The 288358-nt window shown below is 38.3% G+C and overlaps 4 protein-coding genes, 1 long non-coding RNA gene and 1 pseudogene across 13 annotated transcripts; 1 reads left to right on the top strand and 5 right to left on the bottom strand.

Annotated features, from left to right (window-relative positions):
* Window positions 1-3404: 3404 nt before the first annotated feature.
* On the bottom strand, window positions 3405-5249 carry LOC131534154 (uncharacterized; annotated as a pseudogene).
* A 44809-nt stretch (window positions 5250-50058) lies between these two features.
* ldlrad3 (low density lipoprotein receptor class A domain containing 3) lies at window positions 50059-185157 on the bottom strand. Of its 6 annotated transcripts, none has more exons than XM_058766553.1 (6): window positions 184882-185157; window positions 126369-126448; window positions 116483-116608; window positions 78456-78590; window positions 57200-57584; window positions 50061-51045 (listed from the first exon to the last, which is right to left on the bottom strand). In XM_058766553.1, the coding sequence occupies exons 1-6, from the start codon at window positions 185151-185153 to the stop codon at window positions 50868-50870; spliced, it is 1176 nt and encodes a 391-aa protein (XP_058622536.1). In that variant the 5' UTR covers window positions 185154-185157; the 3' UTR covers window positions 50061-50867. The 6 variants fall into 6 exon arrangements, with proteins under 6 accessions (XP_058622538.1, XP_058622536.1, XP_058622537.1 ...); XM_058766556.1 differs by having other exon boundaries at window positions 50066-51045; window positions 126369-126515; window positions 184882-185075; XM_058766555.1 differs by lacking the exon at window positions 78456-78590 and having other exon boundaries at window positions 50059-51045.
* Window positions 112740-116459, top strand: LOC131533998 (uncharacterized). Its single transcript, XM_058766559.1, has one exon. It carries the CDS (start codon window positions 113304-113306, stop codon window positions 114264-114266), a length of 963 nt encoding a protein of 320 aa, XP_058622542.1. The 5' UTR covers window positions 112740-113303; the 3' UTR covers window positions 114267-116459.
* A 12932-nt stretch (window positions 185158-198089) lies between the features above and the next one.
* LOC131534153 (uncharacterized) lies at window positions 198090-202644 on the bottom strand. Its single transcript, XM_058766824.1, has 6 exons — window positions 200450-202644; window positions 199935-200037; window positions 199373-199466; window positions 198870-199214; window positions 198577-198754; window positions 198090-198109 (listed from the first exon to the last, which is right to left on the bottom strand). The coding sequence occupies exons 1-6, from the start codon at window positions 200529-200531 to the stop codon at window positions 198090-198092; spliced, it is 822 nt and encodes a 273-aa protein (XP_058622807.1). The 5' UTR covers window positions 200532-202644.
* A 3399-nt stretch (window positions 202645-206043) lies between these two features.
* trim44 (tripartite motif containing 44) lies at window positions 206044-246612 on the bottom strand. 3 transcript variants are annotated; one of them, XM_058767078.1, is made up of 7 exons: window positions 246397-246612; window positions 246198-246329; window positions 236494-237007; window positions 232198-232275; window positions 228369-228683; window positions 225271-225290; window positions 206044-207061 (listed from the first exon to the last, which is right to left on the bottom strand). In XM_058767078.1, the coding sequence occupies exons 3-7, from the start codon at window positions 236962-236964 to the stop codon at window positions 206980-206982; spliced, it is 966 nt and encodes a 321-aa protein (XP_058623061.1). In that variant the 5' UTR covers window positions 236965-237007; window positions 246198-246329; window positions 246397-246612; the 3' UTR covers window positions 206044-206979. The 3 variants fall into 3 exon arrangements, with proteins under 3 accessions (XP_058623061.1, XP_058623060.1, XP_058623059.1); XM_058767077.1 differs by having other exon boundaries at window positions 246407-246612; XM_058767076.1 differs by having other exon boundaries at window positions 246198-246612.
* Window positions 246613-267811: 21199 nt separating this feature from the next.
* Window positions 267812-271571, bottom strand: LOC131534676 (uncharacterized). 2 transcript variants are annotated; one of them, XR_009269413.1, is made up of 6 exons: window positions 271469-271571; window positions 269753-271348; window positions 269584-269652; window positions 269218-269302; window positions 268897-268959; window positions 267812-268273 (listed from the first exon to the last, which is right to left on the bottom strand). It is a non-coding gene; the product is annotated as an uncharacterized LOC131534676 (long non-coding RNA). The 2 variants fall into 2 exon arrangements; XR_009269412.1 differs by having other exon boundaries at window positions 269584-271348.
* Window positions 271572-288358: the final 16787 nt, after the last annotated feature.

Raw genomic sequence — 288358 nt, 5'->3', positions numbered from 1 at the left:
CTGTCTCTTGGATATATTGCTTTTAATAGCAGCAGTCTTTTCCGTCTCTGTGTGACTAGAGTTTCTTTGTGGTCCGAGCACAAGAGACGGCATCGTCTTGGAATGCAACTTGGAAAAGGGGGGTTTGCTCTGAGGTCACCAGGATGTCTGTGCTGTAGGTTTGTTCAAGTCTGGTTAACATATATCTGTCTTTCCTTGTTGATACCATCATTGAATTACGGTCAAAAGCAGATAGGGAATTTAGGGAGAATCTGGGCATGGAGCATGTCCAGATTCCCCGTGCTTTGTACTGTCTGTTTATTCGACTTTATTTATGGTAAACTGGTCAAGACCAACATTGAAAATCCTGTGCTTCAAAGAATGGCCAGATGTTCTCCTCCCAGCTTCATGAGATGATAAGGAGAACCGACAGGAAGCTTAGTCAGATACTGTGAGCGTTGGATTGGTCATTTGTAACTTTTACGAGTTGATGACTGAAGCTCAGTTCCAGTGGAATGTTTTTAAGTTAAATATGTGTGTGCATTCTTTTCGACCAGGTTCTACACATCCCCCTTCGCTCGGTGAGGTTCCCTTTGCGAACGTCGGCGGGCGCTGGAACAAGATACAGGGAGATCAGGCACACACAAGACACAAACAACATCTCCTTCACTGACTGAATCCTGGTGCAGGGCAATTTGGAAATGGACAGGTTAGAAACTTGAGAGGACATAGGGGTGAAGGGTTCAGCATAACTCGTAATCAGGTCATTTTGATTGGATTAATTGTCAAGGGTTCGACGAGGTGGTATAGGCGTGATCTCAATCAGGTTTATTGAGTTTTCAGGTTCGGGTTCTTGGTCGGTTCTATCACGTCTGAAAATGCGGGGCGCCTGGCGTGCATTTGGTGAAGGACTCTTGAGCGGCGTTCACTCGCTTGTGTAGGAGGAAGGCCAGTGTCAAAGTCACAACATATCCTACAACAGTAGAGATGCACAGCGGTGTCGTGACAGACCAAGACCGAATAATTGGCGCGCCAGCGGGCGGAAGGCGTGCGATAGCTTCTAAAGCTGTATTGACCGGAGTCAAATCAATTAATTGCGTTCCTTCCTCCTTGATCCTTTCTTCCAATTCGGGATCGAGGGTGAAGGAATGCTGTTTGAAAAAGGGCGAGATTTCGATTTCAGCCTGATACTCATCGTCGGTCAGGTGGTACAATGCTAACTCGTCAATGTGGAGGATCGAGCCCTTAGGGACAGTGATCCATAGAGTTTGGTTGGACAAGATAATGCGTGTGACTGTATCACTGTATCAGTGTTGACTAGTCATCGGTTTCCGATGATTTTGGCAATGTTAATGAAGGGAGTCAATCTCAATTTCGGGACCTGGGTTTAAGGATCGGCTAAGGGAGTTCCTTGATGAGGGGACTAGAGTGACAAGGAAATTATAGTGAAAGAGGGAAGAGGAAAACACACAGAGAGACACAAAGAAAAACACAAAAGGCACACGGACACTGAATGAGATGAGGTAGCAAACGAGTATCACGTGTGGAGTAACTCCTCTCTACTAGAGGTCGGTCCTAGCAGTGCGGCGGAGGAGAGTGTGTCAGTGTTGTGTTTAAGCAAGGCTGCTATATGTTTTCCTAGAACGACAGAATTTATGTTAGTGTGGTGCAGAGCATATGATTGTCGGTCTGTGTCAGTGGGTTTGATCTTCCCCCTTTTCCTGTCGGTTGGAGCCCTGGTGCCTCTTTATCTGGTTTCGATGGACCCATCGAAAGACTGGCTCACTGTGCCCTTGTCTGATTTTGATTCGATAGGCGACAGGTGAGAGCTTGTCCGTTATCTCGTGGGGTCCTGTCCAGTGAGGTAGGAACTTCTTTGACAGGCGATGAGAAGCGTTCTGCTTTGGTTTGGCAAAGCTGTAGTATCACACTTTGTCTCCGACACTGAGCTCATGGTGAGAGGCCTTTTGGTCGTAATAGGCTTTACGACCTTCCGCGCTTCCTTGGAGTTGCTGTTGCGCAAAGGCAAAAGTCGTTCTCAGGTGCTGATGCAACTCTTCCAGGTACTGGTGAGTGGTATAGGCGGTGACGAGGTTTAGGTCACCTGGTTGGTACAGCAGATGTAGTGGTAGCGTCATACTTCTCCCTGTCATCAATGTGAACGGGGGTACTCCGGTAGACTGGTGAGGGGTGGCCCGAGCGGCCATCAGCACCAAGGGAAGTTTAATATCCCAATCCTTTTGATTGGTGGATACATACTTCTTTAACATGCTAACCACTGTTCTATTGGCCCGTTCAACTTGACCCGAGGAAATTGGGTGATGGCTTATATGAAGCTTGGCCTTTATACCCAGGAGTTTCCACACTTGCTGCATGATTTCCGCGGTGAAGTGGGTTCCGCGGTCAGAGTTGACCCTTAAAGGCAGTCCAAATCTTGAAAAGATGTGGTTCATTAACAGGCAGGCTGTTGTTTCTGCTGTATCATTGGGAGCTGGGAGGCATTCTATCCACTTTGTGGTCGCAAACCACAGTGAGGAAGTATTTGTTACCCGTGTCGACCGTGGCAGGGGTCCTACCCAGTCTATTTGGAGGTCCGACCAGGGGAAGGTCATTCCTTTCTTTTGCAGTTGGGCTCGGTGATTTGGGTTTGCCGGTTGGAACTGCCAACACACCAGGCACCCTTTTACGTATTCCGCCACGTCTTGTTGCATGCCAGGCCAGTATGCTACTTGCTTGAGTGTCTCATAAGTGGCCTTGGCGCCATGGTGTCCAGCGCATGGTGCGTCGTGGGCGTGTGTCATCATGATCCCCCTTTGGCCCTGAGGGACTACGAGTTTTGGCGCATTAAGGGGCTTAGGGACATAAATGAGAACGCCGTCTCGTAGATGCAGCATGTGCTTGACAGAGTGGAGCGTGCGGAGCTTGGAGGAAGTGGCTAGGTCGGAGGTGGCAATCGGATGAATGAGATCCATTGATCCCACCGTCAGGTGGATTGGAGCCACATGTTTCAGTCGTAGGCCCTTGTGGGCATACGCTTGGAGGTTCAGCTCACACCTTTGGAGTTTGAGGGTTCTGTTAGTCCTCTTTGCTCCTTCTTGGACTTCCTCGAGGAGTTCAGCAGACATTAGAGTAATGTCGGCCCCCGTGTCCAGAAGGGCTTCGACCTTGATGTGTCGTTCGATGATGATGGATAGGTAAAACTTTTTTGCTATACCTTTCTCAATGAGATTGCCTAGGAGTTGAGGGACTGGAGTGTGGGAGGAGATTGTTAGGATGTCAGGACTGATGTTGTGTTCGTCGGAGGAGTGGCAGACAACCAAGACAGCACTTTCAGGAACTTGATGGGATTCGTCAGCAGGTGTTTGTTGGACGCTGCTGCGATCTGGTTGTGTCAGCTGGTCGCTGCCTTCTCCTCCGGCCGCTAGTCAGGCTGAATCTGGTTTCTCTTTCTTTTCCCACTTCCGGTCCTCCTCCTTTCGTTGGAAGAACTCTTTCATCATTTGAGCTCGGTCAGCTTGGGATCTTTGTGACTTCTTTCGTCGATTCCTTGGGCTGGTTGCTCCAGGGTGAGTTTGTCGTTTTCCCTTGGAGTTTCCTGATGAGCTTGGCTGGTCCCACGATCTCTCCCATTGATTATCCTGAGGCCTTGCTTGGTCCCATGACTTCTCCCAGTTCCGTCCCGGCGAGCGTTGACGTCCACGAGTTCCATCCCAGCGTTCGTACCTCTGTTTAGATTGGGTACCAGCGTGGGAGTCTCGTTCTTTGTTGGACGAGGGTGCATTCCACTCTCTGGGTGGCGGCTTGGCAGAGTCTTGGCGTTGGGTGCCCTCTAGAGCCAGCCCTTGACTTTGAGTGTGGAAGTCAAGAACTGCTGGATTTTTGGAGCCCTTTTCTGAGGCCATCTTTTGTTTGCCGTAGGCTTTCTGTGCCAATTCTCGCAACTGCTGAGCATTCATTGTTCGTGGACATGCAAGAACGCCAAGATGGTGGCTTACTCCGGGATGGAGGTTTCTCAGGAAGAGAGTTTTGAAGTTCAAATCATCTTCCATGTCAGGTTCATTGCGAGTTCCGAAGTATGCTCGTCTGAGTCGGCTATAGTAGGCTTGAGGAGGTTCGTGACGTCCTTGTCTTGTCTCCAGGGCAGCCACTAAGCCTTGTTCGGAATCAGGATCGGAAAACTCTTTAATGAGGACTTCTCGGAGCCGTTGGTAGTCAGTCTTTATGTGAGCAGGCTGCCTGTCCAGGAAGCAGCGAACTTCAGGACTGGATGTCGTTCGGAGTAAATAGAGTCTATCTTTGTCCGTAACGTTAGGTCGCATTTCCAGATGGAAATCGATATCTTGGAGGTAAGCTTGGACATTTTGGCTATTTGGCACACTGGGGGTGAACTTGCCAATGTTCCTGGAGAGCTTGTCAAGGTCTTTCAGGTCCAAGCCATGCGACGATCTGCGGCTGGTTGCGGCAGGTTCTTTTGGCCTTGCCGTGACATGAAGTTCTTCAGAGGGAGCTGGTGAATGTTTCAACACCACCCCCTCAACCTTTTGCTCACGTGTCACTCCAGGAACAGGTGACCCGGTCCTGCTTGGCAGGGGTGAGGTCGGTCTTGGCGTCGTGTCCTCGGCGGCTCACGGCGCAGTTCGTAAGCGTGCTTGAGTTCCTCTTGGAAACTGTCGGATTCCTCTTTGAGGTCGTCAAGCTGTCGTGATAGGCGGCTGATCTCGTTTCTTGACTCATCCAGGTGAGTTTCAAGGGCTTTGATTCTGTTGTTTTATCCCTGAAGTCAGCCCTTGCCTTTTCCAGTAGCTGTTCTGCATACTGTAGCTTGTTACAACGATCAGCGTAGTCTGCCTTGACCTGTTCCATTTCTTGGGTGTTAGCTACTAGGGTTTCTTTTAGCTCATTGATCTCCTCCTCAGCGCCTTGTTCCACCTCATCCGGCCTTTCCGTCGTTCCTGAGCTTCCAGTTCCAGCTGCTCAATGCGTCGTTGTGCGCGTGTTAACTCCTGCTGGAGTTGTGCAGCGTGCTTGTCGCTCAATTTGAGGGTGGCGATGAGTGTATGACTTAAGGAGCCGGTGATCTTGGCTAATTCTTTGTGATTGTAGCTTTGACTTGGGTCTTGTGCCATGAGGCTTGTTATGTTGTCGTCCAGCTGGTTCTGTGTCTGGGTTTTGAGTGTTTCAGGAGCCTTAGGGAGGAGGCTGTCTGTCGCCACACTGAGCCATGTTTCCAGGTCTTCCCAGTGGCCAACATGTTTGGTTGTGCGAGACATGTTTTGGCGAAATGAGGGTGATCTCGAACCGCGACTGACTCAGACCTTGAAGAGAAAAACAAAACAAAACAAAACAAACCAACAAAGCAAACAGGAGTGTAAGAGTGCAATGTAAAGTGTATGCTAATGTTGAGTGTGGCTCTCTGTGACTGTGGTCCTCTGGGGGCGTGCTTCTAATTTGTAGCCTCTGTGGGGGAATATTGAACACACATACACACAGGTCACACAGCTGAAGAACAGAGAAAGGAAAGGAGAACCCTAACAGAGCAAGGAACAGAGTTATACTTGGATGCTTCCCTTTTTCCTGTAAGGGAAAGTCAAAACAAAATAAACCAAAACAAAATACTCCTTTCTGGTGTCAGATTTTTCTCTTGTTTTTTTTTTTGTTAAGTCTGATTTAGAAGGGTGCTTCTAGTCAGAGGATTGTAAATGGGGATTTAATTTTTTTTTTTGTAAGTCTGTGATTGCTATTAATTTTCTCAGAGTGAAGGAAAACAATAACAATGACAGCACTGGTCCCTAAATGTCAAATTGACCTCACAACGCTTAAGGTTTTCGACGTCTATCGTCTAGGTGATCTGTTTAGCCTGGCAGGGTAAGATTTCACAGAGGGGACATTAAATGGAAAACAGTTTTGAAATGTCGTCTCAAGTTCCACAAATACCTGTTCAAGGGTTAAGGTCCTCCGTTTGTGACAATCCCACAGGCACAATCTCAGCAAACAGTAGCAATAATCACATTAGAAGATAGCAGCAAGGAGACCAGATAAGAGGGGAAAGAGTGAGTTGCTCCCAATTTTAGGACTAGTGACAAGCGTATCAGCGTTGTGGCGCTGTTGGCTTGATACCCTTAGGGGGTTGGTTTTGCTGTTTTAATAGGCTAAAACCAACTGTCCTCAATTTTGAGGAAACTCTAATTTCCTTTTGGGGTTTTGCTTAATTGGGAAGTTAAGGCTCTTATGTCCTAGGTTTGATGGGAAGTTAGATTGTCCAGCGGAATCCCACGGCCGGGCCTACCACGGAGGCAATGTCACTTCACCAGCCAAACACTAGATGGAGCACTATTTATTATTAAGCTTAAACCACGCGTAAATCCATAAAGTTTTAGCTGAGTTAATAAATAATTGAAGGAAAGAAAATTAGGCTAATCAAGTAGGACCCGAACTTGACTGCGAATGAATTTAGAGTATCAAATTAGATATTGTGGTTTCTAATTATATCTTAATGATGTTATCATTAAAACTGGTAGGATGATTAGGATTAAAATTGTTCACTAATGTATCATTGAAATAGGGAAGCCCAATTCAGAATTGGATGAAATTAAAAATTTCAGAGCAATAATGATAATTGATTATTAAAATCCCATGATGGTTGTCATTCAAATTATCAGAGCAATTGACATTTCATTAATCTGGAAACAGAAACTGTAATTAATGATTTAAATTGAATTAGAGTTTTCAAACTCGTAATTAATTATGAAATTAAATTATCAATCTCGGTTTCCCAATGATAGTAGATTTAGAGCATTCACTGATGCCATTACCACTTCATAAGAGCAATTTATAATTCATCAAATTATAAAAGCACTTATAATTATGTTAATCAGTCTATGTGGAAGCAATAACTGAAATTATTTAATGAAATGAAATTAAACTTTCAAATTTGGGATTGATTATGAAATCAAATTACCAATCTTGAATCGAATTTGGGTCCCTATAACAAGTTATTAACTACTCCTTGTTTCATGAAGGCCACAAGAACAATTTAATCTGTACCATATTAATTACTTCTAAAGAAAATTAAAAATTTTCAGGCCAAAGAATTAAGCACTTTGATAGTCAATGATTAAGTTCTTAATGTTATTGTCAAATTATCAAAGCCCCACGATTAACTTAATCCGTGACTACGTTGCTAGGTGGGAACAGGAGCTGAAATTATTTAATGAAATGAAACCAATTTCAAATTTGTAATTAATTCTGACATTCAATTAAAAATTTCAAATGCTTGACCAAGCAACGCATCAACTGATATCGTTAAAAATCATACGGACAGTTCATAATTTATTTAATCACTGTATTATCAAAGTAATGAGGCCACAACCCAGAATTAATTCCTAATACACCCCGTTATCAAACTGATACCCGTTAAAAAAAACTTTTACACAAATGCTTATTAAACCACAGGTGAGACCGCTACTAATTTCCTATGATAATTAACCGCAGTGCAACGAGAGGGTTCTACTAAGTTTGTATTTGTTAAAGTTATTTAAATGGGTGGCGAGCAATAACAGGTAGGAAAGTAAAAAGAGAGATAGGAATGATATGCAAATCTTAGTATGAGTTCAGAATGTGTATTCGCATCAATACTTCAAAACACACTGCAACCCACACTGCATAACACACTGCATTGACATCCACACGCTAGGCTACGTGCTACTAGCTTAGCCTTCGATGCTACTAGTTTGGCCTATGCTTCAATGCAAACTCATTAGCTAGCTTTTCGCTACGCTACTGTTTACAAAAACTCCAAAATGGCGCTGGGGCGGAGCCCACGCACTGAAAGTTTTCCGGAACGAACCTTGGAGGACTTCCGTCCAAGGCTGTCAGTAACACGCCCACTCTGGCCAGTGAATTTCAAGCTAGGCTTGTCTTATTCACGCGAGCTAGCTCTGTTCTGAACACACCAAAAGCACTATGAAGATTTTTGTCTTTGTATAGCGCTGAATAACTCAACTCATTTAGAGCGAGATAAATTAATCCACAGATTAATTATTATGACCCTTCTCGGCCAAAGCTGTCACTATGGTGACGCACAGGTTGTGAGTTATACACAGTTTCTTCACACACGGCGGTGTAAGTGTGTCTCACTCCTTTGAATGAGGTACTTAATATACAGATTTACTGCAATTAATACCATAACGCTATGAGGCCACGGCGGACCACGTGACGTTACTTCTGATCTGTTTTCACAGACAACAGTGGATTTTTTTTTTAATCACACAATTTCATCTGTTGATCAGGATCAATAATTCTCCACAGAACGCGTTTGCCACTCTTCTGAGTGTCGCGTTTTAAATTCACTGTTTCCGTGAATTAAAATTGGTTGAGACTATTAAGTAGCTAAGTTAACTGTCATCAAACCATATAGTTTAATCGTTTCCACATCGGATTCCGCAATGCAGATCGAAACTATTGAAGGCCTTATCACAGGAATAAAATAAGGAAGACGCTTATTTTTCCCTTATATCTGCGCAGAGCGCCTTAACTTTGTCTCTCAACAGACAAATTAATTACTGCAGTTAATTTTCCTTTTAAACAACTAACGTTGCTATTCCATTCAAACGCCTCGTGTCTTGTACCACAACTAAGCATGCACCACAAGAACAACAAACAAACGCTGTCTCTCTGTATCTACACTATTTTTTTCCGGTTAAAAACAGGCAAAATACAGCAATATTCCTGGTTTTATGAATTTTCAAATCAAACTAATGCCAGCTTAATTCTCCACCATTATGTAATAATTTGTAAGGTTTTATCCTTTATTTATCAATTTTAGCTTCAGAGAACCAAATCGTAGAAATCCGGTTTTGATCTGATTAATTGATATTAATCAATATTGTATAATTTATACCCTATTAACAACTCGTCCCGCGAGTATTAATACGTATAATTCAGCAATGCTTCTTATTGTTGATAAGAATACAGGATTGATTGGGAAATTTGCCTGAGCAACAAGTAACACGATCTATGGCAAATAATTTAACGATTTGAAAATCAAGGCACCAGACTATTCATTAAAAATGAATCGAGCGTTTATTTACTATTCTAAGGCACACTACAAATAACCAAAACACATACACACACACATAAACATATTATGGCAAGATCAAAGCAGTTTGAAGTAAGGTAACTATTCTCTTCTCTTGAGAATTAAGGACGACCTTATGGGGACGTCACAAACGGAAGACTCAGTTATTGTTATCTTTTAACGATTCATTCAATTCAACCAGCTTCAGTGAATAAGAGATTTGTCTGTTTTACTTGCTGTGAGTTTGAAGTTGAATTGAAGGCTGTACTTCTTGAAGGGTTGCTGGAGGGAAACCCAGGACTTTTCCTGCTGACGTGTTGTTGTCGCGTGACGTCACTCGGGATTCCTCCTTTGGATTTGATGGCTTCCTGGTAGCGCGCGAATAGCGAGTTTGAAGTTCTTTTACGCAGGCGCTTGCAAGTTTTCTTTGGTCAGACGTGGCCAGGTGTCGAAGTCTTTTGATGATCAGCCAGATGTTTCACAGCACGATCGAGGGGCAACGCCCAGACTTTCAGCCAAGTCTCTTGCAATGTTACCAGTTGTTTCACCCCGTTCTTTGTTCTGAGCTTCTGTTCAAAGTTGGGGTGTCTGTTTTATCGGACAGAATTAAGTCCATCCTAGTCACTGTCTGACCCAATCACATTGTCTCTGTAGGGCGGAGCCACGCCCCACACGACTCAAACTTTGTGCATACATTATCTGCTCATAAATATGTCACCTAAGCCACAATATCCTAGCAGATTTCTACAAAGTGTCATGAGATAGTTATATATTGAATACCTATAATTTTACCTACTAACTGGTTTAAGTCACAGATTAAAATATCCTAAGTTCTGATAACTACAGTCAGATATATGAAACATAAAATACCACATTCGTATATGTACTGTCTCTTGAATATATTGCTTTTAATAGCAGCAGTCTTTTCCGTCTCTGTGTGACTAGAGTTTCTTTGTGGTCCGAGCACAAGAGACGGCATCGTCTTGGAATGCAACTTGGAAAAGGGGGGTTTGCTCTGAGGTCACCAGGATGTCTGTGCTGTAGGTTTGTTCAAGTCTGGTTAACATATATCTGTCTTTCCTTGTTGATACCATCATTGAATTACGGTCAAAAGCAGATAGGGAATTTAGGGAGAATCTGGGCATGGAGCATGTCCAGATTCCCCGTGCTTTGTATTGTCTGTTTATTCGACTTTATTTATGGTAAACTGGTCAAGACCAACATTGAAAATCCTGTGCTTCAAAGAATGGCCAGATGTTCTCCTCCCAGCTTCATGAGATGATAAGGAGAACCGACAGGAAGCTTAGTCAGATACTGTGAGCGTTGGATTGGTCATTTGTAACTTTTACGAGTTGATGACTGAAGCTCAGTTCCAGTGGAATGTTTTTAAGTTAAATATGTGTGTGCGTTCTTTTCGACCAGGTTCTACACAGTGTTAGTGCAACTAAGCAAATGAAGAGAATCCAAGGCCACAGATGCTGAAAAGCTTCTTTCTCAGTGAGAGAAAGTTGCACAATGCAATTTCAAGAGCAAAACTCAAGTACAAGAAAGATGTTTCTTTCTCATGAAATGGCATGTAATTTGCAATGCAGAAGACAGATTTTCATGAGTTAGAGCTTTTTTGCAGAGAAACTTATGTTAGACCTTAAATGCTCAGAATCGCTGTTTAGGAGCTTCTGAGAGCACTAAAAGCTGTGTTAGTGCAACTAAGCAAATGAAGAAAATTCAAGGCCACAGATGCTGAAAAGCTTCTTTCTCAGTGAGAGAAAGTTGCTCCATACAATTTTAAAAGCAAAACTCAAGTACAAGAAAGATGTTTCTTTCTCATGAAATGGCATGTAATTTGCAATGCAGAAGACAGATTTTCATGAGTTAGAGCTTTTTTGCAGAGAAAGTTATGTTAGAGCTTCAATGCTCAGAATCGCTGTTTTGGAGCTTCTGAGAGCACTAAAAGCTGTGTTAGTGCAACTAAGCAAATGAAGAGAATCCAAGGCCACAGATGCTGAAAAGCTTCTTTCTCAGTGAGAGAAAGTTGCTCAATACAATTTTAAGAGCAAAACTCAAGTACAAGAAAGGTGTTTCTTTCTCATGAAATGGCATGTAATTTGCAATGCAGAAGGCAGATTTTCATGAGTTAGAGCTTTTTAGCAGAGAAAGTTATGTTAGAGCTTCAATGCTCAGAATCGCTGTTTTGGAGCTTCTGAGAGCACTAAAAGCTGTGTTAGTGCAACTAAGCAAATCAAGAAAATCCAAGGCTACAGATGCTGAAAAGCTTCTTTCTCAGTGAGAGAAAGTTGCTAAATACAATTTTAAGAGCAAAACTCAAGTACAAGAAAGATGTTTCTTTCTCATGAAATGACATGTAATTTGCAATGTAGAAGACAGATTTTCATGAGTTAGAGCTTTTTTGCTGAGAAAGTTATGTTAGAGCTTCAATGCTCAGAATCGCTGTTTTGGAGCTTCTGAGAGCACTAAAAGCTGTGTTAGTGCACCTAAGCAAATGAAGAGAATCCAAGGCCACAGATGCTGAAAAGCGTCTTTCTCAGTGAGAGAAAGTTGCTCAATACAATTTTAAGAGCAAAACTCAAGTACAAGAAAGATGTTTCTTTCTCATGAAATGGCATGTAATTTGCAATGCAGAAGACAGATTTTCATGAGTTAGAGCTTTTTTGCAGAGAAACTTATATTAGAGCTTCAATGCTCAGAATCGCTGTTCCCCTATCAAAAGCTACTCTCAATGCTGCGCTGAAAGCGCTGTGGGAACATTCTTTGTTCGACCGGTTGTTGAAGCACGTGTGTCAAACACGCCAAACTTGGCTTAAATAACCTCGGTTAGGTGACGTCACTCGATTACGAACACCTGGAGGTTATAAATAGATGTGACGCAGAAACATCCTCAGGTCTTTTGTCTTCAAGGACCGCATTGTTGTGTGCGTGTGTGTGTGAGAGAGAGAAAAAAAAAAAAAAAAGGCAAAGCAGGAAGCGAGTAGTTATAGATATTTATTTATATATATAAAGATAGCTGCTCACTATGGCGGATCAGCATAGGAGATGTTTACCTCCTTGTCAGAGGCAGCTCTCTGACGATGATCTCCATGCTTTCTGCTTTGAGTGTTTGGGGGAAGAGCACGCGATCCTCGGGCTCGAGGCGAGTGCGAGCACTGCGATCTCCTCTCGATCAAAGTGCTTGGCAGCTCGCCTTCTTTAAAGCTCGTGGGGATCGCGTGCCGATCTGGCCGAGGCGCGTGAGACGGACTTGCCCTTTCTCTCGCGCTCGCCAGATCATGAAGCTCTCGCGTCCGTTTCTCAAGCGCTTGGCGCTTCTTCTGAACGGGCCGAGGAGACTTCATCTCTTGCTTCTGGGAGGTGGAGAGTGCCACCTCAGAGTGCTCCTCTCGTGATGAGAAAGCATATGAGGAGTTACTCGAGGTGGTTACTCGGGCAGTCGATCGGTTACACCTAGACTGGCCGCAGGAGCAAGAGTCCCCAAGCGCTCAAAGTTAGGCGACAGATATCTGTCGGGTGGTCGGGGAGGGGCCTCAGCGACGGTCTCTCCCTTTTCGGTGACCTCCATGACGAGTTAACTCGTTCATGGAACAAGCCATATTCGTCCGTGTTCTTGTGCCATCGGCGTCGATCTACTCGACTATCGTTGATGCAAAGGCATCGGGCTATATGATGATGCCCCAGATCGAAGAGACGCCGCGGGCTATCTCTCCTGGGACCTCATCATCACTGAAGAAAGCAACTCTCCCCACCAAGCCATGCAGAGTAACATCTTCATTGGTGGGAAAGCCTTTCAGGCAGCGGGTCAGGCTGGTACTGCTTTGCACACTATGGCGGTTTTGCAGGCATATCAGGCTGACCTGCTGAAAGACTTGAGCACTGGCGGGTCAATTGACGAGGCGTTTTAGAACCGCCGGGCCACAGATTTGTCTCTCCGTGGGACCAAGCAGGCGGCCCGTGCCATCGGCCGTTCTATGGCTGCAATGGTTTCCACGGAGCGACATCTGTGGCTCAACCTCACGGGCATCAGGACAAAGACCGCGCTTTCCTCCTTGATGCCCCGTCTCGCCTTCCGGCCTATTTGGCGACGCCGTCAACACCGTCGCCACTAGGTTTCGGGAGGCGGCGCTATGAGGAAGCATTTGTGAGGTTTCTTCCCGCCGTGCTCAAGAGTCGGGACCGTCGACCACCGGTCCCGACCAGGTCCGGTTCCTTTGAGGCGTGAGCGCAGAAAGAGAGTGTGGCGAGCCGAGCACCCCTCGAAGAGACTGGGGTGCGGCTGCGCAGCGTCTGATCCGCCTCAAAGAGACCGGACCTGCGGAGCATCATCTCCGCCAAAAGAAGTCCTGAGGCTGGTGCGCCCAGGACCGTGGGGGTGTGTCCCCCCAGGGAGGGGCGCGTACAATTCCAACAGAGAATAGAGGCTCCTTCCTGGCACCCTCAGGGGGCCGCTGTACAATCTCCGCCGCCACTGGCGTTTCGGGGACCAGTGGTCTCCAGCGAAATGTTAGGTGTTCGGTTTCTTCCTGCCACGTTTCAGGATGTGTCAAAACTAATGCCCCTTTCAGAGAAGCTGGCAGCGTGGAAGCTACTGCCAAATATCTCTCCTTGGGTAGAAAGGACTGTAGAGAGAGGCTACAGGGTTCAGTTTACATATCGTCCTCAGCGTTTCAACGGCGTGGTCTCCACTTCCGTGAAACCGGAACGAGCGCATTTGTTGACACAGGAGTTGCAAACTCTGCTGGACAAAGGGCCATAGAACGTGTTCCCCTGCCAGACAGACAGTCAGGCTATTACAGCCGGTATTTTCTTGTTCCCAAGAAAGATGGGGGTTGCGTCCGATTTTAGATCTTCGCGGGTTGAACCGCTACCTCAGAACATACAAGGTCAAAATGCTGACAATCAAGATGATTGTTTCTCACATCAATCAGAGGATTGGTTTGTGACTATCGATCTAAAGGACGCTTATTTTCATATAGAAATATTGCCACAACACAGGAAGTTCCTGAGGTTCGCTTTGGGGCAAAGCCTACCAGTATCGGGTTCTTCCGTTCGGCCTAGCCTTGTCACCTCAAGACTTACACCAAATGCATGGATGCAGCTCTGGCTCCTCGACTCCAGGGCATCCGCATTTTAAACTACATAGACGACTGGCTGATTCTGGCTCAGTCTCAGGAGCTAGCGCCGACATCGGGATGTCGTCCTAGCTCATCTCGAATCTCTGAGGTTGAGACTCAACGCCAAGAAAAGCATTCTCTCTCCTGCTCAGAGGACAACGTATTTGGGGGTCGTATGGGATTCGATCACGATGCGGGCACAGCTGTCTCCTGCACGCCGAATCCATTCTAAACGCCCTAAAGAACATCAAGCTAGGCCAAAAGATTACTGTTCATTACCTTCAGAGGGTTCTAGGTCTCATGGCAGCTGCATCCACGGTGATACCCTTGGGTCTCCTGCACATGAGATCGTTTCAGTTAATGGCTCAGAGCCAGGGATTTCATTCAAGGGCCAATCCCCAGAGGCAAATAAGGGTTACGCGCCAGGGCTTCGTACCCTTTCTATGTGGTTCAGACCCGGTTTCTGACTTTGGGTCCCACTCTAGGTCCGTGCTGTCGTCGCAAGATGCTCGTTGGTGCACGGGCTGGGGAGCGGTCTTAGATGGCCGTCCAGCCCAAGGGATCTGGAGAGGTCATCTTCTCGAATGGCACATCAATTGCCTCGAAATGAAGGCTGTATTTCTGGCCCTGAAATACTTCCTCCAGCAGTTAAGAGGCTACCATGTCCTAGTGCGGGTGGACAACACGGCGGTAGTCTCTTACATAAATCGTCAGGGTGGACTGCGGTCGCGCCGCTTGAACGAGCTAGCGCACCAGGTTCTGCTTTGGGCACAGGACAAGTTCCTATCCCTCAGGGCGATTTACATCCCCGGACATATGAATGTGGGAACAGACTTGCTGTCCAGACAAGCTGTGATACACGGGGAATGGAAACTCCACCCCGAAGTAGTCAGTCAAATCTGGGAAAGATTTTACGAAGCAGAGGTGGACCTCTTTGCTTCACAGGAGACAGCACAATGTCCCCTCTACTTCTCTCTGACTCATCCAGCTCCCCTGGGTCAGGAAGCGATGGCCCATGTGTGGCCCAGACTGCGTCTTTACGCATTTCCCCCGGTCGCTCTGCTCCCAGGAGTCCTGGCCAAGGTCCGTCAAGAGGGGTCTCGCCTCTTACTGATAGCGCCCCGTTGGCCGACCAGGATATGGTTCTCAGATCTAATATGTCTCCTCGACGGCTCGCCGTTGGCGATTCCGGTGAGGAGGGACCTTCTCTCTCAGGCACAGGGGACAATATTTCATCCCCGTCCCGAGCTCTGGAACCTTCATGTCTGGCCCCTGAGGGGGACCAACTGAGACATGCTGGCCTTCCAGCCGATGTAATAGAGACTATTCTGAGCGCTAGGGCTCCCTCCACTAGAAGAACTTATGCCAGTAAATGGCACGTTTTCGAAAGTTGGTGTACGACACACCATGCAGACCCAGCTCACTGCCAGATTGTTTCAGTACTGGAGTTTCTGCAAGAGAAACTGTCCTCAGGAACATGTCCTAATACTCTCAGAACTTACGTGGCCGCCATCTCGGCTTGCCATGCTCTGATTGATGGGGTTTCGGTGGGGAAACACCCTCTAGTTGCCCGCTTCATTCGAGGAGCTAAGCGGTTGAGGCCAATGTTCCCATAGCGCTTTCAGTGCAGCATTTCGTTCCCGCTTTTTCGGGGAACAGGGTTACAGTCAATTAACCCGGGACGTTTTGGAGCTTCTGAGAGCACTAAAAGCTGTGTTAGTGCAACTAAGCAAATGAAGAGAATCCAAGGCCACAGATGCTGAAAAGCATCTTTCTCAGTGAGAGAAAGTTGCACAATGCAATTTTAAGAGCAAAACTCAAGTACAAGAAAGATGTTTCTTTCTCATGAAATGACATGTATTTTGCAATGCAGAAGGCAGATTTTCATGAGTTAGAGCTTTTTTGCTGAGAAAGTTATGTTAGAGCTTCAATGCTCAGAATCGCTGTTTTGGAGCTTCTGAGAGCACTAAAAGCTGTGTTAGTGCAACTAAGCAAATGAAGAGAATCCAAGGCCACAGATGCTGAAAAGCTTCTTTCTCAGTGAGAGAAAGTTGCTCCATACAATTTTAAGAGCAAAACTCAAGTACAAGAAAGGTGTTTCTTTCTCATGAAATGGCATGTAATTTGCAATGCAGAAGACAGATATTCATGAGTTAAAGCTTTTTTTTCAGAGAAAGTTATGTTAGACCTTCAATGCTCAGAATTACTGTTTTGGAGCTTCTGAGAGCACTAAAAGCTGTGTTAGTGCACCTAAGCAAATGAAGAGAATCAAAGGCCACAGATGCTGAAAAGCTTCTTTCTCAGTGAGAGAAAGTTGCTCAATACAATTTTAAGAGCAAAACTCAAGTACAAGAAAGATGTTTCTTTCTCATGAAATGGCATGTAATTTGCAGTGCAGAAGACAGATTTTCATGAGTTAGAGCTCGTTTGCAGAGAAACTTATGTTAGAGCTTCAATGCTCAGAATCGCTGTTTTGGAGCTTCTGAGAGCACTAAAAGCTGTGTTAGTGCATCTAAGCAAATCAAGAAAATCCAAGGCCACAGATGCTGAAAAGCTTCTTTCTCAGTGAGAGAAAGTTGCTCAATGCAATTTTAAGAGCAAAACTCAAGTACAAGAAAGGTGTTTCTTTCTCATGAAATGACATGTATTTTGCAATGCAGAAGGCAGATTTTCATGAGTTAGAGCTTTTTTGCTGAGAAAGTTATGTTAGAGCTTCAATGCTCAGAATCGCTGTTTTGGAGCTTCTGAGAGCACTAAAAGCTGTGTTAGTGCAACTAAGCAAATGAAGAGAATCCAAGGCCACAGATGCTGAAAAGCTTCTTTCTCAGTGAGAGAAAGTTGCACAATGCAATTTTAAGAGCAAAACTCAAGTACAAGAAAGATGTTTCTTTCTCATGAAATGGCATGTAATTTGCAATGCAGAAGACAGATTTTCATGAGTTAGAGCTTTTTTGCAGAGAAACTTATGTTAGAGCTTCAATGCTCAGAATCGCTGTTTTGGAGCTTCTGAGAGCACTAAAAGCTGTGTTAGTGCAACTAAGCAAATGAAGAGAATCCAAGGCCACAGATGCTGAAAAGCTTCTTTCTCAGTGAGAGAAAGTTGCTCAATACAATTTTAAGAGGAAAACTCAAGTACAAGAAAGGTGTTTCTTTCTCATGAAATGACATGTAATTTGCAATGCAGAAGACAGATTTTCATGAGTTAGAGCTTTTTTGCAGAGAAAGTTATGTTAGAGCTTCAATGCTCAGAATCGCTGTTTTGGAGCTTCTGAGAGCACTAAAAGCTGTGTTAGTGCAACTAAGCAAATGAAGAGAATCCAAGGCCACAGATGCTGAAAAGCTTCTTTCTCAGTGAGAGAAAGTTGCACAATGCAATTTCAAGAGCAAAACTCAAGTACAAGAAAGGTGTTTCTTTCTCATGAAATGACATGTATTTTGCAATGCAGAAGGCAGATTTTCATGAGTTAGAGCTTTTTTGCTGAGAAAGTTATGTTAGAGCTTCAATGCTCAGAATCGCTGTTTTGGAGCTTCTGAGAGCACTAAAAGCTGTGTTAGTGCAACTAAGCAAATGAAGAGAATCCAAGGCCACAGATGCTGAAAAGCTTCTTTCTCAGTGAGAGAAAGTTGCACAATGCAATTTCAAGAGCAAAACTCAAGTACAAGAAAGATGTTTCTTTCTCATGAAATGGCATGTAATTTGCAATGCAGAAGACAGATTTTCATGAGTTAGAGCTTTTTTGCAGAGAAACTTATGTTAGAGCTTCAATGCTCAGAATCGCTGTTTTGGAGCTTCTGAGAGCACTAAAAGCTGTGTTAGTGCAACTAAGCAAATGAAGAGAATCCAAGGCCACAGATGCTGAAAAGCTTCTTTCTCAGTGAGAGAAAGTTGCTCAATACAATTTTAAGAGCAAAACTCAAGTACAAGAAAGGTGTTTCTTTCTCATGAAATGACATGTATTTTGCAATGCAGAAGACAGATTTTCATGAGTTAGAGCTTTTTTGCTGAGAAAGTTATGTTAGAGCTTCAATGCTCAGAATCGCTGTTTTGGAGCTTCTGAGAGCACTAAAAGCTGTGTTAGTGCACCTAAGCAAATGAAGAGAATCCAAGGCCACAGATGCTGAAAAGCTTCTTTCTCAGTGAGAGAAAGTTGCTCAATACAATTTTAAGAGCAAAACCCAAGTACAAGAAAGATGTTTCTTTCTCATGAAATGGCATGTAATTTGCAATGCAGAAGACAGATTTTCATGAGTTAGAGCTTTTTTGCAGAGAAAGTTATGTTAGAGCTTCAATGCTCAGAATCGCTGTTTTGGAGCTTCTGAGAGCACTAAAAGCTGTGTTAGTGCAACTAAGCAAATGAAGAGAATCCAAGGCCACAGATGCTGAAAAGCTTCTTTCTCAGTGAGAGAAAGTTGCACAATGTAATTTCAAGAGCAAAACTCAAGTACAAGAAAGATGTTTCTTTCTCATGAAATGACATGTAATTTGCAATGCAGAAGATAGATTTTCATGAGTTAGAGCTTTTTTGCTGAGAAAGTTATGTTAGAGCTTCAATGCTCAGAATCGCTGTTTTGGAGCTTCTGAGAGCACTAAAACCTGTGTTAGTGCACCTAAGCAAATGAAGAGAATCCAAGGCCACAGATGCTGAAAAGCTTCTTTCTCAGTGAGAGAAAGTTGCTCAATACAATTTTAAGAGCAAAACTCAAGTACAAGAAAGATGTTTCTTTCTCATGAAATGGCATGTAATTTGCAATGCAGAAGACAGATTTTCATGAGTTAGAGCTTTTTTGCAGAGAAAGTTATGTTAGAGCTTCAATGCTCAGAATCGCTGTTTTGGAGCTTCTGAGAGCACTAAAAGCTGTGTTAGTGCAACTAAGCAAATGAAGAGAATCCAAGGCCACAGATGCTGAAAAGCTTCTTTCTCAGTGAGAGAAAGTTGCTCAATACAATTTTAAGAGCAAAACTCAAGTACAAGAAAGGTGTTTCTTTCTCATGAAATGACATGTATTTTGCAATGCAGAAGGCAGATTTTCATGAGTTAGAGCTTTTTTGCTGAGAAAGTTATGTTAGACCTTCAATGCTCAGAATTACTGTTTTGGAGCTTCTGAGAGCACTAAAAGCTGTGTTAGTGCACCTAAGCAAATGAAGAGAATCCAAGGCCACAGATGCTGAAAAGCTTCTTTCTCAGTTAGAGAAAGTTGCTCAATGCAATTTTAAGAGCAAAACTCAAGTACAAGAAAGATGTTTCTTTCTCATGAAATGACATGTAATTTGCAATGCAGAAGACAGATATTCATGAGTTAGAGCTTTTTTGCAGAGAAAGTTATTTTAGACCTTCAATGCTCAGAATTACTGTTTTGGAGCTTTTGAGAGCACTAAAAGCTGTGTTAGTGCACCTAAGCAAATGAAGAGAGTCCAAGGCCACAGATGCTGAAAAGCTTCTTTCTCAGTGAGAGAAATTTGCTCCATACAACTTTAAGAGCAAAACTCAAGTACAAGAAAGATGTTTCTTTCTCATGAAATGGCATGTAATTTGCAATGCAGAAGACAGATTTTCACGAGTTAGAGCTTTTTTTGCAGAGAAAGTTATGTTAGAGCTTCAATGCTCAGAATCGCTGTTTTGGAGCTTCTGAGACCACTAAAAGCTGTGTTAGTGCAACTAAGCAAATGAAGAGAATCCAAGGCCACAGATGCTGAAAAGCTTCTTTCTCAGTGAGAGAAAGTTGCTCAATACAATTTTAAGAGCAAAACTCAAGTACAAGAAAGGTGTTTCTTTCTCATGAAATGACATGTATTTTGCAATGCAGAAGGCAGATTTTCATGAGTTAGAGCTTTTTTGCTGAGAAAGTTATGTTAGACCTTCAATGCTCAGAATTACTGTTTTGGAGCTTCTGAGAGCACTAAAAGCTGTGTTAGTGCACCTAAGCAAATGAAGAGAATCCAAGGCCACAGATGCTGAAAAGCTTCTTTCTCAGTTAGAGAAAGTTGCTCAATGCAATTTTAAGAGCAAAACTCAAGTACAAGAAAGATGTTTCTTTCTCATGAAATGGCATGTAATTTGCAATGCAGAAGACAGATTTTCACGAGTTAGAGCTTTTTTGCAGAGAAAGTTATGTTAGAGCTTCAATGCTCAGAATCGCTGTTTTGGAGCTTCTGAGAGCACTAAAAGCTGTGTTAGTGCAACTAAGCAAATGAAGAGAATCCAAGGCCACAGATGCTGAAAAGCTTCTTTCTCAGTGAGAGAAAGTTGCACAATGCAATTTCAAGAGCAAAACTCAAGTACAAGAAAGATGTTTCTTTCTCATGAAATGACATGTAATTTGCAATGCAGAAGACAGATTTTCATGAGTTAGAGCTTTTTTGCTGAGAAAGTTATGTTAGAGCTTCAATGCTCAGAATCGCTGTTTTGGAGCTTCTGAGAGCACTAAAAGCTGTGTTAGTGCAACTAAGCAAATGAAGAGAATCCAAGGCCACAGATGCTGAAAAGCTTCTTTCTCAGTGAGAGAAAGTTGCTCAATACAATTTTAAGAGCAAAACTCAAGTACAAGAAAGGTGTTTCTTTCTCATGAAATGATATGTATTTTGCAATGCAGAAGGCAGATTTTCATGAGTTAGAGATTTTTTGCTGAGAAAGTTATGTTAGAGCTTCAATGCTCAGAATCGCTGTTTTGGAGCTTCTGAGAGCACTAAAAGCTGTGTTAGTGCACCTAAGCAAAGTTAGTGCTTCTTTCGTCAAAGTTGCAACAGTCGCCTGCAATACCGGCATCTACCTGGGCGCTCTCGCTCCATCGATACAATTTGGAACTTGGAAATACATTTTGGAACGATCCCTAATAATTCTTTGAATGCAGTAGAACAGAGACTTACTCAGGCTGGTGTTGGCATTTAGTGGAAATATAAAAGTAAAGATTTAGCAGGTTACTCTTTGAAGAATGCAATGACATTTTTTTGGGAAGAAGTGCACAACACATCAACAGTAAACAGTAAGCCATTAATGTTAGAATTTAATGTTAGAATTAAAAGACATTAATGTTAGAATTGGAAATACGCGTTGTTGCACTGCTGACAATGACTTTCTTCTTTACAACACATAAATATTACTACTGGAACAGCATTTTTGGAAGCCAGTCATCAGTGTTGGAATTGCATATACAGTAGTTAATTCAATTCAATTAAATTCAAGTTTATTTGTATAGCAATTTTCAAAATATAAATTGTTGCAAAGCAGTTTTACAAAATAATAATAAAAAAAATTTAGCGTCACACTTTATATTAGGTGGCCTTAACTACTATGTACTTGCATCAAAAACTAAGTACAATGTACTGATTGTGTTCATATTGTGTTGCAAAACACTTTTGCTGCTATTGAGGTGGGATACGGGTAAGGTTAGGGACAGGTTTGGTGGTATGCGGAGGTTTAAGGGTGGGTTAAGGTGTGAGGGATGGGTCAACAGTGTAATTATAAATGTAATTACTGAAATTAATTACAGATGTAACTACATAAATGTTTTTACATTGTACTTATATTTTTAAAAATACTGTTTTGTGGTGCTAAATTCTATACACCTTCTACCTCATTTTATTTATTCTCAGGTAAGGTGAAGAAAGTCGAATCTGTCCTATCCTATAAGCATTTAAATTTCATACTCACAAAATAGGTCTCAGAAGACTTCTCCGTGGTCTGTTCTTGCTCAAGTCTATAAATCAGACTCTTCAGGCAGGCGAGCTTCTTAGTTATAATTAAATATAATTTTATTGTATATAGGTTAAATACATTACAAATAAAATATAAAAACAGAAACAAAAACTAAGGTTTGCAAGCTCGTTTTTCTTGAGGCACCTCTGGCAAGGCCGCTGCCACCGGAGAGCTATCACGTAGAACCAGCATCTGATTCTCTTCGTCGTACTTCAGTCCTTTATAGACAGCAGGTGGATTCCAATTATATAGGAGTCTTCTGAATTTCCCTCAGAAGACTCCTATATAAAGTCCTCCATTTTCTAATTTTTCTTCTCCAGGACCTTCTTCTAAGATGTCTCCTTCGCTGCGTCCGCAACACATCATTCAACGGTAACATTCCTTTCCTTAAAGCTCTGGCTAATACATATTTCTTTCCTGACTATCTTCCTATTGATATATGCTATAACACTTTCTCAATAAAATGAATACAATAACATGTGGTGTCTTTCTTAATAAACAAACACATATAATAACTTGTAGTTACAATAAAAAGGTATTAAAGAAATAAAAAGGCAAACTTGCAATAGGACAATTGCTCATTTTCCTTAACACCCCAGTCATGCAAGTTTGTCTGCTATTTACTCTCTTATCTCAAAGTTTATGTACGGTGCATAAAATTTTTTCTTTTTGTTATACTTGCTCAGTGTAGTATACACTTGTCCTGATTCAGTTAGGACGTTCATCTGAAATACGTTGAAGTAGTGATCAACCCAAGGTCTTTTGTTCTTAGGCCTCACAATTATGCTTTCTATAACTTTTCCCCTCACAATATCTCCAATAGGCCAAATTCCTGTGCTTTGTTTTATAATAGTCAAATACTGTCCAAATTTGTATCTCATCAAATTTCCATCAGTAATTTCATGATAGCATGCTCCAATTAAATGTCCCTTAGAGTCTTCACAAATAAACGTGCGGCTTCTTCCATAAATCAGGCATCTTCTACAATACCCAATAAATGAAATGTTGGATTCAGGTTTAGATACTGCCCCAAAAGCCGTCTTTGTCATTTTGAAGCTCTGTCGAGACAATCGTGTCTGTGGTGGATGTTCTGTCATCTCCAGTGACCTTGTCAATGTTCTCGTCTATAAAATAAAATACTTCATCAAACTTCACCACTTTTACAACATCACTGTTGTACTTGCCATGTAATTCATGTACCAAAAACAAATCATCTTTTAGCCATTCTGTGTGAGCACTCAAGTCATTGTACAAATCTCTGACCTCTGGGTGAAGTACTTTCAACTTATTTTTACATTGTTCCAACACTTCTGTACTCAGACATGTTATCAATTCATGTGATCTTACACAATACTCAAATGTCCCATTCTCATGGGTGTACCAGATTACAAGTCTAATCTTTTTAAAACAGTTTTGACACAGATCTCCCATGACAAAACCAGCCTTTTGAATGAACAACATCTGATGACAATTCATGCATTCATCATCTCTAACAGCAATCCAATAATCCTGATGTCGTGACAACATTTGCCCTCGTTTAAGGTCCTATAAACAAACATATCTCAAATGATTTCTTCATTTCTAATATTACATATTTTATATTTTTCTTTAATCACAAAGTTCAGTTATTATCAGTAAACAGCATTATTCTTTCTTAGATAGAATAATTCAGTAATGTTTACCAGTATGTCGAAATGATCCAGGCTGTCTAAGTATCCAGTGGACTCTGAGGTATACATCCTACTAAAAGCCATTGTCTGCTCGTGTCGAATTCTCAAGCGTTCTGTCTCATATGTTCTAAACATACGTCTCTTCATATGGCTTCACACCACCAATTTCTTTATTCGCATGACAAGTTGAATGTAAATTATTATCAGTGGGCTGTCTCTCTCCTCTTTTACACTTTCTCAGAAATGTACAGGTTTTGAAACAAATCATTCTTAGGAGTTTCCCTATGCCAGTCTGCTCCAAAATAATTAGTAGGAACAGTCCAGTTACTATGATTAATATCATGCAAAAATTACTTATTTTCCACTTCGAGGTTCTGTATGTGCGTACTGAGACCCCACTAAGGATTATAACTTTTTCCGTTATCTTGTTATCCAATACAGACCATATACTTTTGGACTTTTCCAAACTAACCTTTTCTTCAAAATATTGTTTCTTAGCCACTATAAAATAAAGTGGTAATGGAGGCATGCATCTTCCATTTTCTTGTACATTGTATTCTACTAATGTATCTGCAAATATACTCATGTCAGTCTCAATAGTTTAGTTTAGTTTAGTTTATTTATTTATAAAGCACATTTAAAACAACAGGAGTTGCAACCAAAGTGCTGTACATCAAATATAAAACAAGGTAAAAACATACCCAATCAAGACAAACAAAGGGACAAATAAAATTGTACACCCTCAAACAGAATTAAAACATACAGAATAAAAATGGGTTTTCAAAGCAGATTTAAACAAAGAAAGAGAAGGAGTAGATCTAATGTGGAGGGGAAGACTGTTCCAAAGCCTAGGTGCTGCCACAGCAAAAGCCCGGTCGCCTTTCGTTTTAAAATGTGAACGAGGAACCGAAAGAAGAAATTGACTAGACGACCGAAGAGATCTAGAGGTGGAATGCGGAGTGAGGAGATTACAGATATACTGAGGAGCATAACCATGTAAAGCCTTAAAAACAAAAAGCAAAATCTTAAAATCAACACGAAACTGAACCGGGAGCCAGTGTAGAGAGGCGAGAACCGGGGTAATGTGCTCACGTTTTCTGGTGCCAGTCAATAATCTGGCTGCCGCATTTTGGACCAATTGCAGTCGGTTCAAAGATGATTTAGGCAGACCCAGATAAAGTGAGTTACAGTAATCTAACCTTGACGTTATAGACGCATGAATTACAGTTTGCAGGTCCTTCATAGAAAGCATTTTCTTGATTCTAGCAATTGATCTTAACTGAAAGAAACTGCTTTTCACAACAGTACTAATCTGCTTATCAAAAGACAACACAGGATCAAAGACAACACCATGGTTTCTAACATGATCACGTACATTTGATGACAGAGGGCCAAGCTGCTTGACAATGCCAGTGGACACAGCTGTTGGACCAAACACCATTATTTCAGTTTTATCATTATTTAACTGTAAAAAATTTAAGTCCATCCAGATTTTAATGTCCTGAAGACATGCAAACAGAGTTGACATAGAACAGTTATTGTTTTTAATAGGAAAATAAAGTTGAGTGTCATCGGCATAGAGATGATATGATAATTTATGTTTCTGAAAAATATAACCAAGTGGAAGCATATATAAGGAGAAAAGAAGAGGACCCAGAATAGAGCCCTGTGGAACACCGTAGGACATTTTAGCCTGAGATGAGAAATAGTTTCCCAGATTCACTGAAAAATATCTGTCCTTAAGGTAGGAAGCAAACCAGCTCAGTACAGATCCCTGAAAACCAACTATTTGATCAAGTCTTTGAAGAAGGATGTCATGATCTATTGTATCAAATGCTGCACTTAAATCAAGCATGATTAAGATACAGCAAGAACCAGAGTCAAGGGAAAGTAAAATATCATTAGTAACCTTCACCAGGGCAGATTCAGTACTATGAAATTCTCTAAACCCAGACTGAAATCTATCAAAAATATTAAAAGTACTCAAGTAAGATGAAATTTGTGAATAAACAACTTTTTCCAAAACGTTTGAGATGAAAGATAATTTAGATATGGGTCTATAATTATTCAGATTATGCTGATCAAGATGATGCTTTTTTAACACTGGTTGGACTATAGCATGTTTAAAAGAGGCTGGTACAATTCCATTTGTTAAGGAGTTGTTGATAATAGCAGTAACAACTGGACTTAAGGCTGGAAAAACCTCTTTGAAAATCTGCGAAGGCAGAACATCGGAGTGACAAAATGAGGGCTTCATACTAAGAACAATGTCATATAGCTGTGAAGGTGACACGGGTTGAAAATGAGATAGAGAGCTCCGATGAGAAACCATTTCTAGAGCCAAAGAATTTTGAAATGGTATGTTAGACCTGATACCCTCGACTTTATGGATAAAATGTTTTAAAAACTGTTCGCACAAATCAGTAGAGAATTCTAATGAAGCACTAGTAGGAACAGGATTTAAAAAGGCATTAATTGTATTGAAGAGTATCTTCGGCCTATCTGCATTTTGTGCAATTATATCTGACATGTATTTCCCCTGAGCTTCCTTAGCGGCACTCTGATACCGTTTAAGACAATCTCTGAAAATTTCGTATGATATCTGAAGTTTATTTTTCTTCCAACTGCGCTCAGCACGCCTACACTCTTGTCTAATGGCACGAACGGACCCCTGAAGCCATGGCTGTGCTTTTTTCATCAGCTTGGATCTCTGTAACCTTAAGGGAGCAACAGAGTCCAAGGTGGAAGTGCAGGTACTATTAAGAAGTTCAACTAATTCATCAGGATGGACACTAGAGGATAGAACATTCACAGCAGTTGGAATTAGGGTAGATATATACACATCATTGAAGGACTTGGCAGTAGAGGAATTAAAACATCTAAAATAACGAGGAGGATGATAAGATTTAGGCAGAGTAGATGACAATACAGAGTCAAAAATAACTGGACAGTGATCAGAGATAACAGCATCACATAAATCCAAATTATTCACAGGAAAACCACGTGAAAACACTAGGTCCAACGTGTGACCCTTCTGATGTGTAGGTCCAGTAACAGATTGTATAAAATTAAGGGAGTCCATAAGACATGAAAACTCTTTGACCAGAGGTTTTGAGTGACAACAGACATGAATATTAAAATCACCCACAATTAAAAGACTATCAGAACATGATACTAGAGAAGCCAAAAAGTCGGAAAATTCTTGGATGAAGTCCTTATTATATTTCGGAGGTCTGTAAACCAGGGCACATAGCAAGGACGAGGGAAAATCAACCTTGAACAACTGCACCTCAAAACTATGGAAAATTTCATCAGGCAAGCGTTTGCACTTAAAACAGTTCCTGAAAATTGTTGCAATTCCACCTCCACGGCCAGCAGTTCTAGGAGAGTTAAAAAATGAATAGTCAGGAGGAGAGAGTTCCATCAGTGCTGTAGTATCACCAAGACTAAGCCATGTTTCTGTCATTAATAAAAAATCCAAGTCATGAGTAGAGCAAAAGTCATTTAAGATGAATGATTTGTTAGACCGATCTAACATTTATTAGCCCAAATTTAACAGGACGGTCCACACTCCGCGAAAGATCTGAGATGAGTCTAGGTGGAAGGTGTATTGGTGAATATTCCAGAGAGAGAAGGTTGCCAGAGTTAACTCCAGTATCTAACCTTGCACGGGAGAAGTGGACAGGAGACCAAACCACTGGTATTTGATCATCAGCAAAGGTACGAGGACGACTGGCAGTACAAAATTTGCGACGTAAGCGCGATGAACATAAGCGTCGGCGACGGGCAATCCCAACCTGCGACAGAGTTTATAGATTCCTTCTGGTAAAGGCGACGATGTGTTCAACTGAACCAGTTCAGCAGGTGAGTAGCAAAGAACCATTGTAGATAAAAACTTGTGAGGATCCAAACAACGAGTGAAGTCAATATGGCGTGCACATTGAAAAAACAGTAAAATAACGACCAGCACGGAGAAAACGCTAAGCCAAAAACAACGCATCTTTTCTGTCCCTACTACATGACCATGTTAGAAAATGCGTTAGCCCGAACACCACACAAAACCACCCAGAACCACCCTATTGGGTAGGAAAAGGGCAGACCGAATAAGAATGCCCCAGACCTTTAAAACCCAAAACAGAGTAAACCGGTACAGACCAGAGAGAAAGTGGAAACTTACCCACGGGTCGATATACAACAAACTGGGGGAAATGAGGGGATCAAGGCTCGCGATGGGTCAATGAGGGACAGGAAAAGGATTACGAGGGAACACCAAAAATTCAGCTTAGTCGTTTATAAAATATAATCCACAGAAACTGGTAGTAAAAAGGCACGATGTCCACAGAGTTTAATCCAGAGAGGGAAGCGAAGCCAGGGCAAAAAGCAGCGACGGACACGCCAGCCAGCATGTGTTAACGGTATACTCTAAAGTCCTATAAAACAGGGTGCAAAAGTTCACAGAGAGTAAAAATACACAGCGTGTAAAATTCACAGTAGCCACAGAGTTTAATCCAGATCGGGAAACGAAACACCGGAGAGCAGCGGCAGACAGACACGCCAGCGTTCACTCAACCGGAAGTGTTCGATCACTCAATAGGCTCAGATAATAGTCTAATGATGCCTTGATTAATGTCATTTCTTCTTATATTGCTATCAATTGTTTTATTTAAACACTCCCAATTTGCAATTCCAGTTTGCTTTATATCTTCAAAATATCTCACTATCCAAAAGGTTTTCAGATTAAATAATTCCCCTTCTTTTAGGTCACCTCTGAAATTCCTTGTTAGTTTATATACCGGTTTTGGTATATCTTCCTTTCTATAGTATTCTGGAATTTCCTTAGGAATTGCCCAGGTAATTATGTTCTTATCGTTTTTGTACCTCATTCTAACTATAGGTATTGGGTAATATTTTCCCAATCTTTTATTGTCATACTGCACTCTCACTCCAAAACGTTCTGTTTTGGAATCCTTCATTGGACCTTTAATTTTGACTGGAACAATTTTTTCAGTCTCATGCATTGCTACATCTTGCAGCAAATCAAACAGTCTGAACTGTATTATCATTTGATCAGTTACTGTATAATTTTCTGTTATTAAATTTTCCCACAATAGTGGTTGTTTTAATATTGTTGAAAACATTACTCCTTGACTATTAAATCCGTATTCATTTGAAAACAAGTACAGCCAATCCAATAAATCTCTTCGGCAGTGCAAGCTTGGTCTTTAACCCTATTTCTTAACACATCCAATACGTTTCTACGCCACATTACATGTAACTTCCAGTTGTATCTGGTCTTAACGCAATCGTTAATATTATCATCAGGGCAATCTTCCCAGTATTTATCTGTTATAATACTGATCTGATAGAACATCCTTTTATCCATTAAGTATTTGTTATACCCTAGAGCCACTTCAGCTTCTCTGGTGGATTCAGTATACCACTTTAAATTAGGAAAAGGATTTCTTAACTTTTGCAAGGTTTCATAAAGTGTATATTTCTCTTTAGTGAATTGTTCCTTGCATTCTTCAATAAAGCGTCTTTTACTCACTTTTTCTAGCTCTTTCTTAGCTATTGGCGACTTTCTGTTAGGCTCTTGTCTAACATTTTTTTTCTCTGACTTTTTAATGTCAATTTCTTTGTTTATCACAAAGGTTCTATCTATCTCATAGTCAGGATCAATATACTCAATTTCATCTTTTTCCTTGGTATCTTGATCCACTACAGTCAAATTCCTATTGGATTTTACTACAATCCAAAATGCTATAATAATTATAGCTATGCTTATCATGGTTACAACAAAGAATGGTTTGTCTCGGCAGACCTTTTTCCATCTTTGCGTAATTCTTGGACTTCTTTCTGTGTGAGTCCAACACTTAGTTTCATCTTCCATTATCCTGTAATATAACAGAGAATTGAGTTTTCTGCTCAGTTTCCCTTCTTCACTTGCTACTTCATACAGGTCTGAGTTTTGAGGCTGTTTTGTGTGTAAGAAGACTTTTCTTGCTTATTGGGCTTCATTCCCCTTCTAAAAGTTTCATCACATTCAAAACATTGTATTGCATTTTCCCCTTCCTTTGGGGACTGTTATAATTTATTGTAATTAGTGAATTTTTATACTTACGATGCCAGACAGCCAAGCCATTGCCAGTAAATATTTTTCTTTTTCTCTGCCTTTTCTTTTTGCTCTGCCACTTATCAGTTTCATCTTTTTTGTTTTGTTTCAAAGTATATTCATTTCTTGTCACTATACCTTGATAACTTCTTTTAACTTTGGTCCATCCAGAGACATGCTACTTATAGCCTTTTAATATCTATCGTCACTCATCCTCAACTTTTTCACATACCTTCATGCATGTGTCAAGCTTCCTGTATTTTACAGTTTAGAATGAGGGTTCCTTTCTTTCTTAAAAATGTAACTATTATTTAGCTAAAATTAAATTTCTTTTACTCCATAGTCCATTTTGCAACAATTCTACTGTATGATTGTTGACTATTTTTATTACCTTATCCTTTTTAGTAATTAAATCTTTAAAAGGTTTTGTTGGTTTTTTATTGTCTAATCTTATCCAGACATAATCTCCAACCTGACATCTGTCACTGTACTGCTCTTCTTTTTCTTTGATTTCTCGCTCTTTATTTGCTAAATTGCAATAGTATAACGCCTCTTCCATATACTCATCCCATCTTAAATTATTGTAGTTGGATCTAAAGAAGCTTTTCAAACTTCCTACCGCAGGTTCAGCTATTCCATTACTTTCCGCTGAATAGCGTATAGCTTTATGTAAAACTATATGTTTTTCCGAAAGCCATTCTTCTAATTCTCCACCAATTAGACTTTCTGTGGTCTAGACCAACTAGACATTAAGTCCTCTAGCGCTTTTATAATAGTCTTTGCAGATGTCTCTTTTAATGGTTTTGCCCATATACAACCTGAAAATCCATCTACTACTAGTAGTATGTACTTATTTCCTGATCTTGTTCTAGGATTTAAAAGTCCTGCTATATCTATTGACCATTCTTCATTAACCTCTTCTGGTATAATGCTGCCATAGTCATTTCTAATAGTTTTGTGGTAGCCTCTCCTCATACAGCTGTCACATTTTAGTCTCACTTGTCTATATTTTTTCCTCCAATTAGGAATATTTATATGATTATCTGATAAAACTTTACCCATTAGATTTACACTAGGATGTTTCATCAAATCATGTATTTTCTGAATGGTATTATTTTCATCTTTGATTACAATAATCCGTCTCATTCTCGCTAACTTGTCTACTTCTCTGTTTCCTAGAGCTGTTTCTGTGTCATCTGTGGAATGTCCAGCTTGATGAATTACTACTAGATCTAACTCTCTTATTAAATCATAAATGTCCTTCCACAGCTCACTGTGCAAAACAGGCTTTCCATTAAATTTAGCATAACCATTCTGTGTCCATATGTCTAAGTTCTCATTTAATCTTGTTTCAACATATTTACTATCTGTTATTAAAATAACTTGTTTAGCTTTTATTTATTTTAACTTAATACAAGCTTTTAAAACAGCCATTGCCTCTGCATATTGAGCTGTGCCAGAAACAGAGCCTCTTTCTCTTATTTCTTCCCCTTTCTTCGTTTGTATAATATATGCCCAATGTGCTAAATTATCATCTGCAAGAGTTTTTGATCCATCTGTAAACACTGTTATCCCTCTAAACAAGTTTACTTTCTTTTTCTGACATTTTTTCTTGTCCTTATTTACTATCCTTAAATTTGGATCTAAAAGTACATTTTCCCATCTTTGCCATCGAGTATTTTGGGCTTTTGCATCTTTTATCTTATTCTTAGTTAAATGTTGAATTATGGCTTCATCTGCATTAATTATTATATTCTGTCCTCGAGCGAGACCTTGTAATTCTGCATATCTCTTACTAATAGCTGCTAGTTTTTTCTCTACCGTTAAAAACTTTTTCTCTGGATTCTCCCAGCTTCCTGACATTATACGAATTGGTATATTACTTCTATCATTCCTTGCTATCAGTTGATAACCAATCGTATCTATTTCTAAATCTACTTCTAAAGGTTTACTGTCATCTCTTCCTTCTAGTTGTCCTGAGCTTAAAATTGCCTCTTTTAAGTCTTGCAGTGCTTTTTCTGCTTCCTCAGTCCAACATAATTTATTACCTTTCATTGCATTATATATTGGTTTAGCTTTTTGACTAAACTTAGGAACTATATCTCTCACATAATTCATTAGTCCCATCATCTGTTGTACGTTTTTAACGCTTTCTGGAGTTTTTAAATCTGTTATTCTTTCCTTCATTGATTGTGTAATTCCTCTGTTTCCTGCTGATATCCAAAATCCTAAAAACTCAACTATATTTGTCATCACTTCACATTTCTTAATGTTAAGTTTTAATCCTGCCTCTGCTAGGCGATTAATGACCTTCTTTACAGTTTCTACATGCTCTTTTTCATTATTATTTACAATCAATATATCATCAATATAAATTTCTACAGGGAAATCTTTAAGTATCTCTGTCATTACCGTTTGAAATTTTACTGACGAATTTAAATATCCTTGAGGCAATCTTTGATAGACATAATGTTTATTATTCACAGTAAAAGCCGTTTTTTCTTGACTTTTCTCTGCTAATGGAATCGACCAAAAGCCATTTGCTAAATCTAGTTTTGTGAGAAATTCTCCTTCTCTTAGTCTTTCAACTGTATCTCTAGCATTAATTACGTAACGTCTATCTGGTTTGGTTACTCTGTTTAATGCTTTATAGTTTGTTACTAGTCTGAAAGTTTTGTCTGGTTTTGGCACTAGTTGTATGGGACTATTTGTTACAGCAGATGTAACTTCTCTCAGAACTCCCTGTTCAACTAATTCTTGTATAGTTTGATTTAACTCTTCTTTAGCCATTTTATTAATCGGATACTGACGTTGTGGTTTATGTATTCCACCTTGTATTTCATGCTCATATATATTACTAACTTTTCCGCAATCATTTTTATATCTTCCATAAGGTGCTACTCTTAAGAATTGTATTAATTCATTTTTCGCCCCTTCTGATCCTATCATTTTACTGCGTATCCTTTTTAATTCCGATTCAATATCTACTTCTTTTAATCTAAAGACTTTCTTTAGATCTTTTGCAGCTAAGAGGTTCTCTGATCCTTTTATAATTTTAATACTAAGCTTTTCTCCCATTTGTTCTTCCTCTATCTTACCATTATAAGCTTGAATTAAAATATTATCTGTAAATTGTATTGGCTCTGTTGTAGAGGTCATCTGAGCTCCTGTATCTACAAGATACTCTATTCCTTCTAAATTGACAAATAAATTATCTTCTTTTTCTATTACTCTCTGGTCACAAATGTCCCTCTTCAACAGGCCAAGTAATTCTCATTGCGTTGTTTCTTGTTTTTTCTCCACTGCCTTTTTTGTGCTTCCTGCATCTGACTGCATGTCTTTTTTGACTGCTATCTTCGTACGCCTAACTTTATTAGTGTTCAAAGTTTCTGTTTTACGCTTCTGAATTACTTCACTTCTTTCTTCTGGGGTCATCATTCCCCATTTATCATCTGGAATATAACTTTTTCTCTCTTGTGTTATTTCTCTTCCAGATTTTTGTACTCTGTGTCTCTGTTCTCGGTACAATATTTCTACTTCCTTCTCTCTGTTTGGTTTGAAAACGAGTATAGAGTTTTCTCTCACTCATTTTGCTACTCTGCATTTTTGGAGAATTAAATTTCTGCTGTTTTTGCATATTCTTATTTTGAGGTTCTTTTCTCCTCACTACTCTTACATGTTGGGAACTTAAATCATATTCAGCAAGTCTCTCCTCTATTTGTTTTTTAGTTAAGGTATTTAGAATTGCTATTAATTTATATCACCCTGGAATGTTTCTTCCTACATCCCTTAACAGTCTAACCTTATCTGTCATAGGTATCTCTTCTTCTATTGATAACCATACACTTAACAATGGAACTTGATCTCTAGACGCATTAATTAACATGTCTTTCCACTGACAATATACATCCTCTGTTCCTGTTAAGTTTCTAACCTTTTCTATAGCTTCTGCAGATATTGCATGGCCTGTGCATGTATGAACTAGACGAGTTACGGCTTCGCTACTTAAACTTGCATTTCCTGCAGCTTTAATTATACGATCCGTATAAGCACTATGATCTTCTCCTTTCTTTTTGGGTCCTATCTGTTTTCTTACTGCATCTGTCAGTTGCAGTTCTAATAATTTCGCTTGTATATCTTGCTCTTCTCTACTCTGCTTCGGAGTTGTAAATTCTAACTGTCTCACTGGAAAATCACTAATTCCAGCATTAGGAGTATAAGCACCTCTTCTGCTTTTTCTCTTTTTTTCTGTTCTGTGTCTTCGCTCTCCCAGCTCTCAGATCTTCCAGATCCTAATTTCGCTATAGCCCGCTGACCCTTTACTATGTCTAATTCTCTCCTCAACTGTTGCATTTCAGCTTTTAAATTCTTAATTATTTTCTCTAGTTCTCTAACTATTTTCCTATTAAATTCATAGCCTTCCTGAAATATAATTTGTTTTCCTGATTTAGACCAGCCTTTATGTTTAGCTATTTGTGAAGCAGGAGGTGACTGGCTAGCTGTTCTCATCTGTCCATAAGTTAAGTTATTATTAGGAATAATCTTCCTATCCCATTTTCTTATTAACTCTCTTCCCCTATTCTTACTAGTGGAATTTTTATATTTAGTTCCTTTAATTTCTACTTCAGGCCAATCATTCTGAATTTGTTTTGTTACTCTCTGTAACGGTAATATTCCTCCTTTCTTATGTTTTAATCTTGTTTCTCTATTTTTTTGTTGCTAATTCCATCACACTATTCTCACTTTCTGTACTTAGTGTTGATGAATATGAGTCCTCACTTTCTAGTTCTTCATCTGCACTACTCAGTTCTACTTCTGACTGACTTTGATGAACTATCTCCTCTCTTGCTGCGGCAGAAACTGCTGCTCCGAAAGGCTCTGTTGCTCCGTTACTCTCATTGAAAATTTGGTTAAATTTTCCTCTATTTCTGTCATTCATTAGTAAGTTTATTTTTAAAGATTCAGTCTCTGAATTCTTTATTATTCCTGTCAATATACCTCTCATAACAGCTATTTCTGAATGCCCAAACTGTCCTGTCCCCATTAAAGTTAAATGTATTATTTTAACTCCTCTACTGATTGCTATCTGAATCAAGGACGACATTATTGTTTCGGCTTCTAACTCTGAGCGTTTGATTGTACATAATTTTGCTTTACAATCTGTCATTACGGCGTGTGCTACGTAAGTCCAAGGTTAATCTCACTGATCCTGAACTCTGCATACCCAGTTGCTTCCGTGTATTTTCTATTTCTGCCAACGCCTGATCTCCTAGTATCTTAAAAATGGCACCTGCAGTACCTTCTCCTGTCTGCATTAACCGGTTACCATTAAGAACTACCATTCCTCCTCTAGTTTCTTCTATCAAACCATCATATATTATCATTTCAATTTTCCCTACTTTTAGTCTCTGTTTATTTAGTTCAGATTCTAATTCCTGTTCTGCCCTAAATTCTTCTCTAACATTGTTTTCATCTTCCTTTTGTTCTGAAAGATTTCCCTCACAATGTTTAGATCTAATTTTCTTTTCCTCCATTCTTACTTTTTTCTCTTCGTATTATTTCTAATACTTTCAGTAGGCTATTTTTTTCTAAAATTCCTACTATATTTGTTCCATTGAACTTTTACTACTCTTAATTTGTCTCTGGATGGAACCCAAACTAACTCGGTTTTACCTTAAACCGACATTGTAGTTTGTATTAAACTACTCTCACGTACACGTATTTAAAGGATTTCTCTCCCTATATACTCTCGTATGTTCCTGGGCTTTACTGCTCCTAAGCAGGGCGTCCCCCACATGACAGTTTTATAGCCCTCTTCAGCCTTTTCTAGGCTTATCTAACCTCAGTAAGCTTTCGCCTCTAACTTACGAGATTTTCACTTCTTGTGTGCACACACAAACCCTTTCTGGGTTTACTAAACAATTCTCCTTGAATTATTTTTAGTCTACTCGAGTTCTTTATAGGATTTCTTCCTAACAAACTCTATACCTCATCTCTATAACGTATTGTCAAGGCTGAGCAATTGGTCATTGATCCTGGCCAGTAATCAATGATCAATATGCCCCCGACACGTTGGGCGCCATGTTTTAAGGTGCTAAATTCTATACACCTTCTACCTTATTTTATTTATTCTCAGTTAAGGTAAAGAAAGTCGAATCTGTCCTATCCTATAAGCATTTAAATTTCATACTCACAAAATAGGTCTCAGAAGACTTCTCCGTGGTCTGTTCTTGCTCAAGTCTATAAATCAGACTCTTCAGGCAGGCGAGCTTCTTAGTTATAATTAAATATAATTTTATTGTATATAGGTTAAATACATTACAAATAAAATATAAAAACAGAAACAAAAACTAAGGTTTGCAAGCTTGTTTTTCTTGAGGCATCTCTGGCAAGGCCGCTGGCACCGGAGAGCTGTCACGTAGAACCAGCATCTGATTCTCTTCGTCGTACTTCAGTCCTTTATAGACAGCAGGTGGATTCTAATGTCTTGATGTCATGAGGTCTTTGGAATTCCCCTGAATTTCCCTCAGAAGACTCCTATATAAAGTCCTCCATTTTCTAATTTTTCTTCTCCAGGACCTTCTTCTAAGATGTCTCTTTCGCTGCGCCCGCAACACATCATTCAACGGTAACATTCCTTTCCTTAAAGCTCTGGCTAATACACATTTCTTTTCTGACTATCTTCCTATTGATATATGCTATAACACTTTCTCAATAAAATGAATACAATAAAAAGGCAAACTTGCAATAGGACAATTGCTCATTTTCCTTAACAATACCTATATGTACACAATAAGTGCACTGTACCAAATGATTAATTTAAATGTAAGTACACAGTAGTTAAGGCCACCTAATATAAAGTGGGACCAAATTTAGTTTCTACAATATATCTGTAACGGGGCTGACGAGACGTGAGACGTGTGGATCCATATGCAAGCTTTATTTGACAAGAGACGTGGTCATAACAGGCAGGGTCGAACAATGGCAGACAAGTATCTCATAGGCAATGCACAGAGTAATCTAAAACGGGCGTGGGTCTGATGACAGCGAACAGTATCAAAAGTGGCTAGACAAGAGAGGTAATCCAAAATGTGAGCAAGAATCCGAGAGAGGTGCAAACAGTGTCCAAACAGCAAGGCAAGGGTTAATCCAGGGAACACGGGAAAACAGGCAAGACTAAGACAACTGGGGGGTAGGGGGGCGGGGGTGGAATCACTAAGAATCACTGAGCCCTGATTCTCAGTGACTCACAAAGACACCCATTCTACAGCTGATAACCATTTGCTTAGGACAGGGGTGTCCCAACTCTGTCCTGGAGGGTCACTGTCCTGCAGAGTTTAGCTCCAACCCTAATTAAACACACCAGGTGTGTTGAGGAAAGTTGGAGCTAAACTCTACAGGACAGTGGCCCTCCAGAACAGAGTTTGGTGAAATAATAATAAAAGTACTGAAATGTATTTTTCTATAAATCTAAAAAAAATCAAGCTCTTCAAATCAGATGAAGTGGGATTCATATGTTAGGGCATGACACTTTTAATGTTTTCTTAAAATTACTGGAGAACCTAATTTTCCTATTATAGATTAAACAGTCCTTTACCATTCCAGGGGTGTCCAAAAGTCTCGGATACTCTTGAGTTATATCCATTAGAGATTTTGATCCATTTTCTCTAATCCATTGTGCTCGGTAGATAGCGGTTCCTCTCATAAATTCCTCAACTTGACTAACTGGTTGCTTACTCTTCTTAAGCCACTCTGTCATTTTGCTATTGTCTGCCTCACTCACTTCTGTGTCTGCATGATCAAAGAGCATCAGAGTGATTTACATAACAACAACTTAAAGTAACCTTTTAAGAATCATAACATTTTACTGGTCATTGTAACAGTTTGTACTTTGACTATACCTATAAACATAATATTGCCACAAAGAACAATTATTGAGGGTACATGTGAACAGAAGACAAGCAAAAGGTTTAAAATAAGAAAATAAGGGAACAAAATCTGTGGATTCTTTGGACACAGTTTCACAATTAACTGTTTTGATCACAGCACAATTTGGATTTAAGGAATGAATAAAGGAAGAAGTAGTAAGAAAGTAGAAATATCAAGAAAATTAATAAGGTTTCTACACCTTCTGTTTTTTTTTCTTACCTGGCAATAAAGTGATGCGATCAGTCACAGTAGCTCAACACTCATTTGTGGTCTGTGATCGCTGTGCTGATGCTGAACTGTGACTGCGGAGGCGCTTTCTGATGTTACGGAGTCGTTCTCTCTAAGGCATGGGAATTGTGTGACCAGGTCCAAAGCTAGCTCTTTTTTTCGGATTGTATAGATATTAGGTTACTTATGAGTAAACTGTATTTACAGATTATGATTGAAGAATAGTAAGTGATGTTTTATTCATTGTTCTACTTTACATAAAGTCAAACTTCTCCATTAAATGGGACACCAAAATGCGAACCATTTTCCTTCTGTCTTCAAGACATAAATTGTGGTTTCGTTCCAAAGACGAGAGAATGGAAGACCCATGTGCGCATCCCTCTAAAATCTGTCGTATATCCTTATTGGAGAAAAACAATACTTTAGAATTATACATTATACATATAACTTCATAATGCTAGGATTCCCTTAATATGTTTAATATTTACACTGTAAAACCCAACAAGTTAGGGTAACTCAAACCGTTTGAGTAAACTGATTGCCTTAAACATGTGAACAGAAGACAAGCAAAAGGTTTAAAATAAGAAAATAAGGGAACAAAATCTGTGGATTCTTTGGACACAGTTTCACAATTAACTGTTTTGATCACAGCACAATTTGGATTTAAGGAATGAATAAAGGAAGAAGTAGTAAGAAAGTAGAAATATCAAGAAAATTAATAAGGTTTCTACACCTTCTGTTTTTTTTTCTTACCTGGCAATAAAGTGATGCGATCAGTCACAGTAGCTCAACACTCATTTGTGGTCTGTGATCGCTGTGCTGATGCTGAACTGTGACTGCGGAGGCGCTTTCTGATGTTACGGAGTCGTTCCTCCAAAAACCCTGTGGCTGGATGGCGGTATCGCCCTGGTGTATACCATACTCCCTAAAACATCAACATAAATATGTTAAAGGGATAGTTTACCCAAAAATGTCTTCAATATGTCTTCTTTGTGTTATTCAAAAATACTACTGCAGTGTGAAGGTAACCATAGTTCTGTCAACTGCTGGGCATACTCACATATCCACTGCCCTCTGAATCTCTAAGGCATGGGAATTGTGTGACCAGGTCCAAAGCTAGCTCTTTTTTTCGGATTGTATAGATATTAGGTTACTTATGAGTAAACTGTATTTACAGATTATGATTGAAGAATAGTAAGTGATGTTTTATTCATTGTTCTACTTTACATAAAGTCAAACTTCTCCATTAAATGGGACACCAAAATGCGAACCATTTTCCTTCTGTCTTCAAGACATAAATTGTGGTTTCGTTCCAAAGACGAGAGAATGGAAGACCCATGTGCGCATCCCTCTAAAATCTGTCGTATATCCTTATTGGAGAAAAACAATACTTTAGAATTATACATTATACATATAACTTCATAATGCTAGGATTTCCTTAATATGTTTAATATTTACACTGTAAAACCCAACAAGTTAGGGTAACTCAAACCGTTTGAGTAAACTGATTGCCTTAAACGGTTTGAGTTACCCTAACTTGTTGGGTTTTACAGTGTAGGTTTTTGAGTAAACCGATTGACTTAAAAACCCAAGTTGGGTTAACTCAAACCATTTGAGGCAACTGATTGCCCTAAAACATTTAAGTTTTTTAAACTAACAATTATGAGTACTCTGAACTTATTTCAGTTGAGTTCACTAAAATAAGATATACATTGCAGTTAAGTAATTAAGTGATTAATTAAGTGCTGATTGAGCATTAGTGATGAACACCTGCTGTTAACAAACAGAATCACTGAATAACACAAGAACAACAACTGACTTCAGCCACAGCCTGAGATGAAATCAAGTGAAATAAAATACTTTAAATCTCTCAAAATCTGATTAAACAACCCCACAAACAGCATAACCAGCTCCACTTATTAATAACCAGACTGACTTTATTTCTGTCAGACATCTACAGAAGATCTTATTGAGAATTAACTAAGGTTTAGATGTTGATTTATTGTTTCATTTGAAGTAACCATGTTAGAGATCAGTGTGTGCTTTACTTGGGCTCTTGACCCTTGACTTCTGTGTTAGTTGTTTTTTTTTCTTTTCTCTAGCTGTTGTAACCATGTGTTTCTCGAACATATTTATTACAACTCAAAAGCCCAGAGGAAACGATCAGTAGTTGTTTGTTATATATTTATAGTGGCAATCAACTATTAATGAACTGATCTCGTTGAGAGTCTTCTCTCTGATTAAACGGATGTTGTATTGATTGTAGCAAAAGTGATTCTAAGAGCCATTGGTTCTGTGACAATCAGTTACTAGAAAGGACTTTCTAAACAGTTTGTCCACAAAAAGTTTTAATCTATGCAAGCAATTAGACTCGCACAGACATCAAGAATCAGCTTATGAACCTCAACAATGGTGACCATTAAAAAAAAAAATAATAATAATAATTCTGCAATGCATGCTGGGTACTAGCACAAAACTCATCCATGGCTCCCAGCATGCATTGCTGCATGATTTAAAAAAAAAAAATGTTTTAATGGTCACCATTGTTGAGGTTCACAAGCTGATTCTTGATGTCTGTGTGAGTCTACCTGCTGCCATAGATTAAAACTTTTTGTGGACAAACTGTTTAGAAAGTCCTTTCTACCAGTGGCTCTTAGAATCACTTTTATTATAATTAATACAACACTCACTTAACCAGAGATTAGACACACAACGAGTCTATGTTCACTCTCAATGAGATCAGTTTACTTACAGATGATTGTCACTATAAATATGCGACAACCAACTACCGATCATTTCCTCTGGGCTTTTGAGTTGTAACAAATATGTTCGATAAACACAAGAGCCCAACTAAAGCAGACACTGATCTCTAACATGGTTACTTCAATTGAGAATAAATCAATATCTAAACCTTAGTTAATTCTCAATAAGGTCTTCTGTAGATGTCTGACAGAAATAAAGTCAGTCTGGTTATTAATAAGTGGAGTTGGTGATGCTGTTTGTGGGGTTGTTTAATCAGATTTTGAGAGATTTCATGTATTTTATTTCAGTTGATTTCATCTAAGGCTATGGCTGAAGTCAGTTGTAGTAGTTCTTGTGTTTATCTTTTCTTCAGTGATTCTGTTTATTAACAGCAGGTGTTCATCACTAATGCTCAATCAGCACTTAATTAATCACTTAATTACTTAACTGCAAGTTTTAAAACTTACATGGTTTAAACCAAGGGAAATTGGTTTACTCAAATGGTTTGTTACCCTAACTTGTTGGGTTTTACAGTGTAATATTTAAAAATATATATATATTTTCCAGAATCCTTTATCATTGATGTTAAATTTCTTTGACCAATTTCTTTGACCGAAACTTTGTAATTTATTAAGGTTGATGTGATGTGTGATTTTAAAGATCAGGGAAAGGGAAATACGTACAAATGAGGTTGAATTTTCCACAACAGTCAGTGTCACAGTACACTCAAAAAAATGATTTGGTCTAATTTGCGCCAGTAGTCATGTGTTTCCACACTACAGAGTGTTCAAGTAGAATTGAAGCAGTGCTGGAGTTAAGGAGATAATTATGTGATGATTGATCATTAATGATGAACACCTGCTGTTATCAAGATGAAATCAACTGAAAAAAAAGAAGACATTAAATCTCTCAATATCTGATTAAACAGCATCAGACTGACCAAATTGACTTTATTTCTGTCAGACTTCTAGAGAAGCTCTTATTGAGAATTAACAGAGGTTTAGATGCTTTATTGTTTTGTTTGAAATCACCATCAAAGAGACCAGTGTTTCCTTTTGTTGGGCTCTTGACCCTTGACATTCTGGTGTTAATATTACGCTGGTTGCTTTAATTGTGTGATCATTTAAAACACACTTAGCTTAACCAGCGAAACCAAGTGAAAAAGAGTTGTAGGTAGATCTTGTCACTGGTCCCTGATCTCATTTCAAGTCCAATTTCTGATTACATAGACATTACACTGCTTTAGATTTTTTCGTAGCTTCGTATCTCGCAGTATTGTAAATATAAGATCATTTGAATAATTTACAAATCACCTTGTGCACATAAAGTTTTCATCTGTAGCAATACAAAGACCACAGACATCAAGAATCAGTGTATGAATCTCAACAATGGTGACAGTCAAGAAAAGATTCAGATAAAACTCTGAACATCACAAAACAAGCTACTAAAAGTCACAAGTAGTACTACATCCATACAATCAGATATTGGACTTGAAATGAGATCGGTGGATCATTTGCCCACAACTCTTTTTTTTTTTTTCTTAGCTTTGCTGGCTAAACAAAGTGTGTTCTATATAAACACACAATTAAAGCAACCAGTGTAATATTAACACCAACATATCAAGGGTCAAGAGCCCAGAGCCCAACAAAAGGAAACACTGGTCTCTTTGATGGTGATTTCAAACAAAACAATAAAGCATCTAAACCTCTGTTAATTCTCAATAAGAGCTTCTCTAGAAGTCTGACAGAAATAAAGTCAATTTGGTCAGTCTGATGCTGTTTAATCAGATCTTGAGAGATTTAATGTCTTCTTTTTTTTCAGTTGATTTCATCTTCAGCTGTGGCTGAAGTCAGTTGTAGTTCTTGTGTTTCTCTTTCCTTCGGTGATTCTTCTTGATAACAGCAGATGTTCATCATTAATGATCAATCATCACATAATTATCTCCTTAACTCCAGCACTGCTTCAATTCTACTTGAACACTCTGTAGTGTGGAAACACATGAACACTGGCGCAAATTAGACCAAATCATTTTTTTGAGTGTAGGCACCTCAAGCACAGTAAGTACCTCAGTTACGGTATCATTGTTGTCAGATGATTCTTCTGGCTATATGTGAAGAGAAGACATATTGGTTTTTAGTTTCATTTACAGTATATGTTACATAACAAATTGAATTTAAAAAACAATTAATAACTGGACAATACAGCCCCTGTACTAACCCAATATATGCATTGCAGTTTATTTGTACACCACACCAAGAATTGGCTTTTTAAAATTTTAATAACAAACCTTAAAATTATAATATCTACATATAACCTATGGTCAAATGTCTATTTCATGTAAAAAAAAAAAACAACAACAACAAAAAAAAAACAAACAAACAAACAAAAAATCCCTGCATCTTAACATCTTAAAAACGTCTGTAGTGCAAGGGAATGTAGTACAAGTCATCTTCTGCATTATATGATTTAACTGCATTCAAGGGCTGAAAATCATGCAGTGAGTTCACAGAGACAGCCCCGAGAGCTTCATCAGGGGACACTGCGTATGAGAAGTAATGGCAGTCAAAACCCACAGTGTGCCATTTTTTTTTACAAGTTTCACATCAACATTGAGGCCAATGGTTTTGTGAGCTTTTATCAGCCCAAACTGGGGTACTCCATCCTCTGTACATCCCATTGAGACTGTCATGCCTGGTCTGTACTCTGTGCCATTAACTACTACCCAATCAGGAACAAAAACCTCAGCAAAAGGGGGTTCTTCAAGACCCTTCACAAATTCTCCTTGAATTGCAGCAAGAAATGAGCCGTGTCCTGGTCCAAATTCTGTGTTTTTGGAGAAAATACTTTCTGTCAGTAAGCGGTAGCACAGCATCATCTGATTCCTGAAAACCATGGTTTTGCATATGTTTTTAAAATTACAAGCAATGTGGCTCAGCTGTTTAAAAAAATTATGTCTCGCCTCAAATCTCATTGTCCAAAATTGTTTTAATGGACAAATCTTCCGAATGCCTCTTGGGTAATGGAGGAGAAAGTGGTGTTTGGGTTTCAGGTGCAGATGTGGGTAAAGCTGCAAGAATACAGTGTGGTGTTCTGCAATGAGATGTTTCAGGTATATGGTGGCTTCTGCTGTGATGGAGGGGGAGAAAATGAACTCCATGCACGACAGAAGAAGCAGCAACAGTTCCCAATGTTTGTTCCATTTTGGTATTTTGTCTCCAATGATGATGGGCAAAAAGCACCACATTTGAGCAGCAGTCTGTCTCATTGCCCCGTTAGGGTTCTTAAGTTCATGTTGTCCCAGTACACTAGGTTTATTGGAACTTTCAGAAAACCCATAATCAAAACTGGTCAGTCTATAGTTTAGTATTTCAATCAGGATGCTTAGGTGCACTAAAACAGCTTTAGTGTTGTTACACGATTATAAGTAAATCACATGATTTCATTAATAAACAAGTAGACAGCTTATTATCCTTTTAAACTAATATGTCCACCCAAAACAATTATTACCGAAAGTAACAGAGACCTCAATACCTGGTACACCATACACAATGACGGTAACAATTAGTGAATAGTGTATGACTATGAATGGGTAATTTTTGAGTAGAAAATGAACTCCAGATCACAAAACAGTAGGTTACTAAAAAAATACAACTCAAAAACAGTGAAAAATGTTACCTTTTTAATTATTCATGCCCCAGTTTATGATGGGAAAAACGGGATCATAACTTAAAGAATCCCTGTAAACATAACAAACAATTCTAAATAAAATATACTTATAAGTTCAAACGTTAATTTCTACAAGTTTAAATTGAGTAATAATATAGAATTTACTTAATTTAGTTCAGGCAATAATTAAAAAAATATATTTAATGTAGAAATTACATTTGTTTTTATGTAGTATTTACTTCACCACAAAATCATTTTTCTCAGTGTAGTTTAGAGCTAGTTGATATCAAAAACTGGATGACTAGCAATTTCTTACTGCTAAATTCTGAAAAAACAGAGGTGTTAATTATTGGACCAAAAACTTTTGCATGTAATAACCTAGATTACTGTGTAATACTTCGTCATCAGCTAGGAACCTAGGCATACTTTTTGATAGCAATCTTTCCTTCTAAAAACATGTTTCTGAATTTTTCCATCTTAAAAATATATCGAAATTATGGCCTGTGCTGTCAATGTCAAATGCAGAAAAACTAATTCATGTGTTCATGACCTCGAGGCTAGATTATTGTGATGCTTTATTGGGTCTCCAGCTGGTTCAAAATGCAGCAGCTAGAGTGCAGCTCCACTTATTAATAACCAGACTGACTTTATTTCTGTCAGACATCTACAGAAGATCTTATTGAGAATTAACTAAGGTTTAGATGTTGATTTATTGTTTCAATTGAAGTAACCATGTTAGAGATCAGTGTCTGCTTTAGTTGGGCTCTTGACCCTTGACTTCTGTGTTAGTTGCTTTTTTTTCCTCAGACTTTTGTAATCATGTGTTTCTCAAGCATATTTGTTACAACTCAAAAGCCCAGAGAAAATTATCAGTAGTTGGTTGTTATATATTTGTAATGACGATCATCTGTAAGTGAGCTGATCTCGTTGAGAGTGAAGATAGACTCATTGTGTGTCTTGTTTCTGATTAAGTGGATGTTGTCTTGATTACAATAAAAGCGATTCTAAGAGCCACTGGTTCTGTAACAGTCAGTTAACATCAAGAATTTTCCAAACAGTTTGTGTCTGTCACAAATCAGACTCACACAGACATCAAGAATCAGCTTGTGAACCTCAACAATGGTGACCATTAAAAAAAAATTCATGCTGCAATGCATGCTGGGAGCCATGGATGAGTTTTGTACTATGCTAGTACCCAGCATGCATTGCAGCATGATTTTTTATTTTTTTTTAATGGTCACCATTGTTGAGGTTCATAAGCTGATTCTTGATGTCTGTGTGAGTCAAGTTGCTGCCATAGATTAAAACTTAAATTTAAAGCTTGCTGTTGCAGCGCGCGTTGTGCGGTTATTCTCGGTTCGTTAGATGAATCTTTTCATATCAGACTGCGTGTACTTGTTAGATGTATTTCATCCAACTGGGAGAAGTTAGATATATATTTATACATATATATGTGTTTATAGGAGCCTTTTGGGAATTTCTCGAGTGAGAGCAAGATGTTTTACCTCTCTTCCTCCGAGAAGGTTGAGGTGGTCAGCAGGGGCTGCTGGGCAGAGCAGCCCCAACCGTGTTCCAGCTCCTCGTTTAGGGAGCGTCACTTCTCATACCTTCCAATATTGGAGTCAGGCTGGCGCTGCCGGGCCGAAGGCTTCTAGCAGAAGGCGAATCTGGGGACCGGCAATCTCGCTGGATAGTCTTTGGCTAAAACATCCTGCTGCCTATGGCCCAGGACTTCGGAGGGCTGTACATCGGTGTACATCGCATTACACGGTGCCCGTCTCTCCTCAGTGCCCTCGGGAGATTGGTCTGCCAACCCTGTCAGTGTTCCAGGGCGCAGTGGTCTCCAGCGAGCGCTTCTCTCAGTTTCTTCTGCCCGGAAACGTATCGGAACTGAGAGGCTCGCCGCCCCTTCGGGGGTCTTTAGGGCAGCTGGTTCAGCCGTCTCCTACCGGTCCTCTGCTTCAGGGCTCCGAGCTAGCAGCTCTAAGTACACCAGAGGCCAGTCTCCCTTAGTAGACTATTTGGCAGCGTGGAAACTACTGCCAAATGTGTCTCCATGGGTCCTGCGCACTGTAGAAGCAGTTTGGCGCTTCTTCGCTACTTTCAATGGGGTCTCTCCCACACTGTGGGCCCTGAGCAGGCTCTGGTAATCAAACAGGGGAGTTCTTGAGGTTTGCTTATCCCCTTTGAAACGGTCACGGCAAGCGTCTTAGGCCTCCTCTCGCTGCTGTGAGTTTTTCGAGGCCTCTGCTTGCCAGAGCTCCAGGTGGAGTGTAGTAGGTCTCCTCTCGATCTAGAGAGTCGTTATACTAAGGCCTCCACTCCTAGAGCCCAACTGTTTCGGCCGTTCCAACTGTCTCTCGAATCCGAGAGGTCTCTGCAGAGGTCTCCGCTCCGAGAGCTCAACTGTTTCGGCAAGTGTCGTCGGGTCTCCTCTCGCTTAGAGAGTTTTAGAGGCCTCCGCTCGCCAGAGCTCCTCTAGGACAGCTATGTGAGTGGTAGGCTCTAGGTGAGTCTCCTTACAGGATGTCCAGCGTGTGGAGCGTAGTAGACCTCCTCTCGATTTCGAGAGTCGGTATGCAGAGGTCTCTGCTCTGACAGCTCAGCTGTTTCGTGTTGTCAGGTCTCCTCTCGCTTAGAGAGTTTTAGAGGCCTCTGCTCGCCAGAGCACGAGGCCAGAGAGCTTATGCCTGTGGTGGATGAGGATGCTTTCAACAGCCTCAAGTCCTCTGCTCTCCCCTCTCTTGTGGACCAAGACTCACTTCTCAGAAGTTGGCCTTCGGGACGCAGGCTCCGCCCACTTTAGCCACTCGTGGCCATTTTTTCTCTTGCCCTGGCTGTACACTAGGCAGGGATTTTGAAAGTCTAGCGGCGTGAGTATCTCGTCCCATAGCGTTCTCCGATGCAGCTCGAGTTCCAGAAGAGGAACGTCTCAGGTCACATATGCAACCATGGTTCCTCGAGGGAACGAGACGCTGCGTCTCAAGGCCATACTTTCCTAGAAGCTGACGTTGGTTCCACCGCACGTGCTTTATGCTTCCTGGCTGATTACGTCACCCGCCCGTGACGTCTCGCCCATCCATTGGACAGATTACACATGTGATCCAGAGCGCGGTCACGCCCAAGTATTTCCCATAGCGTTCTCCGACGCAGCATCTCGTTCCCTCGAGGAACCATGGTTACATACGTAACCTGAGACGTTTTTATTCAGATTTTATTCAGAAATGTAATCAAGTAAAAGTACAAGTAGTCAGCTTAAATTTTACTTGAGTCAAGTACAAATTACGGTTCTACTTTATATTAGATGGCCTTAACTGCTATGTACTTACATCAAAAAATAGGTACAGTGTACTTACTGTGTTCATATTATATAGCAAAACACTTTTGCTGCTATTGAGGTGGATACGGGTAAGGTCAGGGACAGGTTTGGTGGTATGGGTAGGTTTAAGAGTGAGTTAAAGTGTAAGGTATGAGTCAACAGTGTAACTATAAATGTAATTACAGAAATTAATTACAGATGTAATTACATGCAGGTATTTAAAAAATATATATATAATTACAATGTAAAAACATGGATGTGCACAATAAGTGCATTGTACCAAATGATTAATTAAAATGTAAGTACATCGTAGTTACTCAAGTATTGTACACTCCTGCAAATGTATAAATGTATTTAATGGATATTAGTGCGTTTGATTGCAATGTTTAAAAATTGTTTGCAAAATAATGTATTTTGGATTACAACATTTCCGAATGTTACTAGTATGGTTTATGTTGTTTGGGATGAACTACTGGGTTATTGATATTAAATGTCAAGATCTGGTGTATGTTGTACTAGTGCATGTCCTTAAACTTGTGTTTAAAGAGAGTTTGGGATTAGGTACACTGTAAAAAGTAATACCTAGATCTAACTTATAAAAAATGAGGCAAGTGGCTGCATTGGATGTTTTAAGTTGAATCAACTTGCAGCCTTTAAGTATAATAAACACTGAAAATATAATTAATACTAACACAACAAAATCAAGTTGAGTTAAGTAATAAAAAGTGATCCACTATATTTACTCAATAAAATTGAATGATACACTATATTTACTCAATAAAATTGTGTCAACAGATTACAAGTAAAATTAAGTAAAATTTAAACAAAAATATTGATTTCACTGGTCCAAAAAAAACCCCTCTATGCTAACGAATAGTATGCATGCCAGGCCAGTAGTTGGCGATGGAGAAACACTGCGCAAAAATGTAATACGCATGCACGACGTCACCTTTTTCACAAATTCATGTTTTTATTTTCACATGGAGATGATACAGGCATTGTGTTCAAAAGCTTGTGTTTCCAGGCCCCCAAAAACAGTTATTGAAGACACCTGATGAGAAAAATCTGATGTGTCACCTGATGTGTCACCTGATGAGAAAATCTGAATTTTTAGGTTACCATTACGGTGGTCAATGTTTGCTTTAGTTGGGCTCTTGACCCTTGATTCTTCAAAATTAGATTTTGTTTGACTGTTGTTGCACAGTTAAACAACAGTTAGACAAGCCAAGAGAAAAGGTGGTCTGGTGGTGTTGATTATGTATTGTCATCATCATTTGTCTTGAATCTCTGAACTCTTTTAGAGCGTAATCTCTGAATTAGATTTATTTGGATTACAGCAGTCCTGTGATACTATAGTATATGAGCTGAAGTTTCAGTATAACCCAAAGGGCTTCTTAAAAATTGTTCTGATCCAAAAAAAAAAAAAAAGTTCAAGAATCAGAGTATGAATCTCAACAACGGTGATAAACAGCATATTCAGATAAACAGATCAACTCTGAACGTCACAAAACAAACTACTAAAAATATGCAATGCATGATGGGAGCTATTGATGAGTTTTGATTGGTGGCACCCAGAATGCACAGCAACATTTGATGGTCACCATTGTTGAGGTTCTCACGCTGATACTTGATGTCTGTATGCCTAGATAAGACATTTTCTTATTATATTTTATTATTTGGTCAGGAGAGCTTTTAAAAATCGGTTTATGCTGAAAATTCCAAATATTACACTGTACAATCACAGGATGGCAGAAATTGATGCAGTAAATCCAACTCAGAGATTCAGGTGAGATGATGATGTCAAAACATAACCAAAACCACCCAATCACCCTTTCTCTTGGCTTGTCTTAACTGTTGTCTAACTCAGTTACAGCAGCCAAACAACATCTAATGTTAAAGAGTCAAGGGTCAAGATCCCAACTAAAGCAAACATTGACCACCGTGATGGTGACCCAATGGTAAAACATGATTTTCTTCCTCAGTGATTCTGTGTTAACATCAGGTGTCTTCAATAACTCAGTTTTGGGGCCTGGAAGCAGAAGCTTTTGAACAAGATGCCTGTATCATCTCCATGTAAACAACAAAAGCATGAATTTGTAAAAAAGGTGACGTCATGTGCATGCGTATTACATTTTTTGTGCAGTGTTTCTCCATCGCCAAATACTGGCCTGGCATGCATACTATTCATTAGCATAGAGGTTTTTTGGGGGGGTTTTTTGGACCAGTGAAATCAATATTTTTGTTTAAATTTTACTTATAATCTGTTGACACAATTTTATTGAGTAAATATAGTGGATCACTTTTTATTACTTAACTCAACTTGATTTTGTTGTGTTAGTATTAATTATATTTTCAGTGTTTATTATACTTAAAGGCTGCAAGTTGATTCAACTTAAAACATCCAATGCAGCCACTTGCCTCATTTTTTATAAGTTAGATCTAGGTATTACTTTTTACAGTGTAGTAGTTTGGTGCTCTGATATAATAGAAGGTCACACTTTGCCTGAAAACTTCGAAAACCACTGGTCTTTAGCTCAATGAAAAAGATTCTAAAAACAAAAGAAAAAAGAAGAACATCATCACATAACTCAGACATCCTGGTGTTATATCATGTGCCAGCCATATGTAGACACTTTTATTAAGATATAATGATCAGGGTGTGTAGAAAGACTGGGTGAGAGAAATAAAATGTGTGCAACACTCTGGAGCAGAGGCTGAGGAGAGTACCAGCAGTTAATGCAGAATTAGAGCATAAAATGCTTGAAGTACTTAGCCCACTTCATAAACTTCATCATGTTCATAAACATTAAGCCATGGACAAAGAGGCATTCTGCATTCCCAATTTACATCAGACTCACAGGGAATATAAACACTGAACTCTATGTAAACCCATGATAATTAAATATAAATATTAACACAACTGTCCCCACACTTTATGTAAATCTTGAAAATGATTGAGCACATCTCTTTTACTTAAACTGCCACTCACGAGAATGAGGTTTGACACCTTCAAGTCACTAGTAGGTAAAGTCTATGCTCATAGAATACTGCAGTCAAGAGTATCAATTGTACATTTGAAGCAGTAGCTCATTCTGGATTAGCACCATTTGTATAGTGCTTTTTTGGCTGCCATGGCATTGGTTATGATAAGAGTAATGCAGTTAATTGGCCACCCGGTGATGGCACTAACATGCTCTTACACATACTTAGCGAATCTGCAAACATCTACATCATCAATGCTTTTCTTTCTGAACACTCTGCATAGAGTTTTGCATAATGTACATGCAGTCCATATCTTCTGAATTTACAGTGGTGGCTGCTAAGACTCTTTACTCTGCACAATTGGTGTCAGTGTTGGTGTTGTTGGTCCAGGTTTGAGATAATACAGCTCTGGCTGATTCTGTGGTTTCAGCTGAGTCCTCATATACAGGTGGTTCTCTCTCAGACTGAGCTGTAGTAGTCTCTGGAGGGTAAGGAGGAGGTGGGAGATCAAACCATGTGGGTCGGCTGTAAAAAAAAAATAATTATTAGATATATGATTATGGTTGAAGGACAAAGCTAATTATTCATTATAGCCCCGTTTCCACACACAGCATATTCATGCAGCATATTTCAACCACCACTTATTCGCATAATTTAAAAAACAATATTACTGTTATCGTGTCATGAAATGTAGTTTTAGAAGTATTTCAGGTGAGTATGTAGTTGTTTAAAACTCAAATCTGCGGTTTATTTATAAAAACAGCGCCTATTTGAAAATGTGTTTCACCGATTTCGGAGAAGTGAGCTCCACATGATCAGCGGGTGCTCAGTGCTCATGTTTCCCAACGAGAGCAGCCTCAACTCGGCTAGTCCTTCTGACATTTGCCACTGGCTCTGATGTCTCTGTAGTTGTTAAACATAAGATAGACTATAATTTATTTTGAGTAAATCTAACAGGTAATCTTTGGTCTTTATTCTATTACACTGTAAAACCTGACAAGTTAGGTTAACTCAAACGGTTTGAGTTACCGTGACTTGTCGGGTATATATCTTAACTTAAATGGTTTAAGGTTATCAGTTCCTCAAACAGTTTGAGTAAATTTATTGCCTTAAAAACCCAAGTTAGGTTAACTCAAACCGTTTGAGGAAACTGAAGTGCTGATTGAGCATTAGTGATGAACACCTGCTGTTAACAAACAGAATCACTGACAGAAAGAGAAACACAAGAACAACTAACTTTAGTCACAGCCTTAGATGAAATCAACTGAAATAAAATACATTAAATCTTAAAATCTGATTAAACAACCCCACAAACAGCATCACCAGCTCCACTTATTAATAACCAGACTGACTTTATTTCTGTCAGACATCTACAGAAGATCTTATTGAGAATTAACTAAGGTTTAGATGTTGATTTTTCATTTGAAGTAACCATGTTAGAGATCAGTGTCTGCTTTAGTTGGGCTCTTGACCCTTGATGTTTGTGTTATTCTTTTTTTTTAACAATGCTACAATGCATGCTGGGTACTAGCATAGTACAAAACTCATCTATGGCTCCCAGCATGCATTGCTGCAAGATTTTTTTTAATTTATTTTTTTTAATGTTCACCATTGCTGAGGTTCACAAGCTGATTCTTGATGTCTGTGTGAGTCTAGCTACTACCATAGAGAAAACTTTTTATGGGCAAACTGTTTGGAAAATCCTTTATATTAACTGACTCCCAGAACCACTTGCTTTTAGAGTCACTATTATTATAATCAATACAACATCTGTCAATCAATCAATGAGTCTATGTTCACTAATAGATGATTGTCATTACAAATGTATAACAATCAACTACTGATCATTTTCTCGGGGCTTTTGAGTTGTAACAAATATGCTTCAGGAACACATAAAAAAAAAAAAAAACACAGACATCAAGGTTCAAGAGCGCAACTAAAGCAGACACTGATCTCTAACATGGTTACTTCAAATTAAATAAGTCAACATCTACACCTTAGTTAATTCTCAATAAGATCTTCTGTAGATGTCTGACAGAAATAAAGTTAGTCTGGTTATTAATAAGTGGAGCTGGTGATGCTGTTTGTGGGGTTGTTTAATCAGATTTTGAGAGATTTTAATGTATTTCATTTCAGTTGATTTCATCTAAGGCTGTGTCTGAAGTCAGTTGTTCTTGTGTTTTTCTTTTCTTCAGTGATTCTGTTTGTTAACAGCAGGTGTTCATCACTAATGCTCAATTAGCACTTAATTAATCAATTAATTACTTGACTGCAAGTTTTCCAACTTAACATGGTTTAAGCCAAGGGGAATTGGTTTACTCAAACGGTTTGAGTTACTCTAACTTGTCGGGTTTTACAGTGTATTCTATTAATATGTTAAAATGTAAAAGAGACAATATTGTTTGATATAATATTTAGTTTCATTGTAACGTATGCACGTTCCCTGAACTACATTTCTGCACCTATTAATATGTTTAAATGAAAACGAAAAGAGGTGTTTGATATCATATTTCGTCTTATTGTACACAGTAAAACCCCCAGTGTTAAATCAACACTCCCAGTGTATATATAATCCACACTCAGAGTGTTAAAAAAGTAACACTGAAACAGTGTTAAAGTTAATGAGATAATTAGTTTAGTAATTGAGTGATGATTGAGCATTAATGAAGAACACCTGCTGTTAACAAACTGAATCACTGAAAGAAAGAGAAAGAAGAACAGAGAAAAAGAGACGAGACGAGCAGAAATACAAGAACTACAACTGACTTCAGCCACAGCCTTAGAAGATAAAAGAAGACATTAAATCTCTGACGATCTCAGCACAGGATGATTAAACAACTCCACAAACAGCATCACCAGCTTCACACATTAACCAGACTGACTTTAGATGTTGATGTTTTAGTTTTGTTTGAATTAACTTGTCGGGTTTTACAGTGTATTCTATTAATATGTTAAAATGTAAAAGAGACAATATTGTTTGATATAATATTTAGTTTCATTGTAACGTATGCACGTTCCCTGAACTACATTTCTGCACCTATTAATATGTTTAAATGAAAACGAAAAGAGGTGTTTGATATCATATTTCGTCTTATTGTACACAGTAAAACCCCCAGTGTTAAATCAACACTCCCAGTGTATATATAATCCACACTCAGAGTGTTAAAAAAGTAACACTGAAACAGTGTTAAAGTTAATGAGATAATTAGTTTAGTAATTGAGTGATGATTGAGCATTAATGAAGAACACCTGCTGTTAACAAACTGAATCACTGAAAGAAAAAGAAGAACAGAGAAAAAGAGACGAGACGGGCAGAAATACAAGAACTACAACTGACTTCAGCCACAGCCTTAGAAGATAAAAGAAGACATTAAATCTCTGACGATCTCAGCACAGGATGATTAAACAACTCCACAAACAGCATCACCAGCTTCACACATTAACCAGACTGACTTTAGATGTTGATGTTTTAGTTTTGTTTGAATTACCATTATCGAGGTCAGTGGTTGCTTTAGTTGGGCTCTTGACCCTTGACTTAAAACATTATAATTTTTTTGCTTGCTGTAACTGTGTGTTTGTTCAGACGTGTTAGTTATGGCAAAAAAGAAAAAAAGCCAAGGGAAAGTGAGCTCTGGGCTGGTTACGTTTCAATAAAGATGTAATCAGCGCATAGTGGCTTGAGTAACTGATGCAATTTGGAGTATAGTGACTGGTAGATTTATTAGTTAATTTTGTTATTGAGCTTATGATATACATAGTTTAACGTCCGACAGTTTTAATATTAATCTGAAAGACTTTTGATACTTATCCTGCACTGGAAGTTTGCTTTTCTTCATCAAACAAACTTCATGAATCAGCATATGAACCTCAACAATGGTGACAATCAACATAAAGCTCCATGTTGCAGTGCATTCTGGGAGCACCAATCAAAACTCATCCATGTCTCCCAGCATGCAATGCAACATGAATAAATTATACAGCTGTCTTAGTATTTTCTTTTATTCTTACATTTCCTTTTGTTTTGCTATTTTGTTGTGACTTTTAGTAGCGCGTTTTGTGATGTTCACAGATGATCTTTTTATATGAATTTGTTGATTGTCACCATTGTTGAGATTCATACGCTGATTCTTGATGTCTGTATGATAATGCAGTCTTAAGCCCTTAGTGCCGATTTACTTTTGAAAGTTTTTCAGATTAATCTTAAAACTGATGGGTCAAATTTATATTTAACGTGAACAAAAAAAAATTTCTAACCCATTAATGACTATGCTCTGAGCAAAATCGGTTAACTAAATGCTGGTGATTTCTTTACTGAAGTCTAAACATCCATAACTAATATGTCTAAACAAACACACAGCTACAGCAGCCAAATAAATTGTAATGTTTTAAGTCAAGGGTCAAGAGCCCAACTAAAGCAAACACTGACCTCGATAATGGTAATTCAAACAAAACTAAAACATCTAAAGTCAGTCTGGTTAGTAACGTGTGAAGCTGGTGATGCTGTTTGTGGAGTTGTTTAATCATCCTCTGCTGAGATCTTGAGAGATTTAATGTCTTCTTTTATCTTGTGTTGATTTCATCGAAGACTGTGGCTGAAGTCAGTTGTAGTTCTTGTATTTCTGCTCGTCTCGTCTCTTTTTCTCTGTTCTTCTTTCTCTTTCTTTCAATGGTTCAGTTTGTTAACAGCAGGTGTTCATCATTAATGCTCAATCATCACTCAATTACTAAACTAATTATCTCATTAACTTTAACACTGATTCAGTGTTACTTTTTTAACACTCTGAGTGTTATATAGTGATTATATATACACTGGGAGTGTTGATTTAACACTGGGGGTTTTACTGTGTAAATACAGTGAAGAAAATTGCAGTAGCCGAGGCCAGCTGACTGACATTATCAAGTACGCTGCTGTTCCATTTGCAGAATTACCAGACTTGTGTGATGGAAACGCAGACAGCAACAGGTCTGCGGGAAAAAAGTTCCTGGGACAAATTGTTCCAGGTAATTTTGGTGGAAAAGCGGTTTATCTGGTGAAAGTAGAGGACTAAGATCTTTACAAGTTTTGAAAAAAATAAATGTATTTTTACAAATATTTATATCTATCTATTTATCTATCTATCTATGAAATTTATATATCTATATAAATGAAAAGTAGGTCACACTTTATATTAGGTGGCCTTAACAACTATGTACTTGCATCAAAAAATAAGTGCAATGTACTTATTGTGTTCATATTGTATTGCAAAACACTTTTGCTGCTAATGAGGTGGGATAGGGGTAAGGTTAGGGACAGGTTAAGTGGTATGGGTAGGTTTAAGGGTGGGTTAAGCTGTAAGGGATGGGTCAACAGTGTAATTATAAATGTAATTCCAGAAATTAATTACAGATGTAATTACATAAAGGTATTATTAACAATATAAGTACAATGTAAGAAGTGCATTGTAAAAAAATATTAATTTAAATGTAAGTACATAGTAGTTAAGGCCACCTAATATAAAGTGGGACCGAAAAGTATTATAGAGCTTGCCTTTATATTATGAGAATTAAAAATGTTTTTTTTTGTCAGCCATTCGACATTGTAAAAATCAAGGATCCGAACACAGTCACCCAGTTTCAGATCGATCAACGAAATCGTTTCAAGGCCCTTGCCGATCTGACGGACATCGAGCAACATTGGACGGGTATCCAAGAGACATTCTTGGTGAGCACGGATTCTGCGGGGATGGCAGTTATATCCACGGGCACTGCGAATAATCCGCAGGTCGGGTAATATAAACAAAAAAACAAACAACAAAAACAACACATTCTAATTGTTTGTAGGTGGGTCACAGGTGGATGAAATAAATCATTAATGATGCAAATATTTTCTAAAATATGAACATGTTTTAAATGCATTTTTTTATCAGGCAGACAGACATACAAATTTCATTTTTGAGTGTGTTCGCCTGTTTGGAAAGTTGCAGTAACAGAAACAGTGACATTCCAGATAAAGTTTGGTGAGAGTAAAGCCTGTGTTTGCTATTAAGAAAGTGTAGGCTAATCGGGCTAAAGAAAAAATTTTAGCAGCCTATTATTATTAGCATTTGTATACAGTATCATGTTACTTACGGCTCCGTCCTCCGGTGCCAACTCACTCCAGGAGCAAAGCAACTGGATTTGCGAGACCACAAGATTCTGGGACGCTTCAGAAACATGCAGCAGCGCAGCTGGTATAAACACAAGCATTGACTAGAGTGGCCGCGATCAGCACCGGTGGCCGTGTCGGAGCTGTAATGTGCCACAGACGTGTGCGGTGATGCGCAGATCAGCTCTCACGTCACTGAATCTGCTGTTAAAAATTAACTATCCATTCATCATATCATCATGAAAAACTTAAGAATTACAATCGGGTGCGGGTCGGGGTGAGATATCTAAATCATAGAAAAATATAGATGCGGATGGGTGGCTGGTGGATAATTTATTTGAATCAGCAGATACAGGTGACGTTTCAGCTCATCCGCGCATCTCTAACAGCATGCGTTACTTACTACCTTTAAATTAAATAGTGATATCCTATATTTCAGCTTTATAATAGCCACTGGCCACCTTACTCTCTAAGATATTGGCATCGGCCATCAAAAAAATTAAGAAAATCACATTGGTCGACCACTATTCTTAGCATTTGTATTTGTAAGCATACCCAACATCCAGTACAGCCTGCGAGTATGATGGTGGCAAGTCTATCGCAGTTCTTGGATATTGTGAAAGAGAGAGCAACTGGAGACTATGGACTGAGCTGAATGCCTCTGTTGAGGATGAACACTGGGGTGAAAGGTCATGGCTTCCAGGATGGGCATGTCCTCTGTCCAGTATGACAAGCTGGGAGAGCAGGAGCGGTTGGTGGCAGGCACCTCTGTAGACCCCCTGTGGCAGCAAAACACTTCGCTTTCTCTGATGGTGCAGGACAAGGGCCAGCAATGCCACTACCAGGACAAAGATGATGGCACTGCCTATAACTGCATACGTGATACTGGGGTAATAGCGTAGTCGATAATCCAGTGTCACAAAGTCCTGTCCAGGGGATTCTGAGAGGAATAGAAAATAATTTTAGACTTTTTAGAAAAATTCCTATCACTGACATTACTGGGTTAATTTTTGTTTGTTTGTTTTTTCCCCAAAGGTTTTCATATTACATTAAATGTAGAAAAACAAACAAACAAACAAACATTATAAATACAAACTAAACAGTAAGTGATTTGTAATAAATGGGACTGAAGTTGTGTTAAATTAAAAAAAAGTCACTATCTAGATTTAAATAAGAAAAAAACTAAAAGCTGCAGTCCGTACCTTTTTTTTTTGGTTAAAAATGATCTGAAATCAATTTTTGAGCAAGTACATAACCAGCCAGTATTCAAAACTACCTCCTTACCTTAGCCCAATTCACAACGGTAAGCCTATAATGTAATGTAATTTGAGTGGTACTGGTAGGAATTCAGGGGGAAATCGAGCATGCCGCCACGTCATTACGTCACATCTGTAAACATAAATAAGTTGTCCCGGCCAGTTGGCTATATCACATGTGAGGATCCTGCAGGTGGTGTATCGTTTACAGCCTTTTCTAACAGAAGCTGTAATAATTAAATTTATCATTTTGATGGCAGATTGTAATCCAGAAAGGATTATGTGTTTATGAAACACATGTGACTTAAATTAGATTATATTCCAGTTTTAAACGTGCATCTGATTATGCCGGTGCACTCAAAAAAAAAAAATGATTTGGTCTAAATTTACATTTTATGTAATTCAATTGCATAACAATTTTCCATCCATTTAGATTACATAGTTTTAACATAAACAAATCAATAAACTTAATGTGATTCATATGCATCAGTCATACGTGAATGAAACAGGTAACACTTATGTAATTATTCACAGCAAAGTCCCCACAGAGTGTCCAAGTAGAATTGAAACAGTGTTGGAGTTAAGAAGATAATTATGTGATGATTGATCATTAATGATGAACAGCTGCTGTTATCAAGCAGAATCACCGAAGAAAAGAGAAACACAAGAACTACAACTGACTTCAGCCACAGCCGAAGATGAAATCAACTGAAATAAAAGAAGACATTAAATCTCTCAAGATCTGATTAAACAACCCCACAAACAGCATCAGATTGACCGATTGACTTTATTTCTGTCAGACTTCTAGAGAAGCTTTTATTGAGAATTAACAGAGGTTTAGGTGCTTTATTGTTTTGTTTGAAATCACCATCAAAGAGACTACTGTTTCCTTTTGTTGGGCTCTTGACCCTTTGTGGCATTAATATTACACTGGTTGCTTTAACTGTATGTTTATATAAAACACACTTAGCTTAACCAGCAAAACCAAATAAAAAAAGAAAAGAGTTGTGGGAAAATGATCCACTGACCTCGTTTCAAGTCAAATTTCTCATTATATGGAGATTGTATTGCTTTACATTTGTTTATTGCTTCAGATTTTGCAGTACTGTAAATAACAAATTAGAAAAATTTACAAAGCACTTTGTGCACAGAAAGTTTTCATCTATAGCATCACAAAGACCACAGACATCAAGAATCAGTGTATGAATCTCAACAATGGTGACAGTCAACAAAATATTCAGATAAAACTCTGAACATCAACACATGCTACTAAAAAGTCACAACTACAACAGCAAACGTAAAAAAAAAAAAAGTCAATTCAGCTGCATTGTTTATTCATGCTGCAATGCATGCTGGGATACATGGGAGAGTCTTGTACTATGTTGGTTCCCAGCATGCATTGCAACGAAGCATTTTGTTGACTGTCACCATTGTTGAGATTCATACACTGATTCTTGATGTCTGTGCACAACGTGATTAGTAAATTTTACTAATCTGTTATTTACAATACTGCTAGATCTGAAGCTATGCACAAATCTGAAACGATATTCCATATGATCAGACATTGTACTTGAGATGAGATCGGTGGACATTCTGCCCACAACTCTATTTTTTATTTGTTTGTCCTTGCTGGTTAAGCTAAGTGTGTTTTATATAAGCACACAATTAAACCAACAAGTGTAATGTTAACACTAAAATGTCAAGGGTCAAGAGCCCAACAAAAGGAAACACTGGTCTCTTTGATGGTGATTTCAAACAAAACAAAGCATCTAAACCTCTGTTAATTCTCAATAAGAGCTTCTCTAGAAGTCTGACAGAAATAAAGTCAATCTGATGCTGTTTAATCAGATCTTGAGAGATTTAAAGTCCGTGTAAAGTAATATTAAAATATGTGTTCTGAGTTTATCACACAACAGAAAAATGTGTTATTAACCACCCAGCCAAATTTGAATGATAAAAAAACCGTCAAGTAACTAAAAGAAGTTATCAAAATCTTTGAAAAATAAGCAAATACCGCTACAACCTGAATGGATGCTACTGATGCTACCTCTAGTAGCTTAATTGGATTTATACAGCCATACATGTTTGAGCATGCAAGTTCGTTATTTAATTGTAGACGCGCTGCAGTGAGTTGAAACCTTCTCGTTTTCAAGGCGAGCGCGGCTCATGGTTGCTTAGCAACAGCAAACACCACAAGAGCGCAAGCTCCGGTGAGATTTGAAAGAAGAGAAAGCGGTACAGCTCTCGTTTTTAGACCCGGGTATCCACCCTAGAACCGTCCCTGCCCTGCCACAGACATTCAAAAAGACAAACTAAGAACTTGACCTTTCAACATAGTTATTATAGTGTTAGGGGCGGGGCAACGCTCGGTGGCTCTATTGCGTCATCGAGCCACCGTTTTAGCCCCACCCAAAAAATCCTGAACAGAATTGGTGAAAAACTGTTTAACGGTTTAACTCCACAATTCAGTACTACATAGTTCAGAGTCTATGTAATGTGTTTCAGCAATACATTTCTAACATTTGTAATGTGTTTAGAAACAAGTCTCAGAATTCTCTTTACACGGACTTTAATGTCTTCTTTTATTTCAGTTGATTTCATCTTCGTCTGTGGCTGAAGTCAGTTGTAGTTCTTGTGTTTCTCTTTCCTTCGGTGATTCTGCTTGATAACAGCAGCTGTTCATCATTAATGGTCAATCATCACATACAGTAATTGTCTTCTTAACTCCAACACTACTTCAATGCTACTTTAACACTCTGTAGTGTGGAAACACATGAACACTGAGCAGTGTGGGGACTTTGCTGTGAATTATTACATAAATCTTACCTGTTTCATTCACATATGACTGATGCATATGAATCACATTAAGTTTATTGATTTGTTTATGTTAAAACTATGTAATCTAAATGGATGGAAAATTGTTATGCAATTGAATTACATAAAATGTAAATTTAGACCAAATCATTTTTTTGAGTGTGTCAGCCTACGTGGCATTACACAAGATTTGTAGAGAACCAGTGCTAAGGAAGGATAATTTGCTTTTGGGTTAAAATAATTTTATATGAAATTCGAATGGTATGAGAATTATAGATTAGACTGTACAGAAATTGAAATCTATACGCTAATACATACGATAATAATATTATAAAAATAATAATTTGCACGGTTTGATGTGATATGTGCAAACCGATCATTAAATTTAATCACCATTTGTAGTGCGATTTATTGTAATGCGTTTTCCTCAGTTGGTCAGAACAAAAGTGGCAGACTTGTTACTAACTTGTTCAGATGACAATATCTGGTGAAAATTCTTATTTGGGTCATATATTCCAAGAAATAGGCTAGAATCTGTGATTCTGAAGTACAGTATCCACTTTCGATTTTGAAATGTGCAGTGCTCATGTTTATTCTACGAAGTATTTGTGGTGGTCAGTTTGCGGGCACCACAAATAAATCAATGTATGGGAAACACTGTAGTCTCATAGCTGAAGTGTAAATTCTGCAGATTACATCATTGTCCAGTATTGTATAAAAACGTTAATAAAATAATAAAAACGTTTTCATAATTGTAACATTTATATATATATATAATTAGGCTAATCGGGTGCATGTGTAATAACTTGTGAAAACTTGATGCTACAGCAGCACTTCTTTTTCGTCGTCCTCTTGTCTGATGCACTCAACCAAGCGTTCTAATCACGAGCTGAATCAATGAATCTTAACTTTGTCATCCTGGAATGATGGGTGAAAAAGCTACACACTGCATCAGTTAGGGATCAAATAATTGTTGCCAAACATACATGCCAGAAACATATTAATCTCTGCAATAATGATCCAATGATCCAATTGGATTTAAATAAGCAAATACTAGTATTAAATCATTATGGCATGTTGTATGATTGGCAACAATTCTTTTAACCCTAACTGATGCAGTGTGTAGCTTTTCATTTCTCCAAAAAAAAAGAGAAAAAAGAGAAAAAAAAAAAGGATGACAATGGCAAGAAATAGCTACCACATAAGCTGGAGCTGAGAAAAAAGAAAAAAAAAAAAAATCTTAAAACAACTAAACCAACCTGCCAGTGAACTGGGTCACAAACAAATGCCACTTGAAAGCTTACAGCTGGTTAAAGGATCTCTTGCATTCAAAATGGTCTCCACAATCTCAGATGATCAGTGCTGTGCTCGAAATCGCCCTCTATACACCCTCCCAGTGCATTTTGAGTATTATTTAGCCATTTAGTGTACATCGGTTGTACACTTATTATTGCAAAGCATTGTGGGATTGAATGAGTGTACTTGATAACATCCGCTATGATTTTGGACACCACTGGGTGTTGCCTCGAATAGTGCCCTATTAAAGGGGTCATCAGATGCCAATTTTCCACAAGTTGATATGATTCTTTAGGGTCTTAATGAAAAGTCTATAACATACTTTGTTTAAAATTTCTCAATGGTAGTGTAAAAAATTACCCTGTTTTACCCTGTCAAAATCAGCTCTGTTTTCAGCACGCTGTTTTAATCCATGTTCCATTAAATGCTAATGAGCTCTGCTCACCCTGCCCCTCTCTTCTGTGGGGTGACGAGCAGACTATAAACTTCAGCCTAGGGCTGTCACGATAACTACTTTTTGTTGTGCGATATATTGCACCAAAATTAATTGCGATAAACGATATTATTGTCATTTTAAGACAATTTTATTTCACTGATTATATAATTACAATATGACAATATAATAGCATAATAATGCAAGTGCACTCTTTCAAAGAACAAAGAACATTTTATTCTTAAGAATATTTAGACATTGGAACCGGAATGTGAAAAAAAAATATGCTAAATAAATAAAACAAACAAATAAATAAATAAATAAAACAAATAAATAAAACAAATAAAACAAACGCTAAATAAATAAAAGTTAACGCTCATTCACGTTAACTGGCTCTCCTCTCTCATTCGGCTTAAAGCCAAAATGTTCCCACAACGGAGTTTAAGATTGCGGCTTTGAAACCAAGTCCATTGGGACTTGTTCTTCCTAACTGGCTGTAGATGTCACGAAACACTTTATAACGCAGTGGGTTAACGCCTTCTCTTCACCTGTCGCTGTCCGCTCTGTGTGCGTGTGAGGGAGACGCTGCCGCCCCGCCTCCGCCACAGAGAGCAGACGAGATGACAGAGGCAGCGCGATCGACTAAAATGTTGTGATATTAATTTTTATGTAAAAAAAATTAATATAATCATTATTTTTAATTATAAAAAAATGATCCGTCGCAATATATCGCGGCACCAAAAATGATCACGCTCATTTCCATATATTGTGCGATAAGTCGATATATCGACTATCGCGACAGGCCTACTTCAGCTGCGAAACTTTCTAATTAGCACATTATTAGGAAAGGCGATTTGCAAAGATTCATTAAAAAAAAAACTTATACTTATGGGGTTATATCTCTGCCACAATTCTGAGCACGAAAGATCATATTTTGAGCGCGCAAACTGAGTTTTGTGGAGAAAATGTTTGTCTCGCAAAGAAGAAAGCACTTTGAGCATACGAATATCAATTTTGCATTTAAAATAAGTTTTTGTATGTGTGCAGACCTTCTCTTTTGCGTGTGCAACGTTTCACTAGCTTGCTCCCCTGGTGCTCGCCCTCAGTGCTCTCTAAATGCCGATGGCTCGCTTGCTCAACACAACCCAGCGTTACAATATGCCATAATTCCAGCCAATCAGAGACAAGGCTGCTAAATTCTGATTGGCTGCTTTGACAACCAATCACAACATTCCCTGCATTACCGACAACAGTGGAAGAGGAAAAATACAGTGCGTGCATAATTATTATGCAAGTTGATATTCTGATCATTTTCGTGCTTTTTATTAAGAGTGTCTTTCTACCTGAGAATTTCTCCAGCATGCAGTATATCATATGGATGGAAATGATTCTTCACATGTGAAGTTTTTAAAGAATAGGAATCTACAGTGCCTGGTTTACACAGTTTTGTGTTTTAAAGAAACTGATCTGCAAAAACTGTTGTTTTATTTGTGTCTGTAAGAGATGGATGAAATGTGTTGCAGCAACCATTCAAAAATTGTTTTAAAAATAAATGTGAAAACACATTAAATTGATATTTACAGTTGTTTTTTTGTGTGTTGTGTAATTGTATTACAGAAAAATAATAATTTTACATTGCTTTGTGATCTTTATGTATTATTATTGGTAATACTGGTAAATATAAAGGTAGCAAGGCAATAAGACAATAAATAACCCAATGTTTAGGTAATATTTAACCCAGCAAAACAGTTAACCTGACCTCACAGGTTGGGTCAAATAAACAACCCAGCATTCTGGGTTAAATGGTTAAACCCAGCACTTGGGACAAAACAACCCAGTGTGTTTTCTGTCCCATATTTAAGGTTGGGTTATTTTTTAAACCAGCACTTTTAAGAGTGTACTTCGAAATTTGTCTATTGCAGTGGCAAATATTCACCAGCTGACAGGATGTGCAAATGACATGCAAAACACAGGCTTTCTCACCTGAATGACAGGGGTTTTAGTCTAAATAAAAGGCTAGTAGCAGGACTTTAAAATGAATAGATGTGATTATGATAATTTGATAAAATGAAGAGAGTGCGCCCGCCGCACCGTAGTACGGATCATTTTACTTGGTTGGCTGTTTCAGATACCGTCACGGAGACCACTGAACCGCTGGTTTCATTGTACTCGTTGTTGTATTTTAAAACACAATTGCAATGTTTGCAATTTACATTATTGGCATTTAAATAAAATGATCCCAAATGTAACTGTGGCTCGTGGGGCTGTGCCGGAGACCGCTGAACACGCCTCTTTAAATGGTTTCATTGTACTCGTTGTTGTATTTTAAAACACAATTGCAATGTTTGCAATTTACATTATTGGCATTTAAATAAAATGATCCCAAATGTAACTGCGGCTTGTGGGGCTGTGCCGGAGACTGCTGAACACACCTCTTTAAATGGTTTGATTGTACTCGTTGTTGTATTTTAAAACACAGTCGCAATGTTTGCAATTTACATTATTGGCATTTAAATAAAATGATCCCAAATGTAACTGCGGCTCGTGGGGCTGTGCCGCGGTCTGAGAACCGCTTCTATCGGTGGTGCTAAAGACAACACTGCTGCTCACATGAATCATTTTAATGCGATTATGACACAAGTGAGGTACAAAGCTTTGTTTATAAGAGAAATAATGGGTTGGCTGCTAACCCATCATACAAATCTTTGTTTATAAGAGAAATAATGGGTTAGCAGGCTGCTAACCCATTATTTATCTTATAAACAAAGCTTTGTACCTCACTAGCAATTTAATTTGCTAAGAGCAGGCAAATGTTACATTGGGACTAAGAATTTGCATTCATGCTGTTCGATAGCCTACCAGCACATTTAAAGCCATACGCGGCGTTCTGTTCTGACGGTTGGTCACAAATTTCCAGGAATTTTATATTTATTGTTTCTTTTCCCAAATCCTTTCTGTCCCACCCTCTAATTTCACAGGTTTATTTTATTGTCATTGATTTTTAATCAGTTTTCGCATCTCTTATTGTGGTAAACATGCAAATGAAAGATTTCGTGGCCATGAATTAAGAATTTGTTCTCTATGACTTAATTCGTTCCCTTATTTTAGTTAAATCATGGGTTTTCTAGGGAACAAATTAATGAAACAAACAGTGCCCACAAATGATTAAGTCTAACGTAGAAACAAATTAAATTATGAATTATAGCCTAAGCCTATATAACCCATTGTCGAGGGTCAAAACACTGCTCTTCCGTTCCGATCAAAACATCAAACAGGTTCTCCCCACTCACACCCACTGAGAAACCTGATGAAAGTGCTCTAGTTATTGGTGATTCTATTGTACAGAACGTGAAAATAGAGACACCAGCCACCATAGTCCATTGTTTACTGGGAGCCAGAGCGCCTGACATCTTGGCAAATTTAAAAGTGCTGGCTAATGCTAAACGTAAATTCAGTAATATTGTTATCTCCCTGCTTACCGTGGTGATGAGATTCATAGCAGACTGTCGTCACTCAATGGCTGGATGTCTAAGTGGTGCCCCCAAAATAACATAGGCTTTATAGACAATTGGAAGAATTTTTGGGGCAGAACTGACCTGTTGAAAAGAGATGGTGGCCTGCTGGGGTGGTGCTGCTCTTCTCTCTAGAAATATGGCACATAGTCTTAGAGTTCATACTTGATAAACTGGGGCCCAGGTCAGAAAGCAGACAGACTGGCTAAACAGACCATCTGCTAGCCGCCTCACGCCACAGAAGTCAGTTAATTCTCAGCACATAGAGACTCCTTCACCTAGATATCACACTATAGAGACTGTGTCTGTTCCCCGTACTAGAAAATCACAAGTGCAGTATGGAGTACCTCAAGGCTCAGTACTAGGGCCGTTACTTTTCATGCTTTACATGTTACCCTTGGGAGATATTATCAGGAGACATGGTGTTAGCTTTCACTGTTATGCTGATGATACTCAGCTCTATATTTCTTCACGGCCCGGTGAAACACACCAAATTGAGAAACTAACGGAATGCATAGTCGATATAAAAAACTGGATGACAAGTAATTTCTTACTGCTAAATTCTGAAAAAAACAGAGGTGTTAATTATCGGACCTAAAAAACCCACATGTAATGACCTAGAACACTACTTGGCGGCTGCTCTGTCAATTCTTCATCATCAGTTAGGAACCTAGGTGTGCTGTTTGATAGCAATCTTTCATTTGAAAGCCACGCTTCTAGCATGTGTAAAACTGCGTTTTTCCATCTCAAAAACATATCTACATTGCGACCTATGCTCTCAACGTCAAATGCAGAAATACTAATTCATGCGTTTATGACCTCAGGGTTAGACTATTGTAATGCTTTATTGGGTGGTTGTTCTGCACGCTTCATCAACAAACTACAGTTGGTCCAAAATGCAGCAGCTAGAGTCCTTACTAGAAACAGGAACTGCACTGCACTGGCTCCCTATCAAACATCGTATAGATTTTAAAATCTTGTTAATTACTTATAAAAGCCCTGAATGGCTTAGCTCCTCAGTACTTGAGTGAGCTCTTATCACATTATAGTCCTCCACATCCACTGCGTTCTCAAAACTCTGGCCATTTGATAATACCTAGAATATCAAAATCGACTGCGGGCGGCAGATCCTTTTCCTATTTAGCACCCAAACTCTGGAACAATCTACCTAACACTGTTCAGGAGGCAGACACACTCTGTCAGTTTAAATCTAGATGAAAGACACATCTCTTTAACCTGGCTTACACATAACACACTAATACGCATCTATTATTCAAATCCGTTAAAGGATTGTTAGGCTGCATTAATTAGATCAACCGAAACCGGGAACACTCCCCATAACACACGATGTACTCGTTACATCGTAAGAAGAATGGCATCTATGCTAATATTTGTCTGTTTCTTTCTTATTCTGTTTCTCAGTCCGTATCCGATCAGATGGTGGATCAGCACCAAGAGATGATGTCTGCAGCCCTGATCGTCAGCGGAGACCAGGACACCTAGATGAGCCCCAGAGACATACATTTTAATTATAATAAACTAACAAATATATATTATAAAAATAGTCTGAGTATTCAAATAATGAATAAAACACAAATATAACAAATACATTAAATTATAAATTAAAATGCTCCAACGGGACAAGACCACAGGAATCAGATAAGCCCTTTACACAATCTGACATGGCTGCGGTTGGAATTGAACTGCGAGTTCTGTCTGGCCAGAGGAGAACTGGCCCCCCGACTGAGCCTGGTTTCTCCCAAGGTTTTTTTTCTCCATTCTGTCACAGAGGGAGTTTTGGTTCCTTGCCGCTGTCGCCTCTGGCTTGCTCAGTTGGGGACACTTAACTTCTAGGGATTATCGTCGATTTGATTGCACAGATACTATTTAAACTAAACTGAGCTAGACAACGACATCTCTGAATTCAATAATGAAATGCCTTTAACTGAAAATTGAGTGTTTAATCTTATCATTATACATTACTGACACTCTATCCTCCAATTTGATACTGTTAAGTGCTTTGACACAATCTGTATTGTTAAAAGCGCTATATAAATAAAGGTGACTTGACTTGACTATATAGGCTATATCTCTGTCCTGCTCGTGTCCCGCAGCCCTGTCGATGCACAGAGCCCAGGAAGAAAACAATTATATCTGGGGAAATTACAATTAAACATGACTTATTTAAACATGACTTGGGCAATGAGCGCAAGCATGCAGGGGAGCAAGCTGGTGAAACGTTGCACGCGCAAAAGAGAAGGTCTGCACACATCCAAAAACTTATTTTAAATGCAAAATTGATTTTTGTGCGCTCAAAGTACTTTTTCTCCACAAAACTCAGTTTGCGCGCGTGCAAAATGCACTTTTGTGGGCTCAGAATTGTGGCAGAGATCTAACCCCATATATACTCACTTCTTCTGTAGTTGAAGCTGGATCAAGAGTGATTCACGCAAACATAGATGTATTTAGGCAGATCGGGGATCAACACATTCCCTTCAAAAACGAAAGTAACGTTAATCCTCTGCATCTTCAGCGGCTCAGATATCGGGAGTAAATGAAGACTGCTATGTTCATTATTACAGCCAACAACAAAACACCTCAATCACTTAATCTGAGACATTCTTGTCTTCCCCTGCACCAGAATCGACACAATGGCAGACAGCTCACAGCTCACTCAGGGTGGGTTTAAGGTAAGACGGCCTTGTCAACCAACTATCGTAGGAGCGGCCTGTGCAGAACTACATCATTCTGACAGGAACAGCCTGATTTGAGAAAGGGGATTTTAAAATAGGGATTTAAAAAAAAAAAAAAAAAAAAACACTGGGTGGATTTTTATCATCATAGGATGGATGTGTACACACACTTCCAACACACATTTATGTTCAAACAACATGTAAAGTGAATTTTGCATCCAATGACCCCTTTAAGGGGTGCTTTTGGATACAGCCCAGATTTCAGCAGAGAGTACTATTCAAAAGCCACACCCAAAGGTTCTACATCTCCAGCTGGGGGTGCCAGCTGCTGCCTAGAGGCTGAGACAAAAAAGATCAGTTTTGAGGAGATCTCTGCAGGAGTGATACCAGCTTGAAAAATGTATGTGGGATGGCCAGAACAGTGACACTAGCAGAAAATGAACTCTATCCTCCTGTACTCTCACTGAACAAGGTTTATCTGTGGAAAGGCAAGAAAGTGTGACCTTGGCCATGCACATGATAGAACAATACAATACAATAAAATATTTATTTACATAGCACATTTAAAAAACAACCAAAGTCGACTAAAGTGCTGCACAGAGTATGCAAAATAAAAGAGATCAACAAGATTATAAACAATAAATCAAACTATAAAACACACACTGTAAAATAGATGAGGTTCACCAAAACAGACAATCATTGCAGAGCAAGTCAAAGGATATTGAATACCATGGAAAATAAATAAGTTCTAATAGTAGACTTAAAGAGATGATGTGACCCTTTGGCGGCAATGCACACATAGTCCTTCGCTCTGCTCACTTTGTCAGAAATTGTATATATCCTGTCAGTAAACTTTAAACCACTCTTTATTTAGCTCACTGCGAGTACCCCAGCAGTCAAGGACAGCCGGAAAAGAGAGAGTGAACAATCGCCAATAAAGAACAAATTCAAAGATTCCACCATCTCCAGAGAGGATATCGACGCTGTTATAGCTAACGGTATCAAGTTAGCGCTTAAAGAGCAACAAAGTACTCTCAATTCAGTAGTGGCTTCGACTGTAAGAGAAGCGATGATCTGTATTAGGATATACAAATGACCAACGATTCTGTAAAAGAGCTAAAAGCAGAAGTTGAAAAGCTAGCCATCGCGGCGAAATAGACACATGACCGGGTCGATTCTGTTCAAGCAGCTGCACGTGAGGATAGAAGGACAGTCACAAACTTAAGAAATCAGCTGGAGCAACTCACCGAAAAAATTACGAACATTCGAGATAGGAGCAGGAGAAATAATGTACAACTTGTGGGGTTGCCGGAGGGGGCGGAAAGGCTCTGATGCAGCTGGCTTCCTAATCTTTCCAAGTGGATCCCTTCCCTGAAAGGCCATGACATCGAGATTGACCGGGCCCAGCGCATGTATGACGGAAGGAAAAACTCTGAACGGCCACGTACTCTCATCCTCCATGTACTAAGATGGCATGACAGATCGGCCATCCTGAGGGGTGCTCAGCAGGCATATCCGGTGAAACATACGCAGGACAATGTCATGCTACTATTTTTTCCCGACTTTAGTCCAGCCACAACTGCCAAGAGAAAGAGCTTTAATCCAGTCTTGAAGAAGATGACAGCACTTGATCGCCAGCCCTTTCTCACCTATCTGGTGGTAATTTAACTACGGCAAAAAGGTGAGCAGATGGTGTTCGACTCTCCTCAAAAGGCAGAGGATTTTGTTACTTTACTGTCACTGAAGACAGATTATTCTGCAGCGCTACAAAGCAGCGGGAAGGCGTCAGCTACCGTCTCCATCCTCTCAGCTGAACAAGGGAAAATTAACGACGAGGTCTGTGGTGATCCTAACTGCCCTGAAGAGGACAATAACAAGGTGGCCATGGACACTTGTTAATTTCTTTTTGGAATCTTGCCCTGTACGTTCGTATGCTGATTGGTAAATAATAATGATTTATTTTCTTTATTATTAATTATTATTATTATTATTATTCGGTCTGATGGAGAGCAGGTTCAATCACTACACTTTGGCTCAGTGGGCCTTTTGAGGACATGTCTTGTGTTGAAGTGGGCTGCTCGCACATCAACATTTGTTTCTGCTGTTTATGCAGACCTACACTCTCGGTAATGTGCAGTCTGCTTTGATTTTTATACAGAGTTGTTTGTTGTTCCTTGTTTTTTTGTTGTTGTTTTTTTTTCTATGCCCTTCAACAGACATCAATACTTTTATTTATTCTGCTTTTCTTTTAAAAGGACTATGCATCTAGGTGGATTGGTATCTAGGATACATACTAATGTTTACATGTCACTGGCAGTATGGCACTGGTTTTGTTTCTCTTCGCTTAGACAGAATATTGGCACAATGCATGTTCTGAATATCTTATCATTGAATGTGAATGGCCTAAATTCTCCTATTAAGCGTACCCAGATATTAGAATTATTAGAAAATTAGAATATTTGCACCGTAGATCGATTTCCTGTGCCCTGATACAAGAGTCTCATTTAAAACAATGCAATGTGGCACGTTTTCAAAACAAATATTACAAACTGGCAGCCTTCTCTTGTGCTCCTAATAAAACTAAGGGGGTGCTTATCTTAGTCGATAGGTAGTTACATTTAACTATTGAACATACTGGGAATGATGATGAAGTTAAATTTGTTTTTATACGCTGTAAAATACATAATGACAGGTTAGCACTGGTCTCCATTTACTGCCCGAATGAGGCAGACAGTGCATTTTTTGACAAATATTTCCAATATATTACTTGAGCAGATTGATTATCCTTTAATGGTAGTGATTTTATTGCTGTTTTAAATCCTGCACTGGATAAATCTCACCCTGATACTACAGCTAACCCATCCACTAAATTATTGAATAAATTTATCACTGAACTTAATGTAATCGATCTTTGGAGAATCCAGAATACTACATCTAAGGACTTCACTTTTTTTTCTAAAAAGGGTGGAACATCTGATGGGAGGACCTTTCAAATTTTGTAACTGCGTATGAACCTCAACAATAGTGACAGTCAACAAAATATTCAGATCAACTCTGAACATCACAAAACAAGCTTTTCGTTGATTGTCATCATTGTTGAGGTTCATACGCTGAATCTTGATATCTGTGTGAGTTTACATGATCCTGTCCAAATAATTTCTGCATAATGACTTAATGTCCAAAATATTAAAACAGAACAAAATGTCATGCAGTGGTATTCTAGAACTACTATAAAGTGAAATTATTAAACCTAAACAACATTCTCATAGATCAGCCTCTGTATGAGGTCTTGATGAAATCAAGACACTAAATGTTCATCAATGAACATCCAACACCATCTGATCAGTTTGTCTTGACACAACTTTTGCTATAACAAATGTGCTTCAGAAACACAGTTATATCAGTCAGAAAAAGTCAAGGGTGCCCAACTAAAGCAAGCGCTTACCTCCATAACGGTGACTTCAATCTTTATTATTTTCAATAAAACAGCACTTAGGCTTCCTGGAGGCTAAGTGAGGGCTGCCCATGCAGAGCCAGTGCTAAGGGGCCAACGTTTTGCCAATGAGCAAATTCTCAGGGGCCCTGCGCTGGCAGCCCTAAGTGGGTCCGTAAAGGGCCAGTGCAGGCTTGTTTGCAGGGACTGTATCAGCAGGTACTTTTCTCCACATGTTTTGGGAATGTCCAATTGTTGTCAATCTATGGACTCATGTGAATTCTGTTTTGTTCCTTTTACTACAAACTGAAATTGAAATTCCCAGCCAACAAACTTATGTGGGGCCCAGATGGGTGGCACCTGGGCTATCTAACTGGGCCCCAGCCAGTTTTGTCCTCGGTTTCCATGAGGGCCCCACATGGGTCAGCCCAGATGAAACAATGAAATGAACACTGCTCAGTATTCAATCTCTGAAGATCTCAGCAGAGTTTAAACAACTCCACAAACAACATTACTAGCATCACTTATTACTAACCAGACTGACTTTATTTCTGTCAGACTTCTATAAAAGTTTTTGTGAATTACAGAGGAACAGATGTTGGTTTTATTGAAAAGTATATTTGTCACCATTATGGAGAATAGCGTTTGTTTTAGCTGGGTGGTTGGCCCTTAAAGTTTTAACTTTAGTTTTTCTCTGGCTGCTTTAACTGTGTTTGTTATGGCAAGACAAGCAAGAAAAAAACTGTGATGAAGATATAATCATCGAGTAGTGACCTGGCCTAGAGACTGATTTCTAATTGCACAGATGATGTGGCAATATCTTCACATTAATGACACTTGACGTGTGAGTGAACACGTGTACATTCAAAAGTGCAGAAGAATATTAAAACATATGTTTCACAAAATGCTTTGAGGTCAACGCAATTCATGCTGCAATGCATTCTGGGAGCAGCCCACAAATGTCAACCATGGCTCCAAGCATGCATTACAGCATGAATTGCATCACCATTGTTGAGATTCGTACACTGATTCTTGATGTCTGTGTTTCTGAAAGAGTTGACACTTAAAAACCCAAATTCAGAATTCCGAATCTGTTTTTTTTTTCCCCCTTGGAGTTATAAATGTGAACAGTGAATTTGTTGATCATAACAAGCCATTTGCGCTCTATGAGAAAGCCTGCTTTATAACATTAAAATCTATACAACCATCAATAAGCAACCATTATCAGGTGATAACCTTTGCATTTAACTGTCTTTGCACACAACATGCGCTCTAAATACATTGTGGCAAAGAAAATAAACATGTAGAATAGCATAAGAGTCAAGAGCTCTATTAAAGCAAACGTTATTCACCATAATGGTGACTTCAAACCAAACTTACTTTCAATAAAACATCTACATCTGAACCTCTGTATTTCTCAATAAGAGCTTCTCTAGACAATCTGACAGAAATAAAGTCAGTCTGGTTAGTAATAATGATGCTAGTAATGCTGTTTGTGGAGTTGTTTAATCCTCCTCTGCTGAGATCTTCAGAGATTTAATGTCTTTTATCTTCAGTTGTTTTGCAGGCTGTGGCTGGAAGTCAATAGTAGTTGTTTTGTTCCACCCTCCCTGTTGTTTGTTTCAGTGGATGTTGTTTTGTTGATTTGGAAAAATAAAAAGTTGATCACAAAAAAAAAAAGAGTAGACTTAAAAATAGATAAAGTTGAGGCAGATCTGATATGAACCAGGAGACTATTCCACAACTTATGGCCAACAAAAGAAAAAGCACAATCACCCCTGTTTTTGAGTCTTGCCCTGGGATCTTGAAGTAAACCAGCATCGGCAGATCTGAGTGTATTGATGCAACAAATCAGATAGGTACTGTGGAGTCTGATTATGGAGAGATTTATAGACGAACAGTAAAATTTTAAAATCGATTCTATATTGACTGATTGACTGGCAGCCAGCGCAATAAGATCAAAATAGGTATGATAGACTCATGTTTACGTTTCCCACAAAGGAGCCGGGATGCTGCATTCTGAACCAACTGCAGACTTGAAACATGACTGAGGAACAAAAGAGTTGCAGTAATCCAACCGAGATGAGACAAAAATGGCTTCGACGAAGCTGACGAAGATGATAAAAACAGGACTTGATCACAGCACTTATCTGTTTATCAAATTTAAGATTATTATCAAACCAAACCCCTAAGTCTCTGGCAGGTGTAGTGCTGTATGGAGTAAAAAGTTCAGATTCAAAATCATGTACACAGTGATCATTTGAGCCAAACAAGTTGAATTCGGTTCATCTTCAAGACGAGCATTTAAAGATGAACATCTGTGCTGGAGGCAACATGGGAAAAAAACAAAGGAGGTGGTCGTATCAGGGGCTCCATGAATAAAGAATAAGAAGCTGCAATAGTAGGTAAGGCTATGGGAACCATCAGGTGTCATCCCCATTCAAAGTAAGGGGGCTTGTGCCCTCTCAGATTTTTGAGCCAAAAATATTTGAATTCAGCTTTCAAAAGACAAAAATAATATTTTACTTTTGATAATTAACACTTAGTTTCGTACAATCACACCGGTGTGATTAGAACATTCGGTGCATCACATGATCAACTGCTAAATTCTAATCTGTGTTTGTGCTTTGGCTGGCGCTGAGCCAGAAACGGACATACTCAGCTCAAGCTGAGAACAAGCTGCAATGTTTCAACCATCTTACCCCGTGAACAAAATGGAATGCCTTTCAAAGATAAACCATTAATAGGCACAAGCTCCTTTGCAATGGCCACCACATAACCCCAATCAAACAACTTTAACTTCTTTGCTAAAGAATCTAGACCCAGAGGTGCTGGAGGAGACAAAGAATCAAATGGGACACTGTGAAGTCTTGGTAGAAACAAACAAAGTCACCTCATTTTTACCAAATCAGGTCCATGACCTGAGAACAAAACCTCCATTCTCTAGGCTTCTGCTGTGAAAAAAGGTCTGCTCTTACATTCAAACATCACAGAATGTGAACTGCATTGGGCAAAAAAATTAACTTACGATCAAAGCAGAATGTGCCTACACATGGGGCGAGAACGCATGCCACCCTGTCATTTCAAATACAACACCACCTTCTTGGTTTTCCATCCTCACAATGACATCAAAGCCCCAGAGGTCTGGAAAGAAGAACCACCACCATCATCTCAAGTCAATATTTATGCCAAGAGAGCACATATTGGAATACATAAATATTATTACATTCACAATAACTTTTATATAAGTGATGACGTTGGTGTTCTGACTGAACGCATTTTGTCAAGTGAAGTGAATGTACTCAAGAATGTACTGTCAGTCGGAATAGGCTGGTGATTTGAATCAAGTTACCATGCTGGTGAAATCCACAGAAAGAGAGAGGAAGAGGACGTTAATCGATTAAACAACATGAGTTATCCACTCAAAATGTCATGTTCACAGAACAGAGAGGGCCTTTTGCAATTCTGCTCACTATATGGGATATGAGGTATGAGAATTGTTTTGAGCCTCTCTTTGAAACAGGAAATTCCCGAGATGGCTGCATGCAGACGGTGTGTGTGGATGTCTGCAGATGTGCAGATGTCTGTACACAGTGCACAGAACTTTGGTAATTTTGGTTGTCACAATCTTTACCCAGTCAACAATTTGATCTCACAGTGATCTCACCATGAGCTCACAGGATACTCGTGATGAGGTCACAATGTAAGGTAACAGTGAGCTAAAAGTGTAACCTCACAGTGCCTCAATGTGAGCTCATACTAATGTGAGGTCAAAGTGCACTCACTGCACAGAGACTAGGTACCCAACATGCATTGCAGCATGAAGCTTTTGATTGTCACCATTGTTGAGATTCATACACTGATTCTTGATGACTCTCTTTGCTTTTAAATGACACAGTAGTTCAAAAAGTTTGTGTCTTATCATGCTTTTAAAATTCTTCATAAACGATTATGACACTGCTTGGTCCTATACTGTATATTCACAGAGCCTTAACAACTTTAGATTAATAACTCCTCACAAAGACTGCATACTGAATCTAGGTGATGGTTGTGCTAGTATCATCCATAACAAACCAATACCACCTTTAGTAATGGAAAAAGCAAAATGATCAGACTGTCCAGAAAACCGAACATTATTTACAAAATTATTACCTGTAATCCAGAGATTCAGTGATGGAATGAGTCCCTTGATTTGCTTTTTTAAATTCTCTAAAACAGGTAGCCACTGATTTGCATTTTATGATCACCAAGCACCACGGTTTCAGCTAAAACTTCGGTAACACTTTATTCTGATGGTCCCTTTTGAACATTCTGTTGACACTAAGTAATGTTGCAACTACATGTCAACAAACTCTCATAAGAGTATTAGTAGACTGTCTACTTAATATCTACTAACTCCTTATTGTGTTGGTCTCCCAACAGATATTCTACTGACTATAAGTAACTTTGCAAGAACGTGTCAACTTAATCTAACCCTAACCCTACCAGTCAACTAATACACTACTAACACTCTAATGAGAGTCAGTAGAAATGTAGGTGCAACATTACTTATAGTCAATAGAATGTGTTAAAGGGACCATCAAAATAAAGTGAAACCAAAACTTATGTTCTGTTCTACTGAAGAAAAAAGTCAACTACATCTTGGAAAGCCTGAAATTAACAGCAAAGTTTCATTTTTGGGTGAACTATCCCTTTAATCCTGTTCTGTACACACACGTTTCAGTAATATATGGAAGTGACAACTGCATTCTACAGCCAAATCAAAAATAAGGTAGTGAAAGTGATAGCAACACTTAACAATATGCTAGAAATGAAATAAAAACAGCTAGAAATAAAAACAGTCAACAGAGGATGGTAATTATGTGTGTCTAAAGTGGTTTCTTAGGGGGAAAAAATGTAATAACCCCATTAGATATCTATTAAAATATTCAGTTATTTGTTCAATGAACACATTTATCCTAACTTTTACAGCACTGAAAGTATACATTTAAGAGTCTGAGGCTGCATTTACACTGCAGGTCTTGATGACCAATTCCGATTTTGTGACTATATCCGATTTTTTTGGATGACGTGCTTACATTTCTTTTAAAAGTGACCCATATCCGATGTGTGCATTTTACACTGCACTTGGTGAAACAAGCCAAAAATAGCATATGACATCACAAATCAATTTGAATAGTACATTGAGTTTAATTTATTGACATGGAATTCATATAGAAACGTTTTTAATGGAATAGTTACATCTATAGCTACATCAAAATAATTATATATCCTAGCACAATTCTTCAGGACAGTGATGTACGCAGCTCCGCTGAAAGCTTGCGAGTGGAATAATACTCAGGTGGTAGAAGCATGTCACATCGTCTGTGTTTTTTTAGTAATTAAAACCAAATGCGTTCATCAGTGATTGTATATCAAAGGAGGGGTTTGTTTGTGTGCATTTTATTTTGTGATTTCAATGGAACGAACGGGACTGAAGCGCTCGTCCGTGCACGAGCTGTCATCACTAACAACAGCGGCAGCGAGCACTCAGCGTGATTTCAAAAGCAACACATTTCAGCGTCAAATCGCCTTTTATTTAACACAAATGAACGAAATTAATACTCTGCTACTCAACTAAAGATGTTTCATTCTTTACAGGTTTTTTGTACCGCGAAATGTTTAAAAAAACTCCCTTTTCAATGACTTAGGAGTCGCATTTACAGGGGAATATCCGATTTGTCCACTTACACGGCAGGCGCAAATGCACGTATCTGATTCAGATCTGATTTATTTCCACATATGAATGAGGCCTGAAACCGATCGGAATCCATGTGATTTTTTCCTGCTGACACGGTCGTGGGCCATATCCAATCTGTGCCACATGGGAGGAAAAAATCGGAATTGGGTCACTTGAACCATGCAGTGTAAATGCGGCCTGAATGTGTCTAATAAGGTCTGGAGTAATCTGATGGGGTCTTTAGGGGTTCTGATATGGTCTAATACAGTATGTCAGGATCTCATGTGTTTTTGTTAAAGGTTATGACGTTTTGTAAAACCAACAGTAAAGTTTGCCAGGACAAACTCTGATATTTATTCATCCTTACATTTTAAAAATACTTTTACTAAAATATTCAGTTATTCGTTTAATGAACAAATTTATCCTAACTTATACAGCACTAAAAAAGCATACACTTTAGCAGTTCATGCATTTCTTGGGAGCTGAGCCTTTGACCTCTGGTTACAGAAACATTTATGCACATTAAGATTTTTCACTGGAAATACAATTAAAACAATTTAAGCATAAACCTTTTGGTGAAGTCATCTTAAAATTTATTCAGAACATGCATTTAATCAGGTGCATGCAAACGTGTTTGGGTAGTGTATGCCTGTACCTGCTGTTGAATGGCAGTTTTCTTCATCACTGTTATCTTGACAGTTATCCTGTCCATTGCATAGAAAGCTGCGATCTACACACCGTCCATTGTCACAGTGGAACCGTGCAGATGAACACACCAGAGGATTAGCAGCTGTGGAGTGAGAAGAGAGATAGGTGATAGGTGGCAGGTGGCAGTCATTACCGAAAATGCCACACGCACCGCGACAATGTCCGTGACACAAAACGCAGTCCATTGACATGTGTCACAGGTTTTAGTGACACATGCCACTCTCCACTGGCACGTGGCACTGGAGTGTCACTGAGCATAGTGGCATGTGCCAATGGCATCTGTGCGTCAGATGTCATGTCACTTAATGTTAAAACTGCTGCTGTGATCTAGGCTACATGCTGCCGTTTTCAAAGCAAAACTGTCTGTGAAATTTCATTCACTGACGCTCTTCCAACAGCAGCGCTAAACCCGGAAGCGCATAATTACTTACTTGCCGGCAACCCGCCAAAATAAATGCTCGCTGATTTTACGTTTGAAAATTATACAAATAATGATAATAATAAAAATATAAACATTTATTTTAATTTTACTATAAAATAATTGCATTTGTATGTAATACTGCCTTTTTATTTCTTCTGTGCAGTGCTACGATGAGTTTTGTTTAAATCATTTCATGGATAACAATAGCCAGTCATTCATTCTGTAACATCTGCTTATGATCCTTGATGGTTGTTGGGACTTTATGTCTTAAGAGACCCTTTTAGCCTTTTGACATTTCACAGCCTGGCCCCACATTCTACCGTTATAAGGGTGCTAATTGCCAAGGGTTGTCCCCCCCACTGTCAAAAAGATGCTAAACAGATCGACTATCTTGTCTTTAGATCGGACTTCAAACACATTCCAAGAGAACTAAATGACCCTCGGTACCAGGCCTGGCTGACTAGTGGACTACCCCCCATGATTACAAGATAAATAACACACACACATAGAGGCATTTTCTTTATTAAGACCATAATGAATCAGTTACAAATGTATCTGGTATATGCATGTGTTGTTTGTATGTTTCCTTATTATATTAGCCTAGTTACCACTCATTATTCGTATTAGTAAGCTCTAAACACTCATATTCAGGTGTATGAATGTATCTCTGGTTTAATACCTTTTAGATGTCTCTTTCTTGATATAAAAATGATCTGCTCTTTATTCCTCACACAATGATGTACACTATGTGAAATGCATCACACTATTTTTACTGTACTGTGGGAAAAATTACACCAGTCTCCAGATCAGTCGTAAAACATGCAAATGAGGTGTCAAGTGGGACAATGAAACACTTTCCCGCTGAAACTATGTGCCTTGTTATTGGTCAAACTAACCAAAATGGGTGTTACAGGGAAACCAGATAAAACTTCTACCACACCGAAAAGGCAACGCTTCTCGTTACTTTCGGGCCCTGGAGACACTTATCACCTTGGAATACTCACGACTCCCCTTCCGGGGGGAGTCCGATCTTCTGGCAGTTTTAAGTTCAGTAACTTTGTCGATTCACTTCGGACTAATCAACCCATGGCTGGAACGACAAAGCTTTCACTCCTACAGGAATTCACCAGGAATCTACGCATTATACATGTGCCAGGATGCTTTACTCAGCACCCACAAAACCTATGCAAGTAACCGCTTGTTAACTACTTAGATGCGCTTCTAGGCTTCGCCCCCTTTTAATTAAGGTGATGTGATTATCTGATGGTTCTTAACAGGTTGTAGTTAGCTGATGTCTAAATCTTGCCATTACACTGTCTCTTGTGCGCGAGCACTCCCTCTCTCTCTCTCTCTACATGCCTTCCTTGCATTGGCATCTATGTTTAATGTGTGTATGTCTGTGTCTAGTTCGATGTTGCATGTTCCCCTGTAGTGTAGTTTAATAAACATCCATAAGTATTCACACTTGGTTGTCTGTGTCTGCAGCTCTCAGAACGAGGTCACTTTAACATCCGGTCTTGTTACATGCTCGGGGAGCAATGTTTCAGTAAGGAAATTATTTGTTGTGGCCAGAGAAATAATTTTCCTTAGAGTCAATAGAAGGGTCCGTACTGCGGACAAACTAATAATTTTATTGTACTATTAATGCTACAGCTAATTCCTGAAGATGAATATTGATAACAACTCGTTATGATTAATTATGTTCATCTCATAAAGCAAATATGCTACAATTCACATTAATTAAGTATTCAGAGAATAATATTGTCTGTTTTAACTTACATCTATTTATAAAATTTTGATTCATTTTGTAGAATTGAATTATAAATTAAGCTGGTATAGTATCGTAAGGCATTTTTATTGTATCGTGACAACCCTATTATACACCACATTGCTTGTTTCAGTTTAACCTAATTCCTACATTTCCTCCGTCGAGTTTAATATCTTTTTTTTTTTAGATTGTTTGTTCATTCATTCATTCATACAGTAGGCTAGGCTAGCGTCACTGGAAAAGACGCCTAGTTGGTACAACAGGGTCACAGAGCATTTTCTTGAAAAGGAACGTAGGGCAGAATTTACGTATAAATAAATGGACAATTTTTATGATGTAGGCCGAAAATGAGCTTCCCCTCTTTGAAAGACCAGCAGCCGCCACTGCTACAAAGAACCTGCAGTATAAAAGGAGTCAACTTCATCAACAACTTCAATCTTTTCTAGGGCCATAAACAACTGTTTAAACTGGATGGCCTCCACCCAAACAAACTTGGTGCAAGAGTGCTAAAGGACAATATCTATTTATTACTCCACCATCCTTCAGTAGTGTGTGCCAATCCACTCAACCTGAATGGCACACACACACACACCCCTGGACAAAATATGAGTGATTACAGGACTTCATATCAGCTTCTGAGTCATCACGTGGTTGACACATCCCACAAAGACAATGAGAACGCCACGCAGCTGTAACAATCATCGCTCATGAAAACTATCCCGGCTGAGCCCTGCCCACAGAGCTCATCACAGACAGACTGTGACCTTGTAGAACAGCTCCAAGACGCAGCACCCAAGGACAACTTTCTGGAAAACCGCCGGGGAAGCCAGGACAACATATCACAGCCACCGGAAAAACCACAGCCAGAGACCCGCTCACACATTATTCCCCTCTCCAGTATCTCCACTTCTACACTGTAAAAAATTGCTGTAAAAAAATGGCCGTATTCTGACAGTAACATCCTGTTTTTTCATTACAACAGTAAAATCCCGTTAAAAACCCCAATGCATTCTGGGTAATATTTGTTGTTTTTGAGAAAGTATCGGTTACACTTTATTTCGATAGTCCACTTTAGAAATTCTACTAACTATAAGTAACTTTGTAACTACATGTCAACTAATTCTCATTAATTTGTAACTACATGTCTACTAACTCTCAGTAGGGTAGGTTTAGGGTTAGTAGAATAAGTTGACGTATTTGCAAAGTTTCTGATAGTCAGTATGTTGTATGTTGTGGACCCATAAAAATAAAATGTTAGAAGATATTAAGCAGACAGTCTACTAATACGTTAATGACTGCTAGTTGACATGTAGTTGCAAAGTTACTTACTGTTAGTAGAATGTCTAAAGTGGACTATCGAAATAAAGTGTTACCAAAGTATCTTTCTGCAGCCCTGTGAAGTAAAAGTGCTCAGATTCGACACTCAGATGCTGTTTCAAATCACACCCTACACCCTCATTCACTATTCCCTACATGAGTTTACTAATATAGTCCACCTGACAGAAAGAATGAACACTAATGAGTGAATTCAGCCAATGATGAACAGCTGCTGTGGACAAGCAGATTCACTGAAGAAAAGAGCAAGAAATGAAACTACAACTGACAAACAGCCACAGCCTTAGATGAAATCAACTGAAATAAGACTACAGAGAATGATTAGCAGACGCGGACAATCCAGGGGTCAGAAAGTAAAAGTCCTGCCATATGTTTATTCCACCCATGAACTCAGCAGCTGATTTCACCAGAGGAGGAACCAAGTCATTCCTTTCAAGTCTCAAGCAAGTCTCGAGTCAAGTCATCAAAGAGTTAAAGTTAATGAGATAATTAAGTGACTAATAAAATGATGATTCTACATTAGTGATGAAGACCTGCTGTTATTGAGAATGACAGAGGATCAGATGCTAATGTTTTATTGGTTAAAATGATGCCACCATCATGGAGATCAGTGTTAGCTTTAGTTGGGCTCTTGACCCTTTTAATAATTCAATAGCTTGCTTCTGAGCAGTTGCAATAATGTTCAACAGCAAACATTTGTGTATTGCTGAGTTAAAAGCTTGAGGTTGAAGATTAGTTTACACTTTCTGCTAGCATCATGAAGTGGTCTTGCTTTGGTTTTATGACTGGTGTTCAGGTATTACTGAATTACGAAAAAAAAAGATCTATTAACCCTTATAAAGGCTTCATTTCCTGTTTACACTACTGGTATTTGGGGTCAATATGACCCCAAAATTGAAAGAGTAATTGTAAAAAAATTATAAATTTTTAATCATACAAATAATGTATAATTTTTTTTGTTAACTTCTCATCTATACATTAATGTTGTGTTTTTGGAGATATGAAGTACTTTTGTACCTGTTTACCACAAAAATTCTCAACTACATCATTAGCTTGCATGTGAAATATTAAATTATTATGAATAAATCTCATAAATGATGATCTAAATTGAATTTAAATCGTTTCTGGATATTGATCTAGGTGTTAGGTATGCAATTCTGCCATCTGGTGGTTAGAAAAAAACTTGTAGAAGTCACAGTTTTTGAAAGAATAGTGTAATGACCATATATATCCAGCAGAGGCCCATAGAGAGCCATTCATTTGTCTGGAAGTGGTCAACTGCTCCTCTCACAACTTTTCTGATATATATTTTGTAAGTATATATTGAAACATTATAAAATACATTACAATACATATTTTTGCCAAAGTTTAGAATTTGTTTTTGTTGTTTGATGTATTTTGAAGAGCCCACTTTTGCTATAATGCCACATAAATTTGCAGAAATGCCACACAAGTTGTCACTAAAACGTGATTGCACGTACATATTTATTTCAATCTAAAAAGTAAAATAAAAATCTTTTTTTTTTACATAAATGTAAATAAAACCAAAAAAAAAAAAAAACCTAAACTAAGCTAAAAAACAACAACTGCAATAAGCAGATATGAATGGTGGGTATGTGTGTAAGAGAGAGTGTGTGTGTTCGTGTGTGTGTGTCTGCGTGTGTGTACATATGTGAGTGAGTATGCTCGTTCCACATTGCATTTGTGCTCTAGTATCCGGCTTTAATTTTTTTGTGTGGACATTTTCAGATTTATGCAGAATTTATTGATTTTATTTGCCAATTTCTATAGAAAATGCTCTTTGTTACAGTCACACGTGTGTGTTTTTGTGTGTGTGTGTGTGTGTGCGTGTGCATGTCTTTTCTACATTGCATTTGTGATCTAGTACCAGGCCTTCATTTCTGTGTGAAAATTTTCAGACTTATGCTGGATTTATTATTATTTTTTGACAAATTAAAAAAATATATATAGGTTTTTTCGCATTTCCCATTAATTTTCAATTGGGGTCATATTGACCCCAAAGACCTTATTAGGTAAAAACAATTACATACCTTCAGAACAACCGAATCAAGCCCATTTTTTTTATGTGAATACAGATAGAAAATGTTGAAAAGTAACAAAATCTTATTCCACTGAGATGAAGGGAAACATATTTTTTAACTAAAGAAAAGTCGACTGGGGTCATACTGACCCCAAAGAAAGGATTAGGGTTAAACGGACACCACTGTAGTGATTAAATATTTGGGGGAGACTGTATCAGCCCAGGCTTTTAGTCATGAACACTTATCATATGATCCTCAATAGTGGTGACAATATTTTTTCATACTGCCTTGCATGATGGGAGTTTTTACTATGGTGTTACCCAGCATGCATTGCAGCATGAAGAATTTGTTTGATTGTCATCATTGTTGAGATTCATAAGCTGGTTCTTGATGTCTGTATATGTCTAAATAGCATAGGAGCTCAAATAATTATATGATTATAATTGATTCATAATGTATACGCTTTCTTTTCATACTGTGGTTTCAAAAACTAAACATACAGAGATCTAACAGAGGAGACAAGGGTCAAGAGCCCAACTAAAGCAAACACTGATCTCCATGATGGTGGCATCATTTTAACCAATAAAACATCAAAATCTGATCCTCTGTAATCTTCAATAACAGCAGGTGTTCATCACTAATGCACAATCATCATTTAATTAGTCACATAATGATCTCATTATCTTTAACTCTTTGAGGACTTGGGATTTGACTCGAGACTTGCTTGAGACTTGAAAGGAATGACTTGGTTCCTCCTCTGGTGAAATCAGCTGCTGAGTTCATGGGTGGAACAAAAATATGGCAAGACTTTTACTTTCTGAGCCCTGGATTGTCCGCCTCTGATGATTAGACAACTCCACAAACAGCATTACAGTTTGACTTTATTTCTGTCATATATCTACAAAATTTCTTTGAAAATTATCAGAGGTTTAGATGTTTTATTGAAAAGTATGGAAGCAGAATAATGACAATAGTTTTTTAAACATAAAGCATGCTGAATTCCACAAATCGAAGAAAAAAAAAAAAAAAAGATGCATTGCAATTAACAGTGCTTGCATTTTAATGCCTTGTATTTCCAGGGCTTGTATTTTTAGGTCCTGAAATTTAACATAGTTGTTTATTTAAGCTGTGAATATTTAAATTCAAAATATTTCACACACATTTTCATAATTAAAAATTCAATAATTCATATTCACCTTACAGAATTCACTTCCAAAACATTAAATCTGTTTAAAAATATGATGTATAATATTCGACAGGCAAATTTCGGTCATTTTACTTCACTTTCCAAATTCGCTGCCACAAATTCAGTGGTTAAAATCGGCAGAAAATTCAGCGTTGCACATCCGGGAACCGCAGGAATACCAGTAGAGCACCGATGCATGATCTCCAGCTGATGTCAGCCGCTCACTAGCAGGCAGAGGTGGAAAGTCCAGGGGCCAAAGAGTAAAAGTCCTGCCATATTTTTCTTCCACCCATGAACTGAGCCAGCTGATTTCACCAGAGGAGGAACCAAGACATTCCTTTCAAGTCTCAAGTCAAATCCCAAGTCCTCAAAGTTAATGATATAATTAAGTGACTAATTAAATGATGATTGAGCATTAGTAATGAACACCTGATGTTGACAATCAACATCACTGAAGAAAAGAGAAACACAAGAACTACAACTGACTTCAACCACAGCCTTGGATGAAATCAACTGGAAGAAAAAACAAAACAAAAAAATTTGGGCTCTTGAGCCGTTTATTCATTCATAGAAACAAAACAAAAAACCTAACAGGGAAAGAAAAAAAAAAAAAAAAAAAAGAAAAACGTTTATAATATTTTCTCATAATTAGCATTCTGAGGTGTACTAAGAAAGGCATTTCTTAAGTATTATCCGAATCTATATCTGTATCAGAGAGACAAAGCAAGCCTTTAATGAAATCCAAGAAGGGATCCCAGGTGCTACTGAAGGTTTTAAGGGAAACTTGAAGCATAAACCTTAATTTCTCCAATTTAATGTAAAAAAATATGTCTTGTATCCATCTATTGTGAGTAGGGGAAGTCTCCTCCATTTAAGGAGAATGTTCCTTCTAGCTAATAGAGTACTAAAATCAACCACTTGAACAGTAGCATTAGAATAAGTAGTGTATGGTAGAACACCAAAGACAGCTGTCAATGGATTGGGACTCAGTTCAACATTAAGTGCTTTTCCCAGTGTGTCAAACACGTTGGACCAAAAGGTTATTAATCGAGGGCATGACCAGAACATGTGTACATGATCTGCTGGAGCTTGTTGACAACTGTTGCAAGCATCATTCTTTTCTGGAAAAATTTTTGATAATTGTGCATTTGTCAGGTGGGCTCTGTAAAGTACCTTGCATTGTATCAAACCATGCCTAGTGCAGATTGATGACGAGTGCACCCGATAAACCCAGTCAACACGTGAGATCACGCAATGATCACAGTGATATCACACCATTCTCACATGGTGATCCTCACAGTGTGAGTAATATATGAGCTCATTGTGAACTCAAAAAGATGAGCGGGGTTCTTATTTCTGTTAGACATCTACAAAAGCGCTAATTGAGAATCAACAGATTTAGATGATGATGTTTTATTGTTTCGTTTGATGTTACCATCAATGTGTAGTGTTTGCTTTAGTTGGGCTCTTGACCCTTGACTTTATAACATCATATTTTTTGGGGCTGCTGTAACTGTGTTTGAAAAACACATTTGTTATAGCAAGGAAAACCAAAAAAGAGACTGCAACCAGGTGATATTGGTTTGTTACTGATGATAAAAGCACAACCATCACCTAGATTTAGTATGCAGTCTTTGTGAGAAGTTATTAATCTAAAGCTTTTAATAATAGCTCTGTGATTATACAGTACAGACCCCAGCAGTGTCATAATTGTTCATTAAGGATTTTAAAAGCATGAGAAGACATAAACATTTTGAACTACTATGTCATTTAAACACAAAGAGAGACATCAAGAATCGGTGTATGAATCTCAACAATGGTGACAATCAAAAGCTTCATGCTGCAATGCATGCTGGGTACCTAGTCTCTGTGCAGTGAGTGCACTTTGACCTCACATTAGTATGAGCACACAGTGAGGGCGCTGTGAGGTTACACTTTTAGCTCACTGTTACCTCACATTGTGACCTCATCACGAGTATCCTGTGAGCTCATGGTGACATCACTGTGAGATCAAATTGTTGACTGGGTAGGATGCATGACCACTGTTCATCTGAAATAGGAATAGAGAGGTCTTGTTCCCAAATCTCTTTGAAACGCTTTGAAAGATCAGGCATCAAAGTATTAATTAAATAAAAAATGACTGAAATAAGATGTTTATCACTGGGTTTAAGATTGAAAAAACTGTCTAGTGCATATTCTGGGGGACGATTTGAGAAGTGAGGGAACAGTTTCTGCACAAAATGTCTTGTCTGAAAAAAACGAAACAGGTGACTATTGAGTAGGTTAAACCTGGCAGATAGGGAAGAAAAGGATGTAAACACATTCTCCTCATACAGGTCCTTAATTGAGTGTATACCATTACATGCCCATATACGGTATGCAGAGACCAAACAAGATGGTGAGAAAGCATGGTTTTCCAAGATAGGCATATGTATAGATGCTCTGTGTAATCCAAAACATTTTCTAAACTGAATCCAAATTCTGAGTGAGTTTGAAACAACTGGATTGGAAGTAATTTTGCTGTTTACTAACGGAAGCTGAGAAGTGATAACAGAACGTACACTGTAAAAAAAAATCTGTTAAATTTACGGAAAAATACCGGCAGCTGTGGTTGCCAGAATTTTACCGTGAAAAAGACGGTAGCAACATTTTAGGATTTACAGAACTGTTTAAATTTACAGTGAAAAACCGTATCTCATTAACTGATACAATGTTAATACACAAACCTTTCAGTTAAGACATTTTATTTGCAGAAACCGACTACGCTTAAATTATCCAACTGCCATTTGTTTATAAACTAATATTTATAATGTTTATGTAATGTGAGCATAAGAGTAGTGAGAACTACTTTGCATAAATCAGTAAGATTTTCTTCATGGATTTAAACAAAGTCACCAATTCAGCTCAAAACTCTTGCAAATAACAGCAACACACATACATGCGTGATTAAAACTAACAAAGAGATTCTCTTTATATCAGTAGCTACACAGTTATTGCCTTTAAATAAAGCAACATGCAGCATAACATCAGTGTCTCTCTGTCCGTCCTTGACTTAAACACAGGCTCTACTCTCCAGCACAATGGTGACCCACAAAACACAACAGGAAGTTGACTGTTAGGTTTTACAGTATTTTGCTGTTTATTTTCTTGATTTTACGGTGAAATACCGGCAGCTGTGGTTGCCAGTAATCTACTGTTTTTTACAGTTTGTTCCGTAAATTAAATTTACGGTATATTTCTGTTAAAATGACGTTCCACAGAATGTTTTGTCATCTCACAAATTTAACCCCTTTAATCCCACAGCAAAATCCTCAGTTATAAAGAGCACTTCTATGTGTCCACACTACAGAGTGTTGAAGTAACACTGAAGCAGTGATGAATTAATGAGAGAATTAAGTGACTAATTAAATTAGGATTGAGTTTATTGATGAACACCTGCTGTTAACAAGTAGAATCATTGAAGGAACGAGAAACAAGAGCAGAGAAACAAAACTTACAGCTAAAGCCAAGATGAAATCAACTGAAATAAAACACATGAAATCTCTCAATATTTCAGAAGAGGGTGATTAAACAACTCCACAAACAGCATCTTATTACTAACCACTTTTACTTTATTTCTGTCATGTGTACAAAAGCTCTTATTGAGATTTTAGTTGTTGTACTTTCATTTGAAGTCACCATATTGGCGATCAGTGGGTGCTTTAGTTGGGCTCTTGACTCGTGACTCTTTAACATTGGTTTTTGTTTGGTTGCTTTTAATTCGCTGTGTTTATTAAGCACAGTTTTTAAAGCAAAAGCGCCAAATTAATCTATCATCATCGGAGACTGATGTTTGTGATGTCAAAACCGTCATGATCTAGTTTAATTCACTGGTTATCCCATGTTAAGTCTCTTATTAAACATGTGATATGTTAATTGCACCATTAATTGCTACAGTAATCAAATGTTGTGAAACAGCTCTAACCAGAATATGCACAAATAAATGTATTGAACTACGGCAGAACTTAAACACACACAGACATCAACAATCAGCGTATGAATCTCAAAATTGGTGACAATCAAAACGATATTAAAAATTTAAAAACGGTTCAACTCTGAACATCACAAAACAGTCTACTGAAAAGTAACAACAAAAACAACACCAAAATAAAAGCAAATAAAGAAAATATTAAGAACATTCAGCTGCATAATTTATTCATGCTGCAGTGCATTCTGGGAGTTTTGTACTGGCACCCAGCATGCTTTGCAGCATGAATTGTTTATTATTAATAGTCACCATTGTTGAGGTTCATGTGCTGATTCCTGATGTCTGTGTGTTTCTGAATGATGCTGTAACTCTGAAGGTTTTGTGCATAAAAGGTTTTAAATTCTTTCATAATGGTTTGTCAGCTTAACTTGTGGAGTAATATTATTACCATAGCCAATATGAAATTAATTACAAATCACCCACATTGTTTGACACTAACTGAGATCAGCGATCCAGGTCATTAGAAGATGATCACCACTTTTAAGTTTTAACCAAAACTACAAACACTCTTGGCTTTTCTTGTCATAACTAATGTGTTTACAAACGCAGTCATAACAGCCAAAGAAAACTAACCTCAAAGAGTCAAGGGTCAAGAGCATGACAAAAGCAACCACTGATCGCCAAAATGGTGAGATAAAACAAAACATTTGAAATAAAATATAAACCTCTGTTAATTCGTAGATATATGACAGAAATGAAGTCAAACTGGTTAGTAATAAGTGGAGCTGCTGTTTGTGGAGTTGTTTAATCATCCTCTGCTGTTTTATTTCAGTTGATTTCATTTAAGGCTGTGGCTGTATGTCAGTTGTAGTTTTGTTTCTTGTTCTTTCCTTCAGTGATTGTGTTTGTTAACAGCAGGTGTTCATCAGTGTCTGAATTCACTCATATGTTCTCAATCACTCTGTCTAGTGGACTATATAGTGAAGTAATGTAGGACTAGTGAATGAGGGTGTAGGGAGTGGTTTCAGACACAGTCTATGAGTGTCGACTCTGAGGCTACTTTCTCGAAAACAAAGGTTAGATCTATTACAGTTATTCACTGTATATAGTAAGGAAACTTACTCTTAATCATTTAACAGGTTATTACTGTGGTATTTTACAGTTTTTTACTGTTAAAATCACAATCATTTTTTACAGTGTAAATCATATTTACTTTGGGTTACTTTACATCTTTGGGTAAGTGGGGGTTATTCCAGTATACAATCTTACTAATATTACTCGCCCAGAAATAGTGCTGAAAATTTGGAAGAGACAGGCCACCTTTTGACTTAGGAAGTTGAAGAATAGATTTCTTGATTCGTGGTGGTTTATTTCCCCAAAGGAATGGCCGTATCGTGCTATCTACATTTTTAAAGAAAGATCTGGTGATGAAAATTGGAATGTGCTGAAAAAAATTAAGTAGTTTATGCAAAGTGACCATTTTAATCAGGCTAACACGTCCAGCTAGGGACAAAGGGAGTGTGGACCACCTTGCCATGTCCTCCTTAATTCGATCAACAAGAGGTAAAAAATTATGGCTAAATAATTGACCATATAGATCAGTAAAGAATATCCCTAAATATTTGAAGCCCATCGTGGATAATTTGAAGGGAAATTGGGAGAACGAGAGTTCTCTAGCTGCAGGGTTTACAGGGTATAGTTCGCTTTTTTGCAGATTAATTTTATAGCCCGACAGGTGGCCAAACTTGTCCAAAATCTCAAGAATAGAAGGAATGCCCTTACATTTGTGCTTTTTTCAGTTGCTTATAAACATATGGCTAAAGTCTTATAGCACTCTAGACAGCACAAACTGGGCTACAATAATATGTTAGCAGCATTTATGTACATGATTTTGTTTTTGAGAAAGAAACGTTTATGCATGGTTAGTGAAAAACTAAAATTTTGAAGTCACTGAAGTAAGGCCATAAAACATACAAAACATTTGTTCACAAGACTTTTGAGAACTGGATCTTAGCTTAGTGTTTTTGCTTCAAAATGATATGTAAATCATCTTGTTTACTTGCTCACAGAAAACAATATATTGATTTAAAGATTCTAAGTCATTTTTTGAGTAAAAAGGGTCTATGCGAGAAGGCGTCAACCTTCACATTCACACCTGAGAAGACAAAGGCCCACATAATGAGCTGCATAATGAGCTTCATAATCAGCTATTCAGTCAGGTTTGTGACTGAGAGGAAAGAGTTACAAGAAAGAATATGAGGACAAAATAATTTTTTGTTTGTTTGTTTGTAGTTTATTTAGAATATATTTAACTATCACACAAAATAACTTGAGATACACTTGCGAGTGCAATTAAACAGTTTATTAGGAAGAAACAAACAAATAAACAACACAAGAGTCAAGACGTCATGGGTGCAATATCCAAAACAGTGGCAGGAAACTTGAATGCGGGACAACGGGAGACAGCAGAAACTGCATGAGAAAAAAAATCTTTTTTTAAATGGATGTGATTACCACAATGATCTGACAAAGAAAGAGCAAACATGGTGACTATAATATGTATATATATATATATATATATATATATAGTCATGGCCAAAAATATCGGGACCCTTGTTAAATATGATCAAAGAAGGCTGTGAAAATTAATCTGCATTGTTAATCCTTTTGATCTTTTATTTAAATAATTCACAAAAATCTAACCTTTCATTGAATAATAAGAATTTAAAATGGGGGGAAATGTCATTATGAATTAAATGTTTTTCTCAAATACCTATTGGACACAATTATTGGCACATCTAGAAATTCTTATGAGAAAATATCTCTGAATATATACATATATTAGGGGTGGCACGGTACACAGATGTCACGGTTCGATACGATTTTGGTACAACAGGGGAAAAAAAAGAAATCTACTACGCTCAGTTTCTTTTCATTTATTTTTAACAGACAGTAGTGCAAATTAAAAAAATTTCCATCTAGATGTGAAAATACTAAATATTATTACGTTATATAAAATCTGTTTTGTTTTCATTGTGAGTGTACACAAATAAAAGCAGACCTTTATACAGTGATTATTAATAAGACAATAAGTGTTTAAAGTTGATTCTGCTGGTATAAGGAAACAGTTGAAGTGATTGCACCAGAACACACACACACACACACACATCAGTTCCAGCATTGCTAACTTATATATAATATATATAAATGAAAATACTATATTATACAGTATAATACACTTTAGTTTAGTATGGTTCAAAAACACTATAGCATTTGCATCATTATATATATATATATATATATATATATATATATATATATATATATATATGCTCTTAGTGCTGTCAATCGATTAAAAAATTTAATCGTGTTAATCACAGTCATGGACTGTGATTAATCATGATTAATCGCAAATTTAAAATACTAGGATTTACCTGTAAATGTGTTGAAAAAGAAATGCATGACAAACTAGTTTAAGGAAACAGAACCTTTCACACGTCCGCCAGGTATGAGACATAATCCTTATTATTCTTTTATCATTATTCTTTTGTTTTTATTCAGCCATTATCGGCCTTTAAACTGGCAATAAAACGTTTACCAAGCCACATCGCTTCAATCCCAGCATACATTTACCCAACTATTATCAAAAGTATTTCTAAATAAATACAACAAAACATTTCTTCAACATTGTGACAAAATGCATTATGAAGAAGAATTGGACCTGTTCTGCAGTTGCATTAGAGCTAATATTAGCATCATGCTACATAAGACAATTTATGAGATTAATAGTATACTTTTACTCAGAACTCCCTTCAAACCACCATTGAGTGTTTGTAATAACTTCCTTTTGCGATCACATGTGGAATTTGGTTGTTTACTGTTGTTAAAATATGCTGTTTATAGCCTTTTATGTCGCTGCACAAATTAGCATTTCAGATTCAACTCAAGAAAATCACATACAGACCATATCTATCGTAATCATGTTTTTATTATCTTATATAATCTACAGTGACTGTTGTCATGTTTATTTCTGCTGTGTAAAAGCCTTAACATGTATTCTGCTGAAACTCACGTTGTTTGTGATGCTACAACCGCCTCTCAGTTCTTAAGTTGCCAGGGATACAATCCAAGTATAATAGACATTAGTAAAATGATCTATTTAAATATTTATTTGTCTATATACAATTTGGGCGGCCGCGGTACATAAAAAAAAACACAACCCACGGCTCTGTAATTTTTCGCACTACTATGACTGGAAGAAGTCGGGGGTCAAACCTTATCAAAGATTCATCTGTGTTAAAAAAATATTAACGTGCTAAATTTTTTTGATTAATCACATGGGTTAACACGTTAACGTTGACACCCCTAATATATATATATATATATATATATATATATATATCATTATATATAGTTATATACAGGTGTTGTACAGCATTCAAAACTATAAGTGGCCTGTAAGGAGATATTTCATATTTCAACCAATTTTACTCTGAATAGCTGATTTTAGTCTGACAATAGCCTCTTTGGAAATTTAGATATAAAATAGGCTATAGCTGAGCAACATTTTAACTCATGAAGGTAATAATAAAAAGACTTACTTGTCAGGAATTATATCCTCCGCTGGGTCCAGACGGTCTTCAAAATGCAAACGTTCGTCATCTGAGTCGCGTTCTTCCTCTGAGGAGAAAGTAAACTCTTCATCGCTGTCCAGAACCATCCGAAGTGCTTCTTCACCCGTGTAGCATGCCATCATCCAAACGCGCAGAAAAAGTAAGTAATTCAATGATGAAGCTTGACGTTTTATGCCATTTCTCGGGGGTGTGTAAGTGACCTGGCTCACCTCAGTTCATTTACATATGAACAGCACGCTCAGTTGGAGGCGGGATCACATTTGCTGTAATGAGGTGATACAGGAGAAACCGGACCACTCCTTACTTTCATACGGATTACATAAAAAGAGATTATTTGTTTTCAACTTAAATTGGTTAACTTAAAAGTAGACATTTCAAGCTTTCTATACATAGATTTATCTCGTCTTTGAGGCAAATATTCGCTGAGATTTGGATTGTTTTATTTATATGTCTGTGAAGAGAGGTGACAGAGACAGAGATGGCGGAGAATGAACCCTGTTTATTTTCGTTATTCTACAAAAGCACAGCATTTTGTTGTTATTCAGTGTATACAAATAAAAGTAGGCCCTTTACAGATTCGATTGATGTATTGCTCTTATTTGTACGATCAAAACTGAAAGTGTAATTTAAGTTCTTTTCTGCATTATTATGAGGAGAAGCCGAATATTCACCAGAAGAGACGGACGGCAGCTCGTAAGTGTTGCGATACTTAGTCATAGATCTGTTGTTTAAATTATTTACCTGCTGTTGGGAAGGAATACTTTCGTTTCCCTTCTATTTCTATTCTGCATTTTCGTTGAGGTTTCGTTGTTTGATTGCACTTTCTGTTAATTATAATAATTTGCACCTCGGCTAAGAAGGAACCTGGATCATTTTCAGTGCTCCTTGCTAGCGAAGTGTTAGTTTCGTCTTGAGTTATTTGCACAAGGCTATTGGCTGGGCCAATCAGAAGCCGGCCACAGCGACTGTAAAAGTATTTAAACTGCCTGTTCGCTATTACAAGTCGGGAGAAGCCGAATATTCACCAGAAGAGACGGACGGCAGCTCGTAAGTGTTGCGATACTTAGTCATAGATCTGTTGTTTAAATTATTTACCTGCTGTTGGGAAGGAATACTTTCGTTTCCCTTCTATTTCTATTCTGCATTTTCGTTGAGGTTTCGTTGTTTGATTGCACTTTCTGTTAATTATAATAATTTGCACCTCGGCTAAGAAGGAACCTGGATCATTTTCAGTGCTCCTTGCTAGCGAAGTGTTAGTTTCGTCTTGAGTTATTTGCACAAGGCTATTGGCTGGGCCAATCAGAAGCCGGCCACAGCGACTGTAAAAGTATTTAAACTGCCTGTTCGCTATTACAAGTCGGGAGAAGCGAATATTCACCAGAAGAGACGGACGGCTCGTAAGTGTTGCGATACTTAGTCATAGATCTGTTGTTTAAATTATTTACCTGCTGTTGGGAAGGAATACTTTCGTTTCCTTCTATTTCTATTCTGCATTTTCGTTGAGGTTTCGTTGTTTGATTGCACTTTCTGTTAATTATAATAATTTGCACCTCGGCTAAGAAGGAACCTGGATCATTTTCAGTGCTCCTTGCTAGCGAAGTGTTAGTTTCGTCTTGAGTTATTTGCACAAGGCTATTGGCTGGGCCAATCAGAAGCCGACCACAGCTGTTTTCACGGTAGTGTGTTAAGGCTGTATTTTCAGAGGTCCGGCGCTGACGCGGAAGCATCAGCGAGCGTTCAACCTCCTCGTGTGAAGACCGGCGAGGGTAAAGACCATCGACTTTTCCTGCGCGACTTTAACCGAGCAACGACTCGAGCGACACACTTAAGTATCTTTTCTTTTTCCCCTTCCTTACACACTCTCCGTTTCCATCCTCTTTCCTGCCACCTCTATCATGTGTTTCCAAACTATTCGGTTCTCTCTCAACCACGCTCTAACGTCCCACGCAGACGGCAACGTAATCCTGCTAACCTCGCCTTATCTCTACCTCCTTCACTACACCTCTTTCCTTCTCTGTGGGTCTCTGAATTGTCAGTCAGCTGTCAACAAAGCTGACTTCATTTCTGCTTTTCTTTAAAATCCACGCTCAGCATCTTGGGCTTGACTGAGACCTGGATTCGTCCAGAAGACTCAGCAACCCCAGCTGCTCTCTCTACTAATCTCTCTTTCTCTCACACCCCCGGCAAGTTGGCGGGTGGAGGCACTGGTCTGCTCATTTCTAACAATTGGAAATACTCAACCCGCTCTTCCCTATGCAATTACAACTCATTTGAATCTCATGCCATTACTGTATCAGCTCCGATAAAACTCCAGATCGTGGTCATTTACCGTCCCCCTAGCCAAATTCTAGCCACCTTCCTAGAGGAGCTGGACGGGCTGCTGTCCTCTTCGTGGAGGATGGCACTCCACTCCTAGTCTTTGGTGATTTCAACATTCACCTAGACAAGCCTTATGCTACAGACTTCCATGCACTCTAGCTTCGTTTGATCTCAAACGCCTTACCACTACTAGCACGCACAAATCAGGCAACCAACTTGACTTAATTTACACACGCAATTGTACTGCAGATAACATTCTGGTACAACCGCTACATACTTCGGACCATTTCTTCATTACATTTACATTACACTTTGCTTCTCCTGTGCCACCAACCCCCCTACCAGTTACTTTTAGACGAAACCTCGCTCCCTTTCTCCTTCCCATCTTTCCTCTGTGGTATCCTCCTCTCTTCCTTCACCCACCCATTTCTCATCTCTGGATGTAAACGCAGCTACTGAGACTTTATGCTCTACCTTAACCTCTTGTCTAGACGACATTTGTCCTCTCTCCTCTAGGCCCGCACGGGCTGCTCCTTCCAACCCCTGGTTATCCGAGGTTCTTCGTGAACATCGGACTACACTCAGAGCGACAGAGAGAAAATGGCGCAAATCAAACGATCTGTCGGACCTCAGTAGGTACCAGTCTATGCTCACATCCTTCTCTGCTAAAGTCCACACTGCCAAATCCTCACATTTCCGCAACAAGATCGACAGCGCTCCAGACATGCGTAATCTCTTCAGAACATTTAATTCCCTCCTCTGTCCCCCTCCACCTCCTCCCTCCACCTCTATTACAGCTGATGACTTTGCCACTTTCTTTACAGACAAAACTAGATCAATCAGTGGCCAGTTTTCACCTCCACGCACACAGGACCCTCACCCTACCACATCCACTGCTAAAACTCCCATCTTTTCTTTCTGTCCACTCACTGAAGCTGAAGTATCCAAGCTTCTCCTCTCCAACCATCCTACAACATGTCCTCTTGACCCAATCCCCTCACACCTTCTCCAAGCAATCTCACCCACACTCTTACCTGCACTCACACACATCATCAACACATCCCTACTCACAGGTAACTTCCCCATTGCGTTCAAGCAGGCTCGGGTAACCCCACTGCTCAAAAAACCTACATTAAACACTTCTCTTATAGAAAACTACAGACCTGTCTCTCTCCTTCCGTTCATAGCGAAAACACTTGAACGAGTTGTCTTCAACCAAGTCTCACTGTTTCTTTCACAGAACGACAAACTGGATGCTAAACAGTCAGGTTTCAGGAGGGGCCATTCAACTGAGACTGCGCTTCTCTCGGTCACTGAAGCCCTGCGGTGCAAAAGCCCATTCAAATCATCAGTCCTCATTCTGCTGGACCTATCTGCCGCTTTTGACACTGTCAATCATCAGATACTCCTGTCCACCCTCTCATCACTGGGCATCTCTGGCATTCCACTTCGCTGGTTTGAATCCTATCTCACTGGTAGGTCTTTCAGGGTGGCCTGGGAGGTGAGGTATCCAAAGCACATACACTGGTCACTGGGGTTCCTCAGGGATCAGTTCTTGGACCCTCCTCTTCTCCACATACACTACATCACTGGGTCCCATCATACAGGCACATGGATTCTCATACCATTGCTACGCTGATGACACACAGCTCTACCTCTCTTTTCAACCAGATGATCCAACGGTAACTGCAAGGATCTCAGGTTGCCTGGCGGACATCTCGGCATGGATGAAAGAACATCACCTGCAGCTCAACCTGGCAAAGACTGAGCTTCTTGTCCTCCCTGCCACTCCGACTCTACAGCATGACTTCACGATCCAGTTAGGTTCATCAACAATAACCCCATCAACTTCGGTCAGAAATCTTGGTGTAATCTTTGATGATCAGCTGACCTTCAAAGACCACATTACAAAAACTGCTCGATCTTGCAGGTTTGCACTATATAACATCAGAAAGATCAGGCCCTTTCTGACAGAGCATGCTGCACAACTTCTTGTCCAGGCCCTTGTCATTTCTAGGCTGGACTATTGCAATGCTCTTCTGGCTGGACTTCCGTCTAATACAGTCAAACCTCTACAAATGATTCAGAATGCAGCGGCACGACTGGTCTTCAACGAGCCCAAAAGAGCCCATGTTACACCTCTCTTTATCTCCCTGCACTGGCTACCAATCACGGCTCGCATCAAGTTCAAGACACTGATGCTTGCATATAGAACAACCACTGGCTCAGCACCCGTTTACTTGCACTCTCTATTAACAAACTACATCCCTCCAGAAATCTGAGATCTGCTAGTGAGCGGCGCCTCGTGATACCATCACAGAGGCGCAAAATCACTCTCTAGATCATTCTCATTCACCATTCCTGGCTGGTGGAACGATCTTCCCACCTCTATCCGGAATGCTGGATCCCTGTCAATCTTCAAGCAACAACTGAAAACTCATCTCTTTCGACAGCACTTGACTTCATCCTAAACTTAAAAAAAAAAAAAAAAAAAAAAAAAATTATCTTTACTTATTCCTTCCTTTGGTAGTTTGTATTTATTTGAACAATGTCTGAGACTTGGTGTTGCAAGCACTTCGTATGTCTGATTGCCTCTTCAAGATTAATCGCTCGATGTATTCCCCAATTGTAAGTCGCTTTGGATAAAAGCGTCTGCTAAATGACTAAATGTAAATGTAAATGTATTATGCCACAAAACGCATATATGCGTTTGTCGACCTCAGAGGGTTAAAAGATGGTTTAGTAGGTTATTATATTAATCTATTTAATATAAACGTTCGACTAGTTTACTAGAAAAATCCATAGTCGAGGGCTGGCCTAGCCTACTTGGCACAAGGAACCGATCCATTTTTTTAAAACAAAATGCTGTGACATTACGAAATGTTTGACTGCAAATCACGTCACATAGTATTCCATTGCACGGGTTACGCATGTGTAAGTAGACAAATGTTCTTGTATTATTTAATCTTTCTTAAACTATGGGGGTGCTTTGGTCTTTTTAGGGGTGCTAGAGCACCAGCTAGCCCTAGTGCCGCCCATTACAATCATTTGAAGTTTGATGTTTGCAACACAGAAATGTAGCCTACTGTGTAGACTGTTTGTAAAGCTGTTTCAAACATAAAGTTTATGATGAGCGCTGCTCTCTCTGGATCAGCGGCTGCGTGAAAGCAGGTTTAAATATTCCGATGTGATTGTGATTTTAATGGTTTAATAGACATGGTCTCATCGACATAGCAAGATTGAGTGTGTTTGAATCGAGATCGACATCATTTAATGAATAATCCATATGGGCCTGTAGCCTATTTATTTTTGTATGTCATAATTTGTACCAGACCTCAAAAGTTACCCGGGCTCAGGCCCGGGCGGCCCCCCCCCCCGCTTCCGTGATCCATGCATGGACCCACACACAATCATGGACACACTCTAGATTTACTCATGAGTAGAGGTCTAAACATTTATACTGTTATTAAAGATGTAGCACTATCTGATCACTTCTGTATTTTCTTTGATGTATTGATCTCTGCTACCACTTAATCTAGATCTGTTTCTGTCAGAAAGAGATGCATTAACGAAAACACTAGTGTGGAGGCTATATCTTTAACACCAACCATTTCTGCAGACTCTGTTGATCTTCTCTTTGATTCCTTTAACTCAAAAGTTAAGAATGTTATTGATGATATTGCTCCTGTAAAATTCAGTAAGAAGACTGGCAGACAAAAATCACCTTGGAGAAAATCAATAGCAGTTCAGAGTATGAAAAGACAATGCAGAAAAGCTGAGCGGATGTGGCAGAAGACGAAACTTGAAATTGACTATAGCAGCTATAAAGACAGCCTTCAAGCTTCCAATGTGGAATTAGCCACAGCTAGACAGACCCTCTTCTTAGTGCTGGGCGGTATGACCAAAAATTTATATTACGGTGTTTTTCAAAATTATACCTGTTTCATGGTATATGACGTTATTTTATTTATTTTTTCATGCATGGCCGGGTGTTAACCACATTTTCTACTGATTGAGAGAGGAAAAACTATAGTAGATTGACTTAGAATGCCCTATTTTACTGTCATGATGAGCGAATATTGTAGAAAAAGTCCACACTAAATAGTGACTAAACACAATTCATTAATACACGTTAACCAGGAGTCACTCTCATTTATAATCGCGCATCGTCTGATAAAATCAACATGCATCTAACATTACACTAAAGAGCGGCTACACTGTAAAACCCAACAAGTTAGGGTAACTCAAAAGTTTGAGGAAACTGATTGCCTTAAAACATTTAAGTTTTTTAAAACTAATAGTGATGAGTACTCTGAACTTATTTCAGTCGAGTTCACTAAAATAAGATATACATTGCAGTTAAGTAATTAAGTGACTAATTAAGTGCTGATTGAGCATTAGTGATGATCACCTGCTGTTAACAAACAGAATCACTGACAGGAAGAGAAACGCAAGAACAACAACTGACTTTAGACACATGCTTAGATGAAATCAACTGAAATAAAATACATTAAATCTCAAGATCTGATTAAACAACCCCACAAACAGCATCACCAGCTCCACTTATTAATAACCAGACTGACTTTATTTCTGTCAGACATCTACAGAAGATCTTAGGTTTAGATGTTGATTTATTTTCAATTTAAGTAACCATGTTAGAGTTCAGTGTCTGCTTTAGTTGGGCTCTTGAGCCTTGACTTCGGTGTTAGTAGTTTTTTTTCTCTGGTTGTTGTAACAATGTGTTTTTCAAACATATTTGTTACAACTCAAAAGCCCAGAGAAAATTAACAGTAGTTGGTTGTTATATATTTATAATGACTATCATCTGTTAGTGAGCTGATCTCATTGTGTGTCTAATCTCTGGTCAAATGAATGTATTGATTCTAATAAAAGCGATTCTAAAAGCCACTGGTTCTGTGACAATCAGTTAATACAAAGGACTTTCTAAACAGTTTGTCCACAAACAGTTTTAACTTACAGATTCTATTAGACTCACACAGACATCAAGAATCAGCTTATGAACCTCAACAATGGTGACCATTAAAGAAATATAATAATAATTTTGCAATGCATGCTGGGTACTAGCATAGTACAAAACTCACCCATGGCTCCCAGCATGCATTGCTGCGTGATTTATTTATTTATTTATTTTGAATGGTCACCATTGTTCAGGTTCACAAGCTGATTGTTGATGTCTGTGTGAGTCTCATTACTGCCATAGATGAAAACTTTTTGTGAACAAACTGTTTGGAAAGTCCTTTATATTAACTGACCAGTGGCTCTTAGAACCGCTTTTACTATAATCAATATGTTCATTCAATCAGAGGTTAGACACACAATGAGTCTATGTTCAATCTCTGTAAGATCAGCTCACTAATAGATGATTGTCATTATAAACATATAACAACCAACTATTGATCATTTTCTCTGGGCTTTTGAGTTGCAGCAAATATGCTCGAAGAACACATGGCTACAACAGCCAGAGAAAAAGAGGAAACAAAACAACCAACACAGAAGTCAAGGGTCAAGAGCCCAACTAAAGCAGACACTGATCTCTAACATGGTTACTTCAAATGAAAATAAATCAACATCTAAACCTTAGTTAATTCTCAATAAGATCTTCTGTAGATGTCTGACAGAAATAAAGTCAGTCTGGTTCTTAATAAGTGGAGCTGGTGATGCTGTTTGTGGGGTTGTTTAATCAGATCTTGAGATTTAATGTATTTTATTTCAGTCTATGGCTGAAGTCAGCTGTTGTTCTTGCGTTTCTCTTCCTGTCAGTGATTCTGTTTGTTAACAGCAGGTGTTCATCACTAATGCTCAATCAGCACTTAATTAATCACTTAATTACTTAACTGCAATGCATATCTTATTTAGTGAACTCAGCTGAAATAAGTTCAGAGTACTCATAACTATTAGTTTTAAAAAAACTTAAATGTTTTAAGACAATAAGTTTCATCAAATGGTTTGAGTTCACCCTAAACTGAGGACAGTTCAAGTTCTTGAGGACAGAGGCTCAGTGGGATCGGGAGTAGCCTGACCATCTTTGACTAACCCTCCATCTCTTCTGTCTTCCCTTCAGAGAGATTGATCTGCTGCCCCAGAGCCAACCCCAGAAGTAAGAAAGACTTTAGTTATGGTTTTCCCCCACCTCCTCTCCCTCACCTTATTGTGAAACAAAGAAAATTGAGTTCTGTTCCACCAAATACCTGCCTGGTGCATTGTCTATGTGGATAACTTGAGCTGATCTGACCAAATCTTGTGTTCAAGGGCTTACATATGGTGGAGAATGTGGGCATAGAAAAGCCTCGCTTGTGATTCAGACCCTGCACTAGGCGGACAAGAAATAACAAGAAAATGGAGGAGGCCCTGACTGCCATTCTGCAGGCCTGAATGCAGCAATCACTGAACTCTGTCGAAGGACAGAGGCTCAGGGAAGGAGGCCTCAAGATTATCTGACCAAGATGACTAAAGATGATGATGATGAAACCTACTTTGACCTCTTTGAGAGAACGGCTCAGCGAGAGAGAGATGGCCAAGGGCTGATTGGGCAAATTTGATACTCCCTTTCCTAACCGGGGAGGCACAGAAGGCTTGCCGGGATCTCACCGTCCATGAGGCAGCAAATTATGACATGGTCAAGAGAGCGGTTCTCGCCTAATATGGGTTTAGCCCCCCTGCTAAAGCATAGCGAGTTCATATCTGGGGATACCAGGTGACCCTTCCGGCACAGGCTCAGGTAACCACATTGACTTGGATGGTGAAGAGTTGGCTAGAAGAAGGAGAGAGGCCATATTCAATGGATAGGGTGGTGATCGACCGTTGCGTACGCGGTCTGCTGGCAGATGCCAAGAAATATGTGGCTCAACAGGGACCGCAGAACATACTCTCCTGGAAAATCACCAGTTGACCGTGAGCTTGCTTAAACCTGATGAAAACAAAGCCACCTCCTGGAAATCAAAACAAGACCGAGAGACTCCCAAGAAACACCTCGAGGTGACTCAAGCCAGAGCCCTGAAAGCTCAAGGAAATTGGAAGGATGAGAGGCCTCTGCAGAATCTTGTTGAGTTCCAATGTTTTACATGTGGAAGAGAGGGACACCTGGCCCGGGATTGCCCAGGCAGGGAGGAGCTCATGCCACTGACTCTTCAAGACTCCAGTCAAGTCATCTTTATTTATATAGCGCTTTTAACAATACAGATTGTGTCAAAGCACTTAACAGTATCAAATTGGAGGATAGAGTGTCAGTAATATATAATGATAAGATTAAACACTCAATTTTCTTAATTTTCAGTTAAAGGCATTTCATTATTGAATTCAGAGATGTCATTGTCTAGCTCAGTTTAGTTTAAATAGTATCTGTGCAACCAAATCGACGATAATCGCTAGAAATAAGGTGTCCCCAACTGAGCAAGCCAGAGGCGACAGCGGCAAGGAACCAAAACTCCCTCTGTGACAGAATGGCGAAAAAAACCTTGGGAGAAACCAGGCTCGGGGGGCCAGTTCTCCTCTGGCCAGACGAAACCCGCAGTTCAATTCCAACCGCAGCTATGTCAGATTGTGTAAAGGGCTTATCTGATTCCCGTGGTCTTGTCCCGATGGATCATTTTAATTTATAATTTAATGTATTTGTTATATTTGTGTTTTATTAATTGTTTGAAGTTTTTCATTTATATGATTTATTCATTTGCTATAATTGTAATGTATAGTTTAATGCATTTATTGTTTCTCAGTGTATTTTTATAATATATATTTGTTTGTTTATTATAATTTAAATTTATGTCTCAGGGGCTCTCCGCTGACGATCAGGGCTGCAGACATCATCTCTTGGTGCTGATCCACCTTCTGATCGGATACGGACTGAGAAACAGAATAAGAAAGAAACAGACAAATTTTAGCGTAGATGCCATTCTTCTTATGATGTAACGAGTGCATTGTATGTTATGGGGAGTGTTCCCGGTTCTGGTTGATCTAATTAATGCAGCCTAACAATCCTTTAACGGATTTGAATAATAGAAGCGTATTAGTGTGTTATGTGTACGCCAGGATAAAGAGATGGGTCTTTCATCTAGAATTAACCTGACAGAGTGTGTCTGCCTCCCGAACAGTGTTAGGTAGATTGTTCCAGAGTTTGGGCACTAAATAGGAAAAGGATCTGCCTCCCACAGTCAATTTTGATATTCTAGGTATTATCAAACGGCCAGACTTTTGAGAACGCAGCAGACGTGGAGGAATATAATGTGATAAGAGCTCGCTCAAGTGCTGAGGAGCTAAGCCATTCAGGGCTTTATAAGTAATTAACAAGATTTTAAAATCTATGCTGCATTTTGGACCAACTGTAGTTTGTTGATCAAGCGTGCAGAACAACCACCCAATAAAGCATTACAATAGTCTAACCTTGAGGTCATAAACGCATTAATTAGTATCTCTGCATTTGACGTTGAGAGCATAGGTCGCAATTTAGATATGTTTTTGAGATAGAAAAACGCAGTTTTACAGATGCTAGAAACATGGCTTTCAAATGAAAGATTGCTATCAAACAGCACACCTAGGTTCCTAACTGATGAAAAAGAATTGACAGAGCAGCCGTCAAGTGTTAGATAGCGTTCTAGATTATTACATGTGGGGTTTCTAGGTCCGATAACTAACACCTCTGTTTTTTCAGAATTTAGTAGTAAAAAATTACTCATCATCCAGTTTTTTATATCGACTATGCATTCCGTTAGCTTTTCAACTTGGTGTGTTTCACCGGGCCGCGAAGAAATATAGAGCTGAGTATCATCAGCATAACAGTGAAAGCTAACACCATGTCTCCTGATAATATCTCCCAAGGATAACATGTAAAGCATGAAAAGTAGTGGCTCTAATACTGAGCCTTGAAGTACTCCATACTGCACTTGTGATTGATATGATACCTCTTCATTCACTGCTACGAACTGATGGCGATCAGATAAGTACGATTTGAGCCATGCTAAGGCACTTTCAATAATGCCAACAAAGTTTTCTAGTCTATTCAAAAGAATGTTGTGGTCGATTGTGTCGAACGTAACGCTAAGATCCAGTAGAACTAATAAAGAGATACAACCACGATCAGATGATAGAAGCAGGTCATTTGTAACTCTAATGAGAGCAGTCTAAGTACTATGATACGGTCTAAATCCTGACTGGAATTCCTCACAGATACCATTTTTCTCTAAGAAGGAATATAATTGTGAGGATACTACCTTTTCTAGTATCTTTGACAGAAAAGGGAGATTTGAGATCGGTCTGTAATTAACTAGATCTTCAGGGTCAAGTTGTGTTTTTTTAATGAGAGGCTTAATAACATCCAATTTGAAGGTTTTGGGGACATATCCTAATGACAACAAATAATTAATAATAGCCAAAAGAGGATCTATGGCTCTTTTAGTAGTTTAGATGGAATAGGGTCTAACATACATGTTGTTGGTTTAGATGATTTAACAAGTTTATACAATTATTCCTCTCCTACAGTAGAGAATGAGTGGAATTGTACCTCAGGGGATCTATAGTGCACTATCTGATGCGATACTGTAGCTGATGGCAGCATGGTTACAATTTTATCTCTGATAGTATCGATCTTGGAAGTAAAGTAATTCATAAAGTCATTACTGCTGTGCGGTTGGGAAATGCCAACACCTGTTGATTCTTTATTTTTCGTTAATATAGTCACTGTATTGAATAAATACCAGTGGTTATGTTTGTTTTCTTATAGAAGAGACAAAAAGTAAGCATATCTAGCAGTTTTTAATGCTTTTGTGTAGGATAGGGTACTTTCCCGCCAAGCTATACGAAATTCCTCTAGTTTTGATTTCCTCCAGCTGCGCTCCATTTTCCGGGCTGCTCTCTTTAGGGCACGTGTGCTATTTTTAAGCAGGTTACACTAATCACTTTTCTTAATGATGAATATAAACCAGCCTGCAATGACAACGAGAATTACGAGGAAATAAATACATATTTGGGTGTTGTAATATTATAGCTAATAAAATGTTTCAAGATAACCCATGTTATTTAAATGACTAAAACACCCTAAATAGACTATTATAAGCAATACTAATTCACCACATTGCAAAGGATGTACAATGACAAATTCAAGTGCACAGTTTCACCTAATTAATTAATTTGTTTAGTTATATAATTTATCATTTGAATAAGAGAACACCACCAATGAACTTGGGGTAATCATAAAATTGTTTTATTCATTACATCATAATTCAGATTTTTTCAGGAATAAATAAGCAACACAGTAGAGAACCATAAACGATAAAAATTGCAAACACAAATTAATATTTAATCCAAAGTTTGAACATTTATGAGTAGAGGAATAAACATCTAAAACATCTTCATTTGAACGTGATGACAGGAATTATGCGTAAATTTGTCCTGATGGCGCTTATAGGTATAAATGCCCCATTTTTGTTCTGGTTTTATCTAAACAATTTTTTAACAATAAACAGGGGATTGTAAATAACACAATTTTAGTAAAAGTCAATGACTGTAAGACTTGGATATTTTTAATTGAAAATATATTATGTAGCCTATTTGAAAAACAGCCATGGGTAAAATTACCCCGTGGTGGTGTTAATATAATAATTTAATAATGTTTTTGTTTTTGTATAATTTCTTAATTAAAAATAAAATATTAATAAATACATCTCTGATAATCCCAGGTTGCTATGGTCACGCTGGTTTGTTTACCCATTAATATCTCGTGGCCACGAGAAATTTAAACCAAAAAGACTCAAGCTTCATTTTTATTTTTTTTAAACTTCCAGTGCCAGTAATTTCTTAATTTATGCCAGGAGTTATGTAAATGAAAAACGAAGTCGAGATGGATATGAAGCTTGAGTCTTAGACCTTTTTAATGATGTATAGTTTGTGAAGTTAAATGCATTCTTTTACATTAAAACTAGCAGTAACTCTGAACTAATGTAAACAAAGAGCGCTGTGCACAGGTTAAGAGATTTTAAACAAGCACTATTAATGCACATTTAGTTAACCAGATGAAACAATACACATTTTAATGCTATAAAAGTGTGCACTCATTGAGAAAAATAAACAGCAGATGAGCAAACGCTGCTAATACACATATACATTTGTTAATAAAACGAAAGCATGCATGTTTTAAAGCTAGTGAATAAAAGGAAACGATCCGCCCGCATGCCTCTGCTCAGTGACGGTGCCTGGATCAGCTGTGATCTGCGTCTCGGGCCGATGACGTCACTTCCAGGGAGGCATGCCCAGGTCTGTTGGACACGCCCCCGTCCCCTGACTCCACCCCCATGTCAAAACAGCGCCACAAAGTGAGACGCGCAGAAACGTGAAGCGCAAAGGGAAAACGGTATCGCAAGCTCAAACTTGACTGAAACGCAAAATAAAAGCTGCATTGCAAATAAATTAGTAGATATGGCCATGGAAAATATGTATTGCTTTTGCTCTGTTTTATTTATCTATTTTGCAATTCTTTATTTTTATTTGCAAAACTTATTTTCTTTTTGCAATACTTCATTTTCTTTTGCAATTCTTTATTTTTCTTTGCAAAACTTTATTTTCTTTTGCATATATATGCGGCATTAAATTGACTCCATAACAATGTCCTATTCACCGCAAGCCTCATCCTCTAAAAAAGTGTAAGGCCTTTAGAGAGAAATCGATAGAGGAGCGCAGATCTTTTCTAAAAGAAAATCAAATCTGCTTCAGATGTTGTGACTCGAACAAACACATTGCAAAAAATTGCAGAGTACCAATAAAATGTTCTGAATGTAAAAGTGAACGACATATTGCAGCTTTGCACCCGGATTCAGTAGTCTTAACTACAGAAAAGCTTGTCAAGGAGAAAGAGCAATGCGGGGAGCAGACTGAGACCTCACCCACCTCAGTTACTTCAAAATGCACAGAGATATGTGGCAAATCTGGTCACGGAAGATCATGTTCCAAAATTTGTCTAGTGACCGTGTATCCTGCAGGCAAGAGAGAGAAAGCAGTTAAGGTGTACGCTGTCTTGGATGAACAAAGTAACAGATCTTTAGCCAAGACAGAGTTTTTCAATCTTTTTGAGATTGAAGCCAATTTCACACCATACACTATTAAGACCTGTGCTGGGGTAAATCAGACTTTTGGACGGAGAGCCACCAACTTTATGGTAGAATCTCTAGACGGATGTACAAAACTGTCACTTCCAACACTGATAGAGTGTGATATGCTGCCAGATGATAGAGCAGAGATTCCCTCTCCAGAGGTGGCTCGCCATTATCCTTACCTAAGGCCAGTTGCAAACCAGATCCCTGCTGTTGATCCTGATGCTCCCGTCCTCTTGCTTTTAGGAAGAGACATTCTGAGAGTGCACAAAGTTAGAGAGCAAATAAATGGACCTAATGATGCACCATATGCTCAGCGACTGGATCTTGGATGGGTGATAGTTGGGGAAGTATGCCTGGGAACAGCGCATCGACCTTCAAGTGTGAACGTCTATCGTACTCATGTGCTCAGTAATGGTCGCACATCATATTTCACTCCGTGCCCAAAACAGATTCAAGTAAAGGAATGTGTTTGCGGAATGCCAAAGCAACACACTGCCATGATACCAGATATTGATGGAAAATCAGCTGGAAGGAAAACTGATAACTTAGGCTGTGCAGTATTCCAAAAAACGCCAGATGACGACAAGCCTGGGCTGTCTATGGAAGATAGAGCTTTCTTAGAAATCATGGACAGAGATGTCTTCCAGGATTCTGCGAACAGTTGGGTCGCACCATTACCCTTTCGTTCCCCGAGGTCTCGATTACCAAATAATAGAGATCAGGCTCTGAAACGCCTCACATCACTTTGTAAAACTCTAGATAAAAAAATAGAGATGAAACATCAGTTCATGGAATTCATGCAAAAACTTTTTGACAACGACCATGCAGAGCACGCCCCTCCCATAGATAATGAAGAAGAGCACTGGTACCTTCCCATGTTTGGTGTGTACCACCCACAAAAACCTGACCAAATCAGGGTTGTGTTCGATTTGAGTGCAGAGTTTGAAGGAATGTCCCTTAACAAGGTATTACATTAGTGGGCCTGATTTAAACAACACACTCCTTGGTGTTCTCATGAGATTCCGAAAGGAGAGCATTGCAGTGACTGCAGATGTACAGCAGATGTTTTATTGTTTTGTAGTGCGTGAGGACCACAGAGATTTTTTAAGGTTTTTGTGGTATGAGGACAATGACCTAGACAAAGGGATAACGGAGTACAGGATGAAGGTCCATGTATTTGGCAATAGTCCTTCTCCTGCCGTGGCAGTTTACTGCATGCGACGTGCCGCTCTGCAGGGAGAAAATGATCATGGCTCTGATGCGAAGCACTTTGTAGTAAGAAATTTTTATGTGGATGATGGACTGACTTCAGTCTCCACTCCCGAGGAAGCCATTGATCTCTTCAGAAACGCACAAAAGATGCTCGCAGAGTCAAATCTGAGATTACACAAAATTGCATCCAATAGCAAAACTGTTATGGAAGCATTTCCCAAAGAGGATCATGCCAAAGACTTGAAGGACTTGGACCTAGGAGTTGATAGTTTGCCTGTCCAACACAGCCTGGGTCTCACCTGGAACCTGGAAACTGACAGCTTTAACTTCCATGTGAATCAAGAAGAGAAGCCCTTTACGAGAAGGGGTGTTCTATCCACTGTGAATAGTCTATATGACCCTCTTGGATTTCTAGCTCCGTTTGTAGTGCGAGGGAAAGCACTACTCCGAGAACTTTCTTCGGAACAAAGTGACTGGGATACACCTCTTTCTATAGAAAGAGAAGCAGAGTGGAATGAATGGAGAGGTTCTCTAACAACACTGGAAGAATTACAGATTAAGAGGACGTATGTACCTGTTTCGCTGTCTGCCACACAAAGGAAAGAACTGTGCTTCTTCTCAGATGCCTCCACAGTCGCAATAGGAGCAGTAGCTTACCTTAGGGTAGTGGATAGTAATAACCAATACCAAGTTGGGTTTGTCATGGGAAAAGCAAAGTTAGCACCTCGTCCAGCTCACACAATTCCTCGTTTAGAATTATGCACAGCTGTGCTAGCAGTAGAAATGTACGAAATGATCAGAGATGAGATTGATGAAGAAATAGACTCAGTCAGGTTCTTCACAGACAGCAGGATAGTCTTAGGATATATCCATAACGTCAGTAAGAGATTCTATGTATACACTGTAAAGCCCAACAAGTCAAGTCACCTTTATTTATATAGCGCTTTTACAATACAGATTGTGTCAAAGCACTTAACAGTATCAAATTGGAGGATAGAGTGTCAGTAATGTATAATGATAAGATTAAACACTCAATTTTCAGTTAAAGACATTTCATTATTGAATTCAGAGATGTCATTGTCTAGCTCAGTTTAGTTTAAATAGTATCTGTGCAATCAAATCGGCGATAATCGCTAGAAATTAAGTGTCCCCAACTGAGCAAGCCAGAGGCGACAGCGGCAAGGAACCAAAACTCCTCTGAGACATAATGGAGAAAAACCTTGGGAGAAACCAGGCTCAGTCGGGGGGCCAGTTCTCCTCTGACCAGACGAAACCCGCAGTTCAAAAGTTTCTATTTCTATTTTAATTTTGTTGCAATTTCTAACAATAGTAGTATTATGTAGTTAGGTATTTTATTATATTTTAGTTATTTTGTTATTTTTGGTTGATATATCTGGGGATATATCTCTGGGGTCATCCGGGCGTCCTGGTCTCCGCCGACGATCAGGGCCGCAGACGTCACCTCCGGCGCCGACCCACCATCTGATCGGACACGGACCGAGAAACAGACTAGGAAAAAACAGACAAACATTAGCGCAGATGCCATTCAACTTACGATGTAACGAGTACATCGTGTGTTATAGTGTTCTTCGTTGATCTAATTAATGCAGCCTAACAATCCTTTAACGGATTTGAATAATAGAAGCGTATTAATGTGTTATGTGTAAGCCAGGCTAAAGAGATGGGTCTTTAATCTAGATTTAAACTGACAGAGTGTGTCTGCCTCCCGAACAGTAACTCAAAGTACCCAAACTCAGTTAGGGTAACTCAAATGTTTTAAGGCAATCAGTTTCCTCAGTTTCCTCAAACTTTTAAGTTTTTTTAAACTAATAGTGATGAGTACTCTGAACTTATTTCAGTTGAGTTCTCTAAAATAAGATATACATTGCAGTTAAGTAATTAAGTGATTAATTAAGTGCTGATTGAGCATTAGTGATGAACACTTGCTGTTAACAAACAGAATCACTGACAGAAAGAGAAACACAAGAACAACAACTGACTTTAGACACATGCTTAGATGAAATCAACTGAAATAAAATACATTAAATCTCAAGATCTGATTAAACAACCCTACAAACAGCATCACCAGCTCCACTTATTAATAACCAGACTGACTTTATTTCTGTCAGACATCTACAGAAGATCTTATTGAGAATTAACTAAGGTTTAGATGTTGATTTATTGTTTCATTTGAAGTAACCATGTTAGAGATCAGTGTCTGCTTCAGTTGGGCTCTTGAGCCTTGACTTCTGTGTTGGTAGTTTTTTTTTTCTTCCTCCTCTGGTTGTTGTAACCATGTGTTTTTCAAACATATTTGTTACAACTCAAAAGCCCAGAGAAAGTGGTTAGTAGTTGGTTGTTATATATTTATAATGACAATCATCTATTAGTGAGCTGATCTCATTGAGAGTAAACATAACTCATTGTGTGTCTAATCTCTGATTAAATTAATGTATTGATTATAGTAAAAGCGATTCTAAAAGCCACTGGTTCTGTGACAGTCAGTTAATATACTTTTTGTGGACAAACTGTTTGTAAAGTCCTTTATATTAACTGACTATCACAGAACCAGTGGCTCTTAGAATCGCTTTTACTATAATCAATATGTTCATTCAATCAGAATTTAGACACGATGAGTCTATGCTAAATCTCTATGAGATCAGCTGACTAATAGATGATTGTCATTATAAATATATAACAACCAACTACTGATCATTTCCTCTGGGCTTTTGAGTTATAACAAACATATTCAAAGAACAGATGGTTACAACAGCCAGAGAAAAAGAAGAAACAGAACTACTAACACAGAAGTCAAGGGTCAAGAGCCCAACTAAATCAGACACTGATCTCTAACATGGTTACTTCAGTTGAAACAATAAATCAACATCTAAGCCTTAGTTAATTCTCAATAAGATCTTCTGTAGATGTCAGTCTTGTTATTAATAAGTGGAGCTGGTGATGCTGTTTGTAGGGTTGTTTAATCAGATTTTGAGATTTAATGTATTTTATTTCAGTTGATTTCATCTAAGCATGTGTGTAAAGTCAGTTGTAGTTCTTGTGTTTCTCTTTCTGTCAGTGATTCTGTTTGTTAACAGCAAGTGTTCATCACTAATGCTCAATCAGCACTTAATTAATCACTTAATTACTTAACTGCAATGTATATCTTATTTTACTGAACTCAACTGAAATAAGTTCAATGCACTCATAATTGTTAGATTTAAAAACTTAAAAGTTTTAAGACAATAAGTTTCATCAAATGGTTTGAGTTATCCTAACTTGGGTTTTTAAGGCAATTGGTTTACTCAAACAGTTTGAGTTACCGTGACTTGTTGGGCATATATCTTATTTAGTGAACTCAACTGAAATAAGTTCAGAGTACTCATAACTATTAGTTTTAAAAAAACTTAAATATTTTAAGACAATAAGTTTCCTCAAATGGTTTGAGTTAACCTAACTTGTCAGGTTTTTAAGGCAATCGGTTTACTCAATCGGTTTGAGTTACCCTAACTGTTAGGTTTTACAGTGTAAAAAAGCTAAATCCAGTAATTGATGATGGTTTTTTGAGAGTAGGAGGTCGCATATCTTCATCAGACCTGTCTCAAAGAGAAAAGCATCCTCTCATTATCGCACCATATTGCCATCCTCCTGGTAAGACACTATCACACCCAAGTAGCACACTAGGGACGTCATTTTACTGATGGAGCCATCAGAGCTGCTGGATTTTGGATAATAGGGAGCAAACATCTCGTTTCCAGTATCATTCACAACTGTGTTATCTGCCGCAAGCTAAGAGGGAGATTGCAGACTCAAAGGATGGCAGATTTGCCTGCAGATAGACTATCGACTGAACCACCCTTTACTAACGTAGGCATTGATGTGTTTGGCCCATGGAGTGTGGTCACACGGCGTACAAGAGGTGGCAGCGCAGATTCAAAACGCTGGGCAGTGATTTTCGTGTGCTTGTCTGTCAGAGCAGTGCATATTGAGCTGATTGAGTCTATGTCTACATCAAGTTTTATCAATGCATTGCGTCGATTTTTCTCTATTCGCGGCCCAGCAAAACTACTTCGATCTGATAGAGGTACAAACTTTGTAGGTGCCTGCAAAGAGTTGAAAATCAACGTGAATGACTCTGGGTTAAGTGCCTACCTCAAAGACACAGGATGCACGTGGATCTTCAATCCGCCCCATGCTTCACACATGGGGGGATCTTGGGAGAGACTCATTGGAGTTGCTAGACGAATTCTGGATGATATTCTGATTCAAAAACCCACACGCCTCACGCATGAGATTCTGACGACTCTAATGGCTGAAGTTATGGCAATCATAAATGCGAGGCCTTTAGTACCAGTGTCTACAGACCCAGACTCTCCAGAAATACTAACTCCAGCATTGTTGTTGACACAGAAACGGAACACAGGTGCAGATCCTGAGGGAGATTTTGGCACAAATGATCTCCACACAAAACAGTGGAAACAAGTGCAGTGTCTTGCCGATACCTTTTGGAAAAGATGGCGAAGGGAATATTTGTCGACACTGCAGAATCGTAAAAAGTGGCCTGATGCAAAAACAAATGTGAAAGTTGGTGATGTTGTGCTTTTGAAAGAAAGTCAAGCACCAAGGAACAGCTGGCCTATTGGACTTGTCGTAAAAACCATTCCAAGTGCAGACAAATTGGTTCGTAAAGTGGAACTGAAAATTGTTGACCAAGGAACCACTAAATTCTTTATGAGACCAATATCGGAAATAGTCATTCTCTTTTCTCCCAAGACTTAGAGACATTAGTGAAAGACTTTAAAAAGTTAATGTCAAGAAGTAGTGGCATAATTTCATTATACTTGTGTGCTGCCCTTAGACATTGAAATGTTATTTTTGTGTATTATTTTACTATTTTATTTTTATATATTTTGTGAATTATTTCCTGTGGGACTTTTATTGTGAAATCGTGATCTCACTGCGCGGAAGCGCGGATGTTCGGTTTTGTTCAGAAACGAAAGAGAAGGAATGATGACGCAGCACAGCTCAGAAAGGCATCCTTTAACAGTTTAGCTCTGGAAAACATTTGACTGTAAGTCATTTACGATGTTAATCAAGTTGTTATGGAGGTTTGAATGTAACAAGTGATTTGACTGTCTTTGATGTTAAAACGAACACTGTTATTGAAGAGAACGCTTGTGAATAAGAGCAAACAGTTGACTGTCATCAAACAGGATGATAGCTGGATACTATTTTTTCTTGTAATGTGTATTTACATATTGTATTTTCTATATTTTCAGTTTTACAGTAAAGGATAATCACCAAGAAAAGTACGCCTTGGGACTTTATTCTAAATGTTTGCTATCTGTCTAATGGAGCACAGTCACGTGCTATGAGGGCAGAATAGCACGAGTACTTAGAGCTCATCAACCAGGTCTGGGCCACCCAGTAAAAGGGTTCAGGACCAGGGATAGCTCCAACACAGGTGTTCACCTTTTCTCCTCTAACAGGGAGCCTCAGCTGCAGGCTGATAGAGACAATCAACAACCACCACATAAAAGGGAACAGAGAGGCCTCAGTACTCTCTTAACCAGGGAGATGAACAAATGCTGAATGCTGGACCACCCTAAACCAAGACAGAACAAGTTCTTGAGGGCAGAGGCTTAGTGGGATCGTGAGTAGCCTGAACATCTTTGACTAATCCTCCATCTCTTCTGTCTTCCCTTCAGAGAGATTGATCTGCTGCCCCAATGCCAACCCCAGAAGAAAGAAAGACAACAAAAGTTGTGAGAAAACAAACTGATCAGGTGGTGGTTACTTATTGATGATTCAGTCATCATGTAGTGCAGTGGTTTTCAAACTTGTTCCTGGGGACCCACAGCACTGCACATTTTGCATGTTTCTTTAATTTACACACCTGATTCAGATCATCAGCTCATTAGGAAAGAGCTCCATGAACTCAAATCAGTGTGTCAGATAAGGGAGACATGCAAAATGTGCAGAGCAGTGGATCCCGAGGAACAGGATTGAAAATCACTGATGTAGTGTCCTGATTCACTGATCTCCAGAGGTGGAAAGTCCAGGGGCCGAAGAGTAAAAGTCCTGTCATATTTTTGTTCCACCCATGAACTCAGCCAGCTGATTTCACCAGGGGAGGAACCAAGTCATTCCTTTCAAGTCACAAGCAAGTCTTAAGTCAAATCCCAAATCCTCAAAGAGTTAACGTTAATGAGATAATTAAGTGACTAATTAAATGATGATTGTGCATTAGTGATGAACACCTGCTGTTATTGATGTCTGTGTGAATCTACTTGCAGCTTTAGATTAAAACTTTTTGTGGACAAACTGTTTGGAAAGTTCTTTATATTAGCTGGCTGTCACAAAACCACTGGCACTTAAAGTCACTTTTACTATAGAGAAAAGCCTTTTGTGGACCAACTGTTTGGAGTTTTGAACTATGGTACCCAACATGCAACATTACACTTTCTATTATAACCACTGTTGAGGTTCATGTTGATTTATGATGAGTTTGTGTGCTATTAGAACTTAAATTTTTGTACTTTTTTTAGAAGAAAAAAAAATCAGTAATGTTATTGATCTTAGGCTGCAGTTTCATAATTTGGATACCATAACCTCGCTTTCCTGGCAAAGTACAGAGCGCCTCAAGCTGGACCACCTGACGCTGCCTTGGATGCAGCTAACTATCATCATCTGCTCTCATTTTGCCTTTATTTGCTACTGCAAGCGTATTTGATAAGCACACCATGACAACAACCAGCAAAAACAAACTAATCGTAATAAGAGTTAAGAGCCCAATAAATGGAAACAACGGTCACCATTATGGTTCGGGTGATTGCTGCCCAACTGTGCATTTCTCATTCACAGCAGTTGTGAATGAGACACTGCATGGCTTGCCACACTCCTTAATTTCTGTAGAAACCTTCTTCATATGAAAATCTAAAGTGTTATGGCGTGTATTAGAACAAACAGCTGCCTTGGTTGCACAGGATACTCACTGCAGTTGTCTTCATCACTGCCATCAGGGCAGTCTTTGAAACCATTACACTGGAAGCGGCCAATAATGCAGTGGACCCCGTTTGCACAAGCAAAGAATGTGGGTGCACATTTTGCCTTCACCTTCACTGTGAGGAGATGAGAGAGAAATAGAGAGAAAAAAATGTGGGTCCTTTGCAAACACTTTCTTATCAAAGCAAAACAAGTACATACACAATGAGATAACTTGGTTTCAAATGCACAGAATCTGATAGCACTGCTATACTACATAGCACAAACGTGTAGCATATGTTATGCTACAAATATTTCTTCCAAAAGGACAAGTGAACAGGCAGTAATAAAATGAAGAATAAAGAAATACAAGCAATAGAACAAAGAAATCTTGTAAAGCCCTGCAAACAAGCATGCACTGGCCCTTTACGGGCTGCCAGCACAGGGCCCCTGAGAATTTGCTCATCGGCAATTGTTGGCCCCTTAGCATTGGCCCTGCACGGGCAGCCCCCACCTAGCCTACAGGAAGCCTAAGCAGTATTTTATTGAAAATAAGGTTTGAAATCACTGTTATGGAGGTAAGTGCTTGCTTTAGTTGGGCTCTTGTTATAGCAAAAGTTGTGAGAGAACAAAATAATCAGATTATGATGGTGCTGTTTGTGAAGCTGTTTAATCAGATCTTGAGAGATTTAATGTCTTATTTTATTGCAGTTGATTCCTTCATCAGCTGTGGCAGAAGTCAGTTGTAGTTCATGTGTTTGTCTTTCCTTCGGTGATTCTTTTTGATAACAGCAGGTGTTCATCATTAATGGTCAATCATCACATAATTATCTCCTTACCTCTAACACTGCTTCAATTCTACTTTAACACTCTGTAGTGTGAAAACACATGAACGCTGAGCAGTGTGGGGACTTTACTGTGAATTATTACATAAATCTTACCTGTTTCATTCACGTATAACTGATGGATATGAATCACATTAAGTTTCTTGATTTGTTTATATTAAAACTATGTAATCTAAATGGATGGAAAATTGGTATGCAATTGAATTACATAAAATGTAAATTTAGACCGAATCATTTTTTTGAGTGTACTTAGACTCGTAGCATTCATCATGTTACTGTGTACACTCATATTGCTTTTATTTTTTTATATAGAGCATGAAAACATCATTGCGCTGCAAGAAATTTAAATACAATGAATTGCCTATCATATTCAAAATGTTTTACACGATTTCAAACATTGTAGTCAGGCAGTTTGGGAAAAACCCAACTATGATAGCCTAGTATGTATGATTTTATAGTAGCCTATGATATGATTCTGTAGCCACAGACTCATGCATGCTTTGTACTATAAAAGGATGTAGCCTACTTTGTACTATAAAAAAATTATATTTTATATCTGAGAAATTAATCGTTATTGCTTAGCACGCTATTAAAATATATTTGTGAACAGAGTATTAATAATAAACATGTTCTAAACATTCTTAGACGCATAGCATTCATCATGTTGTCGTTTGGGAAAAACCCAACTAACTGTTAGTAAATGTGTTCAAGTTTATGTCACAATAACACGGTAACTAATGCAAAAAAGAAACATTACTTCATCAGATTGATCTCCTCTACTGGATGAAATCGTGTTCTTCTTTCGAGGGAAATCCTGCCTTTACTCAGCGCGTCTTCCAGAAACGAACAGTAGCCGCAATGAGGATCTCCTCTCTTTGTTTGTGTTGGGCGTTTGCACGTGCGCACGTCCCACTTGGCTATTTACATATGAACGGCACGAGCCGCACGGGGGTGGGATCGCATTAGAGATAATGAGTTAGACGGGAAAGACTGAACATCGTGTTGGTTTCATACGGATTACTTCATCACAGAATGTTTGTTTTCGATAAGTCTTGCTTCAAAGTAGAGACTTCAAGCTTTCCATAGATATAACTCCCATGTCTGTGTGCTGAGTATTTGCTGAGTTACAGTTCATTTTAGTGACGCGTTTCTAAAAGCAGTTCACGGAGACAGAGAAGACAGAGAGCGTACCCTGTTTGTTTTCTTTATTCTTCAAAAGCACAAAGTTTAATTGTTATTATGAGTGTATACAAATAAAAGTAGACCCCTTACAGATTCGAATGGTGTATTGCTCTTATCTGTACGATCAAAAATGGCAGAGTAATTCAAGCTCATTTCGGCCTTATCAGGAAAATCTGCCACAAAACGCGTATCCGCGTTTGTCGACCCCAGAGGGTTAAAATGATGCCACCATCATGGAGATCAGTGTTTGCTTTAGCTGGGCTCTTGGCCCTTTTAATAACTGAAAGTGGTTTGCTTTTAAGCAGTTGCAATATTGCTTCACGACAAACATTTGTGCACTTACACATTGTTCAATTAAAAGCTTGAGGAAGCAGAGGAGTTCACACTTTCTGCGTTTAAATCACTTGAATGAACATCATGAAGGTGTCTCTCTTTGGTTTATTGACTGACATTCAGCTGTTGCAGAACTGCAAAAAAGTTCTATTAAACAAATATCACTGTAATGCTTAAATATTGGAAAAAAGAAGAACTATATCACTCAGGCTTTTAGACATGAACACTTATCTTACGATCCTCAACAATAGTGACAATAATTATTCATGCTGCAGTGCATGATGGGAGTTTTTAATATGGTGTTACCCAGCATGCATTGCAGCATGAAGCATTTTGTTGATTATCACCATTGTTGAGATTCATATGCTGGTTCTTGATGTCTGTGTGTGTCTAAAAAGCACTGGAATTTAAATATTTATATGCATTACATAGATTTAAAATTCATTCAATATAACTATTAGAGCAACACTTTCATTGCATGCTGTAGTTTCACAGGGTTGGTTATGGAAAACCTGAAGATAGATATATACAGTGAGGAAAATAAGTATTTGAACACCCTGCTATTTTGCAAGTTCTCCCACTTAGAAATCATGGAGGGGTCTGAAATTGTCATCGAGGTGCATGTCCACTGTGAGAGACATAATCTAAAAAAAATCCAGAAATCACAATGTATGATTTTTAACTATTTATTTGTATGATACAGCTGCAAATAAGTATTTGAACACCTGAGAAAATCAATGTTAATATTTGGTACAGTAGCCTTTGTTTGCAATTACAGAGGTCAAATGTTTCCTGTAGTTTTTCACCAGGTTTGCACACACTGCAGGAGGGATTTTGGCCCACTCCTCCACACAGATCTTCTCTAGATCAGTCAGGTTTCTGGCCTGTCGCTGAGAAACATGGAGTTTGAGCTCCTCCAAATATTCTCTATTGGGTTTAGGTCTGAGACTGGCTAGGCCACGCCAGAACCTTGATATGCTTCTTACAGAGCCACTCCTTGGTTATCCTGGCTGTGTCCTTCGGTCATTGTCATGTTGGAAGACCCGGCCTCGACCCATCTTCAATGCTCTAACTGAGGGAAGGAGGTTGTTCCCAAAATCTTGCAATACATGGCCCCGGTCATCCTCTCCTTAATACGGTGCAGTCGCCTGTCCCATGTGCAGAAAAACACCCCAAAGCATGATACTACCACCCCATGCTTCACAGTAGGGATGGTGTTCTTGGGATGGTACTCATCATTCTTCTTCCTCCAAACATGTTTAGTGGAATTATGACCAAAAGTTATATTTTGGTCTCATCTGACCACATGACTTTCTCCCATGACTCCTCTGGATCATCCAAATGGTCATTGGCAAACTTAAGTCGGGCCTGGACATGTGCTGGTTTAAGCAGGGGAACCTTCCGTGCCATGCATGATTTCAAACCATGACGCCTTAGTGTATTACCAACAGTAACCTTGGAAACGGTGGTCCCAGCTCTTTTCAGGTCATTGACCAGCTCCTCCCGTGTAGTTCTGGGCTGATTTCTCACCTTTCTTAGGATCATTGAGACCCCACGAGGTGAGATCTTGCATGGAGCCCCAGTCCGAGGGAGATTGACAGTCATGTTTAGCTTCTTCCATTTTCTAATGATTGCTCCAACAGTGGACCTTTTTCACCAAGCTGCTTGGCAATTTCCCGTAGCCCTTTCCAGCCTTGTGGAGGTGTACAATTTTGTCTCTAGTGTCTTTGGACAGCTCTTTGGTCTTGGTCATGTTAGTAGTTGGATTCTTACTGATTGTATGGGGTGGACAGGTGTCTTTATGCAGCTAACGACCTCAAACAGGTGCATCTAATTTAGGATAATAAATGGAGTGGAGGTGGACATTTTAAAGACAGACTAACAGGTCTTTGAGGGTCAGAATTCTAGCTGATAGACAGGTGTTCAAATACTTATTTGCAGCTGTATCATACAAATAAATAGTTAAAAAATCATACATTGTGATTTCTGGATTTTTTTTTTTAGATTATGTCTCTCACAGTGGACATGCACCTACAATGACAATTTCAGACCCCTCCATGATTTCTAAGTGGGAGAACTTGCAAAATAGCAGGTTGTTCAAATACTTATTTTCCTCACTGTATATATAAAAACAAAAAGATGTTTTGAATGTAAACAGGTCTGCGCCTGATTACTACCTCATCACACAAAAACAGGTAATAGCTGCTCACAACACTGATTTATCTACTGTATAGCAGCACATTAATCGCTACAAAGAGAGATCTAACGCAGGAGTCAAGGGTCAAGAGCCCAACTAATGCAAACACTGATCTCCATGATGGTGGCATCATTTTAACCAATAAAACATCAACATCTGATCCGCTGTAATTCTCAATAATAGCAGGTGTTCATCACTAATGCACGATCATCATTTAATTAGTCACTTAATTATCTCATTAACTTTAACTCTTTGAGGACTTGGGATTTGACTCGAGACTCGTTTGTGACTTGAAAGGAATGACTTGGTTCCTCCTCTGGTGAAATCAGCTGCTGAGTTCATGGGTGGAATAAACACATGGCAGGACTTTTACTTTCTGACCCCTGGACTTTACACCTCTGTCTGTAATATATCTGCTTTTTTTACACTCTTTGGCCACCAGGTGGTATTGTGAGCAAATGAAGCCTCCAGAAATTTGGGCTTAAATTTGGGCTTAATTTGCCCATCTGTAGTGTTAATTTAAGACTCAGGATTTTACTGTGTAACTGCTATGGTAACATCCAACTTAGTCACCTTGCAATTATACATCTTATGCGTTTAACTTCCTTATACATTAATGGTTTTCATTTAGTAGCTGTTTACCCTTTTATTACACTTTTGTTGATATTAGAGTAGATGCTCTACAAGTTACAAGTAATCGATACTGTAGCTAACAAATCCTTCAGACTAGTTGTATGACAAACTCACTCCAATTTACATTTATTCAACAATCACTCTTAATTAATTGTATAGAGTCCTTAGCTGGTGCTGCAAAATAATACAAGGAAAGAGTCATGTGACTCACCTCACCTAAGTGAAGTGTGACCAAAACTCACAGTTTGTGTTCCACTGCATTCTGGTGCCCAGTTGTGAGAGAAAAAAAACAATTGTGGTAACCATGTGTGTCACGTCCAGAGGCGGACAATCCAGGGGTCAGAAAGTAAAAGTCCTGCCATATTTTTGTTCCACCCATGAACTCAGTAGCTGATTTCACCAGAGGAGGAACCAAGTCATTCCTTTCAAGTCTCAAGCAAGTCTCGAGTCAAATCCCAAGTCCTCAAAGAGTTAAAGATAATGAGATCATTAAGTGACTAATTAAATGATGATTGCGCATTAGTGATGAACACCTGCTGTTATTGAGGATTACAGAGGATTAGATTTTGATGTTTTATTGGTTAAAATGATGCCACCATCATGGAGATCAGTGTTTGCTTTAGTTGGACTCTTGACTCTTGTCTCCTCTGGTAGATCTTTCTTTGTAGTAATGCATGTGGTGTAGTAGAGCAAGAAGATCAGTGCTGAGCAGAGAACAGCTATGTTTATATAGCTGGTCTGTTTACATCCAAAATAACTTCCTTTTTTTTGCTTTTATGTGTTTAGGTTTTGAGTAATCAACCCCGTGAAATTACAGTATGCCGCTCTAATAGTTATAATGAATCAATTTGAAATCTAATGTATATAATTATTTGAGCTCCTATGCTATTTAGACACATACAGACATCAAGAACCAGCATATGAATCTCAACAATGGTGACAATCAAACAAATTCTTCATGCTGGGTAACACCATAGTAAAAACTCCCATCATGCACTGCAGTATGAAAAAATATTGTCACCACTATTGAGGATCATATGATAAGTGTTCATGACTAAAAGCCTGGGCTGATACAGTCGCCCCCCAATATTTAATCACTACAGTGGTGTCTGTTTAATAGGTCTTTTTTTTTCGTAATTCAGTAATATCTGAACATCAGTCATTAAACCAAAGCAAGACCACTTCATGATGCTCACTGAAATTATGTAAAAGCAGAAAGTGCAACCTCAAGCTTTTAACAAGCATTTGCTGTAAAACAATATTACAATTGCTCAGAAGCAAGCTATTGAATTATTAAAAGGGTCAAGAGCCCAACTAAAGCTAACACTGATCTCCATGATGGTGGCATCATTTTAACCAATAAAACATTAGCATCTGATCCTCTGTAGTGATGGGAAGTTCGGATCATTTTACTGACTCAGACCTTTGAGTCTCGTTCAGCAAAATGAACGAATCTTTTTTCGAGTCATTTCGTTCATTTTAGCAAAATATAATTAAAATGTTACGTGCTACTTCCCTAACACATCTACTACTTATGCAAACGTTGATCACACTACAAACAATACAAACTATAATGCTATAAGAAACAGAAAAGATTCATCGTTTACCTGGGTCTTGATTAGCTCACCTCACCTCTATCTGACAAGTCATCGGGTTTGAATCGTTCGTTCATCACGTGACAGCCTCATACACTAACCTATGCAGTCAGAGCCGGAAAGAGAATTGATTCGTTCACCTCCCGAGTCATCGGGTTTGAGTCGTTCGTTCTTTTGTCACGTGACAACTTGCCGGATCAGTAAAATACTATAAAGTACACTGTAAAAAATTGCTGTAAAATTGACAGTAACTTACTGGCAATTTTGGTTGCCAGTAAGACTGTAAATTTACAAGAGTACTGTAAATCAATAATTACAATTGTACTGTAAAAATACAGCAAACTCTTGCATGCTGTAAAATTGTTATGATGGTGTGTAAACATTTGGTAAACTTATTTCATTTGATTCTACTAAGAAGGGACATTTCTTAATATAAAACTGCAAACACTTAATTTGTAATACTAAAGTTACTAAAAACCATGACTTTAACTCAAATCGTTGCAGTTTATTATCAGCTATAGCACACATACACGTGGTAAAGCACTTAACAAAGAGATCATCACTGTATCAGCAACTCTACAGTTACTGTCTTTAAATAACGCAGTAGAACATCAGTGTTTGTGGCTCATCATTGACTGAAGCACAGGCTCTACTCTCCACCACAATGGTGATCCACAAAACTACATTAAACTAACAGATCTCTCTTGTGCAAAATAATACAGTTCAGTTAAATATTTACTCTCCTTATAGATAACACCTGCTGTTAACAAGCAGAATCACTGAATGAAAGAGAAACAAGAACTACAACTGACCTCAGTCACAGCCTTAGATGAACTCGACTGAAATACAAGACATCATTAAATCGCTCAAGATCTGATTAAACAACTCCACAAACAGCATTACCAGCTTCACACATTACAATTTGACTTCATTTCTGTCATATGTCTATACAAATAATTTGAGAATTAACAGAAGTATAGTTGTTTTATTGAAAACGTTTCGTTTGACCTCACCATTGTGGCGGTAAGAGTTTGCTTTAGTCGGGCTCTTGACCATCAAATTTTAATCTTAGTTGTTTTCTGGCTGCTGTAACTGTGTTTGTAGAACACATTTGTTATAGCAAGAAAACCCAGAAAAATGTGTGATTTGAGTTAAAGTCATGTTTTTAGTAACTTTACTATTATAAATTAAGTGTTTGCAGTTTTATATTAAGAAATGTCCTTTCTTAGTAGAATCAAATGAAATAAGTTTACCAAATGTTTACACACCATCATAACAATTTTACAGCATGCAAGAGTTTGCTGTATTTTTACAGTACAATTGTAATTATTGATTTACAGTACTCTTGTAAATTTACAGTCTTACTGGCAACCAAAATTGTAAATGTGTAATTAGAAATGATAAACTTTTAAATGGTAAATTTTACAGCAATTTTTTACAGTGTAAAACCGTATTTTTTGTATGTTGGATCACATTTAAGAATTATCATAAAATTATCAAAATATGTATAATAAGCATTTTCCTAGAAATAAAAATGGTCTGTTCACTTCTGTCACTATGTTTTTGTTACTGTTTCTTGAGGATCTGTGTTATTTTATAAATAAATAAAACCCTGTTATAAATAAAATATTGATTGATTTGTCCTTTCATTGTCTTTGTCTATCAATAAACATAATATAACTATATAATAAAAAAATACAAGCCTAAAATTACAAAGCACTTATAGTTTGTTCATTTTTACTCCAATTTTGACTTTGCTGGTATAATTGTTTTTCCTAGGCAGACTTGACATATTGGTCTAATATTTGTATAAGAAGATTGGTCAAAAAGGACACAATGACATAAAGTGAAAGCAAATAACATTTTGAATATGAATGATTAATGTTAGTTTAAAATATTAAGGTTATGATCTGGCTCTGTGGCTTTAGTATATTTTCATTTTCTTGTATTTTTTATTTAAATTGTTTTAATTCATTTTGGAATAGTTATCATCTTTGCTAAAGCTTTTTCTGGCACAAAAATAAACAATAAAAAAACAATTCAAGAGTGTGTACACAGTGTTAATGTCTAAAGTGTCATATGTTACAAAAGTATAGTCAGTAACACTACAGTCTAATCTAAAGGGTTAACTCAAAAGACATAAATACAACAAGGTATTGTATTTTATGAAGATTAGACTCCAAAAAATAAATAAATAAATAAATTAAATTAAAACATAACCAACTGTTTATTATCTTTATTACTACATTCAGTATTATGGAAAAGAACCATCATGACAGAAATTAAAAGCAATAATTTGAGACCAGAAATGCATCACATAACTGTACGAGTAAATAATAATAATAATAATAATAATGACTATGCACCCGTTTGTAAGGAAGGTTGTAAATGAACTAATTTATCTGCCCAAAGCTGTCACGTCACGTGACAAAAGAACGAACGACTCAAACCCGAAGACTCGGGAGGTGAACGAATCAATTCTCTTTCCGGCTCTGACTGCATAGGTTCGTGTATGAGGCTGTCACGTGATGAACGAATGACTCAAACCCGAAGACTCGAAACAGGTGAACTAATTCCGTTACAGAACCTATAGGATGTTGCGCATGCGCGACTGAACGAATCACTCCCTGAGACGGCTCATTCTTCCCGAGTCACATTAAAGATTCGTTCAAGAACGACCCATCACTAATCCTCTGTCATTCTAAATAACAGCAGGTGTTCATCACTAATGTACAATCATCATTTTATTAGTCACTTAATTATCTCATTAACTTTAACTCTTTGAGGACTTGGGATTTGACTCGAGACTTGCTTGAGACTTGAAAGGAATGACTTGGTTCCTCCTCTGGTGAAATCAGCTGCTGAGTTCATGGGTGGAATAAACATATGGCAGGACTTTTACTTTCTGACCCCTGGATTGTCCGCCTCTGGTCATGTCCCTACATTGTAATATTAATTCTGCTACATCACTTATTTCTTACAGCTAATGCCAAAAATCAGCAATTAAATACTGAGCTACTTGTTGCTTATGCAATGTTTTAGTGAGATTTGTAAACATTAAAATGTATTCAGCACCGTGTGAACTCTACTGTGCAAGGAAGGTAAGACTTACAGCATCCCCTCTCGTCACTCTTGTCAAAGCAGTCTGGAAAGCCGTCACACTGCCAACCTCCAGGAATACATTCACCATCTCTGCACATAAAATTTCCTGGAATGTTGCACTCTGTTGTAAAGTTATTTCCAGGTAGAAGCTGGCAATCTAAGGAAAAGAGACAATTGTATTCACAAACAGTCTATTGAAGATTATATAACTGGTGAAAGGATTCTAGAAACAACATTCCTGACACAACTGTTAGATAATTGAGAGACAAAAAACTTTGAGCAGTCTATTCCCTTAATTTGGTAACCATTTTTAATAACTGCACACTACGAATAGTTGAATAGTTAAGCATTAGTAAATAGTCAATTAATCCTGTATTAAGTATAAAGGATATTATTAATATTAATAGACAGTAGTAAGTAGTTTATAAATGCAGCTATAAATGCTTTGTTCTTGATTTATAAGCATATCTATAATGTTTTTAGTACTTGTTAATAATATAATAATTTAGAAGTGATAAAATGATCATTAATAAGTTAGAAAGTGTAACTAAATGATTAATAAACTATTTAAATGCACATTTATATATATTATTTAGACATAGTAATAGTTCCTCAGTGTTAGTAAATGCTTTATTAACACTCATTCATTTATGTGGAATTTTGGCACTTTTTTGTGACTCACTTTTTTCACTGAATTTTCACTCAGCCATGAAACTGAAAGAAGAAAACCTTTTAACTACACCAAAATATTTTATTTTAATATATTCTTAATTTTGGTGGTTTTTGTTAGTTTTGTTGATTATATTGTTGACGTATATTCATTTTGTTGCTTTTTTTTAATTTTTTAATATTTACTTTCTTGCTTACTTTGTTCTTTTTTGTTCATTTTGTTGCTTATTTAGTTCCTTTTCTTATGACATTGCAGAGGTTTATTTTTCATTTTATATCAAGTGTACACACTGTAAAACCCAACAAGTTAGTAAACCAATGAGTAAACCAATTGCCTTGGCTCAAACCATTTGCAGTTAAGTAATTAAGTGATTAATTAAGTGGTGATTGTGCATTAGTGATGAACACCTGCTGTTAACAAACAGAATCACTGAAGGAAAGAGAACTAAACCTACAACTGACTTCAGCCACAGCCTTAGAAGAAAGTTAGCCTTAGTTTGTTTTCTGGCTGTTGCAACCATGTGTTCCATGGTTCCATAGTAACAAAAGCCCAGAAAAAACAATTAGATGTTGACTGCTATGTATTGATGATTGACAATCATTAATTGGTGATTTTTTTTTTTTTTTTGTGGTGAACTTATTATCCAATTAAATTGATGTTGTATTGATTAAGTGATTTTAGCAGATTTGTGGCAATCAATTAACATTCAATATTTTTCAACCAGTTTGTGCACAAATAGCTTTCTTCGAGAGTAGAATTCAGACTCACACAGACATCAAGAATCAGCATATGAACCTCAACAATGGTGACCATTGAAGAAAAAAAAAAATATATATATATATATATATATATATATATATATTCATGCTGCAATGCATGCTGGGTACTAGCATAGTACAAAACTCATCCATGGCTCCCAGCATGCATTGCTGCATGAATAAATAAAATAGGTGAATTGTCTATTTTCTTTTATTCTTACTATTTGCTTTTATGTTTGCTGTTTTGTTATGGCTTTAGTTGCTTGTTTTGTGATGTTCAGAGGTTTATCTGAATATTTTGTTTATTTTCACCACTGTTGAGGTTCATATGCTGATTCTTGATGTCTCTGTGAGTCTAATTCACACCACAGGTTAAAAAGTTGTTTATATTAACTGATTGTCACAGAGCCACTGGCTCTTAAAATCACTTTTGCTATCTATAGTACAACATACATTGATAACACTTTATAATAACTGCACACTATGAGTCATTAGTAAATAGTAAATTCATCATTTATAAAGCATTGTTCCAACATTAATAGGCATTAGTAAGCAGTTTATAAATACAGCTATAAATGTTTTGTTTTTGAGCATGTCTATAATGTTTAATAATTGTATTTTCATACTTTATTAGTGATCAGTTTATCATTTCTAAATTATTACGTTATTTACATACCAGTTATTTAGGAGTTGTCAGTGGTTCATAAGATCAATTAGAAAGTGTAAGTAAATGATTAATAAACTATTTAAATGTACATTTATGAATCTTATTATTTAGACACATGATAATAGTTGCTCAGTGTGTTAATAAATGCTTTATTAACACATATTCCTGCTGTAATTCATAATTAAGTCAGGTAGTTATAAAACATTTAGTAGTTGCCAGCCATCTATTTTTGTGAGCTCATCTAAAGTGAGGACTGTTAATACCTCGTAAAGCATTTACAAAGGAGATTTAAAGACTCATTTATCTTCCAAACAGACAAGTTAAACAAACACAACACAGAGGGATACAGAACACAGAAATATTTTTTCATGATGCAACAAGAAAACTCTACAACTAAAAAGAAAAATTAAAGTGTACAGTTGGACAGTTTCATTTTTTTTTTCATCTTGAAATAAATATTTCTGAGTTCTGTATCCCTCTGTGTTGTGTTTGTTTATTTTTTTCTGTTAGGAAGGTAAATGAGTCTTTAAATCTAACATATTTATATGCTTAATTTATCAAGAACAAGGCATTTATAGCTGTATTTATAAACTGCTTACTAATGACTATTAATGTTGGAACAATGCTTTATAAAGGATGAACTGACTATTTACTAATGCTTACCTAATGATTCATAGCGTGCAGTTATTATAAAGTGTTACCCATACATTTAATCAGAGATTAAACACCAAATGAGATCAGTTCAGTAACCGATGATTGTTATCATCAATACATAACAACCAATGCCTGATCACATTTTCTCTGGACTTTTGTGTTATAACAATCATGGTTGCAATAGCCAGAGAAGAAAAGAAACAAAACTAACACAGAAGTCAAGGGTCAAAAGCCCAACTAAAGCAGACACTGATCTCTAACATGGTTACTTCAAATGAAACTAAATCAACATCTAAACCAAAGAAGTTTGCAAACAAAAATAAAGAATTGCAAAATATAAATGAATAAATATAAAACAGCAATGATTTTGCAATATATATTTTCCATATCTACTAATTTATTTGCAACGCTGCTTTTATTTTGCTTTTCAATTAAGTTTGAGCTTGCGATGCCGTTTTCCCCTTTGCGCTTCATGTTTCTGCGCATCTCACTTTGTGGCGCTGTTTTGACATGGGGGTGGAGTCAAAGGACGGGGGCGTGTACAACAGTCCTGGGCATGCCTCCCTGGAAGTGACGTCATCGGCCCGAGACGCAGATCACAACTGATCCAGGCACCGTCATTGAGCAGAGGCATGGGGTGGATCGTTTTCTATTATTCACTAGCTTTAAAAAATGCATGTTTTCATTTTATTAACACATGTATATGAGTATTAGCAGCATTTGCTCAAGTTGAAGAAGTTGTTAATGTGAACATCTGCTGTTTATTTCTCTCAGTGTGCACACGTATATAGCATTAAAATGTGTATTGTTTCATTTGGTTAACTAAATGTGTATTAGCAGTATTTGTTTAAAGTCTCTTAACCTGTGCACAGCGTTCTTTGTTTACATTAGTTCAGAGTTACTGCTAGTTTTAATGTAAAAGAATGTAAATAACTGCATAAACTATACATCATAAATAAAGTCTAAGACTCAAGCTTCATATCCATCTCGACTTTGTTTTTCATTTACATAACTCCTGGCATAAATTAAGAAATGACTGTCACTGGAAGATGAAAAAAAAAAAAAAAAAGAAGCAGCTTGAGTTTTGGTTTAAATTTCATATTTTTATAATATATATTTTATAATATTTTTAATATATTAATGGGCAAACAAACCTGCGTGACCATAGCAACCTGGGATTATCAGAGATGTATTTATTAATATTTTATTTTGAATTAAGAAATTATACATTTTAAAAAATATATTACATAATGAAATTATTATATTAACACCACCACGGGGTAATTTTACCCATTGCTGTTTTTCAAATAGGCTACATACTATATTTTCAGTAAAACATATCCAAGTCTTACAGTCATTGACTTTTACAAAAATTGTGTTATTTACAATCCCCAGTTGTTAAAAAAAAATTGTTTAGATAAAACCAGAATAAAAATGGAGCGCCATCGGGACAAATTTACGCATAATTCCTTTATTGTTGCGCTGTCATTGTACTTGTTACGCATGTTCAAATTAAGATGTTTTAGATGTTTATTCCTCTACTAATAAATGTTCAAACTTTGGATTAATTATTAATTTTTGTTTTGCAATTTTTGATTATTTATGGTTCGCTACTGTGTTGCTTATTTATTCCTGAAAAAAAAAAATCCAAATTATGATGTAATGAATAAAATCATTTTTATGATTACCCCAAGTTTATTGGTGTTGTTCTCTTATTCAAATTATAAATTATATAACTAAACAAATTAATAATTAAGTAGGTGAAACTGTGCACTTGAATTTGTCATTGTATGCATTCCTTTCAGTGTGGTGAATTATTATTGCTTATAATAGTTTATTTAGGGTATTTTAGTCATTTAAATAACATGGGTTATCTTAAAAAAAAAATATTAGCTATAATATTACACCACCCAAATATGTATTTATTTCCTTGTAATTCTCATTGTCATTGCAGGCTGGTTTATATTCATCATTAAGAAAAGTGATTAGTTAAAACAACAGGACAAAACATAGCTGATGACTAAAAAATAATAATTTTATGACTCTAGACATTGTGAAGACAGTTGCAGACAGCATTCGAATTAAGTTTATTATGAAGAAATGTTACATGGCAAGGCAAGGCAAGGCAAGTTTATTTATATAGGACATTTCATACACAGTGGTAATTCAAAGTGCTTTACATAAAAGGAAGTGAAATAGTCATTAAAAATAATAACAAGAAATTAAAAATAATAATAATCACAACAATAAAAACAGTGATTTAAAAATGTATTTAAAAATAATTTAAAACATTTATGAATAGAAAGTGATTATACATAGTGCAAATCAGTTCGGAAGTAACAGTGCTCATTCAACAAATGCACAGCTAAACAGATGAGTTTTGAGTCTGGATTTAAATGTGGCTAATGTTTTAGCACATCTGATCTCTTCTGGAAGCTGGTTCTAACTGCGGGCAGCATAATAGCTAAAAGCAGACTCCCCTTGTCTTGTGTGAACCCTTGGTATTTCAAACTGATTCGATCCTAATGATCTGAGTGGTCTGGTAGGTTTATATTCAGTGAGCATATCTCCAATGTATTTAGGTTCTAGACCATTGAGAGATTTATAAACGAGTACTTTAAAATCAATCCTAAATGTAACTGGAAGCCAGTGTGAGAACTGGTGTGATATGCTCAAATTTTCTGGTTTTAATCAGAACCCTGGCAGCAGCATTCTAGATGAGCTGCAGCTATCTAATGGTTTTATTTGGAAGGCTGGTGAGGAGACCATTACAATAATCCACTCTGCTGGTGATAAAGGCATGAACAAGTTTCTCCAAGTCTTGACTGGAAACAAAACATCTAATTCTTACACATTGTTTTTGAGATGATAGTATGCTGATTTAGTTACTGCTTTGACATGACTACTAAAACTAAGGTCTGTCTCCAGAAACACCCCAAGTTTTTATTAGAGTCAAGGTATGCATTCACCTTGAGAACTTTATCTTTGTTTCCAAATGCATTGACTTCAGTTTTCTCCTTGTTTAACTGAAGAAAGTTCTGCACATCCAACAGTTTATTTCATCAATGCATTGGCAGAGGGAGTCAATGGGGCTGTAGTCATTTGGAGATAAGGCTAGGTAAATCTGCGTATCATCAGCATAGCTGTGATAGGCAATTTGGTTCTTTCTCATTATTTGACTTAGTGGGAGCATATAAAGGCTAAACAAGAGAGGTGCAAGAATGGAGCCTTGTGGGACTCCGCATGTCATGGACGTCCACTTAGACTTATGCTCTCCTATAATAATAACATCTTCCTTCTAAGTATGACCTTAACCATTTGAGTACCATCCCAGAAAGCCCAAACCAGTTTTCCAGTCTCTCTAGAAGTATGTTATGATCAACAGTGTCAAACGCAGCACTAAGATCTAGTAGTACCAGAACTGATATTTTGCCTGAATCAGAATTGAAGCGAATATCATTTATTATCTTATTAAGCGCGGTCTCTGTGCTATCCCACTGGGCAAAGTTACGTCCAGTGGACGTCTTTTTGAAGTCTTTGCTGACGTTGAAAAGACGTCCACTGAGGAGCCAGAATGAAAGTTTTTATGACATCTTTTTTTGACGTGTTCTGAGCGTCTGATATAGACGTTCATGGAACCTCCATACAAGGTTAAAAACTAGTTCAAATGTGGTTAGTGGACATATTTTTAACATCGTTTAAGGTTCATTTAGACTTAATTTATACTGTTTCTGGACCAAATAAACACTCTCAGGATGCATTAGATTTAAACTCATGTTTTTTCAAAGTAATTTCCATTTATAATTGCAAAGCAACTCACAGACATTGTGTTTGTCCAAAAATCAACTTCAATGAAACAGTGTTTAATTAAATGATCAAATAACTAATGATTAAGGATTTGGTAAAATCAACTGCAAATCAAAGACAATAAATCTCTCAAGATCTCAGCAGAGGAGGATCAAACATCTCCACAAACAGCATCACCAGCTTCACTCATTAGATTGACTTTATTTCTGTCAGACATCTATAGCTTTTATTGATAATTACCAGAGGTTTAGATGTTGGTATTTGTTTCATTTGAACTCACCATTGTGGTGGACAGTGTTTGCTTTAGTTGGGCTCTTCTTCCTCGTACTTCTCGTGTTCTCGTCAGAAATTATTTATTTTTTAGTGAGCGAATGTTTAAAAATGCTAACTTGATGGAATTACATTTTATTTCTACAGCAATCTTAGATTGACGCATTATAGGCCGCAGATTAGATGGGTCAGCCGTACGGCTTGAGAAGGCCTTAGACTTTCTATCACGTGATAAAACAGAAATATAGAAGGCTACAGGCACACCGGGTTCCCGCTTGTTCTGTGAACATTTGTGAATGTTGCTGCTAATATAGCAGGGACCAGACACATATCACTGAGAGCTGTTATCAGTTGATTTTGGTTCACCTACAGCCGATGGAGGAGGGTTTGGGCCCTGGGGTTGTGGCAGCGGTCGGAGAGCTCTCACAGGAGGAGGAGGGAGAGGTGGGCCTGCAGTCTTTGGTAGTTGTGGGGCCCGCCGTTTTTTAGTTGATATCTGGAGGCTTGCAGCGAACGAGTGGGAGAGTTTGGTCCCAGCATACACCAGTTCCTCCATTTTCTGTGAGAAGCTTAGGAGTGGAGATTCTGGAGAGAGGGATAGTGTGTCTGGTGAGATAGGCTCTGGCTCTGGTGTTTCTGGTGGCTGTGAAATGTTGTCCTGGCTTCCCTGGCTGTTTTCCAGATAGTTGTCCTTTGGTGCTGAGTCTTGGAGCTGTTGTAGTACATCACAGTCTGTCTGTAATGAGCTCTTTGGGCAGGGCTCAGCCGAGATAGTTTCCATGAGGAAAGCTTGTTTTGGCTGCGTGGTGTTATCAGTGTCCTTGTCGGATGTGTCAACCACAAGATGACTCTGAGGCTGACATGAAGTCCTGTGGTCACTCATACTCTGTCCAGGTGTGTGTATGCCATTGAGGCCAAGTGGATTGGCACACACCACTGAAGGATGATGGAGGGAGAAATAGATATGGTCCGTTAGCACTCTCGCACCAAGTTTGTTTGGATGGAAGCCGTCCAGTTTAAACAGTTGTCTATGGCCCCAGAAAATATTGAAGTTGTCGATGAAGTTGACTCCTTTTATACTGCAGGTTCTTTGTAGCCATGTATTCAGCCCAAGCAGCAGTGAAAACATGTTAATTCCCCTTGCTGGGAGTGGTCCACTGATGAACGACTGAACTTCAAGTGTTTCAAAGAGTTCACTGAAATCCTTCTAAAAGAGTTCTGACTATTGTTTCCGAGTATCGTTCTTCCCCACGTGGATGATGATTCGATTTGCAGTCTTGTGCTTCATCAGAATGTTCCGAAGTTCCTTGTTCACATCAGAGACGGTTGCTTGAGGAAAGCAGCATGTTGTTGTAGTCCTGCTACTGATGTTTCTGATAATAGAGTCACCCACTATCAGAGTCCTGGGCTCGGCTGCACTCTGAGCTGAATGCCGCTGTCTGCTTGACCTCGAGCGCCTGTTAGTAGCGATGTTAGCTGCTGGCTGATTCGATCCATGTTTTGTCACATTTGGGGATTCCTCACCCACATTCATTAATGCTTCAATTCGGTTCTCAAGATGTATAGGGGGTTGTAGAATGCCAGTGTTTACAAGTCTTGTCATAGCCGTATCTGGGATAGAGGATGCTACCGCAATAATAATACATGAAGTATATATAATAAAATAGGCCGTCAAGAAAATTTTTCATCCATCTCAAAAGTCTTGTAAGTCCATGTATTTTATTATTATTATTATTGGTAATATTTTTATATTAATTGTTATGATTTATTTTCCCTTTGTTTCGATGTCTTAACGTCCAGGGCTGTATAATAATAATAATAATAATAATAATAATAGCCTAATATACACATATATTACATAAAAAGACACGATCAACGGACTGTGGGATGGATAAATATATTTTATCAATCTCTGATAATCCCAGGTTGCTATGGTCACACGGGTCTGTTTATGCATGATTAAACTCGTGGCCATGAGATAAGTCGTGGGAATGTGATAATACTGTATGTCATGGCCACGAGTTTAATCATGCATAAACAGACCCGTGTGACCAAATTAAACCAAAAAGTCTCAAGCTTTGTTTTTTTAATCTTCCAGTGACACTCATTTCTTAATTTATGTTAAGTTACGTAAATGTAAAACGAAGTCGAGATGGATATGAAGCTTGAATCTCAGACCTTTTTAATGATGTATAGCTTATGAAGTTAATTGCATTCTTTTACATTAAAACTAGCAGTAACTCTGAGCTAATGTAAACAAAGAACGCTGTGCACATTGAGAAAAATAAACAGCAGATGTTCACGTTAACAACTTCTTCAACTTGAGCAAACGCTACTAACACATATATACATGTGTTAATAAAGCTAATAAAACGAAAACATGCATGTTTTAAAGCTAGTGAATAAAAGGAAATGATCCACCCGCATGCCTCTGCTCAATGACGGTGCCTGGATCAGTTGTGATCTGCGTCTCGGGCCGATGACGTCACTTCCAGGGAGGCATGCCCAGGACTGTTGTACACGCCCCCGTCCTGTGACTCCACCCCCATGTCAAAACAGTGCCACAAAGTGAGACGCGCAGAAACATGAAGCGCAAAGGGGAAAACGGTATCACAAGCTCAAACTTGACTGAAATGCAAAATAAAAGCAGTGTTGCAAATAAAATTAGTAGATATGGCCATGGAAAATATGTATTGCAAAATCATTGCTTTTGTTTCGTTTATATTTTTCAATTATTTATTTTTGTTTGCAAAACTTCTTTTTGGTTACACTTTATTTTGATAGTCCACTTTAGACATTCTGCTAACTATAAGCAACTTTGTAACCACATGTCAAGTACATGTCAACTAATTCTCATTAATTTACAACTACATGTCTACTAACTCTCAGTAGGGTAGGTTTAGGGTTAGTAGAATAAGTTATTGTATGTTGTGGACCTATCAAAATAAAGTGTCAGAAGTTATTAAGCAGACAGTCTACTAATACTCTAATGACTGCTAGTTGACATGTAGTTGCAAAGTTACTTACTGTTAGTAGAATGTCTAAAGTGGACTAACGAAATAAAGTGTTACCTTCTTTTTTTCTCACAATACTTCATTTTCTTTTGCAATTCTTTATTTTTGTTTACAAAAAGCACATTTATTTTTTCTCAATACTTTCATTTTCATTGGCAAAACTTTACTTTCTTTTGCAAAACTTTATTATTTTGCATATATATGCAGAGGTGGAAAGTCCAGGGGCCAAAGAGTAAAAGTCCTGCCATGTTTTTTCTTCCACCCATGAACTCAGCCGGCTGATTTTACCAGAGGAGGAGCCAAGACATTCCTTTCAAGTCTCAAATCAAATCCCAAGTCAAATCCCAAGTCCTCAAAGAGTTAAAGATAATGAGATCATTAAGTGACTAATTAAATGATGATTGTGCATTGGTGATGAACACCTGCTGTTATTGAGGATTACAGAGGATCAGATGTTGATGTTTTATTGGTTAAAATGATGCCACCATCATGGAGATCAGTGTTTGCTTTAGTTGGACTCTTGACCCTTGTCTCCTCTGTTAGATCTCTTTCTGCAGCAATGCATGTGGTGTAGTAAAGCAAGGAGATCAGTGCTGAGCAGAGAACAACTATGTTTTTATAGCTGGTCTGTTTACATCCAAAATAACTTCTTTTTTTTTTTCTTTTATGTGTTTAGGTATGCAATGCAATGCATATAATTATTTGAGCTCCTATGTTATTTAGACACATACAGACATCAAAAACCAGCATATGAACCTCAACAACGGTGTTAACATTGTTAGAAAATTATTGTCTAACATTCTAATAAAGCTTCCCATCACACTAGATGTGGAATTTCATTGTTACATGTTTGATGTCCGTTTTGGTTTGATGTCACCATTATGGTGAGAAGTGTTTGCTTTAGTTGGGCAATTTGACGCTTGACTTTTTGAGGTTTTTCTCTAGCTGCTGTAACTATGTTTGTTATGGCAATAACAGCAAGAGAAAATGTGATCATATGATGTTGGCTACTTGCGGATAATAAACACATTATCATCATGCAATGATCTAATTATTGATCACATCTAGAGTCTAATCTATGTGATTAATTTCACTTTAGAGACTGTAGTAATGTGTTTCAAAAGCATAAGGTCCAGCAATGTTCTAATCAAATCATCTTTAATTCTATCCGTAATTTTTAAAACACATTGTTTACAAACTGCTTTAAACTACTGAATGCTTAGACACACACAGACATCAATAATCATTGTATGAATCTCAACAATGGTGACATGCTTCATGCCACAATGCACTCTGGGAGCCCTGCATGAGTTTTGTATGATGCACCCAGAATACGTTGCACTGAAATTATCTGTGGAATTATTCTGTGGAACCACTGAACTGCTATAATAAAAAAATGTGCAACTAATACCATTATATTATTCTAGATGAAATCAGACAACCAGACTGCTATGTGATATCTTGCCCAACTAAAGCAAACACTTATCATCATAATGGTGAAGTATAACCAAAGTATTACTTTCAAACAGACATCAACATCTAAACCATTGTTACTCCCAATAAGAACTTCTGTAGATCTCTAACAGATATAAAGTCAGTCTGGTTAGTAATAAGTGAAGTTGGTAATGCTGTTTGTGGAGTTGTTTAATCCTCCTCTGCTGAAATCTTGTATTTTATCTTCAGCTGTAGTCAGTTGTAGTTCTAGAGTTTCTGTTTGTCTCTTTTTTTCTGTTCTCTTTCCATCAGTGATTTTGCTTGTTAACAAGCTTAGACAAGCTGAAAGGACTCTATAAATAGTAAATGAAGATTATGTGGCTCAGATAAGGTCCAATGTGGTTTATTTCTTTGCTCTTGGCTGACATGTGGTACTGCTATGGCCTGCTTGTAGCCCAGATCTGGCAAACAGGAGCGGTCCGCCTAAGTGGCATCATTCCACGCTTCATGTGGGCCAGATCATCATTCCACATGTGCCAAATCTGGGCCGACAATATGTTGCTATCTGGGGTGCATTGTTATGGGAAGAACCAAGAGCGCATCCAAGAGTAACACATCTGACTAGCGCATAACTTAGTTCATGATAACTTGTTCATTTCCATCGTTTTGAGCATATATAAGTCGTAATATTAAGTTTATGTTCTATAAGTATCTGATTCTCAAATAACCTAATTAAGCCACAAACAAACCGCTTCAGTTTACCAGTGTTCATTCAGATCTTCAGCTACAGCGCATGCTGCTCAAACAGCAATGCTGCTATTTGAAACAGTGGTAATAATTTGTTACTTTTTCAAAATCATTGATGCATTATAATTAATAACCACCACTTTTATTTATCTCTTATTATTTTCATCAACAATATGGTTTAGTAATTAAAATAATTTCATTATTGTTTGTGCAGAGGCTATTCCATTTTATTGATCCATGGTGCATGCATTTTGATTCTTTACATGTAAGTAATGATGTCCAATGACTTGTTTGCATTATTTATGCATTATTTATTTGTAAGACTTTTTATGAGGAAATTTGGTAATAGGAGAGTAAAATTATTTTTAAAACGTTCACTGTTCAAACTAGGCTGCTTATGTTGAAGTGTTTGGAGCATGGCTTTTAATAATGAGATTTCTTTTTTGTTTTTGTTTTTTTAAATCAGGCTCTCAAAAATTACATAAAAATTTAGATTTAGATTTATCGGCCAATAAATCGGTTATTCAAATATAAAGAATTATCGTTATCGCATCGACCAAAATTTTATATTGGAGCATCCCTAGTTTGAGACATCATCTGTCCCACACCTGTGTTGGAAACAATGCCACGAAACTGCATTGAGAGATCGGGGTACTCCACCCAGAGAGGAGGGGCACCATCATGAGCAGTAACACCATCAACTCTGGCATATATTATAGGTGCGTTCGACTTGAAACAGCGCTGCGCGCGTCACCTTTATCTCTATAGTGCTTTATACAGAAAAGATTGTTTCAAAGATATTGAGTAATAATAATATTGCACTAATACAATATATAAATAACATATAAATAAAAATAGTATTTAAATTATGCAAACATTCGATTCTGCTGTAAAGCAGCTCTAAAAAGAACCAAATTGTATATCTAAGCACAATAGACCAATTTGTTGGTAGAGGCTATTTACATTAACTCCACCCACCGATGCCTGGGTGCGATAAACAGCACTGCAAAGGACACACATCTTTCCACAGTATCAGTGGTACAGTGAGTAGAACATGAACTGCTTGCTTTTTGACCCGATCAACCGAGTTAGAGTTCTAGTCTGCCTTTTGCCAAACTCATGCTTCTCCTTTTCCCATCACATATCACATCAGAAAGGCATTTATTTTCAATAAAAATAAAGTAAATATTTGAAAAGTGGAAATAAAATGCCACATTAATAATACAAGGCAAGGCAAGTTTATTTATAGCACATTTTATACACAGTGGTAATTCAAAGTGCTTTACATAAAAGGAAGCAAAATAATCATAAAAAAAAAAACAAATCACAACAATAAAACCAGAAATTTGAAAAAGGAAAATATGATTTAAAATGAATTTAAAAACAGATAGAAATAAAAATGATTATACATAAAATACAGTGCAGTCAGTTCAGACGTAGCACAGTGCTTATTCAACAAATGCACAGCTAAACAGATGAGTTTTAAGTCTGGATTTAAATGCGGCTAATGTTTTAGCGCATCTGATCTCTTCTGGAAGCTAGTCCCAACTGCGGGCGGCATAATAGCTAAAAGCGGACTCCCCTTGTTTTGTGTGAACCCTTGGTATTTCTAACTGACTCGATCCTAATGATCTGAGTGGTCTGTTAGGTTTATATTCAGTGAGTATATCTGCAATGTATGTAGGTCCTATGCCATTGAGCGATTTATAAACGAGTAAAAGTAATTTAAAATCAATCCTAAATGTAACTGGAAGCCAGTGTAAGGACCTGAGGACTGGTGTGATATGCTCAAATATTCTGGTTCTTGTCAGAATCCTGGCAGCAGCGTTCTGGATGAGCCGCAGCTGTCTAAATGGTCTTCTTTGGAAGGCTGGTGAGGAGAGCATTACAATAATCCACCCTGCTTGTGATAAAGGCATGAACAAGTTTCTCCAAATTATGTAGACGAAATACTTCCAAGGCACTCACGGGGTAAGATAAAAAGCCTTTAATGTGCTGGGCTTAAATCATTACAAATAGTTAAAAGTAGATCTACGCGTTTCGGCACAAAGCCTTCTTCAGGACACCAAAAACATCAGGTATTATATAGTTTTATAGGAGGAGTTCATAGACTTGGCAAATTCATTTTTCATAAGTTTGTTGGTACAGACATCTGTTGTGGGCATTCTTGGCAGTTTTTATGAGGCTTTTTTTTAATAGTGTTCATATCAATATCGGAATTATATCATATTGACCGAAATTAAGAAATATATCGTGATATCAATTTTGGCCATATCGTCCAGCCCTAAGTCAAGGTATGCATTCACCTTGAGAACTTCATCTTTGTTTCCAAATGCAATGACTTCAGTTTTCTCCTTGTTTAACTGAAGAAATTTCTGGCACATCTAACTCTTAATTTCATCAATGTATTGGCAGAGGGAGTCATTTGGAAATAAGGCTTATGCTCTCTGTTCTGCTCCAGGTTGTATAAGTTTGGCGCCACCTAGTGGCCGTTCTATGCGAAGTGAAAGTGAGTTGAGAGTAAAGCACATATCTCATGCGAACAGATTCTCATCAATCTTTGGATGCCATCCTTTGTTTTGCGTTTGTGAAAGCATCATCTGTAAGTTAATTTTTTGTTATGTAATGATTGATTACATATATAGCCTATATGTACACATATTTGTAATAAGTTCGTTTGAATCTTCAATTTGATGTAATTTTAGTAATAGCCTCTAGCAGTTAGCCTAGCCTTTATTTAATATGTTGATTTCATTCTACTTCGATATGACAACTTGTCCATATGAGTCAATATCTGTATTTGGCACTATTCTGATTATTGTTTGTTTGCTGTTCTTTACAGTTTTACTCCTAATTCATAATGTACATCTCAATGGCATCTTATTAAAGTGACAAAGACTAAGATGAATCCTGACTCGTCTGTACTTTATGGATGGAGTTTGGCTGACTGTTAAGTTGCATTTGCACATGCGAGGAGAACAGTACAGTAAAAAGATGATAAACCTACAAGCAAATCAAGGTACACGGCAGAAGATTGCAGTCACATTTGTATTATGAATCACGATGAGAAGCTTACAGCCTCTGCGGAGAAAAATGCAGAGGAAACCATGAGTAACATAGACCGAGCTTCTGAGGCAGGCTCAAAACGCTCCCGTTCATCACAAACATCAGTCCTCACGATCATCACGGTCGTCAAGGATTTCAGTTAGCATTGCAGCAGCCACCGCACGGGCTCAAGCAGAAGCAGCACGAACTCGAGTACAGTTTGTAAAGAAAGAGAACGAAATCAAACTGGACAAAATTTAATTAGAAATGACCCATAAACTGGACAAGGCAAAAATGGAGGCAGATTTGGAAGTGCTCCATCACGAAAAGGAACAAGCTGCTGCGCTGGCCCAGGCAGAAGTGCTGGAAGCAGCTGTAGGAGGAATTGAGGATTGTATTTCCAGTGCTAGTTTCTCTGTGTCTTCACATAGCAGAGTGGAGCGCACCAAAGACTATGTCGAAAATCAAACTCAAGAGGACTTAGAAAAGCCAAAAGAAAAGGATATGCAGGATTCAAAGATCAGTTACAAGCAGCGTCCTGAGGCCTCAGACATTAACAGTACTGCTCACAGTCTTTCTAAAATTAATTGTGTACAGGATGAGATCTCTGAACTTCCATCGCAGCCACTTGATCAGTTAGTCACGGATGAGGTTAAACAGGAAATATATGTCCCACATACTTCATGTTTCTCTCAGAGGGAACCGGTAGTGGCATGGCCACAATCAACACCGATTCGCCAGAATGAAGCCTCAGGTATGTTGGATTTTGCTAAATATTTGGCACGTCGTGAGCTTGTAAACACAAGTCTTGTTAAGTTTGATGACCGACCTGAGAGTTTTAGAGCATGGAAATCGGCCTTTGTTGGAGCCACAGAGGGCTTAGGCCTGGCTGCTGGTGAAGAGTTGGACCTTCTTATTAGGTGGCTCGGCAAAGAATCATCTGACCACGTGAAAAGATTACGATCAGCCCATGTCAGCGATCCTAAGGTAGCACTGAATGTGGCCTGGGAAAGATTAACAGAATGTTACGGTGCTCCTGAGATAATTGAAAATGCACTCCTGCAAAGGCTGGAGAACTTTCCCAAGATTTTTAGCAAGGACTATGTCAAATTAAGAGAGTTAGGTGATCTCTTGACAGAACTACAGGTGGCCAAGCAAGATGGCTATCTCCCTGGCCTAACATATCTGGATACTGCAAGAGGTATAAATCCCATAGTTGAAAAGCTACCACACTTTCTTCAAGAGAAATGGCTCTCTCACGGCATGAAGTACAAAGAAATGTACAATGCCTCCTTCCCTCCATTCTGGTATTTTGTTAACTTTGTCTGTTATGAGGCAAAAGCCAGAAATGATCCAAGTTTCACAATTGCTAGTTTTCCTAAAAGTGAGAAACTCTTGAGCAAACAAACACATCAGAGAATGCCCATTTCTGTACATAAAATGGATGTTTCGCAAAGGCCCTACCCCAGTAAGGACTCAGGCACCAGTGATGAAAGCTTTAAGAACTGCCCGATACATAAGAAACCTCACCCACTAAGGAAGTGTTGCAGTTTCCGGATGAAGCTAATGGAAGTACGTAAGGCCTACTTGAAGGAAAACGGTATCTGCTTTCGATGTTGTGTATCTTCTTCTCACATTGCACGTAATTGTAAGACTGTAGTCAAGTGTACAGAATGTGATAGTGAAGACCACACTACTGCCCTCCACCCAGGACCAGCACCATGGGTCTCCAAGTTTTCAGTTTCCTCTTCAGAGCATGGCGGGGAGGAAGAGTGTTTACCATCTCCTGTGAACAGCGCCTGTACCAAAATATGTGGGGAAGGTTCGCCAGCCAAATCCTGTTCTAAGATATGCTTAGTTAGAGTGTATCCTAAGGGTAGCCCAGAAGCCGCTGTTAAGATGTATGCAATGCTCGATGACCAGAGCAATAGGTCACTAGTGAAATCAGAGTTTTTTTAGCTTTTTTGCATAAATAGTCAGGCTTCTCCTTATCTTCTGAAAACCTGTGCTGGAACTATTGAAGCTTCTGGAAGGAGAGCTGATGGATTTCAGATAGAGCCCGTTATCGGTGATATTAGCTTGACACTACCTACTTTAATTGAGTGTAATGACATTCCAGATAACAGGGTAGAAATACCTACCCCAGAGGTTGCTCAAAACCATCCTCATCTTGAAAGAATAGCCTCCGAGATTCCAGAAATGGATGACGATGCCCAGATCCTCATGCTGTTGGGTCGTGATGCTCTGAGAGTCCATAAAGTGAGACGCCAGATAAATGGGCCTCATAATGCTCCCTTTGCAATTAAAACAGATTTGGGCTGGCTGATAGTTGGAGATGTATGCTTGGGTAATTCTCACAAACCAACTGTGTTGAGTTACAAGACACATGTGCTGGACAATGGTAGAGCCTCATACTTTTCTCGATGTCAAAGTGGCATCGATGTGAAGGATAGCTTCAATCTCACAGCTGAAGTACAAGGAATCCCTCATATCTACAAGGGTGCATGTACAAGCAAGGAAAATCACCTTGGCTGTTCGGTGTTCCAGCGCACAAGGGATGACAACAAGACCGCTCTATCTGTTGAGGATCGTCTCTTTATGGAGATCATGGATAACGAGTTTTTCAGGGATAGCGACAATAGCTGGGTGGGTCCTCTTGCTTTTAGATAGCCAAGACCACCACTCCCCAATAACAGAGAGCATGCTGTCACTCGGCTCTACTCTCTCCGTCGTACTTTGCTGAAGAGACCAGAGATGAAACAGCAATTCACAGACTTCATGCAAAGGTTGTTTGAAAACGATCATGCCGAGTATGCCTCTCTCCTAAGTGGTGACCAGGAACGTTGGTATTTACCATTCTTTGGGGTTTATCATCCAAAAAAATCCAACCAAATTAGAGTGGTGTTTGACGCCAGCGCACAATTTCAGGGTCTCTCACTAAACAGCGTCCTTTTGACAGGACCAGATTTAAACAATGGCTTGTTAGGTGTCCTGATTCGATTCAGAAAGGAGCCCGTTGCTGTGACTGTTGATATACAGCAGATGTTCCACTGTTTCACAGTGAAGGAAGACCACAGAGATTATTTGAGGTTCCTATGGTTTCGTGAGAATGATCTCGACAAGGATGTAATCGAATGCAGGATGAAAGTCCATATATTCGGAAATAGCCCCTCCCCAGCAGTAGTGATTTACGGACTTCGTCGGGCTGCCAAAGAAAGAGAGCTTGTGCATGGAACTGACACCTACAACTTTGTGAGGAGAGATTTTTATGTGGACGACGGTCTAAGATCTTTTCCAACTGCATTTGAAGCTATTGATCTACTCCAGAGGACACAAGCATCTCTGGCAGAATCGAATCTAAGGCTTCACAAAATAATGTCAAACAGCCCGGTGGTGTTGGCAGCCTTTGCATCTGAAGACTGTGCAGAAGGTGTCAAAGATCTTGTTTTCGAAGATGTAACCATCCCTGCTCAACGCAGTCTTGGCTTGAGCTGGAAAATATCAACAGACACCTTTACATTCCACTCAGCAGATAATACCAAACCTCTGACTCGTCGTGGCATTCTCTCCACTGTTAACAGCTTGTATGACCCTTTAGGCTTTGCAGCGCCTGTCACAATCCAAGGAAGATTCCTGTTGAGAGAGTTGTCGAAAGGAATAAATGATTGGGATGAACCCCTCCCGGAAGAGAAGTGCAGAGAGTGGGAAATGTGGAGAAATTCACTACAAGACCTGGAAAGAATTCATGTTCAGAGGACATACAGCCTGAAGTCACTCTCAAAAGCAAAAGCTACAGAGCTGTGCATATTTTCAGATGCCTCTTTCAAGGCTATTGGAGCAGTAGCATACCTTAAGACTACTCATGAAGATGGACAGATTAGCGTTGGTTTCATTCTGGGTAAAGCTAAACTAACCTAGGGATAGTAGGTTCGTCTGGAGGTGTTAGAGCTTTGCGCTGCTGTGTTGGCCGGAACCCAGTGTAACCCAGAACGGTTTGAACGTTTTTCTACATGGAAATCTCTGTTGAAAGCAATGACCTGCTTGATCCATATTGCACGTTCCTTTCATTCTGCGACTAAAGGGCAGACATGTAAACGTATAGGCTGTCATAAATGTGATCAACCCGACCGCCTGAATGACTTGGCCCAAGCCAAAAAGGTCATCCTTCTCTCAGTCCAGAAGTCCGTCTTTCCTGAAGAGTATAGTGCTCTCACAAGACATGTTGAGATCTCTCAGAGCAGTCCATTAATTAAGTTGAGTCCTGTTCTGGGCGAAGATGGACTAATCAGAGTTGGTGGCCGTCTAACACATGCACCTGTGGCTACTGACGAGAGGAATCCCATTGTTCTACCTGGACGACATCATATCTCCACCTTACTAATTCGTCACTTCCATGAACAAGTGAAGCATCAGGGCCGTCTTTCACAGAAGGAGCTCTGCGCACTGCAGGATTCTGGCTGATCAATGGGAAAAGATCGATTAGTAGTGTCATACATAAGTGTGTTGTATGTAGAAAGTTGCGTGGAAATACAGAAACTCAAAAAATGATAATTGAATCCCTTGACACTTCCAGCTGTATAAATGCAATTGGGAGATTCTTTGCTATTAGAGGACCTGTGAAACAATTTCGATCGGACTGTGGAACTAACTTTGTTGCTGCAAGCAAAGAACTGGGGTTCTCCAAAGTGGCGAAGGACCCAGAAATGCAAAAATACCTCACCAGCTGCTCTTGCTCATGGGAATTCAATCCACCCCATGCTTCGAACATGGGGGGAGCTTGGGAGCGTTTGATAGGTGTGGTGAGGAGGATTTTGGATTCAATGTTGATGCAGTCTGGTTCTCGTCCCCTCTCACATGAGGTACTGTGTACATTCATGGCAGAAATTTCTGCAATAATAAATGCAAGACCCTTAGTTCCAATCTCCTCAGACCCGGAATCACCTCTTGCACTGACCCCTGCCATGCTTCTGACCCAGAAGGTTGGTGTCCCTCCATCTCCTGGAAACTTCTCAGGTGATGGCATGTTCAGACAACAGTGGAAGCAGGTGCAGAGTCTTGCTGACAATTTTTGGTACCGCTGGAGACGGGAATATCTCCCAACACTTCAAAATCGTCGGAAGTGGAATAGTACTCAACCTGATGTTCAAACAGGAGATCTCGTACTTCTAAAGGATAATCAGAGCCCTCGTAACAAGTGGCCTATGGCTCTTGTGTCCAAAGTCTTTCCAAGCGCTGATGGGAGAGTGCGCAAAGTTCAGTTGAAAGTTTCTAAGAGTGGATCTGGAAAAGATGTAACGTACCTCAGACCAATTACAGAGGTCATTCTTCTGTTGTCTAAGGAGAGTTAAATGAGACATCCTTAGGATGTCTGGCGGGGAGTGTTCTGCTCCAGGTTGTATAAGTTTGGCGCCATCTAGTGGCCGTTCTATGCGAAGTGAAAGTGAGTTGAGAGTAAAGCACATATCTCATGCGAACAGATTCTCATCAATCTTTGGATGCCATCCTTTGTTTTATGCTTTGTGAAAGCATCATCTGTAAGTTAATTCTTTGTTATGTAATGATTGATTACATATATAGCCTATATGTACACATATTTGTAATAAGTTCGTTTGAATCTTCAATTTGATGTAATTTTAGTAATAGCCTCTAGCAGTTAGCCTAGCCTTTATTTAATATGTTGATTTCATTCTACTTCGATATGACAACTTGTCCATATGAGTCAATATCTGTATTTGGCACTATTCTGATTATTGTTTGTTTGCTGTTCTTTACAGTTTTACTCCTAATTCATAATGTACATCTCAATGGTATCTTATTAAAGTGACAAAGACTAAGATGAATCCTGACTCGTCTGTACTTTATGGATGGAGTTTGGCTGACTGTTAAGTTGCATTTGCACATGCGAGGAGAACAGTACACTCTCATATACTCACATAATAACCTCTCCCTTCTAAGTATGAAGTGAACCATTTGAGCACCATCCCAGAAAGCCCGGCCCAGTTTTCCAGTCTCCTTAGAAGTATGTTATGATCGACAGTTTAAAACGCAGCATTAAGATCTAGTAGTACCAGCATTAATATTTTGCCAGAATCAGAATTAAAGTGAATATCATTTATTATCTTAATGAGCGCTGTCTCTGTGCTGTGATGCGCTCAGAAACCCGATTGAAAATTGTTCAGGTATCCATTTGAGTTTAAGTAGTTGTTCAGCTTACCTATGAAAGGAAGATTTGATATTGGTCTATAGTTGCTCAACATGGTGTTATCAAGATTGTGCTTTTTCAGAAGGGGCTTAACAACTGCAGTTTTCAGGAAGTTTGGAAAAGTGCCAGAAAGAAGTGAGGCGTTCACAACTTCTAAGAGATCTGCTTCTAAACAGTTAACCCTTTTAAACCAGCTGTGTCGGTGCCGACACATCAGACCAAGCTGTATTCATGTTACCATAAATCTTCTACCATTTGCACTATCAAAATAATTCTAATTGCTCCTGACAGCAGACAACAGGCTCTTTTCGGCAATATATGGCTTATTACGGTAATTTCTTGCGCTCCGTCAACAAATGACGGCAGATTTCCGGGAGAGCGGGAAGGGAGAATTTGAATGGAGAGATAGGGAGCACGGAGTTTTGGATTGCATAAAATAATAAACAAAATTAACAAAAACATGGTCAAGGAGGAGTAAACAGCATAAGAGTCAATTAGGATGATTTTTGATGAGACTTTGGGAGCAGGCTGAGTGAAACTTTTTCACATGTGGTGTGTATGTCGCTATAATGAGTCCGCGCATGTAAATGAATGGGTGTATGCATGTACATGCATGTGTAAATGTGTGCGTGTATGAACAAAAAAGCCTCCTGAATGAAAACTGTGCAACCCAGTGTCCCAAAAATACTTGTATACACAGGTGCTGGTCATATAATTAGAATATCATCAAAAAGTTGATTTATTTCACTAATTCCATTCAAAAAGTGAAACTTGTATATTATATTCATTCATTACACACAGACTGATATATTTCAAAAGTTTATTTATTTTAATTTTGATGATTAGAGCTTACAGCTCATAAAAGTCAAAAATCAGTATCTCAAAATATTAGAATATTTACATTTGAGTTTGAATAAATGACCATCCCTACAGTATAAATTCCAGGTATCTCTTGTTCTTTGAAACCACAATAATGGGGAAGACTGCTGACTTGGCAATGATCCAGAAGACGAACATTGACGCCCTCCACAAAGAGGGTAAGTCACAGAAGGTCATTACTGAAAGGTGTGGCTGTTTACAGAGTGCTGTATCAAAGCATATTAAATGCAAAGTTGACTGGAAGGAAGAATTTGGGTAGGAAAAGGTGCACAAGCAACAGGGATGACTGCAAGCTTGAGAATACAGTCAAGCAAAGCCGATTCAAACACTTGGGAGAGCTTCACAAGGAGAGAACTGAAGCTGGAGTCAGTGCATCAAGAGTCACCACGCTCAGACGTCTTCAGGAAAAAGGCTAACAAAGCCACTTCTGAACCAGAGACAACGTCAGAAGCATCTTAACTGGGCTGTGGAGAAAAAGAACTGGACTGTTGCTCAGTGGTCCAAAGTCCTCTTTTCAGATGAAAGTAAATTTTACATTTCATTTGGAAATCAAGGTCCCAGAGTCTGAAGGAAGAGTGGAGAGGCACATAATCCATGTTGCTTTAAGTCCAGTGTGAAGTTTCCATAGTCAGTGATGATTTGGGCTGCCATGTCATCTGCTGGTGTTGGTCCACTGTGTTTTCTGATGTCCACAGTAAACGCAGCCATCTACCAGGAAATTTTAGAGCACTTCATGCTTCCTTCTGTTGACAAGCTTTATGGAGATGCTGATTTCATTTTCCAGCAGGACTTGGCACCTGCCCACACAGCCAAAGGTACCAAAAGCTGGTTCAATGCCCATAGTGTTACTGTGCTTGATTGGCCAGCAACCTCGCCTGACCTGGACCCCATAGAGAATCTATGGGGTATTGTCAAGAGGAAGATGAGAGACACCAGACCTAACAATGCAGATGAGCTGAAGGCCACTATCAGAGCAACCTGGGCTCTCATAACACCTGAGCAGTGCCACAGACTGATCGACTCCATGCCACGCCGCATTGCTGCAGTAATTCAGGCAAAAGGAGCCCCAACTAAGTATTGAGTGCTGTACATGCTCATACTTTTCATTTTCATACTTTTCAGTTGGCCAAGATTATTCTAATATAGAAGTAATATTCTAATATTTTGAGATACTGATTTTTGACTTTCATGAGCTGTAAGCTCTAATCATCAAAATTAAAAGAAATAAACATTTGAAATATATCAGTCTGTGTGTAATGAATGAATATAATATACAAATTTCACTTTTTGAATGGAATTAGTGAAATAAATCAACTTTTTGATGATATTCTAATTATATGACCAGCACCTGTATGTATTATAGTTATAGTTATAAGTAAGAAGTGTTGGATTATTTCGATCATGATTTTTCTCTGTATATATATTCCGTTTTTTTTTTTTTTATGTATTTAAATTCTGTTTACAAACTCAAAACACAAGATTAATGGTCAAAAACTGTACTTTTTTGAAAGCCATTTGTTTTATGAAAAAAAAATCACCTTGCACTTGAAAATAGCACATTCTGTTAGAATTTTTAGGTGCTGTACTATTTCTTCCAAAATGTTGCTATCAATTGCTTCAAAAACAGACATAGTCACTTCTTTTTGAAATTGTGGTCGAATCTGTGTGACCTCTGCATAACTTGAGGATGTGCCAATTGCCTTTCTGATATTATTGATCTTCTCAGAAAAGAAGGAAGCAAACTCATTGCATTTGCTGTCGGAGAGCATTTCACTAGGAATCTGACTTGGGGGGTTTGTCAGTCTCTCAACAATAGCAAAAAAGCGTGAGTGTTGTTTAAGTTACTGTTTATAAGGTTTGAGAAGAAGGTCTGTCTAGCTGGGGCTAGTTCCACATTGAAAGCATGAAGGCTGTCTTTATAGATGCTATAGTGAATTGCGAGTTTTGTCTTCCGCCACATCCGCTCAGCTTTTCTGCATTGTCTTTTCATACTTTGAACTGCTGTTGATTTTCTCCAAGATGATTTTTGTCTGCCAGTCGCCTTGCTGACCTTTACTGGAGCAATATCATCAACAACATTCTTAACTTTTGAGTTAAATGAATCCAGGAGAAGATCAACAGAGTCTGCAGAAATGCTTAGTGTTAAAAGATATAACCTTCATAAATAGAGCACTAGTGTTCTTGTTAATGCATCTCTGTCTGACAGAGTCAGATCTAGATTCAGTGGTAACAGAGATCAATATATCAAAGAAAATACAGAAGTGGTCAGAACATGCTACCCCTGCAAACAAGCCTGCACTGGCCCTTTACGGGCGCACTTTGGGCTGCCAGCATAGGGCCCCTGAGAATTTGCTCATTGGCAAAACGTTGGCCCCTTAGCACTGGCCCTGCACGGACATCCCTCACTTAGCCTCCAGGAAACCTAAGCAATGTTTTATTGAAAATAATAAAGTTTGAAGTCACCGTTATGGAGGTAAGTGCAAAGTTACAGCAATCAGAAAAAGACTGGTTCAGGAACAAATGTGCTTCAGAAACATAAACTTTAAAAAGTCAAGGGTCAAGAGCCCAACTAATGCAAGCGCTTACCTCCATAACGGTAACTTGAGACTTTTTTTTATTTTCAACAAAACAGAGCTTGGGCTTCCTGGAGGCTAAGTGAGGGCTGCCCGTGCAGGGCCAGTGCTAAGGGGCCAACGTTTTGCCAGTGAGCAAATTCTCAGGGGCCCGTTGGCAGCCTGTAAAGGGCCAGTGCAGGCTTGTTTGCAGGGACATCTTTAATAACAATGGATGAAATGTTTAGATGTCTACTGATGAGTAAATCTAGAGCGTGTCCACGATTGTGTGTGGGCCAATGCATATGCTGAATCAGGTCAAAAGTGTTTAAAACAGTTATGAGTTGTTCTCCCTTCTACGGTAAAATCCACCCATCAGACAAATTCCAGTATGGCAGTCCAGTCAGAAAGGGAACGCTCAGCTCAGACTTCTTTCAAGCCAAACAGATATAGACAGCAGAATAACAGCCCCACCAGAGCTGCTAGTGGGCCATGTTTTCAGTGTGGGAAGGAGGGACATTACAAAAGAAACTGCTCACGGTCCCCCAGTCCATCTACAAGTCCCCCTGCAAATACTGTGACCAGAATGGAGCCCCCAAGTCAAAATCGCTCCGAGCAAGCAGAGCAAAGTCAATCCATTGTACATGTAAGCAGAGCTGAGAGTCGAGGGCCCAGTTTAATGATCTTGCTTACTGTTGATGGCATACCTGTTAATGCAGTTATAGACACGGGTGCTGAGGCCACAATCATGTCTGAAGAAACATACAGCAAATTACCTGTTAAATCACCTGCAGGACTGAAAAAGGTGTGTCTCCGAAATGCAGAAACTGGAAGGGAGATGTCAGCAACAGGTGGAGTGAAAGTGGAATTCAGAATTGGCACAAAAGTGTTGGAGTGGACAGTTTGCATTGCACCAATTCGTGATGCACTGCTCCTGGGTTTAGATTTCTTAAAAGCTGCTGATTTTACCATTCATGCCTCTGGCAAAGTTTTCATGGGCTCAGAACTCATCCCAGCCTATATATCTGAAGGCAAGGGGCCAGACTATGCCATTTCGAGGGTGATGTTAGAGAGTGATTTCACTGTGCCGCCAGAGTGTGAATGTTTAGTTTGGGGTGTGGTAGACGACCCAAAACCAGAACTCCCTGCTGTTTTAGAGCCTGTTAACCTGGCTGATGGAGTGTCTTCAGGCAGTATCATGATTAACATGGAACAGAGGATTCCGGTCAGGCTATGCAACATCACAGCTTCCAGTAGACCCTTATCAAGGGGAGTCTGTTTGGGGGTGCTCATCGAAGCATATCCTGATGCTCAAGAGGAAGGAGAGAGAGCCTATACAGTTCCAGTTAAGGCACAGTATTATGCAAAAGGTGGGGACTCAGTTCAACAAGACCCTAACAGTGAGCCTCCGGATAAGCACCATGTAAGAAGGGTGTCGTCACCAAATGCCCTTGACCTTCCAGAGCACCTCCGACAACTCTTTGTCGAAAGAGCCTCAGACCCTTCTCACAATGGATTTTAACAATGATCCAGATCTCTGTGGAAAAGAGGGGACAAAGACAAAAAGGGGGCGACTTGTTCGGGCCCCAAGTCGTTATGTGGACTAACAGAAAAAGAAGAAGAAGAAAAGTTAACTTCTCACCCTCTGTAGTGCAGAAGGGACTCTGCCAAGCTAAAAAAAAAGGGGGGGGGGGTGTTATAGTGTTAGTTAATTAAATATAAGTTGAGTTACAGTTATTTCATATATACTAATAATGAGTTCTGTATTGTCCAATTAGATGCTGTTATGTCATTACATGGGGACTAGTTGACTGGTTGTTTATGTTTAGCGTCAATATGCTCGCAGGCTCTGGTGTAGATGGTTGTCAAACCTATCAGCACTGGACAAGAGCATATACCCCGCTGTTGTAAAGTTATGCTTTATTAAGTAAAGTTCCTGCAAAGGATTATCTTTGTTGTGTGCTTCTCTTCACGCCTCCACGGATTTTTTTTCCTTTTTATTTGAAACATTCCCAAACACATTAACTATATAATGAAATATCTTGATTCTCACCTTTATAGATTATGTTAGTTGATCTAGTGGGTGATGGTCAAAGTAACCTAATAATGTAATCTATTGCATAAAAACCTGTCGGTTTACTTAATTAACAGATATGGGTGTCATGCCATAACATTTTAATACGACTGACTTTATATTTAATGTGAATTTAACATTGAAAGTTAATGTGAATAAAAACATTGTAAGTTAGGCTACTAATCATAACGCTTTCATTGTACAGAAAGAGAGCAAAGAACATTTTCACCAACAGTCTAGTGTTCAAGCACTCTCAAAAACTCCCATTAAAATCACTGAAGCTGTTTACACTATGAAATGAATATCTTACTTACATATTCGTACACACATTTGCCAAAAAGAGGTATTCAGTCAGCGAGCAAGTGAAGAAAACGCCGGCATTTTAGCGATGACTCCTCTGATTGGTCATTGCATTCATAAGCTCAACAGATTCGTGTTTGATTGGTTATAATGCGCAGTGCTGTACAAACGCGTCTGTCTCTGGCTCAGCGCCAGCCAGCGAATGATTTGAATTTAGCAGCTGATGATATGACGCACTGAACGTTCTAATCACGCCGGTATGATTGTAGTAAATATAGAAAATATTAATCGGCTATTTTTTTGTCTTTTGGAAGCTGCATTCAAAATCCACTTGGCTCAAAAATCTGAGGGGGCATGTGCCTCACTTTGTATGGGCATGGCGCCTCTGACTGTGATGTAAAGAGCTCATCTTTTTAATATTTGTTGATTGCCACCGTTCTTGAGGTTTGTGTGTCTAGTTTTCAGGACTGGATATCTTAGCTTTGTGATCAACAAAACCTTTGCGCTGCTTCATAAAATTTAGGTTAAACCACTGGACTCACACTGAATAGTTTAATGATGTCTTTCCTACTATTCTGGAACTTGAATGTGTAAGTTGCATAGCTTCCTACGGAGGGTCAGAGAGCTCTCGAATTTATCAAAAATATCTTAATATGTGCTCTGAAGATGATTGAAGGTTTATGGGTTTGGGTACAACATGAGGGTTTTTAATAATTAATGGCAATTTCCATTTTTGGGTGAACTAACCTTTTACTGTAAATCCTTGTTGTACTTAGGGGTGTGCGTTATTGAAAAAAAAAATGACGTCGCAATATTTTTTGGGATTTTTACTATAACGATAATTAGACAATATTTTGCTGAGTGTGTTTTTGTGCTGATATCTGACTACCATGGACAGCTGCAGTTTTTGATATTCTTCATATTCTGTGTGGTCAGTTCACATCAGTGATAGAAATTAATCTTTTCATAAGTTTAAATTCATTTTATGGTCAATTTTACCTTTAATAAAGCCATTTTTTTTTTACTAAAAGTGTGCATCTTTTGAAACAAATTGTTACATTTAATACATTTAGGCTGTTACCAAACAAATTAAACCAGTATCAACAAACTTAATCTTTGCAGAAGTTGCATGTGAAGTAGCATTTAGATTGCTTTTACCTGAAGTTACAAATGCATAATGTTTTGATATTTTAAACATAAAACATTGAATACTGATATTTGAGATTATTTTAAAATGAAAAGATACTTTGAATATAAAATTAAAATCGCCAGTAGGTGGCAGCAAGTCACTGTTAACAAGTGAGTCATTGCTACTGAACCGAATCATTTAAGCGGATGACTAATTCAGGAACGAAACATGGTTATGTTGCTCAGAGATGCAAAAAAATATTTTTTTATTGGCGAAATGGAGTAAAAACTGGCAATATTATGTCTAAAACGTAAGTCTCTTAATTTAACTTATTGTTTATTGAACTCTTGTATAAAATCAATATCACATTTGTAATTATGCTTATTTTGGAGAAAAACGGCACTCTTCATGTGATTTTAACCATATGAAATGATACATACAGTATATATATATATATATATATATATATATATATATATATATATATACGCATTTTCTGCCCCCATATCTTGAATTTTGTGATCATTCTTAATGCATTTTATTAAGACTGAATCATGCAGTGAAAAAACACACTAAATGCGCACATGCCATAGTCTAGACTTCATCACGTAATACAATAAATACATTTACAAAGTCTCCTAAGTTATCAAGCACCACCTCCTCTTCCAGGACAACGGAGACATTTAGCACACTTGACAGGGCTCTTGAAGTGCAACTGCTGATGCTTACTATTCCAGTTTTCACTGCAGTTGTGTGGTTCTCCAATGGCTCTGTGAAAAATATAAAATAGCAATGTCAATATAAGTCTACATATAACTTCAATAACGTATGCAGCCTGCATTACACAGAGGCACTTCACACAAATTACATCTAAGAGCTAATAGTATTTGACACTAATATGGAATAAACATATTCAATAAGAACTCAGAGTTAAATACTCACTGTGAAATTCGTAGTGGTTCCTTTTCTACACTTCTGACTAAATGGTGCCTCGTAAACTGAGACCTAGCAATGGTGGGTTACACTGAGGGGAACAAAAAAAATTTGTTACAGCAGAAACATTTTTCTTGGGTTTCATACATTTAATATAATAATCATAAAGTGAAATAAAAATAATTTAGTTCAATAAATAGTAACTTTAGGTAACCAAGAGATAGGGGTGTGTGATATTGACAAAAATGATATCTCAATATTTTCGGGGATTTTATCGATAACAACAATTAGACGAACAATATTTTACTCAGTGTGTTTTTGTGCTTACATTTTAAGGACTACCGTGGACTAATAAAGTTTTGATATTCTGCATATTCTGTGTGGTGGTCAGTTCACAGCAGTCATAGAAATTAATCTTTGCCAATACGTTTAAATTGAGTTTTACCTTTTATGGGCATTTTTACCTTAAAGCCATTTTTCTAAAAATGTGCATCATCTTTTGAGTCAAATTCGTACATTTTAGTAGTCAAATAGAATAAGACATTTGTGCTGTTACCAAGCAAATTAAATCAGTATCAACAAAATTCATCTTTGCAATGCAGAGGAAACAGTAGCTGCATCTGAAGTGGCATTTAGAAACATTTACAAACTGTTTAATGCAGGCCATCAACCATTTAAGCTACAGTTACAAATAAATTGCATAACTGCATAAATAATGTTCTGATATTTTAAACATGAATACTGATATTTGGAATTATTTAAAAATGAAGAGACTTTAAATGTGAAATTAAAGCCGCAGGTAGGTGGCATCAATTCACTGTTAATAAGCGAGTCATTGCGATTGAACCGAATCATTTAAACGGTTGATTCATTCAGGAAGGAAACACTGACATGTTATTCAAACATGAGATGCAAATTGTAATTATTTTTGTTGGTGAAATAGAGCAAAAACAGGCAATATTGTGTCTAAAACACAAGTCCCTTAATATTACCATCTTGTTTATTGAACTATTGTATAAAATCAATATCACATTTGTAATCATGTTGCTTTGTGGTAGAAAAACGTCACTCTTCGTGTGATACTGATTAACCATTTGAAATGATGTACATATATACTGTACATGTTCTGCCCCCATATCTTGAATGTTGTGATCATTCTAAATGCATTTTAATAATAGACTGAATCACGCAGTGAAAGAACACGTACTCTAATGCGCACGCGCACTAGTCTAACCTTCATCACGTAATGTATGCGTGCATTCTGTAGGTGTGTTTTGTTTGTTGTTTTAACAATGTGGGGTTTGACATTATGATTAACGTTATATCGCAAAAATCAATTACGATATTATCGCAGACGATATATAGCTTATCGCACACCTCTACCGAGAGATCAGTAGGAGCTAAACTAGGTTATTATAACGCCAACATGACACGAGTAACGTTACAGCTGTGAATTCACTGTTATTCTGGAAAATACAATGCAATTTGTATAAAATGTATTGTGTCCTAAAGCAAAACATTCTGAAACTCGGTTTAATTCGTTTAGCGAATACGTACGTTAACTTATCAGAGGCAGTAATGTAATGTGATGTAAGGTAACATTAATATCATACCCACTATTTTCGTTTTTATGTCGAAATTACTGAGACCTGCACTCTGTTTAACTTAAACATGTCTTAATAAAGACAAAGTTCAGTACTCACCATAACTTTAATGATGGAAAATCCGTCTGTAAATGATGTTTGTCGCTCCTCAGCATCGGCTCCACTCTCTCACTCTCCCGCGCACAGGAATTTGAATCCACCAACGGTTTCTCTCAGGCAGGCGCATGTGTACACGCGTTTTTTGCTGCAAAGCTTGTTGGGCCAACATAGATTTTTCACTTCTGCTTGATAGATTGGCTGAGCACAATTTAATATGTTCGGTGAATATATATTTTTAATTTTAACTTCAGACCTTCAGCTAAAATTAGTACAATGTATTTTTTTTGTTTGGGGGTAATTTTTGGGAATCAATTTGAGTCAATGTTTATTTGTCAGTTTCCACAATTTTTCAAAATGTAAATTTTTTTACAGTGTAAGTTGTTTTACAAACAAAGACAATGTTGTCTATATATTGGACTAAGTTATCCATTAACCTTTATCATTCGTAAACCAACATAAATTTGATAATTTGGTGACTTTTCACACCTTTTTTTTTTTTTATTTCTTCTTCCAGGAAACAGAAAAAAAATAATTTCAACGACAGTAATTGTTGTATCAGTTGCTGTGACATGAGTTTTTCTATCAGCAAAATAAAACTATCACCACTGCATGAACTGAGAAGAACTGAAAAACTATTGTTGGGAGAACTCAAAAGACTTACTGCATCAAGTTGCCTTATTTTTTATGTTTTATTTTCTCAACTTCTTATTTTTTACAGTGTACTTTATATTAAGGGCTATAAAATAACTTATAAAATTTACTTAACATGTATAGTTTAAGGCAGCTTGCCCAGTCAGGTGCTCTGACAGATGCATGACGGAGTGCAACAAAATAAGAGTGCAACAATTCTGAAAAAATATATATATAAAATATATATTTTACTAAAATATTTGTAGTTGAACAATAAATGTGCCATATGTAGAATTTTAAACCTACAGGTAAACCAGTGGACACTGCTATGCCTGCACCCTCTCCAATAATTATCTCTAATCATTACTCCATCACCATCTCTGGATTTCAAGAGCTGCTTTGAATCACATTAAGTTACTATCACCTACTCTCTTAAAATCCAATTTGAAGTTGTTTATCGACCTCCAGGTCTGCCAGGTAACTTCTTGGAGGAGTTAGATACTCTCAATCTCCCATAAGGATGGTAACTCTTGCATGCTCTTTAAAACATTTTCCTCCCTCCTTTGTCCTCCTCCTCCCCCTCTTTCATCAACTCTAACAGCTGACAACTTTGCCACATTCTTTATTAATAAAATTACAACAATCAGTGCACAATTTTCCACATCACACACTGTCAAACACATCTTACAAACATACACTCGTTCACATCCTTCTCTCCACTCTCTGAGGCAGAAGTCTCTAAACTCATCCTTTCCAAACATTCCACTACTTGACGCTTGATCCTATTCCATCTCATCTCCTTTAAGCCTTAAGTTGTTTCTGCACTCACTCACATCATTAACACATCCCTTCACACTGGTGTTTTTTTCCCCTCAGCATTTAAACAAGCTTGGATATCTGTTAACCCCACTACTTTAGAAACTCACTCTTAAACCAGCACTTTTAGAGAACTACAGACCAGTATCCCTTCTTCCTTTCGTTGCAGGAACACTTGAACGAGTTAAACCAAGCTTTCTTTTTATTTATTAAAAACTGACCCTCTGACGACACTAGCATTATCTATTATTTTTCTATTCTATTTACTTGTTTTCTTTTTATTAAAAAAAAAATAATAAAAAAATCAGTGCTTAGTGTACTACATTAGACTAACTGGGACCTGTCACAGCACTTCCATAATATTGCTATTTTGTTGGTTTGATTGCTTCTATTGTCCTCACTTGTAAGTCACTTTGTCTAAAAGTGTCTGCTAAATGACTACATTTAAATGTAATATAATATATTTAAAATAGCCTAATACAATTAGACTTTTGTTTTTTATTTTCATTTCTAGATAAGTGAATGTAGCTTCTATTTTAAAAAGCATTATTTTTGTTTTTGTTTGTGATTATGATTGTGTCAAAGCAACTTTACAGTATCAAATAAGAAAATAGTATGTCAATGTACTCCACTTTCAGAATAAATTGTCCTTATAATTTACTCACCCCCATGTCATCCAAGATGTTCATGTCTCCCTTTCTTCAGTCGCAAATAATTTATCAGTCACAACTTATCAACACTTTTCTCCTCCAACTTAAAAAATCGGGTCCCACTTTATATTAGGTGGCCTTAACTACTATGTACTTACATTTAAATTAATCATTTGGTACAATGCACTTACTGTGTACATACATGTGTTTACATTGTACTTATATATTTTTTTAAATACCTATATGTAATTACATCTGTAATTACATTTATAATTACACTGTTGACCCATCCCTTAAACCTTAACCCACCCTTAAACCTACCCAGACCACCAAACCTGTTCCTAACCTTACCCATATCCCACCTCAATAGCAGCAAATGTGTTTTGCAATACAATATGAACACAATAAGTACATTGTACTTATTTTTTGATGTAAATACATAGTAGTTAAGGCAACCTAATATAAAGTGTGACTAAAAATCGTACTACGTTGTTTTACCTTTTTTTTTTTTTTTTTGTAAAGGGTGTTTGACCCTCCTTGCATGTTTACTTTGTAAACACTGGGTCGGTGCTTCTGCAGCGATGTAGGATGATTTTGAAGTTTGAGGAGAAAATAAGTAGGTAAAATACCCTAACGGATTTACCCTCACAGTGCAGAGCACAGCGTGTTCTCCACAGGAATCCGCTACGGTGTTTGAGGTTCAAGTTTTCCCGGGCTGTGCGCGCAACAAGTGGGTGGGCATAAATATGCTAATGTTTCATGTTGACATCACTTTGAAACAGCTAAAGATTTAGCTAAAGACTCATTTTCATGAGTTTCATGAAACTTTGCAGAAAGTTTTAATTCACTTAAATGAATTAAAGATATGAAAAGATATCTTTATATATGAAAATATATCTTTATATAATTATATATGAAAAGATATGAAAGATAATTTTCAAAAATCCATAATAGGGGCACTTTAAAGTTGCTTTACAGCAGAATCTGAATCGTCTCAATTGTTGAGTGTCTATAAATGACTCTGATGTTTTCCTGTTTTTCTCTGTGAAGCTGCTTTGACACAATATGTATATTGTCTAAAGCACTATACAAATAAAGTGTATATGTGGACTACTTTATTAAACCATTTGTACAGAAATTACCTTCTTATATTAGAGCTGCCCCCCCCCCCTTACGTACACATATGGTAATCCTCCCCCCCAACCCCCCATATTATATTTATACACGCCCATATATAGAGTGCCCTCCAAAAGTATTGGAACAGTGAAGACAAAATTGTTCTGTTGGCTGTGGAGTCAAGACATTTGCAAATATGATTAAAAGATGAATATGAGACAAAACTACATAATGTCACATTTTATTATTAGACGTTTCAACATATATGATTTACCAAATAAAAAGAACAGTACTTTTAGAGTTCATCCCACTCATTGATGTGAGCATACGTATTGGGACAGTTGAACATAAGGCAGATATAAAAGATTAATAAAAAATGATGATCCAGCATGATGATATGATAACCCATGAATAAGTTTGCATAATTCGGGGCAAAAAAAATTAAAAAAAATCGAACCCATCACCGTGCCATTCAATTGAAGATAAAAGTCCTTTTCAAAATTAAAATAGTTATATTTTAGAACATAAGAGGCCATCTCGACTAAAAAGTCTGAAGGTGGAAAAGAAGTCTCATCACGTTCCGCAAGATAGTATAAACTTTCTGTGGCATTCAGTCCATTTTCATGAGTAATATTAGTATACAAACTAGATATATACAAAGTTAATAACAATACCGTATCAGATAAATCTTGTAACTCCGAAATCTTGTTAATAAAATCTGTGGAATCTCTAATATAAGAAGGTAATTTCTGTACAAATGGTTTAATAAAGTAGTCCACATATTGGGATAAAGGAGACAACAAAAAGTTGGTTTGTGCCGCTATAGGACGGCCAGGAGGATCAACCAATCTTTTGTGAATTTTCGGAAGAGTATAAAAAACAGGCATAATTAGATACTGTAACGGGGCTGACGAGACGTGAGACGTGCGGATCCAAGTGCAAGCTTTTATTTACAGGCATGGTCATAAATACAGGCAAGGTCGAGCAATGGCAAACAGGTATGGCAGGGACAAGACAAAGTGTAATCCTAGGGCAAGCGAAGGTCGACGATAGGCGAACAGTATCCAAGGGGTAAGGCAGAGAGATAATCCAGGGAACACAGGCTATAATCCAGGCAAGGGAATGAACAGAGTCCGAACAGTGAGACAGGGGTAAATACAGGGAAACAGACTAGAAAATAACAAACGTTCCGTAAAGCAGCTGACACTAGGAGAGTGAAAAACGCAGGACAATACAGGAACTGACTAGAAACACGGAATGGCACAGAAAGGGTTAATTGAAGAAACACGGGCTAGAACACAAACACAGGAAAACAGGCAATGCAAGACTAGGAAACTAACAAGGGCTCTGTAGAGTTGCTACGGCTAGGGGAGCAGTAAATGCATACAATACTCGGCAGTGAGGGAAACAAAGTCCAGGGTTATATAGAGTGTGTGATTAGTGAGAGCTGTGTGATCAGTGCCTTCAGCTGTGTGTGCAATCAGTGCAATGGATGATGGGAAATGAAGTCCAGTGTTATGTATGGTGTGAGTCAATGTGGTGAGTGAGTGACCTCTGGTGGAGGGTGAATGGAAGTGCAGACCAGATTCGTGACAGGTACTTACAATATAAAAAATCTAATTCTGATTGTAATATCCAGCCATTAACTTTGGCATTGTTTAGAAAGGACAATACTTCAGATTGATAAATTTCAGTAGGATCATGTGATAATTTTACATTGAACCTCGTATTTCACAGTAGACCGTGGATTGACTAGGAACTCCTTATTGTTACCGCATAGCGAAGGTGATTTAGGAATTCATAGGCCTCTTGGAATTCTTTTATTCCTCCAATGTTCGCTTAAAGTAGATCCGCGCATCAACAGGAGCGTTTCTTTGTGATGAAGCCTTTCCAATTGCGATCGATGATCCTCCTGCATCAGTTTAAAATCAGTGTCCGATTCAGGAAACAAAATCTTATTGGCGTCTTTTTGCGAGAATGTCAGTTTATTAGCGCATTTATCAGTTAACACGTTAACCTCTTGAAACGAAGACATCTCTCACTGAAAAATTAGCAAGTCCCAGGGTGCATGAGGCGCTCACACTCCAGAAAGCCGAAGGGAGACTAATACTCAAGCAACACAAACTCAGCAGTTGATAGGTGTGTAAGAAAAAACACTCCAACAACAAAGTGGAATCCAATCAGTAAGATAATCCCGCACACTATCGGTCCATGCTAAATATGGAAATTTATTACAAAAACCAGCAAGGTTTCGGTCCACTGACCTTCATCAAGCTTGTGTATACTGTTACAGACAAGACATTTAAAAACCGTTACCACCAAAGAATGTAATCGACACTACATGTGAACCAATCACCAACTCTCAAGTCATGATTAGCGAGGACTCAAATATCCAATAAAAAGCACTTTTCAATATTACCAATAAACAATGTTCCCTATTTTATAAACAAATCTAATGATCTTTATGAAGTCACATTGTTAGACAATACATATCTAAACAAGGTTACAATATCATTTCTTCACAATTAAGCAGACACTCAAAAATACAATACAATAAAAAACACCCTACAACATTACATTAAATGGTAACACTTTATTTCGATAGTCCACTTTAGACATTCTACTAACAGTAAGTAACTTTGCAACTACATGTCAACTAGCAGTCATTGGAGTATTAGTAGAATGTCTGCTTAATATCCTCTAACAATTTATTTTGATGGGTCCACAACATACAACATACTGACTATGAGAAACTTTGCAAGTATATATCAACTTATTCTACTAACCCTAAACCTACCCTACTGAGAGTTAGTAGACATGTAGTTGCAAATTAATGAGAATTAGTTGACATGTAGTTACTTATAGTTAGTAGAATGTCTAAAGTGGACTATCGAAATAAAGTGTAACCCATTAAATAATGCTTCATCATTTAACCCCAAGGGTGATAAGGTTTGCAAAGTCACAATCCAAAACAATTCACGTCTTAATAAAAGAGTTTCAATATCACCACCATGTGGTGGAAGCGACACCTTTTCAATCCCCAAAAAACGTAGGGAGGACACATCATGATTAGAAGAAAGGAAATGTGCAGCGACTGGATAATTGATATCCTTTCTCCTAATGGAGCTCTTGTGTTCACTGAACCTGTTTCAATTGTCAAGATGTTTTTTCCACGTAATACAAACCACATGGACATCGAATAAGGTACACAACATGGGTTGAAGCACATGTAATGACAGAGTTTTGAATGTATTATTACACTGTGCACAATTACCGCACCGAAAATTTCCTTTCTTTATAGGACTCAATAAGTTTTGAGATGTAGGAGAGACCACACTCTGAAACCGAGCATGTACAAGAAGATCTCTAAAGTTTTTTGACCACTTATTTACAATCATCGGAGAATATCGGAGGATATGCGGTCTCTCCTACATCTCAAACCTTATTGAGTCCTATAAAGAAAGGAAATTATCGGTGCGGTAATTGTGCACAGAGTAATAATGAACATAAGAGCTCCATTAGGAGAAAGGATATCAATTATCCAGTCGCTGCACATTTCCTTTCTTCTAATCATGATGTGTCCTCCCTACGTTTTTTGGGGATTGAAAAGGTGTCGGTTCCACCACGTGGTGGTAATATTGAAACTCTTTTATTAAGACGTGAATTGTTTTGACTTTGCAAACCTTGTCACCCTTGGGGTTAAATGATGAAGCATTATTTAATGTAATGTTGTAGGGTGTTTTTTATTGTATTGTATTTTTGAGTGTCTGCTTAATTGTGAAGAGATGATATTGTAACCTTGTCTAGATATTTATTGTCTAACAATGTGGCTTTGCAAATATCATTAGATTTGTTTATAAAATAGAGAACATTGTTTATTGGTAATATTGAAAAGTGCTTTTTATTGGATATTTGAGTCCTCGCTAATCATGACTTGCGAGTTGGTGATTGGTTCACATGTAGTGTTGATCACATTCATTGGTGGTGACTGTTTTTAAATGTCTTGTCTGTAACAGTATACACAAGCTTGATGAAGGTCAGTGGACCGAAACGTCGCTGGTTTTTGTAATAAATTTCTATATTTAGCATGGACCGATAGTGTGCGGGATCATCATTTTTTATTGATTGGATTCCACTTTGTTGTTGGAGTGTTTTTTCTTACGCACCTATCAATTTCTCAGGTGTGCTGAGTTTGTGTTGATTGAGATATAAAAGATTAAAAGCTATTATTTAGTTGCAGATCCCTTAAATTGCGCCCAATCACAGCAGTGAGTCTGTGACCCACAGACATCACTAGACTCTTGGTCTCATCCTTTGAAATGCTTTTCCCAGCCTTTAATGCAGCCAATTCCAATTGTTGCTTGTTTTGGGGAGTTTCTGCCTTTACTCTCCTCTTCAGCTGGTGAAATTCATGTTCAATCGGATTTAAATCTGGAGATTGACTTGGGCAATCTAAGACTTTCCAATTCTTTGCCCTTATAAATTCCTTGACTGAACTGCCAGGGTGTTTTAGGTAATTGTCCTGATGCAATATGAAGCATTTCCCAATGAATTTGGTGGAATTTTCTTGAATATTGGTAGGCAAGATGGTTTTGTACCTTTCCAAATTCATTCTGCTACTGTCATCATACATTAAGTCATCAGTAAAGTTGAGAGGGCCTGTTCTAGAGGCAGCCATGCATGCCCATGCCATGACACCACCTCCACCATGCTTTACAGATGAGGCTGTATGCTTGGGATCATTGCAGTTCCCTTTTTTACTCCACATTTTTTCTTTCCCATGGCTTCGATAAAGGTTAATCTTTGTCTCATCGGTCCATAAACACAGCTCCAAAACTCTTCTGGCTCACCTTTGTGTTTTTTAGCAAACTCTAATCTTGCCTTTCTATTTTTGGACCTGGTCAGAGGTTTGTATCTTGCTGTGTAGCATCTGTAATTCTGTGTCAAAGTCTCCTGAGGACAGTAGATTGTCGGAGCATCACCCCAGCTTTCTGGAAGTTGTTGGTGATTTTACAGACACGTCTTTTAGGATTCATTTTCACAGCTTTTATGATTTGTCTATCATCAACTACTGTTGTTTTCTCAGCTGATCAGGTCGTTGTTGGTTGCTGGTGGTTTCCAAACTCTTGATTTCTCCATGCCCTTTGTTTTTGCTAAAGCTCTAATTGACTTCCTCTCTTCTTTTAGCATCCAAATTGCTTGCTTTTCTCTCAAAGTCAGCTCCCTCGTCTTCATCCTGGTTTGTGTGTGTCATCATCGAATGCAAGATTCAGAATGCAGAAGTAATGGATATAACTGATACGACACATGCCCTGCTTTTAATATCTGAAGAATTAATGCAACAGGACACAGCTGATCACTTAGAAAGACCTGTGAGGCAACTGTTCCAATACGTACAGTGAGGAAAATAAGTATTTGAACACCCTGCTATTTTGCAAGTTCTCCCACTTAGAAATCATGGAGGGGTCTGAAATTGTCATCGTAGGTGCATGTCCACTGTGAGAGACATAATCTAAAAAAAAAAAATCCAGAAATCATAATGTATGATTTTTTAACTATTTATTTGTATGATACAGCTGCAAATAAGTATTTGAACACCTGAGAAAATCAATGTTAATATTTGGTACAGTAGCCTTTGTTTGCAATTACAGAGGTCAAACGTTTCCTGTAGTTTTTCACCAGGTTTGCACACACTGCAGGAGGGATTTTGGCCCACTCCTCCACACAGATCTTCTCTAGATCAGTCAGGTTTCTGGCCTGTCGCTGAGAAACACGGAGTTTGAGCTCCCTCCAAAGATTCTCTATTGGGTTTAGGTCTGGAGACTGGCTAGGCCACGCCAGAACCTTGATATGCTTCTTACAGAGCCACTCCTTGGTTATCCTGGCTGTGTGCTTCGGGTCATTGTCATGTTGGAAGACCCAGCCTCGACCCATCTTCAATGCTCTAACTGAGGGAAGGAGGTTGTTCCCCAAAATCTCGCAATACATGGCCCCGGTCATCCTCTCCTTAATACAATGCAGTCGCCTGTCCCATGTGCAGAAAAACACCCCAAAGCATGATGCTACCACCCCCATGCTTCACAGTAGGGATGGTGTTCTTGGGATGGTATCATTCATCATTCTTCTTCCTCCAAACACGTTTAGTGGAATTATAACCAAAAAGTTCTATTTTGGTCTCATCTGACCACATGACTTTCTCCCATGACTCCTCTGGATCATCCAAATGGTCATTGGCAAACTTAAGTCGGGCCTGGACATGTACTGGTTTAAGCAGGGGAACCTTCCGTGCCATGCATGATTTCAAACCATGACGTCTTAGTGTATTACCAACAGTAACCTTGGAAACGGTGGTCCCAGCTCTTTTCAGGTCATTGACCAACTCCTCCCGTGTAGTTCTGGGCTGATTTCTCACCTTTCTTAGGATCATTGAGACCCCACGAGGTGAGATCTTGCATGGAGCCCCAGTCCGAGGGAGATTGACAGTCATGTTTAGCTTCTTCCATTTTCTAATGATTGCTCCAACAGTGGACCTTTTTTCACCAAGCTGCTTGGCAATTTCCCCGTAGCCCTTTCCAGCCTTGTGGAGGTGTACAATTTTGTCTCTAGTGTCTTTGGACAGCTCTTTGGCCTTGGCCATGTTAGTAGTTGGATTCTTACTGATTGTATGGGGTGGACAGGTGTCTTTATGCAGCTAACGACCTCAATCAGGTGCATCTAATTTAGGATAATAAATGGAGTGGAGGTGGACATTTTAAAGGCAGACTAACAGGTCTTTGAGGGTCAGAATTCTAGCTGATAGACAGGTGTTCAAATAATTATTTGCAGCTGTATCATACAAATAAATAGTTAAAAAATCATACATTGTGATTTCTGGATTTTTTTTTTTAGATTATGTCTCTCACAGTGGACATGCACCTACGATGACAATTTCAGACCCCTCCATGACTTCTAAGTGGGAGAACTTGCAAAATAGCAGGGTGTTCAAATACTTATTTTCCTCACTGTATGCTCACATCAGATAGAGGGATGAAGCTCTAAAAGTGCTGAACTTCTTAGCTGGTAAAACACCTATGTGTTGAATCACCCAATAATAAATTGTGAAATTCTGTAGTTTTGTCTCATATTCATCTTTTAATCATATCTGTAAATGTATTGACTCCACAGCCAACAGAGCAATTTTGTCTTTACTGTTCCAATACTTTTAGAGGGCACTATATATACAATAGGGGTGTGCAGCGGAGCCATTATTTGTATCTGTATCTGTATCTGTGACAATCTCAAAATTATTTGTATCTGTATTCGGATAGATCCGGAAGTGGGCGTGGCTTAAACCAGAAGTTTGTCAAATTACATGAAAATACCATTGTAAATGCAAATCTGTTCGATTCGTAGTTTTCATTTAACAAATATGCCTTGTATAACTAAAGAAAGTATTCTTTTTTTTATTAAAATTATAACTTTGTAAATATCTTTTATTTAAAACTTTATCAAAAAAGAAAAATAACTAATTTTGACAAGAAACAAGCATCCACAATCTTAAATATGAGCACTAGTAGACAAAAAGAAGCTGGAAAAAAAAAAATTATATATATAATATAAAAATATGAAATATAAATAAATATAAAAAATATATATATAAAATACTTTAATATAGAAATGGAAAGAAAGTGTTCAGAAGCCTACTCATAGCAGAATGGCAATAAAGCTCGCTTGAACTTTAAGTAACAGATCATGTGTTGCGGAAGTCTGTGATCATTTACAAGTTTTTTTTTTTTTTTTGACCCTCCAAAAGCCTTGATCAAACATCGCTTTTCTTCGTCTTGTATAATTAAATGTAATGCCATTCATGAAAAGAGCTAATGTAATGCATTTTTACAGTTGGATTTCGAAAAGGTTTGAAGTTAGGACCGTTTTTAGGATATTTTTGTCGAGTTGATATAACTCCAGACAAAGCTCTGATTTCTGAGAGACACGCATTGACCCCAATGCAGCTACTGATTTGCACTCATTTCATTCATATAGGCTAGCATATAGTTTACACTCATTCACTTTACACATCCAGGCCCATAGCCAGCTATGAGGTCCAGACCTCTGTAAATGTTTCATGTTCAAAAATAAAATTTAAAAACATAAGAAAAATTATTTAAAATCATGTCACTGAATAAATTCATTTGCCTGACTAGCAGCAGCTTGGTGCAAGTGCAGCCTCCACTCCGCTCTGCCATGTAGCCAGATCTAGTTATTATAAGCGTAGCTGGACTTGTTTTAATACTTCATGTAACAGCGTTAATAAAGTAATTAGGGCATTAATAAAGTGGGAAGATGAAGGTTGAGGTTAGAGATTCTGTATCCTATTTGCAAAATATAAGGATTAAACTTATTTTGGTGCATTGTTCAGGAGATTGGTTGTGTTTGTTTTTTGTAGCAATATCTGGCAACATTGCTTCACTGGCACTGACAGGCAGCAATCAAAAAAGGAGCGCATGGATAGTTTACTGCGGAGGAGACCACATTAATTAGACAAACGCAATGATCACCATGATATTATCTGTACGAAACTGTGTCAAACGCTATCAAAGCAGTACTAGCCATTAATATTGCACAAATCTTAACAACCGCAGACCTCACTAATGTAGTGTTACAATACTGTTCCAGCAAACATGTGATTGTGTCTGCCGAATATTTTTTCTGTTATTCGGATGAATCCGTTATTCGTTTTGAAGCCATTATCCGTGCCTTTTCAAATAAGGTATTCGGCTTCGGGCACATCCCTATTATACAACATATATATACACACACACACACATATATACATACAGGTGCATCTCAATAAATTACAATGTCGTGGAAAAGTTCATTTATTTCAGTAATTCAACTCAAATTGTGAAACTCGTGTATTAAATAAATTCAATGCACACAGACTGAAATAGTTTAAGTCTTTGGTTCTTTTAATTGTGATGATTTTGGCTCACATTTAACAAAAACCCACCAATTCACTATCTTAACAAATTAGAATACTTCATAAGACCAATAAAAAATAAAAAAATAAACATTTTTAGTGAATTGTTGGCCTTCTGGAAAGTATGTTCATTTACTGTATATGTACTCAATACTTGGTAGGGGCTCCTTTTGCTTTAATTACTGCCTTAATTCGGCGTGGCATGGAGGTGATCAGTTTGTGGCACTGCTGAGGTGGTATGGAAGCCCAGGTTTCTTTGACAGTGGCCTTCAGCTCATCTGCATTTTTTTGGTCTCTTGTTTCTCATTTTCCTCTTGACAATACCCCATAGATTCTCTATGGGGTTCAGGTCTGGTTAGTTTGCTGGCCAGTCAAGCACACCAACACCATGGTCATTTAACCAACTTTTGGTGCTTTTGGCAGTGTGGGTAGGTGACAAATCCTGCTGGAAAATTAAATCAGCACCTTTAAAAAGCTGGTCAAGAGAAGGAAGTATGAAGTGCTCCAAAATTTCTTGGTAAACAGGTGCAGTGACTTTGGTTTTCAAAAAACACAATGGACCAACACCAGCAGATGACATTGTACCCCAAATCATCACAGATTGTGGAAACTTAACACTGGACTTCAAGCAACTTGGGCTATGAGCTTCTCCACCCTTCCTCCAGACTCTAGGACCTTGGTTTCCAAATGAAATACGAAACTTGCTCTCATCTGAAAAGAGGAATTTGGACCACTGGGCAACAGTCCAGTTCTTCTCCTTAGCCCAGGTAAGACGCCTCTGACGTTGTCTGTGGTTCAGGAGTGGCTTAACAAGAGGAATACGACAACTGTAGCCAAATTCTTTGACACGTCTGTGTGTGGTGGCTCTTGATGCCTTGACCCCAGCCTCAGTCCATTCCCTGTGAAGCTCACCCAAATGTATTTGTTGATTTTGCTTGACAATCCTCATAAGGCTGGGGTTCTCTCGGTTGGTTGTGCATCTTTTTCTTCCACACTTTTTCCTTCCACTCAACTTTCTGTTAACATGCTTGGATACAGCACTCTGTGAACAGCCAGCTTCTTTGGCAATGAATGTTTGTGGCTTACCCTCTATTTGAAGGGTGTCAATGATTGTCTTCTGGACAACTGTCAGATCAGCAGTCTTCCCCATGATTGTGTAGCCTAGTGAACCAAAGACCATTTTGAGACCATTTTGAAGGCTCAGGAAACCTTTGCAGGTGTTTTGAGTCGATTAGCTGATTGGCATGTCACCATATTCTAATTTGTTGAGATAGTGAATTGGTGGGTTTTTGTTAAATGTGAGCCAAAATCATCACAATTAAAAGAACCAAAGACTTAAACTACTTCAGTCTGTGTGCACTGAATTTATTTAATGAATGAATGAATGAATGATGCATTTATATAGCGCTTTTATTGTGTATTGCCGTACACCCAAAGCACTTTACAATCATGTGGGGGGTCTCTCCTCAACCACCACCATTTAATACACGAGTTTCACAATTTGATTTGAATTACTGAAATAAATGAACTTTTCCATGACATTCTAATTTATTGAGATGCACCTGTATATATATATATATATATATATATGCAATAATAATAATATTATTTTTTTTTGTCTCTTAGAAATGCACATTTGACATTAAGTTGACAGTAGTTTGATTTAGGATGCAGATGTAAATTTATGTTCATTATCAAAATCAGTAACATCTGTAAAATTGCAACAGACAAAAAATAACTTTTTTTATATGTGAAATTTTATTTTTCTGACTGTTTGAGTTTTATTTAAATTAACCATTGTTCTTCCATAGTAGCATACATTTACATCATGATAACCAGAGTTAAAACCACACATATAGCACCTCAATATTGTGGTAAAAATGCAACTATATGGTTTCTAGGTAGCCTATTTATATGTAAAACTACGGTGGCCGGGAAGTGCAAAACAACATTACAAAGTGTGAAACACTTTTACGAAGCTCGAGACAAATTTACATTTTGGAAAACATTTTTACCAATCATAAAACACAATTACATGGGAAAAACACTTTTACCAAGGACGAAACAAATTTACATTTTAGAAAACAAATTAACATTTTAGAAAACAAATTAACAAGACGCAAAACACTTTTACCAGTCCCAAAACAAATTTACAATGACAGATTCTTCACGGAAAGGGAATGTACCACACACCGGAAGTGACGCGGTGAAGGGTGTTGTTGTTGGTGAGCGCGGTAAATTTGTGTTGTGGTTGTGGAGTAAATGGAGTAAATAAAGTCTATGGTGACCGAACATGGACTGCGTCCGAGGGATGTTTTGCCCGTTTTGTGGCAAACACATGAGCAGCTTCATTTTTTTAAGCTTTACGTGTGGTCGGTGTTTGGAGTTTCTAAAGGACGCGGACCAGACGGAAACATCAGAAATACTGCATCAGTGTGCTCAATATTTTAACGAGGGTCACTCGTACGCTGTAATCGTGGACATGATGTCAAGTCTACACGGTGTAAACATCAGCTTGAGGACTCTTAAAAGCAACCTGATCTCACAGAATTCCGTGTAATAACCACGGACTCTTAACCCCTGAATCTGTGGTGGCATCACGGAATCGCCGAAAACCCCGTGATGGGCTCACAGAAGTGATACCAATGACAGTCATCAGCCGTGCTCTACGCACGGATCCATTACACGGAATTCTGTGAGACCAGGTTGCAAATTATATATTGGGTCGTAACATTGCCATTATAGCATATATGTTGGGGTGTGATTTTTCAATGTAAACAGTCAAAACAGTTTTATTTATATTACATTATTTACACATTTATGAGCACGTAACCCAACCCCTGCCCCTAAACCTTCCATATAACAGACAGACACAACTACCGTCATAATTTATTCAAAAAGTATTAATATTCCAAGTCTTCCGAGGCAAAACGATTGATTTGTGAGAGGAATAGACGTGATCGCCGTCTCCGTCCGCTATGTGCTGCAGTCTGTGCGTAAATTCAAAAGATGCCGCCAGAAGCTTTACGTCAGCTTTAGTTGTGAAATACCATTGGCTCTTGCGTGTCTCGTGACCGATTGCGTCATGCTACGGCCCGGGAGTATCTTTTTGAATGAGATGTGAGCACGTTAACGGAGCGGGATCATTTTCAGCGATTAAAACCTTGTGTTTTACTCTCTTCTTCGCATAAAGACTTTGTATGGCTTCAGAAGACTTGGAATGCAACATGACTTGTTTGTAATGCTTTTATACTGCTCGTTTATGGACAGTTTTTGCAATAAATACCCGTGACTGCACTTATATTTGCCTGTGTGTTTTATATTGTTCAGAAGTGGGTAAGTTTAGGGTAGGGGTGGGTTAGGTGCTCCATTGAAAGTATACATTTATATACAAATATAACTGCATCGGAGTCACTCTTTTTACGTGGTCCGATGCAGCGCTGGTGTTGAACCAGTGAATCCGTGCGTGGAGCACCGCGTCACTTCCGGTGTGTGGTACATTCCCTTTCCGTGAAGAATCTGTCATTGTAAATTTGTTTCGGGACTGGTAAAAGTGTTTTGCGTCTTGTTAATTTGTTTTCTAAAATGTTAATTTGTTTCGTCCTTGGTAAAAGTGTTTTTCCCATGTAATTGTGTTTTATGATTGGTAAAAATGTTTTCCAAAATGTAAATTTGTCTCGAGCTTCGTAAAAGTGTTTCACACTTTGTAATGTTGTTTTGCACTTCCCGGCCACCGTATAAAACAGTAGTCTAAATACATTTATTATAAATGCACAAACACTAGCCTATAGCTTAATCACAAATATAGTGTAATTACATTCCAGTACTCCTTTAATACACGTCTACATTAATATAATAAATTTGATATGAATACCCCACATTTCTGCCACAATACCATGGTGCAGTTAATGTTACTTCAGTAAATCCCTGGTAAACGATGGCGATTTGTAGACTGAAAAGCCTTCTGACTGTATCGTTGCACACAGTGTTTTCTGCTGTTTGTCAGTGCTGTTTTATCTGGATTTAAACTAGCTTATATCAGTTGACTGATATCGACTGATATTAGTTTAAACCAGTCATTTGTGTTCTTCGCTGAATTCAAGTGCTTCTCACTGGATCTCACAGCGCTGTTTAGTGTTTGCGTGATTGGTGAGTAAACACATTTGCTCTAGTCAGCTCGCTCTGCGCTGCGCTGCTGCTTGAACCGAACGGATAGGGTCCGTGTGGTGCGGTTCAAATGAGTAGCGCTTTTCCCACATAAACATTACATTGAATGTTTATCAAACTTGTTTTATCGCGGAAAATTATATCACTATAATTATAGTTATCATTTTATCGCCCAGCCCTACCTCAAAGTATATCTGCTCCCGCGCCCCGCTGTGAACTCTGGCGCGCCCCCCAGGTTGGGAACCACTGCTCTAGCAGTTAATAAACAGAACTGCATGCATCCCACAGAAGAGCATTCTAACTGGAGCTACTTCTCCAAATTTATGTCTATGGCGATTCACGCAGGCATGTGTTACTCCACAGAGGTGACGACACGACCAGGCTACAATAGTCCAAATATAAGCACTTATTATACAGTAAATGTACCGTAGTGATTCGGGATAAGACAAAAACACAGTTTGGAAGATGAATTCATTATGTACTCGCTCATTATATACATTTTTCAAATTTTGAACAGAAAAAGTTACATACAAGTATTCAGTTAACAGAAATGAATAATCAAATGTAGAGCTGGGGGGGGCTCTACATCTACATTGGGGGGGGGGGGGGAACAGCACAAATAAATGCTGCTCAAAAAACATTTATTATTATGTCGAAAACAGCGGAGTAGAATTTTTTCCAGGTTTCTTTGATGAATAGAAAGTTTAGAAGAACAGCATCTATCTGAAATAGAAATATTTTGTAACATTATAAATGACTTTATCATCACTTCTGATCAATTTAAAGTATCCTTGCTAAATAAAAGTATTCATTTCTATAATTTCTCTGCCAGTAGGAGGTGCTTTGAGAGCAGTAGGACTAGCGGTTTCCCCAATAATGGCTGTAATCTAAGCCAGTGTTTCCCAACCTTTTTTCTGCCGCAGCACAGTTTTGATATGTAAAAAAATCCCATGGCACACCACTAAGCATTGTTGAAATATATATATTATATATATATATATATATATATATATATATATATATACACACAGGTGCTGGTCATATAATTAGAATATCATCAAAAAGTTGATTTATTTCACTAACTCCATTCAAAAAGTGAAACTTGTATATTATATTCATTCATTACACACAGACTGATATATTTCAAATGTTTATTTCTTTTAATTTTGATGATTAGAGCTTACAGCTCATGAAAGTCAAAAATCAGTATCTCAAAATATTAGAATATTTACATTTGAGTTTGAATAAATGACCATCCCTACAGTATAAATTCTGGGTATCTCTTGTTCTTTGAAACCACAATAATGGGGAAGACTGCTGACTTGGCAATGATCCAGAAGACGAACATTGACACCCTCCACAAAGAGGGTAAGTCACAGAAGGTCATTACTGAAAGGTGTGGCTGTTTACAGAGTGCTGTATCAAAGCATATTAAATGCAAAGTTGACTGGAAGGAAGAATTTGGGTAGGAAAAGGTGCACAAGCAACAGGGATGACCGCAAGCTTGGGAATACAGTCAAGCAAAGCCGATTCAAACACTTGGGAGAGCTTCACAAGGAGAGAACTGAAGCTGGAGTCAGTGCATCAAGAGTCACCACACTCAGACGTCTTCAGGAAAAGGGCTACCAAGTCACTTCTGAACCAGAGACAACGTCAGAAGCATCTTACCTTGGCTGTGGAGAAAAAGAACTGGACTGTTGCTCAGGGTTCCAAAGTCCTCTTTTCAGATGAAAGTAAATTTTACATTTCATTTGGAAATCAAGGTCCCAGAGTCTGAAGGAAGAGTGGAGAGGCACAAAATCCATGTTGCTTGAAGTCCAGTGTGAAGTTTCCACAGTCAGTGATGATTTGAGCTGCCATGTCATCTGCTGGTGTTGGTCCACTGTGTTTTCTGATGTCCACAGTCAACGCAGCCATCTACCAGGAAATTTTAGAGCACTTCATGCTTCCTTCTGTTGACAAGCTTTATGGAGATGCTGATTTCATTTTCCAGCAGGACTTGGCACCTGCCCACACTGCCAAAGGTACCAAAAGCTGGTTCAATGACCATAGTGTTACTGTGCTTGATTGGCCAGCAAACTCACCTGACCTGAACCCCATAGAGAATCTGCGGGGTATTGTCAAGAGGAAGATGAGAGACACCAGACCCAACAATGCAGATGAGCTGAAGGCCACTATCAGAGCAACCTGGGCTCTCATAACACCTGAGCAGTGCCACAGACTGATCGACTCCATGCCACGCCGCATTGCTGCAGTAATTCAGGCAAAAGGAGCCCCAACTAAGTATTGAGTGCTGTACATGCTCATACTTTTCATTTTCATACTTTCATACCTTTCTTTGTATTGGTCTTAAGTAATATTCTAATATTTTGAGATACTGATTTTTGACTTTCATGAGCTGTAAGCTCTAATCATCAAAATTAAAAGAAATAAACATTTGAAATATATCAGTCTGTGTGTAATGAATGAATATAATATACAAGTTTCACTTTTTGAATGGAATTAGTGAAATAAATCAACTTTTTGATGATATTCTAATTATATGACCAGCACCTGTATATATATATATTAGGGGTGTCAACGTTAACGTGTTAACGCATGCGATTAATCAAAACAATTTTACGTGTTAATATTTTTTAACGCAGATTAATCGTTTGATAAGGTTTGCCGTCATCGCAGCGCGGAAGGTTATCTATAATTTGTGTGATGAGGGTACAGCGAACCAGTGTTACCAGGGCAGCGGCACAAGTGGGCTATTTTGAAAATACAGTCGCAGGCCGTGGTTTGCAGTTTTTTGGGCTACTTTTATAATGTACCGCGACCGCCCAAAGTGTATATAGACAAATAAAAATAAAAATAGATCCTTTTACTAATGTGTATTATACTTGGAATGTATCCCTGGCAACTTAAGAACAGAGAGCACAGTTGCCAAGTCCGCGTATTATATGCGACTTTGGGCTTCTTTTTTTATAAAGTTGCGGGAAAAAAATCCCTGGTTGCGGGTTGTGGTTTTTTGGGCTTATTTTAAAAAATATGTTTGCTTGTTAGGGAAATCTGACAAGCAACTTTGTTTCTTTATTTATGTTCGCCATATTCTCCAGTGCATTGATTGACACTCTGTAAGCTCGCAGTTAATAGCCAACCAGAGCAATAATATAAGTGCCGTAGCGTAATTTGCCACATGTTCCCCTCACTGGAGAAAAGTGGGATGACTTTCTTTGTAATAAAAAGAAAACAAGTAGTTAAACCTAATACTGAGTAAATACAACTTTGAATAGCCTGGTATGGCAAGATGTCTTAAAATTTATTTCTTTTTTAACATTTAAATTTAGACCACATTATTAGATTACCTTTTGACTTCACTAATAAATGACAGCTTAATGATTTTTTTTTTAAATCTTTTTTATAATATTATATAATATTTTCTTATTAAATATATAATTGAATGTAATATTTTATATTTTTTATAATATTTATGTGGCATTTTGTTTAGTTTTTTTAATGTCATTTATTTGATAGTTATGTATACATTATTTTATTTTAAATGGAAGAAAAACCTGTTTTTGACATCTAAATAAAGCACTTTCCCTCTGTACATGGCTGTGGGGACGAGCAGTTTTGTGGTGCTTGGAATTCTTTATAATTAATTAAAAACAAATATTGCCACATTGATGACTCGAGAAGGTGTAATTGTTCAAATATTGTTCCATTTAAAAAAAAATAAAAATAAATAAATAAATATATCTCTGGCTCGGCTGTCTCGCCGGCGAGACCAACTCGTTTTTTTTAAGATCAGTGCAAAAGACACTAAAAATACTCTGTTGATTTTGGTCACACAAATAAGTGTTATACATCAATCGAAACTGTTAAGTGTCTACTTTTTTTGTGTACACTCACAATAACAACACAACTTTTTGCTTTTGGAAAAATAAGACAACAAACAGGGTGTGCTCTCTGTCTTCTCCGTCTCCGCGAACTGTTTTTAGAAACGCGTCACTAAAATGAACTGTAACTCAGCAAATACTCAACACAGAGACATGGGAGTTATGCCTATATAAAGCTTGAAGTGTCTACTTTAAAATGAAAATTTTATATTTCCTATCAAAAACAAACATTCTGTGATGAAGTAATCCGTATGAAACCAACACAATGTTCAGTCTGTCCCGTCTGACTCATTATCTCTAATGTGATCCTTGCGCTGTTCATATGTAAATAGCCGCGTGGGACGTGCGCGCCGTGCAAAAGCCCAACACAAACAAAGAGTGAGGAGATTCATTGCTTCTGGAAGACGCGCCGAGTAAAAGCAGGATTTCCCTCGAAAGAAGAACACGATTTCATCCAGTACTGGAGATCAATTTGATGAGTAAGTAATGTTTCTTTTTTGCATTAGTTACCGTTTTATTGTGACATAAACTTGAACAGATTTACTAACAGTTAGTTGGGTTTTTCCCAAACGACACAACATGATGAATGCTACGCGTCTAAGAATGTGTAGACCATGTTTATTATTAATACTCTGTTCACAAATATATTTTAATAGCGTGCTAAACAATAATAATTAGTTTCTCAGATATAAAATATCATTTTTTATAGTACAAAGTACATCCTTTTATTGTAAAAAGCTTGCTTGAGTCTGTGGCTACAGAATTATGTCATAGGCTACTACAAAATCATAGTTGGGTTTTTCCCAAACTATAATTCCTCACTACAATGTTTGAAATCGTGTAAAACATTTTTAATATGAGGGGCAATTCACTGTATTTAAATTTCTTACGGCGTGATGATGTTTTCATGCTCTATATAAAACAATAAAAGTAATATGAGTGTACACTGTAACATGATGAATGCTACGAGTCTAAGTATGTTTAGTACATGTTTATTATTATTATTATAATAGCCTACTCTGCTCAGAAATAGATTATAATAACGTGCTAAACAATAATAATTAGTTTCTCAGATATAAGATTTCTTTCTCTTTTTTATGATAGTACAAAGCATGTGTGAGTCTATGGCTACAAAACCTATATATATACAGATGTTCCTGATATTAACATCACAAATGTTTTTTTTTTTTTTTTGGTTGTTTGTATTTTATTGAATCAGATACCAGCACCAGATGTATCCTGATGTCTCTTCAAACTGTTTTCCTCTGAGAGCGCTGTACCAACATCAGATTTTCAACTACACTGATATTCTATGTTAAAACAAGCTCCTTTTCTACTGATTATGTTTTTCTTTCTTCTTGAATCCATGGAAAGAAGTAGAAACACTTAAATAACACACGTAAATATCAGGTATGATTTACTTGTTTCACTTGTTGAACAGAATCTGTTGCAGGAATGACTCAAAGTCAGTTCACATCTCTGTGGTTAGATCAGTGTCCACAATAATGTGTCTTTGACCTTCATTATGTATGTTTTGATTATACTGTGTTGTAAATAAAATACAAATAATTTAAAAAACCCTTTTTTTCAATCTCCTCACATTCTCTCTTAAAGTTTAATTCTTACAGTGAAGATTATGCTGTTTTATTTTACATTTGATTAGGACTGGAAAATAATTTGATATCAATATGTATCACGATATATATATTTTCAATATCGGTGATATGATTTTTAAATACATTTCCGATATTTCGATATACATATTACACTAGTGTGTAATACGTTGATTTATTTGTGGCGTTTGACTTCGTTGAATAAACATGAGCACTGCAAATTTCAAAATCAAAACGATTGTGATTTATATGAATGTATCTCTGAAGGGAGCCTAAATATAGTTTTGATGGCATTTTCATTTTATCTGATAAAGTAGCGATAAAGCTGCTTAGATCAGTGTTTCCCAACCACTGTGCCGTGACAGGTTGTCGGGTGTGTCGTGGAAAATTATCTAAAACTTCCATATCTCTATTATATTTAGTTATTATTATTTTAAATCAGTGCTATTGATCATCGTTATGTCTGTTTGTGGGGTTTACAAATATTTAACCAATGAAAAGCATTCAAAAGAGCTTGTGACTAAACCTCGTAACGCCATTGGATCCTCAAATTGTCAGTCAAACCTCATAACTCCACCCCATCTCCATTCAGAATGAAGCGCAGCGCAGTTTGAAGACTTCTTCACAATGCAAGGGTAAATAACTGATGTTTGAATAAGAGCAGCGTTTCCTTTACTCAAGAAACGCTGTCTATAAGGGCTAATGTTTTTGTCTGTTTAAAGAGCAGTCTGTCTTAGCATTTGCTGTCTAGTTGTAGCCAATACACTTTTGTACGTTTTAAATATCCTGTGCATAGTGGTTCGTCTTTTATATCGTGAGATTTTGGTCAAATGTATTTAACAACAAGAAAAACTGAGTGCCCATATAGCTACAATAAACTTTAAAACTGCAAACTAATGAAAACGTGATGCTCAGATGCGGCCGTTCTAATGATGGAAAAAACACAGATCTCTGCCAATCGGTCATCGAAAACCTTGTTAACTCCATTTGAGTATGATTTTAAGAAATTAAGTGCAAGTGTCTGATCATATATAAAGCCAAAATAGCAACTCTGAAGACGCAATGTTTAATTATATTTTAGTGCTGTCAATCGATTAAAAAATTAAAGTTTTGGACTGTGATTAATCATGATTAATCACAAATTTAAAATAATAGGATTTACCAGTAAATGTGTTGAAAAAGAAATGCATGACAAACTAGTTTAAGGAAACAGAACCTTTCACACGTCCGCCAGGTATGAGACATAATCCTTATTATTCTTTTATCATTATTCTTTTGTTTTTATTCAGCCATTATCAACCTTTAAACTGGCAATAAAACGTTTACCAAGCCACAAGCTTCAATCCCAGTATACATTTACCCAACTAATATCAAAAGTATTTCTAAATAAATTCAACAAAACATTTCTTGGCGACCTTACGTGAAGTAGTATGACAAAATGCATTATGAAGAAGAATTGGACCTGTTCTGCAGTTGCATTAGAGCTAACATTAGCATCATGTTACATAAGACACTTTATGAGATTAATAGTGCACTTTTACTCAGAACTCAATTCAAACCACCATCGAGTGTTTGTAATAACTTCCTTTTGTGATCACGTGTGAAATTTGGTAATTTACTGTTGTTAAAATATGCTATTTATAGCCTTTTATATCGCTGCACATATTAGCATTTCAGATGTACACATTTACCTAAAAAAAAATAACATACAGACCATATCTATCGTAATCGTGCGTTTATTATCTTATATAATCTATAGTGGCTGTTGTCATGTTTATTTCTGCTGTGTAAAAGCCTTAACATGTATGCTCTGCTGAAACTCATGTTGTTTGTGATGTTACAACCGCCTCTGTGTCACAGTTGCCAACTCTTGCGAGACAAATAAGCAACCGCAGCTTCAAAAACAAGCCCAAAACAAGCCCAATATATATATATATTGATATATTAATATTATTTATCAATTATTTATTACCAATAAATGAGCCTGCAACATATTACACTGAAACCACTCTTTTATCTGAAAAGCAAAAACAGAAGCTGTTTTATGAAAATTAGCAAACTGCAACAAAAGTGGGAACAAAACTCGTCTCCAATCACCTGTGAGCAGAATAGGATTGGAGAGATGGAAAAGGAGAAAAGCACAAGAGCTTCAAAGGGGAGCTGTAACATAGCCTCATATTTATAGCCTAAAATATATAGGGGTCATTCTATGGAAATGTCCATTTTTCTGTCCCTAGCCTTTACAGAAATATTACACTTGAAAAACACTTGGTTACATTTATATATATATATTTATTTATTCATTTTGGGGCCCTTGAGATGTTTTGACATGCCCTGATATTTGTGCTTATTTCAGCTACTTAAAACATACTATTGACCAACATGTAATTTTTTTGTATTCAGCACAAACTGTGCTACAGTAATATGTGACCAAGTTGGATGTACATGTTTGCATTTTTTAGAAAAAAAAATATTATGCGTGGTTAGTAAGTTTTGGGGGAAAAAATGTAGCTGAAATAAGGCCTTAAAACCCACACTAAATAGTTCTGAATAAGACTTTTGAGTAATCAGTCTTGTAGGCTAGAATATTTACTTCAAAATTATGTGAAAATCATTCTGCTTACTCATTCACAGAAAACAATATATTGATTTAAAATTTTCAAGACATGTTTTGTGATCGAGGGTCTATATGCGAGGGAGTGGCAATGGCCATGAATATTAAGTGAGTCTCACCTGAGAGACAAAGGGCCCTCCCCTAATGGCCCGTCAGTGTGACTGTGAGGCAGGTATCTTTGTTTCTTATTAAAGCTACAAAAGTCCTTCACTCAAGAACATTTTTTGAATTTGTCTTTTGTTGTTTGATTAATATTAAGCACACAGTCGCAGCAGGAATATAGCCCACTGTCACTTTAAGAGCTGCATGGATCCAATTTACTGTTACACACGTATTTTCATTCTTAACTGTTGATGTTTATTTATTACATGACCAATGAGAGTTTACGCGAATAATCACTAAGTGATGCATTTTGACACTTTGTTGCGTGTATTTGACCATTTAGGCGTGCAGTTTGACCTACAGTTGATGATTTTACTGATTTGCATGTGAAATTGGGCTTTCACGGAGGAGTAAAAGCGTACTGCTGGAAAGGGGGCGGAATGGGGTGCAATAATCATTTTATCTCGATTATTGTATTTTCATAATCGTTGGAGGTCAAAATCGAAATCGAAACTGAAGTGTTAATGGTAGGGCTCTGCAATTAATCGAAAAACAATGTAAATGCCTACTGTTATGATTGGCTGACTTTTGGATATTACATGTGGAACTGTTTTTAAACATTTTACTACGTTTTAACTATTACAGCTTATATATAATAATTGTAATTGTAATTGTGAAAATAGTTAATTATAGTATTATATTTAGATCTACTCGCACTGCATAAAAGATACACTGAGCACTGTAGCTGATGGCAGTGATGTCTGTTATGTGCACAAATTCAATTATCTCACCATTCCAACTCGTTTTCCACAGGCCCCCTGCCAGGGACGGACTTAGTGATTTGGGGGCCCAAAACACCAACTACAGTATGCTTTCATTTACTTTTGTAACCTTTATTTGCGCATAGCTTGAAGTTTATTTACCCCTTCACATTATCTATGAGATATTCATGAAAATCGTGATAAAACAAGGCCTATAAATCTCAAAAGTATGTGTTTACTTTCCTCACTCATTACCATTAGGAATGAATAATATACCAATATAATAACCAATTTTATTATTATTGCACTCCCCTTATAATTGCAATCTCACAAATTTCTGTTATACTCAAGAGATTCATTGTAAAGTGTAGAGATTCTTTATTTACATTGTGTCTACACAAACACAAATACACACTGGAGCATTTGCCAAATCTGTTTTTCCAAATCACATGGTGCCCTAAACGGCTGCTTACCTCACTCATTGCTTAAGTCCATTCCTGTACCCTTCATGTCCATATTCACTACCACACCAGTGGCTGAGTCAAAGAGGCGACAAGCGAGTTGTTAGGCATTGATCTATGACTGTGCAGGTAGTCTTGTGATCATGTATGTTTTTGGACTAACAAGGAAGTATGTTTTTATTGTACAGTGACCTCTTATGTAAAAAAGATAAGGGAAATTTAGATTTCTTAATTTATCTAAACTAAATTATTATTATTATTATTATTATGCATTAGGGATGCATAATGGCTTTAAATGTAAATATTGGCATGGGCCCGATATGAAAAATTACACCGATATGTCGTGCCGATAAGAGGAATACATTTACTCACATGTGCTCAGGGTGTGCTAGCGATTAGATCACATCAGCAGTGTGCCTCATACTTGAAGCAAAGTTTTGCCTGAATGATGATTAGATTGACTGTTTTGGATCGCTGCATTTAAACTGAGAATGCTCGGTGTGTGATAGAGTAAACAGTAATAGCACGTGCAGCGGCAGCCTCCTAACTCCAGCTCCTAACACCCGCTCAGTAAGGAGTTTTAATTCCGTAGGGGGCACTGTTGGCCTACTTCTAATAAAATTAAAAGTAAAATAGCCTATTCACATAACATTTAGACTTTGTTTCTGATTAAATAAAGCAGTAATTGATGTCATAAAATAATGGAGTATGTTTTGATTTAAAGGTCAGAAGCTATAGCTTACATGAAAAAACTAACAAAAAAAAAAACCACAAACATAACACTTGTAAATAGATGCATGCATGTGCATAATGCCACCATTTTCACAAATTTGAGTTTTGAACTTTCAAACCTTTGCTTTTTAGGACCCTGAAAAAATGTTGTGTAAATGAATGGCCAAAATGCATAATACCGTTTTCAACTAAAAACAGAAAACATTTTATGTAAATGCCCTCAGTGTGTTTAAAAGCTCTGCCACTTCCTGCTAATTGATCAATGAATTTAACTGGATACTGTGTATCAAATGCACATAAAATCTGTGTAAAAGGTGCCATAAATTGAGAAATCATAGATGTAAAAGGTGAGTTTTGCCTATAAAGAGCATGAACTTGTGCTATTGATCACTTTCATGGTAGCGCTGTCCAACTGTCCTGAACACACAACAGCTTTAATCAGAAAATAATAAAAAGTAATCAATTACACGCTATGTTTCAATGTTATCTGGATCTGCCAGACTACTAAAAACCTTACACTGCAATAAAATAATTTTAATTTATGTTGCTTGATAAATTTAGGCATGTACACCGATTACTGGGCCTCTTTATGAAACTTATTAACATTTAACCACAAAACTGTCACAATCCAAAATATTTTTTTCTCTATTGTTATAAATGCTCTTATAATGATAACTCTCTGATGCAAAAATAATTTCAATAGAAAAGATCCTTATAGCATTGTTTATCTGACCATTAAATGGTTGTTGTTCAGGTGACCTTCAGCAGATACAGACATTCCATTATGGGCTTGACACATAAATCCAATTAGTAATATTATGAAAAAATCCAGCAAATAGGGAATTGCAAGAGCTATTTATTTAGAATTGTGTTAGCTGCACAGGCTCACACTTCAAGCACGTCCACCCAGTAAACCACAAACTCCATTTGGTTCAAATAACTAATAGTGTAAAGGGGGAAAGAAAAAGTCCCCAAGAGGGGGGCGCGTGCACGTTAATGCCGGTGTGCTTCACGATCCCGTTACTTCATCTTACAAAAGTTATGCTACATAAGTACTTTTGAAGCAAAATGCAACAGCTGCGAATGACTGAGCACTCCTGAAACACGATAACAACTGCTGCACAAATGGCGCTAAAGAAGGAGCTTCAGAAAAACAATGGATGAAGGCGTAACGACTCACCGACCGAGCCCGTGCGCGTTCCCGAACCGAGCAGAAAGTACCAAACCCACATCTTGCCCGGATTGATCAGCCCCCGCTGCGGGGCAACAGCTCGGTTCAAATCTAATGCTTCTGTGTCCAAAGCCTTTAGCGTATTCCTCCTCCACGGACTGTCCGTAATGCTGTGCTACAAGAGGTGGGCTCTTATTGTTGGGACAGCCCCGAATCAGAGAAGAAAAGGGGAGGAGGTTAAAAACACGCTGGAATGGAGTTAGCAGAAAAGGCGGAGACATGGTCACGGAGCAGCAAATGCTGAGCTGTGATTTTTAAGGAGAAACTTGTTTAAATGTACATCTAATATAACTACTTGAAAACAGTCTTTTCCTCGTTTTTCTCTAAAATAACTTTCTACTTTAATGGATCATTATGAACGAATTATCATAATCGTTACTTGTTTCTCTTTGTAACTAGCTAAGTAAAATTGATTCTACACAGTTTTTTTTTGTTTTGTTTGTTTCCCCCTCCCTCAGTGTAGAAAGTAATTTTTGATTTCCGATCGGCCTCCTTAGCCTACAGTGCCTGTAAAACGAGGTTGTGTGTGTGTGTGTGTGTGTGTGTGTGTGTGTCTGTGTCTGTGTGTGTGTGTGTGTGTGTGTGTGTGTGTGTGTGTCGTCTTAGCTTACGGTCTTGTGAACTTATTCTTTAACCACCAGGAGGGAAAACTATTTAAACAAACAGCGCTTGAAGTGGAAAAATATGCCGGTACTGTCTTTTGCACTGGCTGGCATATGCAAATCATTATCACATTTTGGAAGGGGGAAAAAAACCGAAAAAAAACAAACAAAAAACTTTGAGATCTTGCTCTTACAATATAAATGTATTAAAGGAACCATTTGCCAAGGCTGCTTTCGTTTTGTTGTTCCTTCTGAACATCAACTTATCTGACATCCATTTCAAGTCTCTAAGAAACTGAGCTGAATCATGTTTAATTGGAAGCACACCAACACAATTTCAAACTCTAAGAACATGGTTGGGAAACAATATTTCTAAATTCAGGTTAAAATACAGTACTGAAAAAAAAAAAAAAAAAAAAAAAGTTTAGTCAGTTCAACTTATACAATTACTGGTTTTGTTGAATTGAAATAAATGAAGTACATTTTATGATTTAAGATTACTGATTATAACTGTAACAGGGCTGACGAGACGTGAGACGTGCGGATCCAAGTGCAAGCTTTTATTTACAGGCATGGTCATAAATACAGGCAGGGTCGAGCAAATGGCAAACAGGTATGGCAGGGACAAGACAAAGTGTAAACAAAGACAAGCCTGGGTGGACGATCGGCGAACAGCATCAAAGGGGCTAGACAGGAGAGGTAGTCCAAAACGTAAGCGATAGTCCAGGCAGGGGAAAAACACAATCCGACAGAGGCGAGGCGAGGCGAGGCAAGGCAAGGCTAGGCTAGGCTAGGCTAGGCTAGGCTAGGCTAGGCTAGGCTAGGGAAACTAATAGGGGCTCTGTAGGGCAGCAATAATGCATACAATACTCGGCAGTGAGGCAGGGAAAGTCCAAGGCTTATAAAGAGTGTCTAATGGGTTTCAGCTGTGTAATCAGTGCAATGTGTAATCTGTGACAGCTGTGTGATCTGACATTTATAATTGACCGTATCCATTTTTTACAATTAACTTTTTCCAGTTCTCTATACCAAATATCACTTTCACTTGGCACTCTGTACAAATTAGTTAACCATAATTGAATAGAAACCCAAACCTTCTGGGCATAAGCACATTTCCACAAACAATGTCTTATTGTCTCTTCTTCTCCACAGTTTACTCTAGGACACAAAGAAAGGCGAGAACAACCTCTTCTCTTCAAAAAGGCCCGGTAGGTAAACAGTTTTGTACAGCTTGCCAAGCGATATCTTAATGGCAATTAAAAATAAAGTGAAAGTGAAGTGACATACGGCCAAGTATGGTGACCCATACTCGGAATTTGTGCTTTGCATTTAACCCATCCAATGTGCACACACACAAGGGCACCTCAGTCGTGGTATTGAGGGTGGAGAGAGAGCACTGGACATTCACTCCCCCCACCTACAATTCCTGCCGGCCCGAGACTTGAACTCGCAACCTTTGGATTACAAGTCCGACTCTCTAACCATTAGGCCACGACTTCCCTGAAATCAAAACATCGCTCACATTCCTCCAAACCATAATACATTCTGATTCAATGAGACGACCTACAGGAGTCATTTTAAATACAGATGGGGATAGCTTTTCCTCTATTAACTGTCTTGTTTAAACTCCCAATCGAATGTTAGAGCAAGATGTTCTCTTTAATATCTGCTTTGTTTTATTATACATAACTGGTCTAGTTTCTGCATAGGGAGTATTTTGAGGCATTCTCTTATTCCAAAATCTCCCCACTTGTCGGCCTACCCAAAATTTCACAAAAAAAAACTACTATGATTAGTCACTTCATCATCTTGGCAAGACTTCAGCACAGGAAAGAGAACCATATAGCATCCAGTTTGGCTTGTATATCGGGGACCACTAATCCTCCTTTCTCGATTTTTCTACATACAATTTCTCGTTTCAACCTCTCCTGATTAGAGTTCCATAAAAACTGAAAAATCTTTTTCTTTGCTGAATTTAAAAACCATCTTGGGGCTGACAAGGTTGCTGCTACAAAAGTAAGAGATGCTATCATCTCTGGATTGATTATTAACACTTTACCCCTAAAACTAAGATTTCTTTCCTCCCACTGTTTTATTTTCCACTCTATTTGTTGTAACCTTCCCACTGGGCAAAGTTACGTCCAGTGGACGTCTTTTTATGTTTTTGCAGACATTGAAAAGACGTCCACCGAGGAGCCAGAATGAAAGTTTTTATGACGTCTTTTTTTGACGTGATCTGAGCGTCCGATATAGACGTTCATGGAACCTCCATACAAGGTTAAAAACTAGTTAAAATGTGGTCAAGTGGACATATTTTTAACATCATTTAAGGTTCATTTAGACACAATTTATACTGTTTCTGGACCAAATACACACCCTCAGGATGCATTAGATTTAAACTCATGGTTTTTCAAAGTAATTTCCATTTATAATTGCAAAGCAACTCACAGACACTATCCAAAAATCATGAAAATAAAAGAATCTTCACTGAAACGGTGTTTAATTAAATGATCATATAACTAATGTTTAAGCATTTGGTAAAATCAACTGCAAATCAAAGACAATAAATCTCTCAAGATCTCAGCAGAGGAGGGTCAAACATCTCCACAAACAGCATCACCAGCTTCACTCATTAGATTGACTTTATTTCTGTCAGATATCTATAGCTTTTATTGATAATTACCAGAGGTTTAGATGTTGGTATTTGTTTCATCTGAACTCACCATTGTGGTGGACAGTGTTTGCTTTAGTTGGGATCTTGGTCCTCGCTTTTCTTGTGTTTGCTTTTCATTGGCTGCTGTGACTGTGTCTTTGTGAAACACAACTGTTGTGGCAAAGGATGCCAAAATGAAGCAAGATCAGGTGTTATTAGCTTCTTTTTGATGATGGTAAAATCATCACAAATTGAGCATCTGATGTTGTTTTAAATTTTGTTTTATATTTTAGCACTTATAGCCACCAAACCTTGTGAAGCTGTACCAAGAGCATTGAAATGATCGCTTATTGTGAAGACGGACAAAATGCATGAGCATGAGATACTTTGAGGAAAAACATCATGTGGTCACATACAGAGATCAAGATTTTGCACATGAATCACAACAACGGTGACAATCAAAGCAAGCAAAAAAGCTTCATGCTGCAATGCATGATGGGTGGCTTCATAGAACAAACTCATCCTTAATTCTTGAATTTTTTTGTTTTGATTGTTACCGTTGTTGTGATTCATGCGCAAAGTCTTGATGTCTGTGTGTGACTACATGATGAGCTTGCTCAATTTTTGTGTACATGCTTTTCATCCGTAAATATATCCATAACAGTTAAAACGCAACATGAGAGATTAATTTTGTTTCAATTTTGTCATCAATTAACAGGAACATGTTGACACTTGATTTCAGTTTTCTTTGCCACAACAATCGTGCTTTTACAAACACGCTGTTACAGGGGCTAAAAAAAAAAGCTAATACGAGAAGTACGAGGACCAAGATCCCAACTAAAGCAAACACTGTCCACCACAATGGTGAGTTCAAATGAAACATATCAACATCTAAACCTCTGGTAATTATCAATAAAAGCTATAGATGTCTGACAGAAATAAAGTCAGTCTAATGAGTGAAGTTGGTGATGCTGTTTGTGGAGATGTTTGATTCTCCTCTGCTGAGATCTTGAGAGATTTACTGTCTTTGATTTGCAGTTGATTTTACCAAATGCTTAATCATTAGTTATATGATAATTTAATTAAACACTGTTGCATTGAAGTTGATTTTTGGACAAACACAATGTCTGTGAATTGCTTTGCAATTACAAATGTAAATTACATTGAAATAACATGAGCTTAAATCTAATTCATCCTGAGAGTGTGTATTTGGTCCAGAAACAGTATAAATTGTGTCTAAATGAACCTTAAATGATGTTAAAAATATGTCCACTAACCTCATTTGAACTAGTTTTTAACCTTGTATGGAGGTTCCATGAACGTCTATATCGGACGCTCAGAACACGTCAAAAAAAGACATCATAAAAACTTTCATTCTGGCTCCTCAGTGGACGTCTTTTCAACATCTGCAAAGACTTCAAAAAGACGTCCACTGGACATAACTTTGCCCAGTGGGTTGGATTCCAGTTCCTTTCTTCCATATCTCTACCTCACACTATCCCTAGTATTTTAATGGTTTTGGCTTGGATTTTCATGCTTTTAGACATGAACACTTATCATACAATCCTCAACAATGGTGACAATAATTATTCATGCTGCAGTGCATGATAGGAGTTTTTACTATGGTGTTACCCAGTATGCATTGCAGCATGAAGCATTTTGTTGATTGTCACCATTGTTGAGATTCATATGCTGGTTCTTGATGTATGTGTGTGTCTAAACCGCACTGGAGATCAAAGATTTATATGCATTACAGAGATTTAAAATTTATTCAATATAATTAATAGAGTAACACTTTCATGCTGTGGTTTCACAGGATTGGTTATTGAAAACCTGAGCATACAAATAAAATTAAAAAAGGAGTTATTTTGGAAACAAACAAGTCAGCGCCTGATGATTATTTCATCATATGAAAACAGCTATTAGCTGCTCACTGCACAGCACTGATCTCTCTGCTGTATAACAGCACATGCATTGCTTCAGAGAGAGAAATCTGACAGAATAAGTCAAGGGTCAAGAGCCCAACTAAAGCAAACACTGATCTCCATGATGGTGGCATCATTTTAACCAATAAAACATCAACATCTGATCCTCTGTAATTCTCAATAACAGCAGGTGTTCATCACTAATGCACAATCATCATTTAATTAGTCTCTTAATGATCTCATTAACTTTAACTCTTTGAGGACTTGGGATTTGACTCAAGACTCTTTTGTGACTTGAAAGGAATGACGTGGTTCCTCCTCTGGTGAAATCAGCTGCTGAGTTCATGGGTGGAATAAACATATGGCAGGACTTTTACTTTCTGACCCCTGGACTTTACACCTCTGTCTGTAATATATCTGCTTGCTTTACACTCTTTGGCCACCAGGTGGTATTGTGAGCAAATGAAGCCTCCAGAAATTAACCCTTTTGTGAACCAAGCTGAATGCTTCATAAAGCTTCATTTCACCATCACTACTGTGCACACATTATAAGTTTTCATTTAAAACTATGGATTTTGCTGTGGGGTTTAAAGGGTTAAAAAAACCCAGGATGAAATGTAGGGGTGTCCCCCAATAGTCGACGATTCGATGCTTCGATTCCAGGAGCCTGATTCGACTCCCAATCTCACAGTCGAATATTCGTGGGGTGTTATTATTATCATGCAATTTTGGCTATATGGGGGTGCTCAGTGTCTGATTTCACATCAAACTACCGGTTTTCTCCCAATAAATTAATATACACCCTATTATGATAATGCTGTAAATAAGAATCTTAAAAGAAAGAAGCTTTAAATAAATATTTTAACGTGCGTGAATAAATCCAACTTCCCCTATAGATTAAAGTTTCGCTTTCTAATCCGTGACCGACAGAAGGCAGGGATTTAAATCTTTAACAAGACTCAAATTGACACAGGCACAGTGGAAGACTTCGGGGTTTTTTCAGTCAGGCAGGGTATAAGTGATTTCAAAATGTTTCAGTCAGTTTATTTGTATCGTGTATATATTATTTGTCTCGTATAAGATGCCTTTGGTTGAGTTACAGTAAAGCGCTTCATTGTAGTATGGTGATTATCTCTTCAGCAGCGCGGAGCAGGATATTAATAACTATGACTGGCACTGTCATATACTGTAAATAGCATTATAATGAGAACACTATTATAATAAAACACTGTGAATTTTTTAGTGTTTAGTTGTGTTTCTGCATGTTATTGCGTGAAGAACGCATCCACAAAAGGAGTTCATTCAGAGCAGACGCGTTCATGTGCATTCGGGGCATTTTGTGCAGATAGCCTATAAGTGGTAATATTAACATTATGTATATAAATAACAAAGCGTATTCTATGTGAGATAAATGAGTTAAATCCCATTGATTAAAATCTCATCATCGGTACACAGCAAAATCCCCAGTGTTAAATCAACACTGTTTCAGAGTGTATTTGGTCCCACTCCAGATAGTGTTAAAGTAACACTGAAGCAGAGTTAAAGTTAATGAGATAATTGTGTGATCAATTAAGTGCTGATTGAGCATTAGTGAGGAACACCTGCTGTTAATGAGCAGAATCACTGAAGAAAAGAGAAACACAAGAACTACCACTTCAGCCACAGTCTTTGATAAAATCAACCGAAATAAAAGACATTAAATCTCTGAAGATCTCAGCAGAGGATGATTAAACACCTCCACAAACAGCATCACCAGCTTCACTCATTACTAACCAGACTGACTTTATTTCTGTCAGATGACTACTGAAGCTCTTATTGAGAATTATCAGAGGTTTAAATGTTGATGTTTTATTGGTTAAAAACAATGCCACCATCGTGGAGATCAGTATTTACTTTAGTTGGGCTCTTGACCCTTGACTTGCTGTGTTAGATTTTTCTTTGCAACAATACATATGTTGTTGTAAAGCAGAATAGGCAGTGCTTTACACTGAGCACATAGTCGATGCTTCTGTGTGATGAAACAGTTATTTTTGGACTGGCCAGATAGGCTTTTCTGTTCTGCCATTTGTACATTTAGGGCTTGCACAACCAACCCTGTGATACTACAGTATGAGAATAAAATGTTGCAGCCAGCAGTTATATTTAATGATTTTAAATCCATGTGCAATTTTCTTTTTGAACTACTACATCATTTAGATACACACAGACATCTAGAATACGCATATGAATCTCAACAATGGTGACAATCAACAAAATGATTTACACTGCAATGCATGCTGGGTAGCACCATAGTACAAACTCCCATCATGCTCTGCAGTATGAATAATTATTGTCACCACTGTTGAGGATCATATGATAAGTGTTCATGTCTAAGAGCTTGACCTGAATCTCTTCATTGTTGAAATATTATGATGTCACGTTTAATAATTTCAAACAATCAATTAGTTACGTGCTTTATAAGCAGAAAGTATAATCTGCTATATTAAACTTCTGATTCATTAATGTTCAAGTGTTTGCAGTGAAACACTATTACACCTGCTTAGAAGCAAATTATTCAGAAGGGTCAAGAGTCCAACTACAGCAAACACCGACCTCCATGATGGTGGCATCATTTTTTGACCAATAAAACATCAACATCTGAACCTCTGTTAATTCTCAATAAGATCTTCTGCTGATGTCTGACAGAAATATAGTCAGACTGGTTAATAATGAGTGAAGCTGGTGATGCTGTTTGTGGAGTTGTTTAATCCTCCTCTGCTGAGATCTTCAGAGATTTAATGTCTTCTTTTATTTCAGTTGATTTCATCTAAGGCTGTGGCTGAAGTCAGTTGTGTCTTGTGTTTCTATTTTTCTTCGTTGATTCTGCTTGTTAACAGCAGGTGTTCGTCACTAATGCTCAATCATCATTTAATTAATCACTTAATTATCTCATTAGCTTTAACTCTGCTTCAGTGTTACTTTAACACTATTTGGAGTGGGACCAAATACACTCTGAGCAGTGTTGATTTAACACTGGGGATTTTACTGTGTAATCTTATGCAATAAATGCATTATTTCTCTCTTAATTCGTTGTTTGAATAAGAGTTTTACCAGACAGGTTGTGTTGCAGAGGTTCCCCATGCTCTCAGGTTAGTCAGAATCCGCAGGCACGCTCTTCTTCCAGCTGTCAACTGCGTCATAAACGGCCTGCTCGCAGGTTTCATCCACAAGCTTCGTCCTGAGTTCAGCCAATCCTCCCACTATGTACATCTCATCTCTGAGCTCACACAGAACAGCGTCGACAACTCCCTGAATCCTTTGGAGGTGCAGCAATAAACCAAACACTTTCAAGGTTCGGGCCAGAATGTGTTTTAGATCAGGTTTACATACTTTATCCAGCAGTTATTCAAAACACCCGAGAAAACAGAACGCGGGGGCCTCATAGAGACATGAATGTTGTGTTTGTGAAGGATAGTCGACCTCACAACTGTAGCAATTGTTTTTCAGCTGTCTGTCAACCAGATGTTCAAGAACGATTCCGACAACTGCTTTAATGATTTTATGACCGGTCACACCGATGCAGTGTTGGGCAGTAACTAGTTACTAGTAACTTAGTTACTGTAATAATATTACTTTTTGCAGTAACTAGTAGTGTAACTAATTACTAATATGATTTCAGTAATAATATTACAGTTACCATCCATAAAACAGCTTAGTTACTTTTGATATCTCAACCCCGCTGATTTAAAATCCAACAATCAAATAATTCCTAGATTTATTTTCAAACTTTTCACGACTCGCACATGCATGTGATGTACCCAGTGCAGCAGGCAAGCTCGGAATATGGAAAAGCTTACATTCAGCATTATATTGATTTTGTCAGGAAAAAAGATGACCTGAACACTGTTGTGAAAGTTGTGGCTTTACTTTACTCTGGCATTACATCCCACCCACTCTGATCAGCATGTGGTACATTATATTACTATAATTAAAAATCTTTTTGGAAAATTAAACAGTTTCTTACAAATTTATGTGATTTGATAAAATACACAATGAAATATAATCGTATATGGGTAACGAAGAAATTCTAATTAGCTTCAAGCTACACATGACAATTAATGAGATTATACAACACTTCTACTTGAATGTTACTATCAGCACCACTTAAACAATTTGTCAATCTTTCCGAATATGTCTTCTAATGCAGGTACATCTTTCCATTGAAACAAGAATTTGATGCTATAGTATTTGACATAATCCTCTTCAGATATCGCCAAGCGCGTTCTGGTAGACCTTCAGTGCGGTCACTACAAAGTATATAAACGTAATCATCAGTGTACTTGTTAACGTGATCCCCAGCACTCTGTACCGCATTCCAGGTGTAATACACTCCAAAAATGATACGGTCTAAACTGGGATTTTACTGTGTAATCTTATGCAATAAATGCATTATTTCTCTCTTAATTCGTTGTTTGAATAAGAGTTTTACCAGACAGGTTGTGTTGCAGAGGTTCCCATGCTCTCAGGTTAGTCAGAACCGCAGGCACGCTCTTCTTCCAGCTGTCAACTGCGTCATAAACGGCCTGCTCGCAGGTTTCATCCACAAGCTTCGTCCTGAGTTCAGCCAATCCTCCCACTATGTACATCTCATCTCTGAGCTCACACAGAACAGCGTCGACAACTCCCTGAATCCTTTGGAGGTGCAGCAATAAACCAAACACTTTCAAGGTTCGGGCCAGAATGTGTTTTAGATCAGGTTTACATACTTTATCCAGCAGTTATTCAAAACACCCGAGAAAACAGAACGCGGGGGCCTCATAGAGACATGAATGTTGTGTTTGTGAAGGATAGTCGACCTCACAACTGTAGCAATTGTTTTTCAGCTGTCTGTCAACCAGATGTTCAAGAACGATTCCGACAACTGCTTTAATGATTTTATGACCGGTCACACCGATGCAGTGTTGGGCAGTAACTAGTTACTAGTAACTTAGTTACTGTAATAATATTACAGTTACCATCCATAAAACAGCTTAGTTACTTTTGATATCTCAACCCCGCTGATTTAAAATCCAACAATCAAATAATTCCTAGATTTATTTTCAAACTTTTCACGACTCGCACATGCATGTGATGTACCCAGTGCAGCAGGCAAGCTCGAATATGGAAAAGCTTACATTCAGCATTATATTGATTTTGTCAGGAAAAAGATGACCTGAACACTGTTGTGAAAGTTGTGGCTTTACTTTACTCTGGCATTACATCCCACCCACTCTGATCAGCATGTGGTACATTATATTACTATAATTAAAAATCTTTTTGGAAAATTAAACAGTTTCTTACAAATTTATGTGATTTGATAAAATACACAATGAAATATAATCGTATATGGGTAACGAAGAAATTCTAATTAGCTTCAAGCTACACATGACAATTAATGAGATTATACAACACTTCTACTTGAATGTTACTATCAGCACCACTTAAACAATTTGTCAATCTTTCCGAATATGTCTTCTAATGCAGGTACATCTTTCCATTGAAACAAGAATTTGATGCTATAGTATTTGACATAATCCTCTTCAGATATCGGCCAAGCGCGTTCTGGTAGACCTTCAGTGCGGTCACTACAAAGTATATAAACGTAATCATCAGTGTACTTGTTAACGTGATCCCCCAGCACTCTGTACCGCATTCCAGGTGTAATACACTCCAAAAAATGATACGGTCTAAACTGACATTTTATGTAATTCAATTGCATAACAATTTTCCATCGATTTAGATTACATAGTTTTAACATAAACAAATCAATAAACTTAATGTGAGTCATATGCATCAGTCATACGTGAATGAAACAGGTAAGATTTATGTAATAATTCACAGCAAAGTCCCCACACTGCTCAGTGTTCATGTGTTTCCACACTACAGAGTGTTCAAGTAGTATTGAAGCAGTGCTGGAGTTAAGAAGATAATTATGTGATGATCGATCATTAATGATGAACAGCTGCTGTTATCAAGAAGAATCACCGAAGAAAAGAGAAACACAAGAACTACAACTGACTTCAGCCACAGATGAAGATGAAATCAACTGAAATAAAAGAAGATATTAAATCTCTCAAGATCTGATTAAACAGCATCAGATTGACCAGATTGACTTTATTTCTGTCAGACTTCTAGAGAAGCTCTTATTGAGAATTAAAAGAGGTTTAGATGCTTTATTGTTTTGTTTGAAATCACCATCAAAGAGACCAGTGTTTCCTTTTGTTGGGCTCTTGACCCTTGACATTTTGGTGTTAATATTACGCTGGTTGCTTTAATTGTGTGATCATTTAAAACACACTTAGCTTAGCCAGCGAAGCCAAGTGAATAAGAATTGTGGGTAGATGATCCACTGATCTCATTTCAAGTCAAGTTTCTGATTATGTAGACGTTAAACTGTTGTAGATTTTTTCATAGTTTCATGTCTTGCAGTATTGTAAATATCACACTGTAAAACCCAACAGTTAGGGTAACTCAAACCATTTGAGTAAACCGATTGCATTAAAAACCTGAAAAGTTAGGTTAACTCAAACCGTTTGATGAAACTTATTGTCTTAAAATATTTAAGTTTTTTAAAACTAATAGTTATGAGTACTCTGAACTTATTTCAGCTGAGTTCACTAAATAAGATATATGCCCAACAAGTCACGGTAACTCAAACCGTTTGAGTAAACCGATTGCCTTAAAAACCCAAGTTAGGATAACTCAAACAATTTGATGAAACTTATTGCCTTAAAACATTTAAGTTTTAAATCTAACAATTATGAGTGCACTGAACTTATTTCAGTTGAGTTCAGTTAAGTGATTAATTAAGTGCTGATTGAGCATTAGTGATGAACACCTGCTGTTAACAAACAGAATCACTGAAGAAAAGAGAAACACAAGAACAACAACTGACTTCAGCCATTGCTTTAGATGAAATCAACTGAAATAAAATACATTAAATCTCAAGATCTGATTAAACAACCCACAAACAGCATCACCAGCTCCACTTATTAATAACCAGACTGACTTTATTTCTGTCAGACTTCTAGAGAAGCTCTTATTGAGAATTAAAAGAGGTTTAGATGCTTTATTGTTTTGTTTGAAATCACCATCAAAGAGACCAGTGTTTCCTTTTGTTGGGCTCTTGACCCTTGACTTTTGTGTTACTAGTTTTTTTTTTCTGGCTGTTGTAGTCATGTGTTCCTCGAACATATTTGTTGCAACTCAGAAGTCCAGAAAAATTATTGGTAGTTGGTTGTTATATGTTTATCATCTGTAAGTGAGCTGATCTAATTGAGAGTGAAGATAGGCTCATTGTGTCTAGTCTCTGATTAAATGGATGTTGTATTAATTATAGTAAAAGCGATTCTAAGAACCACCAGCTCTGTGACCGTCAGTTAATATAAAGGACTTTCTAAACAGTTTGTCCAGAAAGTTTTAATCTATGGTGAAACTAGACTCACACAGACATCAAGAATCAGTATATGAACCTCAACAATGGTGACCATTAAAAAAATAATAAATCATGATGCAATGCATGCTGGGTACTATCATAGTACAAAACTCATCCATGGCTTCCAGCATGCATTGCAGCATTACTTTTTTTTTAATGGTCACCATTGTTGAGGTTCATAAGCTGATTCTTGATGTCTGTGTGAGTCTAGTTTCTACCATAGATTCAAACTTTTGTCGACAAACTGTTTAGAAAGTCCTTTATATTAACTGACTGTCAGAGAACCACAGGCTCTTAAAATCGCTCTTACTATAATCAATACAACATCCATTTAACCAGAGACTAGACACACAATGAGCCTATCTTCACTCTCAATTAGATCAGCTCAGTTACAGGTGATCGTCATTACAAATATACAACAACCAACTACTGATCACTTTCTCTGGGTTTTGAGTTGTAACAAATATGTTTGAAGAACACATGATTACAACAACCAGAGGAAAAAACAACAACTAACACAGAAGTCAAGGGTCACTATCCCAACCTGAAAAGGCAGGAGCACCTGCTTTAAATATGATATAAACTTGACCAAAGGCTTTGATACTACATCAATATTAAAACTCAAAACTCTTTTCAATAACAAGACTAGGGCTGCAACTAACAATTTGTTTCATTAAATATAATTATTTAATTATGTAAAAATTATTTTAATTTGAAAACACTTTGTAAGCAAAATTGAAAGCAATTTTCCGCAGCAGCTAACTGGAACCTCTGCTGTTTTTCAGATGTGTTTTATCCATAGAAATGCGTGACATCACTGACTGCGATTTTCCAGTGACGTCACAGACCCAAATAATCGATAATGAAATTCATTCTCGATTATTTTCATTAACTAATATTTTATTGATTAGTTGTTGCAGCCCTAAAAAATATTTTTGGACTACACAACCATTTTTCATGGTAAATAAATTAAATAAGTTGATATTTGATAAAATCATGTCAATTATTTACCTGGGACCTCGTCATCCTCATCAGTGTTCTCCTCTGCAGACTGGATGAGGTGATCAAGCAGGGGTGTCTTGCTGAGGTCCTTGGCTTGCTCTATTACTTTGCCCTTCAGGAAATCCCATTTCTCAAGGAGTTTTGATGAGGTCTCAGCTCCAAACAACAGATCAAAGTCTTGCACCACCTAAAGGGGAGGAAGCAAGCATTTGTGGTAGTGGGAGTAGGTGACTGTTTTCATCTTTGAACAGTTGTTCTTGACATTGCAAAAACATAATAAATGTGCTTACAAATAAACTTACCAGGCCTTTTGTGTCAAGGAACCTTGGGAACACAGTAAGCACTGTGCTGCATTGCTCAGGATCATGGATCAACTTTTGTCTGTGTTGGAAGGTTTCTCTCATTTTCAAGAAGATCTGTTCGTTGTCTGTGGTGTGTTTCAGTAGAGATATGGCCTCACGACACTGGTCTCCCTCCAACTGCTGCACTTTAGTCACTTCTCTCTCTACGTTTGGTCCGCTGTTGTTCGTAGTGTGAGAGCTCCTTCTCCTACCCCCACTGGTACCTCCATTGCTGAGTTCTCGCTGAGTGTTTTTAATCTTCCAGGCAATGTAGCCCTCATTGCTGTCTATGTCAAAAAAGTGTTCCTAAAGACAGTATCATCAAAGATGGAAATGTATTAAAAAAATTGTTTCAGCATAAATCAATAGAGATCTTTAGAAAAGAAGTTTGAGACTTCTAAAATGCACCAGAACATTATTAAATTGTTTATTAAGATTAACCTTTCTTTTAAATATGTACTCACATAGCCTTTTTTGGAGTAGGGATCTTTTAGAGAGGGGAACAGTGTTACTATCCCCAATGCATACTGTGCTCTTTTCTCCATAGGGGGAGCACGTCTGTGGAATAAATGTTGTGTATTAAAACCAAAACACCAGAAAACCACAGCTCCTTGGCCAAGGTTGTCATTTAATGATAATCACCTAATTTGACCAAAAAATAATTAAAAAATAATAATAATAATAATAATTTGATTACAACCACCATATCTGCAATTGAATATTATGAATATATACTTTACCAAATCATGCACCATAAAGCATATATTACATATGACGTCCTGAAGAATTCAATTAAAATCAAGCATTTTTAAAACTTTCAAGGCTGATTCTTTCAGATGTGTCACTGCTAGAAAAAAAGAAAATCAGCCAATGACGGAAAACTCATTTGAAAACGTTACCTCTGATCTAAACTTCTATTATCGAGAGAACGAACAGAAGAATGCATTGTCATGAAGAACTATATACGTTAGTGTATGTGATGAATGTTGTTAACGTTAACGTTATGAAGCAGAAACAATAACTTACCCTCCCTGAGAAATTCTGGATATGATGCTCCATTGAGTTTGATGTACTTCTTTCCTTGGTACTGTACTTTGAAAAGCATTGCTGTAGTTTTCCTCACATGTTACTACAACATAAAAATGCAATTTGTTTATTGCACACGCACAATACCAAATCTAAGTTAGTGCAAAAAAAAAAAATCAGACTCAATCATTTCAAATAATTAACGTTACATTAGGCTAGCTTTAGCTAGCAAATTTGGCCTGCACGCGGCCCGAGATTGGGACAGAGAGGCAGCTAAGTAACAAATGAATGCTGCATTTTCATTTTGAATTAACGTTATCACTAAAAAATCAGTTTTACCAGATTAAACATTCGCAATTACTTTAGCTGCCATTAGTATAGTAAATTATCTAGCCAGACGTCACGCCTCTTCACTTCTACATTAGCGTTTTTAGTGTTTTAGTTACTATGAGAATTAAAACAAGATGATAAACAGGAATATTCGGCATTATTCACTTGATGGTTTCTTAACTTACCTATAACGTAGCTCCGCGGAGTCAAAATGTCGACGTTTTTGGATGCGTCAGTTGGAAACTGGTCTCCACGAGGCTGCTTCATGATTCAACCAATGACAACGCGTAGTCGATCTGATGACGTATCGAAACCTAAACTCATGTGCGGACGGGACAGATTGACTCTCAAAGAGTTCATCATCCCACCATAAACACCACAACAGCTCCACATCAACACTACTCTGACACTACCAATAACCTAACTCTAGAGAGAGTTTCTGGTGAAACCTGATAAGTGTACTTTAAGCCCATTGTACTCCAAAGTGTATAAATTATACTCTGGTCATCACAACTCTGGGATTGTAACACTGACATTTGCTGTGTAGAAGTCTGACAGAAATAAAGTCAATCTGGTCAATATGATGCTGTTTGTGAAGCTGTTTAATCAGATCTTGAGAGATTTAATGTCTTCTTTTATTTCAGTTGATTTCATCTTCGGCTGTGGCTGAAGTCATTTGTAGTTTTTGTGTTTCTCTTTTCTTCGGTGATTCTTCTTGATAACAGCAGCTGTTCAACATTAATGATCAATCATCACATAATTATCTTCTTAACTCCAGCACTGCTTCAATTCTACTTGGACACTCTGTAGTGTGGAAACACATGAACACTGAGCAGTGTGGGGACTTTGCTGTGAATTATTACATAAATCTTACCTGTTTCATTCACGTATGACTGATGGATATGAATCATATTAAGTTTATTGATTTGTTTATGTTAAAACTATGTAATCTAAATGGATGGAAAATTGTTATGCAATTGAATTACATAAAATGTCAATTTAGACCGTATCATTTTTTTGAGTGTATACATGTATAGAATCTATACATAATACACGTGTTAATTGTATGTATCATAGATAGATAGATATAATTAACACAGTGAAGACTTAAGAAACGCTGCATACAGTGTGTAAATTAATTATTTATTGTAGTTTTTTGTCCTATTGCTTGCAATTAGTTTCTTATACTTATTTCATCACTGACTGTTTATTTATTATCAGTGAGCTTGAGTTTTTTTGTTTTGTTTTTTTGTCTATTTTTAGGCTTGTATTAGTTTGATATTGACATTGGTGACAAGGATTATGAAAATTCTATGGTATCAAAGATTTTAATATCATAACTTTTTTAAAAGAAAAAAATTACTATATCGTGATATATATCATTATCGTGATATAAAGTTAGTCATATCGTGATATAAGATTTTGGTCATATCGCCCACCCCTACAATACAATGACTAAATTAACGAAAAATAAAGCATCAACAGGTGTTGGCATTTCCCAACAGCACAGCAGTAATGACTTTATGAACTACTTTACTTCCAAGATCGATACTATCAGAGATAAAATTGTATCCATGCAGCCATCAGCTACAGTATCGCATCGCGCACTATAGATCCCCTGAGGAACAATTCCGCTCATTCTCTACTGTGGGAGAGGAAGAATTGTATAAACTTGTTAAATCATCTAAACCAACAACATCTATGTTGGACCTTATTCCATGTAAACTACTAAAAGAGCTGCTTCCAGAAGACATAGATCCTCTTTTGGCTATTATTAATTCATCATTGTCATTAGGATATGTCCCCAAAACCTTCAAATTGGCTGTTATTAAGCCTCTCATTAAAAAACCACAACTTGACCCCAAAGATCTAATTACAGACCGATCTCAAATCTCCCTTTTCTGTCAAAGATACTAGAAAAGGTAGTATCCTCATCATTTTTCTCTAGGAAGGAATATAATTGTATCTGTGAGGAATTCCAGTCAGGATTTAGATCGTATCATAGTACTGAGACTGCTCTCATTAGAGTTACAAATGACCTGCTTCTATCATCTGATTGTGGTTGTATCTCTTTATTAGTTCTACTGGATCTTAGCGCTGCGTTCGACACAGTCGACCACGACATTCTTTTGAATAGACTAGAAAACTTTGTTGACATTAGTGGAAGTGCCTTAGCATGGTTCAAATCGTACTTATCTGACCGCCATCAGTTCGTAGCAGTGAATGAAGAGATATCATATCGATCACAAGTGCAGTATGGAGTACCTCAAGGCTCAGTACTAGGGCCGTTACTTTTCACGCTTTACATGTTACCCTTGGGAGATATTATCAGGAGACATGGCGTTAGCTTTCACTGTTATGCTGATGATACTCAGCTCTATATTTCTTCGCGGCCCGGTGAAACACACCTTGAGACACATTGAAAATCTAACGGAATGTATAGTCGATATAAAAAACTGGATGACGAGTAATTTCTTACTGTTAAATTCTGAAAAAACAGAGGTGTTAATTATCAGACCTAAAACCCCCACATGTAATAAGTTAGAACATTATCTAACACTTGACGGCTGCTCTGTCAATTCCTTTTCATCAGTTAGGAACCTGTGCTGTTTGATAGCAATCTTTCATTTGAAAGCCATGTTTCTAGCATCTGTAAAACTGCGTTTCTCAAAAACATATCTAAATTGCGACCTATGCTCTCAATGTCAAATGCAGAAATACTAATTCATGCGATTATGACCTCAAGGTTAGACTATTGTAATGCTTTATTGGGTGGTTGTTCTGCACGCTTGGTCAACAAACTACAGTTGGTCCAAAATGCAGCAGCTAGAGTCCTTACTAGAACCAGGAAGTATGACCATATTAGTGCGGTTCTGTCAACACTGCACTGGCTCCCTATCAAACATTGGATAGATTTTAAAATCTTGTTAATTACTTATAAAGCCCTGAATGGCTTAGCTCCTCAGTACTTGAGCGAGCTCTTATCACATTATAGTCCTCCACGTCCACGGGCGGCAGATCCTTTTCCTATTTAGTGCCCAAACTCTGGAACAATCTACCTAACACTGTTCGGGGGGCAGACACACTCTGTCAGTTTAAATCTAGATTAAAGACACATCTCTTTATCCTGGCGTACACATAACACACTAATATGCTTCTATTATTCAAATCCGTTAAAGGATTGTTAGGTTGCATTAATTAGATCAACCGGAACCGGGAACAATCTCCATAACACACGATGTACTCGTTACATTGTAAGAAGAATGGCATCAACGCTAATATTTGTCTGTTTCTTTCTTATTCTGTTTCTCAGTCCGTATCCGATCAGAAGGTGGATCAGCACCAAGAGATGATGTCTGCAGCCCTGATCGTCAGCGGAGAGCCCCTGAGACATACATTTAAATGATAATAAACAAACAAATATATATTATAAAAATACACAGAGAAACAATACATGCAAAATTAAACTATATATTAAAATTATAGCAAATTAATAAATCATATAAATGAAAAACTTCAAATAATGAATAAAATACAAATATAACAAATACATTAAATTATAAATTAAAATGCTCCATCGGGACAAGACCACGGGAATCAGATAAGCCCTTTACACAATCTGACATGGCTGCGGTTGGAATTGAACTGCGGGTTTCGTCTGGTCAGAGGAGAACTGGCCCCCCGACTGAGCCTGGTTTCTCCCAAGGTTTTTTCTCCATTCTGTCTCGGAGGGAGTTTTGGTTCCTTGCCGGTGTCGCCTCTGGCTTGCTCAGTTTGGGACACTTAATTTCTAGCAATTATCGTCAATTTGGTTGCACAGATACTATTTAAACTAAACTGAGCTAGACAATGACATCTCTGAATTCAATAATGAAATGCCTTTGACTGAAAATTGAGTGTTTAATCTTATCATTATACATTACTGACACTCTATCCTCCAATTTGATACTGTTAAGTGCTTTGACACAATCTGTATTGTTAAAAGCGCTATATAAATAAAGATGACTTGACCTATGTGTAAGCCAGGTTAAAGAGATGTGTCTTTAATCTAGATTTAAACTGTTCCGGAGGCAGACACACTCTGTCAGTGTTAGGTAGATTGTTCCAGAGTTTGGGTGCTAAATAGGAAAAGGATCTGCCTCCCGCAGTCGATTTTGATAATCTAGGTATTATAAAACGACCAGAATTTTGAGAACACAGCGGACGTGGATTACTATAATGTGATAAGAGCTCGCCCAAATACTGAGGAGCTAAGCCATTCAGGGCTTTAGAAGTAATTAACAAGATTTTAAAATCTATTAAAATCAAGATTTTAACATCTATCCGATGTTTGACATCACTTCAACCCATTTTGTTTTAGGCTGAACACAAACTTCCTGAAAAGGACATTAAAGTATAACTCCAACTCTTTTTTTTTTTTTATAACTTCAACTCAAGTTTCAGTCCTTTTAATTCAGTTAGAAAGCCATGCCATGATGTATAAATATTATATTGGTCATACATACGTCTTCAGAATAAATTATAAATTCACAATGTCACCAAATGTGAAATTTGGAACACAGTGAAATGCAAAAATTATGCTAAGAAAAATGACCACTTAAAGCGGTGGAAGTCTCAAGTGTATTTTCGATTGCATGGCCATAGGAAAGGCGCAGTCAAACAAACTGAATAATAACAGTACACCTGAGCCTTGTTCAGGGAAAATGTTTACAATAGGACATCACAGTGGGTTGGGAAGATAGGAATAGAACATTCTATATGCCAAAAGTGGACATTTTGTCTGTTCAAGTAATGTCGGAAATATTGTATTTTATGAGTTGATCGCACATGAATCCAAAAACAAATTTGTACTCATGAGTTGGAAATTCAGAATTTACTTTTTAGACCCAAGTTTCTGAATTGGACATGTCAGTGAGAAAACATGCAGATGCTATGGATGCAGCATCTTTATTTAAGGTAAATTTATTCTATTTTCATTTATAGTAAAACTGAAGTGGAAAAATTTACAATTACTATAGAATGTACAGAGCTGTGAAACATTGTTTGCCTCCACCTTTATTTATTTTGTTTTTGTTTATATTTCATAGTAAATAGTTTCAGAAATGGAAACAAAGTCTAAAATAAAACAAAGGCACCCTGAGTAAACACAAAATGCAGTTTTTAAATGACAATGCTCCCATTACATCTGATGTAAACCAAATACCGTCAAACATGGGGTGGCTCTGTGTTGGTGTGGAGATGCTTTGCTGCTTCAGGGCCTGGCAGCTTGCAATAATTGAAGGAAACATGAATTTAAAATGTTTAAAATGTCAGAATTCAAGGGAGCAAGTCACATGGCTGATAGCTGTTGGATTTTTTTTAGCTTCAAAAAAAAAAAAAAAACTCAGGTTGCATTTGTTTTGTTTGTTACTGAAGCTGCGTACAGGCAGGGATTTATAATTATTATTATTTTTTATTTTATTTTGAAGGAAAGTGCTTTGAGTGCTTGCACACTGGCTGACTGAGTATTTCAGTCCACAAAGGCAGATATCTCTGATTATTAAATCTGTCATACCATTATCATTTTATCAGATTATGGGAGGAGTTTAGGACCAGTAAATGAAGTCGCCAAAGCCTATTATTTTACAACATAGCGACAGAAATTAGGCATACTGTGTTTGAATATTGAGCTAGAACATCTAACCTTCTACTCTGTTTTTCTGAGAGCTTAACCTAAATGTGCTAGCAATAGTGAAAAGTACTTTAGCCTTCAAATTAACTAATAAAAAAAAGACCAAAATAAACTTTATTTTTTTTAAATTTATTTGTTTACAGAAAGGAATAATCAGAACGGTTGTTGAGTATAACCAATCTAATTGTTGCACACTATCAAAGACCATATCAAAAATATAATGCCATGTTTCCCCTTAGCAAAGCATAGCTTAGGTATCAAAAATAAATCTACTAATGCAGCAAATCGTTCTCTCAGTGTTTGACTGCATTAATACAGTAGATTTATTTTTGATGCCTAAAATATATATAAACAGAACCTGGTGGTCTCTCCAATATTGAGAAAAAGCATATAAGCCAATTGCAGACACAATACACTAATATTTAAGCGGTTTAGCAATGCTTCACGATCAGGGTTGAAACACATTTGGTACACCGGGCATCAGTGATGCAGGAAATGGTACATTTCTTTCTGATAAAGAAAAAGCAGCCAACACATGGACTAGAAACAATGCACAGCTAGACCAACTATATAATCTTCTGCGTTTAAGCTCAAATATAATCAAAGTATAGCATGAGGATGTGAGTTTGCATGGTATGAGACCGCATTTCATAAATCGCACAATTAATCCAGGAGTGGTATATAAATAATTTTTACAAAGCAAATGTTAAACAAACAAACAAAAATACATGGTAACTGGTTTAAACTGTTAAAAAAATCTTGTTTGTTTAACAGAATACAAATAACAGACAAAATATTCTCTTAGAATTTTGTGATTTAGTTTGCTTTGTGCCTCATCAGCTTTTACATATTACTTTATTGCCTTTCATTAAAAAGCAAATAAATTGGCTCAACATAAACAATTAGCTTCAAATATTCAAATTACTGGTTAAAATGAAGAAATATCATCAGCACAGTTACATTCAGATATAGTCATAATTTTTATCCCAACAAGTGAGGTATGAAAAGAAGATGAGAGAGATAGTGACAGAATGGTCGTTAGTTTTAGGGTGCATGTCCAATATATGCATCTTCTCTGTCTTCATCTACTGAAGGATCTTCTGGGTCCCTCCTTTGATTGGCTGCTCTGTAAGTGGAAAAACGACTCATGAATTAAACATTTACATTCAAACATAAAACAAAGAAACCTGCACATGAACAAGAAGTTTGGAGTCGCTAAATCAAGATAAATATATAAACGTAATGGCGAGTCACAGGACCCTGTTTTAAAAGTGGTAGATCATATAAACAAAGGTTTGGAATTTTGTACAAAATGCAATGATCATTTGTGCCTTACTTACCTGCTAACATGTATGTTACATTCTGATGTATGCTATTATTTTTACAAAGTAATTACCAGGACATTGTAGGTAGGTTCTATAGCTCATTTAGCTTCTTGTTTTAGGCTTCATTTAATTTTGTTTAGTTTCTCATAGGCACCTACTCATTCATTTAGTGAATTTGAAAAGAAACTTGCTTAAATACCACGAAGTGGCCTAATGGTTAGAGAGTCGGACTCGTAATCCAAAAGTTGCGAGTTCGAGTCTCGGACCGGCAGGAATTGTAGGTGGGGGGAGTGAATGTCAAGCACTCTCTCCACCCTCAATACCACGACTGAGGGGCCCTTGAGCAAGGCACTGAACCCCCAACTGCTCCCCGGGCGCCGCAGCATGAATGGCTGCCCACTGCTCCGGGTGTGTGTTCACGGTGTGTGTGTGTGTGTTGGATGGGTTAAATGCAGAGCACAAATTCCGAGTATGGGTCACCATACTTGGCCGTATGTCACTTCACTTTTTTTTTTCACTTTTATAAAAATACACAATTAAAATAACACACTTTGAAGTAATTCAGTGGTGTTGAATATAAAGTATTCAAAATGCATGCAACACAACACGTCTCAGTTGGTGAGGAAGCACACAAGAGATTACCTTGGTTCCCCGAGCATAGAATGAGATGCTGCATCGGTATCTGACACTATGGGAACACCCTCTCAGGGCTCTACATTTACTTTTAATTTAGGAGCACTTGTGCTCCTAATTAAAAAATAAATAAAAAATATAGCTGCAAGCAGCGATGGTGGGCCCAAGCCGTCAGCGCAAACGCCACCCCGGGGGCATCAGGAAAACTGTGCCCAGCGGGCACATGCATTACAGTAACCCTCTGGCAGTCTGGTTTTGATGGATACAGCAATGAAAGGGTTAATCAAAACTTATCAAGACTGTGAGAGAGAGAGACACACACACACACACACACACACATACACACAACAATATATACAATTTTGGTAACACTTTCAATAAGGTTTCAGTTATTAACATTAACTATATTAATTAATATAACATTAATAAAAGCTATATAATTATTGTTCAGTCTCTCTTTATCCTCTCTCTCTAACACACTCTCTCTCTCTCTCTCTCACACACACACACACACATACATAAAGAACAATATGTAAATCTTTTGTAACACTTTAACAAGTTTTTATTTTTTAACATTATATAAGTTAAAGTTGTTAGCATGAACAATAATTTTATAGCATTCATGAATCTTGGTTAATGATATGTTCAAAATTGACTACTACATTGATGTACATTAACAATAAATTTTAATTAACAGTTACTGTACCATGAACTAACATATTGTATTTTTGTGTTAGTAAAAAATTATTTGTTTACATATGTTGTTCATACTTAGTTTGTTAGTTTTGAATTAACTAGTGTTAAAAACTATATTATTAAACTATACCAGTTAGCATGAACAATAATTATATAACATTTATTAATGTTAATTAATGTTAAGTTAAAAATGTATTAATACATTATTAAAATTTAAAGTTGTATCTTAACATTAGTTTATGTTCTGTGAATTAACATGAAATTAATATTTTTAATGTTAGTATTAACTAACATTAAATGAGATTAATAAATGATTTTAAAATATATTGTTCCTTTTTAGTTCATGTTAATTAATGTAATAACTTATGTTAACCAAAGAGACCTTAATGTAAATTGTTATCAATACTTTTAATATTCTATAACTATTACAAAAAAAAAAAAAAAAAAAAATTATATGTATATGTGTGTGTGTGTGTGTGTGTGTGTGTGTAAAAGAATACTGACAGTACAGAACATTTCAGCTGATTCTATGCATTATTTTTCATTCTGATACACAGACAGGCAGACATCAGGCAGTTCATGAGATTTAAGGTCATGCCTCCATCTGGTGGTCATCCTTGGTATTACACTCTTCACCTTTAAACCAATTTCAGTTATATTTTTAATTGTTTTGTGGCCCATGAGCATGATACATTTTTGAAACTAAGCATGTTTCCTCAGAATGAATTGTTATATTTATGTAAAAAGTTTTGAAGTGTTTGGAAACTGCACTTTAAAGATATAAGAAAATTACTGCTATTTTTTTTACTATTACTTTAATAAATCACCATTGCCACACCGTTCGAGATATCCTAAATCCGTCCGCAATTTAAAATCTTCAGTATATTGGCATCATGTTGACAAAGTTTGGTGTGAACTACTTGTTTCTGCTTGGAGGAGTATGAATTTATTTACAGCCTGTTTTCTTCAAAAACAAACATTAAAATAAAAATAGCCGACTTCCTGTTGGTCGTAGCTAATGACTGTAAATTAGAAAGTTGTCCGGCTTAATAAGAACAATTTATGTACCGAGTTTGGTGTCTGTAGCTAAAACCAACCTCCCCACTTTTGACAAAAGGTGGCGCTACAGAGTGCCTCTTCCACGCCCATTTATGAGCTTTTTCCGGAGTCTAACTATCATTAATATGGATATGTGTATTGAGTTTCATGGAATTCTAAGCATGTTATCTGCCTCAAAAACAACTTCAAAATCAACAAAAAAACTTTCAACTTTGACATATTACTATGGCAACAATATTTTAGATATCAATATTCCCTTCACAGTTTTACATCGGCCGTGTTTTGTCATTATTCTGATGAAGTTTGAAGCAAATCGGGTAAAAATAAGATGCTGAATTCAAAGCATTTTGAAAACGACACATTTCCTGGTGCCAGTTGGTGGCGCTATAACTTTTACTAATAATAGTCACATCTATTCGATCGGCATCGTACAATGAACAAACCCCTGATGTTTGATCAAAATCAGACAATGTATGTGGATGTTATTAGACATTTCCTGTCTCTCATTTTTCGCCATAATTCATCACCTCGCCACGGGCAAACCGTTCGAGATATCAAAAATCCCTCCGCAATTTAGCATCCCCAATGTCTTGAGATCATGTTCACCGAGTTTGGTGGCAATCGTATGGAAGTCCTCAGAGGAGTATATCAAATTCCAGAGCGTGTGCTTTTCAAACAGCCCTATATAGCCGACTTCCTGTTGGGCGGAGCCTATGACATAGAGAGCGAAAATTGTTCGGCTCAATGAGATCTATATGTGTACCGAGTTTCATATGAATACGTGCAAGTATGTGTGAGCTACAGATCAAGTTTTCAGACTGTGTTCTAGGGGTCGCTGTAGAGCCCCTGTGCCACGCCCGGGTCCCAGCCTCTGCAGCGTCCTAATGACCGCAGATTCCAACGTGTGTGCAAATTTTCAAGAGTTTTTGAGCACGTTAAGGCCCCCAAAAATGCCCGGATAGTCTTACTGGCTTGGGCCCTAATAATAATCCTTAGGAAAACAATAGGGCCCCGCGCCATTCTGGCTTGGACCCTAATAAATTAGGAGCACAGTCAAAAAATTCAGGAGCAAAAATTCAATTACAGCCTTCCCATTACGAGGTAATAGGCCTGTTTGACAAAGTGATTTACAGGTGCATTTATTTTTAACTTTGTAATGGCATTTTTCTAACTTCATTGAAAGTGTATGTCAAATTCAAAAGTGTATTTTTATAAGCTTTTTTTCAAAATGTATAATTAAAGCAATGGAATAAGAAGAATAAGTTACAGATCAAATAAAATCAGTATTAACAAAATTAATTTGCACAGAAGCACACCAAAGTGGCATGTGAGTATATTTACAGACATTTAATGAGGCTCAGAGGTGGCATGAGTGCAATTAAATTCATAAATTCATGTTGAGATTAATGTTTTAAATATATCATCTTTTGAATATTCAATGATTTAAATAACTGAAATTATACTTTAAAAATGAGGTTAAACCTGCCAGTAGGTGGTGGCAATTAATCAATTTTATCACTGAATCATTCATTCAATTGATTCGTTTGAACAGCTGATTCATTCAGGAATGAAGCAAGTCTTTATGAATGGGTAACTGAATCATTCACTCACTAGATCCGTTTAAAAACGCATGTTCAATCATAAACGAAACAACGCTGTGCAACGGATTAGCTGTTTATGGGGCAGTCGTGGCCTAATGGATAGAGAGTCAGACTTGTAACCCAAAGGGTGTGGGTTTGAGTCTCAGGTTCAGCAGGGATTGTAGGTGGGGGGAATGAATGTCCAACACTCTGCACCCTCAATTCCATGATTGAGGTGAGACCCTTGAGCAAGGCACCAAATCCCCAAACTGCCCCCTGGGCTTGGCCACATGTCACTTCCTTTCCTGTCTTTGGCTGAAACCATTTTCATTGACAAAATAGAGCAAAATCAGGCAATGGTGTTATAGTCAGACAATGTACATTTATAAAATAAAGCTGATAAGAACTTTTTGTTAATATTTTACTGAACTGATGATCAATATCATATTTGCAAACTCCCTTAATTTACATTACATTTACGTTTAGTTATTTAGTAGACACTTTTACCCAAAGCGACTTACAATACAAAAAAAGTAAAAAGCGAAAGTCCAAAAGCAACTTAATAATCAATAAAAGCTGTCACTCATCTTAGTTCATCGCGATCTCACAAAGTTCCATTATAATCAATGAAGCTCTCTACACTGTACAATGAATCTTTATTTACACATTATCTACACTTTGTTTGTTATAATGAGAGGATTCGTGAGCTTGCAGAACTCCACACTACAGTGAGTGGATTCTTATTAACATTGCGTTCAAAGAATTAACAGATATGTGACCCTGGACCACAAAACCAGTCTAAAGTGTCAATTTTTTTAAATTGAGATTTATACATCATCTGAAAGCTGAATAAATAATAAATTAGGATAGCACAATATTTGGCTGAGATACAACTATTTGAAAATCTGGAATCTGAGGGTGCAAAAAAATCTAAATATTGAGAAAATCGCCTTTAAATTTGTCCAAATGAATTCTTAGCAATCCATATTACTAATCAAAAATGATGTTTTGATATATTTACAGTAGTAAATTTACAAAATAGCATCATGGAATATGATCTTTACTTAATATACTAATGATTTTTGGCATAAAAGAAAAATCAATAATTTTGACCCATACAATGTATTTTTGATTATTGCAACAAATATACTCCAGCGACTTAAGACTGGTTTTGTGGTTTTGTGGTCCAGGGTCACACATGTCAGTGATACATTACTCAACTCTGAGAGTAAAAGTAAAACTCAAAAAGACGCAAGTAGAAACATTTGAAGCTCCCCTCAGTGCAAACACAAATATGCTTGTCAGGGGTGCATTTCCCAAAAACAACTATGGTCGCAAGTTCCGTCGTTACCAATAGAGCTCAATGGAACTAACGACCATAGTTAGCTAATGATGCTTTTGGGAAATGCACCCCAGGTCAGTCGCACTGGTGTTAAATATTTTTTCATAGAAAAAAAATCCATTGCTGTTCATATGTGTTAAAAGAAATTCATATTATACATCAGGGACAGCATGAGGGTAATTAAATGATGGGTGGAGTACCCTTTTTAACTTTTTAAACAGGAGCAACATACCATCAGAGATGGCTAGAAATGGACCAAGAGAGCAGCCTTGTGCATTTGACACCCTGGCCACCTGGAAAATTTAGGCAAAGACTGTGAGTTCACTCCAAGAAACTAATCATTAATGTTCAGATACAATTACTGTATATAAAAAAATATATATATATATGTATATATATATATATGTATTCGGTGGTGATTTGGCCTTTGTGTTGGATTGTTTCCTAGCTCCGGTGCAGAACTATGGGCGGGATTGTTATAATCTGCATCCAAGAAGACTGTAACCACTAGGGCTGGGTTTTGACACAAATTTCATGATTCGATTCGATTCTCATTCACAAGCTTGCGATTCGATTCGATTACCAATTTGATTCAATTTGATTCAATATCGATTATTTTGGATATATATCAGGTACAGTACATGCCAAATTTTCTCAAGGAAATACAAAATCTTTCAACTAATGCTGTAAAATATACATGAGAGTCAGTTAGTACTACATTACTATAATATTGAAGGTTAAAACTGACTGATTTGTTAAAATTACACTTAATGAAGTTTTTAAAATAATAAAGTTACAATTACATAATAATATTTCTACTTCAATTCGTTAAAAAACAACCAAAAAACATAGTGGTGGCTGTATTCATAGTGGTGATGGATTTATTCAAGCATAAATTAAACATTGAAGAACAGTAACATTTATAATGAATGTGTTATATGGTGCATATATTTAGCAAAATGCCCCTCTCTACAGTTTATGGTCACCAAGTATGTTTTTCTGAGGTAAATGTGACACGTGTGGCTATGAACTGTAATCCGTGCTGCGAGTGTTATTAAACTCATCACGGGGTTCAGAGCAGAAAATGCTCTCATGATCCTTCCGTGTGTGTAGGGGAGCATAAGAAGCGAAGCAGAACTATCTAAAACAGTTTGGAGATTGAAATAATTTTAAAAATAAACAGATGTGTCTCATTTTAAATAAACACTAAAAACCGAGATGACAAATTTACTTCAGCCAGAAATTTAGCCTACTTTCGCAGTGGTGTTCAGCGATATCTTCAAAAGATTTTTGAACTCTGGCACATTTTTTTCTCTATATAGTGATGATATGGCAAGGAAATAATAGGAAATTTGTACATTTTGTTATGCTAGCGTGTGGAAATGTTTAAATTATGTAGTGATACAGTTAACCCCACATTTGTGCCCCACATGTGAAATGCTTTTTTTGTGTTTCAATATTGGTAAGTAGCCAAATGCATATGAAGGAACGAAAACAACAAACTCTTTATTAGGGTTGGGAATCGAAAATCATGTCGCTCCGCCCACCTACAGCAGATCTTATTGGTGTAGATGCTTGAGCATGAGCATTCTTTTATATACGTTTTTATGAATGATCTATGCTGTTTGGCTGTACTACAGAAATATTAAGTGCTCACAACAGCGATTTTAGTTAGAATCAATTAGCATTTGTGTGTGTTTTTTTTTTTAAACTTATGACAAATTAGTTAAGATTAAGTTCCTATCAAACACTTGGTGGCGGCATCTCCGAGTACTTCGGGCAGAACAGAGCTGTGTAATATGTGCGGCTCACGAATTAAGTCTGGGGAACAAATTCTTAATTCGTGGCCATGATATAGTCCTACATATGCTATGGCACGTTAAATTAAGTCAGATATTATTGCACATTTCACAGTACACGAAGCAGAAATACTTTAAAACTGAGCAGTTTTAGCTGGGTGATGTTGATAAAAATGATCCACTGTTTGAGATTCAGCTGTTTTCTATATTTATATGTAGCCCATATTCATTATTTTAGGATTGGTGGATAAGCACAAACTTAGGATATGATGATAATTCACTGTAGTTCAGTAAGACATAGGACAAACCCACAAATGGTTTTATTTCAAAGAACAACTGCGGTGACAAATAAGACAATAATACCAAATAGCCCATCAGCGTGAACTGTGGTTTTATGTGTGGATAATGGGAATAAAAACCTTAAAATTAACAAAACTAAATTTAGCATATAGGCCTATTTTAAATGTTTTTGTTTACTAAAACAGCTATTATTAAATCTGACCAATCGAATTAAATATTATTATTAATGTGTATTTAAGCAATAAATGTTCATATATTTTTATCTGTAACATTTTTATTTATACTGTTTTATAAAAGGTAAAGGTAAAGGGGGAGGTGTTGCTACAATTTATAGAAATATTTTCAGTATCTCTCAGAGGTTGGGTTTCAAGTATAATTCGTTCGAAGTAATGGTGCTTCATATAACGTTATCCAAAGAAACAAGTGTTAATGATAAATCCCCTGTGATGTTTGTACTGGCTACTGTATACAGGCCACCAGGGCACCATACAGACTTTATTAAAGAATTTTCTGATCTTCTATCGGAGTTAGTGCTGACTGCAGATAAAGTCCTAATCGTTGGTGATTTTAATATCCATGTTGATAATGACAGAGATTCGTTAGGATCAGCATTTATAGACATTCTAAACTCAATTGGTGTTAAACAACACGTGTCAGGACCTACTCATTGTCGAAATCATACTCTAGATTTAATACTGTCACATGGAATTGATGTCAGTGGCGTTGAAATTTTGCAGCAGAGCGATGATATCTCAGATCATTATCTAGTCTCCTGTATATTCCATATAGCTAAAGCTGTAAAGCCAACTTCTTGTTACAAATATGGTAGAACCATTACCTCTACCACAAAAGACTGCTTTATAAATAATCTTCCTGACTTATCTCAGTTCCTCAGCATATCCAATAGCTCAGAACAACTTGATGATGTAACAGGAACTATGGACTCTCTTTTCTAGCACTTTAGATGCGGTTGCTCCTTTACGCTTAAGGAAGATTAAGGATAAGAGTCCAACACCGTGGTATAATGAGCACACTCGCCCTAAAGAGAGCAGCCCGGAAAATGGAGCGCAGCTGGAGGAAAACTAAATTAGAGGTATTTCGTTTAGCTTGGCGGAAAGTACCCTATCCTACAGAAAAGCATTAAAAACTGCTAGATCTGATTACTTTTCGTCTCTTCTAGAAGAAAACAAACATAACCCCCGATATTTATTCAATACAGTAACTAAATTAACGAAAAATCAAGCATCAACAGGTGTTGGCATTTCCCAAGAGCATAGCAGTAATGACTTTATGAACTACTTCACTTCCAAGATCGATACTATCAGAGATAAAATTGTATCCCTGCAGCCGTCAGCTACAGTATCGCATCAGATAGCGCACTATAGACCCCCTGAGGAACAATTCCACTCATTCTCTACTGTAGGAGAGGAAGAATTGTATAAACTTGTTAAATCATCTAAACCAACATCATGTATGTTAGACCCGATTCCATCTAAACTACTAAAAGAGCTACTTCCAGAAGTCATAGATCCTCTTTTGGCTATTATTAATTCATCATTGTCATTAGGATATGTCCCCAAAACCTTCAAATTGGCTGTTATTAAGCCTCTCATTAAAAAACCACAACTTGACCCCAAAGATCTAGTTAATTACAGACCGATCTCAAATCTCCCTTTTCTGTCAAAGATACTAGAAAAGGTAGTATCCTCACAATTATATTCCTTCCTACAGAAAAATGATATCTGTGAGGAATTCCAGTCAGGATTTAGATCGTATCATAGTACTGAGACTGCTCTCATTAGAGTTACAAATGACCTGCTTCTATCATCTGATTGTGGTTGTATCTCTTTATTAGTTCTACTGGATCTTAGCGCTGCGTTCGACACTATCGACCACAACATTCTTTTGAATAGACTACAAAACTTTGTTGGCATTAGTGGAAGTGCCTTAGCATGGTTCAAATCGTACTTATCTGACCGCCATCAGTTCGTAGCAGTGAATGAAGAGGTATCATATCGATCACAAGTGCAGTATGGAGTACCTCAAGGCTCAGTACTAGGGCCGTTACTTTTCACGCTCTATATGTTACCCTTGGGAGATATTATCAGGAGACATGGTGTTAGCTTTCACTGTTATGCTGATGATATATTTCTTCATGCCCGGTGAAACACACCAAATTGAGAAACTAACGGAATGCATAGTCGATATAAAAACTGGATGACGAGTAATTTTTACTGCTAAATTCTGAAAAACAGAGGTGTTAATTATCGGACCTAAAACCCCACATGTAACCTAGAACATTATCTAACACTTGACGGCTGCTCTGTCAATTCTTCTTCATCAGTCAGGAACCTAGGTGTGCTGTTCGATAGCAATCTGTCATTTGAAAGCCATGTTTCTAGCATCTGTAAAACTGCATTTTTCATCTCAAAAGCATATCTAAATTGCGACCAATGCTCTCAACGTCAAATGCAGAAATGTTAATTCATGCGTTTATGACCTCAAGGTTAGACTATTGTAATGCTTTATTGGGTGGTTGTTCTGCACGCTTGATCAACAAACTACAGTTGGTCCAAAATGCAGCAGCTAGAGTCCTTACTAGAACCAGGAAATATGACCATATTAGCCCGGTTCTGTCAACACTGCACTGGCTCCCTATCAAGCATCGGATAGATTTTAAAATCTTGTTAATTACTTATAAAGCCCTGAATGGTTTAGCTCCTCAGTACTTGAGCGAGCTCTTATCGCATTATAGTCCTCCACGTCCGCTGCGTTCTCAAAACTCTGGCCGTTTGATAATACCTAGAATATCAAAATCGACTGCGGGCGGCAGATCCTTTTCCTATTTAGCACCCAAACTCTGGAACAGTCTACCTAACACTGTTCGGGAGGCAGACACACTCTGTCAGTTTAAATCTAGATTAAAGACCCATCTCTTTAGCCTGGCTTACACATAACACATTAATACGCTTCCATTATTCAAATCCGTTAAAGGATTGTTAGGCTGCATTAATTAGATCAACCGAACCGAACACTCCCCATAACACACGATGTACTCGTTACATCGTAAGTTGAATGGCATCTGCGCTAATGTTTGTCTGTTTCTTTCCTAGTCTGTTTCTCGGTCCGTGTCCGATCAGATGGTGGGTCGGCGCCGGAGGTGGCGTCTGCGGCCCTGATCGCCGGCGGAGACCAGGACGCCCGGATGACCCCCAGAGATATATCCCCAGATATATCAACCAAAAATAACAAAATAACTAAAATATAATAAAATACCTAACTACATAATACTACTATTGTTAGAAATTGCAACAAAATTAAAATAGAAATAGAAACTTTTGAACTGCGGGTTTCGTCTGGTCAGAGGAGAACTGGCCCCCCGACTGAGCCTGGTTTCTCCCAAGGTTTTTTTTTTCTCCATTCTGTCACAGAGGGAGTTTTGGTTTCTTGCCGCTGTCGCCTCTGGCTTGCTCAGTTGGGGACACTTAATTTCTAGCGATTATCACCGATTTGATTGCACAGATACTATTTAAACTAAACTGAGCTAGACAATGACATCTCTGAATTCAATAATGAAATGTCTTTAACTGAAAATTGAGTGTTTAATCTTATCATTATACATTACTGACACTCTATCCTCCAATTTGATACTGTTAAGTGCTTTGACACAATCTGTATTGTAAAAGCGCTATATAAATAAAGGTGACTTGACTTGACTTGACTGTTATATATAGGCTATATGCACTAACTGGTTTTGTGGCTCAATCCTTTAAAAAGAACCAGGAATCACTGTACTATATTAAGCCTGCTGATTTTAGATTTTTAGTAGGCTAGTTATTATAGTCTTTAATAAATAAAAAAAATATTAATCACAGAGTAGGTCTCTTTTGCTCATTAAAAGTGCTCACGTACCTTTTACATTTACATTTACAGCTCTGAGTGATTAGTGATTTAATATTAGATATTTATGCAGATCTATATGGCTACAATGATCGAGTGTTAATAACTAAATGACACACAATGAGGGTGTGGATACATAAATAATTGGATTTTTAATATCTGATGTCATGGACACTTATTTACTATAAGATAGGAACCTTTAAAAATTGTAAGATAATCAAGAGCTCAAATATTTTATTAAGATATAAACAAGGAAACATTGAGCTTGCCATGAAAACATTTTATTAACACTTCGTAACCTACAAGTCTGTGACGCATTGAGCAACGTAACTCATCTCTTTAAACAACAAAAAAACGGTTGTGCTTTAAAAATGAAATCAGCCGCTTATGTTTGTGTTTGTCCATTTCTAAAACACACTAAATTATCGTTATTTGTGTATAAAATATCAATTTAGTGCTGATCCGCAGCCTGCCGATCCTCAAGGAAATATGAATGAAGAGGTATTCAGCTTGAAGAACCTGGAGGTGCCGTCATCAAGAGTTTATTTGTAAACAATGACTTCATCTGACTAAAATTACCATGGTTGCTAAACAGATAGTAATTAAGATAGGCCTATGATTCTAGAGTTAGCACATAATATTTCTGTAATATGGCCAAATCTATTACAAAATCGTACACAAAGGAATGCGCATGCTCAGGTCTACACCAATAAGATTTGCCGTGTTATGAACCAGTGGAATCGGGGGTGGGCGGAGCGACACGTGTTGCCCCGCCCCAATCGTCCAGATTGCACTCTGAAGTACTTACCAAAGTTTGGCTACATTTGCCATCAGAAGCCAAAAAAGCTAAGTATAATATCTGTGATAGCTAAACATGTTGCAAGAGAGGTGTCACCACCGACATGACAAAGCACTTTAATTTAATAGATCGTGATTCCACCAACATGATTCTATTTCTAAATTACAATGATTCGTCTGTTTCATTCCTCAACCTTGAGCAATCATAACATTGTAATCACTCTTGGTTCGTCCGTGCAGCTTACGATCGCACCAGTGTGATTTGGACATTTAAATTTGCGTTCGCGCTGTCGTTGACCTAAAGAGAGTAGCTGTCATGAATGAAACAGCTTCACAGCCTTTTCAACCACACAGTATCATTATTTCTGTGTGGGGAAAAAATTATTTGATCCCCTGCTTTTGTACGTTTGTCCACTGACAAAGAAATGATCAGTCTATAATTGTAATGGTAGGTTTATTTGAACAGCGAGAGACAGAATAACAACAACAAAAAAAAAAAATCCAGAAAAGTGAATTTAAAAAAAGTTTTTTGTTGTTATTCTGTCTCTATCATCTTCCATCTTCCATTGGGGAAAAAAAACAAAACCCTGTGGAAATTGCAATAATTCGCAAGTGACAACTTCTCACTTTGAGCACACGAATGCGTGTGTCATTTATTTAGCAGGTAAACACAGGAAGACCAATGGCGCTGAACCGCGTCCCACGTCATCACGCAATTTAAAGGGACCGCGATCCCTGTAGTCATGAATAAACACACTAAGAACAAAGTGCTGCGTTTATAATCAACAGTGTGTAGAACTACACTTAACAACAAAGGTGAATTATGTATGTCACATTCACTACAACCCCCTCAATTTATCCAGAATCATGCAGTTCTATTTTGCACACAAACAGCTCTTAAAGAGTCCAGTTTTTATGTAGCTTGTTGAGTTTTGTTCATGGTATTCAGCTGCAACTAAATGGTTTGCAAAAAAGAGACACAGGATAAATGTTTGATGTCATTATTTAATCACATTGGAATCGAAACTGGGAATCGATAAGCAGAACTGGAATTGGAATTGATAAAATTCAAGCGAAACCCAACCCTACTCTTTATATCTCTTGGAAAATACAGCACTGAGTTCAAACAGACTGTGTGTGTCATTGAAACGCAAATTTAGCTGCAGCCAAGTGACTTTGTGCGACCCACAGTTTGAAAACCCCTGCTTTAGACCGCCCTTTCCAGTTAGTGTTTACATTCCACCGCAAGCGCACGTGAGCTCAGCTTTACAGAAACTTACTGACGTAAGGTGATTGGAGTGTTTTTGAAGCTGCTGCCACCAATCTGGACGAGCTCACAGAGACTGTAACTTCATATATCAATTACTGTGAGGATATATGCATTCCCACCAGGACTTATTCAACAATGATAAGCCATGGTTTACAGCAAAACTCAGACACTTTCGTCAGGCCAAAGAGGACACCTACAGAAATGGGGACAGAGTCTTGTACAATCAGGCCAGGAACACACTGAATAAGGAGATTAGAGTGGCTAAAAGGACCAACGCTAAAAAGCTGGAATATCAGTACACTTCCAATTACTCCGCTTTAGTGTGAAAAGGCCTGAAAGCCATCACCAAGTACAGGACACCATCCCCCAGCACTGAGGTAAATCAACAACTTGCTGAAGACCTGAATGAGTTTTATTGTAGATTTGAAACCCCCCACACCCATCCTGACAATCTCTCTACACAACCTTTAACACCTCCAGTAACCCCCCTCTCCCCGACTCCTGTACTTCAGATCAGTGAAGAAGATGTGTGCCAGGAAGGCACCAGGCCCAGACGGTGTGACACCAGCCTGTCTGAAAACCTGTGCTGACCAGCTGGCCCCCATCTTCACACAGATCTTCAACAGATCACTGGAGCTGTGTGAAGTCCCTTTCTGCTTCAAACGCTCCACCACCATCCCTGTTCCAAAGAAACCCACGACAACAGGACTTAAAGACTACAGACCTGTGGCTCTAACGTCTGTCATCATGAAGTCATTTGAAAAACTGGTTCTGGCTTATCTGAAGGACATCACTGGACCCTTACTGGACCCCCTGCAGTTTGCTTACCGAGCAAACAGGTCCGTGGATGATGCAGTCAACATGGGACTGCATTACATCCTGCAACACCTGGACAAATCAGGGACTTATGTGAGGATCCTGTTTGTGGACTTTAGTTCGGCCTTCAACACCATCATCCCTACACTTCTCCAGACCAAACTAACCCAGCTCTCCGTCCCTAGCTCTATCTGTCAGTGGATCACCAGCCAGGAAATTCATGTTAAACAGCCGCTCCACCAACACTGGTGCCCCTCAGGGATCCCTGCAAACAAGTCTGCACTGGCCTTTTACGGACTGCGAACACAGGGCCCCTGAGAATTTGCTCATTGGCAAAACGCTGGCCCCTTAGCACTGGCCCTGCACGGGCAGCCCCCACTTAGTCGCCAGGAAGCCTAAGCGCTGTTTTATTGAAAATAAAGTTTGAAGTCAACGTTGCGGAGATAAGCAATTGCTTTAGTTGGGTTCCTTACCCTTGACTTTTTAACTTAAGTTTTTCTCTGACTGCTGTAACTGTGTGTTTCTGAAGCACATTTGTTATAGCAAAAGTTGCAAGAAGAAAAACTGATTTGATGATTCAGTCATCACGTAGTGGCTTGGTTTCCTGGTCTCACCCAGTGTTTGATCTGTGAGGACATTCTTTAGATTTAATTATTTCATGTTATAGTAGCTCTAGAATACAACTGCATGAAAATTTGTCCTATTTTAATATTTTGAACATTAATTATGCAGAAGTTATTTGGAGGAGGTCATGTAGACTCGTGACAGTCAACAAAATATTCAGATCAACTCTGAACATCGCAAAACAAGCCTTTCGTTGATTGTCACCATTGTTGAGGTTCATACGCTGAATCTTGATATCTGTGTGAGTCAACACAATCCTGCCCAAATAGTTTCTGCATAGTGACTTAAAAACATTCAGAATATTAATGCAGGACAAAACTTTGTGCAGTGATATTCTAGAGCTGCTATGAAGTGAAGTTATTTAACCTAAATAATGTTCTCAGAGATCAGCCTCTGGATGAGATCAGTGAATCAGGACACTACATGATGACTGAATCATGTAACCACCACCATCTGATCAGTTTGTCTTCTCACAACTTTTGCTATAACAAATGTGCTTCAGAAATATTAACGTTAAGAAGTCAAGGGTCAAGAGCCCAACTAAAGTAAGCGCTTACCTCCATAACGGTGACTTCAAACTTGATTATTTTCAATAAAACAGTGCTTAGGCTTCCTGGAGGCTAAGTGAGGGCTGCCCGTGCAGGCAGTATGTGCACGCACTTTGGGTGTATGCATGTTATAAAGAGAAAATTGCCTATAACTGCTAAATTATTATATATAATATTATATATTTTTTATTTTTCCTGATGTAAAAAATTACAAGTGGAATTAATTATAAAATTATTATTTTTTAGACAATTAAATAATAATAATAATAACGATGATAATAATAATAATAAATATAGCTGCAAGCAGCGAATCCGGGGCCAAGCCCGCGAACGGCCCGTAGCGCGGCGCAGAGCGAGAAGAGAGACGACGGAGGAAATAGAAGGAATGTCGAAAAAGCAGATAGGTTCGGAAGTGCAGAAGTTCAAAATTGAACAGAAGTTCAGATGAGAATAAACAAACGCATGTTTCTGATTCAAGACCAACGAGCACGGAAGATCCGACGTCCGGAACAAAAGCAACATTCGCACCTCTTCCGGCCACCATACCTCTTGCGGTCTGAGCACGTGCTACCCTGGATTTGAACCCACAACCTGAATGGTTGTGGGTCAGTGGCTCAGCAGAGTGCGCCACTCAGTTGACACATGTCTGAGAGGCTGCTTTGGAGAGGTTAAGGTGTGAGAATGAGCTGACAAAAAAAAGGTTCTTTAGCATTTTAACCAGCATAACACGCAAAGTAAAGTTAATTGTAATGCAGCTTATTGGTTAACTCTATAGCTGAAGAGTCACATTAAACAGTATTGTAATTGTTCAGCCTGTAACTTATTAGAATGTTAAGATTACTAGTATAAGACAACAAGCACAGGCACGGTCAACTTCCGAGAGGTATTTCTCAAGAACGGTAGAGAATATCACAAATCTGTTCAGTCATTTCTGTGCGGCTCGGTGTAAAGATCATTTGATTAGATTTTGGGTACAATTGGTCAAAATTTGAAGGAGAAGTAGCGAAAAAACAGTTTTTCATTTACTTCAATATGGCTGACAGGTACATTAATGGAAAATGACAAATGAGACATCGTCAGAATCAGCATATCCCCGAGAACAAAAGTACATAAACATAACAAAATTTGGACAATGCTTTCAAAAGATATAAACAAAATTGTGCATTTTTGGTATCTCTTGACCCATAGGTGGCGCTGTTCCCAACTTTGGCATATATCCTCAGTTCATGGTGTCGATGAAGCGTACCAAGTTTTGTGTCAATTGATCAAACTTTGTTAAGGCTAACCAAAACAATTTTGGTTAGCCTCTGAAACAATTTTGGGTCGACCTCGTTAACTTCACAGCAAAATAACTTTTTTTTTTTCACTAGACGTTCAAAACATTCTGTTCTGTCATTTCTGTGCAGCTCAGTCTGAAGATCATCTGAGCCAAGTTTGGGAAGAATTGGACGGATTTTGAAGGAGGAGTAGCAATAAAACTGTTTTTCATTTAATTCAATATGGCTGACAGGTACATTAATGGAAAATGACAAATGAGACATCGTCAGAATCGGCATAATCCAGGGAACAAAACGACATAAAAATTACACATTTTGGACAACATTTTCAAAAGTTCAAAAGCTTCAAAAGTGCTTTTGCAAGAATTGTTATAGCTCTGGAGCACTAGGTGGCGCTGTCTTCATTTTTCCGGTGTACCTCAAGGACATCGTTTTCATGATCCCTACTGATTTTTGTGCAGATATGTCAAATGGTTCAAAAGATATAGCAATTTATGACACATTTCAAAATGTCGGACATGTGGTTCAGCCAATCCTGGCAAAATTGATATCATTTGATTCGGCATGACCCAATTTTCTGACTGACTGTTCAAAAGTTATAAGCGAAAATGTGAATTTTTGGTATGTCACGACCCATAGGTGGCGCTGTTCCCAATTTTGGCATGGACCCTCAGATCATGGTGTTGATGAAGCGTACCAAGTTTCGTTTTGATTGATCAAAGTTTGGCCGAGATACAGCCTCTGAACCAATTTTGGGTCGACTTTGTTAAGTTCACATCATCATAACTTTTGAACAAAGATGAATAAAAGAAATCTGTTCAGTCATTTCTGTGCGGCTCAGTCCAAAGATCATCTGAGCCAATTTTCAGAAGAATTGGATCAATTTTGAAGGAGGAGTAGCGAAAACAGAATACTGTACTTTTTAAAATGGCCGCTACTGTAATGGGTGGAGTCTTAATGTAAGCTATTGAATGTGATCAGCACGAAGAGAGTAATCAGGTGTGCTAAGTTTCATTTCTCTAGAACAAGGGGTTCAGGAGTTATTACCATTTCAATATTGAATTTTTGAACTGGTGGTGGCGCTATAGAGTTGGTCCTAGAGACCCCAAAGTTCGTCAGATCACTATTCTTGGCCATCACTACAAGTGTGCCAAATTTCATCATTTTCCTAGGTTCCCTTCATAGGGCTGCCATAGACTCCCATTGGACGAAAAGAAAATCATACAATTACAATAGGGGCTACAGCCCATTCTGGGCTTGGCCCCTAATAATGCAGTTCATGACCCCTCTCACTGAAATGCCCCTGTAGGCCAAACTCTGAGGAACCGTAGCAACCTGACAACAGCCCGATAATTTTAGATCTCTTACCTTAGCCTTAAATCAGGAATCTGAAAAAAGAGCAAAGAAAAAGGGTTATTAATTTGAGATCACTCTTCTTCTGGTATGCCATACACTACAGATGAATATTGCCTACACTACATTCAAAATATTGCCAGTTCTGCAATCATGAAGATGCATTGACAATTCCCAGGCTAGTTTATCTTACTGTAATATGTTGTTTGCTATATTAAGTTTCAGCTCAAATTCTTGAGTCATTCCTGTTTTATGATACTACTGTATTATTTCAGCCCTTATTTATGCACACTAAACAGGAAATTTGCTTCACCAAAACTTCTTGATTTCTCCCTGTGTTCTGAGTCTTGACTACATTTACATTTAGACATTTAGCAGAGACTTTTTTTGCAAACTGACTTACAAATAAGGAGCATACTCCCTGATCAAACACACATGAAAAATCTAACCAAGGTCTTCAGAAGTAACTGAAAACTATACAGGCAGGTGTATAGAATTTTTTCCAATGAACAGGAAAGCAATGCACATATTCAAGTTATGTCACATCACTTTGTGAGAATTATTTCAACACACACTGACCTGGTCATATGACATATTAAATATTTGACAGGAAGCATACAACACCCACCTAAACATTTTAACATAATGTCACTGCATTTTAGCAAAAATTCACTACGTCTTAAGTACATTTAAGCATCTGAATAATGGCTTAAGAAACAGACTTTTAAAAAATGTTATCAGAATAAGGGGATCAGAAATCCAAATACTTAGTGTAGCCAAAATTTTTTTTAAAAAGCCCTGAAAGTCAGGACAGAGCAGGTGTAAATGCTGCACAATAACCAATTTCACATTTAGTGGAGGATTTTCAAATTCAAGTTTTTGGCGTCTTTTCTTATTGGTGCATGACTTTATCCAAGCTTCATAAATTTTTCTCAGCCTTAGATGTGATCTAAAATTTGAAACTCAATTTACCAATAAGTTACACTTTAGTTTAGGGACCGATTCTCACTATTAACTAGTTGCTTATTAGCATGCATGTTACTAGAATATTGTCTGTTTATTAGTACTTATAAAGCACATATTAACATATTAAATGAAGCTTCATGAAGCATTAAGCTTTTCAGCCAAGTGGTTCACAAAAGGGTTAATTTCTGGAGGCTTCATTTGCTCAAAATACCACCTGCTGGCCAAAGAGTGTAAAACAAGCAGATATACAGGTGCTGGTCATATAATTAGAATATCATCAAAAAGTTGATTTTTCACTAATTCCATTCAAAAAGTGAAATTTGTATATTATATTCATTCATTACACACAGACTGATATATTTCAAATGTTTATTTCTTTTAATTTTGATGATTAGAGCTTACAGCTCATGAAAGTCAAAAATCAGTATCTCAAAATATTATAATATTACTTAAGACCAATACAAAGAAAGGATTTTTGGAAATCTTGGCCAACTGAAAAGTATGAAAATGAAAAGTATGAGCATGTACAGCACTCAATACTTAGTTGGGGCTCCTTTTGCCTGAATTACTGCAGCAATGCGGCGTGGCATGGAGTCGATCAGTCTGTGGCACTGCTCAGGTGTTATGAGAGCCCAGGTTGCTCTGATAGTGGCCTTCAGCTCATCTGCATTGTTGGGTCTGATGTCTCTCATCTTCCTCTTGACAATACCCCATAGATTCTCTATGGGGTTCAGGTCAGGCGAGGTTGCTGGCCAATCAAGCACAGTAACACTATGGGCATTGAACCAGCTTTTGGTACCTTTGGCTGTGTGGGCAGGTGCCAAGTCCTGCTGGAAAATGAAATCAGCATCTCCATAAAGCTTGTCAACAGAAGGAAGCATGAAGTGCTCTAAAATTTCCTGGTAGATGGCTGCGTTTACTGTGGACATCAGAAAACACAGTGGACCAACACCAGCAGATGACATGGCAGCCCAAATCATCACTGACTATGGAAACTTCACACTGGACTTAAAGCAACATGGATTCTGTGCCTCTCCACTCTTCCTTCAGACTCTGGGACCTTGATTTCCAAATGAAATGTAAAATTTACTTTCATCTGAAAAGAGGACTTTGGACCACTGAGCAACAGTCCAGTTCTTTTTCTCCACAGCCCAGTTAAGATGCTTCTGACGTTGTCTCTGGTTCAGAAGTGGCTTGGTAGCCTTTTTCCTGAAGACGTCTGAGCGTGGTGACTCTTGATGCACTGACTCCAGCTTCAGTTCTCTCCTTGTGAAGCTCTCCCAAGTGTTTGAATCGGCTTTGCTTGACTGTATTCTCAAGCTTGCAGTCATCCCTGTTGCTTGTGCACCTTTTCCTACCCAAATTCTTCCTTCCAGTCAACTTTGCATTTAATATGCTTTGATACAGCACTCTGTAAACAGCCACACCTTTCAGTAATGACCTTCTGTGACTTACCCTCTTTGTGGAGGGCGTCAATGTTCGTCTTCTGGATCATTGCCAAGTCAGCAGTCTTCCCCATTATTGTTGTTTCAAAGAACAAGAGATGCCCAGAATTTATACTGTAGGGATGGTCATTTATTCAAACTCAAATGTAAATATTCTAATATTTTGAGATGCTGATTTTTGACTTTCATGAGCTGTAAGCTTTAATCATCAAAATTAAAAGAAATAAACATTTGAAATATATCAGTCTGTGTGTAATGAATGAATATAATATACAAGTTTCACTTTTTGCATGGAATTAGTGAAATAAATCAACTTTTTGATGATATTCTAATTATATGACCAGCACCTGTATTGTTGGATATAGTTGGATAATCCAGGGATCAGAAAGTAAAAGTCCTGCCATATGTTTATGCCACCCATGAACTCAGTAGCTGATTTCACCAGAGGAGGAACCAAGTCATTCCTTTCAAGTCGTAAGCAAGTCTTGAGTCAAATCTCAAGTTTATAATAGTTTTCCAAAGTGGTCCATGCAGTCATTAAGCATCATGATAAAATGTGCCTTATAGCATAAGAGCATCAGGCAAATGTATAAATGTAAAGAACTCAATCTCTTTCCTGAATATTACTCCGATTTTATTCTGTAAAGCTACCTTGAAATAATGTGCATTAAGTAAAGCACTATATAAATAAAAGTGACTAACCAGTGGCATGGGCTCCACAAAAGCTTCAGGTGGACGTGGTGGTCTGGCAGCCAACAGTGGGGCCAGGGACATAGGGGCGACTCCATCCTCCTCTACCTGATCCAATTCACTCAGCTGTTGTGTGATAGAATCCATTTCCTCCTGCAGTTTTTCAGTGTGGACACTAATCTCAGATATCTTCTCAGAGGCCTGGGCAGTGAGGAACGCTTCCTTTAGATCCACCAGGTGCAGAACACGCCACTCCTCCAGGCGAACCAGCCTATGCAGCTCATCAAACTGCTGGTTCACATACTGCTCCAGCTCTTCTGCACTCATCTGAAACATTTACAAACATAGGGATAGTTCACCTTCAGTTAGTCCCAACCAATCTGGGCACATGTGGAATGATGATCTGGCCACATGTAGCATGGAATGATGGCACTTGGGCAGACCGCTCCTGTTTGCCAGATCTGGGCCAAAAGCAGCCATAGCAATGCCACATGTCAGCCAAGAGCAAAGAAATAAACCACACTGGACCTTATCTGAGCCACAAAATCTTCATATATTATTTATAGAGTCCTCTCAGCTAGTCTAAGCTTGTTAACAAGCAAAATCACTGAAGGAATACAAAAAGTATGTTTAATATTAAAAAAAATACTTTTCATACTTAAGTACAATAAATATCACATACTTTAAGACTTTTACTCAAGTAATATTCTAAACGGGGACTTCAACTTCTATCAAAGTCATTTTCTGAAATGTTAGAATATTAATTTATTTCTAAAATGTTATTATATGGAAAGCCTAAAACAGATCACAGCAGTATAGACCTACACAGGCTATCAGTCCAGAATGGGATGAACCGTTGATCATAATTAGCATGGCCATAAGTTGGCTTTGTACAGAAAGTTTCAAGTTAATTGCATTAATAATTACTATATGATATAAACTTAATCTTTAAAATGTTACGGACGAGACAGTGCTAAAGCGTCCTGACCTCATAAATCTAGCCCTTATAAATCCAAAAATCATCACTGTTTAGACAAAATGAGTTTATCTACTTTTCAGACAGGCCTCCATCTTTCTACAAAATACTTACTGTTGACATAAATTAAAGAATGGGCAGTCTTTGATCTCTCATTTGAAAACATGAAATACAGTCGAATGAAAATGTAATTTTAGGTGCACTCCCTCAATGTGGTGGATAAACAACATAGCAATTTCCTTCACATTTCTATTAAAGCAGGTTAATGCTGTAAAATACAGACCTACTTCGGTACCAAGTCGGTACTAAAAAAGTGAAAACGTCACGGTACCAGGTTTTTTTAAGTACCGGTGGTACCGAGTACCCGGTCAACCCGGTTCTTGACGCGTACGGCCCGATGATTTCCGCGATGCAGAAAACGCGGACGGAATCTCGGAATCCAGTTATAAAAACGGAATTTACAGTTTAGCACGGAATTTGTCAACGTTTGGATGAATTAATCAAAAGTAGGTCACTGCACTTAAATCAAATCGCGACGTGGACTAGTATCTGTAAATATTAACATTTGAAAACATGAAATACAGTCGAATGAAAATGTAATTTTAGGTGCACTCCCTCAATGTGGTGGATAAACAACATAGCAATTTCCTTCACATTTCTATTAAAGCAGGTTAATGCTGTAAAATACAGACCTAAATGTACAAGTTAAACAGGGTTTAATTCTTTTGGTTAAAAAAAAAAAAAAATCATGGTAAGGATGACTTCTGCATGGAATTGCCCTATATCAAATAATGCTATAAAATCGATTATTGTTATTTTAGTGCTGATGCACATACAGTTATTGCTAATTACTAACTTTATTTTTTTTTAAGGAAACTTTTTGGCCTGTCTTCTGAGGCCACAGGAGCACGCAATGAACAAAATATATTGTTTATTCAATGCAATGAAATAACGACTATCTATAATAAGGTGCATAACGCCTAAAAAAAATATATATATATATGTATATATATAATTCAAAAATAATTTTGTAAATTGCATGAGCAATTATGAACAAAACAGCATCATGTATTTATGCATAGCTTAATTAAAAAAAGAAGCACCGATCATAGAGATTGTATTTAATTCAGAACACACAAACACATGTTAAAATGAGTGCTGTGCCTGTGAATCAAAAAGGGAATAAAAGTCAAATTTAAAATAAAAATTTGCATTCAAATGCAAAAACGGTGTATTTGAATATTACACAGTAAAATCCCGAGTGTCAAATTAAAACTGTTCGGAGCATACATGGTCCCACTCTACAATAGTGTTAAAGTAACACTGAAGCAGGCCATGTCCACACGTACACGGATATTTTTATAAACAGAGTTTTTCCTTCCGTTTTAAAAAAAAAATCTCCGTCCACATGAAAACGCAAACGCATGCTATGAGGCACTTTCAAGAGCATGCCAAACCAACAGGTGGCGATATAATCTCAACCGTAAAGTCATGTTGGCCAGTCAGAAGCCAGAAAAAGTTTCCAGTAGGTGGAGATAACGGTGTGTGCTCCGACGTCACAAGCCAAAAACTCCGGTTTTGCTGTCTATGCGACAAGTTTTTGAAAATCTTCACCCTGGCAGGAGTTTTCAAAAATGTTCGGTTTCAGTGACCTGCTGCAGCGTTTGTGTGTGGATGAATGGCCAAACCGCATAGAAAAAGCTGTGATTTTAAAAATAACAACGTTCGTGTGAACAGGGCAGCAGTGTTGAAGTTAATGAGATAATTATGTGATTAATTAAGTACTGATTGAGCACTGGTGATGAACAGCTGCTGTTAACAAGCAGAATCACTGAAAAAAAGACAAATACAAGAACTACAACTAGTGATGGGCAGATGAAGCCTCATGAAGCTTTAAACTTTTCAGCCAAGTGGTTCACAAAAGAGTTCATTTCTGGAGGCTTCATTTGCTCACAATACCACCTGCTGGCCAAAGAGTGTAAAACAAGCAGATATATTACAGACAGAGGTGTAAAGTCCAGAAAGTAAAAGTCCTGCCATGTGTTTATTCCACCCATGAACTCAGCAGCTGATTTCACCAGAGGAGGAACCAAGTCATTCCTTTCAAGTCACAAACGAGTCTTGAGTCAAATCTCAAGTCCTCAAAGAGTTAAAGTTAATGAGATAATTAAGAGACTAATTAAATGATGATTGTGCGTTAGTGATGAACACCTGCTGTTATTGAGAATTACAGAGGATCAGATGTTGATGTTTTATTGGTTAAAATGATGCCACCATCATGGAGATCAGCGTTTGCATTAGTTGGGCTCTTGACCCTTGAGAGATTTAAACCAAGAACATTCACTCATCAAAAGCATAAAATAACCTGCTACCTCCAGATTGAATTCAGCATTGAATAAATGTTTGTTGTGAAACAATATTGCAATTGTTAGAAATACATTTATTTAAGGGATTAAAAGGCTCAAGAGCCCAACTAAAGCAAACACTGACCACAATTATGGTGCCAATGTTTTTTTTTTTTTTTCTTCCAGTTGATTTCATCCAAGGCTGTGGCTGAAGTCAGTTGTAGTTCTTGTGTTTCTCTTTTCTTCAGTGATGTTGACTGTTAACTTCAGGTGTTCATTACTAATGCTCAATCATCATTTAATTAGTCACTTTTACTTTTTGGCCCCTGGACTTTACACCTCTGGAAAGAGTCACATAAACAGTCACATTCAGTTGCACATCTTATTTGGTTAATATTTTTTTATTCTGGTAGAAATGTGTTGTAAGTGTGGAATTTTATGAGCAGAATTGTTATTTGGGGAGAAAAAACAATTATGTTATAAAGTCAATTATGCAAGTATGTAATAAAGTGTGACTCACATCTGGGCTGATCCATTTGGCCTTGATCTTTTCTGATATTTCATGTGTGCGCTCCAGTAAGTCAATGCCTTCTTTGCTCTGAAACACAAACACATTCAGAAAGAGTGACTCTCAATTATTGTTAAAAGGATAGTTTAGAGGACAGACAGGAGAACAACATCAAAAACAACAACACCACCAAGTTACAAGCATCATGAATACACTGGAGCAGAGGTGTAAAGAGTACCTGAAAACCATACTTGAGTAAACGTACAGATACCTTACAGTGAAAATTACTCCACTACAAGTTACAAGTCACCAATTCCAAAACAACTTGAGGCAAGGATCTATGTGCAGGCATTTCATGGAAAAAGTAGAACAAAAAATAAACCAAAACCAAAGGGAACAAAGAACAGAATGACGGGCAAACAGAAAACCATTACATTCAACAACTCATAAAGAACTAAAGAAACACTAGGGCTATATATATATATATATATATATATATATATATATATATATATATATATATATATATATATATATATATATATATATATATATATATATATATATATACACACACACACACACACACACATTACTCAGGAGGCTAACAAGCTTAACAAGATAAGATACAAACTGACTACAAACAACACGGAATACAGGAAGTAGTGTTGTCAAAAGACCCGTACTTCGGTACCAAGTCGGTACTAAAAAGTGAAAACGCCACGGTACCAGGTTTTTTGGCACCGGTGGTACCGAAAATTACCCGTCAACCCGGTTCTTGACGCCAGACGGCCCGATGATTTCCGCGATGCAGAAAACGCGGACGGAATCTCGGAATCCAGTTATAAAAACGGAATTTACAGTTTAGCACGGAATTTGTCAACGTTTGGATGAATTCATCAAAAGTAGGTCACTGCACTTAAATCAAATCGCGACGTGGACTAGTATCTGTAAATATTAAGCCGCAAAAGTCGATTCAAATATGAATCCCGCATGTTCTGCGAGTCTCTGTGTGAGTGAATGAATGGCAGAGACTACACACACTGAAGCGCGCCTGACGCTCGCGGTGATTCATCATCTGCAGTCTCAATGAGGACATAAATACATAAACAATATCTACATAACTGCTCTCGGAAGTCCCGTCGCGAGCATTTTACCGTTTCATTGAGTAAAACCAGCGTCATATCATATAGCTACACACAGAAATGTAAAGGTATTCACGGCAACCCGTCAAAATAAAAGTTTATCTTAAAGACATTGTGCCAGAAATATAATTTTATATATATATATATATATATATATATATATATATATATATATATATATATATATAATTTTTTCATTTTATTTTTTTATTTTTAAGAAATCACACAATATTTCTTCCATATTTTAATTTTAATAGTAAATCCCTTTATTTACCAAAACATTACAATGTGTTTAAATTTAATTAATTAAAAGACAAATTAAATTTGGGTGAAACTTGTTTACTGTTTTTCATACTTTCATTACTTGCGGGAAAACTTGAAACACAATTTAAATAAAGTATAAAGAATGGCATTGATTTTTGTACATTTTTATTTTTGTTTGACTTCATTATTAAAAATAGTGTGTTTTTTTTAATTAGCATGTGGTACCGAAATTGGTACCGAGAACCGTGGATTTTGACTGGTATCGGTACCGAATACTGAAATTTTGGTACCGTGACAACACTAACAGGAAGTGACATAAAAGTCCAAGACAAGGCATACAGAACATGTAACAAAAACAAGAAAGAGCTGAGGAGAGCAATCACGTTTATTTTCTAAAACCAAAATAAAACTGAACACCTCAAAATTGCAAATAAATAAATAAATACAGAAAGAAAAAAAGTCTTCTTGCACTGGATGTGCTGGTTTCAGCCTCATTGCCAGCTGCAGTCATATCCTTATATTTAAAACAACTGATTCACAACTACTTGCTAAGGAACTCGCATTCATGTACACTGTAAAAAATTGCGCTGTAAAATAACGGTAAAATACTGGCAGCTGTGGTTCCAGTAGTGCGCTGTTAATTTACAGCTCTCCTTTTTTACAGTATGTTACCGTTATAATACCATGTGGTAAATTTCATTTGAGAAACCGATTACTTCAAAATAGAGATGGGCAGATGAAGCCTCATGAAGCTTTAAGATTTTCAGCCAAGTGGTTGACAAAAAGGTTAATTTCTGGAGGCTTAATTTGCTCACAATACCACCTGGTGGCCAAAGAGTGTAAAAAAAAGCAGATATATTACAGACAGAGGTGTAAAGTCCAGGGGTCAGAAAGTAAAAGTCCTGCCATGTGTTTATTCCACCCATGAACTCAGCAGCTGATTTCACCAGAGGAGGAACCAAGTCATTCCTTTCAAGTCACAAAAGAGTCTTGAGTCAAATCTCAAGTCCTCAAAGAGTTAAAGTTAATGAGATAATTAAGAGACTAATTAAATGATGATTGTGCATTAGTGATGAACACCTGCTGTTATTGAGAATTACAGACGATCAGATGTTGATGTTTTATTGGTTAAAATGATGCCACCATCATGGAGATCAGTGTTTGCTTTAGTTACAAACTACAAACACTTAATGTGTAATAGTGAAACATAAAAAAATTACTAACTCAAATCATTGCAGTTCACTGTTAGCTATAGCACACATGTATATGATGAAGTAACACAAAGATCATCACTGCATCAAATCCACAGTTACTGTCTTTAAATAAAGCAGCAGAACATCAGTGTTTGTTTGAAAAAATATGATTCCCAATGCACACAAACTTCCCAGAATACCGAGTGCCTTGTTGATTACAGTGTTTACTTCCTTTTAAATTATATTTTTATAAAATATTTTTTTTATTTGTGAAAAATACTTTGTCTTCTAAAGTATAAGTATGTTTATTTTACACATTTATTTTTTAATCCATTTTCAAGTTATTTAAAATTTCTGAAATATTAATTAAAATAAGTAAAATGATATCGGCCATCGACCACCCTGCTTTCCAAGATATCGGCATCGGCCAGCCCTAGTGTACTTACATTCAGTTAAGTATGTGTCTTGGCTAAATGTTTGCAGCTACACTCACACACATATATACACATACACATATACGGGTGTGCGATATTGACAAAAAATAATATTTTGATATTTTCTGGGATTTTATCGATAACGATAATTAGACGATATTTTGCTGCATGTTATTGTGCTGGTATCTTAAGGACTGCCGTGGACAGCTGACTCCTAACGTTTTTGATATTCTTCATATTCTGTGTGGTGGTCAGTTCACACTGATAGAAATGAATCTTTTCCAATAAGTTTAAAATGATTTTCACATTTTATGGGCATTTTTACCTCTATAAAGCCATTTTTTTTCTAAAAGTGTCCATTATCTTTTGAGTCAAATTCTTACATTTAATCAGTGAATTAGAATAAAAAGACTTTTGGGCTGTTACCAAGCAAATGAAATCAGTATCAACAAAATTCATCTTTGCAATGCAGAGAAAACACAGAAGCTGCATCAGAAGTTGCATTTAGATGCATTTACACACGGTTTAATGCAAGACATGAATGCATTTAACCTGCAATTACAAATGCATAAATCATGTTTTGATATATTAAACAAAACGTTCAATACCGACATTTGAAATTATTTAAATAATAAAAGATACTTTGAATGTGAAATTAAAATTGCCAGCAGGTGGAAGCAAGTCACTGTTAATAAGTGAGTCATTGCGATTGAACCGAATCATTCAAACGGGTGATTCATGCAGGAATGAAACGTCCTCGTGTTGCTCAGAGACGCAAAACAGTGCTGTGGCTATGTTTGGAGTGATTTTTGTTGTCAAAATAAAGCAAAAACTAAAACGTAAGTCTCTTAATTAACCTCTTGTTTATTGAACTGCTGTAAAAAATCAATAACACATTTGTAATCATGGTATTTTTTGGAGCGTTATTTTTCGTTATTCTTCGTGTGAAATTGATTAACTAGGCTATATGAAGTGGCACAAAATAGCCTATATACATTTTTTGCCCCATGTCTTTCATTTTGTGTTCATTCTAAATGTAGTGAAAGTGCAGTGAAAGAACACACTCTACGCACACGCACTAGTCTAGACTTCACATAATGAATGCGTGCACTCTGTAGGGGTGTGTTTTGAATGGTTTTTGCTAAATACTCAATGTCAAATCGCACATCGTTTAAACAACAATTGCAATATTATCACAGATGATATATATCACACACCCCTAATTTATGATAACAATTTCACCACAGTGTTGGTCTTTGTGTGTTGACTGACCTTCTGCCACAGGTAGGCCTCTTTGAGAGTGATAATCTCATGTTCTCTGTGCTCGCCCTGCACAGCACACAGCACACAAATGATCCGCTGGTCGTGTTGACAGTAGAGCGAACCCTCTTGGTCATGCTCCTTACATTTCAGCCTCTCCACTGTCACAGTGTCTCTTTTCGCTGGTTTATGCTCATCATTATTAGTGGCCTCCGCCCCCTCTGCTGCGTTTTCAGACACCTGGCAGTCTTTCAGTGGCCCATGCTCTGCCTGAGGGTCTGGGGTATTGTACGGCTGGAGTTGGTGACCAGTGCTTTGTGAATGTTTGTCTGCATGGCTAGAGCAGAAGGCAAAGCGACAGAGTGTGCACATCCAAGCAGCTGACTGAGGCTCGTCCGGTTCACACGCATCACATGTGCCATCCATCTGTGGCAAATCATCCTCAATAAAGCAGCTGTCCCAGCATCCTCTCGATGTATCCATGGTGGTGGAGGATGGGGATGATAGTGAGAGTCTGGGTTGAAGCCTAAAAGTGGGCAAAGGACAATGCGACAAAATAAGTTATAGTAACAGTAGTAAGTGAATGGTTCAATCAACTGTAAATGGGTAGTTGACAAATAAAAGTTGGACTGTGTCTTATGGTGTGATGTAGAAAAAAATACTTAACACAAATAACATGCGAAAAATGTATCTTCATTTTTGCGGTTAGAAATAGCATGAGAGAGGTTTATCTTCAATGTTAGAATTCTTTTTTTTAATTTTAAAAAATATTTTTCCATCTCACCATTGGACACATTGATACGTCAACTACCCAAATGTAGCAACAGTGCTACATTTCTGTGCTTTAGGCAGAGCTTCAATGGGTGTCATCGGTGCAAAGCACTGCTGGCCAAATAAGCATAGAAAGGTTTTGGAGCATTTGTTACCCGTGCTGGTAATAGGCATTGGACGATAACCGGTTTCAAGGTATACCGCGCTTTGGAAAATTCACGGTTTCAAAACAACAAAAATTTTCCGTTATACCGTTCCTGCGGTATGCACAGTTTTTGTGTGTCATCAAAGACGGAAAGTGCAGGATTCCCTCAGTTGTGAGCAGTGAAGAGCGTAATGAGTCACACAACCCCTCCTCCTCCGGCTGGTGCGAGCGGTCAGTGAGAGTCACCTGTGTGTAGGATGATGGCCGAATGAGGTGAATCCCTGGAACTTTTTCCCCTGTCAAAAAAGACGAAGTGTGCCGTATGGAAATTTTTCTGGTAATGTAGACTAATGTTCCGAATACAACGATGTTCCATATAGATGACGTTTTGGCGCAGATCGCTAAATAAATACCTCCAGGTCTTACATAAACGATATATCTGTGTCGTCTTCATTTCTCCCTCTTTCACCCTCGATCAAGACAGAGACCCATTCACCGGTTGTTTCAGTGTTGAAATAAATGCTATTTGGCTTGATATCGAGGCAGATAACATAGCTAATTAACTACACTGTAAAAAAAAAGTTCTGTAAAATTTCGCTGTGGTTGCCGGAATTCTACCGTAAAATATTCGGTAGCAACATTTTAGGTTTTACAGTTTTAACTTAAATTTACAGTTAACTACCATAATTTCATTAGCTGATATAATGTTAATATACCAACCTACTGAATTACTGAATTCTGCTTTGTACCTTTGTATTACACTGATATCCACCAAATGCAGATGGTGATGAGAAAATCACATGATGAACCAAAGCCAATCACAAGCAGATTTTAAATAATAACGTATATAGAAGGTGCACAGTGCCATTCACACAAACACTAAACACCATCATGGTGAGACTCATTAAACTGAAATATGCAATAAACATTAATTTAACAACATTAGATGTAACATACAACCCTAATAAACATAACTGATAAGAAAAAACTAAGAAACCTTATTTCAAAGAAAAAACATCAAATTCAAACACAATTTGAAATGCAATGCAGGGAATTCTGGGAACGTCAGTTGACGGTTTTTCCCTGTAAATTTTACATTCTTTTTCACTTCCAAAAGTGGTATTTCACCATAAAATTGTCAGAAATGTCTATTACAGTTTTTCACCGTATATAGTAGGGGAACTTACTGTTAACTATTTAACAGATTTTTACCGTAGCTTTTTCAGAGTTTTTTACCGTTAAAATCATGGTCATTTTTTACAGTGTAGCTAACTGTAGCTAGTGTAGTTCAACTAGTTTCCTCCCTCACGTTACTTCACAGAGCAGGGAATATCAGACTACCATGTTTATGCGATTTAGTACAATAATTAAATTTAGCTGGTAACTTGTCTATAATTTTAAGCCTCCTGCCATTGTTTTCATCTGTTCAAAATCACGTCATTTAAAAAAACAAACAAACTGCTCGCTCTCAGCTCTCTATGTGTAAGGGCACACATCTTTGTACCTCACTGCTCATAACTTGGACTGAAAGATGAATGTGTAGAAAGTGAGCATATCTCCAAAAACTTTTTTTTTTTTTTTTTTTTACAGAAATTATGTTTTGATTTATGTTTTTGATTATTGAGCTGTAGGTTTAGGTTAAGTGACTGTTTCTTTTTCCCCATTTAGAAGGATTTTTTTTTTTACAGAAAATTTATTTATGTTCTGATTATTGTTGAGCTGCAGGTTTAGGCTCACTTAAGTGACTGCACTTAATTTAATTAACAAGAATTCAATTATTTATTTTAATTATTTAGTCTGACATATTTACTGTTCCAAAATGTTCTATATGTTTCTTAAAAATAAAATATATTGTGTTCAGTGGAAAAAACGTTGTTGTTTTTAACCCAGACATTTAAAAATAACATATTTTAGAGCTGTAATCGCAATACCGTGATACCGTGGTGTACAGAAGTTCTTATTGAGAATTGACAGGGGTTTAAATCTAAAGTTTGTTTCATTTGACGTCATCATAATGGTGATTGGTGCTTCTATTAGTTGGGCTCTTATTACAATTATTAAGTTTTATTATCATTAGTTTGTTTTCACTTGCGTCTGTGTTTATCAAATACGTTTGCAGTAGCAAATAAAGACAAAACGAGATCAGGTGATGATAGTCAGCTATTGACGGTTCTACAATCATAATGAAATATCTGATTCATTAATGTCATTTGACACTAACGATTGTGTTGTGCCAGTAATACATCTGCTGTATAAAACTGCAGTGCAAGATCAACAGTAGTGTAGAGCCAGTTAAAGATAAAAGTAACTTAAAAAAAAAGCACAAAAATTTAAACTCCAATAACACACAAAGTCTATGCATGCTGGGTACCATAGTACAACATAGTACATAGCTCATAAATTATGCAGCTGATTTGTCTTATTTTCTTTAATTCTAACTTTGGTTCAAACATTTATTTATTTTTTCTTGCTGTTTTTTTTTTTTGTGTGTGTGTCTTTTAGTAGCTTTTTGTGATGTCCAGCTGAATATTTTGTCACCATTGTTAAGACTCATAGGCTAATATCTGTGTGTGCACCCTTTATTTATATCTTCAAACTGGCATCGCAACTCACATTGTAATAACAAAGGATTCGTAATGTAAACACATTAAATTACACAGCTTCAGGATTCAAATGATTTCAGCGAATCAGGTCACTACATGATATTTGTGAGACCATCAACAACAAATAATCATGTACTGCAAATGTGTCAAATACACTGTCATAGCAGCCAACGAAAAACAACAATTAATGATAAGAGTTAAGATCCCAGCTAATGGAAATGCCAGTCACCATTATGGAGACTTCAAATTAAACAAACGTTAGATTTAAACCCCTGTTATTTCTTAATAAGAACTTCTGTAGACCTCTAACAGAAATAAAGTCAGTCTGGTTAGTAATAAGTGAAGCTGGTACGGCTGTTTGTGGAGTTGTTTAATCCTCCTCTGCTGAGATCTTCAGAAATTTAATGTCTTTTATCTTCAGTTGATTTCATCTAAGGCTGTGGCATGTGCGTTTTTTAGATGTTTAAGCCTTTATTTGTGTAAGTTTCACTACTTATTGTAAAGTTAAGAGATTAATGTTCAGACTTTTGCATATTATAACCTGGAAATTGGATGTGGGAAATAATTACATTAGATCCAAAAGATAGCAACATAGCGCAGATGCTACAGAACACATTTAACTGACTAGCTGTATAAAATTGTGTGCTACGCTAACATAATACTTAACAGACATTACTGGCTTGTACTTTTACATCCATAATATTATAAATTGACAGTTTATTGCTGGTCTGTCATTTTACAGTGCTGTAATTTTGAAAGATTTCATATTATTTTAAGGTGAGCTTAAAGGGTGCACGTCTATGGCCACGTACACACTACAGCTAACTTCTGTTGTCAGTTCACCTTTTACTCCTTAATCGCGTTCTGTACACACATAATTCACTCAAATATGGGAGTCACAACCGCATTCCACAACCGCATTAACTCCCGAAAAATACAGGTAGTGACAACCGCATTTACAGAAATTCCACACAGTGTGTACGGAACCGAACTGAACAACTAGTTGTTAATGACGTCGTTGAACGTGCATCAGTGCCTTCGTCTGTATGTGAGATGCAAGAAAACAGTGAAAAAAGTCTTAACTTAGCACGGGGCTAGCTGCGCGCGGTAAAGTGAGTGTTGCCAGATCTTCATAGAAAAAAAACTAAACAAAAAAAAAAAAAAACACCCAAATGCTTTGTTTTATAACACCAAAAAAGAAAAAAAAAATTCATATCTCATATCCGTGACAGACCACTTTATTAACTTCATAAAGTGCCTATCTTTATGAGCTAAGACCAAACAACATGCCTAAAAACACATAATTAATATAATTAATATGTGTTAATTATAATTATTAATAATTAATACATGACCTAGACTATTTAGCACAAATCCTGTCATTGTAATAAATATTACATTAAATTTATTAAAAATTGTTGCTGCTCCAATTAAGCTCAGTGTGCTCTCGTTAAGCTCTTCCACATTGAACGTCTGTAAATACTTCATGAACAGACTTTAAATATTAACTGATGGTTGTCACTCTAAGTTAAGTTAATCGATTTTCTATGGATTCTGTCGACTCAAATCTGCAGAATGGCTCTGATCTTTGGCATCTAGCATCAACATCTCCAGACTTTAAATCTGTGGAAAATCGGGGCAAAAATCATGTATTCCAGTCTTAAGAGACTATAGATAAGTTGGCATCCATTTAAAAAGAGGTTTCATAATGAGGCTAGCTTCTGTGTTCACCCCCATGAATTAAAAGTTTTATTGCTTTGTTTTATTTGATTTTTCAATGTGTGATACTTTGATGTGTGAGCCGAACGTGGACTAGTATAGATGTTGCAATGTGCTTAGATGACACTTCACTATGAATATATAACTGATCAAATTAAATGTCTTGTTGCTTGATTTTAGTGTTCTGTTTTTTGTGATTGACTTTGTACTTTCAAAAAATATATATTTTTACAATCATTCTTTAAAAATTTTCCTTAAAATAAACAAGAATTTTTAATAAAACATGATGTGAGCTTAATGGGATTCTTTTTTAATTTAACGATGTATATCTTAATTGAAATGCTTTTGTCATTTCAAATTAAATTAAATATTTTTGTGTGAGAGATTAATATTTTATTTTAACATAACTTTTTGTACTGAAACCAATATCTTGTGCACTAAAAATGTCTCAATGTAGATTTTGGTGAGCTTAATAGTTACGTTTACCCAACAGATATTTGTTTTAAAGCAGTGGGTAATTCACTCGTTGATTGGCAAACATGTTTACGGTGCATTCTATTCAACGTGTTTATTGCTAGCGCAGCAGAAATAGACAGCGCAGCCTTTACAAGTAATTTGCACATGTATCTGGATGCCATGGCAACCTCATGCGCTTGCTGCTCCTCTTATCATAGTAAAACCTTTTAATGGTACACGGATTGTGACTTTGTACTTTTACTACAGAAATGCTAAAATGTATTTAAAAGTTTGACTGACCAAACTGACTGGCTTGGTTTGCCCAGGCTGAGGCTATGTGAGCCCAACAACCGTTCCAGATTCAGCAGCAATGAATTAGTTTTGGGTTGATGTACTTGTACTATTTTTCATTAGGTTTCTGAATAGCCAAACGTTAAATTTAAAGGATTTGTTAACCACTTCGTATATGGAGTGAGAAGAACTACAATAGATTTTAGTAATGTTTATCTGTATTTATAATGTAAGTAATAATTTAGCTTTATTTACCAAATAATTCATGCTAATTCAGGCTATTCATGAATGTAAAAAAATGCGACTTGGCTTTTACGCGGTTTAGCCTACCTTTTTTTGTCCCTCAAAAATGCAATTTTATTTTTTAATCCATGCAGGAAACGTTTAAAAATATCTTTAGAAAAATACTTTAAAAAACTAGTGAACTTTTGTATGTGTGCGTGCAGGTGCATCCGTGTCTTTTTTGTCATTGCGCATTAAAAGTAGTGGCACCCCCCATGGGATTAAAATGCCCCCCCCCAGTTATGCCATCCTGGCGCCGGTGTCGTGCCGAATTCTGCACCCTGCCTGATTATGCATCCCCTAGTATAGGTTGTTTGCACATGACGTCACTGATGACGCGCAAAATGCAGCTGGAGGGCAGGAAGTAATTTTTCTCCATAGGAATCAGTAGCAGAAAGTCAAAATGCCTGTGTTTTGCGTTGTTTATGGATGCTCAAATCGGCCAAACCGAGAAACCACAAGGAGATTTTATTGTGTACGACATTTTGTTGTTCATAAGAGGGGAAAAGTCAAGAAACTGACTGAAAAACACAGGGAAAAGTGGCTTGTAAAGCTGCGTCTGCGGTCGGGAGGAGCGAGTCGGATAATGCTTGTGTGTGCAAATGGTTAATATAATATAAGATATAATAATATATTAAAATATTAATTAAAGATATAAACAGATTGGACCGCCATCGCTCACGCATTCAGCGTGAGACAGTCAGAATTCACTCAATGCTAAACGGCCACGTCCGGCGCGCTGTGCACTTCAGTGTTGGGCCGATTCCGGCTCGGATGCGGCAGTGTCGGCTCGCTAACGGCCGCCGCATCTGGCCCGATTGACTCGGCCGGAATCGAGCAGTGAGTCCACAGGCATCCGGCCCGAGTGCGGCAGACGGAGTCGGGCCGAGGGGTAGGCTAAGTCTCTGGCAGGCGAGAATTTAACCGAAGCTGGCCCGAGTGTATTTTGCTATCTGGGGTGTGGCTGTTGGTCCTATTCTAAATTGATTATTGATTATTGAGCATTATCCGACTCGCTCCTCCCGACCGCAGACACAGCTTTACAAGCCACTTTTCGTGTTTTTCAGTCAATTTCTTGACTTTCCACCAGGCCCGGCTCCACGGGGGGGCCAGGGTGGGCCTGGCCCACCCAATCAGAAGCTTGGCCCACCCTGGCCCCACACATAACAGCCAATCACAAAATTGTTGTGATATTCAACTGAGGTTCATATATTTTTTTCTTTTTCGTTTTCTTACCGCCCACACCCACATAAGTGCTAATACTGTATTTTCACGCATCAGGGAGCCGCTATCAATATGCGCAGAATTGAAATCCTTTTGAATGAGAGCTTGCGCCTTTCACTTTCGATTTGGCCATCACGCGTACAGTGCTCTGTGTAAAGGGAGAACATCTTACAAGATCAGATATTTGTCAATAAGCTAAGAATCTGTTGATGCATGGTTTTGTCAGTCTCAGTGGTGTAGTGCAGGGTATATTCAGGTATACGGTGTATCAGTCGGCTTTGCGTAGCCTATACCTACTTCTAAATACCCTCTGATGCGCATTCAGTGGTGCCTCGCATTAGCCAAAATAATGACAGTCCACCACATGATTTGCTAATCAAATCATCTGTGAATAAATGCAAATATTCCCTAAAAACACCCAGTAAAGACAGTGATGCGGTCAGGACGCGTCGGCTTCCGTTTAAATAAGATTGATGATTGCGCCCGCGCCTGCTTTGTCCCGAGACAAGATGCTGACAGAGTTGCTGCTGCTTCAACAACAACAACTTCGAATGAAGACGTCAGCCAAAGTGAACACTCTTTAATAACAGAACCAGTGCATGAAATGTGACGGACACTCCGTTACACATTACCGGCACTTTTATATTTTAATCTTTATCGCTCAGAGTCAGAGCGTCAGTATCAGGGTAATTAGAAATGATACTATAAAAATCAGACTACCCAGGAAGGGGCACCGTGAATTACCTCTCATCTCGACAAATCATGTGAATGCAAGCAAAGTCGGTCTGGGGCGTGAGAGTCACGGGAGGCGCGCAAAGTGGCAAAATAATAATTAATTATTGATTTCTAATTTGAATCGGTACATTATAATATGAAAAGAAAAACCAAAAGGACCAGGTTTTTGCGATCAGATATGTTTTAAACCGGTAAACTCCTGTAAACTTTTCAGTCCAAGGAACGCGTTCAAACAGTAAGTTTAAAACAGCTCTAATACAGAGAAAACCCAACTGATTTCATCAGAGATTGCGGAGAGTCGTTTCAGCTTGTATTTGGCTACATTTGCCCGTCACTGCATGGGAGAAACAGTCAGTCAAACATAGGAATATGCACAATTCTGGATATTTATTTATTTATTTTTTCCCAAATAGAGATCATATTCTCCTATGATTGATTCTCAATAGACAACTAAACAAATAGCTTGTAATTTACTAGAGGTTCTGACAAAATGTTAATTGCTGCGGTCTATTTAATTTTTAAAATTTGAATTATGTATTGCAAAATTTGCACCTCTGTTGTGGCTAATATTCATTTCATAATTATCCTTACTCCGTGAAGTAGCAGAAGTTAAGTGAAAATGTGCATATGGCCCATTTTGGGGTGAATTAAATACAAATGTCACTGTTTATAATATAAGACATTCATCCTTTCACTTTAAAAAAAAATGGGGGCATAAAAAGAGTAGCCTAATTAACTGCAACTGACGCCCTGTGAGGATAATAAAATATTAGGCTATTAGCTTAGGCGACTCCTCTCTGAAAATGTTTTAAAAATGTCTTTTAAAACAAGTCTATTATAGGCTGAATTATAGGTTTATAGCCTAAATAAAATTGTTAACACTTCAGTCATCAATGAAATTTAAGAGCAGCTAAGCACAGACTTTCAAATACAACCTGTTCAACACGAGATACGTTTCTTATTGTTTTCACTATGTTCGGGCCACAAGAGAAACATTAAGGAAATAAATTAAAACAGTTATATACCGCATATTAAGTAGGAGATTCGTCGTCGTCCCTGAGAGAATATTATGCGCCGTTAATGCCTGCTTCAGATGCAGAAAGCGCCGTCAGTTTTTACTTTCACTTTGAAAGAAGTCTTGCACAAAGTGTGCACGTTGCTTGTATGAAATCCACTGGCTCGCCTTCACGGTTTAAAACAGAAATAGCCTATTTCCAATATTGCGACGCAATAAAACTAAACAGTAGCCTACGTTACATTATTAAGACTGCTAAAAACCTCCAGCTTTAACTTACAACTTGTATGATCTGAACCATTCAACAACAACCTTTTAGTTTACTAGCACAAATACATAACGTACATAAAAGATTCCTCCTCAAAGTTTAGCTTCAACTGTTTTCTTCTCCACCTCACAGTATGAGAAATAAAGCTAATGTCGCACAAACATTTGCTTTCTCCATTTGTGTTTATGTCTCTCTCCTCAGTCTTACCTTTCTCTGAAGTGGACAGTTTCCTTTGTTTCTTTGTGATCACGTATGAGCAGATTGATGTTGCTTTTCCCAGCGATTTCTCTCTTGCCTTTGTTTATTTGAATCCTTTCTGGTTGCCCTGTTGTCACAGAGCTGTAATACAAAACATGATAAAATAAGACTTTTGCTGTTTCGCAGTAATCTGGACATTCACACTCACAGTTGCTTACACTTCCTTGTTTTGCTTCGAGTTATTTCACTACTTCCTGTTCCTCCAACACAAGCTGGTTGACGAATTACAGCAGACGAAGAACAGGTTCCGTAAGAAGGGCAAAAAGCATGGATGGATATTTAGATATCTACATTTTTAGTTAGATAGTTAGTACGTTGATTTTTAATGGTTTAATACCTCTCTCTCTCTCTCTCTCTCTCTCAGTGACTGCTGGGAGTAGGCGGAGCATTGTGAGTGTCAGTGGCTTTAACGTGTGCTTGAAGTCTGTGTAAATATTAAATATGTGTTCTTCTGAGTTTATGACACTGCAGAAAAATGTGCAGAATTTTGGCTGTGACTGAAGTCAGTTGTTGTTGAGTTGCTTTTCGTCTCTTTTTTATCTGTTCTCTTCTTTCCTTCAGTGATTTTGCTAGTTAACAATCTTAGTCAAGCTGAAATAATATATGAAGATTTTGTGGCTCAGATAAGGTCCAGTGTGGTTTTATTCTTTGCTCTTGGCTGACAGATCTGACAAACAGGAGCGGTCCACCCAAGTGCCATCATTCCACTGTAGCAAATCAGCTCAAAAGGGAATTGTACATAAATAATTACAATTAATTATGATTAATTACAATTATTTATATCGGTTGACAGCAATAACTGTATCAGAATTAAATTGCCATCAACTGATCTGTTCGTCCAGCGAACATTCAGTGTAAGTTCATATCAACTCTAAGAAAGGATATTTCCGTGGCCAAAGAAAGTACTTTCCTATTAATGCATTAGAGCATGTAGCGAGGGTCAAAATCGTATAAAGAGAGATTAATTTGCAAGGCAGAACCAGAAACTCATGTAATCTGTGCCCACAACTTTTATTAACTAAACGCTAACACACATAACTAATCTAAACAAACAAACAAATAAACATACACTCACGCGTACATACAAAGGGGAGCTAAAGTTGATGAATGAAGCCATTAGAGAAACCAGAGAATGCAGTTATGGAAACAGTTAGTTAACTATCTGAGTGTCCGGATACAGTCTCGGATGAAAGTTCTGATGGTTTGGTGGTGTTGGAGTTCTTCAAGTTGATGAACTCCAAAAGATGTTATTCTGGCTCGGTGGTAATTGGGAGTTTCTTCCCAGGTAGAAAGGGAAAAAGAGCTAAGAAAGAGATCTGCTGAGATCCGAGGATCCTTGGTTGAATGGAAAGTCAAGACCACAAGGCCTGGCGCAAAAACTTAAGGGTCCAGAAAAGTTCTAGCTCACATCCTCATCTTCTCAGAATCTAAAAGATCCGTAGACTGGCATGTGGCCTGTCTACAGTAGCCAGTACAAACATCACTGGGATTTATCACTAACACGTGTTTCTCTAGATAATGTTATACGCAGCACCATAACTTCAAATGAGTTATACTTAAATCCTGCCCTCTGAGAAATACTGAGAATATTGCTATAATTTGTAGCAAAACCTCCCCCTTTACCTTTTGGACGTGGCTCATTTTTATAGCAGTAATCTTGGGGTAGACTCATTTAAAGTAATGTATTCATCTGGTTTTAGCCATGTTTCTGTCAAACAGAGCAAATCTAGGTTATGATCATTGATCAAATCGTTTACAAAAAGTGCTTTTGTAGAAAGGGACCTGATATTCAGTAAGCCAAGTTTTATCAATTGTTTCTCTGTATTGTAAACATTTTTTATTTGTTGAACATCAATTAAATTGTTACTCTTAATTTGGTTTGGACATTTTCTGTATTTTCTAGTTCGGGGAACAGACACAGTCTCTATAGAGTGATATCTAGATGAAAAAGTTTCTATGTGCTGAGAGTTAACTGACTTTGGTGGCGTGAGGCGGCTAGCAGACGGTCGGTTTAGCCAGTCTGTCTGCTTCCTGACCTGGGCTCCAGTTAGTCAAGTACGAACTCTAAGACTATGTGCCATATTTCTAGAGAGAAGAGCGGCACCACACCAGGAGGGATGAAGACCATCTCTTTTTAACATGTCAGGTCTGCCCCAAAAACTTGTCCAATTGTCAATGAAAGCAATGTTATTCTGCTGGTACCACTTAGACATCTAGCCATTGAGTGACAGCAGTCTGCTATGAATCTCGTCACCCCGGTAAGCAGGGAGCGGACCAGAGCATATTACAGTGTCTGACATCGTACACTGTAAAACCCAACAGTTAGGGTAACTCAAACCATTTGAGTAAACCAATTCCCCTTGGCTTAAACCATATAAATTTTAAAACTTGCAGTTAAGAAATTAAGTGATTAATTAAGTGCTGATTGAGCATTAGTGATGAACACCTGCTGTTAACAAACAGAATCACTGACAGAAAGAGAAACACAAGAACAACAACTGACTTCAGCCACAGCCTTAGATGAAATCAACTGAAATAAAATACATTAACTCTCTCAAAATCTGATTAAACAACCCCACAAACAGCATCACCAGCTCCACTTATTAATAACCAGACTGACTTTATTTCTGTCAGACATCTAGAGAAGATCTTATTGAGAATTAACTAAGGTTTAGATGTTGATTTATTGTTTCATTTGAAGTTACCATGTTAGAGATCAGTGTCTGCTTTAGTTGGGCTCTTGAGCCTTGACTTCTGTGTTAGCTGTTTTATTTCTGTTTTTTTTTTTTCTTTGGCTGTTGTAACCATGTGTTCTTTGAGCATATTTGTTACAACTTAAAAGCCCAAAAGAAATGATTGGTAGTTGGTTGTTATATATTTGTAATGATGATCATTTGTAAGTAAACTGGTCTCATTGAGAGTGAATGTAGACTCCATTGTGTGTCAATGGATGTTGTATTGATTATAGTAAAAGTGATTCTAAGAGCCAGTGGTTCTGTGACAGTCAGTTAACAGAAAGGACTTTCTAAACAGTTTGTCCACAAAAAGTTTTAAACTATGGTGACAATTAGACTCACACAGACATCAAGAATCAGCTTGTGAACCTCAACAATGGTGACCATTAGATCTTGAGATTTAATGCATTTTATTTCAGTTGATTTCATCTAAGGCTGTGACTAAAGTCAGTTGTAGTTCTTGTGTTTCTCTTTCTGTCAGTGATTCTGTTTGTTAACAGCAGGTGTTCATCACTAATGCTCAATCAGCACTTAATTAATCACTTAATTACTTAACTGCAATGTATATCTTATTTTAGTGAACTCAACTGAAATAAGTTCAGTGCACTCATAATTGTTAGTTTTAAAAACTTAAACCGTTTGAGGAAACTTATTGCCTTAAAACATTTGAGTTACCGTGACTTGTTGAGCATATATCTTATTTAGTGAACTCAACTGAAATAAGTTCAGAGTACTCATAACTATTAGTTTTGAAAAACTATGTGCAATAAAGTTATTTTTTTGCAAATTCTAATCAGCGACATCATTGTAACCTACTACATTTTTTTCACAATCGATCAAAATGGGCAAGTATTGTTTTAATGTCATACTGACTTGCGAATGTCCGCTGAATGTCCAATGTAATGTGGTTAACAAAGTAATTGAATGCAATAGTCCGAATGTGCGAATATAAAACCAACTTTACCCAAGTGTTGCCCTGCTGCATGGGACTTGGGTAAAGTTGGTTTTATATTCACACATTCAGACTTCCGCGTTCAATAACTTTGCTAATCTGCATTAAAAAAGGCTAATTTCGGCCACTTATCATTACCGATGAGCACAAATCAGAACACATTTTTCTGTAGAACTCGACATTTTAAAGAAGCTGATAAACACGCTTACCTCTATGGAGTGTCGTGACGTCATCGCTCATCTGAGGGACCATCTACAAATAAGATGTTTGGATTACTACAGCCTGCAACGATTTACTGTCCATGGTACTAAAGTCATCAGAGAACGTGACATCATAGAGGAGGTTTATTTGGACAAACTCTTACATTTTAAACAGCTGAAACAAATACTTTAAAAACATTTTAAACAATAATAAATATAAAATTATTTTCTAATTATCATTTTCAATTATTAATTCTAACTGTAGTGGTGTGTCAGGAATGTTTATCATCTTGATCTTGTATGTTACAATGGGATATTTATTCATTTGCTTTGTCAGACACATAACTGTTGTAAAAGGACAGTACTCAAGTCAAAATACCCCACAAGGTGGCAGGTGCTGTCCAGCAGAGGAAACTACTGTTGCATTCATACAGCATTTTTTTCTAAGTAAAGTGTTTATTAAAAGTACATATTTATATCAAATCAATAGTTTTGTTCTCAATTGAATACATTTATTGCAAAGTTCTTCAACAGGGAGTCTTGTTTTATATTGTGTATACCAAAACAGAGTGCCTATTTACACTAAGTGCAAATAGCCCGCCTTATTGGCAGAAGCTATTTATACTAACTCCACCCACCAAAAGACAGGTGCAACAGCATATTTCCAGTAGCGTATGTGATAAAATGCATGCTTTTTCACGTGATGAACCCGAGTTCGAGACTGCCTTTTACCAAACTTTTTTTCTCCCTTTTCAAATCTCATATCACATCGGAAAGGCATTTATCTTCAATAAAAATGAAGGAAATAATCAAAAAGTTAAAAATAAAGAATCGGGTAGGGTAGGTGTAGGGAGGGTTTTATTGTCCCAATAAGGTTGCATCCATTTAATAATTTAAATTAAATTTATCATTTACACTCAATACGCTTTAAATTACACTATAAATTACTTCTCCCCCCCCCCCCCCACCCACATCAATCTACACTATATACACCATAACGACAAAGCAAATAACCAGTTTTTAAAATCTTTTCAAATTTATTAAAGATAAAAAACTTAAATGATTCCATTGCATACATATTCATACCCTTATCAGGGACAGTTGAAATTCAACTGAATGGGAATGATTTGGAAAGGCACACATGTCTTAATAAAAGGTCTAACAGCTGAAAATGCATATTAGAGCAAAGACCAAGCCCTGAGGTAAAAAATAAATAAATTAATAATAATAATAATAATAATAATACTGCCTGTATAGCTCAGAGGCAGGATTGCATCAAGCCACGCATCTGGGGAAGAGTTAAGATAAAAAATTCTGCTGCATTGAAGGTTCACAGAAGCATAGCCTCCATTATCCATAATGGAAGAAGTTTGGAACAACCAGTACTCTTCCTAGAGCTGGACTCCTGTAGCCTGACTACGTCAGACCTCGTACTTCCACTCAATTTCAGTTCAGTTCTGTACTCGGTCTGATATAGCAAACCACATCCCAGTTTATCACCGGCTCCGCAGAACAGAGGGCGGGCTGAGAGCCGTGGCGTAGACGCTAAGCGCCGAATTTAAGATTGTAGTTTAGGTGAGGGAAATCTAAAACGACAGCGGAAATGAAGACACGGGATGCTATTCGCTCTGTTGTGGAGAATATTACCGGCATTTGCCAACTGAAGCCCGAACAAGAAGAGTGTTTGGTTCACGTTTTGAATGGAGGTGATATTGTGACCCTACTCCCGACAGGTTTTGGGAAAAGTTTAATTTATCAACTGTTACCGATCGTCAACGAGAAACTGGGGAGGCCAAAGTCCGGCAAGGCGATAATTGTGTGTGTGTAATTCACATAATCTGCATAAGTCGTTCACAGCCATCTTCACTCCGGTATTTCGCTCGATGGTTTTGTTTTTGCCGCATACCTGTGTTTACAGCGGAAGTTCGAGGCGGCTGAGCCTCAATAACATGCATCATAACCAACCGTTATGTGATTGGCTTACGGGTAAACCAATGATTTTAAACTTCAGACAAGCACCCGCCCACGAGAAAGTAAACACTTGTCAATTATGCCCTTCCAGACTCTGTCTACGAAGCAAAGCGAAGTAGCAGAGTTTGGTATTACCAGGCTAGGACTCCTGGCCAAACTGAGCAACTGATGGAGAAGGGCTTTGGTTACTGTGGTGATCAACAACCTGATAGTCACTCTGGTCGAGCTCTATGATCATATATGCAGATGGGAGAAACCTACAGAAGGACAAACATCACCGCAACACTCTACCGATCTGTGCTTTATGGCAGTGTGGCCAGACTCAATCCCCTCCTCAGTGAAGACGCATGAAAACACCTAAAGGACCTTCAGACTGTGAGAAACAAGATTCTCTGATCTGATGAACCTCAGTTCCAAACATCATGTTTGAAGGAAACCAGCTCTGCTCATTACCTGCAGAGTACCATCCCAAAAGTAAAGTGTGCTGGTAGCAGCCTCATGCTGTGGGGCTGTTTTTCAGCGGCAAGGACTGAGGGACTCGTCAGAGAAGAAGAAAAGCTCAATGCATCAAAATATAGAGACGGCCTTAATGAAAACCCAGTCCAGAGCACTCACAACCTCAGACTGAGCAGAAGGTTTAACTTCCAACAGGACAATGACCCTAAACACAGCAAGAGTGACTTATAGATAGCTCTGTGAACGTTCTTGAGTGACCCAACCACAGCCTGGGATTGAACCCAATCAAATATTTATGGGAAAAGCTGAAATCATGCATCTGCCCCCACCCAACCTGACAGAGTGCTTCAGCGAAATGCTGAGTTAAAGGTATGAATACTTATGCAAAGCTGTTCTGATAAAAAAATTTAATTAAAAAGTAAAAAAAAAAAAAAAAAAAAAGGAACATCTGAACTCTGAACATCACAAAACAAGCTACTAAAGTCACATAAAAACAGCAAAAATAAAAGAAAATAGTAAGAATAAAAGAAGTTACAAAGACAATTCAGCTCATATTTTTTTCATGCCGCAATGCATGATGGGAGCCAATGATGAGTTTTTATTGCCTACAACATGCTTTTTTGATGGTCACCATTGTTGTGATTCTCACGCTGATTCTTGATGTCTGTGTGTCTAAATTAAAGACTTCTTAAATTGATTTTGGATCAATTTAATTGGAGTAATTTCTGAAAACATCTGTCTGATTATGCCAAAAATGCCAGAGTTTGTATTTTTCACCTTGTTGACGTAATCATTAAATAAAACCTAACTCAGGTATTCAGGTCACTACGTGATGACTAGTTCAAAACATAATCAACACCACAAGCTCATCTTTCCTCTGGTTTGTCTGACTATTAAATTCCATTATAACAAAATCTGATGTTAGAAATTTAAGGGTCAAGATCCCAACTAATGCAAACACTGACCACTAAAATGGTGACATACAAATTTTGATTTTCTCCTTTGGTTATTCTGCTTGTTAACACCAGGTGTCTTCAATAATGGTCAATCATCACTCAGTTAATCACCTAATTATCTCATTCACTTTAACACTGCTTCAGTGTTGATACGAGTCCAGTGAGTCCACACTCAGAGTGTTAAATTAACACTGGGGGTTTTGCTGTGTAGATTCTATTTACACTATGTTAAAATAGCAGGATTTTCTGCTATTTAAACTACTTATTGCAAATAGTGGCAATTATCTCCACCTCAGTATTGTACTACATTGTAAAACAGTATGCAATAATAACTTATTGAGTGTAGATTCTAATTTTAATTCAAATTATTAAATGGATGCCACCTTTTTGGGACAATAAAGCCCTTCCTCACAACTTTTTTGATTATTTCCTTAATTTATATTGAAAATAAATGTTTTTCTGATGTGATGTGATGTGATGTGATTTGAAATTTGAAAAGGGAGAAAAAAACTTTGCCAAAGGGCGGATTCGAACCCTGGTTTATCGCGTCAAAATGTGAACAACACACATTTGACCATCTGCGCCACTAACACTGACGGCTGCTAGATATCTTCACAATAAGAAATATATAAGGTGCCATTAAAGTGTAATGTTACAATATACACAGTGAAGTAAAGTGCAACAAAATGTTAATAAATTGTAAGTATACTACACAGATATTACAGAATAAACTCTGTAATTCCGTGTAATTTTACCTCAGATGAAACATGGTTAAAATCATGGATATGTGCTGTGATGCAGTAGACCCTTGCAGATCTACTGCGGGACATTTTAGGTCCGTGAAAAAAATAGATAAATGATGGCTTGACCCGTAGAAGTAAATGAAAGGTGACTTTTATTTACAGTGCGCATGAAAAATGTCCAGTGGTGAGAGTATATACAGTATTTCCACAAGTGAATGAATGAATGAATGAATGAATGAGGCATTTATATAGCGCTTTATTGTGTATTGCAATACACCCAAAGCGCTTTACAATCATGTGGGGGGGGGTCTCTCCTCAACCACCACCAGTGTGTAGCATCCACTTGGATGATGCGACGGCAGCCACAGGACAACGGCGCCAGTGCGCTCACCACACACCAGCTACAGGTGGAGAGGAGAGAGTGTCATAGAGCCAATCAAGTGGATGGAGATTATTGGGAAGCCATGATAGACAAGGGCCAGTGGAGGGAATTTGGCCAGGACACCGGGGTTACACCCCTACTCTTTACGATGAGTGTCATGGAATTTTTAATGACCACAGAGAGTCAGGACCTCGGTTTAACGTCTCATCCGAAAGACAGTGCTTTTTACAGTATAGTTTCCCCATCACTATACTGGGGCGTTAGGACCCACACAGACTGCAGGGTGAGCACCCCCTGCTGGCCTCACTAACACCTCCTCCAACAGCAACCTAGTTTTCCCAGGAGGTCTCCCATCCAGGTACTGACCAGGCTCAGCCCTGCTTAGCTTCCATGGGCAACCGGTCTTGGGCTGCAGGGTGATATGGCTGTGGCTATATCACCAGTCCAAGTGCTCAGTCCAAAACAAAAATAGCGTTAGTTTATTATAATATTTATAAAATATTTATAAAAAAAAATAAAAAAAAAAATAAACAACAAAATAAACAACAAATAATATGTACAAACGAGTATCCACAATATACAAGGAGGTTAGGTTTTGCTTACGGCACGGCAGTACGTTCGCTGACTTGGTAAACAATGTCAACGACAGTCAAACTGGCATTCCAAGGACCAGTTTATGGCAGGGCCCCTCTCTAACTGCCGGTGTGGAGGGAGATGTGCCCCACTGTGATTGGATCGTGGTGGAGGAACATAAAAAGATGTTCAGAACCATCAGATAAGATGCCAAGACAACTGCCAGACACCTCCAACAGGACAGGAAGGGAGACCTTCTGCATCCACGACCACCTAAGAGAGGACTTCTCATTGGACTACGGGTTGACCCTCACCATCACACCCAATCCTAAGGTTAGGAAATGACTATCATAAAAATTCCTCCAGGTCTCTGGATGCAACAGCAGTGGCTGAAACAAAGAAAGGCCACACAGATCTCTCCATATCCATTCATACCCATGTTTGGAGACCTTAAATGGATGCAAACTGCAAGGGATTCACTTCATCCTCAGATGAAGCACAGTTTATGTTGATGGCCATTGACCGTTAACACAACAGTTCACGGAAGCAGGCCTATTAACATATTATGGTATGACTAAGTGATAGTTCATCAGTTTCCTATCATGTTTGGACTCTTTTTGCTCCTCATGATGCAGATAATAGTTTGAAAGAGGTTTGGTAAAGAAAGATTGCATGGGTGAAATGTTAAAGACACTGTTTAACGTTGTACTCCACTGTATGCAAATGAGTTCCACACTAGGGCGGGCAACATCATGGCCACCTTGGACACAAGTGGCCAATCACATTCCTGGAACGGAGAGGCGCCAGATTCCAATCTCCTCCTCATCAAAAAGAGATAAAGGTACCTTCCCAAAAGACACTCCTTGTTCTGAGTCTGAGTCCTGTTACCGGGAAGGCAGCAACAGGAACACTCCCCGTTTCTGAGTCTTTCATCTAGAGAGACACTAACAGAAACACCAAAGTTCTGAGTCTCTGATACATCCAGAGAGACAGTAGCAGATACGACGTTCCGAGTCTCTGGCCTGACGAGGAAAGAGATTTCAAGACAGCTAAGGTTTAACTCAGCCCCTCAGCAAACCTTCCTTATCGGATTTGGCTACCCTTCAGTTGCAAAGGACCCAGCAGTGACGAACCCCGTCTGACTCTTGCTGCTCCGAAAGCAGCACAACCCAGTCCGCACAGGACCTCCGCAGTGGCAGACACTGCCTGAAACCCACGGCTCCTCAACGACGCAGCCAGGCTGCAAAGGACCCCGTGAAGACCCATCTGACCCAGCTGCCCGGTCCATGCTCTAAGGACCCTTTGTGGCACAACAGCAGTTCAGCATCCTCCAGGTCAGCGCATTGACAGCTACCGGAACGTAACTCTGTGCCCTCCCCACTGCATGCAGTCTGCATCACCAGTGGAAGACGTCTCTACCGCCGGACTGATCACCCGCCTGTGGAACGTAATTATAAACTTACCAAACCTCTTTCCTAAAGACCTTGGCTTAGTTTATACCTGCAGCCTATGTTTCTCTAACCTGTTTAGATAACATTTACTTGGGGTCAGCATTACAAATAATAGCTATATTATTTGTTCAGAGATAAATAAGCAGTTATTTATCATTAATTCCACCAGAGCCATTAAGTGGTTCCCATAAGCAACATTCCCATAGAAATCTATTCCATTGCTACATTCAGCTCAACAGCATTGCATTCAGCCATTCTGTGTTCATTCCATTTATTTGTTTCTGCGATTCATATTTAGTATCTTCCTTCATATTTAGTTGTCTATTATTCTCTATTAGCAGTGCATATTCACTTACTGGTATCATCACTAGTTGTTTTATTTACTCTTGCATATCTATTGTTAATCAATTTAATTTATCTTATTACAATTGTGTCTTCTTTGTGTTGATGATCCAAGGCTCTACTAGCTAGCTAAATCACCAATCTTTCAGATAAATCAGTTGACCAGCTCCCTCCAATGTGTGCAATTCAAATTATTGAACAGCTTGTGGGAAACACGCCCGCATTGCCAAATTACCAGTCTTTGACTGGTGCACTAAACTAACTGAGGTGGGAATTGGTCATCTGATATACTCATAACCGCACCTTGAGTGACGTGTGACCCAAAATCACAACGTCTTAGGTGACGTGAGTCCTACACACTACAACAAGCAACTCGTGCTGTTACATTTTACTGTTTTTGTCCCTTCTTTTTTTCCACCTTAGCATTCTTTAATACTTTTACATTTCTGTTAAGTATGCGCATGTGTTTTAATGACGTGTTACATCACGCACGACGCAAAAACACCTAATGTTATCACGCAATGCAAATTACAAAGGCATGCCTTGTCACCACGTTACTGCGCATGCGTGTTATAGACATACCATACGTCACTTTGCGCATGCGCGGTAAACACATACGTGACGTCACCGCGCTACAGTCTGCTGCGAGAGGTGTCTCAACAAAACTAAAACATCAACATCTAAAGTCAGTCTGGTTAGTAATGTGTGAATCTGGTGATGCTGTTTGTGGAGTTGTTTAATCATCCTCCGCTAAGATCTTGAGAGATTTAATGTGTTCTTTTATCTTGTGTTGATTTCACCGAAGGCTGTGGCTGAAGTCAGTTGTAGTTCTTGTATTTCTGCTTGTCTCTTTTTTTTCTCTGTTCTTCTTTCTCTTTCTTTCAGTGATTCAGTTTGTTAACAGCAGGTGTTCTTCATTAATGCTCAATCATCACTCAGTTACTAAACTGAATCAGTGTTAAAGTTAATGAGATAATTAGTGTTACTTTTTTAACACTCTGAGTGTGGATTATATATGTTGATTTAACACTGGGGGTTTTACTGTGCAGAAAAAAATATTAACAAAATCAAAAATTTGAGCCAGGGACCTCAAGTAGAGTTGACACGGAATTACCCTGTTTCACAATCCAAAATAATCCTTCTGCACTGGGCTGAGATGTAAACATGTTAGTCCAACAAACTGGAAATATACAACACAAACTTTCAGAGAAAAAGGCTAGGCCAGCAACCAACCTAAAAAGAAGAAAAATAGCAAAGGTCCTAATGCATGAAACTCAGTCAGCATTTTTACAGCACACTCAACACCAAAGTTGAAAGTAGGCAGAAATTAGGAAAAGGGAATCCATTCACTCTGACATCATGATAAAAATATAGTTAATGCAGACAATAATCAAGGAATGTGCCACAAAATACTTCAAAATACCAGGCTACATACAACTTTTCAGTATGAATCTGTTCATTGTTCATTTGTACACAGAGTATGTCATCAGCATTCTTGTGCATCATTTGCAAAGTAGGTCTCATGTGTCTTTCTATCTTGATACCACTGGGGGAGTTGTGTCAAAAATACCAGAACAGCTGAAGGGTTAATAAAATTTACACTTATTTCCATACAGTAGAACTGATTTATTTGAACTTAAATTTAGTTAATTGTACTGATGAGTAAAAATCATGCTAATTTAATGAGATCACATCAGTTTCATTTCATATATTCTGTGAATGTTCTCAACATAATTCACTCATATAGATCCAACCAGTACTGTTGATGTTCAGACTGGTGCCCTTGCAGTTACATGAGTTTTCTGCATTTTTATGAAAATGGAAAGACCTGTTAGAATTTGTTTATTTATTTTGAACATTTAAAATAATTTATACAATATCTTTTTTTTTTTTGCCATTGTGGTGAAGAGTGGAGCTTGTGCTTAGACTATCAGTAGCTATCATAAACATTCCACGATTGTGAAGAATAGAAATGCTATCCATATAAGTCTTGACGTTTTTTTTTTTTAGATTGCTTTATTTTACCTACAAACAGCCAGCATAAATTAGTATGTCCACATATTAAGTAAAACATTTGCAGCATACAAAAAAAAAAAAAAAAAATGTTGTTAGCTCATGTAGCCATAGCCTAACCACAAGGCCTACACTTCATAATAATGGTAACCTCAAAAATCAGCATAAACAAGAACTCTTTTAAATGTCAAAAATAGCTGAACAACTAACTTTAAAAAGTCTTTCCCTTTACTATGTGTTACTTATGTTCCCAAGATGGCGGCGCGAGTACATCGCGAGGCTCTGGGTCTCTCCAGATTTTGCAATTTTGCGGTATTTTTCTTACTCATCTCGGGCCTGTTCGTGCAGAACAGTTGTGCCTTTACATCGTACACCCGTTGTGAGCTTTTGGATATCGGTTTGCGAATTTCCGACACTTTTATGGACAATCTTCGACTCCTTCCTTAGATCGCTAGGACACCCGAGGCTATGCACCCTACCCGGCCGGGCGGAAGTGCTCGCAGGCGGCGTCGAGATCGTAAACAAAGGCGGGGGAAGCGCGGAGGACTAAGAGCTAAGCTAAGGCTAACACCTCACCGACTCTCTTTACCCAGCATTTTCCTTGCCAATGTACGGTCGCTAGTGAACAAAATGGAGGAGATTCGACTCAGCATCACACACAGCAAGAAACTTTTGAACTGTAACGTCCTAATCGTCACGGAAACCTGGTTAAACAGCGGAATACCGGACACCGCTATTGAGCTAGCGGACGCCACACACTCCGGGCGGATAGAACATTAGATGGCTCCGGTAAGACCAGAGGTGGTGGATTGTGCATTTACATTAACAAAGCTTGGTGCACAAACTCTGCTATTGTTGGGAGTCATTGTTCAGCTAACCTTGAGTTTCTCATGGTTAAATGTAGACTGTTTTATCTACCGCGGGAGTTCACTTCCACCATTATAACTGCAGCCTATATTCCCCGGATGCTGATGCCAAGCTTGCTATGAAAGAACTTCACGCAGCCATCAGTAAACAACAGACTGATCACCGAAGCGGCTTTTATTGTTGCAGGTGACTTTAATCACTCAAACTTAAAGTCAGTGCTACCCAAGTTTCACCAGCATGTTTCCTGTCACACCAGAGGAAACAAAACCTTAGACCATGTTTACACAAACATGGCTGGAGCTTACGTTGCGACACCCTCCCCCACCTGGGACAGTCAGATCACCTTTCTTTGTTCCTCACCCCCAAATATGCACCCCTCATCAACCGTGTGAAGCCATCAGTGAAGACCATTAAGGTGTGGCCTGCGGGGGTAGATTCCACACTCCAGGAAAGGTTTCTACACACAGACTGGAGTATGTTTGCTTCTCAAGCCACCAGTGGCGCTCACACAGACATTGACTCTTACACCTCCTCTGTATTGGATCATATCAATATCACCATTGACAGTGTTACAACCCAGAAACAGATCACCACATATCCAAATCAGAAGCCTTGGATGAACAAGGAAGTGCGACTCCTGTTGAAGTCACGCAACACTGCCTTCAGATCAGGAGATGCACAAGCCTACAGCACATCCAGAGCAAACCTGAAGAGGGGCATCAAAAAGGCCAAGCACTGCTACAAGCTAAAGATAGAGGGACACTTTTCCAACTCTGACCCTCGACGCATGTGGCAGGGCATTCAGGCCATCAGTGACTACAAACCCACCCACTCCACCCCCGCAGCCACTGATGTCAACTTCCTGAACGAGCTAAATTACTTTTATGCTCCCTTTGAAAGAGACAACAGAGAAACTGCCACCAAGCTCAATCCCTCAGCTGACCACCCACCAATCATACCCTCCTCCACAGATGTCTGCAAGGCACTGAGCCGGATCAGCGTGCACAAGGCTGCTGGACCAGACAACATCCCTGGTCGTGTTCTCAGGGCATGTGCGGAGCAGCTCGCTGGGGTTTTTACAGACATTTTCAACCTGTCTCTTGCCCAAGCAGCCGTACCAACATGCTTTAAATGCACTTCCATTGTGCCAGTGCCAAAACACTCTAGTCCGAGGTGCCCTAATGACTACCGCCCTGTAGCACTCACACCCATCGTCATGAAGTGCTTTGAGCGGCTGGTCCTGGAACACCTAAAAGACTCTCTACCATCCACATTGGACTCACACCAGTTTGCCTACCGTAGCAATAGGAGCACAGAGGACGCAGTTTCCATGGCACTGCACTCTGTGCTCACTCAGAACACTTATGCACGTATGCTGTTTGTTGACTTCAGCTCAGCATTCAACACTGTCATCCCAACCAAGTTAATAGCCAAACTTGGAGACCTGGGCATCAATACCTCAATGTGTAACTGGATTTTGGACTTCCTGACCAACAGACCCCAGAATGTTCGATCAGGATTCACCTGCTCCACATCCATCACACTTAACACTGGTGTACCACAGAGCTGTGTGCTAAGCCCGTTTCTCTACTCCCTCTTCACCTCCGACTGCAAGCCTGTGTATGGATCTAATTCCATCGTCAAGTTTGCAGACGACACCACGGTGATTGGCCTCATCAGTAACAACGATGAGACTGCCTATAGGGAGGAGATCCAGCACCTGGCCACGTGGTGCACTGAAAATAACCTGCTCCTCAACACCACCAAAACGAAGGAGCTCATCGTGGACTTCAGGAAGGAGTCAAGAGGCACACACGACACCATCCACATCAATGGAATGGCTGTTGAGCGTGTCTCCAGTTTCAAGTTCCTGGGGATCCACATCTCGGCGGACATGTTGTGGAAAACCAACACCTCCAGCCTGGTCAAGAAGGCTCACCAGCGCCTCTTTTTTCTGAGGACACTGAGGAAGAATCAGCTCTCCTCTGCTATCCTGGTGAACTTCTATCGCTGCGCAATAGAAAGCATCCTGACCAACTGTGTCACAGTATGGTATGGGAGCTGCTCTGTTGCGGAGCGCAAGGCACTGCAGCGGGTGGTGAAAACTGCCCTGCGCATCACAGGGACTCCACTACCTGCCATCGAACACATCCAGAGGAAACGCTGTCTGCATCGAGCTCGCAGCATCCTTAAGGACTCCTCTCACCCAGCCCACAGACTGTCTTCTCTCCTGCCCTCCGGCAGGCGTTTCAGGTGCCTCCGGACCAGGACCAGCAGACTAAAGAACAGTTTCTTCCCCAGAGCTGTCTCTTTACTGAACTCTAACCCCCGTTGATCCACTTCCTCATATATTATTAACTCTTCTCTCCTACCTCACATCGGCCTTATTTGCACTACTGAATGTAAATTTTTATTACAGTAACAACTGTTTACTTTTGTATCTTGCACTACCATACCTAAATTGGACTATGCTCATTTGCACTGCCGACTGTTGTTTACATTATCAATGTTTACATTAACATTTTGCACTGTATGTCTAATTGTAATATGCAATCACTTCCACTGCACTTTTACACCTTGTTTATAGTAATAGTCATCTGTATATATATTATATTGATAGTACATATCACCTGTAAATTCTGTTTATAGTAATAGCCATCTGTATATTTATTCACTATACATATACACCTGTAAATTCTGTTTATATTAATAACCATCTTTCTATATATATTTATACATATATTCAGTACATATCCTTGTCCTGCACTTATTCAACCATTGTATATACTGCACTTGCTGCTATTGCACTTCTGGTTAGACCTAAACTGCATTTCGTTGCCCTGTACCTGTACTTGTGTAATGACAATAAAGTTGAATCTAATCTAATCTAATCTAAAAAACACATTAAGCAGCACTTAATTTCCAGATTTACACTCCTGATCTAGCCCTATGCAAAGCATGCTGGGAATTAAAAATCCACTTCCCAGTTTTAGGATTTACAGAAGTTTCTGTTGTTGGTTTTGTAGTGTTACCGTTGTCGTGAAGAGTAGAGCCTGTGGTTAGGTTCGGGTGGACAACAAAACTTTAAGATTAAATATACTCCATGTTGTTTGATTATTTAAATGTAAATGTATGCGAGAGAGTGTTTTTGGTTATCACATTAGTATATGCTGTTGATAACTAGCACTGAAAAATTAAAGATCAGAGTGAACATGATGTTTATGTAAACAAACCAAGTATTTATGTTTAGTCATTCAGCATGTAACCGCTCCCCTTCTCTTTAAAAGAACGAGCCACTACAATATATTTTGAGAGAGGGGCCCACCAACCTTTCTTCATAAGTGTACCTTAAAACACAAATAATATGTTGACACAATGACCAAATACACAGAGTGAGATTAAACCAATTATTATTGTGTGGTAGAAGTTGGCATAAACCAAGCACAAAATAAACAACAAGAAAAACAACAGTCTCAGTTGCTTTGTGAAATGCAAGTATGTGGGTTTGCAAGCATATAAACAGGAGTGGAAACTCTGGTTGAAAGTTAAGCATAGTCCAATGGGGAACATGAATGTCACTGAATGTCTGTAGTACTTATCCTTGAAGACATGGTAGACGATGATATCGAAGAAGATTGATTCTGATGAAGACGACAAAGCTCAATGTGCATCCAACAAACTCCACCATATAGTCCCAAAACCACTCTAGTCCCCGAGTGAGGAAACTCAAACTGTTCACGACAGCAACAGGAATCCCATCCTAGAAATATCTCCCCGGTACAGACAGCGTGGCCTTCAGTGGCAAGAATAACCACCGGTACAAAAGAGTCCCTCTAGAACGCAAATACATACTGAGAACCAGAGTGCTAACAAACACATTCATCAAAGAAAAAAACCAGATGAACAAGCAAAGTAACACAGATAAACTTACAAAGGTAAACACTTACATTGATTGAGCTTAAAACGTCGACGTTTCTCAACCGGGACTCTAAACATTGAAGGTAGCATGAGAAGCTATGCTTCCTCCCAACCAAACAATGTAACTCACTCTACTACCACACCTGGGATTAATATAGAGGAGGGGAGCACCCTAGAGCCCCCAGAGGGCTGTAGTAAAACTGCATCCTAACTAAATCCATAGTAACAGCGCTATGAGCTGTTACATACCCCCCTGCTCAATGGAAGATTTGTCATAACCGTGACAAATCTTAAGATTCTGTACATGGTAGGTATCAACGTTAGACGGATCAGACTCAAGCGCAAAAAACAGTAATTAACAGGACCTAAGCGTTTGACAACTGCCAGGCAGAATTAATGGCGAATCTGAATTCTGCTAAACATTTGTCCCACTGCCGATGTTGTTCTCCTACATAGGATGCTATCATGGTTTTAAGATTACGATTTACCCGCTCAGTCAAATTTGTCTGAGGATGGTACGCAGTAGTCAACTTTTGGACAACTCCCCACTGTTTGCACATTAAGCTGATAAGGTGAGAGGTAAATTGAGTCCCTCGATCTGACATTAGATAGGCCGGGGTCCCCCATCTGGTGAAGATCTCTTCTACCAGTATTCTAGCTATCTGAGGTGTTTTAGCCTTTCTTAAAGGAAACAATTCCACCCATTTGGAGCAATAGTCAACGGTGACAAGGAGATGTTCATTCTGTCTGGCACTTTTGGGGAAAGGACCCATAAGATCAACTCCTATCATGGTTCGACTACAGGAGTACTCTGCAAATGGCCAGACAGCTTTGTCACAGAAGGTTTGTATTTCTGACAAATGTGGCATTCATTACAGTGCTTCCACACATCAGATCTTATACTAGGCCAGTACACTGTGTCTAGAAGTCTGAGAAGAGTTTTTAGCTTTCCCAAGTGCCCGCTGAGTGGATTGTCGTGGGCATAATTCAGAAAGGCTTCCCGATGAACAGATGGTATTATCAGTTGGTATTTTTGTCCTTTCTGACCATCAGGCACACTGCGAAACACAAAACCATTCTTCACAATGTACTGGATTCGTGAAGCATCTGGTACAGTCTGATTCTCAGCTTTGGCAAACAGCTCTTGAACTTCACGGTCATTACTTTGTGATATTGCAATTTGAGTGAGGTCTACTGGCATGCTGACTTGTGATGCAGTGGCCTTGGAAGCGTTAACAATGAAGATCGTATCGGGCAGAGCATTGTGATTTTGAGTTCTAGATAATACGTCCGGTACTATGTTACACTGTCCCTTCCTGTATTTTAAAGTGAAATGGAATCCTCGTAGCCGTATTGTCCAGCGAATGAGGCGAGAAGAAGGCTTTGGGTGTTGGAAGGCCCATGTCAGGGCAGCATGGTCAGTGATGACTTCAAAGGGCCGACCTTCAAGGTATGGCCGCCACTTTTCAACAGCCCAGACTACGGCCAAACACTCCTTCTCTGATACTGAATATGCTCTCTCGGCTCCTCTGAGCAATCGGGAAGCATAGGCAATCACATGCTCCTCTCCTGAGGATTCCTGTGTAAGAACAGCTCCCAGGCCTAGGTCACTTGCGTCAGTTTGCACTCGAAAACTCTTGCTAAAATCAGGTGCTATTAAGACAGGAGCTTGAACCAGATCTTGCTTGATTGTGTCGAATGCACTCTAACACTGTTCTGTCCACATCCATGTCGAGTTCTTTTGCTTCAAAGCGTGCAGTGGTGCGGCTTTCTCTGAGAAGTGAGATATAAAACGGTGATACCAGCCCGCCAATCCTAAGAACCTTTGTACGTCCTTGATGGATTGGGGTACAGGGAATGAGTTCACTGCATCGACTTTAGCTGGATCTGTCTTTACCCCTTCATCTGAGACTATATGTCCAAGGAATGCAAGTGATCTTTGAATAAAATTGCATTTCTTCAGATTAAGCGTGAGTCCAGCCTTGTGAAGACATGTGAATACTTGGTAGAGGTGTTGTAGATGTTCTCCCATGGTCTTAGAATAGATGACAATGTCATCAATATATACCATGCAACACTTGCCCCTTACTTCTCGGAGAACATGTTCCATTAGCCTTTGAAAAGACGCAGAGGCATTTTTTAGGCCAAAGGGAAGACAAAGGAATTCATATAGCCCTGTGGATGTTACAAAGGCTGTCTTTTGAATGCTGTCGGACTCCATTTCCAGCTGCCAGTAACCACTTTTTAGGTCCAGTGTACTAAAAATAGTGGCACCATGTAGTGACTCCAAGATATCCTGTATCTGGGGCATGGGGTAAGCATCTAGGTGAGTCTTAGCATTCAATCCACGATAGTCAATACACAGCCTAGATCCTCCATCCTTCTTTTGTACCACCACTACCGGAGAAGCCCAAGGAGATGTAGATGGTCGAATGATCCTTTTGTCTAGCAGATCCTGTATCTGCTCTTCAATGAACTGCTGCTTTTCAATAGAGACCTTATACACACGCTTCCTTACTGGTACTTCATCAGTGGTAATGATGCGGTGTTTAACAAGGTTAGTGTGACCAGTTTCTTGAGTACACACAGTAGGCAACATCATCATAGTCCTCACTTAGAAAAGAGTGCAGAAAACTTTCTTTAAACTGTCTCCAGTTATCTACATTCCTTCGTTCTGCCATACACCAATCCTTTGCGGTGCCCTTGAGGACAGCAGTGAGTGAGGCGAGGATTTCATCATCGCTAAGGGGTCGGACAGCAAAATATTCTTCGCAATGTTCAATAAATACCACAGGATCATCCTCTTGGGTACTACCAAAAGTAGGGAAATCTAGTTTCACTGGGGGATTATACTGTACTGCGGATTGGCTGCTTTGCATAGGCAAGTAGCTGGACTGTACACTGTAAGTTGCATTTCTTTGTTTAGAATGGGGAAAGGAAACTGTGGAATTAAGGATTGGGGCAATCGGGGTGGATGCAGATGGCAACAAGGATTGGAATCTGTGCTCCAACTGACGATCCCTTCGCTTTAAGCAATCTACAACAGATTGGCCCAGATCCTGAACCAGCAGTTCCACTTGACTCTTCACTTTCTCACACTCACGTTGTATCTGATATGACATTCTTTCCTCTATCTTTTTGCATCGTCTTTCAAATTCACTATAAGAAACGTTCGTACTCACTCTCTGGCCAAAGTCAGCTAGTTGGTCTTCGATACCAGCGAACCGATCTGTCAGGCGTTCAATCAACGATCCCACTGAAGCAACCGGGTTGTGGTTTGTTTCAGGATCAATCTCCGGTGGTGGTGGAGGAGGTGAAAAATGGGAATCATCTGGAACCTCAGGTACATTGTCCTCAGTTCCCACACTTTCATCATCTGAATCAATATACAAGTCACTAGAAAGTGTGGATTAAGTCTCTTAGGGGTAAGCAAACTCCCCATCAGGCACGGCCTCAACCCCATCCAGAGCAATCTGGCTGTCCCTATTGTAAGACATGGTCACTGTTAAAGGTAACAAATATAAGGCTTAATGGTCCCTGTTCGGGCGCCAATATCCCACATAGCAATTTTTCTCTGGCCCAGCTCCGGCCCACACAATCAGCTTTTGCTTGGCCCACATACCGCAATGACTTACGGTCCTAGTGTGTACCAAGTCTGGATTCCAGACAAGGGCCACACATGGGCCAGAACTGGCCCAAGTCTCAGCCAAGTTAATTACCCATAACTGGCCCTGAATTGGGCTGGTTATGGCCCATGTGTGGCCCTTGTCTGGAATCCAGACCTGGTCCACACTAGGACCGTAAGTCATTGCGGTATGTGGGCCAAGCAAAAGCTGATTGTGTGGGCCGGAGCTGGGCCAGAGAAAAATTGCTATGTGGGATCTGAGGTTCTGTATGACCATAGTTGGCCCTGTTCTGGTCCTATATGCTGGATCAGATGGGGTCCACATGTCAGCCTCAACAAAACCATAACCAAGCCACTTGATACACACCCCTCCTAGATGAATAGTCACAACAACGACAATATTCTGAACAAATATTTAATCATGTTTAATCAGCAAACCAAGTTGAATGAATCTCACACCTAACATACAGCATTGTCAGTTCACACTTTCACAAAAACTATAAAAACATGCTTATTTGTTTTGCTTGGTCAGTGTGTTCATCCTGTTGGAGTATGGCAGTGTGAATTGGCTTGTAGGTGCTTTGGAATACAAAACAAAAAACAGTAAAATAAATATATATTTGTTTAATGTTCACACAATTATCACAATTCTTAAATAAGGTAGTTTCTCTATTTTTGCAGTATTCAAGTGTTCATGTCCCTGAATAATATCTGCATGAACCCAAGTCTGAAGAGTACACATAATATCTAGTAGACAGCAATCCTTGTGAGTGAGAAGTCTGGTGTGGAGACTGGATCTTGAACTGACTTCTGTCCAGGTTATCCGTCTTCACGAACTGCCCTGAAATACAATTCAAACAAACAAACAATGTAGTGTGAGGCTCTTACATTCACAATGCTCATTTTTGGCCTCGGTGGTGAAGTGTGCAGAAAATTCTGCTGGACTGAAATTTAGTATTTGGTGAACAGTCTTCAAGAGTGCAACTAATATTTTAAGTTTTAAGTATCTTTCAGGCTCGCGTGAGGTTTCCACGAGCAACAAAGTCTGCTTGAACAAAAATTTCACTACATTTAAAGTTTAGAAAATAATATACAGACCGTTACAGTTTGAAGTGAGGTGCGTTCACAGTACTGGTTCTGTCTTACCGTTATTAATTTTAATTTCAAATAACTTTTTTATTATCATCTGTGTCTTTTTTTTTAAAATTATGATTGCTCTGAGGACACTTCATACACAACAACCTACAGAGGGGTCAGAGTTAAACAAGATGGCCTTGTAGGACAAACAGGAACCCAGACAGCAACATAGTGTCGGCCCAGATCCGGCCCACATCTGGCCCGCGTGAAATCCATGCGGGCCAGATGTGGGCCGGATCTGGGCAGACACTGCTTGCTGTCTGGGAAATATTTGATATATTTTTTTGGATATTCGACAAACTTTTGAATGTTTGAGGTTTTACTTACTAGTCAGATGGTTCATGGTGCTTTGGAGATGTTCTTCGACAGGAGATCTGCTCCGCTCTAGCTCTGCAGCACAGCCATCAGCATGGAAGAATAGGAACAATATGTCACATAGCCAACAAATGTAGTATTCAATGTCAGGATTATTAGAAATAAACACTACAGCAGAGGTGAAATGCAAAAATAATAATAATATACAAAACATACAAAAAATCTTAAGATACCAGAATTCATATTTTTAGGTTTTACAGATGCATGATTATATAGTTGAAATATACTGTGAAAAATTCATATAAAGTTATTTAATAAGATTTCTCAGATCACCTGTGTTTCCTGTATCTCTGTCAGCAGCTCAAATTACACATTTTTTTGTAACTTCCCCTGTTTTAGGTATTTTATTCTGACGCTCCTGAAATCATAGTACAATTTATCAATATTTGTTTGGAATGGAAGTTCAAAACGTGTTTGAAATAGTTTCAGCCCATTAGTTCATGTAAGTGACGTCACCGATTGACCCCACAGTGCAGACTTTTAGGTTAAATTAGATAAATGGAAGTCACTATAAGCTAATTATTGACAAAGTATCAGCAAAACATTTACAAAACTATCAAAGCCGCTCATCTACACATAAAAGGTGCTTAAAAGCTCAAACGTTCATTAATAAGAGCTCAAATGTATAAGTTGCCTTACCTCTAATTGTTAGCCTCTATAGTTAACGGTTGTGATGCTAACGGTCTTTTTGAAGACACTATACCACTCCTGTAAAGTAAAGATTCAACAGAAACGTGTCAGTAACATGTAAGAAAGTGTCAGGAACAGTTGTATGTATTATTTGTGTAACTTTAGGGACTAAACTTACCTGAAAGCAGTGAAAAGAGCAGAGAGACAGCTTCTCGCTACTTGTCAGCTGAGTGAGTTGACGCCCTGTTACCATGGTAACCTCCTCCGCTTCAGTTTAAATGTGATTTGAATGCTCAACGCGCGCGCTCATTGGCCGTCCACACGAACGCGGTTATTTTCAAAACAGCAGCTTTTTCTATGTGGTTTGTTCCGTTCGTCCTCACGCAAGCGCTGCAGCAGGTCACTGAAACCGAACATTTTGAAAACACTGCAGCCAGAGTTTTTTTAAATCTTCACCCTGGCAGGAGTTATCATGTAGACAGCTAAACCGGAGTTTTTGGCTTGTGACGTCGGAGCCTGCGCTATTATCTCCGCCTACTTGAAACTTTGTCAGGCTTCTGATTGGCCAACATGGCCAAAAACACATCAAAGTTACGCATTTACATAAATAGTACAAAAGTCAAATAAAATGTCCTGAAATTTCATCATGTATTGTTTAGTAGGCCTACATCAAACAATGTTTTGCATTCACTGCTTTCATATTCTCATTCAATTTACAGTTTGAAGTCAATTATATAGGCTAAATAAAACAACAGGATATACTATTCTATAATATAACATATAATCATATGGGGCATGAATATAATTTCACATGCAAACACAATATGAGCTTTATGTTATGCATTGTTAAATATATTGAAATACATTTTGAAAATATATTTTTAAAGTGTTTCACATATATGTGAATATATTACCTTTCTGTATGGGAAAACATTGGCATTTTAGTCAAAAATATTTGAAATGGATTTTAAATGTGGGTCAAGATCGGCAATACTTATGTGGCCCACATATCTATATTTGACATCTGGGCCAAATACTGCATTTGACATCTGGCCCATGTCTTGTGTGCCGTCTTAAACCCGGTACCATCTCTGCCAAACCCGGGCCATGTTTGGCCCACATGCTGTATGCCAGTGCCGGATGAATGCCAGCTGTGCCAGATGCATGCCAAGTCTGGGCCAAATTTGTTTGCTGACTGGGATGTAACCGCTCCCCTTCTCTTTAAAAGAATGAGCCACTACAATATATTTTGAGAGAGGGGCCCACCAACCTTTCTTCATAAGTGTACCTTAAAACACAAATAATATGTTGACACAATGACCAAATACACAAAGTGAGATTAAACCAATTATTATTGTGTGGTAGAAGTTGGCATAAACCAAGCACAAAATAAACAACAAGAAAAACAACAGTCTCAGTTGCTTTGTGAAATGTAAGTATGTGGGTTTGCAAGCATATAAACAGGAGTGGAAACTCTGGTTGAAAGTTAAGCATAGTCCAATGGGGAACATGAATGTCACTGAATGTCTGTAGTACTTATCCTTGAAGACATGGTAGACGATGATATCGAAGAAGATTGAATCTGATGAAGACGACAAAGCTCAATGTGCATCCAACAAACTCCACCATATAGCCCCAAAACCACTCTAGTCCCCGAGTGAGGAAACTCAAACTGTCCACGACAGCAACAGGAATCCCATCCTAGAAATATCTCCCCGGTACAGACAGCGTGGCCTTCAGTGGCAAGAATAACCACCGGTACAAAAGAGTCCCTCTAGAACGCAAATACATACTGAGAACCAGAGTGCTAACAAACACATTCATCAAAGAAAAAAACCAGATGAACAAACACAAGCAAAGTAACACAGATAAACTTACAAAGGTAAACACTTACATTGATTGAGCTTAAAACGTCGACGTTTCTCAACCGGGACTCTAAACATTGAAGGTAGCATGAGAAGCTATGCTTCCTCCCAACCAAACAATGTAACTCACTCTACTACCACACCTGGGCTTAATATAGAGGAGGGGAGCACCCTAGAGCCCCCAGAGGGCTGTAGTAAAACTGCATCCTAACTAAATCCATAGTAACAGCGCTATGGGCTGTTACAAGCAGATGCTTTTATCCAAAGCAACTTATAAGTGAGAGCCATAGAAGTTAATGTAGAAGTCCGTGAAAGTGATTTAGTGCCTCTTTGGGATGGCACAATAATGTGTCGTTCACTTGTAGAACGCAAGCTTCTAGAGGTTACGCAAGTCTGAAGTAGTGAATTTAGGTAAAGGGGTGCCGAGCCAGTGGTTTTGTAAGCAAACATCAATGTCTTGAATTTTATGCGAGCAGCTATTGGTAGCCAGTGCAAATCGATGAACAGATGTGTGACATGCATTGTTTTCGGCTCATTAAAAATGTATCTTGCTGCCACGCTCTGGATTAATTGTACAGGTTTAATAGAACTGTCTGGAAGAACTGCCAAGAGAGCATTGCAATAGTCCAGCCTGGATAGAACAAGAACTTGAGCAAGGAGTTGTGTTGCATGTTCCGAAAGAAAGGGCCTGATCTTCTTAATGTTGCATAAATCAAATCTGCAGGACTGGGCAGCTTTAGCAATGTTGTCTGAGAAATTCTGCTGATCATCAATCACAACTCCAAGGTTTCTCACTGTAAAACCCAACAGTTAGGGTAACTCAAACCGATTGAGTAAACCGATTGCCTTAAAAACCTGACAAGTTAAGTTAACTCAAACCGTTTGATGAAACTTATTGTCTTAAAACATTTAAGTTTTTTAAAACTAATAGTTATGAGTGCACTGAACTTATTTCAGCTGAGTTCACTAAATAAGATATATGCCCAACAAGTCACGGTAACTCAAACCGTTTGAGTAAACCGATTGCCTTAAAAACCCAAGTTAGGTTAACTCAAACCGTTTGATGAAACTTATTGCCTTAAAACATTTAAGTTTTTAACTCTAACAATTATGAGTGCACTGAACCTATTTCAGTTGAGTTCACTAAAATAAAATATGCATTGCAGTTAAGTAATTAAGTGATTAATTAAGTGCTGATTGAGCATTAGTGATGAACACCTGCTGTTAACAAACAGAATCACTGACAGAAAGAGAAACACAAGAACTACTACAACTGACTTCAGCCACAGCCTTAGATGAAATCAACTGAAATAAAATACATTAAATCTCAAGATCTGATTAAACAACCCCAAAAACAGCATCACCAGAACCAGACTGACTTTATTTCTGTCAGACATCTACAGAAGATCTTGAGAATTAACTAAGGTTTAGATGTTGATTTATTTTCATTTGAAGTAACCATGTTAGAGATCAGTGTCTGCTTTAGTTGGGCTCTTGACCCTTGAGTTCTGTGTTGGTTGTTTTGTTTCCTTTTTTCCCTCTGGCTGTTGTAACCATGTGTTCTTCGAACATATTTGTTGCAACTCAAAAGCCCAGAGGAAATGATCAATAGTTGGTTGTTATGTGTTTATAATGACAATCATCTATTAGTGAACTGATCTCATAGAGATTGAACATAGACTCATTGGGTGTCTAATCTCTGATTGAATGAACATATTGATTCCAGTAAAAGTGATTCTAAGAGCCACTGGTTCTGTGACAAACTGTTTGGAAAGTCCTTTATGTTAACTGACTGTCCACAAAAAGTTTTCATCTATGGCAGTAATAAGACTCACACAGACATCAAGAATCAGCTTATGAACCTCAACAATGGTGACCATTAAAAAAATAAAAAATAAAAAATCATGCAGCAATGCATGCTGGGAGCCATGGATGAGTTTTGTACTATGCTAGCACCCAGCATGCATTGCAAAATTATTATATTTTTTTAATGGTCACCATTGTTGAGGTTCATAAGTCTGTGTGAGTCTAATTGCTTCCGTAAATTAAAACTTTTTGTGGACAAACTGTTTGGAAAGTCCTTTATATTAACTGACTGTCACAGAACCAGTGGCTTTCAGAATCGCTTTTACTGGAATCAATACATTCATTTGACCAGAGATTACACACACAATGAGATCAGCTCACTAATAGATGATTATCATTATAAATATATAACAACCAACTACTGATCACTTTCTCTGGGCTTTTGAGTTGTAACAAATATGTTCGAAAAATACATGGTTTTTTCTTTCGAAAAAAGTGTCACAAATTTCCTTTTTTGACATTTCAACACTCTTTTTGTTTTTTTTCTTCTCAAAACACACATACATTTTAAAACAAGCAGTAATAAATAGAACGAATACACATGGTTAAAAGGAAGTACAATAATTGCTAAAAACAAGCAATTAAAACCATTGTGTTTGTGATGTTTTTAAAAGTCCATTTTTGTGTGAGTGTGTGTTAAAAGGTGGGAGTGTCAAAATAAAAATACATTTTAAAACAAGCATCTCTGTTTTTGTTTTCCAATAAAACCAATCCCATTTTTAAAAAAAAAAAAAAACACGATAAAAAAACAATAAAATATACCAGTTAAAAGACTTTAAAAGTCATCTGTTGTGCAAGACCGGGGGTGAGTCCTTATCAATCTGTCTTCACCCCGCCTCCAGAACAGGCGTGAGATGTTGTTGCCTTATGGGCTCAGCGGAGATCCTCTCCTCCGGCCCGCTGGCCCGCTGTTCCCGTAGCCAGAGTGGTGAGGGTGCATCTACGGGCAGCCAGGAGCGGTGGCGCCCGGGACCCTTCCCCGCGACCCCGGCCCCTCGTCCGAATATCGCCGTCCGGTACCCTGCAGCATTGTTGTTACCTTTAGCTCGCATGCATGGAGGGTTACCGAACGCGCTTCCCCACCAGCAGGTTTCTGGTGGCCCAGATGGCATCCTTGATGACGTTGAGGGTGAGCCAGAGCGAGGTAAATTCCTGTGCTGTTAAGTCCTTCAAGCCCGGCCCACCCCAAGGATGGCGAGCTGGTACCCTAACTGGGCCCCACCCGCTGGTAGGCTCGGGAAAAACAGGGGGCCCACAGGGCCCGCGCAGCGCCGCACTCCCAGAGCAGATGTCGGACGGTCTCCGGGAATTGCACCGGACCGAGGGCAGATCGCGTTTTGGCCATGCCTCTGGAGTGCATAACCGCTCTGAACGGAGGATCTCATGAGCCACCATCCACGATAGATCTTTATGCCGGTTCTGGAGAGCGGGTGAGAAGCGTTCCTCCAAACCTGTTTGGCCTCACCTAGTGTGAGGCCTGAACTGGACTCACCGGTTCCCGATCCTGCACAAGAGAGACGAGATGCTTGTGGTTAGTTAAAATGGTGACTTCTGCTTTTTCTAAAAGGTATCTCTTTAAAAACTTTTTGATAAAACAATATTCTTTTGGCAGGTTAAAAGACACTGGTGTTTTCAGGTCAACAGGTAAAATCTTTAAGGTTCTTAAATAAGACCCCATCCAAAACCGTGTCATGGCTGCCGTCTTGTTATCTTTGGATGGGGTCACAGCATACTTTATGTGGAGGGCGGTGAAGCGGCTGCCTAAAAACAGGTGGGGGTCTGGGAGACCTTTTCCTCCATTCTCCAGTTTTCTCTTCACGACTTCTCGCTTTAGGCGCTCCCACTTGGACCCCCACAGGAAATAAAACACCGCCCTCTCCAACTGTGCCAGGAATCTCCGTGGTGGACTAAAAACAGAACAGACAAGTAAAATCAGGGGTAAAATCACCGATTTAAAAATTAAAACCTTGCCTTCAAAAGTCATCTGTCTTAGTCCCCAGAACCCCAGTCTTTGCTTAACTTTCCCTAGCGAGTCAGTCCAGTTTTCCCTTCCACCTCCCTCGCTGTCAAATTTCACCCCTAAAATTCTAAAATCGGTCTCTTTAAAAGTCACGTCCAGTCCACCTATGTCCGCTCCCTCCCACGGCCCGAAGAGCTGGGCCTCGGATTTGCTTCGGTTGAGCTTGGCCCCCGAGGCCCGACCGTACCAGTCAGTCAAGTCCATTGCTCTTCGTACTGATAAAACGTCCGTGGCTAAAAGGGTCACGTCGTCCATATATAAAACACAAGTGGCTGTCAGTCCGCCCGTCCCAGGAACGTGAAGTCCTTTGATCCATTTGTCCCTTCTCAAGATCTGTGCCAGTGGCTCAATACAAGCCACGACAGAAGAGGAGATAAAGGACACCCTGACGGACACCGCTGTGGATATTCACAGCCTTGGAAAGATGCCCATTTACAAGGATTTTGCTGACTATGCCCTCATACAGCAGTCCCACCCAGGCTATAAACCTCTCTGGAAACCCCATTTTTTGCAGTACTTGAAAAAGGTACTGGTGCGAGACTCGGTCAAATGCTTTTTCAAAGTCTAAATTTAGGACTATTAGCCGAATATTTCTGTCTCTCGCATAACAGATGGTGTCTCTAATCAGCACTAGGCTGTCTGTTATCTTTCTTCCGGGCACAGCGCAAGCTTGATCCGGGTGGATCACGTCCTCTAAAACAGTCGACATCCGTGTCGCTAAAATCTTGCTAAAAAGCTTGCAGTCCAGATTTAGAAGTGTAATTGGTCTCCAATTTTTTAAGTCAGTCCTGTCCCCTTTTTTGTAAAGTAACGACACTATCGACAGACTGCCGGACAGTTTTAGGTTAGGGATAGTCTCAAAGTCTTTAAAAATAGCCAATAACTCCTGTGATAAAATATCCCAAAACGTCAGATAAAACTCTAGGGGAAGTCCGTCCGCTCCTGGGGACTTCCCCCGTTTAAAACCTTTAAGAGCTTTATACATTTCTAAAATAGTCAAAATACGCTTTTATCCCAAGATTTTACCATTGACTGTTTTGGATAAAAAGTTTAAAACTTCCCTTGCCGTGTCCTCGTGCACCTCTTTTTGGCCGTACAACTCTTCATAAAACCATTCTACTTCTTTTAAAATCTCTTCTGTTGTACTTACTTCTCCCCCTCCCCCTCCCCCCTTAACCTTAGTTACTACCCCTCCCCTTGTTATTATCTTTTTAAAAAAATATCTTGTGCACTTTTCCCCTTGCTCTATTTCTCTTTCTTTACTTCTCAGGATGACGCCGTTACTTAGGATGTTTGATAAAACTGACATTTCTTTTTTTACTTCTTTAATCTCCCCGCTAAAATCAAACCCATTGTTTAAAAGATTAAAATACCTCTGTAGACGCCTCTGCAGCCCCATCATGTGATTTTTTTCTTTTTTCTTTTTTTCCCTCCCTATCTTACTAAAAAACTCCTTTGTCCGTCCTTTCACCATTTCCCACCATAGTGCTCGTGTCTCATAAAAGTCCTGGAGAGTTTGCCATTGGCTGAACTGCTCCCTGTATTCTCTAACTACCTCCTCATCTTCTAACAGGGAGCAGTTTAGCTTACACAAACCTCCCCCTACCGTCACACCCGCGGGAAGTGATAGAGTGCAGGACAGCATGGAGTGATCTGAAAAAAAGAGGGGGGTTAATCTAGCATCGGTTGGCGGGAAGTCACGTGTAAAAATATAGTCGATTCGAGAGGCTCTGGTACCATCGCCACTAAACCAGGTGTAGCCCTCCTCTCTTTGATGCAGTGTTCTAAAACAGTCCACTAATTTAAAATCTTTAACTAAATTTTGTAATAAAACCGATGTTTTGTCTATTTTAAAATCCTCCCCTACCCTCTTCCTGTCTTTTTTAGATAAAACACAATTAAAATCCCCTGCCACCACTAGGGGAGCCCTACCTAGCATGTGGGGCTGCAGGTCTTCTAAAAGTTCATACCTCTGCTCTTTCTCAGTAAAACCGTATACATTAAGAACATTAAAGTCTTTTCCTAAAAAGGTCAGGTTCACTAAAATTGCCCGCCCGTCTCTCACCACTGTGCTCCCCTTTACCAAGATATGGGGGTTGTTAATTAAAATAGCAAGACCGTCGTTTCTGTTAAAATTTGACCCGCTCCAAATGGAGGGGCCTTGGGTCCACGTCTCCTCCCACTTCCTGTAGTTTTTTAAAAAGGGTAAAACACATTATTGTAATAAAAACACATCAGCTTTAACAGTTTTTAAAAAGGATAAAATGCTCTGTGCTCTTATGTGGGATCTCACACTTCTCACATTGATGGTGGAGATAGTGAGAGTCATGAGCAGTAGGGTAAAAAGGGTATGAACTATAAAAGAAGACATATTTAAAAGAATAAAACTACAGAGATATCATTAAAATCATTTAAAATTATGTAACGTCTTGTTGCACTTGCCTTTCCTTTTCCCCAGAAAAACTGGGATCAGGGAGGCAAGTGCTCGGCGCCTCAGGTGCCACAGAGAGAACCTCTTGCGGCTCCTTTGGTGACGATGATCTTAGCTTAAAATGCAAAAACGAAACCTCATTTGGGGATTCTAGGGGCCACAAACGCTCTAGATCTTCCGAGTTGGAACTATCTAGGCGATGTGCTGCCCTAGCTTTCTTCTCCTCTGTTTCCAGTAGAGGAGATCCCGCAGGTCTTTTTTGCACCTGAGCATTTGGGAGGAAACACTCAGTTTCACTCCCAATTGATTTCCCGCTGATTTCCGACACAGTTTCAAGGGAGGAGTCAGTTCCTTCCCCGCTCTCCTCTCCTATGGTGACCTTTTCCTTTTCGTTTGAAACTTCTGACTCCTCCCCTGTGGCCGCCCCACTTCCTCCTTCTTGCCCAATCCCTGAGGCCGGCGGGAAATTCGAATCTCCCGCCAGCGGGAAACCCGATTTTCCCGCCAAAACCTCAGGCTCCGCCTCCTCTCTTTGTTTGCTTGTTTGCTCCTCCGGTGGGGCGGCCATTTTGTTCCCTTTCAGTTTGTTGGCAAAACTCTTAGGGCAATCTCTGTAGAGATGGTTTGTGTCACCACAAAGATTACACCGCCTGCCAATGGTACATTCCTCAAAGACATGACCAATTCCTCTACACTTCCCACATATTAACTCCTGGCATGCATCGGCTAAATGTCCCATTTTGCCGCACTTTCTGCACAATTTGGGCATTCCTTGATAGTGAATGTAGCCCCGGTTCTCTCCCAACACAATCATTGAAGGTATCTGACTTAGACCCTGAATCCGCTTGGATCTTCCCATTGTTTGATGGGAACTCTCCAAGCGCAATTCCAGATACCGTCTTCGTCTACTACCTTGACTGGTTGACTGCGGACCGTGCAAAATCTACCCAGCCATACAGCAATATCATCTCCACTCACTGTTTCATTGAACATCCTAACAATCACTGTTTTAAGTGAATTGTCAGAAAGCTTCTCAACAGAGAACATGGAGAACTGGGTCTTACAAGCATCAAACCTTTGCCAGAAATCTTGCAACAAAGCAGCAGATCTAAAACTAACATCAAAACCTTTGTTCCAGGGAAGAGTCATCAAACAATTCAATTGTTCAGGTTTAAAATCGAGGGTTTTTTGGATCAGCTTCCTGGAGAAGTCAAGACGTGACATCCCCAGGAGCTTACCATCAACCTCTTTAAAAGAACGACGCTGTGGTGCCTCCGCACGCCGGCACGGGCAGCCGACATGGTGGAGGCACCACCCGCACGCAGCGGCTAAAAAGACAATAAAATTACACAATAAATACGCTAAAAACAAGCAATAAATTAACACAATAAATAAGTTAAGACCTTACCTTAAAAGAGTAGATTCTCCGCAGACAGAGTCGAATCCGATAAAAGCCGCTTGTCAATTTCCCTCTTGAGGAGTGAGAACCCGTGCGACAAGCCACACACGAGCCTAACGGTCCTGCAAGAGGCGATCGCTGTCCCAACCGTCCGACCAGACCGCGAGATCTTAGCCAAAAGGCCGAGAAGAGAAAAATACATGGTTACAACAACCAAAGAAAAAGAGGAGAAAAAAAAACTACTAACACAGAAGTCAAGGCTCAAGAGCCCAACTAAAGCAGACACTGATCTCTAACATGGTTACTTCAAATGAAAATAAATCAACATCTAAACCTTAGTTAATTCTCAATAAGATCTTCTGTAGATGTCTGACAGAAATAAAGTCAGTCTGGTTATTAATAAGTCGAGCTGGTGATGCTGTTTGTGGGGTTGTTTAATCAGATCTTGAGATTTAATGCATTTTATTTCAGTTGATTTCATCTAAGCATGTGTCTAAAGTCATTTGTGTTCTTGTGTTTCTCTTTCTGTCAGTGATTCTGTTTGTTAACAGCAGGTGATCATCACTAATGCTCAATCAGCACTTAATTAGTCACTTAATTACTTAACTGCAATGTATATCTTATTTTTGTGAACTCAACTGAAATAAGTTGAGTACTCATCACTATTAGTTTTTAAAAACTTAAATGTTTTAAGGCAGTGGTTCTCACTTCCAGTCCCGGGGGCCCCCTGCTCTGCACATTTTGCATGTCTCCCTCACTTAACACACCTGATTGAGATCATCAGCTCGTTAGTTCAGTTCATGGATCTCTCTCCTAACGAGCTGATGATTGTTGGGTTTTACAGTGTGGTAGCCTGTATACAGTAGCCAGTAGAAACATCACAGGGGATTTATCATTAATACTTGTTTCTTTGGATAATGTTATATGAAGCACCATTACTTAGAACGAATTATACTTGAAACCCGACCTCTGAGAAATACTGAAAATATTGCTATAAATTGTAGCAACACCTCCCCCTTTACCTTTTGGACGCGGTTCATGTTTGTAACAGTAATCTTGGGGTGTAGACTCGTTTAAAGTAATGTAATCATCTTGTTTTAGCCAGGTTTCTGTCAGACAAAGCACATCTAGTTTATGGTCAGTGAACATATCATTTACAAAAAGTGCTTTTGAAGAAAGGGATCTAATATTCAGTAAGCCAAGCTTTATCATGTGTTTATCTGTATTATATCGGTTTTTTATTTGTTGAACATCAATTAAAAGTCAAGTTCAAGTTCAAGTTCAGCTTTATTGTCATTTCGCAGTGGAACGAAATGTCGTGCCTCACAGGACCACGGTGCTACATAAATACAGGCATACAGCAATGAAGTAAAACAATATAAACCTACCCAGTCAACACGTGAGGTCACGCGATGATCACAGTGACATCACACCATTCTCATACGGTGATACTCACAGTGTGAGTAATATATGAGCTCATTGTGAACCCAAAAAGATGAGTGGGGTTCTTATTTCTGTCAGACATCTACAAAAGCGCTTATTGAGAATTAACAGATTTAGATGATGATGTTTTACTTTGTTTGACGTTACCATCGTGGTGAGTAGTGTTTGCTTTAGTTGGGCTCTTGACCCTTGACTTTATAACATTATATTTTTTGGGGCTGCTGTAACTGTGTTTGAAAAGCACATTTGTTATGGCAAGGAAAACCAAAAAAAAAGACCATCACCTAGATTCAATATGCAGTCTTTGTGAGGCGTTATTGATCTAAAGTTTTTAATAATAGCTCTGTGATTATACAGTATAGGACCCAGCGTGTCATAATCATTTATGAAGGGTTTTAAAAGCATGATAAGACAAAAACATTCTGAACTACTCTGTCATTTAAACACAAAGAGAGACATCAAGAATCAGTGTATGAATCTCAACAATGGTGACAATCAAAAGCGTCATGCTGCAATGCATGCTGGGTACCTAGTCTCTGTGCAGTGAGTGCACTTTGACCTCACATTAGTATGAGCACACAGTGAGGGCGCTGTGAGGTTACACTTTTAGCTCACTGTTACCTCACATTGTGACCTCATCACGAGTATCCTGTGAGATCATGATGACATCACTGTGAGATCAAATTGTTGACTGGGTATACACAACTATCCTACTGATAGATTTGACTATAAATATACTATATATATAAAAATGTTTTACCTATACATAAACTAAAAAAACAAACAATACAAACTATACGAGTGCTTCAGATAAATACTGTACATGTGCGAAGAGAAACATTGTGAGTCAGCAGCTGGCTGGGGAACAGTGCAGGATGATTGTAGTGCATGAGCATGTAAACATACGTGTATTACTGAGTCTTTTTGTGGGATTTGTATACACACAGCAGTGTGTGTGAAAAGTGACTAGTGTGCATAGAGGAGGAGAGTGTGCTACTACAGGTGGTTTGTACAGGCCCACTCACCTGCGTGTAGCACACTTTGATTGCACAAAAAAGTTTCATAAGTTTCAGATGGGCCATGTTCCAGGAGGTAGGGGGTTTGTATGGGGTTTCAGAGAGGAGCGGGGTGATTTGAGTTCAGGGCTCTCACAGCCTGGGGGAAAAAGCTGTTGAGCAGTCTGGCAGAGCGGGCTCTGATGCTCCGGTACTGTCTTCCTGATGGTAGGAGCTGGAAGAGACTGTGGGAGGGATGTGTGGAGTCCTTCACGATACTATTGGCTTTGCTGGAGCATCGTGTGAGGAAAATGTCCAGGATGGAGGGGAGAGGGGCACCGATGATCCTTGCAGCTGTGTTCACTGTCCGCTGGAGGGTCTTGCGGTCTGCTGCAGTACAGTTCCCGTACCAGACAGTGATGCAGCTGGTCAGCACACTCTCAATGGTGCCCCTGTAGAAAGTGGTGAGGATGGGTGGAGGGAGACTTGCTCTTTTCAGCCGGCGGAGAAAGTGTAGGCGCTGTTGTGCCTTCTTGGAGAGTGACATGGTGTTGGTGGTCCAGGTGAGATCCTCTGTGATGTGCACCCCCAGAAATTTTGTGCTACTGACTCTCTCCACAGGCAAGCTGTCGATGGTCAGTGGGGGGTGGTCAACAGAGTTCCTTCTGAAGTCCATCACAACCTCCTTTGTCTTACTCACATTGAGGGACAGGTTGTTAGTGCCACACCATTTCGCCAGCTGTGCCACTTCCTCTCTGTAATGCGTTTCATCATTGTTGCTGATGAGACCTACCACTGTTGTGTCATCAGCGAACTTGATGATGTGGTTGGAGCTGGACTTGGCAGTGCAGTTGTGGGTCAGCAGTCGTGGGTCAGCAGTGTGAAGAGCAGCGGGCTGAGCACACAGCCTTGTGGGGCACCTGTGCTCAGTGTGGTAGTGCTCGAGGTGTTGTGGCCGACACGGACTGACTGAGGTCTTCCGGTTAGAAAGTCCAGAATCCAATTACAGGGGGAATTGTTAAGGCCCAGCAGGTTTAGTTTGTTGATGAGCTGTTGTGGGATTATTGTGTTGAATTCTGAGCTGAAGTCAGTGAACAGCATTCTAACATAAGAGTCTTTGTTTTCTAGGTGGGTAAGAGCCAGGTGGAGGGTGGAGGAGATTGCATCGTCCGTAGAGCGGTTTGGACGGTATGCAAACTGGAGCGGGTCGAGTGTGTTGGGGAGGCTGGTTTTGATGTTGTGCATGACTAACCTCTCAAAGCACTTCATCATGATTGGAGTCAGTGCTATGGGACGATAGTCATTTAGACAGGACACAGGTGATTTCTTTGGTACCGGTATGATTGTTGTGGATTTGAGACACACTCAAAAAAATGATTCGGTCTAAATTGACATTTTATGTAATTCAATTGCATTACAATTTTCCATTCATTTAAATTACATCGTTTTAACATAAACAAATCAATAAACTTAATGTGATTCATATGCATCAGTCATACGTGAATGAAACAGGTAAGATTTATGTAATAATTCACAGCAAAGTCCCCACACTGCTCAGTGTTCATGTGTTTCCACACTACAGAGTGTTAAAGTAACATTGAAGCAGTGTTGAGTTAAGGAGATAATTATGTGATGATTGATCATTAATGATGAACAGCTGCTGTTATCAAGAAGAATCACAGAAGGAAAGAGAAATACAAGAACTACAACTGACTTCAGCCACAGACGAAGATGAAATCAACTGAAAAAAAAGAAGACATTAAATCTCTCAAAATCTGATTAAACAGCATCAGATTGACCAGATTGACTTTATTTCTGTCAGACTTCTAGAGAAGCTCTTATTGAGAATTAACAGAGGTTTAGATGCTTTATTGTTTTGTTTGAAATCACCATCAAAGAGACCAGTGTTTCCTTTTGTTGGACTCTTGACCCTTGATACTTTGGTGTTACTATTGTATTGGTTGCTTTAACTGTGTTTCTATAAGACACACTTAGCTTAGCCAGCAAAACCAAGGAAAAAAAGAGTTGTGGGTAGATGATCCACTGATCTCATTTCAAGTCCAATATCTGATTATGTAGATGTCATACCGCTTTAGTTTTTTTTTTTTTGTAGCTTTAGATCTTGCAGTATTGTAAATATCAGATCATTTGAATAATTTAAAAATCACTTTGTGCACACAATGTTTTCATCTGTAGCAATTCAAAGACCACAGACATCAAGAATCAGTGTATGAATCTCAACAATGGTGACAGTCAACAAAATATTCAGATAAAACTCTGAACATCACAAAACAAGCTACTAAAAGTCACAACTAAAACAGCAAACGTAAAATAAAATAGTAAGAATAAAAGAAAATAATCAGACAATTCAGCTGCATTGTTTATTCATGCTGCAATGCATGCTGGGATACATGGGAGAGTCTTGTACTATGCTGGTACCCAGCATGCATTGCAACATGAAGCATTTTCTTGACTGTCACCATTGTTGAGATTCATACGCTGATTCTTGATGTCTGTGGTCTTCGTATTGCTGCAGATGAAAACTTTTTGTGCACAAAGTGATTTGTAAATTATTCAAATTATCTTTTACAACGCTACTAGATCTGAAGCTATGAAACAAATCCACACATATTCGTAAGACATTGGACTTGAAACTAGATCGGTAGACCATCTGCCCCCAACTCTATTTTTTCTTTTTTCTTAGTTTCACTGGCTAAACTAAGTGTGATTTATATAAACACACAATTAAAGCAACCAGTGTAATAGCAACACCAAAGTGTCAAGGGGTCAAGAGCCCAGAGCCCAACAAAAGGAAACACTGGTCTCTTTGATGGTGATTTCAAACAAAACAATAAAGCATCTAAACCTCTGTTAATTCTCAATAAGAGCTTCTCTAGAAGTCTGACAGAAATAAAGTCAATCTGGTCAATCTGATGCTGTTTAATCAGATCTTGAGAGGTTTAATGTCTTTTTTTTCAGTTGATTTCATCTTCAGCTGTGGCTGAAGTCAGTTGTAGTTCTTGTGTTTCTCTTTCCTTCGGTGATTCTTCTTGATAACAGCAGCTGTTCATCATTAATGATCAATCATCACATAATTATCTTCTTAACTTCAGCACTGCTTCAATTCTACTTGAACACTGAGCAGTGTGGGGACTTTACTGTGAATTATTACATAAATCTTACCTGTTTCATTCATGTATGACTGATGCATATGAATCGCATTAAGTTTATTGATTTGTTTATGTTAAAACTATGTAATCTAAATGGATGGAAAATTGTAATGCAATTGAATTACATAAAATGTCAATTTAGACCGAATCATTTTTTTGAGTGCATGTGGGGATGACTGCCTGGCTCAGCGAGGTGTTGAAGATATCTGTTAGGATATCTGACAGCTGTACAGCACAGTCTTTCAGTACACGGCCAGGTATGTTGTCGGGACCCGCAGCCTTGCGTGGGTTGATCCTAGATAGGGTCTTCCTTACGTCGGCTGGAGACAGACAGAGCGCCTGGTCGTTGGGGGGTGTGGGCAGTTTTTGTGCAGGTGTGTCATTCTGCATTTCAAACCGTGAATAAAAGTGGTTGAGTGTATCTGGGAGGGATGTGTCATCATCACAGGCCTGTGGCAGGGGCTTGTAGTCTGTGATGGTCTGAATGGCTTGCCACAGACTCCGTGTGTCTCTGCTGTCTGTGAAGTGATTGTTGATTTTTTGAGCATATGACCGTTTTCCATTTTTTATGCTGCGGGACAGATTGGCTCTTGCTGTTTTGAGGGCTGCTTTATCTCCTGATCTGAAAGCTTCATCTCTGGTCTTTAGCAGCCCACGAACCTCTGCTGTCATCCATGGCTTCTGGTTGGCGTGTGTGGTGATGGTCTTGGTGACTGTCACATCATCTATGCACTTTTTGATGTAAGCAGTCACAGTTTCGGTGTACTCCTGCAGGTCTGTGTGGTTGTTGTAGGTGGCCGCCTCTTTAAACATGTTCCAGTCTGTGTCCTGGAAGCAGTCCTGCAGTACTGAGGTAGCATTTTCTGGCCATACTGTGATCTGATTTAGAACCGGTTTGGCAAGTTTGAGAAGTGGTCTGTATGCTGGGATTAGCATAACAGAGATGTGGTCTGAGTACCCGAGGTGGGGGCGGGGTTCAGCTTTGTATGCGTTCTTTTCTGTTGTGTAAACAAAGTCCAGTGTGTTTTTTCCCCTTGTTGCAAAATTCACATGTTGGTAGAACTTTGGCAAAACTGTCTTTAAGTTTGCGTGATTGAAGTCACCGGCTATGATGAAAAAGCCATCGGGGTTATTTGTTTGTTGTTCGCTGATGGCGCTGTACAGTTCACGAAGCGCGTCCTTAGCGTTTGCACACGGGGGAATGTAAACCGCGACAATAACAATGGCCGTGAACTCCCGCGGCAGATAGAACGGTCGACACTTCACAAACATAAACTCCACCAGCGACAAACAGTGTTTTGATACTAACGCAGCATTGTTACACCATTCTTTGTTGATATACACACACAAGCCACCACCGCGAGTCTTACCAGACAGTGATGAATCTCTGTCCGCTCGGTAGCAGGTTAGTCCGTGTAGCTGAATGGCGGAGTCCGGGATGTTGTCATTTAGCCATGTTTCAGTGAAAACAGACACCCAACAATCCCTTGCCTCATGCTGTGTAGATCGACTGAGTTGAATTAAGTCCAGTTTGTTTTCCAGAGAGTGAACGTTTGAGAGCATGAGTGTTGGAAGAGCCGGTCTTGTGGGGTTAGCCCTTAGCCTGGCTCGTATACCTCTGCGCTTACCGCGCTTCCGTCCTCTCTCACACCGCTTGTGACGCCGCCTTGTGCGGGTAGCGTCAGTATGCGAGGCTGCGGTCTCGAGGTCCGGCTCCAGCAGTAAACAAAGGCCTACGAAGCTCCTCAGTAGCCGCCGGCGAGAGTTGTGTTTGTATATGTTGTCGATATCCAAAAGGCTTTGGCGATCATAGATGTATCCCGGAGTGATCTCCCGATGAATTACAAATTGACATTGTTTGGAGACGAACAGACGACATTAAAAGACATAAAAGCACCGTCTTTGGGACCCGGAGAAACCGCTGCGTCTGAGCGCGCCGCCATCTTGGATTTTTCCATAAAAAATCCAATTAAATTGTTACTATTACTTTGGTTTGGATGTTTTCTGTATTTTCTAGTTCGGGGAACAGACACAGTCTCTATAGAGTGATATCTAGGTGAAAAATGTGCTGAGAGTTAACTGACTTCTGTGACGTGAGGCGGCTAGCAGACGGTCGGTTTAGCCAGTCTGTCTGCTTCCTGACCTGGGCTCCAGTTAGTCAAGTACGAACTTAACGCGCTTAACGCGAATCGCGCGAGTTGAAGAATCTGAACTTTGGCGAAAATTCGCGCCGCGTTAACCAATCAGGAGCTTGCTCTAATAGTGACGTGATTACGACGTAGCAAGGGAGGCAGAAATCCGAAGCAACAATGGAGGAAAAAATCCTCGTCGCTGTATGTGGATATCCGGAGCTGTACGATACATCTTCGTACTTTTATAGAAACAGGAATAAAAAGGATCTTGCTTGGTGTGTTACTTTGTGCACAACATAGTAAATCATAATTTATAGCCTATTTGTTACATAAAAATATTATTTCTATGTTAAGACTAGAATAGGCTACTTATGGCAAACATTTGTACATTCATTCTAATTATATCCTATTGCAAATACACTCACTATAGTAAAAAATAGTTATTTGTGATTGGACCAGTGTAGTGTAATGAGACTGGAGCCGCCTGGCAGAAGCCCCTCCTTGACGCGAATTCACGTCTGTTGTGACTTGAATTTCACGCGTGAATGAAGCGAATTTTACGCGCGAATGAAGCGAGTAAACTCAAAATGTTCAAGCGTCCAACTACGCGCGAATAGTCGCGTCTGGTGTGAACGCACAGTAAGACTATGTGCCATATTTCTAGAGAGAAGAGCGGCACCACCCCAGGAGGGATGAACACCATCTCTTTTCAACAGGTCAGGTCTGCCCCCAAAATTCTTCCAATTGTCTATAAAGCCTATGTTATTTTGCGGGCACCACTTAGACATCCAGCCATTAGGTGACGACAGTCTGCTATGAATCTCATCACCCCGGTAAGCAGGGAGGGGACCAGAGCATATTACAGTGTCTGAAATCCTACTTGCAAGTTCACACACCTCTTTAACATTATTTTTAGTGATCTCCGACTGGCGAAGTCGAACATCTTTAGCGCCGACGTGGATAACAATCTTACTGAATTTACGTTTAGCATTAGTCAGCACTTTTAAATTTGCCAAGATAGCTCTGGCTCCTGGTAAACAATGGACTATGGTGGCTGGTGTCTCTATTTTCACGTTCCGTACAATAGAATCACCAATAACTAGAGCACTTTCATCAGGTTTTTCAGTGGGTGCGTCACCGAGTGGGGAGAACCTGTTTGATGTTTTGATCGGAATGGAAGAGTGGTGTTTTGACCCGCGACTAGGCCGCCTCACTGTCACCCAGTTGCCCTGCTGTAGGGGCTCAACCGAAACCGAACAATGTACAGGACTCCCTGAACTAGTCGCATCCAAAGCAGTATCTACAGCCCTCACATTCTTACTGTCCTCAACTAAAGTTTGGATGCATGTCTCTAGTTCTAAAACCTTCTCTGTCAGCCTAACTATTTTCCTGCATTTATCACATGTGAATCCCTCGCTGCTGACAGAGACAGATAAGCTATACATGTGGCAAACAGTGCAAAC

This window comes from Onychostoma macrolepis, chromosome 25 (genome assembly GCF_012432095.1).
Source record: "Onychostoma macrolepis isolate SWU-2019 chromosome 25, ASM1243209v1, whole genome shotgun sequence".
Classification (NCBI taxonomy): domain Eukaryota; kingdom Metazoa; phylum Chordata; class Actinopteri; order Cypriniformes; family Cyprinidae; genus Onychostoma; species Onychostoma macrolepis.
This window is presented reverse-complemented; position numbering and strand designations above follow the sequence as displayed.

Coding starts and splice junctions, on each gene's coding strand:
- LOC131533998 (XM_058766559.1), top strand. CDS start 113,304: ATGGCAGATTTGCCTGCAGATAGACTATCGACTGAACCACCCTTTACT.
- ldlrad3 (XM_058766553.1), bottom strand. CDS start 185,153: ATGTCTCCGCCTTTTCTGCTAACTCCATTCCAGCGTGTTTTTAACCTC. Junction 126,449..184,881: donor AACGCGCACGGGCTCGGTCG/GTGAGTCGTTAC, acceptor TTTTATGTGCAG/AGATGGTGAATGTATTCCTG. Junction 51,046..57,199: donor CAGGCTGTACTGGATGTTGG/GTATGCTTACAA, acceptor TTTTTTTTACAG/CCGACCCACATGGTTTGATC.
- LOC131534153 (XM_058766824.1), bottom strand. CDS start 200,531: ATGAAGCAGCCTCGTGGAGACCAGTTTCCAACTGACGCATCCAAAAAC. Junction 199,467..199,934: donor TCCAGAATTTCTCAGGGAGG/GTAAGTTATTGT, acceptor TTTATTCCACAG/ACGTGCTCCCCCTATGGAGA. Junction 198,110..198,576: donor TGAGGATGACGAGGTCCCAG/GTAAATAATTGA, acceptor CTGCCTTTTCAG/GTTGGGATAGTGACCCTTGA.
- trim44 (XM_058767076.1), bottom strand. CDS start 236,964: ATGGATACATCGAGAGGATGCTGGGACAGCTGCTTTATTGAGGATGAT. Junction 225,291..228,368: donor TTGTGGAGCCCATGCCACTG/GTTAGTCACTTT, acceptor CTCTTTTTTCAG/ATTCCTGATTTAAGGCTAAG. Junction 207,062..225,270: donor ATTCCTGATTTAAGGCTAAG/GTAAGAGATCTA, acceptor TTCCACTTACAG/AGCAGCCAATCAAAGGAGGG.